The sequence below is a fragment of the Strix uralensis genome, chromosome 13, assembly GCF_047716275.1.
Source record: "Strix uralensis isolate ZFMK-TIS-50842 chromosome 13, bStrUra1, whole genome shotgun sequence".
NCBI lineage: Eukaryota > Metazoa > Chordata > Aves > Strigiformes > Strigidae > Strix > Strix uralensis.
Window position 1 is genome coordinate 793,631 of NC_133984.1, and position 278,437 is coordinate 1,072,067.

Here is a 278,437-nt window from a genome sequence, read left to right on the forward strand (position 1 = left end):
CAGGCAACCCTCTCCTGGTGGCAAGGAGACAAGCAACCCTCCCCCAGGGAGCTCATCAGCTTCGGGCTCTCCGGGGTGAAAGCAGCGGGAGTGCCGGACACCAAGAACTACAGGGGAGAGTTAAGCAACCTGTGGGCCTAAAGCAGAAGGATGCAACACACTGAGCAACAAGAGATGTAAGACATGCTTACCATTCAGAATTAAAATAGATGAAAGTGAAAACATTTTCCGCACCCATCTGCAAAGGCAATTTTTAAAGCCTCTTACCCCACCCACGTGAACCCACACCTCTATCTGACCAGACAAGGCAAAGTTTGCGCTCCACGACTGATACAAATGGCCAAAATATTTACAGTTTTAAGAAACGTGCTGCTTCTGTGTAGCAGAAATCAGGCAATCTAAGACTAGCAGACTCGAGTAATGAGGAAAAGCTGCGGGTGGCAGAAGAAACAGAGCCTGGTGTCCCACGGTCCTGCCTCGTCACCGTCTGTGGGTGCTGCCCGGGCGCTGCTCGTGCTCTAGGTCCTTTTGCAATATTTGCTGTTATTTTCAATGTACCACAAGAACAGTTCTTAATTTTCCCATACAGGCTACTGCAGCTGGAAAGGATGTCATTATTTCAACATTTATGGGACATTAATAAGGCAGGTCTTTGCAGCTGTGTCACAATCACTGGGACGGCCCGAAGAAGCCGTACACTCAGGATGATACTGTAAGCAACGGGCTGATGGATTATGCCAGCAACTCACCTCCAGTGAGTGGAAGCAAAACTGTTGAACGGTGTACTATCTATCTGCTTTATTTTACTAGAGATTAATGGCAAAAATTGATTGATTCTGCTCCTGGCAAGCTCCACGGGAGTATGGCAACATCTGAGCTCTCAATGGCTGTAGATTTGTGCTCTTGAAGATCACCTAGTCCTTTTTTTTCAGGAAATAAACCAAAAGAACAGCTGTTAATTTTGAGCCCAGAGAGAAAGTTTTTAATGTAATGTCCCCTGTCTCTGAAAAATGTTATTTGCTGCAATTCTGAGCAGTCACACAGGATATTCTGAGCCAAAGCATTTTATCAGAAAAAGTGTTTTCTTGGTGCCTGATGTATTTGACATCACTTCATAAATAATCATTTTGGTACTGATCCAGAAAAGCACTTAAGTGAATACTTAACGTTAAGCACATAAGTGTTTCCTAGATTTCAGTGGGATTATTTATATACTTAAAGACAAAAAGGTGTTTAAGTGTTTTGGTGGATCAGGTCTCTTCAGCATCTCTCCCTGCCCCTAACGAGATCTCATTCTGCTTGTGATGAAGTCAGACAAAGTGCCTGTTCACTAACACAGAATCAAGTCCATCATCTTTTTTTTTTGTTTCCTCCTTGTGCATTTAAACTGCCTTTCTCTGAACTGAAGGACAAAACTCTCAGTGACATCCCCAGGTCAAACCTCAGCCTATGGTGAAGGTTCCTTATAAATATCTGTAGGGGACTTTAAAATTTGCCCTTTTAAAAAATATTTCCAAACAGATACAAATTACCTCAATACATGCTGCTGAGAGAAGGGGAAAATAAAATTGAAAGCCCCATCAAATTCACGTTGAGAGCAGGTCATCTCCAGGATGCTGCGTGATGCCTAAAGCAGAAGGAGGGCCGGGGAACAAGTTCACTTTCGTACTCTTCTCTCAGGGTTTTTGTTTGCCTGCGCTGCTGGGCAGCCCGGGTTTCTCCCCCGCCTGGGGAGGGCGGAGGGGCCGGTGCAGCTAGAGGAGGGCAGGCGCAGAACGCCGCTCTCCCTGCGCAGCGAGGGCCGGGGAATACGGGAGAAGAGAGAGCTGGATTTTCTTAATCCTTCTCTGACCTGGCAGCCCTGGCAGCTGGAAGAGTCCTGTTCTGTTTATCAAGCAAGCTGTCCCTGTTCATTAGAATTGCTCTTTTTTTTCTTTTTTTAAAAATGTTTTTCCAATAGCTCTAGCTGGCAATTTCGGAGAGAGGCAACACACAGGCTGTGGCCCTGGGGATGAACTTGGGATCGAGGAGAGCTGACCCCGGGGGGTGTGTGGGCAAGCGCAGGAGAAGCCGCACCGTGGGGTGGGATTTTTTCCTATTTCCTCCATTGCTTTTGGCCGGACACTACCACCCTTCACCCTGCAAACCTGCACCCCCCGGGCTCCATCTCCCTGAATGCTGGGCGTTACCGTGTCCATACGCACCCGTGTTGGCCGAACGCAGCCATCCCGGCCGAGGAGAGGCCACGGGGGATCTCGGGGGATCTCCGGGGGGGCTGGCAGCAGGGCCGTGCCTGTCCCTGTGCCCGTGTTCCACACACGTCGAAGGTGCTGCCGGCGACGCCTCCTCCTGCTGCATCGCCCCAAAGCCACGACAACCTGAAGGGACAAACACCACCCAGGATTCAGATGAGCCCATCGTGCTGCATTTTATTTTGAGCCATTATTTTATAATAAAAGCCACATGTACCTCAGTTAGAATGAGACTGATTCATGAAAAAATACTTGTTTTCACTCACGGCTCATTTTCCATCTAAACGATGCATTTCCCAGTTAAAAAAATAAGTGTCTGTGGGGAGACGGGAGGGAGGGCAGAGGTGGGGGCAGAGCCACGGTGGGGCTGGTGCCACGCTCAGCTTCGCCCCATCAGAACAGCGGATCCACTCGCCCGTCTCCCCAGAATCATCATCTGGTTACACCGCAGCGCTTTCAGACCGGGTGTCCACCCTGACTGCTCATTTTAATGCTGTTTTATGTAACAAAACCCAACGTATTACAAGCCTTGCGCTCAGATTTCATGACTAAAACCAAACACCACTGGAATGTTAGAAAAGAACGCTTCGGTGTTTGTGAGACAGCAAAGTGAAACAAAATACTTTCAGCCCACCTTGACGTTTTAACAATAAACCGCTGTGAAATGCAGGAACACCTGAGGCCCTGCCACTGACAGCCGTGCACGAGTCCGAGCAAACAATCCGCAACACGTTCTTCAACTCCGTCCTTAAGAAAAGCCCAGATCTGTTTAAGAGAAAGGCACTTCTCTGAAACATGCGTGGGCTCATGCTGCTGCTCATTTTTCACTAATTCGATAATTGAAACTACAGCTTAGCTCTCATACAGAAAAAATAAACATTTGCGTAGGTTTTGCCTGGTCTTTCCATAAACGATCCTAGTTTTACAGTGCTAAAATACAGCGCTCAGAATTTAAGATGTGTGCTGAGATTGTGGCTGACTTCTAAACTGTAGAAAGTGATTTTATGGAAGGGGTTTAACTCGGCTTTAATGAAACTAGTAAAAGAACTTTGAAATGCTAAAGAAAGTTACATTTTAATATTTGTGAGATAGTAACTGCAGGTAAAACATCCTCTGTGCATTAGCAGGACAGATTTTTCTTCATCAACAAAGTATAAAGATTAAAATACACGAACCCTGTAAAAAATAGCATGCGCAGCCATACACATACACACCCAGAAAATCCAGTAACATTTAATAATTTTTAAAAGAAACATGCAAATACCCGGAAAACAAAATGCTTGCAAGATGCCTTTTCAGGGAATAAATTTAAAAAAAAAAAAAAGAAAACAACCAGCTTCTTCAAATTTATGTGACAGTCTAATCACAAAATTGCTTCTGAAATAACGCATCTTAACCACCGCGACAATCAGTCAGAACTGAAGTGTTGTCCCTGTAAACTGAGAAGGACATAAACCGTTTTGCAGACTTTCCTCCTGCTCGCCTGTTGTAACGAGCAGCTCACAAACCCGGCACCGAGCTCCAGGCTGCGGGAAGAGCCGCTGCACCCGCAGACGCTGCTGAGAGAGGAGAGGCCGGGAGAGCGCTGCGAGCAGCAGCGCAAACACCAGCCCCGGGGCCAGGAGAGAGCAAAGGCCCCGCAGATCCCATCCCAGACGAGGGTGTTTGAGCGCAGACAGTCTGACCTGGACCGAGGGCTTCCCAGTCGCGGTGTTTTCAGCGGGGACGAACCGAGGACGTTTCTTCCTTGGTGGGAACGGTGGTGTCAAAGTTCAGAATCACGCGGGTGAACTCCCCACTTTTTGTTTAAAACACAAAGCCACCTGTTTCTTAAGTGGCATTACACTACATCTCCAACCCTCAGCTTTTTTCAATACATTTCTCGATGCGAATCCTGAGGACCCTCCCCTTGATGTTTTCCAGAGTCCGTGTATTTTGCTCCCAGAGCCTTGACTACCATTGGAGGCTGGAAGAGCAAAGACACTGGAATCTGTATCCCCTTGGCAGGTTTCTGCATGGATCTGTGGTAACAGCTAATTTTCCGGGACAGGGGTTTTGTTTTACATCATTTGCAGCGGTACCATAATAAGATTCAGTTGTGGATCCTGGGTTTGTGCCTCGAGGTTTTTGCCATCGTCTCTGAAGCTCAGAGCAGCTCTGCAGCGAAGCTGGGCCATTGTTACGGCTGCCGAGCTGGCAGGGAGGGAGCGCCCACACTCCGCTGTGTCCAAGGGAAAGAGAAAAGAGGTTTTTTGAACTAATGGCACTGATCTCTCAGAAAATGCAGTTAAGGCTTTACACCAGCTTTTAGAAGAGCAATGCACGCAGCCTTGCTCCTGCAGACTCTCCTCTCACCAGCCCACCCCCAGGCACGCGAAGAGCAGTTTGTAACGCAGTTACTGTGGGGTTACACAAACCCCCTCCTCGTCTCCAGGGGTTTCTTTGCATTCCTCCGAATCCCCTCGCTCCCCTCCCTGTTCCCTCTCCTCAGACCTGGGGCTGTGGCTCCTTGTTACCGCGGGGCCGGAGGGGCCCCATGCCGCGCCCCAGCCCGGCCCCTCTCCAGTGGTGCATGTGGGACCACCGAGACCTACGACTGCTTAAACAGGGTCTCGGTGTGTATTTTACAGCCTCTGCCTCGGTTTGTACCTTTCCAGGCTTTAGCGGCACTTCTTTGTTATCTCGGGGGCAATAGGACTTGGCCTTAAAAGCCAGCTTGGTGCCTCGTCCATCCCAAGACCTGACAAGGTCTCTCCTGGCCTCGCCGATGGGCGGGAGGAGCTGGGCAGCACCCTGGGTCCCCCGCAGCCCCCAGCCCCACGGGACCAGCCAACATGGGGTGGGTGGCGATGCCCCGTGGGGCACAGTGGCCCTTCGCCCTCCCCAGCGATGCTGCCGGCGGGAGGTAGCGTCCTCCGGCCGCCCGGGGGTCACCAACAGATTTTGCTTGGCCGTCCTTAGCATTTTTATCTTCTACAGCTTGTAAAAATGCTTTTAAGAGATTGGACACGATTCTTCCTTTTCCCAACTGGCTCCACTTCTCCATTTGCAACAAATCATGACTTTTTGCCCTTTGTCCCCAAAGGGGTTGTAATTAACGGGTTATTTTACCCCCTCTCGGATGGGTACGATTCCATCACCGCGTTGCCCGGGAACGGCGCCTACGGGAAGGTGCTTTGGGACTGTCGCTGCAGGACCAGCAAGGGGAGCTCAAGCCTTGTTTATGGTAGGTCCTACACTAATGATGTCCGCTGTCTGGGTCTGCTCCAGCCCTGCCCGCGGCCAGCGCGGTGGTACACACAGGATGCACCCACCTTGCCGGCGGCGAGCGGGGGGGGTGTGGCGCGGTGAGGGGCGGAAGAAAGGGGGGAGCAAAGCCCCGCTGGTGCGGAGAGAGCGCCCGGCCCCGCCGCGGAGGGAGCGCGGGGCAGCCGCGTTTCTGCGGGGGGGGGGAGGGAGGAGGGAGCGGGCAGAGCCGCCAGCGCGGGCCGGGGAGGGGAGGGGAGGGGGGAACCGGGGCCGCCCCGCCCGGCCGGGCGCTCGCCCAGAGGCGGCGGTGACGGGCGCTGCTCCCCGCGGGCCGGCAGCCCCGTCCCGTCCCGCCCCGCTCCGCCCGCGGGGGCCGGCGCAGCTCCACGCGCAGAAATCGCGGTGGCGGCGGCTGGTCGGGCCGCCCCGCGGGGCTCCGCTTGGGGCGGGGGGAGCCGCGGCACCGGCTTAAATCACCGCCGAGCCCCGGGGCCGCGCCGGCGGAGCGGGGCGGCCTCCCCTCCTTCCCCTCCCCTCCCTCCCTCTCTCCTTCCCCTCCCCTTCTTTCCCCCGGCGCGCAGGCAGCTGCCCGCGGCGGCCGCTCCTGCCCGCTCCAACTTTTCCTGCCTGTTGCAGGGCGCGTCCCGCCCCGGCGGGGATGGGCTCGGCGGGGCAGCGCCGCGGGTAGCCGGCCCGTCGGGGCGGGGGGTGCCCGTCGGGGCGGGGGGTGCCCGCCGCGGTTCTCCGCCCCCCGCCGCCGTGGCGGCCCGGCGCTCGGCGGGCATGGAGGTGCAGCTGGGGGTCGGGCGCGTCTACCCGCGGGCGGGGGGCAGGACCTTCCGCGGCGCCTTCCAGACCTTTTTCCAGAGCGTTTGCGAGGCGATCCAGGCGCCGCGGGAGGAGCCGGGCGCCAGCCAGCAGCCGCCCCGCCCGCCGAGCCCCCAGCCCCCGCCGGAGCCCCGCGGCCCCGGGAAGGGGCCACCGGCCGGCGGCCCCGCCATGGGCTCGCCCTTCCCCGGCGAGCTGCGGGAGCTGCTGGGCGAGGCGGGCGCGCTGCCGCCGCTGCCCGAGGCCGAGCCGGCGCCCCGGGAGGACCCGCTGGGCGAGAGCGCCGAGCAGCTCCGCCGGGCCGTGTCCGCCTCCATGGGCCTGGCGCTGGAGGCGCCGGAGGCTCCGGCCGAGCCGCCGCCGCCCCGGGAGGACTGTATGTTCGCGCTGCCCGCCGCGGGCCCGCCCGAGCCGCCCGCCGCCTTCGCGGCCGTCGAGGCTCCCGCCGTCGGGCCGGGGCTCTGCCGCGGCTTCGCCCTGGGGCCGCCGCCCGCCCGCGTCAAGCTGGAGGGGCCGGGGGGGCCGGCGGCGGGCGGCGGCTGGGGGGTTCCGTGCCGCTACGGCGCCGAGCTGGCCCCGCCGGGCCCCCCCCCGCCGCCCTGGGCCGCTTTCCTCGCCGAGGAGGGGCCGCTCTTCGGGCCCCCCGCCGAGCCGCCCCCCGGCCCGCCGGGATGCGGCCGCGGACCGGCCGCCGACGCCGCCGAGTTCCCCGCCGACGGCTGGTACCCGGGGGGCCGGGCGCCCTTCGCCTCCCCCGCCGCCGCCGTCAAGAGCGAGCTGGGGCCCTGGGCCGAGGGCTATGCCGGCCCCTACGGCGATCTCCGGTGAGTACCCGCGCCCCGCATCCCTCATCCCTCCTGCACCCATCATCCCGTGTCCCACCATCATCCCTCATCCCACACCTGCATCCCACCGGCACCCCGCATCCCACACCCCACATCCCTCACCCTGCAGCCCACATCTCGCCAGAACTGACGCCCCGCGCCCTACATCCCACTGGCACCCCTCATCCTGCACCACACATCCCGCACCCCGCATCCCATACCTCTCATCCTGTACCCTGCATCCCACCGGCACCAGCACCCCGCATCCCACCCCCCACGTCCTGCACCCCACATCTCACCAGCACCCTGTACCCTGCATCCCGCTGGCACTGGCACCCCTCATCCTGCACCCGCCAGCACCAGCACCCCTTAGCCCGCACCACACATCCCACACCCTGCATCCTACCAGCACCCCGCATCCAGAGCAGGCACCTCGCAGCCCACGAGCACCCTGCTGCCCCACTGCCTCCCACAGCTGCCCTGGCAAACGCGGCGGGTCCAGCCCATCTCTGTCCTGGCTGCCCTTGGCTTGATTCACCCCTTCCCTGGCAGAGCCTTTGCTTTCACCGACATGGTGTCACTGGGGACTTAGTAGGCAATATTGAATCAGAAATTGGGCGCTAAACTCCCGGTATTCCCCGCCGTCCCCTTAAGGTTGTTTGCGTTTATCTCCCTCCGTTCTGCATCTGTTACCCCCTTCCCTCGGCCGCTGTAAGCACGCGGGAATCGGGACGCTGCGCCTGAAGCACGGACCGATCTCAGGATTGAGTTAAAATTGTGCCTGTGCCTTGCTTTGCCGTCAGCCAGATGGATGGGGAACGGGCTGGGCAGAGTGAGCTGGAACTGCTCAACCTATGGGCAGAGAAATGCTGCGTGCGCTTGGAAGCTCTGCTTAAATACAGACAGAAAACGTGCTTTAAAGTGGAGACAGGAGAGTATTTAGGAATACAGCAGAGGAGGAAAGGTTCGTTTGAGAAGAAGGATTCGATCAAAAATAATTTCTCCTGGTGGATTAACCTCAGGAAAGGAGATTAACTGTCCGTGTAGAACAGGTAGACACCACCTAAGGCTCAGGCGGGCGAGCTGCGTTGTCAGCTCTCTGCATGGCAAAACACGTTTCTGCGTGAGAGTCGCCACAGCGGAGGGAAACGGCAGCGAGAACGTGTCTGCAAAAGGGTTTATTTCTGTGCTGCCTCGGGGATGGCCCCAGCCGCAGGCTCAGTGTGGCCTCACATCCCCACGCTTCACCCCGTGGTACCGTGTCTGCTGGGAGCCAACATGGAAATGAGTAATTAGATTTTCCCTTTAAATTAGCACAGGGCAGCAGCTGTGCCCCTGGGCTTGTTTCCTTGCTTTGAAATGCTCACAGGTTTATTGGGGCAGTGCAGTAATTATCATCCACCTGATAATTTATTTGAGGGCTTGGCAAAGAAAAAAAAGGGATAAAAGCAAGGACAGGTCAGAGTGAGTCCAGCTGTGAGCCGCATGCCTTCCTCCGGAGCCTGGGTGACTCTCGGCCGGAATCGGAGGGAGCAGGGCTGAATAAAGCTGGAAACGTTCAACTGCCCAAACGCTGCCAGCGGGTTTTTGATGGCAGAAGGCTCGACCTTGCAGGGGCTCACACTGCTTGGGCTGGGCCGGCAGACAGCCCCGCGTGGGCAGGGGATGCTGCGTTAGGGAGGGCAGGTTTGGGGGGACGGGGGGAGCAGGTAAAGCATGCCTGAATCCTGCCTGGGAGATGAACGACGTCTCCCTTATAATCCCGTGAGAAGGGTGGTATCCTCCTCTTCCTCGTGCACGTCCCTGTCCCCATTCCCCACGGGGGCCGGGGGTAGCACAGACCCTCTAAAATACCCTCGTCTTGTCCGTTGAGCTCGGTGGCTCGTACAGTGTTACCCGACGGCTGCAGGGGGGTGACAGACAGTGTTTGAACCCTGCTCTGGGTTCAGATCCGATTTTACAATGCTGTAAGGAAAGCAGAGCGTTCCTGGTCTTGCTAAAGCCGTGGGGGTTGATGGCTGCCAGGTTTATAGCCCATCCCAGCGGAGCCTCCGTTAACCTCAGCTGCCTGTCGGCTGCGGTGGCTGTTTGCGTTCCCCTGGAGCAGCGGTGCCGGTGCGGTGCTGCCGATGGCAGCGGGTCAGGTACCGGCTCCCTGGGCGGCGAGGAGAGAGGGTTGTGGGAGCTAAACTGATGTAAAGTTCCCTCCCAGGGGATGCTCTGCTCAGGACCTGTATGCCCCTGTGAGCTACTAGTGCTAGGCTTAAGTAGCACAGAAAGCTTTCCCCTCTTGGGCTCAGCCTTTCCCTGGGCCGTGGTGCTGGCAGCGGCCCCGTCTCCTCCGCAGGGTAAGGAGCGTTTTAGGGTGTGTTGCTCCTAGTTCTTCCCTTTTTTGTAACGGTCCCACTTTGTGCTCGTGGGATCGCATCTCTCCCTTCTGAGGGGAACCTCTCAAAACACTGTGCTGGTACAGTCTGGGTCAGGTATAGGGGGGCATTTTTTAAGTCAGAGACATCCCACCCATATATGACACTAAAGCATGAACAGTTTCTTAATATTTGGGGGGACCAGTGCAGCTCTGTAACAGCTGCCTGCGCCTTTGCATGTGCAGAGGGGGTTTGTCTGGGTTTAGAGGCACCGAAAGGTGGCAGGGGAAGCGAAGTAGGCATTAGCACAATTTGATTTAATTGAAAGCTTTTGATGTGGTGTACCTGATTGTGCCAGTAATGCTTACATATAATTAGCAAATTAATCCAGGCTTTTGCTACACTGTGGGCTTGCAGCTGTTTACCTTTGTGCTCTGGTTATTGCATAATTACTACCAGCAGTCTTTGAGGTGACTCAATAACCTATCTTAAGAATGAGACACAGCACTGGTAGAATAAATCCAAGGTTACGGCACCAAACTGACTTGTCAGATCAAACTGCAGCAGCGGGGAAGTGGTGTAGGCCTACGTGGTTTAGGCTAAAATGGAATCAAGGAAGGAGCTATTACTGAAGCGATGGGAACAAAGGTGATAAACGAATTTAAGGGGTAATTGCCTCAGAAAAATCTAGCTGTCTGTGCAGCTTCAGATGTTTAAGTGGCGTTTGCTATTACTATTGTTACCTGTCTGGTATCCCTGTGTTTGCTGCTCACACCTACCCGTGGATTCCTTTCTCCGGCTGGGTGTAATCAGCTCGGCGAGTGCCCTGTGTTTATGCATCACCTGCCACGACGGCTGTATAATCTTTTTTGTGGCCAGCTATGTAATTGTGATACCGCTTGCAGATAACGCCAGTAATAATTTCTACCCATTGAAGGAGATAAGATTGTGATAAGGAGATCAAGGGCAGGTGATTACACTGACAGATGAGAGGAGGCTGTTCTCCAGGCTGCTCTGGCTCCTGGCCTGTGGCCGCTGGCCGCCCACGCCCCCTTCCCTGGGAGGGGACCCTCGGCTCTTCACAGCGGGACTTGGAAGCCGTTGGGAAGGGGATGACCCTCTTGCCTGCCGTCGTCGCTGTGACCTTTCCGCTCAGGTGAACGGCGGCATTACGTGGGTATTTCTTTAGAAGACCAGCCGTGCGTGGAAGAACGCTGCTCCTGAAGCCTGTCCCTCTGGCCAGCTTCACGTACTCATGGGCCGCAGCGCCTGGTGCGGTCCGTGGACGGCGAACCTCGGGTGGCTGGGGGAGTCACTGATGTGCTGAAGCTTTTTGATGGCTCCTGGTAGAAGAAGAGAAAACATTAAAAAAAATTCTTCCTCCTCACCTGTTGATTCTTGTCCCTACTGACAGGCACGAGAAGGCTGTTTTAAACACAGACTACAGTGCCAGTCCTGCGCCAGGGCTGTGCCTGGTTTAGAGAGCTCGGGGCTCCTTCGAGTGGGAGTTGGCACACTACCAGGCTGGGACATGATGCTCGTCTGTCATGGCTCGAGTTAAGGCTGGGAAATGAGTGATGCACCGAGGCAGGACACCTGGAGTAGCCGGGGTGTTAAAGTTCTGCCCAAGCCTTACTCCCGCAGAATAGCAGCAGGTGCAGGGAGCCCCTCGTGAGCGGGGAGAGGCGCAGAGGGGGGCACTGCTGGCTGCCCCGTGGCTCTGCTGGGGCACAGCAGTTCGGCTCCTTTTTCTTGCTCCTGAGAGCTGCTGTCTGAAAAACTGTGACATGCGATCCAAAGCTCTTTTATTTTCTTCCACACTTAGCTAGCTGAGCTGTTTTCATTTTGTTTTGAGGGTGCTGATTTATATAGCCTTTCCTGTGAGCGAGTTTTCTTTTAAATTGATAAATGAGATTATCCCTTTCCCCAGGCGGTTCCCCAGGGAGCCCACGAGGAGCCCTTCCCAAAGACGGGCTGTTGGACTTGAGGCTGGGTGCGTGCTGCAGTCCACCTCAGCAGCCTGGGTGCCGGTGGTGTGACACGCGGAGGGACGGGCTCTTTTCTCCTGAAGGTGCCCAGAACCGCCCAGAAAACACTCGTGGTCCTTGTGCCAACAGGTGGCTGAGCCCATGGGCGTTGAAAAGTGTTGGTACTCCCAGTCCTCAGCCAGGTTTGTGCTTGCCGGGGCAGCGGCCCCAGCAGTGAAGGCTCTGTCCGAGGGGCTGGCACAGCCCTTTCCTTTGCCATTACATTGGGATTTAGGTCTGTGGCAATGAAAGAAGGAAAAATAACCGTTTCCAACTTGTTCCTTCCACTCAACTGATTTTGGTTCTGGGGTTTCTTAGTATTTCTGTAGCATATACCAAGTATCATAAAACGGTTTCCTCCTTTTCCGCTCCCTCTCGATCTGTCCCTCCCTCTCTTTCCTCTCATGCTGACTCTCCCACTCTCCAGCTCTTCCTTTACTGTTGGGAAGGGGAGATGTCACCCTGCTCAGGGACGGGCTGTGGAGGACATACACACGCGGTGTGTTTGGGGGGGACCTGCCCGTCCGTTCTTACAACAGAAACCCATCTCTTTGCCTTTTCACCTGCTCGTTATAAAACTGCTCACGGGCAGACTTTTCCCCATCCTCTTCTCCCCATGTCTTGAATTTCTGAGCTCTTGCACCCTCTGGAAACTGATTCCAAAGTCTCATGCTTGATATCAACAGTGATTCCTTTTTTTCCCCCCCTGGTTTCCCTTAAGTGCTGGTTGCAGTGACAGGATAGGCTCCACGTGACGCTTGGCATAGAAGACAGTGGCTGAGAATTCAGAAAATTTCACCAAAGAAATAATTCATGAGAAGCTTTAAGAGCATTGCTGGGTTTGAGTTATACAGGCATTTTGTGTGCTCTGTCCTATATTATCGAGGACTTCAGGGCGGGAAGCTGTAAGGGATTTGCCCACCACAGCTATTCTCCTACTTGTACAGCTTTTACATTTTTTCTGCTGTTTACAGTGTTCACTGGTATTTTCCTGGTACGCAGGTAATCGCTGTGCTTTGTCTTCTTGCAGCCAGTCTATAGATAACCCATTGGTTTTCCTGTTTGGAGAACTTCACTCCAGCCGAAGAGAGCTAGTTATAAAGTGGCAGTGATTTGGTGCTTTTTCTGAGGCCAGAAGGGCAATGTATTTCAATATACCCACTGTGAGTGAGAGAGAAGGCATGTTCTGCAGCCCGTGTAGGAACTTTTGCATATTGCCATATCTGAAAGAAAACTGTGCTGGTGCCCAGCTGCACCTTTCCACCCCCATTTCCTTCGCAGGTGGCCACAGGTCAGGCATCGACCCTGGGGCAGCATCATCACGGCTGATGCCAGTCCCCGCAGTGGTGATTCCTGGAAGTCTGTGCCTCCGGTTCCTCGCTTCAGACCGAGGAAGGTGTGGGACAATCCTGGCAAGAATTAAAGCAGAAACAGTGTAACGAGGCGGTGAATGCTGAATTCCTGGGCATCACCCTTCCGGCCGATGCGCGTCTCCCTGCGCCGAGGACCCTCCAAGGCCATGCGTAGCTCCGGGCAGGAGACAACGGTTCGCTCTGTGTCCGTGCTGGGGGGCACCTTCGAATTGCGTCTCTCGGGCGAAGGAAAGATAAAGGCACACGGTGCTTTGAGAGCAAGATTTCAGATGGGCTGTTTCAAGGAAAAAGCACAGTGAAAATGAGCTGATCAGCAGACAGTCTGTGCATGGGGGGGGAGGAAAGTGTGCCGCTGGACAGGGGGGAAAGCTGGAAATGGTGCCATTGCAGGAAGAAATGCCAAAATTTCCTAAAATATGGGACATTTTTTTAGTCATATGGGACAGGGCAGTACTGATGTAGGGGAAGGGAAAAAAACAGAGAGATGATGGTCATTTTCCATCATTCAGTGACTCTCGGCATTTTGAGATGCTGGTTGTGAGACGTCAGGGCCAGCAGTCGCGGAGGGAAGAGGAGGCGAGATAAACCTCGGCTCAGCCGTGCTGGGGGCCTGTGGGGCTGGGGGGCCTGGGCCCCGGCTGCCTCGGCTCGGCCAGCGTCATGCCGAAGCTTTGGGGCAGCAGCCTTCGATCCGTCCACAGGTCCTTGGGGACCTCTGGACTGGTTTAGGGGTCTGTGGAGGGTAACCACCAATTATGTGGGTTTGGGAATGCTCTGCGGGGGACCTGGCTGCGCCTGCATGGATGAGCCTTCCTGGCTTTTGAGTTGGAGTGACCTCGTCCAGCCCTGACCCGACCTTCGAGGCTGAAAGCCACAGAGGAACCAGGCTCTCTTTGTTTTCCTGTGGTGGAAGAAAGCAGTTTGGTCACTTTGGGATTTTAACTCGGGCAGGCTGGTGGCCCTGGAATTGATAGCCCCTGCACTCTGCGTGGACCAGAACCGGCTTTATTTCTTAGCAATAATAGTGGTATGAGTGAGCTCATTAAAATAAAAAGGAACTAGCCCAGTTGTCATGGCAAAGCCTTGTGACGGAGGTTCTTCATCCATATTGCCTTTTGCTGTCTCTGTCTCTGCTGCTCTGCCTGCGCTGCCTGCACCGCTTGCCCATCTCCTGCTGCAGGTCGGTCCTTGCCCAGCTCCAGCTGCGGGGCAGAGCCCCAGGTGAGCCCCAGCCCCACATCAAGATGTCTCCCTGCTCTGGGCAAGGTGCCTGCCCAGTCATTGCAATGTGCATTTTGTTTTATTCTGCCTTAAAAACAATTGCAACCCCCATTCTTCTTGCGAGTGAAGTTTAAGTGAAGTTCAATGCATCCTCTAACAGTAATAAAAATACTACCAGTAATAGTACTTTGTGCTTTTATGGCACTTTTCTTGTGAAGCACTTATGAGCAGCAATTCATTTAGCCTCCAGGCAACCATGCAGAACAGGTATTATGCTTTTTCTGTAGATGGGGGAGGCGCAAGCGGGTGGCTTTGGGCCCTCGGAGCATATAAGGGCCGTGGGCCCCGGCAGCAGTCGGAGCTGGGTGCCTGGGGGCTGTCTCGGGTTTTGTGCTGGGTTTTGGGAGAGCATCCCACTGAAGTGTGCTTGTGTGCTGGACTTTGCACCCTGTCCGTGCTCCCGTTTGCTTTAGCAGGCCCGAGTGCTGCCCTCGGGGGTGTCCGACCCCGTCCAGCTCTGGGCACGGGGACAGTGTTTGCAGGAGAGGGGTTATGGGAGTGCAGCACCTCACCTTGGGGGACCCGGGCGGGAGCCTCTGTGCTCCCCCGGTGCCTGCGCGGGCAGGGACAGGGTGGGCAGGGAGGGCAGGCTCAACTCTGGCTGCTCTCTTGCCACGTTTTTTTTCCTGTTTCATGCAATCTGAGCAGAAGCCAGAAGGAGCAAGGTCGCCCGCGCTCCTCTGTGGTTTGGAGCCCCCCAGCCCCCCGTCTGGGGAGGCCTTTTTAAATAATGAGAACAAAGAACGTCCAAACACTGACACGTCCTCAGAAGCGGTAAGAACGGGGCACAGACCACAGATTAAGTGGTTTTGCAGTAGCAGAAATCATCTTAAAAACACAGCCCAGCTCTAGAGGTATTTATAGCTGCTGCCCTTTCCCCGGGCAGTGGGCGCCCGTCCCACTGGGGTGGGAATTGGATGCTGCCCGGCTCCAGGCATCTTGGATATCCGCACTGGGTGAGTTACACCCCCAGCTCCCTGCAGGTCTCCTGGTGACTTCCCTGTGCAGTCAAGAATTGGAACGGAGCATACTGTAATAAACAAATATGGATAAGCCCGTGGTTTTGCTGGAGGGGCTGGCTGGGTGCCTCCATTGCGCTGCTGAGGGGCTGTGTGGTGCCATGGACTGTACTGAGCTCAAGATTTCAGGCAAGGTGGTTGCCACTTCCAAAGCAGCTCTGGGAGAAAAATATGTGTCTTAAATAAGGCTTAGAAAGTCAGTGCAGAGCCACCAGTTCTGGGACAGCAGTAGCGTTCATGCGGGGCATGCTTTGCTGCAAGAGTGAGGGAGCACTGCCTGCGGAGCTCAGGGTTAAGTTCTTGCTGGAGCCTGGGGCATGATGTACTGGAGACTCATCTGAGGATGGGTGGGTGCAGGCTGGGGGGTGCCCTCTCCTCCGCACCGATGTGCTCCTGTGGGGACTAGGAAGGGGCTGGTTGAAACCAGTGGCTTTGGGCAGAGCCTCGGGGGTAAATCCTGCCTTACAATGGCATCTTCACCCATGTGCCAGGCCACCGTCCTGCTGGGTGCGCCTGGAATTGCTGCTATCGGGAGCAGTCCCAGAGCGGGGGCTGCAGATTTCCTAAAAATACATTTTATGGAGGCACTGGGACATGTTCAGTTCCTGGGACAAGGTGGGAAAACCCTTGAACTTTGCCTCCTCTGGCCCTGTGTTCTCAGTGGTTGGGGAAGGCCTTAGAGAGCTACTTCTTGTCTTTCCCTAGATGATACGTTGCTTCTTTTTCCGGTGTTTTCTCACCAACCTTTCAGCAGTTTGGCTGGTGTTAACATATTTTAGCTGCATTAGCTTCTTTGCTGGTTAGAAAGGGCAAAAAAAATGCTTTGACCTTGGCCCGTGTGCTGAGAACAGAGTCCAGATGCAAGTTTTTGTATCAGTAATTTCCTAGCGAAGGCTCCTGCCTCCTCCCCCTCCCCGCCTATCTGGAGTGGGCAGCGGCAGCGTCCATGCAGTTTCTGACATGCCGTTGGGGAAGGTTTGGACGGGCTGTCTCGGCAGCTCCTCTTTCCTCTTTTAAAAGAGAGAAAAGGAGGAAAGTAATTTGCGTGCAGATCAGGTTAATTGCTTTCATCGGGGTGGCAATTAGGTGCATTAACTGGAAAATGAAATACCGCCTGCAAATATTGTTCAGATGATCTACATTTTTCTTGGATCGTGTGTGTGTGTGCGTGTGCATTCGGGGGCTTGTGTCGTCTTCCACCCGTGGACACAACGCGTGGTTTTTGTGTGCGTATTCTCTTCTGGTAGAACACCTCCATCCCTCGCCCCGGTGCTGCAGCATCCCTCTGCAGACTGTGGAGGGGACGTGCGGAAGTGGGCGCTCGGCCCCGCAGTGTCCGTGGGGAAGGGGGTGCTGGCCACGGCTCCCCCCGGCTGGATGGGGCTCCGCGAGCCTCCCTGCGGGGGCTGGCGTGAGATCGGCATCGCCTCCTCGCCCAGCTCGGGCACGGAGTTGAGAACTGGCCCCACAGGTCAGCCCCTGCTCCTTCTCCCGCCACCTCCGGCTCGGTTGGGCAGGGTTGGGCTGGGTGACACGTGTCCCCCTCAGGCCCGAAGCCCGGAGCCGTGGCTCCCGTGGGGATCATGTCCCCTCCTCAGCTGGCCCCGGGCGTTGTCCCCCTGTGTGCTCGGACACTTTGGGACGTGCGAGTTGATCTCAGTCTGTTCACATGGATTTAGCTTTCTGGTCTTCGGTTCCTTGTCTTGTTTTTATGTGTCCCCTGCGGTCGGTCGGGGAAGGAAGTCTTTCCCTGTAATACGATCTTCCACTTGCAAAGAGATCCGTTACTTCCTGATCTACTCCCGAGTCCCCAGGAACATCTTTAAATGGTTAGGAAAAAAAAAAATAGCAGCACAGGGATTTTCTTCCCTTTCTTATTTACGGCACAGCCCGTGCCAAACACCAGACCTGTGGTTCCCGGCCGTTTCGGAGGTGACTTGGAAGGGGGAGCAGAGCGGGGCAGCGCCGGGTGCCCGCAGGACGGAGCATCCTCTGCTGTCACTGTGCTGAGGGTGGGACGGGGCTGGGCTGTGGTGGCAGCTGAAGGGCCTGGGGGGCCGCAGTTCTCCCTTTGTCCCACTCCACTTCCATTTCACCACGTTGGCGTGTAAACCCTTGAATTCTGGCCTGCCTTGGAACAGTCGTCTGCGTCCGGGCAGGGTGAGGTGGTGGCCTGAGGTTCGCCGGGCGGCAGCGGGCAGGTCCCTCCGTGCGCTGGTTTCCAGTTATTGGCGGGGGCTCTGTGTGTCCTGCGGGATCCCCTGGGATTGTCGAGGAGCCCTTTGCTGCCGATGGGGCTGAGCCTGCCCTCGCGGCTGGAGGAGAGGATGGGGCTCAGCCCCCGCGCACCCTCCGCCTTTCCAAGAGTTGGGGTCAAGGCAGGTGCTTGGCCGCTTCGGCAGCTTTGTCCTGAGATTATTATCCTGCTGCTCGCTTAAAGAGAATTAAGAGAACACTCTCAAGGCTGAGAGGCCTAAAATTAGACCTGGCATCTGTGCTCTGGTTTGCAGGCGGGCTTAAAAGAAAATGATTCCTGGCTGCTTTCATTCTTCGCCTGCTCGTAAGGGCGAGGCAGAGGCGAAGCCAGCTGCCGGGCTCGTAAATGCTTGCCAAAGCGCCTCGGCGCTCTCTGCCCAGCACGGCTGGCGGGTCTGTGGGCTGTGGTGTCCGTCTGTGGTTACGGGGGTACCTCCCACACACACGGCTCCCCCGGGATCAGCTGCTTGCTGCTGCTGCAGGGCTCTGCCCTCTGTGTTTCCCATTCAGCCCACGGAACGGCCGGTCTGGCTCTCGGTGCCTTGTGTCACTAGACGAACGTACCGGGGTCAAGGCACTGTTCCCAGGGCCGTGCCGGCCTGGGGTGCCTCGACGTTGCCTCTGCTGCCGAGATTGGGACTAGGAGTGCCAAGAAGACCGTAGATACGTGAAACCTTCGCTGTAATTTGCGTGTTTACTCTTTACGAGATGACTCAAAGCGTGGTCTGCTTTGAGGGCACGGGGAGATGATATTGTTGCGTAAGTTGTGAAGTCTTCCTCCAGAAAACAAGTGGTTTGCCAGCAGAGGAGAAGAGAAATTTTGCAGATACAGCTTATACCCGTTTCCAGACATAATAAGGAAAAGCATTTTTATGCCCCTGCAGCTGTGTCTCTGCAAAGGTTTGGTTTTGGTGTAAACATGCCTAAAAATAAAGCAGTTCTGCCAGTGACTTAGGGCATGGCTGAAGTTCCCACCTCGGCCAGCCCCAAAGCCCCGCCGCAGGCTCTCGCAGTGGGGCAGGGCAGGGAGCTGGCAGGGCTGGCGACATGCGGCCACCGCGGCAAGTGCCGACACCCCCCCTCTGCGAGAGGGATGCTGCGGGGCCGGGGGCTGCTCTCCGGGCTGGAGGTTGCTGTTTCTTCCTCTCGTCCCCATCCGTCCCCAGGGCCGCTGTGCTTTGCCAGGAGGAGGAGGGTGCTGGGGCAGCGGGGAGGCGGGGGAGCCGGGAGCAGTGGTCCTCTGAAAGGCAGCGATGCCGCCTTTTGCTTTGCTTGTTTTGCTTTGCTGCGTGGTGTGCCTGCCCGCTCAGGTGCCTCCAGTGTGAGTGGTCGTTGGGGTCTTCTCGTTTTTCCATGCTGGATTCTGCTGTGTCTGCCATCTGCCCATTTTGAACTCACGCTTCATCCAATAGAGAAATAAAAATGCAGAATTTGCGGCACGGTTTCCTTAGCAATAATTCCACTGCCAAATGCAGTGGGGAAAGTATCGGCATTTTAAATATCCGAGTCTGGAAATGAATCCTGACGTCCCTCAGCATTCCGGCTGGGAGCCCTCCCCTTGGAGGTTGTTCTGGTGTTCCAAGGTTCGAGTGTGGCCCCTCTATGCACCAACCCATTCTTCGGTGGGATAACGGGGTGCTGGGATCATCAGACGTGTTTGCATGGGCTCCCGCAGGTGCAGAGGCAGATGCCGTCCCCGGCCGCAGAGCTGGTGGCAGTTCAGTGTCCCCAGGCACAGGGAGCGCTCTTAAACCCGTGTCGTTGGTGGGGCAAGGTGTGGAGTCGTGGTCCCGCTTTCTCATCATGGAAGAATGTGGAAGCCTGTGTTTACCAGAGTCTGTGAAACTCAGGGCAGCTCAGTAAAACATAACGGTGGGTGGTTCACGGGTTTTCTGGCCTCGCGGAGGAGGTTGGTCTCCCAGCAGAAGTCAGCACCTCAGCCCTGGGGATTCACTGCATTGCTAAACCAGCTCCAGAAAGTAGAGAAAATCCAGTTTATTCTGCCGGTTCAGTCGAAAGCCTAGTCATTCAAAACTGAGACCTATCCAGAGTTGAAAATGCCAGAAAATGTGGGAGGTTTTCTTCCGACCTGTGTAGAGAATGAGGCATGGGATAGCGTTATCCAACGGTGATTAAATCTGGGAGATCCCTTAGAAAAAGGCCAGTCAGCAGAGTTTGCAGCTCACAAATAAGCCTGGCTTGGTGTTAGTAGTCAGTTGCTTTGAAATGCAGTCTGCTTTAAAAATTTAGTTATGACTTACCATAAGAGCAATTTCCATCAAATTTATGGATCCATTTGAACGCAACTTGACATATCTCAAATAAAATATTAACCCAGCATCTAATAAATAAGAAATGTGTCAGACACCATTTTCTAAGTTATAGAACAGAAAATCAGAAGTTGTGACAAACTGCGTAATTGATTCACAAAACAAAAGCATATTTGCTAAACAGGAGAAGGCTCTTACTAATGAAAACAACTGTCACGTCCTCTGCAGAGGCATCCACAGGGCTCTATTTAAAATGAACACTTTCTGCACCTTGTGCAGAGAAAATGTGAAGGTAGGGAACGCTACTGAATGCATTCTTTGGGGAAGAGCACTGCAAAAGACATAGAAAAGGTGAAAACTGATTATTTAAGTGGAGAGATCCTTGTTGTGTAATTAAATTCTGATTCCGTTTGAAGTTCTATATGACACTGATTTAAATCAGTCCCCCTTGGCTCGGCGGGTTGCAGGCAGTGCTGGAGGAGGCTCGGCCGCCTTGGTCCCGCTGCCCAGGGGATGGAGGTGATGGCAAGCACTTGGCCGGCGGCGCCGGGGGGACGCGGGCCCTGAGGTTTCCCGTTGGAGGCCGGTGATGGAGCTGGTGGCGCTCGCCCCCCTGCCAGGCCGGGTGGAGAGGGGCTGTCCCCTTGCCTGAGGTTAACAGCGGCCCCCCTCCTGCCAGCACCGTGGCAGGTATCATCTCTCCCCCGGCAGCTGTTGTTTTCCGTTTGGGACATGACAACCCTGCTTTGTTGACTGGGCAGGTGATTTGTGGCGATACCTCGGGGAGCAAATGGCTGGGTCACAGGAGGTGACGCATGTCACTGGGCGCACGTCTGTCCGTGCTGGCTGACCACCTCTTTGGAAGCCTCCCTTCATGCCGGTATCCCGCCGGCCAAAACTCTCGGGACAGGTGCTGCTCTACAGAGACTTCGGGAGCAGTTTTCTGTTACTGTTGGGGATCTGCACTGCAGACCTGGCTGTTGTGAAAAGCTGCCAAGGAACTCGCATCATCTCTTCCCAAGTGTTCCACAAGTGTCACTGTGCTTGGTTTTTGAAGAGGGAAAGCTGAATGTCTTCCTACAAAAGCAGACTGTTAGTACGTGCTCCTACAAGCCTGCGGTGCCCAGCGGAGTACAGGAAGAGGCTTTCTAGGGGGCTGAAGCCAGTGCTCCCTGCTGGCATGAGGGCAGAGTCTCTTGGAGCGTGAAATATATGGATCAAGAGTATCCCGTTATTTGTAATTTTCTTTATAGTCACATTTTTTTTTTGTCAGCAGCGGAGTTGGACTTGACAATGGAAGATTATGGTGTGGATTAAACTAATTTAAAAAGTATTAATCAGGACAGAGTGTTTCCTTGGGAAATGAGTAGGGCTCTTTGGGCACCAAGGACACCAAGGTCTTGTCCTTGGGGACTCCAGGTGACTCTGCAGTCACCAGGACGATGCGGTGTGCGGCGCTGCTGACCTCGGGGGTGCTCATCAGGGCTGAAGCCCGCTTGTGTTACTCCTGTTTTGCTTTTTGTCCCTTGCGTGCTTTGTAATCAGGTGAGTTCCCATCTTTACGTAACCTTGCCACACATGTTTGTGCTATCCCTTTTTGTAGATACCTTCTCTGTCTGGGGAAATCAAGTGTTTCGTCTTCTCTGAGCTGATTTAATTAAGCTGCTCCTTGAGCTCACTGGATGGAGATCAGTTTTGAGGCAGAAGTTTTGGCCTCAGTACTGTATCCAGACTGCAGGCAGCTGCCTGCCGTAGGGGCCACCCATGCGATAGAGGGGCTGCAGAGCGGCTTTGCATTCGGGGCACAGCGTACCTGCCTCCTTTCACCTTTTCAACCTTATTTTCGGCTTCTTTCTGAGGGACGACTGGAAGGTGAGAGCCAGCGGTGACCATTAAGATCAGGCTTGGGTTGTGACGTCCACCCTGTCAGCGGGTGTGCGGTGGCTGGGCTGGCCAGGGTGGCTGTGGGCACCATCCCCCAGTGCAGGGGCAAGGGCCGCCCCGCGGGGCAGCTCCAGGCTGGAGCAGCCTTCCCGCAGCACGAAGGAATGCCGAAGGGAGAAGAGCCCTGGGCCTGGGCTGGTAGAGGTGGGGCTTCGGATGCGGTTGGGACCCAGTGTGTGAAAAATAAACTGTCAAAATTAGTGAATAGGGCCTTTGAAAAGAAAAAAGAGAATTTAATTTGGGAGATTTGAGAATGGATCTGGGCGGCTGTGCTTGTTGAAGTTATTTGTGCCCCCTGGGCTGGGAGGCGGCAGCTGCTGCTGCCGTCCCTGCTGCCCTCTCGTCTGGGGAGCCCCAGATCGCTGCTCCTGGGCACTCTCGGTGGGAGGACCTTCTCCGGAGGGCGTGCTAGTTCTGCTTGCCCTCACTGCCAGGGATGTTTGGAAAACCCGTTGTCATCTGGTAACGTTTATTTAAATCCAGTGAAGATCAAGTTCCTGTGTGTATTTACCAGGGACGCGTCCCCGTGGTGCACACTGTGCGCTGTGCTCCGCTCTGGGAGATGCTATCTTGCCTCCCCGCCTCCAGCAGCTACACATGAAAACAAGGCATGGTCAGTTTAGAAACATATTCAAGGCTATTTAGAGAAAAGGAAATAAATTCAGTCTACAAGGCTGCGTGTTTATAGATTAAACTGCTCAAAGCGTTTTAGCAGATGGGATGCTTTAAAGTTTCCATGCAGGCCTTGTTACCTGAATCGGCGGGGCTTAGTGACTGGGTTGCAGGTTGAGCTCAGCTCTGGCAGGAGCCGGTGGCAGTGGAACGGGAGCGTGCAAGAGGGCCCGAGTCTCAGGCCTGTGGTGAACCATCGTGCTCTGGGCTAAATGTGGGGCTTGTGCCTCGACGTGAGACCTTGGTCCAGCATGAGCCACGTGACTCCGTTGACGGGAAGCCGGTTATTTTTAATACTGTGTTTGAAAACGTCATGCACAGACGATGCCATTTTAGAGGTGACATTTAGTACCGGTGACATCGCAGCGTCTCAGACACGGCAGTACATGTTCTGTGTCATCCAAGTTTGCGTGCAGACGCTTATTTAGTTCATGGCTCAGCATCTTCTTGAGCATTATGGCCAGGCAGAGTTTAGGTGCAGGGCTGTAAAGGGGCAAAACCCCCAGCCGCTGTCCCTGAAGGGTGAGGCGTGTGACGGAAGGCACTCGGCTCTGGTGGGGCTGGGTGGCCACCGCGGGTGGGCAGGCAGATCCCGCTCGGGAGTTCCCTGAAGGCCGGAGTCCCCGGCTCTGCAAATCCACCGCCTTGGGCTCTAGCAGACACGTTTCTGGACAAGGCAGCTGAACCCCGGGGTGGGTTCCACGCTGACACGGGCAGCTCGGGGATGGCTGTGCCAGCCGCCGGCGCACAGCGGTGCCAGGACAGCGCTGCAGCCTGGCGCTTCAGCTGGCGGGTCATGCTGCTGCAGCTGTTGGGGTAATTTTAACATGGGAAATGTAGTCAAATTTAAGAGTGAAGGAGGTGGAATCAGTTATGTCAGACTGATGGAAAACAGCGTGAGGAATATGCATCGTGCTGTATCAGCACGGTGAATTGCCTAACGAATTACTCTTATTTGAGCAAGCAGGCACAGGCTGTAGAAGCTGTGCAGATAAAGCAGCACTTGTACTTTTTCATGGTCTGTCTTTGGAGTCAGAAGTTCTGGGGGTGGCGGGGGGGGCAGTTGTGCCTTGGCTCCTTTTGGGTAGCGTGTGCTGTCTGGAGCTGAGACGGAAACTTTCTTTGTGGGTTGTGAGAAGTGGTTGACTTTTCTCTTATCCATGATTGCCCTTGGTTTCCCGGGTGTGTTGTGAAATCCGGGCTGTTTGGTGAAATGAACTATTGACAAACAAGTGCTTGCGTTTCCAAATTATAGTTCCTGTTCTACAGAAATATTGACATGTGGCAGGAGCTCAGCAGGCCCCCAGTTTCCTTAAAGAGCCCTTCTGAAATGAGAGTAAAATTCTTCCTGTAGCCATAAGAGAGATACCGAGGTTGTTTTTGCTCCCCCCTGAAAACCGCCGTGCTCCTTTGTGAGCAGCCCTGACCTTGGCCTTCAAGCCGTGCGCCAGGGCTGGAATCTCTGCCCGACGTCACTGCTGCACCAGTTGTGTCTGCCCGTGCCGTGCTATCTCCCTGCTTTGGGTTTCTGAGGCAGCGTGACACTTGCCACGTATTGGACAAACTCCGGCCGCGTCTCCTGGAGCCCCCCGCAACGCGCTCGCGGTTCGTTTTTGTCGCACCTCCACGTTCCTGTGGCTCGGTGGGGCGGGTGAAGGGACCGACAGAGCAAAACTTCCGCTCGGAGGGAAGCTTTTGAGCAGCCGGTGGCGAGCCTGTGGCCGAGCCTCCCTCCTGGCCCTGGCGCGGGGGCACAGGAGCTGCGAACACTGCTGGGCCCCCCCGTGCAGGTGGGTGTCGGGGCTCTGCCCAGGTAGCTGCCAGTCCTCGCACCCCACAGCCCCCCTCAGCCCTCTTTTTGGGTACTGCAGTGTTACTGCCTACATATTTTGAGAACGCCTTTAAAAGGTCTCTTGGAAACTGGAAAATACATCATTAAGGGTACCATTATTACAGCTTGCTCTGAGCTGCCCATGTTTTAGGTTATGTTTTTCTTACTATTTTCCCTCTAAAAAAGAAAAGGCAAATCGGTGTCTTTCTAAAATCGAATGTGTTCCTGGGCAAATCCTTCCTGTGGGCAGCGGCTGCCAGTGGTGAAGGTGCCAGAGTGCCCGGCTGAGCTGCTCCCCAAACACCCACCTCTGAGGACTGAGCGCTGCCCCGTGCAAACGCCGGCGGCGGGAGCGTTGCACCCGGGAGCCGCCTGTCTCCCGGCCAGGATTAACCTTGAGTGTCTGCCAGCTGCCACTGGTTCCTGTCGTGAGTGGGCAGCGGGGGCGAGATCGGCCGAGCAGGGGGTTGCTGAGCCCCCTTGGCGGAGGGATGCACGTGTGCACTAGATCCCCACGGGCGTGAAGGTGTGTTTGCACTCGCGCAGCTCTTCTCATGCAGAAACAGCTATTTAAAAAGCCACTCGAGTCTTAATTGTGAATCTACCTCACAACTTTAAATAATTGAGCCTCAAAAATCATCTGAGGTCTTCTGGGGGTCCTGATTCTGTCATCACAGCAACTGCTGCCGTGAGAGTCACTTCTGCTCGTTTCTGATCTGAAACACAGAGTGCAGAGAATAGGGAAAGCACAGTGTGGAGGGCCTTATGGAAAAGAAAAATCAGCCTTTTTCAGATTTGTGATCACATAGAGAGGAGAAAAACGTAACGGGTCATTAGAGGAAAGCTCTGGTTCTGCAGGAATCTAAAAAATTGATGGATAAATAAGGCATTTTTAGCAAAGCTTTAATATCTGCTGCTGGTTATTTCCTAGCAGTGTCTGCTCTGCAGCAGCCCCTCAAACTGAGTGCCAAGGCTCTGTAGCATTGGGCGCCCAGGGGGGGAACATGGGGGACCCTGGGGACGGGACAGTGGGATTGTGCCGGGAGGACGGGCGAGGTGTTGGGGGGGGCGAGACAGGGAGATGTTTATTGCATCAGGACTTCGCTATGGCAGATATGTTGCAGCTGACTCTATCTTCTTCATTTAATCAGTAGTTCAAGAAAAGCCTTGGAAATTGCGATTGTCAGGGAGGGATAGTGGAGCAGCATCTACAGATGAGTCACTGATTCTGATTGCTGCTGCTAAAAAGAAATCACTCAAAATGTTTCTTGCCTGAAGAACGGGATAAAATTGCTGCTCCAGTTATTAACCTTCAATTTAGGTGGGATCTGCATAGCTCTCATATGAGGAATAGAAGAGAGCAGCATTCTCGAAATACACAACTGCTCAGAGGAGAGAGGTGAGCCTGGGTTTTGATCTCGGCAGTAATTGTCCCATTTCATGCTTTATTCTCAAGGGGTGAGGGGCTTAGCCCAGACAGCCGTGCTTCAGCAGAGACAGAGCCCTGACCTGTGCGAGAGGCGAGCCGCACCGGTACTCTGGTAACAGAGTTCACCTTTGGTTGAAATTAAGCATCCCAGCTAGCTGTTCACCTGACAACAGCAACAGTCCCTGAAGTCCTCTCTGCACTCAAAAGTATTTTTCAGCCTGTGATATGGTTTAAATCAGTCCAATATTGGTTCCTTATCTGTTCTTGAGGAAACAGTTCTCATTTAAAACCTCTCTCTCTTCAGTTTAATTGATGTCTCTTGGGAAAGCGGAACAAAAGGGAGTGGATAGTCTGGACTAAAGAAGCTACTTTTATTACCAGAATTAAAATATCTGATCAAAAGCTGGTAACCAGGCAGCTGCCCCTACATGGGTGCATCGTTGTCCTTGCCACAGTTCTCCTTAAGAGTGATTGCTCTTTAAGCTGTCGCTCTAGGAGTGGTTTTAAGTCCTGATGTCCCTGGGGCTGCTCCTTGTGCAGTGCAGGTTGTACTCCCACCTTTGGGAGTAGTGAAATGAGGTAGGAGAGGGGTGGGAGCGGTGGGGGGCTGCGTGGGGCCGCCTGCGGCCGCCTGCCCCGGTACCTGCCTTGGCCGGGCCAGCGCCGGGCAGAGCTTAACAGAGGTGGAAACCCCAGTGGAAGATTAGGTCAGACAATGCACATATCTTTCCTTAATTAAACCTCGGTGCTGCCAGCCGCTCTTTCGGGGTGTGAGATGTCCCCCTGCTTGCCTGGAGGGGCCGAGCTGCCTGCGGAGCCGTGGGATGGGGACGGGTGCTGGCCACGGGCGGCAGTTGGGGCTGAGGAGCAGGACAGTGTTCCCTTGCCCCAGGGTCTGCGTTAGTGTGTGACCCCTTTTTCTAAAAGTTCCAAGACTTTTCAGAAGGTTTGTGGTGTGGGTTCCAGCTGCCATCTCTCCTAGGGCTGTTTTCTGTTTCAGTGGATTTGGGGTTTATTCGTACTGTGGGCCCAAATGGGGCCTTTTCTGAGTATAAAGATTTTTTCCAAGAAGTCCTGATGTTGTCACATTTGCTCTTAATATAATTTTATTTCTAAGAGCTAGCTGCAAGCATTCAAACAATACCAGAAACCGAAGGCAGATCTAATTTTGACCTAAAAGTTGTGGTGTCCTCCTGACTGTTAGAAGCTAATTGCCTCATCCAGCGTTTTGACAAAAAGCAAGTTTTAGCAAGTAAAATCCTATTGCTCCCCGTACTGCCTGGACATGCGCTGACTTGTGATTCTGACAAGCACCTCTCCTGCTGCCGTGCCTTCTGAAGAAGCAGCTTCTCCAGAGATCTGATCAAACAAGCGTGCGGCAGCGTGTGTCGGGAGGGAGGCGGCGGGACGGGAGCAGCCGAGCGAGAGGGTTTGGGCGTGCGGTGGAGGGAAGCACAAGGACAGCGCGGTCGGAGCACAGGGCTGGCTCTCGGCACGGCCGCGGTCCTCTCCTCGCGCTTGGCACCCGCTCGGGTTGTGCCAGGGCCGCAGGAGGCTCTTCGTGCTTTCCCAGCACAACTTGGAAGTGGTTGTGTCAAATCTGGGGGTTGGGGAAAGCAGCGACAGGCCAGGATGGCCCCTGGTGCTGGTGGGAGTCCGCGCTCTGCCCCTGCTAATAGCTGGTTTCCATCCCCATCCTTGTTTCCAGCTGCCCAGAGTGAAAACCCAGCCTGGGTTTTTCAGGCTGCTGAGCCGGCGAGTGGAAAATGAAAAGCTCTGTAATCCCCACTGACCCACTTCCAGCATTTAATCGTAGTTATTATAGGGCAGACCCTGCAACTTTTATTTTTGGCTCTGAAGCTTGTTTCCGCCCTTCAGTGGTTGGCAGCGCCGTGCTCTGCCCGCAGGGCCGTGCCAGGGCAGGGACCTCGGTGACACTGTCCCAGTGTATCCCGTGTGCCTGGGAGGGGCAGAGGCAGTGCCTGTGGTCATGGGGAGGGTACAAACAGGAGTGTGCTGGGACACGGCCACAGCAAATGCTTTATGTTTTCACCAGAGGCTTCTGGCTGGGTTTAGTAGTCGTGTGGATGAGCAAGGCGTCCCGGAAGAAGGTTCAGTCCAGCCGTTGCCGGGTATTGAAAGAGGGACTAGGTAGAACACAAGCAAGACAAAAAAGAATAGCTTAAGGCAGTTTGATAGTTTAGGAAAAAATAATTTGTTTAACTTAAGAATCAAAAGGATAAATTCATCTGTAGTGAAGTGGCAACAGTGACCTTAATGGAGTGGGATCACGTAGCTTAATGAGCCTGCAGAGTCCTTCTTTTGATGTCTGGGCCTCGCTGCTGAAGCCAAAATTACATGAACACTGCAGCAGCTGGTCCCAGTCACCTTCCCTTCCTGGGCTGTGCTGTCGCTGTGCCTGTACTTTGTCACCCATTGTCACACATTGTACCGGTGTCAGGAGGGCACCCCAGCATGGCCTTCTGCATGCGCATAGCAAGGCCGGGCTTAGCCGTTGCCTCCTTCCTGATCAGTGTTTGGCTTGTCCCCTCACCGGAATTTGGGGTTTTGCCATGAATGTTCTCCCACGTGCCATCTGCTGGGCTCGCCCATAGCTCGTCCGATCCTCATTTGCTGACCCTTCCCCTTCTTCTCTTTCTGTTTTACACTGCAGGTTGGAGACTGGCCATGAACACGTCTTGCCCATTGACTATTACTTTCCACCTCAGAAGACTTGCCTGATCTGTGGAGATGAAGCATCTGGGTGCCACTATGGAGCCCTCACTTGTGGTAGCTGCAAAGTCTTCTTCAAACGGGCAGCTGAAGGTAATGCGTGCAGAGAGGGGAGGGGAAACCACTCCCACCTCCAAGTGTGGGCTTTCTCTACGCTGACACAAGTTCTCTCATCAGCAGTCAAGTCATTAAGTGCTGGAGGCATCTGCAGCATCATACATTTCCCTCCTGTTGAGAGAGGTTAAGCAGCCTTGCTGTGGGCAGCCAAGAGTGGTGGGGACGAAGTGTGGTGTGTTTCTAAGGTCTCTTAAATTAGTACAGGAAAAAATTCAAGGATAAGTTGATTTCTTTGTCCTATGTTTGTCATTCAACATTACAGATTGCCCTCAAAAAGCAGCCAAACCAGTTTGCCAAAACACAATCCTTTTCAATGCCTGATGATCTTGGTGACCTAGTGAGACCCCAGAGCAGTCAGTTCCTGCTTCTCTTGACTCTCAAAGGTGCTTTAAGTTCCTGTCAGCCCTCCTGTGATCTCAGACCCACAACTCCACATTTAGGGGATGCTTTTGCTCTCTTGCATCCCTTTCAGAGGGTCACTTCTCTCAATACCTGCAGAACAGCAGAACTTCTGTCCATCAAGAGCTGTGCTCTGACCTTGGAGTCCATGGTCCTTCTCCCCAACCCTTGAGAAGGCAACTTCTCCTTCATGTCCAGGTCTGTAGTGCCAGGCTCTCCAGAGATAAGTGTGAGCTCAGACGTTCCCTCTCAACAGCAAGGTCTCACCACCAGCTTTCCTTGGTAATTAGCATGTAGGAGGACCCAGCCCGGCTGCTTCCTTGGGCTGTGGGGCAGCAGCGTCTGGTTTCTCACAGCAGTTAAGAGTCACAATTCCCCGGCAGCAGAGCGAGAGTCGGACAGCCTGACTGTCCAGTAACATAACGCGCCTGTAAATCACCCATCTCACTTGTTTTCTGGAGTGATGAACCAACACAAACCATCATTCTTCCTCGGTGCTGACAGGGTTTGTCCAGAGCGCCAGCACAGCGTCAGCAGCCGCTGCTACAGCCACGGCACCCCCGGGAGAGGGGGCACCGCCGCTCCTAGCCGGCCTCACGTCACCCCTCTGTCGAGCAGAGGTCCCCCACTGATGGGTGCTCGCCTGCCGTTGTCAGAGCACCACTTCCAGGTTAATTCTAGCGTTATCCGGTGCGTTTTTGGAGTCGTGTTCTCCCTTGTGCATCGCACGTGCCAGGAGTGAACTTGGCAGCGGGGAGGAATCGGGACTGTGCCCAAGAGGACAGCAGCATCCTGCTGCCATAATAGGACAGTCCAATAACATTAATGATAGTAAGTTTGGCCTGTTTTCCCCAAGTAAATAATTTACAGAGACGTCTCTTTGCTATACACCAAGTCTATGAAGCCAGATTGGCTCATGCAGCCAGAGCAAATGTCAGGTGCTGGTTTAAGTCAGCAAGTTACTGTTGATTTCTAGTAAGCGGCATCTTGGCTCTCTCTGGCAGAGAAACTGCTGATGAAACACCCTGTGTCAGCTGGTGGGTCCCAGAGCGCTGCTCCTCCGATGGCACCGCGGTGGGCTCTGTCCTGCGTGGGGGCGCAGGCGGATGAGGGCTGCGAGGTTGCTGAGAGGAGGCAGCCAGGGCTGAGGTGGTGTTCCCTCTCCTGATTGTGCTGTATCGTTGATTAAAATGGTATTTATACCTCTTCTTAGTGTTTAAGCCTCAAGGTATCGCAGAGGGTTAAAAGTGTTTGGTTGCTTAGGGCTGGGCAGCAGCAGCCCTTTGCCTTTCCCCTGGATGAGACTGTGGAGCAAAGTGCGTCTGCAGTGGGGACCCGCCTGGGTGTGAGGTTTCATCTTATGTTACCCTGAGGTATGTGGGTAGAGTCTTTATTTTGGAGAAGAGACAATAAATCAGACTCCTTTATAGATATTGAATGCAGGGTGATGATGTAGGTGATGATTTCTGTCTGAGCTCTTGGTGATTTTCCAGGCAGACCTTTCCTTCTTAAAGTTGAGGAGCAATATTGAAAGCTGATATTTCAGTGTGTTCTCATATTTTAAATTCCATAAAATGCATCTCTGAAAACCTTAGGTCACCTTTGGAGACTTTTTACAACAGCAGATCAGAAAGCTTCCCCAATGAGAAAAGAACCCTTTTCTTCTGCCCCTGTCACCTTCCTGTTACTGGCGTAACCGCGCAGCCTCTTGATGGGCAGGAGAAGCAGTGGACTGGGAGCTGAAGAGCAGCACAAACAGATCACCTTGGAGGGAATGGAGAGTAGCTGGTTTTTCTTTTATCATATTTTTTGCCTAATATAATACCGAACTTATTTGGCAGTAATTCAGGGATATCTAAGAATGTTTTAGAGACATGCACTGCCTTCTAAGGATTAGAAAGGGAAAAGATTTTTTAAAAAAAGAAAAAAGTTACGACATTGATTCCTCTTCTCTTTTGGAACACGCTGAGGGATTCATGCGGTTTCCAGTAGAGCAGATCACTCCTGCTTTGATAAAATGTTTGACAGATTTGAGGTTTTTTTGCAAGCTCGGGTCCAACCAGTCCTTGCAGAAAGATGCTGGGAGAGTTAACAGAGAAGACATGAATATTTTCCTGATCTCTTTCCATCAGCTCTCTCGATTTATAGACTCTCTCAAGATATCCAGGTTATATATAGGCCAGCTCTAAAATGCACCCTTCAGATTCTCCAGCTCTGATGTGGCTGTCCTCACTTGCACGATGGCCAGCCTCATTTCTGTAGCCAAACCTGGCATCTGTCTCTCCCCTTCTGTCACCCCGCTCTGGTGTCCCAGCACTGAGGGATCCAGAGGGTCAGGGCTCACTGCCCCGGCGAGAAGTGCTGCGGCTCCTCTGCAGCCTGCGAAGGAGGGCTCCTCCTCCTCTAATTCCTCTTTCTCCTACAGTAACAAAGATTTGGTAGACAAAAAGTACATCTACCTCAGCACAGATTTTGGTTTTTCTCAACACAAGTAGGCAGGGCATCGCTTCGCGGGGTTAGGGTGGCTTGGATGAGTTGAAGACGTCAGGGTTTGGTGTCCTGATACCACACTTGTGCCTGAAACAGAAACATGCTTCAAACACGACAGGCTTCCAAATCAACTGGCAGTCCAGGGGTTCCTGTTATCCCATCCCATCCAAGGAGGGAGTCATTTTTGTGTCCTCTGCATCCATCCCTGAAAAATGGTCGGCCTTCCTCGTCCCTCCGAGGTTGCACGTGACCTGATGGCCACTTCAGAGCTGCCTCCGCGCAGGACTGGCACGCCTCAGGCTGTGTTCCTGATGGGACTGCCTTTAAATAGCAGAGAGCTAAATGAAAAAAATAACACGGTATTTCGTGAATTTCCTAGAGGGCTAATGGCCAGACTGCTGTGCAGCCTGTTCCGATTCCCTTTCAGTCGCTTTCTATGTGGCTTATTGGTCCGTGTCCCGGCCTGCTGGGATTAGCCTTGCACCAGAGAAACGTCTCCAGCCCAACTCCACAGTTTCTTGCCAGTTTCCAAGATGACAAGTTAAAGTGAACCATTTTCAAAGACCACCACCGTGGTTTAAAATGCTCTCTTCTCCTTGCCATGGCTGATCTGACCGTGTGCAGAAGAGTCGGGTCTCCAGAAGAGCCCCGTGGTGCTGCACCTGCTGGTCTTGGGCGCTGCCTGCCAGGGGGGATCGCTCTGCCCCCCTCTCGGCGCCCACAGACCAGCTCCCCGGTGCGGCCGTGCTTCTCGGGGGGACCCGGTACATCGGCACCCGCTGCACTGGGTGTCGGGGGGGTGGCAGCTCCCCATGCTGTGCCACTGATGGGCAGCTGGTCGCTGCTTCTGCCAGCGCTGGAGCCAGCGGTCAGTCGCGAACAGGCAGACGTGACATTGGTTGGAGTCTGAGGCAGTTTGACCTCAAACCGGATCAGGAGTTAAAACATTACAGTTTTGTTGCCAGAGAGCTGAGCAATTAGAACGTTTTCGCTTGCTGGGTTTAAGCATCTTTAAAATAGTCTTTTCAGTTTGCACAGTCCTGTAGTTGTTCCCTTCTAGAGCTCGTCCTTCAGCCTTGGCTGCTCCAGGCCCCTCGCTAGACTCTGTACAGAGCCGTTACCTGCCTGTGCTGGTACTTCACCAGCATCTGTAACTTCCGTGCTTGTGTTTTTCTGCCTAGCTAATATTTTCACTTGCAGCCCATCGTTTCTGGAGAGCTTCCCCCCTGCTCTTCCCGCAGAGCCAGCCACCGCAGGCTGCTGGTTGCTGCTCTGAGAAGGAAGAACTGGAGCCGGTGCTGAAGCCCTCACAGTGTCACTGGAATGATGCTTTTCTTTAGTCTTCTGGTAAATTCAGGTGACTATTAAGAAAACGACTTTGCAGAGATCATTTATTATTAGTGACTCAGTGTTTGTTCCTGCAAGCTTCATAGCTGTGCCCTCTTTGATTATTTCTAATGGGGGCATAAAGCAGGAACTTCAGAGAGGTCCCAGCACCAAACCCAGCTCTTGCCCCAGCCCAGCTGGTGACAGCGATGGGGACCAGAGTTTTTACAGAAGAGGACTAGAGACCCTGTGGTTATGTGAGACCCTGGGAGACTCTCTTTCTCAGAAAGCTTGGCCTTATCCCCCAGCTGTTAGAACGTAGTTTATGCCCTGAAGTACAGGATGTGTCTCTCTTCCAAAAGGCATTTAATGGGTTTTCACATTCACGACTGTAAATCTTACTCCAGACGTTTGCGTAGATTGCTTTCTGGAAGAGAAAGCTACTCTAGGCACAGCGACTCATGTGGCAACAGGCTTTTGGTTAAATAACTTCCCTGGATTGAGCAACTCATCTTTCTCCATAAATCTTTATTTTCAGTCGAGACTGGAGAGCTGCTCTTCCCCCTGCTCCTGATGTTCGCTGCAGTCCCAGGCCAGGAGCAGGAGGACTCGGGGATGGCAGAAGCATCTTCCTGCCTGGCGTGAGGCAGCAGGGGAGGGAGGCCGAGCCAGGGGGGCCGTGGGACAGCAGCGTGTTCGTGGTGTGTGCTGGGGGGGGGCTGCAGCAGCCGCAAGAGCCTCGGCTGCGCAGGCTGATCCTGGGGGGGTCCCTGTGCTGGGCTGACGTAGCAGGGGGGTGCTGAGTACCCCCATAACTTCCCTGCTCGCCTGCGTACCTGCCAAACGGTGTCTGGATCGGCAGGGGAGGAGAGGGCTCTTCTCCAGGGTGCATCTGCCCTGTCGCCAGCTGGGGAGCTGTGTCTGAGGCTGATGCCTTGCCAGCGTCCCTGTGTGAAGGCAGTCTGGGCGATGGATGGGCTGTGCAAAGAGCAGGACCGCTGGGTAAAGTGGGAGAGTGTGTTTAAAGTTTAGACCTGTGCTTACAGGTTTGCAAAGCAAGAGCCTCTGCTTCAGAGTAATATGAGAAAGTCTCTCTATTGTTTGCAGGAAAGGAGAAAAAAAAATTCCAGTGCTAAACTGAATAAAAGAAAAATCAGTGCATTTATCTTTATTTAAAGAACAGCTGGTTGCAAATGCCTCGGCTTGTTCTTAAATGAAAAGAGTAAATTATCCTGAAATTAAAAACAAGTCTCTGTATATGAGGAGTTACTTAAGGCAGATGGAACCCGTCTCTATCCCAGCCACCCTTCCTTCTTCTCTGGGCTTCTGCAGCCAGTGGCACCTTCTCCTCCATACGCTGGGCTCAGGTGCCGAGAGCTGCCCACTGCCCGCTGGGAGAGGAGGCTGGAGTGAGCGGGGGAGCTGCTGCCGTACCCGCCCGAGATGAGCCGCTCGGTGCAGCCGTCTGCGCTGGGGGCTGTGAGTGTCCCGGCCGTGGGGGTTCTCTGCAGCCGATGGGACGAGCGCAGGCGGCTCAGGACAGGGGTGGCATCGCTGGGGTGGTGACACGGGCCCTCTCCCAGGTCATGGGTTCGTTTCACAAAGCGTATCCACGGCTGGGGGTGGCAGCGACGGGGGCACTGGGTTTCTCCAGTAATTAAAAGGGGAATCTCTATACCCCTGGAGATCAGGAGGAGATGAGCAAGTGGCTTATTCTCATGCTGAGCAGAAGCAGGCTCATGAATAGCCATTGCATGACCATTTGTTTCCCTTTTTGTTAATGGCTAACAGCTTAAAATAAACAGTGCCCGTCTATGCATGCACAGTTAACAGAAAATTGGTTCCTGCCTCAAAGAGTTTATTTTGTGAACCAGGAAGCAGCCCCTCGCTATTTTAGCAAAATCCCTGTACCATGACTGTGGGGTGAGTTATTGACTGTGACTTAAAAGCTTGCGTTCACCCGAGCCCGTCGGCGGGGAGGTGAAGTTGTCACAGAGCCTCTTGTAAGGTGCTCGCTCTGTGCACGGTGACCCGGGAGGGCTGGGGGGGGTCACTCCCCCTCCCGTCCCTCCCCAGCAGTGCCAGGGGGAAGCGGCTGCGGTCCCAGCGGGGCCGTTTTGTACTCGTGGTAGTTTTGACGGGCTCTGGAGCATCCCCGTGTCTGACACTGTCGCAGGACAGGAGTCCTGCAGTGCAGCTGGCGGGGAAGGAGAGCAAAATCCCCCTGCAGCTCCCCGGGCCGATGCCTCAGAAGGTGGAGTGTCCATTCTTGTTTGATGTACGCACCTAAAGAGCTTGAGTGGAGCGAGTATGGCCTCGGCACTTGTTTCCCATAGCACAAAAATAACTCCAAGTAACCCAGTTTCTGTTGAAGTTGTTTATTACTCAGCCTCTGCAGTGAACTGTTGAAAGGGAGGATGGTGCTTGTGTTCCCTGGGATTTGGTGTAATCGGTGCTTCTTCCAAGGCTTGTCTAAGTGTCCTTAACACTGGTAATGAGCCGGGGGAGTGGGGTGAGAAGAGGTGCTGAGGCAATGGTGTTAAAAGGGTTTAAGAGGCGTCAGGTGCTGCAGGTAATGCACTCCTGCCCCATTATGTCTCCAGTCTTAACAGCTGAGGCACTGGGGGTGTGTAACGACCAGATTTAATGGGGACCACTCTCAGAAGTTCAAACCTGCGGCAGCAGCTGAGCCCTGGAAGGACTTTTCTGCGCCCCTGCGGCGGGAGGCCGCTGGTGGGGTGTCACAGCGAAGCCGCGGCTGGACACTGCTGGCAGCTGGTGCCGGGGGGATGTCACTGGGCTCCTCCCGCCCCAGGGTGCAGAGAGGGAGCTGCTGGCTGGAGCTGTGGTGGGGTCTGTGAGACTGGGTTGCTAAAATTTGGCTGCTTTTTCCGATTCCAGTATCTTCAGAAGTTGTGGATATGTGTGTGTGGGAGGTGGGGGGTTGTTAAATCAGTGCGCCAAAATTGGCGCTTCTCTTGTCAAAACTGGTACGTTACATCGAACCTCATCCTGCTAATGGATCTCTGGTGACTCCAAAGGGCTATTCCTGTAAGAATATAGAAAGCAAACACTTGCAGGATGATAAATAAAGATTAAGCTGGATATGGACTGATTTCCCATGTAGGCCACTTACACAGAGTCTGAGGTGCACAGCTCTATTATTTTCCAAGACTGCTTTTCTTTGGAACGGTATGGAGAACATCAGATAAATCCTGAGACAGTAAACGTGTTTAGACTTGACAGGAAAACAAATGATGAATCAGGAAGGAAAGTTTATTCTTGGCATGTCTAGCAAAGGAGGCAGTGAAAAGAAGAGCTGAGATCCGGAGCTCTAAGGGTTGCTCTCTAAACGAGTGGAAAGGTGAGTCTAGGATAGCCTGACAATAAGTAGCTTCTGAATTTTCTGCAAGCGCCCCTAAAGCTGCTGCTGTGCAGGGTCTCCCTTACAGGGAAGCACTGGTCCCAGTTTCCCCCTGGCTGGCTGTGAGAGCAGCCCAGGGGACCGGGGGACAGGTGCCAGCCGGGCATGGGACTCACGGCGGCAGGGCCTGTGGGGCAGCAGCTCCCCGTGCAGCCAATTCCCCGACCCCGGTGTCTGTAACCTCCAGACAACAAACCCGGTATTAATGGGTGGCACAAAAACCAGCTCAGCCCCCAAAAGCACTGTAAAGGGAGTTGTGGTTGCAGAGGGAAGGCCGCTGTCTGGGACTGCGTTCAGCAAACTGGGGGTGAGTGCTGTGGCAGGAGGTTCAAACTGTGCTTTGAAGGAGTTCTGGGAGAAAAACAGCTCGTCACAGCAAAAAACCAAGCAGTAGATGTGTGACGTTTAAAAAATGAGACCCAAACTGTCCGTGTTTCGTTACTTTTTAAATGCTGTTTCTGGACTGCCTCTGCTGTGCTGCACACCGCAGAGTGGGTTTGCTCCTTGGAGGTGCTGGTCTAAAAGCCTCGGCCGTGGTCCTGCCCGAGGAGCCGTGCTGCCTGCGGCGGGGAGGGCAGGCAGGAGTGGGTGCTGGAGGTGGCGAAACAGCACCGGCCTCTCGTACAGGGTGTGTACGTCTGGCAGTGAGGAGCAGCTCCTGGGGCAGCAGAGGAAGAATGGTGCTGGTCCCCAAAAGATACCAACTTCCAACAGAAATCTTCCACTGGGGGGTTAACTGGGAAACCAGCACTGATATGATGCTTCTCTCCTCTCTCCTCTCCTCTCTCCTCTCTCCTCTCTCCTCATCCAGTTGGTACCCACCACCCATCTGCCGTCTCCTCTGATGTTTGTAGGTAAACAGAAGTACCTCTGTGCCAGCCGGAACGACTGCACCATCGACAAGTTCAGAAGGAAAAACTGCCCGTCCTGCCGCCTGCGGAAGTGCTACGAAGCTGGGATGACTCTCGGAGGTACTGTCCGAATAACCTGCGGGGGGCTGGGGCGGCCGGGCCGAGCCTCCAGAGAACGAATGTACTTGGCGTAGGAACAGTCAGTAAATGGCTGAAAAAACGAGGCTGATGGAGTGTAATGAGCTTTGGGAAACATTTACAGGTTTCTAATACCAAAACTGTGAATTTCATTAAACTTCTGTTTGCGTTTCAGGAAACATCCTTTTCCTTAATTTAAAACCTTGTTAATCTGAAAAAATGTAAACGAATGGGGTAAGCTGGATTCTCACTCACACCGCAGCCTCTTTGAACAGGGCACTCCCATTTTAAGATGATTTTTCCCAGGCAGAAAGAGGCGTTTTTCTTTATAAAAATACAGCCCTAGTATTTTTCTTCACCGAATGGATGTTGCTCCTGTATCACCAGTAAAGAGCCTTGTTACAGTTTGTTCCAAACCCTGTAGCTCTACCAAAACCTGATAGCATGCCTGTAGCCAAAATCTGAGGTTTTCTGCTCAAAATCTAGAAGCTACAATGTAGATCACTGGGTGGCTCATCTTTGAGTTCACTTGATGTGAGAGTGAGGAAGCAAATACCCTGAAAAACAGGGCTGATGGATGTGACCCACGATAAAAAGGCCCCTGGTAGCGAGGGGAGTCACGGGTGATGTGGAAGGGCCGGGAGCCTTCCCCTTGTCCACCCTGCCCGTGGGAGCCCGGGGATGGGGCTGAGGAGCCCAACCAGCTCCCTGGTCCCCAGCCAGCAGAAGGCCTTTGCAATGCCATCCAAAACAAGCCTGCTTTTATTTTTAAGTGCTTTTTTTCTGGTGAAATTTACTCAAGTAAGAGAAGACATACATCAGTGTAACCTTCTGCAGGACACACTGACAAAATTAATGCTAATACTGATAGCCCCCCCCTTTTTTTTTCTTTCTTAAGCTCTTTGGGTCACTCTGACCTGTTCTGCCTGGTCTGTTTTACATTTGTTTTCAATGTCGGTTTAGAGGCAATTGTTAAAAACATGCATGCTATGAGCTTGGCCACAGTTATTTCTCCCACAGCAGAGAGGCAGAGCATTTGAGAAGGCTTCCAAGCCCCAAACAGTTGTTCTTAACTGCCTGTTAATTACAGTCGCTGGTAGGGTATAGCAGAGCCCTGGGCCCGCAGACCTGCAGCTCTGGGGGTGTGTAAGGGGAGGAGGTGACACACCAAATACCTTATTTAGGGCTCCGCTTTGGCACAGGCTGGCGATGTGTTGAAGCACTTCATTATTGATTGAGATCACTCTGACCTGCAAGCTGAAATCCATTAAACAGAATCTTCTCTCCCAATCAACACTGTAAAGCCAAAAAGGGGGGGGCGGTTAGAAAAAGTGATAATGCTGGTTTCGTGTGCTGGGTTCTGCTGGCGCACTGTCCTGCCTCTCCCACAGCACCAGTTCCTACTGGGAGCGCAGGTGCCTGCCCGGATCCTGCCAGCCCCCGTGCACGGGCAGCGTGCTGCTGCACACACAGCTGCACTTGGTGTCATTTTTCATTTTTCATGGTAATAACATGTAATTTTTTCATATGTGTTGCTGTAACATGGTTTGGTACCATTTGGTCTGTTAAAAGGTTGGTTGGTTTTGATGATAGAGCCTTGCAAGAGTACGAGAACATTTATAGATGATAAGGTCTGGGAGAAAGTTTCTTCTGCTGTAGGCTGGAGCTGTGGAATGGGTTCGCAGGCATGTTTCACCATTAAGTGACCAGTGGCAAGGAGAACTGTACGTTCTCTCTGTAGGTTTGTGCAGATGGTTTGTCCAAAGCCCAGCTTTTCACTGGGACGAGTATCCAAACTCCAGCTGGCCCAGTGTGCACTGTTCCCTTCTCCAAAGGTCAGACCTCTGCCCAGAGGAACTATGCGCTGTATTTTCACGTATTAACATGTAAAATTAGAAGAATATTTGTTTATCCCCGTGCGCGGGAAGCGTGCCGCTGCGCACACGGCCGCACGGATCCTGCCGGCCCCCAGCCCCCTCTGTCCTGCTCCCCTCCGGACCCCGCACAGGGCTCAGCCAGCGCAGCTCCTGCTGAGCTTCAGGGCTCCGCGTTTCAGGCACCTCCCGTCCGTTTGCTGCTTGAATCGTGGCGTGTGGGGTCCCGCGGGCTGTTCCCGTCGTGAACCGGGCGCCTGGGCCGGAGCTGGCAGGACCTCTGCTGTGCACCATCAGCCTCCGGACTGCTCCCTGTGGGCCCTGTCCTGGGGAAAAACCTCCCAGACGTGTGAAATTCAGTTCATTTCGTTGATGGTAGGGCTAGAAAACCCCTGTAGTGACCACCAATAGCCCGTGAAAGCCCAAGGCAGGAGGCATACCTGCATTTAGTCCTAGTTCAGCTCCGGTTGCTGCGGTTAAAGCAGAGCTCATGTCTTACAAAAGCGTTGGGTACCACTGTAAGCGTTTCCAGCAGGGGAGAATCTAACACGTCTTTTGCCACACAGTTGCCGTAGTTAATTATGTTCAGTGTTGTGATAGATGTACCTTATTTTTCATCTTGTCAGTCCGTGATTTCCAGCAACTGGATCTTTATTTACGGCTTTGCTTGCTAGGTTGAAAAACCTACTTTTATTGAATTTCTCTCCCTGCCGTGGGTATTTGTTGGCTGTGAATCAATAACCCTTTAGCCTTCTGCATACCCACCTAGGTAAAATTCTTTACTTCCTTGTTCCGAGGTGTGTTGTCTAGTCTTTACTATTCTTAGAGCTCCTGCCATTTGCCAACACCTCCCTCATACAGTGAACATCCGATCACAGTTTCCCAGTGTCAGCAGCAGTGCTTAAAGGTGGTGGTGAGATGCTCTCCAGGTCAGTGTTTTCCTCCTTCACGTGGCACAGGGTCCTGTCAGTCCTGTGTCCTCTGACCCATCCTGTCTGTGTTTGTCCATCGGCTTTTGGTGCGAGGTCAGGCTGCCGAGGATGGAGTTCGACGTTCCTTGTCAATGGGTCACTTTCTCAGATGCTTGATATCATGGAATCACAGAATCACAGACTGGTTTGGGTCAGAAGGGACCTTAAAGCCCATCCAGTCCCACCCCCTGCCCTGGGCAGGGACACCTCCCACTAGCCCAGGTTGCCCAAAGCCCCGTCCAACCTGGCCTTGAACCCTTCCAGGGAGGGGGCAGCCACAGCTTCTCTGGGCAACCTGTGCCAGGGCCTCACCCCCCTCACAGGGAAGAATTTCTTCCTTAGATCTCATCTAAATCTCCCCTCTGTCAGTTTAAAACTGTTCCCCCTCATTCTATCCCTACACCCCCAATAAAGAGTCCCTCCCCAGCTTTCCTGTAGCCCCCATTAAGGACTGGAAGACATTTCTACTTACAGTGAAATGTACTTTGTTTTAATAGACTGAGCTTATCAGCAGAGCTTGATCAATCTGTTCAATGATCAGTCCTTAATGTTCATTACTTTTTCCCCATCTATGCATTGTCATACAGATTTTTTTAGTAGAAATGGTTAATTTTCTTTTTGGAATGAATGTAAACATTCACTAGCAAAGGGCCATGAACAAACTCATAAGAAACAAACCTGTCTGATGTTGTTTCAACATTTAAAATTACTTTTGAGATGTATTGCCTGGTTGATTTAAAACCATTCAGCAGTACTGTCTGATTTTATATTGTTTTGAGTTTTTTTATTTCACGTAGGCCAGACTGACTCAGATGTCTTAAAGATGTCTGCTGTACCAGTACTCTTATGATTATCAACTAAAATTATCATGCCAGAAAAGATTGATAGCTTGGTAGGATCTGGTTTTGACAAGCCACATGTTGTTGTTAATAAAAAATTTGAAGAACAGGATATAAGTCAAGTCCTGTTTCAGCTCCTCTAACATTTCGCCTGCAGCTGAAGTCAGCGTACGGTGCCTGGGGCTGGCAGGATTTATTTCTCTGTCACTGCTAGTGCAAAAGCAGTTTTCTTCCAGGTCCCCAGAACTTCCCCAAGTCCCAGCGCTCATGAGAAATCCGCGCTGGAGCCCAGAGCGCTGCCCCGGTGGCTCCAGGGCCGCCTGGCGGGAGGGCAGGCAGGTTCAGTTGCTTAAAATGTGTGTCAGCTCCGTAATCGGCGTGTCGTCTGCTCCCCAGGGGTTCTGGCTCTGGTGAATATTCCGTTGTGATTCCCTATAACTGTGTCCCCTAAGCTTTTTTTCTTTTTTCTGGTTTTGTTCCAAGTAGCTGCTGAATAGGAGCTACCACGAAAAAGGGCTTTCGCAGAGGTGACTGAAGATCAGCGACTCGTTAGCTCTGAGGCGTTTCCCCGTCCAGTAGCACCAGTATGGCAGCGATGTGTGGGACAGTGTCACTGGGGAGTGCAGGGCTCCTCTGGCAGAGCAGTCACCAGCCGCCTTCACTGCGCTCCGGCACGGAGGGCTTTGTGTACGGCTGCATCTCAGAGCCAGCGTGGCTGGTCGCTGGCTCTCTCCTGAGTTCACTCAGTATCTTCTAGTACTAGATAATTCAATTCTAAGACAAAAAATCTAATTCAATTTTAAGAAAAAAAAATCTAACATTTAACCCAAACCACGTGTGTGTGTTTTATACAGGTTTGGTTCTGGTTACACACAGCACCTGATGGGCACTGATTATTCATCTTTGACGACACGGTTCAGTTTTTATTTCTCCTTTAAGCCAGGGAGCTTTCCTTGCCTGGCAGCACTCCCGTCTCTAAGGGTCCAGTGCCCAGCACGACCACGGGCCGTGGTTTCTGCCGGAGATGGACCCAGCCCCGGTGCCTCCTGCCTGAATTACCGCCAGGCTGAAGGAAATGCAGGACCAGCGTTGCGCTCTCCTCGCCTTCCACGCTGCTCGTCGAGAGCAAAACCCGAGGGCAGCTTCCAGGGAGAGCCGTGCCGTACCTGTCCGGGGGATCCTGGTGCTGCCCACGCTGCCTCTGCGCTTCTGGAGGGGTGGGAGAGGGGAGGCTGGATGCTCGGGCTGAACGATGTCACACTGCACTACAGCCCTCTTTTCCTCTTGCTCTCTTTTATTTTTATTACTCCGTTCTCCTCCTTTTTTACAGAGCAGCCATAGTTGCTCGAACAGAAGATCATCCAGAGTCCGTTACTTAAAGATCAGCGTTTTGAACTGATTTACAAAGCTGCACTTTAACTTGGCATTTTTATGATTCACTGCTTATTTCTCTAATTACAGCTGAAAGGAAATTTGAGATAAGTATCATGTAATGAAAGAGCCAAAACCCCAAGGACAATTGGCTTGATGATATATTCTCTGCTTGAATTAAACAATGGGCTTTCTTTCTCTAATTAGGGTTTTTTGGAGTTGGTAAGGGGTGGAAGCTGTTCCTATCTGCAGTAGCCTGCCAGCCTGTGTTGTGCTGAGCACCGTCACATAGATAACAGATTAGGTGAACACTGACTCTCCCGGAACTCCGAAGGCACCATCTGAAGCTGCTGGTGTCTCTTGCTAGCAGGCCAGCATCTAATTAAGATCCGGGTGCACAGGAGAGACACTTGCTCATGGTGACAAGGGCACAGGCGTTGGCTGCCTGCAGTGTCGTCCCTCCCCCCAACCCCACTCTGCTGAGCTTGCTCTTGAAGCTGCCCACCCCTGCTCGAGCCTCCTGCCGGGGGGCTAATGGGGAGGCTCCAGGGAAACAGCCATGGGACCTCCTGCTGGCTTTTAAAATGTGTTTTCCATAAGATACTTGTAGAGCAGTGACTGGGCTGGGGGCAGCGGGGTGTGGGGCAGCGGGCGTTGCAGGAGCCCCGGGCAGGGAGAAGGCTTTTATCTCATCCCGCTTCAGCTCTGGCCTGGGATGGAACAATCTGACTTGAGCGTCCAAGTGCAATGGCTTTTTTTCCTGGAACGTGACCATCTACTGAATTTATTTGCTCGTGTTGCTTTCCTTTGTAACTGCAATCCAGTGGTTGTTTGAATCGAGTCACCTCTTCTCTCTTTTCCCCAGTTCTTCCTCTCCATTTCTAAGTGGGAGTTAATGTGAGACCGGTCACGGCTGAGGATGTGAATGGTGCTTGTTCTTTTCCATATAAGATTAACGAGCAAATGGGTTTCCTTGCGCAGTGTGTGCTCCCTTTTGTCCTTACGTGAGGTCTGCGGTGCCAGGGCGCTCTCTGGGCAGCATGCACTGCAGGAGTAGCTGCTGCTGGTCATCAGTTTTCCTTTCCTCGTAAATATAAGTGAAGGAGCCGGAGGCCATAAAACCTCAAGTTGCTTTTTTTTTATTTTTAAGCATCACACTAAGCTGTGTCATTTCCACAGCCCGCAAGCTGAAGAAGCTGGGTAACCTGAAGACACAAGATGAGGCAGAGGCAGCCAGCTCATTCAGCCCCACAGAGGAGCAGGCTCCCAAGATGGTGATGACGCGCATTGATGGGTACGAGTGCCAGCCCATCTTCCTCAACGTCCTGGAGGCCATCGAGCCTGGCGTGGTGTGTGCCGGCCATGACAACAGCCAGCCGGACTCCTTCTCCAACCTGCTGAGCAGCCTGAATGAGCTGGGAGAGAGGCAGCTGGTCTACGTGGTCAAATGGGCAAAGGCCTTGCCAGGTGAGGAGGAAAATGAGCCAACCCCATCCCTTCCCTGGCCCGTTCCTGAAGCGCCCCCCAGCACTGGCATTGCCTGGGGCGTGTTCGGAGGAGGGGGTCTGCAGCCTCGTCCTACCAGCACACCCTTCCCGGCGGGAGCATCCTCCTGGGGCACCGCTCCCTGTGACAGCTCCATAAAGCAGGCTGCGGCGCCACGTTTGTCTCCTTGGGGTGGCTGGTTGATGGGAGAGGTGGCTGGGGGGTGACAAAGTACGTAGAAACTTGCACTTTTGGGTCCGTCCCCACTGATAACCCCCAGCACACAGGATTGTGTGGGCATGTGTCTGCTCCCCGGCGCGGGAAGGGCCGGTGCTGGGCCGGAGTTCAGGGTCTGGCTCTCTTCCTGCTCTCCCTGCCGGGGTTTTGCTGGGCTGTGTCTGCAGACCTGCAGAAGTCTTCTCTAAACAAGCATTAACCCCGTCCCGAAACCCACGTGAAGTGGTGAGAAGGGAAGTTCCCCAGGTGAATCAGAAGCATATGAGGTGGGGGCAACCGGGCTGAAAGGAGCTGAGGCTTGGGAGATGGGAGAGATCCTTCCTTGCCATTTTTGTGTTTCACGAGCCAATTAATTTTAGTAAAATAGCAAAAGAGAGATACAGAATCCCCAAGGGCTTCGTCCTGGCAGTCAGGTTGCTCTTGTGTGACAGGCTGCTGGAATATATTTATGATGCATTCAGAGTGGTGGTGTGGGAGTACATTAGGGTTGGGAAGTTTCCAAGTGGTAATAGTTATCAGGTGCTGTAAATGAAAACATCCTGGTGATAGATGTGTTTCACTGAATACGCTCCTTGGTTCTGAGCAGAGAGGTTACCAGCCTGTGACACGCTGCCCGTTGTGTGTCGTAATGCTGCCGATGAGTGAAATTACAGAGGACTGAGATCACTCTGGGTGCAGCAGGATCCAGTTCACCTTCCAGCATCCCCAGGCCTGGGGTGTGGGGATGACACCGAGCTGCCTTCCTCACCCTGGCCCTCTTCCTCAGGAAACCCTGCAGAAAAGAGGGATCCTGCTCGTTATGTGCAGGGTGGTGTGACCAAAGGAGGAAACTGAGGCAAAGTAAGTTTGCCAGTGTATGCCAAAACCTGGAGGTGAACTGTAGTCAGATGTGTGACATTCCCAGGAACCTGGCAGTCCCCCTGGAAGTAGCTTGTCCAGGAGGGGGGTTTGTCTGAATATGCTTAAATGCAGAGTAGCCCATTCTATGTCTTCTATTCTTGAGTCAGAAAAGGTTCACCCAGCGTATGAAATTAGGGACAAGTCATGCTTTCTTTTCTGGCTTATCTGCATCAGACATCAAGATTTCTTGAGAAAAGTACACGGAGACACCACCAAACCGGGCCGGCAGTCCGGGGGCCGAGGTTGTAAAACTGCGGTAGTGCTAATGGAAAGGGAGAGCGCTTTGAAAAACATTTTTCATCGTAACCACGCCCTTTTCAAAGGCTTTTACTCCCCTGTTCTGCACCCGATCGCGGACCCCGTGGTGCGTGGCACGGCGGTGCCAGCGGCTGCACTGCTGCCTCGCGGGGCTGGCGCCTGCCCTGCCGCCAACGGCTTCTGGGCAAAATGAATTTTAATCTTCTTCCATCTGAGCGGTCATGGCTCTCTGGGCAGCTGCAGCATGACCGCAGTCCCTCCGCGGGGCAGGGGGTCCCTCTGGAGCCCAACTCTCCTGCCTGGGCGTGTTGCTGGGGGGTGCTGCCCTCCCCGTCCCGCCTGGCCTGACCGTCAGCATCCCTGTGTCCGGAGCAAGAGGCAAAGCCCGTTTGTTTTCCCCAGCTTTCTCCAGCGGTTCCCCGACATGTGCCAACACCGGAGGTCAACAGCAACAACCACAGATTTGCCACTTAGTCATTCTCCTGATCTTTTTTTCCAGGGTGCACATTTCTGCACCCTGCTTGCCTGCAGTAGCAATGCCAGCCTCTGTCTAGTGGAGAAGATGTAATGTGTGGCCCTTTGGAACCCGTGCAGTTGAGATTCTGCGTAGGAGACGGTAGAATCAAACTGTGGTTTCCCTGGGAAGGAAAGAATAAATAACCACAGCTTGCCAAGAAAGCTGCTGAAACACTGAATTAAAAAATCTGATTAAATCCATAAAATCTGTCCACTTCAAGGTAAGTGGAAGGAGTATGTATTTTCCCTTTTCCACATGCATAAATTCAGTAAAAGTGTTGCAATTAATTTAGATCAGCGCTCGAACACATTAGCTTAAAGATCATTTTGTCTGGCAGCAAATGAAAAGTCTCCAGTTTTTCCCAAAGCTGTTACGAAATCAGTCTGTAAAAATAACTGGGCTGCAAAAATACTGGGCTGTAAAAATAAGTGGGTGTAGGGGGAAGGGCTGCCGGAGCGCAGAGCGGCGGAGGGGCGGGGGCAGGCGGCGGCTCCGCTGCCAGTGAACACCCCGAGCGCTTGTAGCAACTCGGTGCACATGTGGTCGGGTGAAACACTCCACCTGGTCTCACGGGAGATGGGCCCGGCTGTTGGAGCTATTGCAAAATCTCTGTGTGCTTGCCAGTCCCTGGGGCCTCATGGATGTTCCCAGCCCTGGCTTGCTTGCTTTTCTCTTCCAAATATACTCCCTTACTCGCCCTTTAATATAAGGTTACAATTAATGGCGTGTCTTTTTCCATTCCCTGGACAATAACATCTCCAGATACAAAATGAGTGTTTGTTTGTATTAGAAATGTTGCTTTACGGTGACATGTGGGGTGTCCAGTCGCTGATCCCTCAGGAAGATGTCATTCTGGCTCAGCAGCGCGTCAAGGGAGAAGATCAAGAATTTGTTTCCACACTCTGCTGCTTTAAGATTATTCACAAGACAAAGGTTATGCATTGTTCTTTTTCAAGTCATCAGTAAATTTAATTTTACTTTTGCTATGATTTCTTTCTGTAGAAGGTGTCTTCATTCTTCTCTTCAAACTATGCCAATACTAAAAATTTAACAATATATTGTGGCATTAGGTTTGTATTTATTTTCTTTTACAGTGATGTTGGCCATGCATCATCTAAGATGCCTGGAGCAGGGAAGTTTCCAGGAAATGATAGGGATCTGCTTTCTGAGAATCAGTGATGTCTCAGGGCATCTCAGCTCAGAAACGGGGAGCAGTGATTCCTTTTAGAAAAGTCAGCCACCGTGTTTCTAGAACTTGTTTTTGTGGAAAGCAGAAAGCAAACACTAAGTCCTGTAACAACAGAACTGTTGCGTTCAAATACCTTTCCTAAGCACTGATAAACCTTGCGCAAATATTTTTTTTTTAGTGAACGTAATTACAAGGTACTGAACAAGTGCACCAGAACCCTTCCCAGAGCAATGATTGGGTGCAACAAATACTTTCAGAAACACGTGGAAAAGCTGATCCTGGGTGGTGAGGGGAAGGGCAGCCCTGGATGAGACCTCCTGCCTGCGGAGGCAGCGCCGGCGCTGGGTTGTGGGGACGCAGCATCGTGGCGGGGCGAGCAGCACAAGGAGGGGCTGCTGCAGGTCTTGGCGCTTCCAAGGGCTTCGTCCTGTTGGTGCTGAACCCAGCAAAAGGGGCCTGGACAAAAGAACAGGCACGAGGGAAGCCAGACTTTGGAGACCAGAAGGTTCGTGTTCAGCCGGCAGCTCGGAGCCCTCCGGTGGAAATCACCAGCCCAGGTTCGGTGGGACACGGCTCGTGCGCAAGCTGCAGTTTTTTAATCTGGTGATGTGCAAACTGAAGGGAAAGTGTACGAATGTAAAGCAAGTTTAGTCAGCGGTAAAACATGACTTGTGCTCATTTGCAGTTGACAGCTTCCCAAGCAAGAGACAGATGCTTGCCTCAATGGATTATAATTATACACTGGAAGTGTTGGGATTGCTTTAATATTTGATTGAAGTAACATACGATTTTCTTGAAACCAGATTACATTTGACTACTTACCAGTGTCTGGAAGAAAGTACAGTGTTGGAGGTGATGTTTGTGCGTGTGTTGTAAACATGCCTGGGATTTAGCTGTAACCACCATCTGGGAATACTAATTGGAATGTAATTGATATTTCTGTTTCGCTTGCGATTCAGCAGAGGTTTTCATATTCGCTTTCAGAGTTGTTAGATAAATGAATTGTGTATTTGACACAGAAACTGAAGCAGCCTGTTAACCGTGTGATGGGGCCTTGGGGTTACTTGCTGGCTCTGAGCATTATACGTTAAAATCCGTTTACTTAAATTTGGTGAAGTCCCAACGGGTTGAAAAGAAAGGAAGTTTCTCTGCTTATTTCCTTGAGTGCCAGAACTGCACCAGAGGAGGTGGTTGGTTAATGAGAGCTTGTTTCTGCCTCAGTGCCTGGAGAATGTGATCTAGTTAATTGTATTGCTGCAGGGCTCCCGCTCCCCCTCGGCAGATTTACTTCTGTGAGCAGAATAAAGCAAACAAATCCTCATCGGCTGTTTATTTCCCTCTCTTTTGACATACTGTCTCACGTGGTGCCTGTGAGTGTTTTGGAGGGGAGATTTGGGGGTTATGCCGTGACTGCAGAGCAGGCAGCACGGTAAGACTCGCTCGGTTGGGGTGTCTAATCAGAACATGGCACTAATTAGTGCCGGCCTGGTGCTGGGGGAGCTGGGCCCGCTCAGCGCGCTGGCTGGGTGTGTTATCCTGCGGGACTTTAGGGAGTCACTGAAGCCCCTCCTGCTCTATCTTTATGTCCGGTCTGGTGCAGAATGGTGCTTGTTCACCTCAGTGGGTCTTGCAAAGCCTTCAAATACAGTTTGTGAAGATTTTCGAGACTCTTAGGGGGAAGATGTCATTTATTACCACTTGCCACTGCCTTCCTTTAAAACGCTTCGCTGCCTGTGGTTTTCTTTACTCCCTCCTTGTGTCCGGAGATCCCCTTTCTCCCCTCCCAGATGCAGTTTTGTGCTTCGGCTGTTCCTGACGGCCCATCAGGTGTGAGCACAGCGGCTGTGTCCCGGGACGAGCTGTTGTCAGGCTGCAGATCGCCTTGTCCTAACAGGAGTGCTGCAGGAGAGCTGGGGTCTGCACAAAAATATGTCCTGATAACTGCAGGTTATTCGTTTGTGACAATCCTCTCTCGGTTTTTAATAGGATTTCGCAACCTGCATGTGGATGACCAGATGTCAATAATCCAGTACTCTTGGATGGGCCTTATGGTTTTTGCTATGGGCTGGAGATCTTTCACCAACGTCAACTCCAGGATGCTTTACTTCGCTCCAGATTTGGTCTTCAATGAGTAAGTGCAAAATCACAATAATCTAATACCGTGCTTTGTCTGGGTCAGACTAGGTGAGAAATGAGAGCAAGACAAGGAATTTGCTTTCCCGTCTGCTTAGGAAGCGTCCAGCTTGAGTAATCGTGCTTTCAGAGCCAACGACCAGAGCGTAGGAGGGCCCTGCTTTTCCCCTCTGACTGCTCCACAGCGATCTCCAGGAGCAATAAGGGGAGCTGCAGTGTCTCTCCTGGTCCTTCTTCCCTTTCCCTCAGCCCTGGGTTTGACTCCCATCAGGGCAGTAGCAAGTGCTGGGTGCGAGGGGCCGGCCCATGCAGACCTGCCTGTTTTCTGAGGGACCTGCGCTCCTGTTTGCAGCTTGGTTGGTCAGCTGGAGCAAGCAGAAACAGAGACAAACGTTTATTGTGAGTTCCTGATGGGTTCTGTCTGATGTACCCTCAGCTTAGAGTTGGAGAGGGTTTGTTGACACTAAGGTAGAACTTCAAAACAGTAACTAAGCACAGCAGGAAGCAAAACCACACGCCTTCTCCCTGAGAGCCCTGAGCTCAGCTTTGTATCCCTCACGCATAACCATGTTTGGTGAATCACTGCAGTTGTTTTTCAGGCAAGCAGAGGGTCAGACGAGCCCTGCAAACCCCAGGTATCCTCCGTTTCCAGACGAAGAGGGTTACGCACGGGCATTTCGGGCTCTTGCTGCCAGCATCCCCCAAAACAGAGCTGAGGGTCCCGGGATGTGTCGGGTCGGGCAGAGTGTGTCCTTCCCCCCACGTTCCAGAGGTGACACTTGGTTCCCCTGGCTCCGCCTGACGCATCTCACCCCCCGCCAGGTACCGGATGCACAAGTCCCGAATGTACAGCCAGTGTGTCAGGATGCGACACCTCTCACAGGAGTTCGGGTGGCTTCAGATCACACCCCAGGAGTTCCTCTGCATGAAGGCTCTACTCTTCTTCAGCATTAGTAAGTGCTCACATCTTTGCTCAGTAGATCTCCAGCTGCTGTGCGCTGTCTCGTCCTGGGAACTGGGGGGGTTTAGTCTGGAGAAGAGGAGGCTGAGGGGAGACCTCATCGCCCTCTACAACTCCCTGAGAGGAGGGTGCAGAGAGGGGGAAGAGTCTCCTGACCCAAGGAACAAGAGGGAATGGCCTCAAGCTGCGCCAGGGCAGGGTCAGACTGGCTCTTAGGAAGGACTTCTTTGCAGAAGGGGTTGTTGTGCGTTGGAATGGGCTGCCCAGGGCAGGGGGGGAGTCCCCATCCCTGGAGGGGTTGAAGAGTTGGGTTGACCCAGCGCTGAGGGATCTGGTGGAGTTGAGAACGGTCAGTGTGAGGTTCATGGTTGGACTGGAGGAGCTTCAAGGGCTTTTCCAACCCAGATGATTCTGGGATTCTGTAACTGGTGCTTTCCCTGGGCCTGTGCGTGTACTCCCGCTTCCCGAGGGGTGGCTGTGGATGTTCTCTCTGTTTCAGAGCTGCCAAGCAGAGGGGTGCCAGCACCCAGCCCCTGCAGCTGGCCCACCCCCTCTGCGCAGTGCAGGATTTCTCCCATGCAGCTCCTCAGCCGCACTGTCCTCGCTGAGCAGGGAGGCAGCGCTGCCGTTGGCTGCACGGCTGCTCTTTTTTAAGGAGCGCTGAACAAGGGTCAGCAGTAGTGTGACAAGCTGATCTTAGGTCTGCACTGACCTCTTCTTCAGCCTTTCTCTTGCTCTTATATTCTCTCCACTCTCTGGGCAACCCTTACTGTTTCCTTCCCGTGTTCCGTCTAGTTCCAGTGGATGGCCTGAAGAACCAGAAGCTCTTTGATGAACTTCGGATGAATTACATTAAGGAACTTGACCGTATCATCGCTTGCAAGAGGAAGAACCCTACCTCCTGCTCTCGGCGATTTTACCAGCTCACCAAGGTCCTGGACTCCGTGCATCCTGTAAGAGAGGGCACTGAAATGTCTATCTATACACTTAAGAAATTATGTAAGAAGGAAACTTTTTACAGTGAGAACAATCACTCACTGGAACAACCTCCCTGGGGTCCTGGTAGTCCCCATCGCTGGAGGTTGTCATGCTGCGGTAGGACAGGGCACTGGATGGGCTCATCCAGGCTCCCTTTCCTGGAGGGGTTGGACCGGGTGACCTTTCGAGGTCCCTTCCAACCTGGGCTGTTCAATGACTCTGTGGTTCTTTGTGGTTTGTTTTTTTTGCTCTTGGCACACCTTTGCAGTGTGCTCCCAGGTGAAGTGACAGAGAAAAGAGACGTTAACTACTGAGGGAGTGGAAGTTATCTGTGTCTGTCCCTCCCTGCAATAACCACTCCTGAGCTTGGGTTTATGGGCTTCCTTTTTTAGCAATGAAAAGCTCTTTGTAGATGATACTTTTCCATTGTCAGCCTAGCAGAAGAGCTCCAGTTCTCAGTGCACCCAATGAATCTTCTCTGATTACAGCAGCGAAAAAAAATTCTCTGTTTGTGACTTAAAGTTGTGCTGCTGAAACATGAGCTAGACCTTCCCTCTTCCCCGGGGCTCAGCCCCATGCCCATATGTCTACAAGCAAAAAGCAATTCCTGATCAGTGAAGTCAGCAGCACCTGCACACGGTAAGACAAGTTTAGGGGTAAGGAAGTGCCATTTTTATACATCCCCGTTTCTGGGGACTCTGTGTGTGAAGGAGCATGGCAAAACACGCTGCCAGGCGGGGTGGTTCCCTCGCTCATCCTCGGGGTGCCCTCCTGCTGTCAGGCTGCTGCCGGGGAGCGATGGCCCGAGGGCAGAGCAGGTCCCACTGCAGTGAGGTCCAGCCCTGACCCTGCCGACGGCTGCTCGGTCACTTCTGACCAGCGACTTCTCGTTTAACAAACTTCCTTCCTTTCCCAGATTGCCAAGGATCTGCATCAGTTTACATTTGACCTTTTAATTAAGGCCCATATGGTGAGCGTGGACTACCCTGAAATGATGGCCGAGATCATCTCTGTGCAGGTTCCCAAGATCCTGTCTGGAAAAGTCAAGCCTATCTACTTCCATGCACAGTGATCTTCCGGAGGGAGCTCCCGGTTCTGCCGCCCCGTTCCAGCCATCTCCTGTCTGTCCCTTCTGCACTACTGCACTGCAGTGCCTTGGGGAATCCCCTCTGCAGAGGCCACGGACAGTTACGAACCACGACCTGCTGGGATTCCTGATGTTTCTCTTTTTCCTGAGGTACCTCTGAACTGAACTACCTGCCCCGGCTCCTGCCCAGACTTGCTGTGCTGGGACAGGGGATGGTGGCCTGGTGGCAGTGGCACCGTGTCTATGCTTTCTTCTTTGTGTGTTTGCCACACTGGCTTTTAGTGGCCCAGGGCCACGGGAGATCGGGAGAAATGCCTGCAGTTGTTGGGTTTGGGTACTTTTTTTAAAAACAGAACAAGACAAGAAGCTGGTTGAACCTCTCAGTTTGGGTGTGGGTTACTTTACTGGCCTCCTTTGGGACTTTTTATTTGCATTATGGTGCTGGGAAGCAGATGAGTTAAAACGCAGCAGTAGAGAAACAGAGAAGAGTTCCGGGGACGAGATGAACTTGCAGCCTGATGAATCTCCAGGACCTGCTGCTGGGTCAGAAAGCTGCCGCGCAGCCGTCGAGGGGTCTGCTCCCACCAGCACCCCCCTGCCACCGGCCCTGCTGGAGCGAGTGCGGGCATTGGCTGGTGGAGTGTTGTGGGGGTGTCGGCAGGAGGGCTGGAGAGGAAGACGACCTTCGGAAAGCCCCAAAGAGGGCAGAGAGAGACTGGTTTCCACCTGGGATGATTTTCCTGCGGCCGGTGAAGCTGGATCTCGCTCTGCCCCGCGGACGGCCGGGCGCTCAGCAGCCACACTCCCGTCCTCGGCAGCCGCTGCTCCTCCCACACATCCGTACCCACCTCCACAAGTGCCTGACGTCCTCAGACCTCACGCTCTCCCCTCCTCCCGCGGGCACCCCAAGGCCCTGCCCAGCCCCTCACCAGCTCTGCTCTGTGTCTGCAGACCCCGGGTTTCCAGCTACACGACTTATTTTCTGTTTATCCCAACTGTTCTTTCTGACACCACCAAAACTGCCTGGTTGGACCCAGTGGGGGCTGCGACGTGGTCTGGCTTTACCCACACGGGCGTCTACAAGGGCTCTTTGTGCCGGAGCCAGCAAACAGCAAGTCCGTGTCCTACGGCACGTGATTCATTGACGGGGGCGGGGGGCGGGGGGGGAGTTTGCCACCGTGGTATGGAGCGGAGCTTGTGGCAGAGCTGTGCCCCCCCAGGGCTCTGTGCCCACCCAGGGCTCTGTCACAGTCCTCAGGCACAGAGATGCCCCAAGCACGAAGCAGATGCCGGAGCGTGGAGCGGTGAACCTGGCCAGACAGGTGCCTCACACCGCGCCGTGTTCCCCCTGCGTGCCACCTGCTACCGTCCCATGTCTGAAGGGGAAGGGGGTGAGGGTTAGGCAGTCTGTGTCATGCAGGAAGGGGTGCTTGTGCTTTTGCTGCCTGGACCATTCACGAGCTGAGCATCACTGTCAGCTCGTCAGGCAAGTGCCCTCATGGTCCATCTGGGTTCTCAGCAAACTCGCAGTAACAGAAACGCTTCATTTTCCTGATACTGAAAAGTATTTTCATTAAGGGAATTTTCATTCATTTTCATTAAGGGAAGGGGTAGGGAAAAAAACCCCAACTATTGAAGAGGAATTCTTTACAGTGGTTTGTAATGGGTTTTCCTCCCCTGCTAGATGTGGCTCTGCTCATGCTCTTCCTCCTGAAATCCCCTCAGGTAGGTGGCAACAGAGTCCGCAGACGACCTTCCTGCACGCCAGCCAGCAGGACGGTGTTCTCAGAGGCTCTTACTATTTTAGAGGGCTGCACACATTTTAGATGTTGATATGTTCTACTAATACTTGCAAATGAACCAGTAAAAAGGTCCCGCTGGTGCATTTCCTCTCTTCTTGACCATTTTCTGGCTATTTTCAGAAGCCTACCACAAGCAGCTGGGGGGTAACACTCTGATCTCTGTCATCAACAGGAGGATGTTTATCAGCAGTCTGCACAGCTCCTCTGGAGAGCTTTGTGTTTCGCACAACCTCATGTCAGTGAAGTTTTCATTAGTTAATGAGTGCGGAGGTATCCTGCTGGGTACTTCTCTGCTGGGAGATTGGGAGGAAATCAAGCTGGATAGGGATTTGCATACACAGATATGCTGGTGGAGGCACCGCGTGGATGAAAGCTGGCTTAGAAGGGGGTGCTGCCTGTGAGCCACGCGGTGTCTGGTGCCTCTCCGACGGCTTCTGGAGCTCACGGGAGCTCACGGGAAGTCCCGCAGCCTCGGGGCAGGGGAACAGCCCTTTTTTACACAAAAGCTGGCTTTTTATGATGTTATTAGAGGGATGACTGGAGGAGGTAGGAACCACTAGCACCTGTGTGTGTATTTGCTGGCGGGGAGTTCACACTGTTCCTGGTTTATTTTCATGGGCTGCTGCAGGAACTGGGGAAAAAAGAGGCTTAAGAAATACCAAAGTCCAGGTCCTGCCATACAGCTTTGTCCTTTTCTGTGTTTTCTTGTCTCCTTTTGCTTTAATAAAGCAAAGAGGATTTCCCCAACTTCACAACCATGTGGAAGCTGTCCCTGAGGCTTTCCTGGGGACAGCTGAGCCCCAGGAGAGGGGACGCCCATGGCATCTCTGACCTGTGGTGCTGGGGAGCAGACCCTGTCCCTGTCCCCCTGCTGCCTCACGGGCTCTGCTCCAGGTTCTCTGGGGGGCGTGTGGGCTTTTGTGCCACCTTGGCCCACCTCCCAGCAGGGTCCTGGCAGCCCCGTCTGCCGTCAGCAGGGAGCCTCAATTAGCAAGAGCAGGAGCTACTTGGCTTGGAGAGACGGGGTGAATGGTTCTGGAGAGCCTGGCAGCATCAACGCTGTTCCCCTAGAAAGCCCAAAGGGCCTTTGTGCTTGGCCCCAGGCAAAACGGAGTTAAGCCGTGAACATCGCACAGGGCGAGGTTGATGCTGAGCATGAAGAAGGCATTGCCCCGTTTTATACTGCTAAAGATACCTATTTAATGCTCTAAGAGAGTTTCTTTTCTGATTGCACACATTGCAACTAAATATTCCTTGGGAGATGAGTCAGTATGTGCCAATATTAATGGAAATTTTCAATATAATAATTTTTTCTGGTTAGGTACTGCTGTTTTCAGAGGCCCATCCTTTCACGGCATGAACGGAGCGTCCATGGCACACCCTGGTGTCGGTATCTGCTTCTCCAGCTTTCTTGTAGCTGATTCTGGTTAGACGGGGATAGTATTTGCACTCGGGGGATGACAGAGTGTCCTTTATTTCTGCTCTCTTCGACTGCACGAAGTGTCCTTGCACTTTAGGGCAGAGTCCTGAAATTATAGCACGGTAGCTATTTTCTAACTGTTCCAAAGTTGACTTTCAGAGGCACAGAAATCCTTTCTCATATCGTAACGCCTGGCTGAGTCGTGCTCTGCCCCGTCCCGTCCCGGTGCCTGTTCTCTGGTGATGCAGCGCCTGGACGTGGCGGATGGAAACCTGCTACCGGTCTGGGCACGGCCCGGCAGCCCCGCTGCAGGCGGGGGGCTCCAGCCCGGTCGGGGGGGACGGCGTGGGCTGGGGGGACAGCAGCGCGGGCTGCAGCCCCCTGCACCCCGCCGCGCTCGCTCACCTGGAGGGACTTTTGCTCCGTTCCCTTTTCAAATGGCGGGGAACCTGCCCTTGGGGTTCAAAAAGTGAATGTCTGTGCCACACCTGAAACCACAGCACGTTTATAAGCTGCTCTCTGTGCCGGGTATTTTGTGTTCTGTGGCAATTTAATGCTGTTTTTATTTGTTAACATGTCTCTGTAATAAAAAGAGTTCTCTATATTGATATATATTATTTTCTTTGTAATAAGCCAAAAAGCTCATTGCTGGTGCCTTTTTCCCGGGAGGACTCCCAGCCCGCAGCTGTGTTCCTGACAGTAACAAAGCAGAATGTCTCTGCAACTGCTCGTTCCACCGCAGCTGGGTGAGGTCGGGAAGCAAAGGCGCAGGATGGCCCCCAGAGGAGCACACGCAGCTGCAGGCCGGGCAGGAGGATGTTCAGGTACAACAACGTGGTTGTTGGCGAGGGCCAGGCTTTCTGCTTCCTGCACCTGACACGGGAAAGGACTTTGCCTGGGCTCGGGCTGCTGCTCTGCGAACCTTTATCCTGCGCAGGGGTGCAGCGAGGGCGGAGCGGACACGTGCCACGTTGTGACGGTTGCGGCTGCGTTACGGTTGCAGTGCTGCCGTCTTTCTCAGTCCCCCTTCAGGAATGGCAGCGTTTTCCCCCAATTACTAGCACCTGAGGACAAATCCTGCTTCTAGAGAAGGATGTTAGTTGGATTGTTGCCGCTGCTCCTTTTTTTAAAGAATTGGAACTGACTACGTTGGATAAGGAAAATACAGACCTACAATGTTACGACATCGTTGAGACTGGAGAGCAGCGACGTCGGCTGCCTTGGCCAGCGAGACGCAAGGGAGGGTGCCCAGGAGACCACCACCACTCAGAAGTCACCGTATGGGGACTGAAGGACATTTATTGTCGTAACCAAAAAGAGGAGCCTGTCTGGCATCCAGGATAAAGACAAAACCGATTACACTACGCTAGGAGAAATCAAAATACTCACTTCTTGACTGTTTTAGACCGTGCTTGGGTCCCACGCAAGCCCTCAGCGTGTGCTGCGCCTCAGGGCAGACCTTCGCGCTTGGTGTTCAGCTCTTTTTGTAATCTTAAAATCTGTTGTTGTTCTAAGTACAATAAAGGCAGACTCTCGTTTGTTGGAACACTGCTCTGTGCGTGTATTTGGCTTTTGTTTCAGTTATCTGCATGAAAAATGTTATCCAGTGTGACAAGTATTAGCTATTGACGATGCCAGGAGTAAGTGGGTCGTTTTTCAGTGGATGAGGCTGTATGTTGGGTCATTTGTAGGCTATTTTTCACAGTCGGATTTTGCTATTAATCACATGTCTGAACTGTTAATTCATTTACACATCAATTGACTAATCCTTTCATATATGCCTCTTTGGGTCTTTTAAATTGAATTTCATTTGATTAATGTATTTCTCAAAGCAAGGAGCTAATAAAGGCCAGTGTCCTCCTCCTTTTGTGGTTGTTCTCGCTATCTTTATGAGCAGTTGTAAATCCATTCTGCTGGAACTTCTTTATAAAATTGACCTGTGCTCTCTAAGAAATAAAAAAGGCTGCTTATCGGCCCACTTTTTAATTCAAGGCACAGATGTGAATGCAGCACAGGGTCAAGATTTTATTTGCTGTGACACGAGCCAAAGAGCTTGGAAAAAAAACCCCAAACCTCATCAGTCCGTGGCTGGCAATGTCTAATTGCACAGCAGCGGTCCCCCGCCAGCAGTGTCCTGAGCAGCACGAACAGCCTGGCCCGTGTGGAGCAGCATCGTGTTCTGTTATCAGAATCCGGTGCCGTCCCTCTGTGTCACAGTTAAAAATGAATGTTTCGGAGTTCACCCTTAATCAACACTGAAGAACCCTCCACTGATCAGGGCTGCGCTGCCGTCTCAGGTACCGGTCACCGTTAGCCCCGGTGTCCCTGTCAGACGTTGACTTGGCCACCAATGTGTCCCGGGCGGAAAGCCGAGCACGCCCAGGTAATACACAGCCAGTGGATGTCTGGCAGGGACAGTCGCCAATGCTAATAACTGTAGAATTGGTGAAATCTCTGCCCTGGCTTTGAATTCGGAGCACAGGGTCTCCAGACAAAGCTGGCAGTGCCACTTTGGCCTGTCTGTTGGGGAGTCCTTGCGCTGGCTCATGGACACACACACACAAACAAGGGCTCCAGGGCGCGTTTGCCGTGGCGGAGCGGCCCATGACGCCTGTGCAGGTCACGGCCCCTCGGCTCTGAGGGGTTCATCATCCCCCAGCCAGAGGAGGAGGAAGGCCGGGCAAGGGAGACGTGGTGGTCGCAGGCGTGGAGGGGCTCCAGGGAAGAGCCCGGGGACACTCAGGTTGGCGTCTCGGGGCGACATGTTTCTACACAGAAACGTGTAGACACACACGAACTCCTGTGGAATCTCATGAAGCTGATCAGGCAGAAAAAGACCCTCGTCCCTCTTCACACCCCGTGGCACCGCCCCGTTCCCAGCGGGACTGACGGAGGCGATGGGGCTGCCCCAGCTCTGCCCCACGGCATCGCCTCCAGCTCAGTGCCAGCCAAGCAGGGGCCAGGGGCCACGAGCAAAGTCCGAGCCCCCCAACCTGCTGTGCAGGAAGAGCCAGGGCTCGGGCAGCCCAAGGGGACGCAGGATGTGCGACTCCTGCCTGGCCTGACCTGGGCGAGAGCTGCCCCAGTCCTCCATCCCAGCGGGGACAAGGGCTCGGGGGGCTCAGGACAGCCCAGCCTCCGGAGGGAAGGGAGGGACGCTCAGGTCAAGTGCTCTGTTCTTGGCAATGGCCTCTCTCTGGAGCACAAACCCACTTAATATCCACAATAACCCTTAAATTTAGAAAAAACAACACTTCTCAGCAGGGAGGAGGACTTACTGGGAGGTCTAAGAGGGCTGCAGAGCTCCCCTTCCCCCTTCCACGTTCATTTTTCTGCAGGTCTCTGCAGACTCCTGGCCCAGTTAGCAAACAGCCCCCGGCCGGGTGCCCTTTCTGGTCCTTTGCGGTGACAAATGCAGTGGGGCCTTTTCTGGAAGGCTCCGTCGGCCGAGCGAGCGGGGCTGCTGGGGGACACGGCAGCCCACGGGGTACAGCCAGCTGTGCCTGGCGGGGGGGCCCGTCTGCTGCATGATGGGCTCTCACAGCACAAACCAAGTGAGGAATCAATCCTGCCTTGGTTTTTTTTTGGTTTTTTTTTTGAAAACATCTCACATCAAGCAGCCCTAAAATGGCTCTGTGCTTTAAAGCAGTTTGCTCGCCTTAGTCCTTAGAACAGCCAGTGGGAAAACAGAAGAATGGTTCCATCTCCCGCCCGCAGCCGAAGCCCCACGTCAGTGGGGGCTCCCCGCTCCTTCTCCAGCTGCCATCACCGTCTCCCGTCCGTGGCGGCCCAGGCAGTTCCTCAGGCCCCCTTGCCAGGCGGGCTCAGGTCACCCAGGTGCTGGGTACGGGGTGCAGGGTGCCGGGCAGGTGCTGAGCTGTGCCGGTGGACTGGAGCTCCCGCATCGTGCTGAGGGTTCAGGATCTGACCATTGAACTGTCCTGGGACTGATGTATCTTACAGCACTTATTTATTCCAGTCACAGAACAGAAAAGGGTCCAGGAGGCAGCAGGACACGGCTCTCCGTGGGTCCGAAACTGCCTGTGGAATATTTAAACACAGGAATTGTGGCCGGGGACTGACATTTAGACAAACCTGGGTGGTAAAGGGCTCCCAGCTGTGGGTGGACAGTGTGTCTGAGGCCACAGTGCCTGGCAATGAGCACGTTGGTTGTTTATTATGGAAGTCTTTTAAATTTAGTTTAGTTTCTCCAATTTGCATCAGTTTTTGCAGCTCCCCCTGGGACAGAGCAATTACAACTCAAGGCTTGACCCGGAGCTTGGCCGCTGCCCAGCCCCGTGTCGGTGCTGCTGCGGAGCCCCCGGGGCCACCCCAGCCCCGAGCCGATGGGCTCCCGCAGCCCCTGGCTCCCCTCCTGCCCAGCTAAGCCCAGCCCAAGCCCCCAGGGAGCACCACGAAGCTCTCTGAGGCGCAGGTTTTATCAGCTTCCAGCCAGCGCGGGGTGACACACCGGCCACGCCAAGCCTCTCACGTGAGGCTTTTGGGGCAGTTTTTGTTTTTTTCAGCATGTGCGCCCACACCAGCTTCCCGCAGAGTTCAGCCTGACGGTCAGGAAGAGCGTGGGGGTGAAGAAGGAGGCTGGCAGCACGCACCGCACCGCGGGAGCTGCTCTGCCCTCGCCTGTGCCCGGCTCCGCAGCCGTGGGGCTCAGCGGGGTCACGCCAACTCCTGTGCTCGGCCTGAGGAACCTCCGCCAGCCCCGGGCTCTGCTCCTCACCCAGAACTGCCGCCGTGGTAGACACACAAGGAGAGGGCGAGCAGGGCCCTGCCGGCCCCGTCCCCGCCGGGCTGGAGGGACCGGGGGTGTGCAGGGCACGGAGCAAAGGACACCGGACCCACGGGAGGATGAGGGTCGGGGGGGGGGGGGGGGGGGCAAAGGGGCACGTTTCTCTAAGCCTCGTGGGAATGGCAACGTTTTATATGTGACTTCATGAATCTTCTGCCTTTTAGCAGCTCTCACAGACTCTGATAGAGGCTGTGAAAGCGCTTCTTCCATGAACTTCTGAAAATACAACGAAAATAAAAAACATTGCAGCTTTCCCTGGCTTGAAGCATCTCCTGATTTTTTTTAAGCCAATCGCAGGATATTTTCTGGTGGCCCGACTTTTGATTTATGGATGTATAGGCCAAGTAATGCTGCTGACAGCTGCCAAGAAAACGTCTGGTGCAGAGAGCTGGTCCTAAATCAGAGCATTCAGCTGGTTAATTGTGGAGCGAGTTGGGCCAGAGAGAATTATGGAGCTTAAAACTAAGACTCTGATCTTGCAAGCAGTCCTGTGTGGGTGGATTCCTGTGCCTTTATGGGTCTCTGTGCAACACATAAATTGAAGATGTCAGTGCTCCACTAAGTACATTTCAATGCTAAATTTATCATATAGCTGTGTCTACTGAAGTGTGCCTTTAACCTCTCCAAATTCTTCCTCTGGGAAGCCCTCAATGAGGCTCAGTCTCCAGCTTTGAAACTTCTTGTTTGATTATCTTTCCTCTGTATAAAAAAACTACAAGGTTTTACTTACGCTGGAAAATATTTTTCTTGCTCAGATGAAATCAAAATGTTTTCCTTAAGAAAGCAAACCATGCACCTGTGGGTTGGGACACCAGAACTGTTGGGGTAGTGCCTCGGTGCACATTCCAATTTGTAATCATTTAATACAAGGGCTAATGGGAAAAAAAACCCCAGTTTCTTTCCCTGAAATGCTGTTTTGAAGGCATCCATCCCCGGAAAAATTACAGTCCTGAAACGAAACTTTTCAGAGAAACAGGGATCCAGAAAAAAAAAAAAAAAGGGCAAAAAAAAGCCCTCAAGCTTCTGCTTCAGCTCGTGCCACCTGGGCGCGGGGACCCAGCACCCGGCCTGGGCAGGGGACGCGCCAGGACGAGGGATGGGGTGGCCCGAGAGAGGATGGTGCAGCGGGTGCCACGCTGGGCAGTGCAGAAAGAAGGAGAAAAAGCACACCTGGACTCTTCTTTTGTTTTACTTCATGGAAACTTTATAAACACTTGAAGTAATCTACGCTTTTACATGACAAAACGGCTCCGAGCCGTGCTGGGCTGGGTGAACCCCGCGCTCCCGGCTGCGCTCCCGTGGCACCGCAGCAGGATTGTGCCCCGCAACACCCCCCCCCCCCCCCCAGCACCCCTCACCACCGGTCCCCAGCACCCAGCTGCGCTCACGGAGGAGGAAAAACCAGCACAGACACATGTGACAAATCACTTTAAAAGGACACAGTGAAGTATGTTTCTAATAAGCTGCTTCTTTCCATTGTTCACAATGTCAGAATTAAAATTTTTCTGCCCACAGACCCCCACTCGGTCCCGCCCCGGGCGCTTCCCACACCGACAGCCTCGAGGGGTGCTCGAAGCGCAGCCCCGGGGGGGTGTTTTGGGAAAGGTTGGCTTTCTGCAGGGGAACGCCCGGGTGCCACCTCTGGGACAGCCACCAGAGCCGTGATGAAGCCGCTGAAGGGCTCGGGCTTTGGAGAGGGGTCCCAGACACCACAGCCCCTGCGCTGGTCAGGGCACGGCTGCTGCCCCCAGACCCAGCTCCCCCCTCACCAGCTCCTTTAGACACCTGACCAGAAAAAGACGACGCGCTCCGTTTCGGTGCTGCGGGAGGGTGCAGCAGGACAGGCTCCCCGCAGCTCTGACAAGCCCTGAGATCCTGTCGTGTGTAATACAGTCTGGGGGTTGAAATCTTTTTTTTTTTTTTTTTAAAGCCACTTTTACGTGCCGCTGTTCAAAGCAGGAGTGCAGGAGTGAGCGGCGGGGGCAGTGCTGAAGCCCGCAGCAGCAGAGGCAGTGACACAATATGCGTGTGCCCCACGAACACTAATTACACTCAGCAATCAAGCAGAGCGGCGCTGGAGGCGCACACGGGGCAGGTGTTGGGACACAGCACGGGAAGGGCTGCGGCCGCATCCTGCCAGCAAACCCGCGCTGGGAGGGACACAGCATGCTCAAGCCTGGAGCACCCTGGCAGCAGCTACTGGGGTGTTTGGTCACTGGTTTGGGAATGCTCCCAGCACCCAGGGAAAATCACTCCAAAGAGGGAAACCTGTGGGAGGAAGCAGGGAAGCTGCTCTTTGCCTATTTACAGGTAAACGTGTCGGCTGGAACCACGACTAAGCCTCTACAGGTAACAGGGGTACAGGGGGGTCCTGGCTCAGAGAGACCTCCCAGACCAAAGGGCAGCACCGGAACGGCCGCCGCTGAGGAAGGAGACCGGGGCATCTCTTGGATTGGAAAGGAATGCAACAAGCAAACCAGAAACTGGGTGCTCTGACCCATATTCAGCAAGTTTTGGTCCCCACCACCTCTGTGCTGGCCCATCAGAATAACCCCAGCATGGGAAGTTCCTGGTGGGCCTGTGGGAAGCGGATCTGGTGGGAGAGTGGCTCATGCAGGAGGAGGAGAAGGAAGAGGAGGAGGAGGAGGAGGAGCAGCACCTGCAGCCTCCTTCTCCTGGCCCGAGGGCGCTGCCTGGGAAGTGCAGGCGGGGGCTCCCCCAGGAAAAGCCCCCGGCCCAGCCCCGTTCCCCAGGATGGGGACACACTGACGCTGGGGGGGTGATGAAGAGACACCCACGACGCTCCCCCAGTCCCTGCCCCACACGGGCAGCATTTCCAGTAACACAGGCGGCTCCCGACACGCTGAGATAGCGCTCACCCAGCCAGGAAACCCTCACGGACAGGAAGGAGCTTCTCCTGGCGGGGGGGCCGGCCCCAGCCCCGGTCACTCCACCCTCGCACCCAAGCGGGGAGGCAGCCCCGGCGTTGTGACCCCACGGCTGTCCCAGGTCACCCCTGCCAAGGCGTGTTTCCCCCAAAAGCGAGCAGGGAAACGGCCCCCCCGGCCGCCGCTGTCCCTCCCGCAGCGACAAGGGCCCCCCGGCCAGCTTCCTCCTCCACAGCCAGCGCAGAGAGGGGCGGCAGGAGGGCCGGGACACTTCGACACAAACGCGTGGGGAGGGTCTTCCCTCCGTTGTTGTCTCCCTCACTTCTAATTTCTTGAGCCACTTCTGCCAGCACGCTCTGAAATCATCGTCCGGTAGGATAGCTGCTCTCCAGGGGCGCTGGCACTGGGAAAGTCCTGGCTGTGGCACATCCATTTCACAAGCACAGAGAATGTCCTGGGTCCAGCTGGGCTGAGGCAGTTCCAGAGTCTGGAAGAAGAAACCAAGCATGCTCTATGCAGCAGCGTGAACTCCTTAGCGCCGACAAAACCAGCACCAGAACAAGCCCAGACCTCGGCACCACGCTGGCGGCTGCCCCGAGGAGGCTCAGGAGGGGCAGCTCTGGCTGATTTACTCCACACTGCCACCCCACACCCCTAGTGAAGAGCAGGTCCCACCTCGAGTCGCTGCCATTCCTTCTATCGGGGTCTCCTACAGGAAGGACGTTTCTCCTCATCCTTCCTTTGCGATTCCCGTCGCCTGCCCTGGCCTCCCACCACCCCAGAAATGCTGAGTTTATGTTACATGTGTGCTTTTGGCTTATTATTTGGTTTACTGTCATAAACACGTACCTTTAGCCTCAGCTCTCATCACCTGGGATCCTGCCTTGTGGTGATGAAGAACTGTGTATGAGGAAGCAGAAGAAAACAGAGAAAAAATTAATACCGTTAGCAAGCTCAAGCTCGGATCCACAAAGCTAAACAGAGGGCTGGGTAACGGTCAGGTCAGGGATATATTTTTCAGTATAACAAATGACCTTGCTGTCAGGACTAGCAGACAACATTTATCAGACTTACACGCAACCTGCCGCGCTTCTGGCAGAGGTTGGTGATCTTTAAAAGCAGGAAGCTGAAGCTTATTTGAGCAGACAATATTAAAACTGAGATCTACTGCCACGAAGCACAACGCTTGCAGTCCAAAGCCCTGCCGACCCCCTGGCCCCAGGGCACAAGCTGTCCCTGCATCACACGGTACCTCTGGTGTGGACTACGCCTGCACCTACAGTGTGTGTAGGACCATCCGCTCTCTGGTCTCACACCTCTGCCTGGCTGCTGTGATCTAAGCAGCCCTCCTCGTCTCTGCCATGACTTATTTCTGCTCCTCGCAAAGGCTGAGAGGTCCAACGTGCACTACGCTGACTTAGATCCACGCGGGATAAAAGGAATCCATAGATATATTTAGTACTTTGCAGATTTACGTTTAACTCATCAAGTCTGTTTCTGGATTCACACTTTACACTTTGTGCTCTTTGGTTCCAGCATTTCAGCTGAGACCCATCTTCTGCCCACGAGTACAAGAGGCCAGAAACGTGGGGGGGGCTTCCCGAGGGGCCTGGCTTGGCCTCTGCGGGAGCACGGGCAGCAGGGCTGCTCTTCCTCACACGCCAACTCCCCGCTGCCGGGCTTACTTGCTTGTTCTTCGGGAAGCTGTCTCAAAGAACTTTGTCCTGGAGGCCACCCTGCAAAGAGACAAGAGGTTGCTCCAGCTATCCATCTGATGAGGTGACTTGCTAATTAGATCCCATCTGAGCCCGGGGAAAGAGCAGTAGCACTAGCAGAGACTGGAGACCATTGCATTCGAATGACACGTTTGCTGCCGAGGCCGCAGCCGCGCTCCTCGTGCCGCCAGCTCCCTCCCCTCTGCCCAGGCAGCCCTGGCAGCCCTCAGCTCTCATCACCCCATATGCCGGCTTATAAACCCCCACCCCTCACTTTTTACGGCCTCTCCTTCAGTTTTTACGTGCTTCGTGTTTAGCTTCCAGCTCTCCTCGCAGAAAGCAAAGTTCTAAGCAGCGATTTGGGAGAGCAAAGGCTCCTCATTTTCATACCTCGTGTCACTACGGGCAGGGGGAGGCCCTGGGGTGGCCCCTGTGAGCCCCCGGGCTCTGCTGGGATGGCAGGTGAAGAGAACGCGCGTCTTCACTGGATGCATAGCAGCATCCAGGTTATGGCCCCCCCGCCAAACCAGTCCTGGCTGCTGGGCTGAGATCCCTGTGTATTCAGTCACCCCTCTTTTCTGTTTTAATTCCCACTGAAGCCAGCAGGGTTTCTGTCTCTTTAAAATCTGAAAGATCTGAAAATGAAGCTGAACCATCCTGTTCCCTTAAGAGAGATCCAAGCTGGCCCCTGTCCTTCCCCGGGAAGAGGCTCGCTCAGAGCCAGGCCAGGGGTGCTCTCAGCTCCCAGGAACGGCAGAGGTGGTGATGGGACAAAGCTCAGCCCCAGGGCTCTACCTGAGAAGGTTCAGAGCTTTGTTCTTCCTGCGCACCGCTCGCCTTTGCCATGGCCACGCTCCCCTCCCAGGCCGTGCCCTCGGCACAGCTCGACATGACGTCCCACCCCGCGCTGGGAACCAAGGTGGCATTTCTCCTCCTCTTCCAAAATGTCCTGTAGCGACACCAGCTCCTGCTCCCACCACTCGGGCCGAGCTGCCCACCCCGGGTACCACGCGCCCACCCGGGGTCGCCGCCTTACACGGACGAAGGCGTCTCCTCCGCCGATCCTGCCGTCAGGTCCGGCCTCGGCTCCAGCCTCGGGGGGACGGGAGCCCTGCACGGGGGGTCCGGAGGTCGCACGGGGGGACGCGTTATCACGGGCTTGTCGCTGTGGGATCGCGGCTTAGGGACACCGTTGTACTCGCCTGCAAGGTTGAGGATTACCAACGCTGAGTACGAAGCTCTGGTGGAGATGTTTGTCGAGAGGCATTAAACAGGCTGGTGGGCTTAGTTCTCTCTGTCTGCCCCAACGTCCTCTCTTTGAGAGTGGCCAGTAGCCAGAACTTAGGGAAAGAATCCCGGGAAAAGGCCGTTCCCATTCTGCCTGCCCCGGCGCAGCTCTCCTGGCCCTAGAAAGGGGCCGAAGCTGGACCCTGGGCTGACAAACTGACACAGTTGCTGACTGCAAGGATGATATTGCCTGGGAACGACCAGTTTCCTAAACAAAACTTCTGCAGGGCGAGGGGAATAGCACAGACTGGTGCAATCGCTGCCGCCCGGGGCCGCTGCTTCACTGAGCTTTTATCTTGGATGGTGGCACTACCTGTCCCCTGCCCCTGCTCGGAGTTCCTGCCTCGGCTGCTCCTCCTCCCCCAGACCCAGCGGTTCACTGAACCCCCGAAGCCTTTACTCGAGCCCTGGTGAGCCCCCACCTTCCCGCCGGTGCCCAGACCTCCAGCAGCCCTCGTGATCCTCTCGTCTGGCCATTTATACTGCTCGAAACCATCCCAAGGGCTGGGTTCCTCCCCTTCCAACTTATTTCCACTGCTACAGAGTCCTGTTTCTGATTAGAAATAAGTCAAAGATGTTTTTCTATTTGGTAAGAACTAATTGCTGCAACAACTTAAGCAAGGCTTTGTCAACCCCTTAGTTACTGAACCTCATTATCCCCTGGTGTGTCAGCTCAAACACCAGTCCTTAACCAACTCTCCTCCATACCTGTGTGTGTAAATTCTGATCCTGAATTTTCTCCTTGGTAAGCAGCATAACTTGAATTTCTCAGCAAAAGGCCTGTTTTCCAATCCTTCAGCCTACACCACTTCTTGATTTCTCCCGTTTTTCAAAATTAGCCCCAGACTGTGCACATTAAAGCTCAGTACAGCGTTCTAGCACTGATCAGCATCAGCACAGATGTAACATAACGTCAGTGTTGTCCACACACCAGTGTCCGAGGATGGACACAGCCAGTTTCATTCTGCTGTGCCTCCAGGACACGCTGCCAGCACGTCCTGTGTGATAACACAAAACCAGCAAACTCGGAAGCACTAAGGGCTGTTGGTGTATAAGCCGACTTTAAAAGCTATCTCACTCTTCCAAAAGCAGATTCCCACCTACCGTTTATGCCACAAATTTAAATTAAAGCCAGTAGTGTCAGTCAGAGGAATCTGATGTTTGTGCTACCCAGCCGGGCCGTTCTCTCCACTGCACACGGGAGTCATTTGTCAGGGACGCAGCCCATGTTTTATTTTCTAAATACAGGACTGTGAAGCTGTCAGGGCACGACAGCATCTGAAAACCACTGCAAAGCGCACGGGAAAAGCTGGCAATGTGCAGAAAGCATCATGGCTTTTATCGTGACCGTTGTCCTGAGTGTTTTATAAACCTCAGCACCCAATGGCCGCGGTTCCAGCCCCGCGCACGGTCCTGCCGCCCGCGCCCGGCGCTGCAGGGGAGAACGTCTATGGGCACACAGACCTGCCTTCCTCCGCTGAAATGGGCAACGCCAGCTCAGGTCTGGCCCCAAACTGGTTATTTCTACATAGGATAAATGTCCGTGCAACACTTATGAGAATACAAATAATAATCACTATGTGTATCTAACACCAACGGATGAACTGCTGAAATAAATGTTCCCAGGAAAGCCTCGGTAAGCGGCCCGACAGATAAAATGATCAGAAATTAAAATGCAAAAGTGACTTTTGCCATTTTCCTTGTCTCTGCTGCAGTGAGCACTGGCAATCCAGAGCGCTCACAGCTGCTTAGACAAATTGCTTCGGGTTTAATGCTCTTTACGTATCGCTACTCAAGGCTGAATTTTAAGAGCCCACTGCGCCAGGTTGAGCAATGGCTCAGCTACCCCGGGGACAGCGGCTTCACCTGACACCTGGGGCATGGGCCGGGCTCCACACTGGGCTCTGTGGGCTGTGCCGAGACCCCCCCATGAGCCACAGACCCGAAGTACCCACTGTCTGAAATCAAACGGGACGACTCGGGAGGCCGAGGCTGATCAAAGCCCCGGGCTGCTGGTCTGTGCCCACACCCCGGGCTGCTCCGGCCTCCCAACTCCTCGCGCTGAGCTACCTCGGGATGGCTCAAGGTGAGAAGCCCCCTCACCGCCCGCTCCAGGCGCACGATGCGCCTCAGGCCTCCCCGGGGGGAACAGCACCGGCCCCCTCGCCCCGGCCCCTGCTCACCCTCTCTGCCGTAGATCCCTGGCCGGGGAGCCGGTCTCCTGGCCTGCAGTGTGTTGGTCCTCAGGGCAGGGCTGGCCACCAGCCCGTTGGCAGCCTTGCTGGCTGGTTTCACTCCTCCGTCCTGCAGCCTGGCCACCAGCTTCCCCACCTCTGCCTCGGCACGGGCGTCGGGCCGGCCCTCGGTGGGGGGACGCCCTGGCTCGTCCCCCCCGGGCCGGGGCGCGGGCAGGCGGCTGCGGTGCAGCGGTCTGGGGGCCTCCACGCCACTGCCATTAGGGGTCTGGCTGTGCCGCTCTGCTGTGGAGCCAAGGGGACAGACAAAGGGACAGACAAGGGGACAGACAGACAGCCGCGGGGTTAGTCTCTGCCCCGCAGTGATGGATCCCTCCCCCAGAGCCACACAGCTCCCTCCGTGCTGAGGGACGAGCACGCAAACGCTGAGGAATAAAGAAAACTGAAACAATGCTGAACAGCACAGAAGGTACTTATGGGTTTCTTTTAAATTTCCAGTACTCTTGCTCATGAGAAATTGCGGACCATGCTTTTACGCTCCAAAAATCATCTGCCCCATCCCTCCGGAGACCCAGGCACAGGGTGCAGCAGCGCTGCTGTGAACCCGGCTGCGCGCTGCAGCCTCGGCGCCAGCACTCCTGCTGCTGCTTCCAGTTCGGGGAGACACGTAAATGCAAGGCCATCCCCAAGGACACAAGCAGTCTTGTGATTTTAAAGAGCAATTTTGAGATCAAGCACCTTTTGCAGGTGCCAAAAAGTACACTTGTGCTATTAAGCCTAAAACATCATCAAAGCTCTGAAAACTAACAGAGAAAAAGACTTCCCATCTCTTTGGTGATGATGTGATCTAGGGCACAGCTTGCAATGACAATTAGAGCAAATTGGGTGCAGGGAGAAACATGATTTTAAATTGATGTGCCCTTCGATATGGTAATAGGGGCCTTAGAATTTCCTTGCACTCAAATGAATTTAACAGCAGAGTTGTACTTGGGCTAGAAAATACTATCACTGGGTCCTGAAAAGGTGCTCCAGTGTTCTCGTGGTGGGTGCAGAAGCACCGGTGGCTGAGCCAGCCCTCGGGCCTCTCGGGACTGACGCGCTCCAGGGGACAAGCCAGCAGCACACAGCCCACCCCAGCCCGGCTCACGCCCTCCCGTCCCACCAGCTCCACTCCGCAGCTCTATTCCCATCACTTCACATTTTCGCCTCTGCTGCAAAACCTTTCCACTGGCCTTCTCACAGGCGAGAACCAGCTGCAAGTAACAAAAAAGAGAAATCCCCATGGAGCTTGAGCTGTGAGGTGATGCGACCTATCTGTGAGTGGTTTTTTGCTATCCTGTCTCACTGAACAACAGACCTGTGGAGCGCGGTCCTGACTTTGTTATCCACATTGCTCCTGAAACAGTGGGAAAAGAAACGGGAGGGGGGAGAAGGAGCAGGGAACAGCCGGACTCACCTCCACTTTCTTCCACGGAAGCGCCGAAGAAGACGGGTCTCTCCCTCAGAGGACGTTTGGAAATGGTGATGGGTTTGTGCCGTCGCGCAGCCACCCGGGGAGGAGGCACCGGTGGGGGGGTGGTGTCTTCTGGAGGCCCGGAGTAGATCTGTGAAGGCAGATGTGTTTTGATGCCCCAGCCCGAGACGAGGGGCTGCCGCCTCCCCTCCAGCTGAAGGTCCACCTGCCCGGCACGGAGGTGGACAGTGGCCACCTCCGGCCCCTTCCCTGGGCAGGATCAGACCCCCCAGGCTGGGCAGCCCTCCAAGGACAGCGTGCCTCGGGTCCCTTGGCTCCTGGGGAAGGAGTCTGGCAAAGACCCAGCCCCTCCGCTCTCCACCGGAGCCGCCCATGGCCCAAGTCACCGTGGACTGAGCCCAGAGGGCTGGAGAAGTCGGGGCTGCTCCAAACCACCCTGACCTGCCGCGGTGCATGAGAGTCGGGCTGGGTCCTCGGACCCACTGGCTCCAGCCCTCAACCCCTGCCGCTCCCTGGGGTCGGCAGCACTGGGAAAGCCCCGCTGGCAGGGCTGGAGTGGGGCCGGTGCTTTGGTTACGGCTCTGCAGGCGCGTCCTGCTGTGGGCTTCCCTACAGCCCAGCTCCTCGCACGCCACTGCAGCGCTGGGCTAATTAACGCAGCACAATCACAAACACAAAAACGCGTAGAAGCAAATTATCCTGGAGAGGGCGAAGGGAGCTTTGAAGCTGACAGTTCCTGAGAAACATCAAGATTTCCGCACCAGCGAGGCAATACAATCTACAGAAAGCACTGAACTAATCACCGCATTGTTTTAGATTTAACGCCAAAAAACCCCTTCACCTCTTGGCTTACAAGGAAGCGTGTGGCACTACGAAATTATCTTGGATGAAATACTGCCATGAACACAATGCTGCTGGGGAGTTTTATCTCCTTTTCTCACTGGTCATATGGCACCTACCCGGTTGGGTTTAATTTAGAGGTTCTTATTTATGGCAGTGTTTTTTTTAAAGAGCTGAAAAAGAATTAAACTTCTGGGCAGTCTCTTGAAGATCTGAAACACCACATTAAGGACAAAACCAACTGCTCTTGTGTTTTTCCCATGGATATTAACTGAATTGCTCCCTCTAAAGAGGGAGTTCCTACGGGCAGGGTAGCACGAGCTGCCACGACGCAAGGCTGCACGGCCCGACCGGGGAGGACGCGGAGCTGGTCCCTCCCGCTGCCGCACGGGACGGCTCAAGCCCAGAGGAGGGGAGCTGGTCCTGGACCCACCGAGGAGCAGAGTCACTGCTCGTCTTGTGATAGAAGAACAATCTTAGTGTGTCACCCAGAAAGATTTTAAAATGAGGAAATTTAACATTCTGATTTGATTAAGTACGTCATTTTCGTAATTCAAACCAAAAGCACATTCTGTCTTCTCCCAGCCAAAGAGCAGTTCTGGGAAATCAAGATGGGGATGAGAGAGAAAAACAACCCTGCTTTAACCTTCTTGATCCCAAAGACCAGGCACGAGTCCCAGAGCGAGGGTGGGCACCGGCCTCCCCACACCTCCCTCGGCCAGGCAGCGCAGGGGATGGCTGGACTTGAGCTGCAGCCACCGAAGAGCAGCAGCTCATGTTTTATTAAAATAACAAAGGATTACCTGCAACAGGGCAAATGTTTTGGAAACATCAACCTCATTCCTATATATCAAGAAGAACCCAATACTGTTTTTTGAAGAAAAAGCAGTGTTAAGCTCCCCATGGATGCTTATACGGGTACCACAGAATGCTGTTTTCATGGGATGCTTTCCAACATCTGAAAACCGTGCTGAAACCCACCGCAAACTGCTCTTTTGAAGATGTGGGTGCAGCCTCTGCTTTCTAAATTAACATCCAACTTAAACAACTTGAAGGAACAAAGATATTGACAGACCCTCATATTTAGAAGGTTTGTACAGCAAAGAAGGTGTTTCCAGAGCAATCAACTTATTTAATTTAACCATGGCACTGATATATAAGCTGTGGAAACAGTAATTATCCACAAAGACTTCGTGAATAGTTACTTTGTCCTTACAGTCTTCATATCACACCATATAAACCACCTCCCTCTCTTCCTCCAGGCTCATTTAAAGTGTTTGCTCCTGTGTGAGCTGCAGACACTTTCAGCTCTCTGACGCTGAACTTACAAGCTCAATCTAATAAACGTTACTAACTTAACCTTATCACTGAAGAAATTAAAAGCAAGCAAAGAGATGCCTGGCTTAATTAAAGATTTAATTCCAGCTCCTGGAGGTGTGTTGGCTCAGCCTGCACCACGGGTTGTGCCAGAGGGGAGGACAGAGGCTCAGTTCTGCAGCAAGTTGTGTGAGGATCCCAACGCATGGATGATTCGCTGTTTTACTGTGGGAACTTACTAAAAGTTCCTACACAGACCTACAAAGACACTGACACGTGATTTTCATGAGCTTCCTGTGCAGGTACTCAAAGGTCTCTCTGAGCTCTTTCACCCCGCTTCTCTGGTTTCAATCCTTGGCACCACAACCGACCCCCCCCCCCACCACCCCTCAGCCCCTCTTTGGTTGCTCTGACCCTACATCCACTTTTGCAGGAACCTGCTCCTTCAGCTTCAGCCTCCTCTTCCCCGCACGTGTGCTGCCCTGCCTGCTACCCCTTTCTCCCCCAGCACGCAGCATCCTTTGAAGGATGGCTTCAAACCTTCCCCTCCTCCAGGGCATCAGGGATTGTTTGGACACTGTAATGTAAATTATTTTGAAAAGCTGAAGGACCAAACTCGCTCCTTCAAACCCAGTGCTGTTATCGGTAAAGCAATCTGGTCCTTGATGTGCTGACCCAAATGCAGACGCTGATCGAGCTTTTAAATATTAACATACAGCCCTGTCACCCTCTGGCCACCCCGAAAACCCTAAGCCACTGTATCAGGTATCACGAGGAGAACACGCTGATACAGCAGACAGAGGAATCTTCTGCTTTCCGTCAGGAGACAAAGCGCCCAAAGGGCACAAAGCTGTTGTCTACACGTGGATCTCCAGGACCCGTCACAGCAGCCTAACCCAGGCTGGCGTTTAGGCACTGCTCTCGGACACAAATACTCAGCCAAGCTCCCGTGGGAGGCAAAGGCCGCTGAGGCCTCACAGCCCCGCGCAGAGCCCTGCCCGGCTGCCGCCCGAACCCTCTTATGACAGTCCCACCCCAGGCAGCAGCCCCCGCCCTGGCCCTCTGGGCACAGCTGAGTTACTCCCCTCAGCCTTTCAATATTTGTCCACTTTGGGCTTTTTTCCCCGGTATTAATAGTTCTATAGTCTCAGCTTGGACTGTGCCCACTGAAACCAGTTACGCTCTGGTCTAGCTCCTGTCTTCAGCAAAGGAAAGCGTCAAGTCCTGCCATGTCCTGGCACAGAACAGGGTTTGGTTTCAATAAAGATTCCTCTTATTTAAAAAGAAAAGCAAAAACCCCTAGACTCAGGTTTCCTTCAGAACTAGCTAAAGGCAACAGGGAGGAACATATCTGCTATGCTTTGTCTCCCTCTGAAGCATTTCAGAACAGTATATGACATAAAAAAATCCCTGCCCCTAAGGAGACTCCAGGAGAAGGAGCCAGAGCTCCACATCGTTGCCACAGCAACGGTTGGCAGGAAGAGGAGGGAGCTGCGGGAGCTGCCGGGCTCCAGCGTACCTTCCCAAAGTGCTCGATGAGGATCTCCACGACGATGTTTTGGAACTTGATGTTCATCATCGCCGCCACGGTGTCCTCCTGCGCTCGCATGAGGGTGGGCCCAAATATCACCCCCATGTTCGAGGGTGACATCAGGTTCTCTCGGCTGTGCTCGCAGACGCTGCGGAGAGGAGGGAAACAAGGGACAGGGTTGGCTTTGGGTTGGGTTTTTTCAAGCAGGTCTTACTCTGAGCAATAAAAAAGGACACAGTAAGAATCGATCACTCAATTTTCTTCATTTATTTCAGGAGAATTTGTTTCCCAGCCCCACCAGAGATAAGACTTGTCTCTAGCCATGCCATGCATGTTTGGCTAGGACAACTGTTTGGGAGAGCAACGTGCTGACAGTATTTTTATTTGATCCCTTCCCACTCCCAGCTCCCCTTTTAACTGCAATCAGAAGTCATCTGCGCAACACATACACAACAGGAATCATTTAAACCAGAATATCCTATTTATCCAGAACTGACTTTTGGCTTTAATTTTTCCTCTCTCTTGACAGAGGAGGACAACACAGGGAGCACACTTTGGAGGTTTTCAGTAAATCTCTACACAGGACCTTCCTTCTGAAAGAGCCGCTGTTTCACAGAACAGAGCGTGCTCTGTCCAGCAGCCTTCAAGCTCCGGAGGAACGCGGAGTGGCACCAGCTGAGGTATGAACCACCGAGGTGGGCACTCCCTGCTTCCAGAAGTGAACCACGAGAGGGGCTGACGCTGACACGTAATGAATTCTGGGTTTGCCCTGTAGCTCTGGTGTTAGAGGCTTCTGCCAGCACGGAGGGGAGAGGGAACAGAATTTAAGCGTAAACACTTCAAGGAATAAACACGGTGACCACAAGCACAGCGTTAGCTTCATCGGACCGTGCGCCACTCAGCTCTGCCACTTAGGCAGAAAGGTTTTTAAAAACTACACAAACACACGCGGGTGAAAGGCTGGAGCTGGGGGGCAGGTAGGATCCCCCGCCAGCCCTCCTCCCCCTGAGGAGGGGCCACGGCACCGCAGGACGAGCACTCGCCTTCGAGTGTCAGGGCGTGACAATCCTGTCCAAACAGTCCAGATCTGGAAACGGCTCCTCCAAAGGTCCAAAGCCAGCCCTGCCACACAGAAGCCGTTGCTTTTGCAAGCCCTGGTCTCTCCTGACCCGCACACAGGTTGCTCCCTGGCTCTGGAGCTTCGGCACGGCCCATCTCTCCACTGCACCTCTGCTCCTCCCCGGGGTGGGTCAGGCAGAGCCCCCAGGCCGAGCCTTCACCTGCGGCGTGACAAGGAGGGAGGCAAACGCCCCTTCCCCAGCGCAGGGCTGGTGCCGTTATCCCCCAGGAAGAGGCCTTCCCAGCGGCTCACTGGGGAAGCACGCGGGACCTGCGCTGCCCGGTGCCACCCCGCGTCCAGCGCACCTGGGGAGAGCAGAGAGGGCCAGGCTTAAGCCGCTGTGCTGCTCCATGGGCTCAGACACTGAATCCACAGAGCTGGAGGTAAAACCAACACAGGCTTCACATCCAGCCCATGGGCACTCGTCCTACAGCCGCTCCCCAACCCCAGACTGAACGGCCTTGTTAACCGGAATGAGAGGGACAACTTATAGCTCTGCTGTCAGAGCTGTCTGACATTTCATTTTCATTTTATAATTATTTCCTGCTTGGTGATTGTCAGAAAGGGGATGAAAGTGGCAATTAGAAGGAGAAGCATCACTTAATGCAGCGGGTAGCAAGGGTAATCATACATTTGTGCAGTCCAAACGCAAATTCCTAGGGCAACTGCAGTGGATACAATTTGGCAAACCTGCCACAATAAAAAGGCTTGTTCTGCCGATTCCATTATTCCCCTTACTTTGGCTCCAGAAAAAAATGTCTGCTTACTTGACGAGGTGTTGTATGAGGAGCTCTAACATCTCTCTGTTCTTGTCAGGTAGTTTATAGACCAGTGCGTGAATGGCTCCCAGCCTGTAATCCAGGTTCTCAGATTCTGGAAAGAATTAACACAAAGAAAAGTTTGTGCCCACCACTTGCAAAGTAAATACGTAAGAGAAAGATAAAGCCAAAGAAAATCTGTGGGAGCTGTTCCTTCTGCAACATAGGGCTGGCTGGCCAAACTCGGCTTACACAGCAACAGGGTACTCGTTGTGGGAAACAAAGTGACATGGAAAGAGGCAGAAATGAAGCTTGAAAGGGAGCTCGGGGTCGCACTTGGCCCCTGAGCGCAGCCAGGGAAGCAGGTTGGGCACGGCCGGGCACCCCCTCCGCACCCTTGCCCTGCACCCCAGCACACTCACGGCACCCACGGCCTCTCTGCTGGGTACCTTATCAGCCCAGACAGCTGTGACTCTGAACTAGGCAGTAAAACATCGTGCAGGGAAAAAAAATTGAGTCCCTGACCCCAAGGGGTCACCCTTAGAAGCATAAATAATCAAGAAACAATAAAATACTGGGTGTGAAAAGAACAGTGTGGGATCTCGGTAGCTGGGAAGCTGAACGGTGCAAGTTTCTGAGGGAGGGCAGGGAAGGGGTTATGGTTTTGCACCCACCCAGCCATCATGGGTTTAACCAGTTCTGAAACTAATAAATCTCAGGCTCGAGCACAATTGGTAGGTGGTGGAAAATTCTCCTTTCCAAGAAAAAGCAAGTGCTACCACCGTGGAGGCCCTGGGGCGTGGAGGACGCTTTAATCCGCAGGGTTTTGGGGTGAGCCACGCGCTTCCCTGTGCCAGCACTCTCACGCTGAGGGAGAGGACCAGCTCCCTGTATCCCTCCCGTCTCCATCTCCTTTGAGATACAGCTGAATCAGAATTATTATGGCTTATTGGAAATGGCCAGCACAAGCGGGGAGCGGGGCACTGGCCGGGCTGGCCCTGTCACTACCCCCATGTCACCTCTGTCAGCACTGCCTGGGGCTCAGTCCCAAGAGCTGAGCGGAAAAATGTCTTTCACGTACTGGTAGACACGTTGGATTCAACATCCCAGGACAAATGTCAGCACCTAAAGGGAGCACTTATCTATCTGCGTGGCCACAGCACATCCCATTCCCTCACAGGTTTTAAAATATATTAATACTATCGAGAAACGATTCTTCTGGGAGGCTTGTGCTGCTTTCAGGCTAACTGACAGCCCCTGGCTCTCCAGACCCTCTGGGAGCATGAAGCCATGTCAGAGGGAAGAGCACTGCAATAGCCGAGGGGAGGAGGGAAGAAATACCACCACGTCCTTGCACACTGAAGCACTGAGAAGCGAGGGCGGCGCGGGGGGAGCGGCCGGACACCCCGTGTAGGGCTGGCAGAGCTCTGCCAGGTGATTTGGGTGTCCAGTGGCTGGGGAGGGCAGGGCGAGGGGTGTCAGCAGGGCAGCTGCGGGACTTACTGGCGGCCAGGACCAACTCTTTGTGGAGCTTGTAGGTCATGACGGGCTCAGACAGGTTCCTGCAATAACCAGAAAGAAAACTGAGCTCAGGCAGGGCTGTGCGACCTGCTGGCGACTGATCTCGAAGGACCGACGGGCAAATCTGCTCATTGACCAGCACCCCCAGGTCCTGGGGGCATCTCCCCCAAGCCAGTGTTATCTAAACAGCCCTTCCCATGGGATGTGGGGTTTCTACAACAGGCGTATTTCTCAAAAAAATTAAAAAAAAAAAAAATCCATTCCTCTTCCCAAAGCCTTCGCCACTTGTTTGCCCTTTCTCACAGCCAGATGTTCACATCTGGCAGGTCACTTTTCGCCTGCACCAGCCCCACTCTGTCATGCCCCCGGGCAGTCGCGACCTGCAGCGCTACCTGAGGTAAAACTTCAGTGAGCTGGTGATCGTCTTGATGTCCCAGTCGCCGCTCTGGAGATCCACGTCCCCTGGACATTTTGGATCTGGAGGAGGGACAAAGTGGCTTTAAAATAAGGCCCGTTTTGAGGCTCTTAGTAAGCAGCAGCTCTCAGGGAGGGGATGTTCTTGAGAGAAACGAAGCTACAGCAGCACATCAAGAAAGCTGCTGATTCTCATGGCTGGGAAAAGCAGAACAGTACCAGTATTTTGGGAAGGCTGAGGAGCGGCGCTAACCAGGGACAAAGGAAGAAGCAGAAGGTAACACTTGAGCAGTGATAAAAAGTGAGTGAGGGCATGTTCTCTAGAGTTTGTTTTTTCCCAGCACAGCCAGGACTGGCAGAAATTACACATTTCAGCAGATCCAAGACAAGCTTTCTGATACCCGAAGCAATCTGAGCGCCCAGCTCCAAGCCCTCCTTCGCAGCTACTCCCCTGAAGGCTGTTCTGGAAACATCCCACTCGCTGCACGGGGAGGAGGCAGCTCAGTACACTCTGCTCCTGCCTGCCCTTGCCGAACATCCACATCAATTCTGTGCCATGATGAGGTATGGGACGTGGCTGGACGGTGGGGGGCAGCTGGACTACAGAAATAATCCGCATGATTTATTTTAAAATAGGACTGGAGACAAAAAAAAAAATCTACCTCCTTACTGAAGTTCAGGGTGAAACCCTTCTGCAGCAGTTACCTCTGTGTCGTTGGACTTTCCATCGTGAGGTGGCAAGTGGTCAAGCAGACCAACGCACATGAATAACATGAAAAGCCACTCACTGGTGGGGTTCAGAGGAGAAAATCCCAGAGCTACTCCCAGGGCGGGTGAGAATCGAGAGGCAATAAAAACTTAAGGCTAAGTAATTAGTCATCAGGCAAGCGTAATGGGATAGCTGGCTGAAGTCATGGCTCCACGGGAATCGGGTACAGCCAGACATCAGCATAGAGCAGCCGTTTTAATAAACAACAATAGTAAACAATAGTAAAAAACAACAGTAAAAGCTTTGGAATACTACATGAACATCAGATGTCTGTGCAGAGAGCCGGTGCGAGCCCGAGGCATGCAGGCATCGATGTCAGCGCGCTTGGAGCCCCAGGGACGGCGAGAAGGGCTCAGCCTTTGGGCACGGGGCACATCGGCCCTCGGGGCTCAGTCCCAGGGCTCGTGGCCAGCCAGGGGCTCGCCGGCCTCGGCCAGCTCCAGCCTGGAGCAACACTGCTGGGCCGCATCAGCCCCCGCCATGGGGAGGTTAACACTTCTGCGGAGAAAGGCTACCCACCAATTTACAGGTTTGTAGGAAACACAAGATTTGGTGTGCAGGCAGGCTGACAACAGAAATGCCTGCACTGCTAACTGCAATGTATACTGCAGGAGGAGGAGGAGAGGGCTTGGACTCGTCCCTCCTGGCCGTGCCTGCGGCAGGAATGTGTCCCCAGCATGTGGCTCCACAATGCCGGAATATTTTCAGCACGCGACGGGAGGCTTGTCCCCCCTGCTCCAGGGTCACTGCCTCTCTTTATCTCGATGCTGCTCACTGAATTTAAAACACCGGTTGCACCACCAATAAATAAATGCAGTTTAAAGGGAAAAGCTCCAGGGCAGGTTGCAGAAAAAAGCCCCAAAAGGAAGGGGGAGGTAGGGCCACAGGGACCAAAAACCACGCTGGACATTTCCCACTGTGAAACCTGATCCTCGCTATCCCTCTTAAACAACACAAAAACAGGACAATCTAGTTGCACGGAATAATTAATTCTTACCAAAAAAGGCATTCAGCAACTTCTGCACCTGAATATTGCTGCCCACGGTCCGGTAGACGCCCTCTGTAGCAATCCCTGGGCAGGAGAAAGCCAAGGAGCGTCAGTCACAGTGCAGCCCGGCCGCAGGAAGCCCCAAGGCCCCATCCTCTCCCAGGTCCCGGGGATGCCTCTGCCCTGGGAACCCCCCGCCTCTGCCCCCCCCAGCACAGTGGGTTTTCTCAGAGCCAAAGATGAGAAACCGATGAACGAAACCAGCGTGAAGGTGGAAATTCCACCCTAAGTGAATTTGGTATAACAACGTTCTGGGCGGCGCAGGATTCCTGCTCCTCCGACAGGCCTTCTCCAGTTCAAAGGCAAGGTCTCGTTCCGTGGACTAACAGCACTTCGCTGCGAAAACGCAGCGCGACTCGAGCCGCGGGGAGCGACGCGAGGAGGGCGGCACCTCACCTTTCGTCTCCACCGCGTTGATGCACTTCCGCACAAACTTGAAGCCGACCTCGTTGAGCTCCACTGTGTCAGACAAGGGGAGGGTGTTAGCTGCCGTGGCACCAGTTTTGGGACCAGTGATGCCAGGGACCAGTTTTCCCACGGAAAACTACCAGGAAGGGCCCAGCCCCAGCCCCTGCTCAGCACACCGGGCTGCCGTGCCCCAGCGTACAGCCGGGTTCACACGAGCATCCGCATCCCGCCATGAAAACACAGGCATTCTGTAAGTCCTGACAGGCAATCGCTAGGTCCATATGTTCCCCGTTTTTCCTTGAATTCATTCCATGAGTTACAGCATAGCTCCCTATCCCCCTCTGTCTTTAATCATAAAAGCATAAATCAGAGTTCTGCCACATGTGAATTTGTGTCTGATAAGGAGCTGATTAATCATTTCCAGAGCACTGCAAAATCCGCAGTTAAAGCTCTTGCACATCACAGGATCGTGTAATTTCTGCTTATCTACTTGACTAGATTAAAAAGCAAAACCAATACAGCTTGATACGCTGAGTAACGCAGAACACAGGTTTTTGTTCCAGCCAATTAACCACAGGCTATCTCCATGCCTGTCTTGCAGGCACCACGAAGCAGGTAGAAAGCCAGGGGTTTTTTCTATACGCATATTTCAGCTTCTGTAATCACACTACTACTTCTGCTATTTTTAGTAGGATATATAGAAGGATTGTCCAAGTTATAATGGGAAATGTCTTTCTGTTCAGTACAAACTTTTATACTGAATTTCTCCTAAATGGCCATGCTGATGTTTGGAATTTTTTTGGTTTGGGTTATTTGTCCGGAGTGGGGGGGATTTGTTTTTTTATTTATCTTTTTAGCACAAAACATTTTACTGGGAAAAACAGCCACCGGACACATCTGGACCAAGTCCAGTGACAGCACAGGCCGCGTTGGCAGATCCTATGAAATCGCTGCGTTTTCTGCAAGTTGTTTATAACAATTCTCTCTTTGAGCAGCAGCGATGAAAAGCTCAGACGTATCTCAGCTCTCACGTAGGAACGAGTAAAGACGCCGTTAGGCACAGACCCGCTCAGCACTGAGCAGTATGCTACAACTTGAAGTCTCTCTAGCTCTAATCTATTAAAAATAGAGTGTGTTTACTTTTGTGAAACACTGAGTCACATTCCTTCCAGGCGTGTAATGCAAACACAGTCAAACAACAGGTTTCATGCTTATGCCTCTCATCTTGCTACCTCTACACTCATTAAAGTCAGCTCATTAAAGTGCTGAGGAAAGTAAGATACCGAACGCAGGTTTCCCCCCAGCTACGGGAGCCCCAGTTTTCCACAGCAGCACACTCAGCCTGCCCCGGGGCTGCTGTGAGAGGGGGGACACGGGACAAGGCGGCAGGGTGGGAGCTCCAGGGAGCTGTGTACCACCTCTCTTTTTCCTATTATAACCTTTGCTAAGGGAAATGTCCTCAGAATTGCTCAGTGATCTTTTTTCCTCTCTGTTATTCTGGGTTTTAGAGGTGCAAATTGAACTCCACATCCCGCTAGTTCTGGCTAAATAAAAACTGCACGTTGCAGTTGATAACTTTCACCGTTTGGAACTCATTCTTATCCGGCTTCACTATCGGAGACTGTGATGGGAGGGGAAGAAGTGACGCTGCAGCCATGGGGGGAACACGCAGGCTGTGCAGCAGAGACCCGGGAGGAGGGTACATGCAAGGGAACGCACTGCCCGACCCCCGGGCAGCCTTGACAGCCCGCAGGAACAGCAACAGAAATGACTCACTTTCTTCCTGTTTCGTGATGGGACTGTGGTAGATCTGAAAAAGAGGAGTGAATGGGAGAGGGAGAAACAAAAACATTATGCAATGTGATTCGATATTTATTTGCAGAAGAAAACGCAGCACCCTGTAAATCACCCAAAGCCAATCGCACACAGGAAGACAATCTCCCAAAGAAATGTCATTTTATAATTAAGCAAGGCACCATTATTTACACAATAAATGAGTTTTTGCTGACTTCCTACACTTCACTGGAGCACCTGTTTTTAGGAAAGAGGTCTCCCCAAAACTGAACAGGAAACTTTGTCCTTTAGGCACCCTGTAAAAACAGCAGCTGGGTGGTTCAGCACACGGGGGTGCAGTTTTGTTGTTTGTTTGCTTTTAAAAATTCAAGTGTCAAGATATCCCTTCATCCCATACAAAAATACATTTTTGTTTTTTTTGTTGATAGTAAGCAGTGGGTGCCGTTCTTGATAGAAAATCAAGAATCCTTTATACATAATCCGACATCACGCAAACCCAGCGAGATCCAGACTTCCCCTGAGCGACCGGCTGCCTGGCACGAGCACGATGACCCCCCACACTATCCTGTGGCTTTTCCTCTTTAAACGAGGAGGAGAAAAGAGCTGTGGAGGGGGCCCGTGTCCCCATCCCCCCTCCGCAGCCGCACAGCCCTGAGGTCAGCCAGCCAACCCTCGTCGCCAAGCCCTCCGAGGGACAGGCAGCTCTCCGAGGACAAGGGGAGCTGCCAGAAACGGGTTTTCCCGCACTGCACATCACGCTGCCCATTCAGAGGAAGTTCTGTAAAGCGCAGGAGCCTGAGCTTTGCTTAGGCTGGGGGAAGGGAACACCAGCAGGACCAGAAAGGCGGGCGGACACTGGTGCAGGGTGGCTGCTCCCAGGGGCCAGACTTCCCAAACGCTGCTCAGGGAGGGGACAGGCAAAAAAATCACCTCTGGCAGGTCGGAGAGCGGGTTGTGAGCAACAGAGACATGGAGCGTTCCCGACCCAGCAAGGCCAGTCCTTAGGCAGCCCAGCACAGCTCAGGAACGTGTCAGAGCTTTCGAGAGGGACACCCAAGATCCCCAGTGCAAGCTGTGCTGCGAGCGGAACTGCCCGGAGCCCCGTTTCAGACGTGCTGGGGCTAAGCCGGAGCCTGCCAGCCCGTGTCCACGTCCCTGCTCCTCCCCAGGATCCGCCGGCAGAGGACACTGCTCGGCAGTGTATTCGCGCCTGGGCAGCAGCTGTGGGAACACTCACTGGCTCCTTCCCGTCCATGGCCTCCATCCACAGCCTTCGGTTGGCCTCCGAGAGTGCCTGCAGCGTGATGGTCCCAGACCTGCGCAGAGTTCGCCCAGGGACAGGCAGGAAAACGAAACAAAAGTTGGTTTTAATAAACACAAGGAGCAATTTCATCCAGGTTTACAGGGTTTGGAGGCCATTTCATACTAAGCATCTCACCTTTCATTAGTTTCAATGTCAAAACAAAACCTTTTGTCTATAGAGTCAGTCTTTCTCCTTACGCATGATTTCAGTGTCAGGTCTAAGGTGCCCTGGGAGAGAAAACGAAAGCCAAGGTTAGAGCAAAGAAACACAGGAGATTTGGGGTTCCTCAGCCCCCGGCACGGCACTGCCCGCTGAGCACCAGGCTCCCAGCAGGTGCCCTGCCGCACCGACGGCACCGGCACCAGCAGCACGGACGGGCCTTCCCGCTCACACGTAACCGGTTCTGAGAACAGAAATCAGAATCACACACCAGTGACCGTGTGAACATGCAAAGGCAGAGAAATGCTGCTTTGGGAAGCGTTCATCTAGTAACTTGAGGAATTCAAGTACTCGCAGCCACTGCCAGAGGCCTACATGCAAACTGGTTGCAGCTTCACCGCCCATTTGCATGGATAAATATAAAATTAGCTCATCTAGAAAGGCAGAAATTGCACACTAGACCGAACCTGCAGGTCAGCACCACTCCAATAACGCTCACGTTACATGAACCTGCACCTCCGCTGCCAAACCCCACAGGACTTTGGGTCACTGGGGGGAGAGGGAGGAGAAGCTTCTCCTCAGAGGTGAAGATGAGGTGGGACATGAAGCCCAGCCCTTTGCTCTGTGGCCAGGAGCCCCACCACAGCTGCAGGACCCGGCCCGCTGCCGGCACGTCCAGGGCACGGTGCTACCAGGCCGCTGCTTCCGAGGGCAGGGCCAGCCTCTCTGGCCACGGACGGGGCACATGGACATCTGTTTGCTTACAGAGCGAGATGACACGGGTGGACCGAAGGTGAGAGCTGATCACAGAATCCCAGAATCATCTCAGCTGGAAAAGCCCTTGAAGCTCCTCCAGTCCAACCATGAACCTCACACTGACCGTTCTCAACTCCACCAGATCCCTCAGCGCTGGGTCAACCCGACTCTTCAACCCCTCCAGGGATGGGGACTCCCCCCCTGCCCTGGGCAGCCCATTCCAAAGCCCAACAACCCCTTCTGCAAAGAAATACTTCCTAAGAGCCAGTCTGACCCTGCCCTGGTGCAGCTTGAGGCCATTTCCTCATCCTGGAGCTTGTTCCTTGGCTCAAGAGACTCATCCCCCCTCTCTGCACCCTCCTTTCAGGGAGTTGTAGAGGGCCATGAGGTCTCCCCTCAACCTCCTCTTCTCCAGACTAAACCCCCCCAGTTCCCTCAGCCGCTCCCCATCAGACCTGTGCTCCAGACCCTGCACCAGCTCCGTTGCCCTTCTCTGGACACGCTCGAGTCATTCAATGGCCTTTTTGGAGTGAGGGGCCCAAAACTTCGAGGTGCGGCCTCACCAGTGCCGAGCCCAGGGGTGAGATCCCTTCCCTGTCCCTGCTGGCCATGCTAGTGCTGGTACAAGCCAGGTAATGATTGGCCCAGGATACCACGGCTGGGTCGATGTCTGCAGACACTGCTCCAAGAAACTAACTCACTTGCTTAGCTCCTGGTTTCTGGTCCATGGGCGTCATCCGTAAAGTTTTTGCCTCTTTTTCGTACTGACAGTAGTATTTCACCCAGGAGATGCCCAGTGCCCCTGCAGAAACACACGGGAAGCTGGAGTCAGAGACGGTGCTACAGTTGGGCACAGCTGATGAGGCCCAGCCGGTGTTCCCTGCGTCTCTGTGCTCCCCTGGGCACCGAGACCGCCAGCCCTGTGGGGATACCTCCCCCTCCCGTGCCAGCGTCTCCATGGGCAAGAGCCAGGAGGAGGAGGAGGAGGAGGAGGAGAGGAGAGCGGCGTGGCAGCCGCCTCCAGCGCCCTCCCAAAAGGCGGCTGGTGAAAGGGCGTTTGTGGGACTCTGGGCTCAAGCCAGGCTGGTTTGGCCAAGTCCAGCCAAGAGCTACACTGGCGGGATCCTACGTGTCTGGAATGCCTCTTTCACACACAGACTGCTATTTCTTCCTGTTGATGAAAACTTGGCAGTAAAGACAACAGCATCTTTAAAACACTCCAAAGTTCCTATTTATATCACACTAGATTTATTGTCGCTTTTCTTTGTTGTCTTACCTGAACCCCTTTATATGAAATACTTCAACTGATATTTTTTCTGTCATTTTATTTAAGTTGCAGTGTCAGGAGGAACAACTCTCTTTGTACTCGCTTTACAGGGGAAACATAGAGGCAGCAAACAGCCATTGGCATGCAGGAACATGCAACATTTGCTTGTGGTCTAAAACTACTACCTGTTTTTTTCTAAAAGCAGGATAAGCATATATATAAATATACGTATAAATACATTTGTATCTATAATTCAAAACTGAACTGCTCACAGAGTAAGCTGTCTGCAGACTTAGAGGCTCTGCACAGAGGCTTTTGTCCCCTGAATGTTCATGCTTGTGTGGCCATGGAAAGCTACAGTATTTGTAAAAGACTGACTTTGGTTTAATTTGATTCTGCACAGAATCACAGCAGGTTTTGCTCTCAGCAGCTTAACTCCCAGCGCCAGTTACTGCCCGAGCTGTGCTCAGGTGCCCTCAGAGAGGCTGCGCGAGGGGAGCTGGGCAGGACACCCGGTTCGTTCTGATCGAACGCAGCCACGGTGTGATCTGCCAGAGCTCTGCTCTCTCCAGCGCCTCAACAGAGTAATAAATCTCCTCTAATTTGAGCGCAGGGCAATTACCCCCTTGCTTAGATGGCTCATGTAAGCCAGAGAAAGTGCTGTGCCACCCCTGAGGAAGCTGGCAGCTAAGGCTGCCGGTGATTCCCCGGGCAGCGCAGCACGGGGGCCGAGCGCAGCCCAGGCAGTGGCCACGGGCAGGGCAGCCCAGGCCCACGTGTTTTTTACCGCGTTCAGGCACGAATAAAAGCCATTACATTTCTCCTGAGTGTACAGATAGCCCTCAATGGTCGGCTGCCCGGGGAGCTTGCAGGTTAGGGGGGCTTCCTTCATCCTCTTCTTCAGGTCTTCCAGCTCCTCCCGCGTGCTGGAGAAATGATTCCTCGTCTGTTAAGAGAAAATGAAAAAGAAGCACATCTGAACGTGAGCGAAGAGCGAGCTTCAGGTACTCCTGGTCAAATTTTAGGTGCTCCAGCAGAAATGGATCGGTTGCAATGCATGGAAGGCAGAAGCCACTCCACAAACTCACAAGAGAACTCCAGCTGCAGGAACAACTGGACTCTCAGAGATGACTGAAGAGACAAGGTTTAACACACCGTGTGGGTGTTGAGGAGCCAGGCCTGGGAGGACACCCAGTCTTTTGGTAAAAGAGACTTAGCCCATTTTAAGGCTAGGAGGAGCAGAAGGAAGCGCCTGAACTCCCCTTTGCACCATTGTTTAGGTTACAGGCGTGTTCTCCTACATAACTAAGGCATTGATCCCTCAGATCATGCTACACTGCTTGGCATGAAATCATTTGTAAAGAGCCACGTCAACACAGGGTACAAAATCAAGGCATTTTTACAGAATACCACTTAGACCAATTAACGAGCCAGCAGCAATCCCAGCTTGGCACAGATCTGTGGCTGCTGTTCCACGGCAATGAGGGCCAGCCATGGAAGAGAAGGCAAAAGAAACAGCCACAGGTATTTTACCTCACGAGTGCACTTTGCCAGTGGAGGAGCATGTAGTAAGCCGATACCATTAAGATCAAGATTGGAGGCCTTTTCAGAAGACGTGCACGATTTCAGCCTCATGAAATAGGAAGAAATTCTCAGGCTGGTTTATGCACAAGGTTAAAGGATACAATTGCAGCAGCCCCTTCTAGACAAACACTGTCAGAGCACCTGCTGACTCTCTTGTGCAGGAGGAGAAAATACATGTGAACTGAGAAGGAAATAACGTTATTTGCACCTCCCACAATGCAAACATGGACAGTCTGTTTTGCATGGAAAATCATTGCCACCAGAGGCGTTTAAATACAAATGAGAATAGAAGTCACATGCAAAAAATACTTCAGCTGGGCAGGGACTCACATTCTGCAGGCTGAGCTGAAGCTGCTGTTTGTAAGGGAGGAAATCCTGCGTGAGCTCAACTGTCAGGTTGTTGTAAGTAAAGAGGCTGTGGAGAAAAGCCAGCACCTGCAAAGGAGGGAAAGGACACAGATTAAACTTCTCTTCTATATTTTTAATCAGAGGAAAGATAGACAGGAAGCAGGGTTTCAGAAACTACATATACAATTTATTTCTTTTTTCTTTCTTACAATTTTGGAGTGATGCAAGTCTTCGCATGACTTATCCACCACAATGTCCCCAAAGCCCAGGTCTACCACCCACACATCTGTCTCAGTAAAACACACCCGAAATGAAAGACCCTGCTGGGAGAACACGAGCAGATCTGCAGCTTGCTTGTCCACGAGACCAGCACGATCCCACGCTCGCCTGTGTCTGGTGCCAGGGCAGAGCCACCCAGCCAGGGCAGGGTCCCCATAGGTAGCCCCGAGCTGGGACCAGATAACAGCCTGTGCCAGATAACAGCTCCCTCCCTCTGAAGACAGCTAATGCTTACCAAACACAAGGTGCCCAAGGTAATTCATAACCAGACCTCCAGCTACCTACAGCGTCCAGCCTGTTCCTCAGGATCGACTTACAGACGTGAGAAACAAGTCTGTGGCTTCACGGTGCTCCAGAAAACACCGCTAAGGCTGTTAAGCTGCAGCAATCCAAGCGTGCAAGCTTAACTCCTGCTCCATTACAGGACTCCCCAGGGCTGGATCCAAGCTGGCAACTCATCCCTTCCTGCGACTGCCAGCAGGTCAGCATATCTGAGCATCAAACAAGGCCTGAAAGAAAAGGAAGCTCCTACCGGTTCAACAATACTGAATTTCTTGCTCTCTTGTACTTCCTGGATCTGGTACACATACTCGAGGGAGGACTCAAAGAAATTGTGTCTCTCTTTGTCAACCTGAAGGTCAGCCTGGGAGAAAGAGGGAGAGGTGAAAAAAGAAAATACATCATATCTAGCTTGACAATATTCGACTAGCCCTTGTCTGTCAGCCCACAAACAGTTCTGTCCTCCCTGCAGACAGTGCCGGCCGAAGGTGTCCTGTCCGGGTTTTGAACACCTTACACAGAGCCAGAAGAGCAGAACATGGGCCGTTCTTCTCAGCTCTGCCCTTTCCTGCCTCCCTTTCATTTATGGATCCAGAACCTCACCCCCCTCCACAAGGACAAGCCTTTCCCGAGGCACGTTTTGTTATTTTAGCACAAGCTCCTTCCCCACCCGCAGCCCTGCATGGGTGGGGACAAGGCCACTGCCACGAGCCTCTCGCCTGACTCCAGCTGCGCCCCAAAACCAGCAACTGCAGAGCTGCAGCACCGGGCGGGACAAGGCGGTGTGCCGTGTTACCACAGCTTACACAGATTCTGCATTGCAAAGATGCTTGTAGGTTGATCTGACAACCGGTTTGACAGATTTGATTTGATCCAGCTACTCTGGTGTGGGCTGGAGCAGCCGGGGCTTTCCCTTCTTGCTGCAATGTGTTTGGCAGCAGCATGAGCTGGAAGGGGCACCCCCTCCTCTGCCCACCGCCCCTGCAAACTCCAGGAGCTAGGCAGGAAACTCAGCTGGCAAAAATAATCATAACCAGTCATTTTTCAGCCAGATCAGTTCCCCAAGCCAGGTGACAGGGTGGCCAAGGCCCTGCCGTGCCAGTAAAACTGGTCACTGCCGTGTACTGTGAGGGTGAGAACGAGCGGTGACAATGCACGCAGCCACCACGACCGTTCAACACACTAAGGAGAACTGAAATCTCCATTTCCCTGGTCTCATCCAGAGAATCTAGGCTTTGGGTAGATTTAATTGCTTATCAATTTCAACTGGTTACTGAAAGGGATGATTTCCCTCCCTTTTTTAAGATCTAGAGCAGCTGGTGGTGCTGCTTCTGGACCCAGCTCTGAAGAAAACCTGATACACACCTCCTGTAATTGGGATTCCTTCTTTTTGGAAGACAAATGCAAATGGCGATCCAGCATAGAATAAAACTTCTCACCATCCTTCTCAAACTTTTTCTTTCTTTCCTGTAGATGCAAGAGTTGAAGCAGAACCAGTTATTGGCATTTTCCAGGTAAGAACATGCAGCAACGCCAAGACCTCTTCTGCAATTCAGTGTTCCCATGGAAATATTCTGGCCGACCCACCAGAGCAGGAGGCCACTTTCTCTGCTTTCACAGCCCACTGCCTACACTGGATTTAGTTATGCCTCAAGACCAACCCTGGCAATGCCCGTGGCACTTGAAATATTCCGTCGTGTTAACAGTGTGGCAAGAGCCCCAGCGATGAGGTACTGCTCCCCCTCTCAATCTCTTCAGGGCCAGGTAGACTTCAGACATGCTAATACATCAAAAACCTGTTCACCATTCGCTAATGTGCTGATCACACAGTTCAGAAACGACTGCGCAAACATTTTAACATCAAAGACGCGTCTGGGATAAGAAAAGATTTGTTAGGAGTCTGGCAATTTTCTGTTCTGAAGTTTTTATCATGTGTTTTTGAAAAGCATCAGAACGAAAGCAGAAGACTGGAAGGGCAACACGTGGGAGGGAAGTCATCGTCTCTATTAGCCACAGAGGAACGAGAGATCACAAACCCTGCAGCCAGAACGTACCCAAGTTTTGCCCAGGGGAGCTGTTTTACAACACCCCCCGCACAGGCATCACCTCGCGGAGTCCCTGCGGATGCTCTGGTTCCTACTGACCACTGTGCCTCTCGAACGTGCCCACCACAGGCCTGCAAACGCCAAGTGCGGGCTGATTTGTTGAGGAAAAAAGACTTTGTGAAGGAACTACTGTAACAGAGGGGTTTGCACTGGCAAACCTGAAAGGGCAAATGTCCTGAACGAGAGCAAAACTAGACACTTAAGAAGGAAACCCAGAGAGAAGGCAGGGAGGAGCAGAGCTGATAACCAGGCTGTTCGCTCACACTGACTGCGGTGGCCATCAAGAAACAATCATGAGGGGAAGCCAGGTTGAGAAACACCCACATCAGATGGTAACTGGGCCATCAGTGACTGCTGAGAGGCAGTTAAATTGCTGAAGTAAGGAAATTCCAGCCTGGCAGCAGCCTCAGCGCCAGGCCCACAAAGCGATGACTAGCGTACACATACTACAGGGTACGTATAGGAGGCCCAAACCCTCCGCCTCCCTTTTGACAGCTCAAGAAAGTAGAAAGCAGTGTTCAGAAATCCCAGCCCCCTGTGGAATTAATGGTATCTTTCAGCAATTATCTCCCAAAAGCCCTGAAATCCTGTTCTCTTGCTCCCATTCAGAAATTCATGAATAAGCAAACACACACGACAGAACAGAGCAGACGGACTCTGCCAGACTTGGGGATGTCAGTTATTTTCCTCATGAATTCAGTAGTGAGCACAAAGTTTGAAGCTGCGTTTCCTACATACAGCCCTTTCTCTGTCTTTAGTCGGTTCTCCTGCCACTGAGTTTTGCCCCCCCATTCCACCTGCATGGACTATTCAGCCTGTCTAACGGGGTGTCCTCCACAGCAGGATGCCTGGGGGCTCCCACACCCATACTCTGGCTCAGCACGGTCACCCCCTGCCCAAATATCTGCTTTCCTCTCGGCCCCTTGCTTGTTGTGCTGCTGCCCTGCTGCCTTCCTACGAGAAGGATTTCTCTGCCCCCAAGAGCGTCCTGTTTCTCTAATCCTGGCACGCTGCTACTGTGAAAGCACAATTACTACGGAAAAACACAGAGGCACCGACCTGACTATCCCTGCTCACACTGAACTGTCTGGAGAAGGGCAGGCTTAGACCAGCAAACCTCTTTACAGCTGTAATTACACTGGACCTCCAGACAACCTGTAATTACCAGAGCCCTGAAGGGAAGTGTATCTTCTGGTCTCATCCTCTGCAATGTCAGGGATACTGCAACTCTGCGTTAGCAAATTCATGCCTTGGAATAAAAAGAGATCCCTATCAGATCCAGAGGAGAGAGAGTCCTCCAAGGGTGAAACCTAATTTAAGCAGCACTGCAGCTGCGGAGCCGCTGCCAGGAAGGACTGTCAAAACAAAACACCACCCTCGTGACTAACGCCCCGAGAAGTAAACCCAAACCCAGAGAAACAAAAGTGTTTGCGAAGCAGCAGTGACCGTGGCTGTAAGGTCACACTTCCAGATTGTCTGTTTGCACCATTAGGTGCCTCGTCTAATGCAGCCAGGAGCTGAGGCTCGTTTCCACCTCCAATATGAGGAGAAACCAAGCCCACTGTGGGTGGCCACGGTGCCCATGCAGATGGCCACAGGACCATGAGTCCATTCGGGAACCACGAGCTGTAGGTGGTCATGTTGCCCATGTAGATGGCCACAGGACCACAAACCCATGACAAGACCACGAGCTGTGGGTGGCCACGTTGCCCATGTAGATGGCCACAGGACCATGAGCCCATGGCGGAGACCACAAGCTGTGGGTGGCCAGGGTGCCCGTACAGATGGCCACAGGACCATGAGTCCATTGGGGAAGCACAACCTGTGGGTGGCCACAGTGCCCGTGCAGATGGCCACAGGACCACGGCCGCAGGGCTGACCACGAGCCGGGACTGATGCAGAGCTCTGCCCCCAGCTCACCCGGGCAGTGCCCCGTGGGAAGCCACGGCCCGTCCCGCGGCAGAGGGTCATCTCTGTGGTGGAGAGATCGGTGGGAAGAAACAAAAAGCGGTGGAAGAGCTTTTCCTGCAGCAGGAGCTTGGGGGCCAGAGAGCAGCTCCTTCAGGGAGTGCCCCCCTCTGGCAGCGCCCACGGAGGGGTGCGGAGCCCTGGGCTCTCCCTGGAACTGAGGGGATCGGGAATGACGGCCGAGATGGATACGGGTGTGCGGAGCACGGCTCACTCCTGCTGTGTGGAAAGCAGCGCAGCGCACAACAGCACTTCTGGCCACTAGAAGGGGCCTTGCCAATCACTTCCCACTCTGGCTAATGAATATATAACTGAAAAGCAGAAGGATGAACTACAAATCCCTCCTGATTGTCAAGCCAAGGCTTCTAACAGCTTGTTGGCTGCTGAACAGAGCAAGCCAAGATGAAAAACAACACAAAAAAACCACCCAGACTGAAGCACAATCTGGAAACATGAGTACAAATTAATTCCTCATGAATATTCAGCGAAGGGCAGCATTACCTTCCCACTGAGACTGGCCAAGCCCAAGAAGCCACCCAACTTTCACTTATTTGCTGGGCAGGAGGAAGTGAGGCAGTTCCACCCGGCTGCGGGGAAGGAGGGTGCTCTCCCACAGCTTCGCTCTGGGGCTTCAGCAGACGCTGCTCGAACCAGAAACGAGCAGGAGCCCTCGGGGATGCACAGGCGGATCCGGCACCCGCGGCAAGCTCTGCGGAGCCCCGCGGCAGCCGTCCCCTTCCAGCCCGAGCCAGAGACGGAGCAGCCGAGGACTGGGGGGGAAAGGGGTGAATGGACTTACCAAAACTCCCCCTTAACCATTAGCTGCTAATTAGGAGCCTCTGAAATGCTAGTGGGAGAAGAGGCAGAGCAAGCTGCAAGCGCGGAGCCCAGCTGCTTCTCTTCTTCTTAAAGAACAGCAAAACAAACTGGAGAGAAACAGGAGCCTCCACCTCCGAAGGCGCCATCGGGGGCTCGGGCGGAGGATCAGCACCCAGCAGGACGTGCAGGGTGGGACACGGGCGCGCAGCCGGCCCCGGGCGCTTCCCCCTGCCCGCACGGCCCCAGCCCCGCTGCCTCCTCAGAGCAAAGCTGCGACGTGGCTCCGAGCTGAGCCCGGGAAACACCGCGACTTGAAAGCCTGTAACTATCAAACAAATCCACTTCTGCTGCGTTTCCCGCCCTGGGGTGCCCCGTTTTGACGACGGCAACGATAACTCTGCGGCCATCCCAGCAGAGGTACCGCGCTCACAGATGGCCAGTAACGAGCACAAACGGTGACATGTTCACCACCACTCCATACAGAAGCAGCACTGAACAGATCAAACCCTAAATCAGTCTGGGGAAGTCACAAGCGGCTGCTGGAGAGGAGCTGGAGGCACGAGACGGGTGGCCGGTTCTGCTGCGGCTTGCAGCCTCCTCTGGCAAACGGTGCGAGGAGAAATGGGAAAAGGAGAAATATGTTCATATGGAAAAAAGTACTTCATGCCTGAGTTTAACTAATTTTTACAATGCATCAGCAGTTAATACAAGAAAAGATAATTTCCATGAAGTAAAATGCTGTTGAGGGGTGTAGAAAGAGCATTTCTGTAAAACCACACTCAATTTAACCTATTTTTTCCCCTCACCCAGAAAGTTCTCTCAAATGCTCCTCACATCTTGCTCCCACAGAGATGAAAGCAAGCGGCAGTTACTGTCCTCCCTTTCTTTTAAAATTATTATTAATGAAATATTAATAACAGAATTAACTAAATGCTTTCAGGAATACATGTTCTCTGCTATGTAAGAACTTTTGGAAAAACACAGCATTTATTCAGCATCCCAGAGTGTAGTAAACATTCCTCCCGCAGCTTACAATGAGTCCAAACAAGCTTTTCCCCTCTGACTTCTTTGTTTTGCTTTTTGTTTTCTTTTTTTTTAAAAAAAAAAGTGGAATCGGAATGAAACTTTTTCTATTCAAATCCTCCTAAACTTAATGACTGCTGCAAGGATTTTAACGAAAACCCCCGAGCAGAGCTCGCAGCAGTCTCGACTACGCTGGGCCCTTTACACACTCACCAAATCGGTGCTGCACCCCCTGCCCTCACCCCTTACCAGCCCTTTTAGCTTTAGGGCAGAGTGAAGTGCCAGGGCTGAAAAACGGGTCAGCTCAGGGGATCCCGGATCCTCCGCTTTTATTCTTGATGTCTACACATACAAACATTCATGATGGGTCCTGGGAAGAGCCACAACCCCAGGGGCTGCGGCAAGCAGGGGAAGGGGGCTGGAGGGGGCGGCTGCGAGTGACACCCCGGGGGCTCCCCTGCGCGGGAGCAACCACCCAACCGAGGAGATCCCACTGAGCCCCGGGAGAAGGGGTTAGTGCAGGCTCAGATGTCTCGGCCGGCCTGGCTGGCTGCTCTCCAGCCAGAGCCACCACAAAGCCCCGATTCAAAGGCTCTTCCTATCTGGCTTCAGCATCTCGCGCAGAGAACAGAAAACAGCTCACAGAAGGCAACTCTGCCAAAACATGGGAAACGAAGCAGAGGGCACAAATTCTCTGTGTCATGCTCGAGTCTGCTCCACAGCCTGGCCCCGGCCTCTCTCCCCCTGGTGTAAATCAGGAAGGGCCTAGTTGGGCGATGCCAGTCAGCAGAGGCAGGGCAGAAGCGGAGAGGGAGCCCTCACTGACAGAGCCCCATTGTGAGGAGCCTCATTTGTATTTCACGCCTCTGCTGAGGGAGGCCAGCGACACCAGGAGCCTGGCCAAGCCCGGGAAGATTTCATGCCCGAGGCAAGGCCCCAAGGACACAGCCCAGTGGGACCCGGGCTCCTGTCAGGAGAGCCTCGGAGGTGAGGCAAGGCTCTGGGGAGGGCTGGGGCTCACCATGAAACTGTAGGGCGTTGTGGGAGGAAGCGTCATGTCCCCGCACATCCCCGGCGGCGTGGGCGCTCCCGCAAAGGTGCTGGGGCGTGAGCTGCTGCGTGGGAGCAGAGCCCTCTGCCCATCCAGCTGCCCCCAACACCTCTGCAGCTCGTGTTCCTAAGAAACGAAACCCGCAGCCCAACCACAAAGACCTCCAAGCCACCTGCAAGAGTCCTTTTATCCCTTTTAACTGCTCCTGAGCAGCGTCCTACAGCGGTTGCCACCCCACGCCTCCACCCGCAGCACCCTGCGCCGGCAGCAGGAGGGCTGGAAGCTGCCGGGTGAATCCGTGCCAGCGCCCGGAGCTCCCCGCTGCCAGGGCTACGGCACCGGGCGTGCCGAGACACGACCGTGCTGCGACGGCAGCAGCCAGTTCGGGAGGGGATGCACAGGCGGGACGTGGCATGGCTCTGGGAGCTGAGCGCGCTCCGGGCTGCAGGCAAAGTAATCCTCGCACACCTTAAGGGCCACCCGAGAAGAAAGCAGCCTGAAGGACGTTTTAATAATGTCATCTTCACATTTTCAGGCCGTTGCCCTCTTGATTTGAAGTGTTCCATAAACACAGAGGGAAAAAGAAGCTTGACCTTGCCCCCGTGACTCTTCTCTACACACGGGCTGGCCCCATGGTTAATGCAGACAGATCCACTGGGAGGGGGTTTTCTCTCGGCCCGGACACCTCCCTGTGCTGGCAGCCCAGCAGCCCGTGGCCCAGCCCAGGAGCTCTCCCCTGCGCCGGGCGGCAGAGCGCGGGCAGCCGGCGTCTCGGGGAGGTGGCCGCCACGCACCGCCGTACGGCTGGATTCTGAAGGGCAGGATGGTGATCAAGTATCGCTTCTCAAATCCTGTATTTATTAAACGTCAAAGACTCCAGATGGGCTGGGCTGAATCCAAGCCCCAAGTGTTCTCCAAAACATCTCCATTTCTGAGCTGGGGCAGCGCCAGCCCCATTTCAAGCTGCCGCCGAGTAAAGTGGAACCTGGATTTCTTGATAGCAGACAAGGGAAAAATAACCTTTTCTGCTCAACATGTGCAGGATTTGCTTTTTATAGTTTTGTTTCTTTAAATTTTGGTCCATCTGAAAGACTCATTAGATGCTTTATTTAAATATTTCACAACAAAAGCCCTATGACTATAATGAAGTTCTGACTGCCAGCCTCTGCTGCTCTCCCTCCCGCTCCAACACTTTATCCAAAGAAAGTGTTTTATTCTCAACAGCCCTGAATGAACAAATGGGAGAAGAGAGGAAGAAGCAAGGAGTATCTCTTGATCACCGGTCGAAACAAGCACTCCTTGCTTAGGATGGAGACAGCGCTGGAACTTGGCCAGAAGAGAGCCCAAAGAATTCAGGAAAAGGTTTTGGAGCCTCTTATGATTGAAAAATCAGACTAAAAGTCACAGCATGGACTCTCTCGTGCCAGCAGCTGAGAGCCAGCATTAGATGAGGAAGTTTCTGAAAGCATGAAGTTGAAATGGAGTACAACTGTCTACTTTTAAAAAAAAACCCAAAAACCAGGAGAAAAAACTGAATTCAAACACAGAAAACAAATCTGTTAAATTTAAAAATAAATAAACAATCAAGCCTTACCTTGGTGAATCCTATTTGCTCCTTCCGAAAGTTCTCCAAAGGTTTGATCAGCAAGTCACTGGCGTTTTGTACCTACAGCACGAAGAAAGAAACAGTTTAATTACAGGAGACAGATTCATTTTGTCCTAAATAGAGGCTGAACAGGGCTGGAAGCCAAGAACTCTTAGATTTTAATGCCTCTGACTTGCAAGTGAAGTCACTTAACCCATCCGTATCCACATTTCCCCATCTGTAATACACAGAAAACCCCAATCACGGCACACGAGGCCTTGGGGACACCCTGTAAATGAGAGGTGGGCTCCCCCAGCCCAGTGTCACAGGCTGTGCTTGAGGGACAAGCCACCAGCGACAGGTCCTGCCACCCACCCTGCTCTAGGAGAGCTGGTCCTGGTCGGCCTGGGAGCACTGGACACTCAAGGTACGCCAGGCGTGGGGTGAGCCCTAACCAGGATCAGCCCCAGCAGACACTCGTCGCAGGCCTGAAACGAGCCCTGTTCCGAAGAGAAACCATCTGGAGAGCTCAGCAAGGCCTGACAGGCGGGGGCTGCTTCTCGGAGAAGGTGTGAGGAAGGGCCCAGGCTCAGGTGAGCCGAAGGCAGGGCTGGGGCTGGCTCCCTGCCGGGGCCTTCGCATGCTCTGGTGTGTCTCACCACACAGCACTGGGCTTGATGGCTCTGAGAACACGGCTCTCAAATAAACGACGGATTTCCCTCTCCCGAGAGCCAGGCAGAAGAGTGACAGCAGGCTATCTGTCACAGAGTAACAGCACAGTAATGGCTAGGGAAAAGGAAAGCCTGCCTGTGTCTCTGCCAGTCCTGTCAGATGTCTGAAAGACGCTTTCCTGGGATGTGCTCTGTACTCCCTCTCCATGAATCCACAGGCAAACTCACCCCAGTTTACACCACTGGCTCCAGCTCAACCCTGGCACTGGGACACGACTCTTCCCGTCCCCGTTTCTACTGCGACAGGCTGTCTCCTGAGCCCCAGAGAAGGGAGAGGGGAAGAGAAGGGGATAGGACTCTACACTGCCACAGCCCTTTCAGGTAATTTAAAGCTGATGAACATGGTGAGAGTGTGAAACCTTCTGAGTGAGCTACTGTAAAGGACTGGTCCTACAATGGGAGGGCAAAAAAAAAAGATTTAAAAAAGTTGGACAGCATCCCTAAAAGCCTCCCTGAAACAGTCCCTTCCACCCACCGCCAAAGGAGCCAATTGTACCTGGGCTGTAATTAATAAAGACCGACCTTACTGCTTTCCTCCAGCTCCTTACTGGTTTCTTGGGGTTCCCTGCCTGCCTGTGTACCTGTGGAGCGGCCGGAGGCGTCCCACCGGCCCAGCCACCACTGCGGTGCTGGCCCAGCCCGCAGCCTGGCACTAGCTCTCGCTGCCGCACGAGGCAGAGAGAAGCGGAGCCAAGCAGCACATTCCTGGCATGCTCTAAAAGCACTCTGCTGAGCCTACCCTTCGTGTTTTTCCTGGAATTAAGAGGGAAACGGGAAGCCAACGCTCGCTCCAGAGGAGCGCTGGGGAGGCAGAGGGCACAACACAGTGGGAGAGCCCTGCGGAAGCTGTGCGGGCCAGGGCAGGGCCACAGCGGCACCGGTGTGCTCGCACCCAGCAGAAACGAAGCTAAAAACACATCTTGCTCCTTTAAGGCTTCGTTTCACCACAAAACCAGCCTGTTACCAGCTCGGACACACTCTGCAGAGCCAACCTGCTGCCGATGGCGGGCTCCTGGGGCTCTGTGAGAGGTTTTGGACACTGCGGGGGACAACGTCTTCCCTCCTGGCCCAGCACCCCCAGACGTGGTGCAAAGCACAACATTCCTGGTGCTCCCAGCTTCCCTCCGACGGGAAGCTTCAACACCGAGGTACGTGGTGCTGTGATTTAGCATTTAAACATCAAGATGAGGCAGTAATTACCAGAGCACAGTTCAGATCATCTTACCATCATGGACCTCTCCAGCTCTACCTCCTGGAGCAGCTCTGCGAACTCCTTAAAGGACTCAGCTGTAAGGAAAAGAAGAGGCTGGTTGGTGGGGCTGGGATGTGGCACTGGCGCACGGGACACACCCTGGGGTACCCGAATCTGCTGCACCCCCAGCATCGCTGTCTAAAAGTTCGCCAAGAACCAGGGAAGAGCTGCCCCTTTTTGGCAGAAACCAAGCTAGGCAGGGCCATCAGTAAGGGCTGGCCATGACCACAACGGGTATTTATTTCCACACTGGAGAGGAGGGGCTGCCTGGAGCAACGAGGGAGATAACACCCTGGGAAGGGAAGACACGTTAATTAGCTTTCATTAGGAAAAGCTGGTAATGTAAGCAGCGGGGAAGGGGCAGCTGCCGGCACCACGGGTGGCAGCAGGACGGGCTCTGCGGGCAGGACCAAGCTGCCTGTCCTGCCTGGACGGTCGTGCCTGGGCGGCTGCGGCAACGCCAGAACGGGCCCAGCACCTCTGCCCGAGCCGTGAGGAGCTGCAGGAGCTCTCCAGGGCCAGGACGAGTCTGTAAAATGAAACCAGCCTGGAATGACAAAGATGATGTTCAGCGACAAGAAGCACAAAGTCCCTGTAACTATGAAGGAATGGTCACAGAACTGACACCACTCCCCAAAATGTTAAAAATTAAACAAAAAGATCTCACTGAGCAGAACTTTCCTAGGAGTCCACCTACAATAAAAATAACACGAAACCTTTAACAAATTGAAACAACAAGGTTTATTTAGCCTGGGGAAAAAAAAGGGACGAGGTAGGAGCAGTTGACTCCCCCCACAGCACCAGGGCTATCACTAAGAGGGCACAGAGCCCTTTCTCTGCCCACCACAGGAGAACATGGGAAGGGACTGAATTTGTAGCAGGGGAGAAAACCTCTCTCCAGAAGAGCAGTGAAACGAGCAACACTGCAGAAGGCTCCGTTCTGTGGGAGGCTGTAAGGCCAGGCTGGGCAAACCTCTGCCTGCCCACGTGTGCTGAACGCCAGCGGGGAAGAATCCGACTGCCTGGGTGTACCTGGGAGCGACCGACTGCGGAGCAGCGCTGGAGTTCTTGTTCTTGCAGCTCAGGACCTGCACTCACTGCAGAGCAGAGAGATTTAAAGGCTGCCTGAGAATGGCCCAGAGAACCTCCAGCAGGCCTTAGCTGGCAGGGCTAACATGGGGGAACAAACCCAGCACGCACAGCAAGAGCTCATCCCACGGCCGAGGCGAGAGGATGTGTTTGTGCTCCAGCGCAAGCTGAGGGCCCTCTCCCCTCACCCTGGGAGAAGCAGCCGTCCTGCTAAACCCAGCCCAAACGCTGCTGCGCAGCCAGCGAGCACAAGCCTCCAGCGTTAGAGACTCGCTCTGCAGCTGCTGAGACAGACACAAAGGGGAGAAACCACAGCCTCGTGACACAGCCCCTCAGCTGGCACCAGCCAAACAGAACCCTCGCCAGCAGTCAGGAACTTCAGAGGTCTCTTCCAGAGCCCGGCACATGCAACGTCCCAGCAGTTCACCCCACGGGGCCAACACACTGACTTTCGCTGTGGTTACTCAGGACAATGTGAAACCTGAAGCGCACAGAGACACGGGGGAACTGAGCCAGGAAATGAATTATCACGGGGAGGAAGAGAATCCAGCCCTGAATTTACAGCAAAAATGCCAACACCTAGAATTTTCACTAGATGTTCCTTTTTCAGGCTCTACAGGAGGAGTCCGGGCACGTGTTTCCAGGCGACGGGCGGAGGGACGCGGCCGCCGTGTAACGCGGGTGTGTCTGTCACTGTGGACGTCCCTGGGGCAGAGCCCTGCTCCCGACAGACAACAGCGGCCCAGTGCCCACGTCCCAACTCACACTCACAGCCTCTGAAGCCACCACCTGACACGCAGGGGGGTCAGCCTGCCGTCTGCCAACGTATAAAGGAAGAATTGTGCCACTGGTTGTATTTACAGATCAAACACGTTCCCTGAAGTACAATAGGAAGCGCTTGCGAATGTTTTGCTTCATTCCCATATCCTGCACATCAAATGAGCTCCTGTGCTCCCACGCAGACCTCGAAGCTGCTACGGGGATGTCGACGCCCTGCTGCTGCTTCAGGAGTCAGGAGCCTTGCACAGCGGCTCGGCCCCAGCAGGCACTGCAGGCTTTGGTGGAGGAGGAGGAACACAGCTCCGGCTTTTTCACAGGGGGAACCAGGCACCTCCTCTTCAAACAGCAAAACAAACATTCCCCAACAAAAATAGAAGTAGGGAAACGCGCTGGTTTCACCACGGAGTGTTTTACATTTGCTGTGATCTCTTTTCTCTCTCCTCCGCCCACAATCCCCCCCATTCAACCTCTGCCATTTCCAGCAGCCTTCCTCGCCCTCCGAGCACGGGGGCCTGCTGCCCCAGCTCACGGCACTGCCTCACGGCACGGGGCTCTTCTCCCTCCCATGAGCAGAGGCAGGGGGAGAGGCAGCGCGGGGGCATGGGATGTCAGAGCTTTGTCCCTTCCAGCCGAGAGGAGGGACGCTCCTTTCGTTGGGCAGCCGTTCGCCTCAGATCCCTCTGCTCCCAGGAGAGGCATTTATAAGGCAACGTTTTCCCCTCCCTTATTCAGATGTGTTTGGAAGTTCAGCACCTCTGTTGCCATTAGATGTGGAGGCTGACTCATTTCCAGTGGGTTTCACCTAGAGGCTTTCCAAGAAGGAAATCAGATTTTGAAGGGAGAGCTGCAATCTGCTTTAAACTGCTTTAAATAAAACAGCGCAAAGAACAGGCTTTACTTCCTTCCCCTTTCAGTGATGGCCAAGAGACCTGACATCAGCAATGTCACACTTGCAGCCGCTCCTCAACAACAGCCTGACAAAAGCTTTTTTTTTTGTTGTTGTTCTTTTTCTCTAGACTCAGCCCCCAGGAGCAGCCCGGCTAATGCCCTGTGTCCCCGGCCACGGGCAGGCCCCTCCCCTCGGCCCAGGCAGGCACCCCCAGGGTTCTGTGCCATAGGCCAGGGTCAGGCCCTTGGGAGCTGGGGGATCTCCTGTCATCCCCACTGCAGCACCCACAGCCCTGCACCAGCCCTTCCACAGCCCAGAGCAGGATTAATTTGACAAGCACTGGGTTTAGGGCATTTAGGCCATTCGGTTGAGCTCCCTGGGTGCAGCCGGCAGCTGTGTAACCTGCAGGGTTGCACCCGGCTGGCAGGGACGTAAAATGATTGTTAATCCCGAAACAGATGCGCGGGGAGTAGTGTGACACTCGTGCCACAGGCTCCCCTGGCGCAAAGGCAGAGATGGGGGGTTATTTTCTGTACAACGACACATTTTTCCTGGCAGTTTGCAGCCTGGTCCCTTTTCCAGGGCAGCGTGGGGCAGCTTTGTTTCTGTCAGGTGTTTTCAGCAGAGCAAAGGCAGCTTGAGGAGCAGTGCCTGCCCAGAGTGATAGATGTGGCCGATGCCCAGGGCTACATGTGCTCCCAGTCCGCCTGCGGCACTGGGGAGCGGGACTTGCTGGGAGGCCAGTGCCGCACTGCTGTCCTGCCCGGCAGCAGGGAGCAGGGCTAGAGCCATGGAAAACCTCTGAAAATTACCCACGGAACTGGGAATGTGAAACTCTACCTGCAAAAGTCCAACTTTGTAAAATACCCCTTGGAATAGCTGACAGGCATCTGAGCAACCCAGCTCCTGATGCTGTTTAAAAACCACCAGTGCAGGCAAATTCCTAGAGGAGAGACTTTCTCAGTTACTGAAAGTTTGAATCAAAAAGAAGAAAACTTACCAATATTAATCTCATCATCCGTTAGCGTGTCACCGATAAAGTCGAACTGAAAGGACTGCAATGTCTGGGAGAATTTCTGTACTGCCGATGAGTAACCTGGAAAAGGACAGAGCAATAAGGCTGTGTACTTCTGCAATTGTTACACAGAAGCAGCAAATCTTAGAAATTTAACCTGAATGGAACAAAACTATAGTGAGGTGGTTAGAAAAATCCACAGGCATCATGAATTTAAGCACTTCAGAAAATGTTGCAATGTGAATAACCATTAGAGGCTGCAGAGAGCATTTCTCTTGTTTTCTTTTTCTCCCTCCAGTGTTGTTGAAAATGTTTCTGCAGTACTAATGGATGCACTGAATTTTACAGCCAGCCGATCGACAGCCTCCTGCCCTGCCCCGTCCGGGAAGGGACACCGACACATTTCCCCTACAAGAAAACATGCAGCATCCCCCACTGCCCAGGAAGGGTTTCAGAGAGGCAGATATCCCTGGTGCCACACGTGCATCAGCACAGCTCCTCGGGGCACGAGGCTGTCAGCCAGCCTTGCCACCGTGCAAAGGAATTCTTTCATTCTATGGGAGAAAAATCTGTAGAGTCAGAAAATAAACATGAGGGGAAAAGATTGGACTCTAAATAACTGCCCCTCTTTCGGGGGTCACAGAGCGTCTGCTGATGGCCCTGGGACCCACTCCTGGCTGGCTGGGGAGGAACTTCCAGTCTTGAAGCAAAGACACTTCCCGATAGCGGTTGGCAGCTCAGCCCAAATTATTTTTGGACTTTGCAGAGAAGTTTCTGGCCCAAAGGATCCTTTGTGTCTTTGCATCCTGTGCAGTTGCTTCACAGCTTGGTCAGCGGCTCCGCTGTTGCAGAGGCGGGACAGGACGGGGCAGCCGGCCCCGATGCCGCAGCCGCCCCCCTCGTGCCAGCTGGGACGGCCGCAGGTAACGCTCCAGCGCAGGAGGGACCGAGTCCTTCTCCTGCGGGCAGAGCACAGGAAGGAGATGGGATGGATTCAAGAGCCTCACATCTTCCTGCACAAGGTTACGTGCTTGTCTGGGGGGCTGGTCTTTCTCCAACAGCAAATACCCAAGATACAAACAGGAGGAGGCTGAACTTGCCTGACCTTAGGGAATAGGACGTAGACAATAAAACAAAAGCAAAGGAATAATTTTATACTTGATTCACACTGTTATTTTCCCTAATTTTGGACTCCAGCTGTAGGCACAGTCCCAGGCTGTGGGGGTGCACAGGGAATGGCACTTTCTGAAATTCAGGAAGCTGCAATTGTGGAAGATGTGACAGCACAGATGTTAACGTGCAACTGGCTTGCACAGCCCTGCTTTGCCAAACCAGGGGAAAGATTGCTGTAACAGAGAAACTCTGTGTAAACGGGCAGCTTTTAAAAATTTGTCTATTTGTTTAAAAAAAATAAGACATGCACAATCGCTTTTGCCATCAGTTGTTAAAATCTGGGAGGAAATAATGGCCAAAAATGAGGTGTGCCTCACAGTGAGGATTGTGTCTGCACAGTATAGGCTACCCCCTGCACTTCCAGCCTGAGGAAAAAGGTGATCTGGGTGTATTTTTGTTTGTTCTTTTCATTGCAGACTCAGTGACAAAAGAACTTATCACCGCGGTGGCAAACATGGGGTTTTCTGAAACACTGCTACGAAGGGCAGAGAAAAATTGGACAGCACTGAATGGGACATTGGGAAAAGAAATCAAGTGGCTGGCGTGGGATCCTGGCAGGTCCCCAGACTGCTCTGCTTCCCTGTCCCAGGGTCAGGAGCACCCAGGGGCCCCCAAGCAACCATGGCAGGTGGGGACAGCCAGGACCCCAGCCCGGGGAGGAGCGCGGCCTCGCAGACAGTCCCCGCTCTCCCCTCAAAAGCCTCGTTCAGCAGTTTCCTCTGGCGGGTCAAACCTTTGCTCCTGAATGGGCAGATTCAGGCCTGAATGTCCCTATTTAAGCACAGCTGCTGGGGGGCTGAGAGCGCGTAAACGGGTGAACTCCAGCACAGAATGATGTCATTGATTTGGTGGAAAACCTCAGCAAATAATTCACTCTCAGTCCCCACAGCGTTCGCTTCAGGCCGGGCCGGAGGCTCTCATTCAGTTGTTGCTCAGGGGAATCTTTGTTCATCCTCCTGCAAACCCTCGTCCTCTTCCCTGGGCGCTGCCGACGCCCCCGCCCAGCCCCTCGACTATGCTGATTGGGGGTGAACTTCAACCCCCGCCTTTGAACACCCATTCCGACCTAGCGCTGGGTCCCTGAGCAGCTCCTGGGGGGGCTCATCGTGTCCCACCCTCCAGCATGCCCAGCCCGCACCCATCCATCCCCTCCATGGGGGGAGGCCATGAGGGGGGGCCCAGCTCCGGCTCCTGTGTCCCCGCATGCACAAGCGCAGGCACAGCACCGCCGGGACAGGGGCTGCCATGCACCGGCCTCCCGTCGCGCACATCGGCCCCGGCGTTGGAGAAATGGGCCTTGGCAAGCTGCTTGCCTTTTGGTTTGTACAGAAACAGGGGTTTGAAAAAGACAAACACCATCTATTTTAACCAGAAAAAAAGAAACGGTATCACTGATTTAAGTTACGTTTTCCTTTCAAAGTGTTGTCTGGCCTGAAAGCTTAATTTGTCAGTTGTCTGCTGAAGGAAATCCAGGTGGATGTGCTATAAACCACATCTCACATTAGCTTAGCAGTGAAGAAAAATAAAAATGAGCGCCCCTTAATTAGTCCAGTGCTGTTTCGTTTCACTTGGGACAAGGAAATTTCTTCATTTTGGGGAGCCATCTTCATCCCCACCTTCAGCAAAGCTGGGGGCTGGAAGCCCCGGCTGCGAGCGGTGACCGTGCGCCCACCAGCTGTGCTGAAGGTGTCTGTCCCTCTGTCCCACGGCAAGGTGACAGCCGCTGAGGACACCCCTGGGGTGGCTGGGGCACCGGCAGACCCCCATCCCCGATGGGGGGTTAGGAAAGGCGAGGCCATCCCCAAACAACTGCGGGAGATGGGGGGTTAGGAAAGGAGAGGCCAAGCGGAGGGAGAGCCTGTGCTGCACACGCCTGGCCTGGCTCCTGAGCAGCCTTTAATGGAAACCAGACTCCCCCGGAGCAACGTGACTCGTCCTCGTACACGTACCAAGCCTTGGCTGAACACCGGCTCCCCACAACCCCGACCCACCCGTGGGATGGGCACCATCAGGGGCCACCACGGTACGGCAGGTGTTGTTCTAACGGCGGGAAACTCAAACCAGGGTGACCCCGGCAGCTGTCCCCACCACGGGCACTGGCCGCCCGGGGAAGGGATGATGCTGTCACCCGGGGGGCCCGACGCAGAGCATCGCCCCTTCCCTTGGTGGCATCCAAACGGCGGTGTGGTGACAGCGGGGGACAGGGCAGGTCAGGGGGGACCGGGATGAGCCACAGCCACAGGAAAGCGGCTCGACAGGGAAGGGGCCACGGCAGTCAGCAGCTGGAGCCGGGCGGGAAGAGATCTGCAGTGTGGGAAAATGGGGCGACGTTGCCACACTGGCGGAGATGAGCCCGTATTCTCCCTCCTTTTAACAAACACTGGGATGTTCTTCCCCCCGCTGTGCACACCCAGGGGCTGCTCACCCAGCACCGGGAAGGTGTGCAGGGAGTGGTAATGCTGTGCTTCCGGGGCAGGGACACGACTGCGAGCAGCTGGCAAAGCCTCGCCCCCACCCGGCAGCCCCCAAGGACCCTGCCTGCTCTTGGTACAGCTCAGCCCGTTGCTGTGGAAACACACCAAAATTAATTCGATCAGAAATCCTCTAGGACGCTTCTTCCTTACAGCACTCAGTAAGCAATGCCAACTCTCACAATTTGTGGTCACAATAATTTATATTCTTCTCATAAAAATAAAGCCCCATCTCTCTGCACAGAACAACTCGCGCTGGGCAGGAGGGAGGGAAGGAGCCAGCTACAGCTGCACGAGTCGTAGGAGGCACACAAAGAACTTTCTGGTTGTATTTATGTACAGATAAACACACCTCCAGAGACTGCAGCTAGTGAAGGACGTGCCCCACAGTCTGCTCAGCGAAGACCTAGCAGGGATTCTCATTTCAACCGTTCACAGCAACCACAGGTAACCAAAGACCGCAAGCAAAAAAAATTTTGCTCTCTTTGCAAAAGCCACACGCCTCTGAAAAAGCACAGCCAGAAGCCCTAAACCAGACTGTGGTTCTGCTTCTTCCCCTCAATGCTTAGAATTTAAAATAGAAGGAAACCATTGCCGCAGGACAGACCCCATGGGGGGATGTGGCCCCGCACCACCTCAGGCTGCTGCAGGGATGAGTGGACACGGCTGGAGGAGGAGGCGCTGCTCGAGGGTCCACCAGGCCCGCGAGGCCGCAGAGACATCTCTAATGAGCCCGGCACCTCTCTAAGCCTCTGTCTGTGTGACTGCAATGGTCCTCGGCTGCCGAGAGACGAAACCATGTCCCAAAGACCATGGGAACAGAAGTGCCAGTGACAACCCACTGGTGACAGCTGCAGAGAGGGCCGGGATCTCTGTGTGCCAGAAAAGCTGGGCTGTGCTTGCACCACCTCAACACCACAGCGTAATGTCGGGTGGAACGGAGAGAAAGCAGAGTGATTTTTAGAAATAAACACTTTGAAAACCAACAAAAAGCCTCCTGCTGTGTATAAGAGCAGTGGCACATGTACACCTCACACCTGCCAGGAGCAGGCTGCCCGTACCCTCGCCCAGGTTATCCACACCCAGACATCCCCTCGCCGACCCCGCCGGGTCACATTTGTTAGCTGGGCAGCCGCTGGTAAAACCGGCACCGTCCCTACTTCTCCCTCGGAAACAGTCGGGCGAGAATCGCTGCCCCCCCGGGGCTCAGGGGCTGAACGGACAGTGGGCTAATCCTCAGTCACACGCTGCTCCCTGTGCATGGTGCTGTGAAGTAAGGAGAAAAAAAAAAAAAAAAATACAAAACCCTGCACCTCCTCACCACGGCAGTCATCGGCCAGTGACAGTTCTAGAGCAAATCCAGTCCTTAATTTAACCTGCCCCCAGCCGAGGGCAGATACAGTGAGGCAGGACCAGCTGAGCCGAGCCCACGGCGGTGGAACAAGCTGCTCCCGAGGCTCCGCGGTGCGGACGTGCCCTGCATGGGGCAGCTCAGCAACAGCTTCAACAGTCCTTAAGGAAAAGCCCGAATTATTTTGAGCTATGGCGATGCAAATGAACAGATCAAATGTAAGGAGGAGCTCCACTTTGGCATTTTGCTTTCTTCTTCTCCAGCCTGAAAACAGAAATAGCAAAAACAGCCACAGACTTTTTTTCTTTCGAGTAAGTGAAAGACAATAAAAGTTCATTCTGTACTTAAATAAAAGAATTTTAAGGCAAGGACAAATTCTAGGGTTAGGCTCTGAACTCTGGAAACCCCTTTTTTGGGGGGAAATGTTGTCAGACTCTGATGCACAGTAGCTGAGGGTGCACGTAAATTCCTTCCCAGTGCTTGGGCACCACGAAACATTTTCTGCTTCCTCGTGCAGAGCTGGGCTACGGGACACACAGAACATGAGAAATACCATTTTTCCTCCAGCATGCAAAAGAGAGAGGGCTGTGATCCCTGAAGGGAAGAGAATGTGCCCATTGTTACCAACTCCCGCCAAAGAATTTCCCAGGCAGTTGCATCATGAGGGAGATGGAGCTCATTCACGCCGCCACTCCGGAGAGGCTGTCGTGGACATGGTACCCGACCCACCGCTACCAGGGGATTGCAAACATTTGCCAGCTGACACACACGGTGTTTCGCTCCGAGCTGTTGTACTCACGCAGCGTGTACTAACTGCATGAAGCCCCCAAACACCGTCCTGCCAAAAGACCTCAACTCTGAAATCAATGAAGCTGCCCCGACTGAGCCCAGATGTGCCACGAGGAACGCGAGTAATGAGTCCTGACTCACAGAACACTCCTAAATACTCTGCAGCTGCTCAAACACAAAAACATGTGGATTTTTGCAGATGAGGGAAAGAAAGAATCTTCCGGTCAGCCTTCTAGGTAGTCCCAAATCTGCAAAGCATCTCATGAGGAACACAGCACTCTGGTTACTCCATTAATGAGAGCTGCTTACCCTTAAGTAATTAAAAAATAGCCCTGGGCTCTGCATTAACCCATGGCAAGCTGTTCTCGAGTGCCCCCAAGGCTGCCTGGATGCTGTGGGGATTCAGAAATACCGACACGTTTCACAAAGGCCATTTCTCACACACTGACACAGGTTTTCCACTTGCCAGAAGTAAATGGCTAGCATGAACTTCTAAAAATAACTTGCTATATTTAGCTGTGCTTTACAAATCTCTTGCAAAGGAATTAATGAATGTCTAATACTTCTGTTATACATTTATCTTTTCTAATCAGCCCTTTATTGACCGAGTCTCTCATAAACTGCCATTTCACCATCGCAGTCGATCAGGCTCCAGGGAGAAGGGCATGGCTGTGGTTCAAGTACAAATACATTTTTCAGTTACTCTCCCTACCTAGAGGCCTTTTGCTTTGCAAGCTGCTTACCTGCCCTCCGCACCATTACCTAAACTTATACGTCACCTGCCCACTTTTCCCCCCGCCTAGTTTCCGCCTGCTGTCCTAAACATCATTTTTTTATTCTCATAAATTCCCATCCTGGCCCAGGCAATCTTGCGGTAAGCGCACAAACTCGCTTGACAGGCTTATTTTCTTTATTTACTGTTTAATTTAAAGAAAAGACCAACGCAGCAATTCTTGACATTTATCATATATTCCTTATGCTTTTCTTCTCCTGCTGCTGACTGAAGGGAAGCCGCTCCGCCGTGCCCATCCCTCTGCAGAGGACCCAGCCGGCCTCACTCCGCCAGCTCCCAGACAAGGAAGGTAAATGCACAGAGAGGCTTTTCTGGCTGCCACGAGCAGCAGAAGACCACGGATCTCCTCCCCAACAGCTCAGAAGTCAGGCAACGTATCACCCCAAAAAAGCAACCAAAACAAAAAGCAAGCAAGCAAGGCTGGGAGGACAACAAAGTTTTGGGGTATATGGGTCCATTTTGGAGAAAACCAGAAGTGACTGAGGCGGGTTACAGCTTCTGGGGAGAATGATGCACTCTTCCCCTACCTCTGATTAAGTGAGCACTAATTATCCAGCATAACTTTTCTTCCCCAGACCTTCCCAGTGACAGATACTGCTGAGCAGAAGGACTGGCATGCAGCAAAGCCACGTTTTAAAGCAAAGACAAGGAGCACACCGTGCTCCCAGTGACACTCACTGGCTTGTACTGGTTTCCTGGCGAGTGGCTCTTGAGGTCATATTTTTAATGTTTTTATAAAGGACAGTGTACGGACTCATTTTTTATGATTTTTGCTTCTGAAATACCAGCCATGATCTTAAGTCCTGGGAATCGCAGGACCCTTTGGCACAGCCTCCTCCCCAGCCCGGCTGGGCAGGGACAGCACAGGGGTACCCACGCTCCCCCGCCACTGGCAGCTCGACAAACCCCCCTGGCACCAGTGCTCCCCTCTGCTCCTCACGCTGAGTGCGAGGTGAAACCACACGCTGAATGCCTGAGCTCCTCAGAGCACAAATCTGCACCTCTGGCATTTTTCTGGCCTTTCAAAGTGATCTTGCAAAGCGGGAGGACTTTCTTCAGCGAAACTGGAAAAAGACGCGAGGCAGACAGCCCAGAACACATGGCTAACTGAAATGGAAGTTAAAAAAGATCAGGAGCCTTAGAAATCAGCAAAAATGTTGAAATGCGCATTAAGAAATACTACAACTATTATTTATTTCAATTGTATAGGTCACGACATCCATCCAGTATGTCAGGGGGGAAATGACCAAGTTTCCTCCATGAATTTGAACCTCGGGTTTACAGACAAGTTGACCCCAAGAAGGGCTCCCACCGCCCCCGACCAGAGGGGCTGGCAAACCCCTCTCTGCGGGCAGCCCGTCTCCTACATTCTTTCACCCCAAACTCACAACAGGAATTCCTTTGCTGGCGATTCAGCTCCTGGCAAAGCCCAACCGTTTAGGAAATGGCTGGTTTTTGTGTTTCGGTTGAACGACGGTGGTTCAGAGAGGAACATGTTTCATGAAGACCACCTAACCACAGCAGTGGCACAGGGAAGTGACACCTGCGAGCACCTATTAAATACAGCCCCATCTATATCACCATCCCACAGAGGCCAGCCGCCTCTCCTAACAGCCTTCCCCAATCCTGGGGAAAGGGCTTAGTGACGCTGAGTAACAGACAAACTCCCTGAAAAATGGAAAAAAAAAAGAAGCTGAGCCATGGCAAGCAAATGAATGTTCTCCTTCCTCGGGAGGAGCGTGCTGTCGAGGAGGGGCCGCCAGCCCGTCTCCCGGGGGCATTGGGAGAACCTGGCGCAAGGCGGCTGGTGGGTAAGGACACGGCAGAGCTGCACAAATCCTCGCGGCGCTTGAGGCCACCCGGAGCTCCCCGGACCCGAGAGCAGCCGCACAGGCTTTTGGCACGGCTGCTTTGGCGTAAGCGGCAGGAGAGGGTGTGCTCCAAGAGCCGTGGCTCCCTGCTGTACAAGCAGTACGAACACGGGGAAAACAAACACGAAAACAACAGACTCTTATCCGGGGCAGAGCATTAGCAATCCCCACAGAGATATCTTATGATCTGCAGAGCCATCAGATGCGTCTCGCTGCAGCCTCCCCGCAGCCACCCTTCCCAGGCAGGGGCAAGCGAGTGAAAACCAGGCGCTCCTGCGGACAGGATCAGCGAGGAGCCAGCGGCTCACTCCCCCGGCACGCGATGATTTCAGAGTTTCCTTCGATAAGGGCGCAGCGAGGGCCAGGCAGGAGGCCAGATGAGTCACACGCGGAGCAAGGGGAAGACTCACCAGCGATCCGAAGCGGTTCAGCGTGGGGAGGAAGGTGCATCCCTCCTGTCCCAGGGCTGGGAGCCGCTGCCAGCACTGACACGGCCCGGCCCGCACCCAGGGCATCTTCAACGCGACCAGTACCGGGACAGCCCAAACCCACCCATCCTGCAAAGCAGCCGCCAGAGCCACCCCCCACCTCTGGGCGCCTCTGCAAGCCCCACATCCCACGAGGACTCGGGGGTCGGCTCTGTGCCCCCAAAACAGAGGGTCCCCCGATGCCCTGCAGATCCCCAGTTCAACATTTGCTGGCACAGGAACAGATCATGTCCCTTGTTCTCCATTTTCACAGCTACAAGGTTTAGTAAGATTAGTAAAATTACTCTCGTTTTAAAAATATCTAGCCTCAGCGCTTCATAATCAGTCTTGGCTGGAGGAACAGGGTAAGAAAAGGAGAGAGAACAGACTGCAGAGAGCAACCTCAATTCTAGGCTTTACTTATAAACTTTATCTGAGGCTTTTCTGCTGCTCTTATCATCATTTGAACAACTCGTGACCGCACATTCACAGGCACGGAGAATTCGGTGACATAAAAGCACAACAGCCACAAAGGCAGTTCTTAAACGTGCCCCAGAAAGGAAAAGCCAGCACCTGGGGATCGCCACTGCCGCCGGAGGAGCTCAGCCGACAGCGCTGAGGGCTCTGCTGGGCAAAACAAAAGCCAACGCGGAAAAGTCCACCATGACCAAAACACAAACGAGAAGTTTCCAAAAGCTTTTTTCTTGATACCTATCAGAAACTCAAATAGAAGGTTTACATATATGAAATGTTTGTTTAATGCTTGGTAAGAACTAACTTAGTAAGAAGTAACTGCTGCCTGCTGAATTTCACCAGCACTTTCAAAGGAGCTTTCCCTGTGGTATGTTCAACATCTGTAAAATAGCCCTGCTTGTTTGCAGGAAAGAAGTTTGTCTTTCTTTTCTCTATCTCTCACAGTTCTTCAAGCTCTGTGCCGCTGAAGGGCAGGCTTCAGCCACACGCCACCGCACAACCAGTGGGGCCACCGCTGCTGCCCCGTGGAGCCGCGCTGGCACACAGCACGACAGAACCACCCGTGAAAAGCTGGCGGGTGGCTGTGGGATGCCACATCTGTGGTTACCAGTGTCCTACCAACAGGATTAATAAATAAGATATTCCAAAAATTTCTCAAGAAAAAACAGCCAGAAAAGCTGAGTCTTCACATGGTGACTCAAGAGGAAACTCTTCGGTCAGCAGCAGCGAGCTGCTGCTGCGAGCCCGTGGGCTGTCAGACACGTTACAAAACATGGATAACGCCCACATCCTCCCCGGGAAGGAGCCAGGAGCGGCAACAGGAGAAGGATGAAAATCTCTCTGCATGTCTCGTGCGTGGCAGAAGGTAAAAAAACACACTCAAACACCTGAAAACGACTTAACCTCCTGCCCTGGCCCTTTGCGCCAACAAGTTCTCGGGAAGCGTGTCAGGGCGCTGCTTGGGCTGGAAAAAGCCAGCACAAAATACTGCACCTTGGTTTAAGCTGGCCCAGGGCTGGTCCCCAGCCTGTTCTCCAGCCCCTGTGCATGGTGCTGCTGTGCTGGCCACACGGCAAAGCCAACACGACGGCGCCAAGGCGCAGGGCAAGCTGCTCCAGCTTGGAGCAAAATCTAACAAACACCTATCAACGACCCCGAAACAAGGGGCAAGATACGCCCTGCAACTGGAGCAGGCAGATACCGCGCGCGCTCCTCGTCTTTCCTGCCCGTGTCCGAAGATACGGCTTCGGCGGTTGTGGGGAGGGTTGGCTTTGTGGAAGGGTTTTTTGTTCTTTTTTTTTTTGCTACTGTTTTTTAGTTTCTGGTTAAAGCATGTCTGGTGTAGATTTGCACCAACCTGGGGCCCTAGATTCCATGCACAGTGACTACAGCCCAGGAAAACGAGCTGCTTCGTCGTCTGCCGGCTGCAAGGAGATCCCCCTCCTCCCACTGCCCGGAGGATGCCCACGGAGCGGGGGTGCTCACCAGGGAGAGGGCCACTACCAACACGTCAGCTGAACTCCACCGTGCTGACACAGAAACTTTTTTTTTTTTTGCAGGTTGAGCATCGCTTCAGAGCTGCTGCAGGGGACAGGGAATTTGCACTCCCACTCCACTCAAAGGCAGAGACACCGGCCCATAGAAGTAACAAAAAAAAGGGATGTGATTTTTTTCCAGTGGAAGGGATCCCATTTGGTGAGTATCGTTATGCACATCCTATCAGGTCAGCGACACCAGAGTGCTTCCAGTATCACTTCTGTAAATGCTGTGGTGTGTTACCAGTACTGCAGACTTCTGAGGTCTCCCCCACATACAGATACACACACACATACAGTTTATCTCCTCCAGCCCTCCCAAGGTCTCTGTGAACAGCTCCCTCACCCTCCTCCCATCACCTCTGCCGTAAGACAGTGCAAGCCACAGTCTGCAGCGCTGCAGCACAGTGATACTCAGCACCACACTGGTCTCCAAATCCTCAAGAAGGCATTTTCATTTGATCACTGCACGCTTCTCTTTTGCCCAGGGTCCTGGTTCCTGGCTAAATCAGCATGTCCTCGATGTCTTTAACTCACTGAGTGTAACTGGTTCAGGTCTAGGAGGTGTCCGGGTCCACAGCAAAGCAATTGACTGTTTTTAAGCTGGGTATAGCTCTGATGTCTCTTCAGACAACTAGAGCTGAGAACTTAGGAGAAAATTTTAAAAGTTATCAGCAGTAACCAGAGCCCTTACTGGACAAAAGCCCCAGCGAGGATGGAGAAGACCAGCAAGGAGCAGACAAGCACAAGGAGAACCCATTATTGCTAGAGGAGAGTGATGTATTTTCCAGCAAGTCATTTTTCCCCAGCTAAAGTCCAGAAACGGCTTAGCACTAGCTGCTGTAGTGCAACGTGCTCCAGGAGGAAGGGGGACAGTGTCCCCGCAGAGTGAGCCACCGTCCTGTCTGGAGTCGGCCCCAGGCAGCTCCTCCCAGTGCCACCAGCGCGGCTGGAAAACCAGGTCCACAGCGAACCAAGGCTTCAGTGACACCTCAGTGGGAAAACGTCGGGGGGGCAACCCACAGATCTGCCTCTGCGTTTCTCCTCTGCGATGCTTTCCCCAACGTCCTTCCTCTGGAAGTGGCTGAGGAGGCATCAGGGCCGATACCCGGCTGAGGGCAGCCCCGCGCCGTCGCTGACTCCACCTGCAGCTCCAGGCCGCGGTTCCCCCTCAGCCCCTGCAATGGCCAACACCATCTCCAAATGCAGGGCTGGCAGATTGGCCAAGCTAATGGGGCCACTGAGGCCTCGTTCAGCTCACTATACCCAGCCAGGGCCTGTTCTTTGTTCTGAGAGCCGTGTTCTGAGAGCAGGGTCCGATCCTGCACCCGTTCGAGTCAAGGCTCAGGTACTGAGTGTTGCTGGGAGAGTACCAGGATACAACCAGGGCAAAAACAAGAGGACAGGCTGATTTTTAAGAAGTCGGATTGGTTCAGCAGCAGCTGCATTACCGACCTGGGCACACGAGTAGCCTCTTCATGCTGGCCTAGCCAGTGGCATCAGAGAAACCGCTTACACGAGTCTTGCTTGGACTCAGACCCCCTGGTTATACTGGGCAGTTTAACAAGCAGCTTTCCACGAGACAGAAGGCCTCTGTGCATCCACATGGACGATTTTGATGCACATCTTCATTAACGTGCCCTACGCTGGCTCAGAGCTAAGCTGTCTTTGTGGGACAGGGTATTTTTAACGGAGGCTCCTCAATGCCAAGCCCTGCCAGGAGTGCAGAGCTAGCACTTGCCTGGAGAGCTGCTGCCGTTCCTCTGCCAGCAGAAGGGCACGGGTGTGGGGGCCAGACTCGTTCCTCTTCCCCCTTTTCCAGAGGAGCTTTAGGTTTGGTCGGACATAGGCAAATCCCAACGTCTGACTGTAACAAACTGCAGTGACAGAGTAAGGCCTTTGTCTCTACAGACGCTACATGAACCAGCACACGGGGTTTCTGCAGGACCGGGCAGACAGGCTGCTCCAGGGCTGCTTTAACCTCATTCAAATCTACTTTCTACACTCCAAAGCATTAAACCCTCAAGCACCGCCTCCAACAACAGCACGGAAACCTGTCGAGAACAGGTCTGCCACGCTGAGAAGCGTGGAGGCTCCCACGCCAATGAGCGAGCTCCCACACACAGCGCCGCGGTGCCGGACCCGCAGAATGACGGCGGGACCTTCCCTGGGTGCCCCTTTCAACCCCACTCCCAGGGAAGAGCCCACCCAGTCCCTGCTGTTACAGACTGCTGTGAGCTTTCAGGCATCTACACATCCCTTTAATATTGCCCTTCCAGGATGAAACCCTTGCACTGCCTGGGGAGGCCGGTTAACCAACATGCAAAGTCAGAGGCAATCTGCAAAGCTTTATGCAGTACAGAAGTCAAGTTCAAACCCACGTATGCAACATTTGCATGAGAACTCACACAGCTCTCCCAGCTTCAAAGGAGTTTACACCATTGCAGCATTCGTACATTATTAAAAAGAGCCTCGGCCTGATGTTTCTCAAACCCTGTTTGATATATATAATTGCAAGAGAAGATCAAAGGCCAGGGGGAATAGATGGTTTTGCATTACCACACACACAGCACAGTGCAGTGAGCAGGAGAGATTATAAAAAAACGAATGTGTTGAGCCACAGAAAGAAAAAGCTGTAAAGAAGCCATTCTTACAACAGCCAGGATGCTAACAGCCAGGATGTTACCTACTCCTGACATCCTCGCTGTGGCCTCCAGCACGCAGCCGGCAGCGAGTCCTGGCTGCGACGCCAGTGCTGGCCACCACGGTGCGGGGCTGCGAGCCCTGGCCAGCCCGAGGGGACCGACGCCAGCCCGAAGGGACAGACAGACACCAGCCCAGCACACTCAGAGCAAGCTGGACCTTGCAGTTTCCGCGGGGGCCAGTGAGGAGAGCCGAGCTCGGCTGTTGGGGGCCAGCGAAGCAGCCCTGGCCTACGGAGCGCGGAGGAAGGCAGCCCAGGGAGGAAGGCCACCCTCCCAGCCCTGCTCCCTCTCCAGCCAGGGCTGGGCCACGGGTGGGCTTCAGCACTGCCAGCGCAACGTATGGGAGCAGCACCGTCCCCTGGCACTGCCCTGGCTTTGCATACTCCTGGCACGAAAAAGAAGGGATGCAGCCAACTTTACAACAAAAATAACTCATATTTTTGTCTCAAAGTACCTTATTTGCTATTGCTGACTTTCAGGCCCAAGATTATTACAAACGAACAATATTTTCCTCTGCTTTAGTTGGTTTAATTTCTCATTTGGCACAACCTTATACTCAAGACATCTTACGGGGCCGCACGCATCGCCAACTGTCAGGGCTTTTCAGTCAGCTTCAGCCGCTTGTGGAGGCAGCAACCAGACTGCAGCTGCGCGAGGACCCACATCAGGACGTGGGGAGCTGCGCGGCACTTGGCAGGGCTTCACTCACCGTATTTTATTTATTTCGGCTGGTAACACAGAATCATAGAATACCAGGTTGGAAGGGACCTCAAGGATCATCTGGTCCAACCTTTCTCAGACGTGGGTGGGTGGGTGGGGTAGAACCAGTTTCTCTTAATCCCTTGAAAGGCAAGGGGAGTTTATGGCACTGAAGTGCACCCCTCCTTCGGGCAACAGCCCCCCGCCTCAGACAAGGCCCTGAAGCACCATCTGCTCTGCAGAAGGGGAAACCGAGGCACGCAGCAGAGCCAGGGGAGCTGAAGTTCCCTCTTCTGCCTCCCTCCTCCCCGGAGCTGGGCAGCAGGACTAAAACCACGAGCACAGGCCTTCCCATTCGTGGGGGCTGGGGTAGCTGGGGAGGGGTTTTCTGCAGCCCCCAAGCCACGGCTGCTGCTGGAAGCCCCCTGCTCCCCATGCCACAAGCCCAGCAGCAGCCGGGCTTTCCAGGGATGGGTTCCAGTGCTGGCCCCTAACAACTGTGCCGGGCAGAGCTCTCCCTGCTGAGGAGCAAGAGGCGGGGAAGCCCTGCTGCCTGGGAAAGCACTTACCCGCGGCTCCAGCCGTGCTTCCAGCCTCTGCCTGCGATGGGGCAGGGCAGGGCAGTTCAGCTTTTCACCAGAAACATCAAGGGCAGCTGAAGTCGGCAGGCTCCCGCAGAGGAGCAGCAGCTCGGAAGCGGATGGATTTCCTTACCAAGGCCCACGTCCCCCCACCGCGGGTCCCCACTGCCCTCATCCCCCCGTTTGGGAGCTCAGGAGCAGCAGTTTCGGCTCGGCAGCAGGCGGGAGCAACGCTCCCAGATGTCTTGACAGACGGACTCCCCGGCAGGGCCAGGCCCCAGCCCATCTCCATGCTGTGGCATCTCCTGTGGGAAAGGGGGACTCGCCTCTCCTCCCTCCGGGACAGTGGGTGGGCACCCACGAGCCTTTTCTCCTCTCCTAGAGAAAGCGCTGGGCACCTGCACCCCACGCGCGTGCCACACGTGGGAATCACTTTGGGAAGGGGATTAAACGACATTTCATCCCGATTAACAGGAATTATCCTCTGAGGAAGGGCCAGGGTCACAGTGAGCCTCGAGATCGCTGGGTATGAACACCAGGAAACGAGCCTGGAGTATCACAGAATCATCTCGGCTGGAAAAGCCCTTGAAGATCCTCCAGTCCAACCATGAACCTCACACTGACCGTTCTCAACTCCACCAGATCCCTATGTAAAGTAAGTAAAGACATAGCTGCCTTAAAACTGCCCCCACAGCACCTCACAGCCAGGGCACGCTGGCAGCGATTCAAGGCTCGCCATCGCCGCGGACCGGCTTACAACCAGGAAATGGAAGGGACTATGAGTATTTGTAAAACAAACCACCCGTTTAATCAAAGCAGCGCCCCTACCAGCTAGACATGTACCACTGGAGGCCTTCGATACTGCGCATTTATAATACCACGCTACTTGAAAGACTTGTTTAAAAAATTTGCACTCAAGTTCACATATTTGCTACAAATACAGTCACGGTGAATTAATCTACCAGTAAAAGGGCTACAAAAAAGTCAAAAGACATCCAAAAACCTCAAAGAGAAGTCACCAACATAGCACTTACTAGATGTGGGATGCCCAGCCTGTGCTGCGGACATAATAAAGTGATACCAAGTGGATTTTTTTCTTTTTTAGTCTCTAGAGACACCACTACAACACTCCTAATATTTTACTACCCAGCAGGCAGGCTGAGACAGCCTTAACTGGCCGGACACTTCCGACAAGAACATTGCCAGCAACCAAGAAAAGAACAACATATGCACTCCTTGTACCACAGCCGACTCAAAACCAGCCGCCTTCACCCAGCGTGTGAACCGACGGTGCTGCAGGGCTCCTCGTACAGTCACGCTTGCTTTTTTCCCTATTACTTGGCAAATGGAAAATAAAAGACAACTTTGAGCAGTCTCAGATTTTTGAGTCTATGTGGGCTGTGCTCATGGCAGACCTCGTCAAGCCCAGCAGACCCTATGTTCCCGCCACAGGGAACTGCCCTTCTTTTCTGGGCAGCCTGCGCGGGGATCGCTGCGCTTGCAGAATTCGCGCGGCTGCCTGTGTTTGTACCCGGACAGACCGCGCTGCTCCCCAGCCTTTTGTTCGTCAGGCCGAGGAGCCCGCCAGCTGGAGACAGCAGGTGTCTGATGAGCAAAACGGGGGATTGATTTGCTTTAAATCTCATGCAGGGGTTTATCCATGAATAAACCAGCAGACGCACAGACAACGTATACATCTGTAGAGTCACCAGAGGTCTGTACTCAGGGCAGTGAGTTGACACCTCAGGACAGTTTGGCTGAAGGTTTAATCAGAGGGTGCCTCACCCATGAAAAGGGTAAAGCGCACAGGACCGTTGGACAGGTCCAGTCAGAACAATCATTATAATTAGTTGTCTATGCTCAACAAAGAAATCTCACTCTCTCTGTCCTGGGGAGACTACCAGCTCCTTGGCGGACCCACCCCCCAGCACTGCCACGGGGCAGAGGCGAATTGCAGCCATCACTGTCACCCGCTCGGATCTACCTCCCTGGGGTGTTCGGGCAACTGGCAGTGAGCAGCCCCAGGTTCCTGCCCACTCTTCCATATGGGCACGATTCAGGGAGGAGGGCCGAGCACTTTTTTAACGTTATCTGTTAACGGAAACAGGGGGGTGACCCCGCGGGTGCGGGTGGAAGCCCAGGCGGGTATCAGCCCCAGCACCCTCGCCCGCCGTGCCCACTCTGCCGGGCCACCCCCCGCCTGCTGCTTCAGCTGCACCCTTAAAAAAGAAAACAGCACAAAACCAGCATTTCAGGCAAAAAAAAATGGGGGTTTCTTCCTGAGGGTTATCTGTCCTGCCTGGGTGTACTCAGTTTCCTTCTGCTTCTCCCCTTCCTCCTTCACCAGTCGCACTGGGACGGCTCTGCTGACCCAGCAAAATCCCCTCCCATCCCTGCTCCGAGCGCAGCATTAGGGTTTCCACACAGCAAAAAGGGAAACGGTTTTGGCCAAAGTGATGAAGAAAAAGCAAAGTATTTATGTTAAGAAGCAGACTTGTTAGATTCCCTTTGGCTTGCCTTTTTTTTTTTTTTTTGCCCTGGACTTAGCAGAGATTTGGGGACTCTTTTGTGGTACATTTTAGCATCTTACAGTCCTGTGACATCTGCTATTTCAGTCATATTCGCTTTTGTCTTCACCATTTTCCAGATGGGCAAACACAGGCTATTCCAGTCATGGCCTTGATAACAAGGAAGCTCTGAATTATTCTTAACAAAAGGTCAACAGCTAAACCTATTAATACCAAATAAAACCCAACCAGCTGGCAAGAAAAACAGCGTATGATCAGAGCCTACCCTGCTAATTTTTTTATTTGTCTTCATCTGGCCTGATGCAACACACTGTTCACAGCTGCCGTGCTGTCACAGGCGTTTGGCCATATTTTAATGCACATTTATAAAAGCAGAGGAGACGTGAGAGATGACACAGGGAAAGGTACCTACAGCTCTTGGAGGAAAAAAAGAATTCTAAGCAGGAGGATGGGTCACTAAAGCGTTAAATGCACAGGACTGTGTGTGGTTTCAGATGGCAGAACCTGGCCCAGGTACCTGGCCTCAGTCAGTACTTCTGAACAAATGACTCAAAGTCAACCCTGAAATCGACATTTAATTGGAAGAAAATTCTCATAATTATTAAAAAAAGAATAAACCACCCACAACAAAAGGACTAAGAGCTATTTCTGGATGGAGCCCTCTCGTTCTTGCAGCCGGCCACCCCGGGGAAGCGGGGCTGGGTGACAAGGTGACCCGTGCTGCCCCGGCCACGCTCCACCCGTCCTTTGGTGAAACAAAATAATCGAGCACCTTCCCCAAACTCATTATTCTCCTTGAAGGAAGGCGGTGCCCGGGAGAGCTCAGCAGCGGGTGCCCTGCGATGCTGGCGATGTCGGCCCAGCTCGCCCGGGCGATGGGGTCAGGGCTGTCCCCGCGCTGGGCCAGCTCTGGACGGAACGGGTGGCCCGGCGTGGCGGGTGGCAGGGCGTGCTGCCGGTGGCCTGCCAGCCCGTCCTGAAGCCACACCGGCGACCAAGGCCGCTGCCAAGCACCGGGGCCTGGAGCCACGAGGCTCCACGGGAGGGGAGGCGAAGGTGGGCTTCCAGAAACACGGCGGCGGGGGGATGTTAAGCAAGAATCGGGATTTCTCCCGTTCGGACCGGGGCAGGGAGGCACCGGCTGCTCCCGGGGCGGCCGTGGAGAGGCCCCGTTCCCGCACCGCCTCCAGCACCGGCGGTGATGGGCAGGACGCGGCCCCCGGCGCTGCCCACCCCGCCGCCCCGCTCACCCCGTATGGCGGCGATGAGCGCGTTGCCGTCCTTGATCACCTCCTTGATGAACTTGTTGGTCCGCTCCAGCTCCTGCTCGTAGCACTTCAGCCGCTCTCGGAAGTCGGGGCTGTCCAGGTAGCAGTCGCTGAACTCCAGCGGCGGGTGCCCCATGGCTCCGCGGCACCGGCCGCTCCTCCCGCCGCCGCCGCCGCCCACCGGCCACCGCCGCGCTGCGGGGCGGGCGCGGCTACGGCCCCCTCCCTCCGCCCCGGGAGCCCCGCACCGCGGCCATGCCGCCGCCCCGGCGGGCACCGCCCCCGGGAGGCTGGGGCGGGCGGGGCCTGTCCCGGTTCCCCCGGTTCCCCCGGTTCGCTGCCTGGGCGGGGCCGACCGGGCCGCACCGGGCGCTCGGCTGAGGCGACCCTCCCCCCCCGTTCCCGGCCGCCGCTGCCGGGATTTGTAGTTCGGCAGCCCCCGGGGAGCGGTGCCCTCCGCCCGCCCGGCCGGGCCCGGGGAGGCCGCGGTGGCTGCGGGCGGTGCCGCCGCCCCGGGCCCAGGCCCCGACCCAGGCCCAGGCCCTGGGCCCGGCCGCGCGGGGCGAGAGCGCCCCCTGCCGGCGGGGCGGGGCGGAGCAGGGACCCGCCCTCCCGCGTTGCCATGGGCGTCCCGGCGGCGGGCGCGCGGTGATGACGTCAGCGCGGGCCTCCACGTCGCCCCAACGGCCAAAGATGGCGGCGGTGGAGGGGAGCGGCGGCGCCGGGGGGGCCTTGGTGAGCGGGGGCTGGCGGGCACCGGGCGGGCGCTCCTGGGGCCTCCCGCTCGGGCCTCTGCCGGGCAAGAGAGCGCCCGGCTCGGGCCGCCTTCGCCGAAGCGAGGGGCCGGCTGTGGGGGGAGCGGCGAGCCGGGAGGCCTCGGCGGGCCGGGAGGAGTCGGGCTGCTGCCGCTCCCCTCCCCCGGCTGCTTGCCGCCTGCCTTGGAGTTTGCTGTAGAACTGCTCGGGCTGTTCCCTGTTTGCGTCCACCATTGGGAATTCGAGCGCTTTAGCCTTCCGCTTGGGTGGAGGAAACCAGTTCTGTCAGCGCCCGGCCCGGGTCAGCCCTGGCTCGGTGCTCGGGCTGTGGGGTCTGCACGGTTCCTCGTGAGTTGTGTCCCCATGGAGCCCGTGACAGACACTGCCCGGCTGTGGCTGTACAGCTGTCAGGCATCACATTGCTTAAAAAGCACAAACGAGCTTTTTACTTCCTTTAGTTGTTGCTGTCTAAATAGAGGACAACAAGCAGGTTCTTGGGGGTCGCTGAAGAAAACGGAAATACTTTGCTTGTACATCTCTACTACCTCTTTAGACCGTGCGCTGTTTCATCAGGCAGGCAACAGCTGGGCTCTGTTGTTGATCGTGTTATTAAGTGTTATTAAGTCTCTGATCGTGTTATTAAGTCTCTGAATTCTGAGCAGCTGTTTTCCTCTTAAACCCAGCTGAAAAAACATCTGAAGTGAGTATGAGCTAGTTTGGATTTCTTTATTTCTAAAGGTTTTGAAAACCATTTAGTTTGCAGGTCTCGCGGATGTGTCAATATCTGAAGATATTCCAGTGGAAGGGGAGATTACGGTTCCTGTTGGGTCTCGCTCTCCTGATGAAGACTTCTCCACACTGGACGAGCCTGTTAGGGACACTATTGTGAGTCTGTGCCTCCATCTTGGGTAAAACACGTGTTTCACTGATGTCTTTGGCCAACTGTTTTGCAAAAACAGTTTTTGCATAGCTCTCCTTGTCTTGTACATCATTGCAAGTTTGGGGATTGTTTTTTTTAGAACTAGCCATGTAACATGAATTCTTGGGGGTCAAAAAATGTCTGAATTGCAGCCCCAGAGTTTCTCTGTGATCTCAAAATCTTTGCAAGGGCAAAGGCCTCAGATGGAGCTTGGGAGAAAACTCTCCTGACTAATAGGATTTCTCATTAATTTTCTTTTCCTAGAGGAGCAAGCAAATTACCCGTGGGTGTTATTAAAGGATAGAGTACTGTGGTTGTTAAGGAATGTAGCAAAAGCAAGCACTGTTTGTAGCAGAGGATGCTGCAGAAATTTTGGGGTTGGATCCTGTCTTGATTTACCATCAATACACCTTTACTTCTATCTTCCTGCTTTTGGCTGGGAACTGTAATTTTTATGAAGGGATAAGTTAAAATGTTGCTTCCTTATTTCAGATGAGAGATCTGAAGGCCGTTGGGAAGAAATTTGTCCATGTCATGTATCCGAAGAAGAGTAGTGCACTCCTCAGAGACTGTACGTATAAGAAGATTTTCAAAGTTTTGAAAGGATGTTTTGCCAACAGACTTTGCCTGCTTGGGAAAAGGAGGAGTTCAGTGGAACATGGGGGTTCAGAAGTGTCTGTTCCGTGTTCTCTGTGTTGTAGTGGGACGCTGAATAGCAAACGGGAAAACTCGGGGTGTTACCAAAGCTCTTCAAAAGTGGCACTTGTGCCAGAATACGTAGAACAGGTAGCTTTAGCAGTTGGCAGGTTTTGAATCGATTATATTGTAGAACATGGCATGAGGTGGTACATAAGGAAATTATAAGGAAGCATGATGTCAGAAATGATACACTGGGAGTTGGAAAAGGTGCTTTATTACTCCTAGGAAAATGAGACTGAGCATCATTCTATGGTATTTATGATTTTATTTTTTCCTTTGCCTACAGGGGATCTTTGGGGCCCTTTGGTGCTTTGTGTCTCGCTTGCACTGTAAGTACTTGTAGTGGGTGCATTTGGGTTTTTATAGTCTTTCACGCTGGAGAAATGAGAATTTAAAAATTTCTGATTGCATGTGTTGAGATCAAGTTCATCTGATCCTTCTCTGGTCTTCTGCAAACACTGCCTGTTTAGATTTTCTTATAAAAGGTTTTTGTGACCTTTCAAGGCCGTTAGGACCTCCCATCTTTCAGTTTAGGATTTAAGGCTGACCTCTCCCCAGCCCCCTGTCTTAAGAATCGTTTTTCTGAAGGTTTCCCGATTCACTTTGTCCTTGATCCTGACGCGTTTGGCCGACTTTGACCCTCACCTGCTGGCCAGAACCTCTGTCCAGGAGCGGCCGTGGAGGTGCCTCATGCCCTGGTGCAGCGAGGGAGAGGCTGTTGTGGGTCACGGGTGGGAGGTGATGGTGGCTCCTGGGGTTCTGGCTCCGCCTGGGCGAGTGCGTGCGGATGTGCCTGGGCTGGGGTGGAGATGTTGGTGAGATCTATCGGTGGAGGCACGTCTGTGTACTCGGTGTGCAGAAACCATTCACAAAAATGGGTAAAGCTTTAGCAGAAGTAGATGGTGTCATTTAAATATTCAAATCAGTGTGTGCTCACTTTTCCAGGCTCTGTGCCGCTCGTGTCCCGTAGTTACTGTAAGCTTTCCGCAAGGCTTTTGTGTTTTCTCATGCACCACACTGCCTGCTTTGAGAGGTCACCAAAATTTTGGTACCTTAATTTTCATCTTTTAGCCTGTTGTCTGTGGAATTATTCTCCTCTATATGCTTGCACATCAGAAGAAGTCAACAAATGGACTGAAATGCCCTCAATTGAGCCACAACCATTTTCCTTTCCTATACAAAATTGAGGGTATTACTGAAAATAGTCGCTCTGCAGCCTAACTGGGGGTCAACGATTTGGGCTCCTGTTGTGTCATCTACTCCAAGCCTGAGAAAACCCAGTCATGGATTGTGAATGTATCTGTTTGTCTGTCACCTACAACAGGATGCTTCAGGGTGGATCAGCAGATAGTAAAGACGATGGAGGGCCCCAGTTTGCTGAGGTCTTTGTTATCATCTGGTTTGGTGCCGTTGTCATCACGCTAAACTCAAAGCTTCTCGGAGGGACTATGTGAGTGCTGGTTTATTTAGTAGCAGTTAAAATGCTCCCGTGCGCAGAGCTCCTGCAGTGCTTCGGTTCGACTGCTTTTTTTCCCCATTTCTGTCTCGCCTTTCCAGATCCTTTTTCCAGAGCCTGTGTGTTCTGGGTTACTGTGTGCTGCCCCTGACCGTGGCCATGCTGGTGTGCAGGCTGGTGCTGCTGGCGGGTTCTGGCACCGTCAGCTTCGTTATACGTCTGATTGTGGTAGTCGCCATGTTCGGCTGGTCCACGTTAGGTGAGTACCTCTGGGGTTCTGACGCTGCTGTGGGCACCAAGGGAGATAGAGCTGCATCCCTTCTGCTGGGCAAAGCCAAGGGATCATTTAGTTTACGGTGTTTCCTGGGCTGCTGAAGTATTGCAGAAATCGTTCTTCCAATCCTTGTGTTGGCAGAGATTCAGCCTCTGCCTGTGCTCCTGTTGGTTTCCATGGTCATGTGCAACTTCCCTTTGGCAGAAGGATGATAATTTAATACTAAACCCCATGTGAGACAACTGGGTACTGTATTTTGTGATCTATGTTATAAAGACTGCTGGAAAATGCTAATTTCATACAGATACATTTGCGCTATTTGTCCTGTTCTTAATCTGTAAGTCGGACTCTTGTTACAGAGTGTTAATCAGCATTTATCTTTGTGTGATAAAATTTTAATCGGTGATTAAATCTGTATTGAGATCTGTATTGAGCAAAGGATTACTCTGTTTTTGTAATGCAGATCCTAATTCAAAATTGCTAACATCCGCAGGGGATCTTGGAGGTTTAGTTTTATGCTGCTCGCATTTCAAGTATTTCTCTTTTTTACCAGCATCTACAGCTTTCCTGGCGGACAGTCAGCCTCCGAACCGCAAAGCCCTTGTCGTGTACCCCATCTTCCTCTTCTACTTTGTTATCAGCTGGATGATTCTCACCTTCACGCCCCAGTGATCTCCGATCGGAACAGACTGTAACACGGACTGGAGTTTTTTCATGAACGCTGCAGTTAATCATTGGCTTTATCTCTCTCTAATTTATATATATAGATATTGTAAAAAGGCAGGTTATGGGATAAAGCCAGAGAACTGCAAAAATTGGTCATTTGTGTCCCTCTTTTTGAAAGATACAGAGGTACAGCTGCTGAGGGGTTTTTTATTTAGCCCTGCTCTTTAATTGTGTTAAATAAAAAATGCCCAGTGTGGTAGGGTTATTGTGCCTGAGGACCAGAGCAGGAGATCCTGGAATTTCAGGACATTGGGTAGATGAAGGTGAAGTTACAAGATCGCACGACTTGGCAGAATTCTCGCTTGTGCTTGGATTCTCACTGAAGATGAATATGCCTTATGAAATAATAGAACTTCATTGCTGTTGTGTGCTGGGTAGGGAAGAAATGTCGTTGACTCTTTTTTTCATTCACTTAAGAGTGGTAAAATGTATATAAAGTGCATCACAGGACTGTGAGCTTTCACTTTGAAACTAGATGTTAAGGAAAAAGGAGTTGGGTCCATTTTGCAGTTAATTGGAGCTGGGCAGAAGGGAACTGCCTTTGCTCATTCTCGTGGGTTGTGTTTGTTTCATCCCTTTGTATGTCAGGAAAGGGAGTTCCAGCCACACGCCTTCAGCACCGTAGTTACCCCGACTGCTCCGCGTGTGCCCTGGGAGGGAGCGTGATTGTGCTGAGTAGGTACAGATCTTCTCACGTGGCCATCGATGGGAGAGTTAAAAGTCTTGGAGAAACAGTCAAAACTGGTTTGCAACAGGGGCTCGGCTACTGCTCGGTATTGAGAATGGAAAATTGTCAGGAGAGTAGCAAGTAAAGTGTGTGTATATATGTTAAAAATATATATGATGTGAAGTAGGTTGAGGTGTTGATAGGCGAGATGCTGGGGTGCTAATGTACTACAGCAGGACTTACGCCTGAAATTTTTACAGCAGGTCAGAGGAAGGAAAGTAAATCGTGGTGAAGGTGGTGGCTGCTGTGAGGTAGGGTCTGAATTCTGCTCTTAACTGCTGGCACGTGGCGTTCGTCTGGTCGGCTCCGCGGACCGTGCTTCAACATAGACGCATACAAACGTGCATATTGCTGCTTTGTACTTTAATGAGATGTGAGAACCTTTTCTATGGTGTGGATTCGTTTTTTTTTTTTCTTTGCTTAATACTTTTATACAAAGGGAGGAGGCTTTCTTCTGCAGTTCCCTGTCGGTGCAGTTACGTGCCCTGCCTGGAGAACCACGTGTAGCTGACGAGCGGGTCGTTTGTATTTCAGCGTGGGGATTGGGGCTGGGGAGCTGCTGCTCCAAAACCCTATGGGAACTGCTTATGTTGTCCCTTATTTTCAGTAAGCAATCCAAGAGGAGAGCTGTGAAACACCTGGGGGTGGAAAAGCTGCTGTTGAAATGTCACTTTTCCTGGAAATGAGCATCACATTTCCTTTTTCCTGTCATAATGCTGATGGACCTGGAAGTGATGTGCGTGGGTCCTGCCGAGGTGTAAATATGCCTAATTTATATTTATATGTAGAAGTGCAGTTCCTGCTATAAACACTATTTGCTAGTTGGGATGGAAGTTTCTAAATATGCAGATTAAAAGTACATTTTTACATTTCTGGGACTGTGGAGAAGAGGGAAAGGAAAATCTGCTGCTCTCAGCAGGGACCCAGGTGTTACGTGTGTGTGACGGCTGTTCCGGGCGGCCCCGGCTGTCCCGAGCTGCTGCAAGGGGACCTGTCGTGTTCCGTAGACATGGCTGTACCATGGAAATGGGGAATTTTTAAACTTCCATCAAATTATTACTGGTATGGAATGTGATTTCTCTTTTAAGTGCGCAGTTTTGCATTCATTGAAACATTCATTTAGCTTTATGAAGCTGAAAAGAAGTATTGAAGGGAAGTAGATAGGAAAGCTACTGACGGCTGCAGTGGGATTCTTTGAGCCAGATCTTTCTGTCCTACTGCAGCACTAGAATTTAACCACACTTAGAGGAAGCCTTGGAATTCTCCCTGTAGTGCCTGTGACTGAAGCTGATACTGTATCTAAAAGATAACTGGAGTAACATTTAATTGATCCAGTATCTTCGAAAAGAAGGAAAATGATTTTTAAGAGGAATTAAAATCCCAGCTTTTTCCTTGTTTTTGACTTAGAACAAACCATAAGACTTATATCTGTATCGTTGCTCTTGGCTTATACAAGGGAGAAGAAAATTATTTTTATATTAACTAGATTTACTTTTCAACTGGTCACCGAAGCTTTTAGTCGAGAGGTGTTTTTAATATGAAAGAACAGGCAGGATTATACTGGTTATATGGTGAAGGTGGGATCTTTTTGTTTGCTTTTTGACTCTCAACAATCCTTCTTTACTATGGAAACCATCATCTTCCAAAGCTGTAATATCTTTAAGTGGGCTTTTATCACTGAGGATGTAACTTGCTTGAAGGTTTTAGCTGGCAGGATGCAGGTAGGAAACTGGGTTTTGTGAGTTTTCATGCCTCCCATTGAATAAAGTTACATGTCTTATGAATGGTGGTTTTTTTAATCGTTGTTTCCTCTAGCAGGGAGTAGAGGACATTGATGTCCTCGGCCAGGAGCTCTACCTGCAGTAGCTCATTGTCTGAGTCACTTTGCTCTTCTCAGCTTTGTCGTGTGGGACGTGCTTCGTGCCCATACCCTTAAAAGCACACGCAGTGTATCTTGTCAAAAATAATTTCCTCACCATAATGTTATAATCGGTTCTGGAAGAGCTTTGCTAGGAGTGACTTGGCCTTTCAACTTGAAGATGATAATCTACTGAAAAATGGAGCCCTTTTATAAGTAGAATTGCTTAGAAAGACTGAGAGAGCAAACGATGAACATCGGTGGAAATGAGCATCAGATTGATTGATTGAGGATTAACTGTCTTATGTGACTTGAAAAAATTAAGAAGCCAAAACTGGAATTTGTTCCTCAGCCAAACTCTGACGTTCTGTAGAGCCACCGCTCTTGTGGATCGGCTGGCCCCTCAGCAAACGGGTGGTTCCCAGAGCCGCCCAGATATGGGCACACTGCAGCACCGTTGAAAAACTTCAGGTTTAGGCAAGCGAAATACCTGGGGCTTATTTGATATTAGCAGACTGCCCAGAATTCCTGTTGGTGATGGTCCGTGGTCCCTGAGAGTGCCAGGTCACTGAACGGCGCTTTGCCTTGTGCTCCTCCACAATCACGTGCAGGTAAGTAATCCTTCTAACCACAACAGTTATTTTTAATTTGTTAAGAAAATGTTTGTGATAACTCCATTGTCATGCTTTCCAAGGGAAGAAGTCTCTCCCTTGTTTAAAGCCGGCTGAGGGAAGGGTAGTGAGGAGAAAAGCTGATGTCTTGCCTTTGAAGTGTTCAAACTTTTCCGTAAAGTGGATGATTTTCTGATGCATAAACCAGTCTTTCTTTCCTACTAAGATTTTTTTTTTTAATACTGTTTATCAACTGAAGTTGTATGTGTTTGAATTTACTTTTCATCTATTTAATACCAATGAAAAGAATTTATTTGTTTTATCTTTAAAATTTATAAATTAAAGTGCACTGAAAGGCATGTGGGCAATCTTCTGTGTGGGTTGAGGGTTCCGTGCCGTGCTGTGCCATGCTGTGGAGTGGCCGGTGCCCAAGGGCTCCCTGGGTGAGGCAGAAATCCTTTCCCCTCTGTTCGAAGAGCATGGCTGCAGCTGCGGGTGCTGTCAGTGGCTGATGTTCTCCTGTTCCGGCCGTGCCGGTATTTCTGTGGCGCGAGGACCAGCGTGAGCCTTTGGTCTGTGTGTGCTAGGCCATCGGCCTATGCTGGGCAGTGCCACAGGGGATCCCCGCTCCTGGTGAGGGAAAAAAAAAAGCCCTGAAGTTCTTGTCAGAGGCCAGTGGGAGCGGCCCAAGTGCTGGTAGCGCCTCGGTTCCGCTCTGTACCCTGAGAGCGCCTGCACCCACTGAAGCCGAGCCATGACGCCACTTTGCTCGTGCCGATGTCCCGCCTGGCTGGTCCCAGGCTCTGCTTGGGGCAAAGAGCAGCTGTGCTGCCTGGGCCCTAACTCGGGGCCCGTGCAGGCAGCCCCCCTCTCCCGCTGCCGGCAGCTTCATGGGAGAAAGGGCCCGGTGACGGGCACAGCTCTGCCTGAGCAGCGCGTGCCGCGTGATTAGAGTATGAGGGGACTGAGTTGAGGTGAGGGGAAGGAGGGAGCGGCCGCTCGGCAGGACAGCGACCTGATAAATGAAGGCGATTCAAAAAGCGGGTGCGTGGCCTCAGGCCGTGCCGGGAGGCAGCAGCCAGGACGCCCTGGCAGCAGCTGGGACCCCCTGGCAGCACCCCGGCACTGTGACGGGGAGCCGTCCTGCCAAGGTGGTGGCAGCGGGGACACAACCAACCCTGCGCCAGGGCCCCCCTCCCCGTTCCGCTGGAGAAGGCCCAAATGTCACAAGAGGGCGGCATGACCATGCAGTCCCTCAGAGCTTGGCTTTTTCTCTTTTTCTTTTTTTCTTTTTTTCCCTCCCCTTGGCTTTGTCTGTTCTGCTGGGATGTGTAGCCTGGTTTTTGTGCCCGTGTTTAGGGAGGACAACTGCTTGTGGGCAGCCTTGGGGAGCTCCAACCCTGTGCGGGTGAGAGGAGGCTGTGTATGTATTTGTCACGCGGGGTTAAGCTTGCAAAGACCTGCCCTCACTTGCAGGGAGCAGAGCACTGCACCGGACTGAGATTCCTCTGTCTTGTTAATTAATCCCAAACCTCGGCCAGAATTAGGGCTGGGACCTTCCCAAGACAGCAGCTGTCGCTGGAACTATGTGCAAAAATATACGAGGAGGTCAAATGTAGCTTATTAAATGGCATTTGATTGTGCAAGCCTGGAAGACAGATGTGTCTCTGTTGCCTGCGATTATTTTTTTTAGCTGCAGAGCATGCTGGCTGCTGGAGGCAGGTACCCAGCCCCCGGCAGGAGTGTGTCCCTTGCACCAGCCGCCCTGGCTCTGGGGGGGGTGTGTGTGCACATGGGTGCTCGTGCCCCTTGCGTGTCGCCAGCCCTCCCCGTGCAGGGCAGGGTTTGGCTTTGGCAGGCGGGGGATTCATCTGCTTTTCCTGCCCCGTGGCCGCGCTCCCCAGCAGCCTCCCCTAAACCAGCTGCGTTTTTGGGCTTGAGCTCGCGCAGGCGCTCGGGCCTGTCCCCCCCAGGCAGCTCCCATGCCCCGGCTGTCCCCTGGAGCACGACCCTTGGCTTCCCCGCACAGTTGCCGCAGGAGCCTCCCTGCTCTTGCCAACAACAAGAGATGCTCGCGATTCCTTGTGCCGGGCTGGCGCCTGCCTTTGGGGACAGGGGATTAATGTCCCAGCCAGGCTCTAGCAGCTCGAGAGCATTCCCCTGGGAAGGGAAAGCTGCCTTGTGAGCATTTGGCTTGTGCCACTTTTGTACATAAAAATGCAGCCTGTATTATATTTCATTTTATCTCCAAGGTGCCTGTATGAAAACTGTGGCGCAGCAGCGGGTTTCTGCTGGAGTTCTGTCTGGCGTGGGAATCTTTGTAGGCTCTTCCCAGACACTTGCTCTTAGGTGCTTGAATCTGGGTTAAAATTGGTTAGGTATACAGGTCTCAAAAAAAGCCGTTTTCCTTCTCTATCACTCGGGTCTATTTGTCATTCGTGTAACTTCTCTATAGAATCTCAAAAACGTGACCATGTCAGTTGTGCTCTTTTAAACATATTTAAGTCACGTGTTTCCCCGAGGCTGACCACGAGCCCTGGGCACTGCGGGGTCACAAACTTAAACCAGTCGACCTCAAACGCAGCCGGGGTGAGGGGAGGGTGGCGAGGGACGGCCCTGGCTCGGGCACTGGGCTGGCGCCTTTGGAAATGACAACGTAAAGGCTGGGACCGAGTGTCCCTGATGGATAGCGGCTACCGCAGGCGAGGGAGGGGGGATGGAGCCGGGTGCCTGGATCCTCCGCGGTGCCTGCACTGCCTGTGGGTTATTTCTGCTTCCCCCGCCGGCATCAGGAGGTTATTTTTTGCCAGTGGTGTCACTGTCTTGACCCGCAGCCCCTGGAGCATGGAGGGGGGTCCGGCGAGCCCTGGGTGTGCAGTGGCTGGCCTCGGGGAGGGAGGGCACCCCCCAGGCCACTGGTTGACGAGGCCAATGCTTTTGTCTTAATGGAATTCCGTGGTGCAAACCTCCTGTTGTTGAAGCTTTCTGGCTGACAGCTGCGGGCTTACGGATCCGCAGAAGTCTCGGTGAATCAGGGCAGGAGCGCACCCCAGCTTATGCAGCAGAAATTCCACAAAAACATCATGACTAATTTTTTTCAGTGATTTCACCTCTTGTTTAGGGAAATTGGGGAGTTTTGCAAGTCTGTGAGGGCTAGTCATCCGAAAAGTTTATTTGGCTTTTGTGTGTATACTATAAATCAGTATTTGTAAATACATTCACTGGTATTTACAAAACAGACCAGCCTTTGTGGGGAAATGCACAGATTCAGCCTTTGCCAGGACCTTTGAGGGGGCTGGGGATGGTGGGGGGCTTCTTGCAGCCGCAGACAAGGCAAGAGGCCCTCGGGTCCTCCCAGGGCATCCAGTGTGCATCTGCGTTAAGGAAAAACATAATTGGTGTCGGAGGGTGAAGCATCAGCAGGACGTGAGTGCCACAAGTGCCGAGGGACGTGCTGAGGGCGCCCGTGGGACCCGCTGGCTTCTGTATTCCTGTGGGATGGGGGGTTTATGCCTCTGACCCCCAAAGGGTTACGGGGGTGCTGCTCTGCTCACCGGCGTGTTTTCTTTTGCCGCAGGAGCTGGCACGTGGGGATTAATTGCCGAATTGTTGGTCAGAGAGGGAGGAGGCCTCCCCGCCGCGTTGGATCTTGGTGTGGCACCCCGGGGTCCCGGTGCTGCCTGGTTTGGTGGGAGGAGCGTTTGCAGTCGCGGCAGCACGAGGGATGGGCTGGTTTGCCGGGTGGGTGACACGTGCCCAGGCAGTGTATTCCCGGCTCCTCTATTGCTCCTCAAAGTAGAAGCAGCAACTGTCCTGCTGGAAATAACCCTCATTTAGCATTTGTGCATATGTCAAGGCTGATCGCGTTGGGTGGATCTCTCGTCATCGAGCCTGCGCTGGTCAAAACTGTTTTCCCCGCTGACCGCCATCCCTCGGTGTCCCTCCGGGTGCCCAGTGCCCTCTTCCAGGGCGATGCTCTCAGGCAAGCAGGGCTCCCCGGGGCAAGGGGGCAGAGCGGCAGTTCCCTGCCTGCCTGGGCTGGGGCTGCTGCCAGCAGGATGTTTGGCAAGGTCTGGTTGAGCAGCAAAGGCCAGGAGCCCCGTTATCAGTGACCAGATTGGGTACCTGGTCCAAGGAGTGGCATGACTTCTGTTCGAGTGGCTCATTTGCAGAGTCAAAACCAAACAGTTTAGACTCTCGTCTGTTAAAAAAAAGAAAAAAGTAGATCTTAACGGTTTTCTCGTGTTCTCCAGTGCACCGCTGGAGACGAGTGTGCATGTTGGGATTATTTTTAGTGGGGAACTTTTTAAGGAAAGAGCGGTGGTGGCCAGTGGGACAGCGGGAGGCTGGGGAACGTCTTCTGCCGCTCCTTGTTCACGTATCTGAGGAGGCTTCTCGTGGTGCAGCCGGCGTGGTGCCTGGTGCCTCTCCAAGAGCCAAGCCTAGCAGAGCCTAGGCTGGAGCCCAGCACTGGGATCCGTGCTGGGGTGGCATTGCTGGGGTGGGCTGGACCCCGCACCCTTCGCCTGTGGGGGGGCTGCTCCAGCGCAGGGGAGTTCAGCCCTGCCTGTGGGTCTTGGCAGCCTCCCTGGCGATGCTCCCCATGGGCAGCAGTTTTACGTCTCCTCCAGCCTTTCTTCTCTCCCCACCCTGCCTCGTCAGCGCCCGCCCAGCCGTTGAGCGGTATTAAAAGAAAAGGGTCCCTGTTCCCGCTATGCTAATGGGGCAAGCGCCTGCCCTGCTGGAGCTGCTCCCTTCCTGACCTCGGGGAGATGCCAGCGAGTGGAAAATCCCAGCGTGCTGAGGGCTCACTTGGGGCTGCTCGCTGGCCAGGCGTGGCTTGCCCCCCACTCATGCCTCTTCTGACACCCCGCGTCTTCCCACGGAAGTGGGACCAGCCCTCAGAGGCAGCACCAGCAGTGAGGGTGGCTTCTCTGCCCAGTGAGGAGGTTGCCCGGCGGGCTGCCAGCCGTTAGCTGTTATTAATTGTGTGCCTGGATGCTGCTGAGCAACAGCCGCCACAGCAATAGCTCATCAATGGGACAGGAATAGCTCCTGGCCACCTGCCTGCTCTGAGGCAGCAGGAGATCCTCTGGGGGCTGAGCTGTTGTGAGAAGAGGCTCTACCTGCCCTCCAAAATACCGGCCATGTCCCATGGCTTGCGGAGCAGGTGAGATGTTGGCTGCGGAGCTGGGTCTGGCGGGTGAGCATCCCGGCGTGCGGCTCAGCTGGGGCACTGCGGGCAGCAGACGGGGCAGCGCTGGCATCTGCCCTGTGGGAAACTCTTAGTGAGCCTGTAGTGTGGAGTTTTCCTTGGAATCAGTCTTTTAAAATTAACTCAGGTTTAAAATGGGCTCTCACGTAAGTCTGAAGGTCATAGTGATACATATTTATAGAGAGAGAGAGAATAAATAGAAATTGCTTTTGTTTTTCCTGTGGATGCCTCTGGAGCAGGTACATTAGGAACATTGGGAAGAGAAATGCAGCGGTGGAGCCTCTGTCCTGGCACCGCTTGGCAGGAACACCTGCTTTGGTGTGTAGAGGCTTCAGCTGCTCGGCTGGGGATCCAGCCCCCAGAACCTGTTCTTGCCGAGGATGGTATCCTGATATGCTGAGGCAGGATCCTAGATTTAAAATTACTTGAATGCTTTTGGGATGACGGGATAGGAAGGAAGAAGCTACACAACTATGCAGAAGCCTCTGTGGTTTGTCTCCCAGGCCCTGGGAAGGAGACAGCTTTCTTCTATTTGCACTAACTTGGGTGGTTTTTTTTGTTTTCGGAGGAAGTGGGAGAAGGACTTAAGGCTGCCAGAGCAAGCAGTGAAGTGGGGTGCTGGCAGGGTCGTTTCTCTGGCAGCACCTTTCTGGCTGTGTAGTTATGGTTGAAATTATGGTTAAGGCTGCGAGGGCTTTCCCGGATTTGGCAGGACAGAGCTGTCTCCATTGGTGTGTCGCGGTACCTCGCAGATGTCCCTTTGCTGCCTGGGCAGCCAGCGCCCGCTGGGACAGTCCCTCCTGTGAAATCCACCTCTGGCCCAAGGGAAAAGCCTGTAAAAACTGTTGAGAAGTTTCCCCAGCTGAGCGATGTGGCGGTGGCCAGGAGCACCGTTCGCAGGATCCCATGGTGGCGATGCCATTTGCAGCTCTGCCGCGGTGGCGGTGCCCGCTGAGCTGAACGGGGACGTCTGGGAACGGGCACTGGTCCCAGCAGCCTTCGACCCCTGCGGGGAACTATGTGCAATTCCTCAGAATAAAAACTGTGGCCCTTGAGGCAGCGGTGAGTGAGTTACGGAGGGGGGCTGCCTGCCAGGCAGCGGCATCTGCCTTTAGCTGCTGTGTGCGCCCTCCCACGGGTTTAAACGCCTGCTGGGAAAGGTGACCCTGGGCAAGTGGCCCACAGAGGTGGGACTTCCCAGCCCAGGGCGTTTAAAGAGGAGAAAAGAGGCCGACAGGCAGAGCTGTGCCTCCGTGCCCCCAGCCCTGCTGTGCTGGCCCAGCAATGCAGGGGACACAGTGGAGGAGCTGCGGCTGGTGCCAAGCCTGGGAGCGGGGCCAAAACGTGGCTGAGGAATGAGCGAGGGGGAGATGGAAGGAGGCAGCTGGAGCTGGCGCTGGGACTGATGCCACCTGCGTGCTGCTCCTGGGGCCATACTGGGGCCATGCTGGTGCCACTGGGGCCATGCCAGTGCTGCTGGGGCCACGCTGATGCTGCTGGCACCATGCTGGTGCCATACCAGTGCCGCAGTGGGGAGCCTGGTCAGCTCTGCGGGATGCTGTGGGTGCCCGATGCCATCCGCTCCAGGTGGGTGCAGCTCCTCCAGCTCTGCTGTGTCAGGGTCTGTTGTGCTCCTGCCCTTGCCTTATCCCCCGCTCCCGCTTCCCAGGAGCTGCCACCACTGTCCCCGCTTCACCGCAGCGGGCACCAGTTCCGCTCTAACGGGGGTTTGGGATCTGAGCAGGCTCAGGGATGGGGGGTGGCTGTGGCTGGCAGGAGCTGCCACACATCATGGGATGGCCCCGCCAGCGATCCGGGTCCTGCCAGCCATGGCCTGCTGGTGCTTTGCTCACTCCTCTGCTCCTCTCCTGGCTGGTCTCTTCCCCTCCAGAGCACCTCCAGGCTGTCTCAGAGCCCCCCCATACACAAAGCCAGGCAGTTGATCACTGATGATCAACTTGCCATTGCTTATTCTGAAATAATCTTGTAAATCACCAGTTGGTGGGGTTTTCTTCTGTGCCTGCAAGATTATTTCTCACCTGGGGGCCTGTGCACCGATGGCTTGCACCAGCGTTTGTGGCGTTGCCTTTTGTTATGGCCCTGCTGGGGAACAAACACGAAGCTTGCACGGGCGTTTGCGGAAGGAAGTGAAGGAGCTGTGAATAGAATCGGAGTGAATGGCTGGGTCACAGCTGATGACTGGGGAGTGTTTTCTCCCTGTTTTTCTCCCTGTGGAGAGGCCGGGTGCCTGCGCTGAACCCGGCTGTGTGCGGAGGCTGCGGCGGGGGCACCCGGGGACGACAGCGTGACCCCGCGGGTATGGCTTGTCCCTCAGAGGGGAGGGTGTTGGGAGCCCTCCCGAGTGGGTCTGTGGCTGCTGGAGCAGGGGCTGGAGTGAAAACCTAAACCGTCTGGGGTTTGGGTTTCCAACGTCCTACATCTGCCTTTGACAGCGAAACTCCCATTTCTTCTGCGCTGGGGGGTGTTTCTTTCCCCTCGCTCCTTCCCGCTGCCTGGGCACAGAGCACTGCTCGGAGGCAGGAAGGAAAGCCTGGAGCTGTTTAAAACTCGCAATCTTCAGGGAATTTCAGTCGCCATCCAAGCCTGTTCGCAACCAACTGAATAACGGTGCAGGGTTTGAATCGCTGGCCCGCCTCCGCAGGCAGCGCTGCCTCCTCCCTCCCTCCCTCCCTGCCTGCGCCGAGCTCCTGCCCGCACTGGGGCTCTGCCTGGCTCTGCGCGCCGCAGGCAGCAGCCATGGGGGTGCCGGGGTGGGCTCTCCCCGGGGCCAGGGGCAGCGCCGCGGTCTAGGGGGGCTCCGCGCCCGCCCCCCTGCCCGGCCCATCATGCCATTGCTGGATTTTTTCTGGACTTGCTTCAAAAGAGCCAAGGTAAGGAGCAGCCTGTTTAAATGGTGCCAGTCTTTCGACACCCTCCTTGTTCCAGGAGAAGCTGCCAGAAGGGACGGTGGGGGGAGGCGTTTTGATTTTTTTTTTTTTTTTTTTTTTTTGCGCGCACGGTGCCTGACGTCTGCTCCCCGGGGATGTCGTGCCTGCGCCCCACATGCACAGGGCAGATTAATTTTGGATGGGCCGTGTGCGGGTGCGTTGGTCGGCATGGCCTGTGCTCCCCCCTCCGTGATGGGACCCGCAGCCCCAAGCGCAGGCAAACTGGGGCTGGCCCGGAGGCTCGGCTCGCCCCGGGACCGTGGGACCGCGGCTGGCTTTGCCCATCTGGAGGGACAGGGCGGCTGCGAGCGGGATGACAAAGGAACAGGGAGACCGGAGGCCCCGAGTTTTTAATTTCCTGCAGCAGCGGTTCTCGTGGCATCTGGTATTTTTCATTTGGGTTTAATTCCTCATCTGCCGCCTTCGTAATGGGCAACTCTCTGACTGCCCCCGTCTGTGACGGTGGATTTAGCGTCTCCCTGCCTGCGCCGTGCGCTGGTAGGTGTGCCGGATGGATCTTGGAGGTATTGCTAGCATGGATTTCAGGAGCTTCCGACTGGAAAAAAACCACTAAAATCCCTTTTCAGCCAGTGCTGTACACCGGGCTCTGTCAAGTGAGTGGATCTGCCGTGGTGAAATGGATGAGGAATGCACGCTGTTCCCCCGGGGTTTCAATGCAAAGCTTAAAATAGTTGAGTCTAAAAATGACATTTGTGAAATTCATTAATAATATTAGTAGCTGTCTTGTCCCTGCTGTCTCCAGAGAGCTTAGCAAGTCCCTGTTAACCCTCCCGGCCCCTGCGAGCTCCTGCTGTCCTTGTCACGGTGCTCATGGGACCCAGTCCTGTGTCCCCCCTTGCAGAGCTCTGGCCTGTCCCCCCCCCAGGTTTCCCCCTGCCCAGGGGGCTTCAGCAAAGCCAAAAGCAACCAGCAGCCCCCCAGTAACCTCGTGCCGGAGGACGGGCCTGCTGGCTGGGTGGCAGGGAGGAATGATGAGCAGCTGGGAGCTGTGGGATGGTTCCTGCCCTCGCTGTCCCCAGCCCCCCCTGCCTGTAGCTGCTCCTCTGGCTGTGGCCAGGGGCCCCCACCCCAACACATTCCCAGCCCCGCTCCCCGGCTGAGGGGGCCTCCCCATCTGAACCCTCCGGTTTTACTAATTAAGACAATATTTGTATCTGCTTCTTGCTTAGAAAAGGCTTTTGCAGGATGGGGACTGAGCGTGGGCAAAAGTCGTCCATGGGTCTGGGAGTAACTTTGTCCTCTGGTTTTGGGGCTCTTCCTCCCCACTGCCACCCCTGGGCACTGAGGTGTCATGGCTGGGAGCCTGTGATGAGGGAGACTCCAGGCAGTTGGCGACTCCAGAAGATACTGGGCACGGGAGAGCTGGCGCCTTCGCTCGAAAGGGAGGGGCTCTGCCTGAGAACCAGGGTGCGAGGCCCTTGGCTCACCACCCTCAGCCACCCGCCGTGGGGAGAAAGCAAACCTGCTTCAGTGGGTGCTGCCCTCGGGGCGGGGGCCTGGCAGCGAAGGATGTGGGACGCTGCTTGGACTGGAGCTTCCCCCGTGCTCAGAGGCAAGGGCCAAAACCATGTTTCTGCATTTTGTGCTTCCTCGTTAGCTCAGCCCATGGGGCTCTTGTTGAATTCGGCATCGCACGGTGATGAGGGGCTCCCTGCAGGTGCCCTGGTGCCAAGTTCAGGGGTGATTGTGTTCTTTGTGCAGTTCCTTTTGTTTTAATCTTCCCATTGCTCTACCTGCAGCAACACAAGGTGTTCTGGTGGATGCTTTGTTTCTCTCTCCTCCATCCATCAGCAGACTGCCCTTCATATATTTCCACTTAAGTTCCACAGCAGCCACCCCCCCACCAGCACACGGGACCTGGCTGATCCCCACCTGCGTCCCAAAGTGCCGGACAAGTCCCCGTGCAAGGCTCTGGGAGAGGGGCAGCAGGAGCACCCCTGCGCGGCCGGCGCTGCGAGCTGCTCCCGGGGCCGAGCGGCTAGGTGGGCTCTGGGGCCTGGGAAGCCGAAGGGACAGAGGACCACCCTCCTGATTTCCCTTGGTGAGCACCGATGGCCTCATGCGGGGCTGAGGCTTCTGCTTCAGCCCGGTTTCCCGTTTTTCTCCCCGTGCCGGTGTTGCTTGGCTACTCGCCGTGAACAGCAGAGGAATTTCTTGAAGGGGCAGACACATGCAGGGCTCTGTCTGTGGGATTAAAGCTTGTGAGATTAAATGAAGTAGAGCTGTGGCTGCTGGAAGATTTTGTGGGGAAAAAGAAGGTGTTAGGGCCAGACCCTGCCCTGCTCCACGGGCATCTACTGCATGTGCCGGCCGCAGGGCTGGTGTCCACAGAGCTGGTGATAAGGGACATGATAGAGGTCCTGGTGATCATCTCCCTGCCCAAACATTTTTGGCTCTGATGTTCTCCTGTTGCTCACACGCTGCCAGACTGGGGCTTGGGCATCTGTGCAGGCTCTCCCTGAGCAGGACAGAGAGGAGCAGGCAGCAGCAGCTCCTGGCCCTTCTCTCCAGTGGGAACAGATTTGGCCATGCCGAACGAGCCGGAGGAGCCCGGTGAGCTCCCCGCGGCAAACACGGGCATGCTGTGGGGCTGATGGGCACCTCTCGGGCTGGTGCTGCCACGAGAAGCCCGGCGGCGGTGAGATGGTGAAGCCCATCTCCCCCTGGGTCACCCCCGGCTCCGCTGCCCCGGCAGGAAGAGGGGTCCCGGGTGGCCCGTGGGAAAGGCCGGCTCAGCAGCGCGCTGCATTCCTGCTGCAATCCTCGATGCCCTCCTGGCACCTCTGGTCCCCTCGGCGAGGCTGCGGCTGCGCTGGGGGGAGGCTGCCTGCGCCTGGAGCGGGGCCTGGGGAGGGTCCTGGGCAGCGCTGGGGCCCTCCTGCTCCTCCACCTCCTCTGTGCCAATTGTCCCCTGTGTGCCAGCAAGGCTCTGCTGTCTGTAAATCCCATTTCCCTTGGCTTTGGCCCCGCAGAAGACCAGCCCCAGACAAGGGGCAGCCTGCAGGTGGTGCTCGTGGCCCCTTCCCCACCCTGGGTGCTGCGCCCGGGGAGAGGCTCGAGGAGCAGGAGCCCAGCCTGCTTTCAGCTTTTTTTTTTCCACTTTCTTTATTCTTGGCTTTTTGTGCCTGCAGACACTCTGCTCCCAGAGCAGCTAATGCGATTAAAACACGGACATCTCCTGTGCCATCTGTGCAGCCGCACAGGTACTGAGGGATGTGTTTGGGGGGACCCCAGCCTGGCGCTTCCTCCACCGGAGCAAAGGTCTGCCCCACCGAGGCTGCCCCAGTGCCCCCCAGCACGGGAATGAGGGCTGGCGGGAGCACAGCAGTCTGCACACTCGAAGGCAGAGACTGCGTCCTCCCAGCCTGTTTTGATCCCTTGCTGTGGATCTGGCAGCCCTCGCCTGCCTACCTGTCCCCTCTCTGGTGGTTTTGCGGTGTCCTTTTCAAGCTGTCGGGCAGAAAGGTCTGTCTCTCCAGCCCCCCCCGGCTCCCTTGCCCACCCCTCTGGTGCAGAGCCCCTGCTCCCGGCCCCTGCTCCCCCTGCGATGGCTTCCAGCAGGCCAGGAGCTGTGGTGATGGGCGTTTGGTGTCGGCCCTGATGGGTCTGATGCCCTCGGGACAGCCCTTTGCCAGAGCTCTGCTCATTGTCCTCAGAGCTGGAGCTGACACCGCGGGTCCCATCTCCTCTCTGGCAGAAAGGCTGGAGTGGGGACCGAGCCCCCATGTCAGTGGTGGGAGTCTGTGAATGTGAAAATCAAAAAAGATAACAAAATGATTTCTGATCTTTTTCTTTTTTTCTTTTCACAGTGTTTCACGCTGCTAGAAGATAAAAAAGATGCAGGTAAGCTGCGACACTGTTTTTTGGGGGCAGGAATGCCCTCGCTGCGGGGCAGGCAGGGGTTAAGAAGAGAACCGTCCCCTTGCCGGTCTTCTGGTTTCTTCTGCCAGCAGCACAATTTTCCCCTCAAACTGCTGTTTTTCAAAGGGGTAGCAAAGGCAGCTGGTGTGAGGCAGTGCTGGCCAGGGCACCCGCCGAGCCCCAGGGGTGCAGGAGGGAACCCCCGAGCCGTGCCCAGCCCCTCCTTCACCCCATCCTTTCCAGGATGGGCCCAGCTCGTGGGCGGGATGGGTAGAGGTCCTGCATTTTGTAATTTGGTTGGTGTACGGAGGCTCTTGGCTCAGCGACACCTCCAGAAGTGAACCTGGCCCAGTCCTGAGCAGGTCTGGAAGCGGAGGGACCCTGAGTGCTCCTCTGCCCGGTGTCGGCTCTTCTGCTTTTCGGAAAGGTGGGATGTGCCTGGGTATCTCCGAGCAGTTCCCTGAACTGGAGGGCAATGACCCGGCCTCTTCTTTTTCACCCACGTAAGGGTTAGGTGAGCTCTGAGCCCCGCTGGCCCGGGAGCACGGGAAAGCTCTGGGCAACAAAAGGTGCTTTGTGAGCGGAGCTCCAGAGGTGATCCTGGGTGGTCTGTCTTGCCCTTTCACAGGAGAGACTAACAATATGAATATCAAGAGCTTGTTAAAAAGGGCTAAAGAGCCTCGTGCAAGGGAAGGGGCAGGGAAGACTCCTACAGATCACACCCATGGCTGGATTTTGTGGGGGGAGGATGTTTATAGTTTTTTTTCCCCTTGGTTAAAAATGCCTGTAAAATCCAAGTTTCTCCTGGTGAAGGCTCAGCTGCATCCGCAACAATCCCAGCCCAAAGCTTCCTGGCCTGGGCTGTGGAGGGATGCTGAGCTGCCCCAGCGTCACGCCAGTGCCGAGGTCGGAGGGTGGGAGGAGCAGGAGCACTCACCTACACCAGCCACCACGTGGTTTTACCCCAGAGGATTCGATGCCTCGACAGGAGCTGCCCCAGGCTGCTCGGCATCACTGCAGCCTGCCGCTGCACTGAGCCCCACAGAGTGTGGGTGAAGCTCTCCCTTTCGTGGGAATTGTGCTGGATCTGGGGCAAATCCACCGTCGGTTCATACCCCCTGCTGGGCCTTTTAAAGCTCTTAGAAGAGGCTGGTGCAGTTGCTTGCTGACTGTCCCCAGAAGGTGCTCTGGCAAACGGGCATCAAAGGAAGCGTTCAGTGGTCTCAGGAGATACCATTCCCTTTCCTAATGATTTTTTATTCTCTTTTGGGTGGGTGCCAAGAGGACTTGGCTCTTGAGGCAGCAGCATGAGGCAGGGTTGAGCTGGTTCTGTGTTTCTCCCGGTAACTGTTGGGAACATGCCTCTCCCAGCTCTTCCATCGCATCCCCGAGCCCATCCTGGTCCCCGCTCCCCCCACACACCCGGCAAACTCCCTGAGCTGCTTCCCGAGGTGCAGCTGGAGCCATTCCCAGCACCCAGGCCCCATTCCTGGCTCCCAGGCCCCGTCCCTCCTGCAAGCAGCTGGGAGCTGGGACTGTGCTGCCTTCCCTGGACGCCATCGATGCTGCTCCCCACTGTTACTAAAACAGCTGGGTACACTCAGCTCCCTCAGCGGTAACAGTGGAAAACAGCTTGGGTTTCATCTGCTTGCCTGGAGGTAACGCAGTGGCTGCCAGCCCAGCGGGGCATCACCGATGCCACGGGCAGTCACTGTCCCTCAGACAAGGGAAAAAAAACCCCAGAACTTCGATTTTTGAGACAAACCAGCCCAAACTGTGCGGCATGCTGCCCAGAGAGGGAGCCCTCTCCCCCGATCCCGTGATGTGAGGGCGTAGCCCCGTGTGTCCGTGTCCCGTCCCTGTCCCACCACCGCCCTGCCCAGCGGCGGGACCCCCCATGCGTGTCCCTGCTGTGCATCCCCCGAGTAGTCCCGCCGCAGCAGTCCCCCCAGGGCCGTGTTTCCATGGATTTCCTAACCCTCCGCTTCCCCTCCGACAGTCGCTTCCCACGTATTGTTCTGCGCGAAGCAGAAAGGAAAGGCCTGTGCGCCAGCCCCGCACGTGAGAGCTGCGTCCTCTGAATAAATTCTTGCCCGCAGCAGCGTCAGGCCTCTCCAGGAGTGGGACGGCGAGCGAGATCTGCAAATGTCATGAAGTGGTGGCCTCCTCTGGCTGCGAGGGACGGGGACTGAGCTCGCAGCTTCTTTCAGTGCAGCCAGGCGATGATGATATTACAGTGTTTCAAAAGTGGGCTTCTGCGACTGGATGTGGTGAAATAATAGAAAAGAAGCACGAGGGACTCTGCTGAACTTTTGCCCCTGCATGAAATAATAAGCTTGTATTTACCCAGCATCTGGATCTCCAAAAATAACCCGCTAAATTTAGCTGTTGTTGATATGTTGTCACAGCTGAGTCGTTCCTCTTCTCTCTTTACACGAAAATCCCCTGTGCTGGCTCTGTTGGTCTGTAGCCCCAGCGCGAGCCTTTCGTTTCTCGCCTGGCAGGTGCCTGCATGTTTGGTGCCTGTTTTTTTGGGGCAAGAAGACGGGGATTGGGATCTGTTCTTCTGTCATTGCCTGAACGGGTTGAAAGGGAGAGAGATGGGGGGGCTGGCAGGGCCCTCAGCACGGGCTGCGCTCTGGCTGTGGCATTGATGCGAGGGAGGAGCCCGTAGGAGCCCCGGGGCTGGCATGGGGTGCTGGATGGGGCTGTGGGGACCCTTTCCTGGGGACTTGGGAGATGCCCTGAGAAATTGCTGCCTGTTGCATGGTAGAAAATGTGATTGCGGGTCTGGATCCCGAACGGAGAGGTAGGAAGTAGAAAAGCTGAACTGAATGTGATTGTTCATGGTTTTGGCGTGACGTGGGATGAAGGGGAGCCTGCGTGACTCCTTCCTCTTCCCTGCCTGCCTGCGGGGTCAGTCTCGGGCTTGGCTGGTGAATTCCGCCGAAGAGCCGACCTCGATCCCAAAGGAATGTCAGGTCCCCCCCGGGTGCCCGGCCCGGAGCCCTGCTGGTGCTGGCCTGGGAGCAGTGGCACCTGACCTCCTTTTCCACCCCTCTCCCCCCAGAGGGATGGGCTGGCTCCTGAGACACAAGCCCAAAACACGAAATGAGAAAAAGTACTTGAAAAGAAAATCAAAACCGACTTGGCCGCACTTGAGTTTTTCCAATAAATTGTCGTGGGGAAACTATTTGTCAGAGGCAAGAGGCCCCTCCAGCCTGCGAGATGAGGCCAGTTCTTGTCCTTGGTCCCTTCTGCCTATAAAGATTTCTGTGACTCTGAAACCCAGCGCCTGCTGCAATAACTGATCCCCATCCCCCAGCTCATCTCCTCGGTCCTTCTGGGGCTTTAATTTCAGGGTCTGGAAGTTTTTCTGTTTCCTGTAGCTAACAAACTGCAGATTCCCCACTCTGAACAGCAGGATCCTATCACGAATTGGGTGATTTTCTTTGAAAGCCAGAAGGGAAGAGCCTTGGTTCGAGGGAGGGTTTTCCCTCGTGTCGGCTGGGCTGTGGGTGCTTGGAAGTGCCAAGGGTGAGCTGGGAAAAGGCCACTTTGGCTGCCCCGTGCCCGGTGCGTCACCGAGTTTTTGCCATGGCAGCAAAGAGTGATTGAGAGAGACTGGAAATAAATCGCAGGCAAGAAGGTGCATTTATATCTGCATCCCCTGGCTAGTTTGTGTGAGACCAAAAGGGTCAAGAAGGAAGTTTTGAGTGTGGTTACTTCCCTGAAATGACGAGAAAATACATTGAAAACTGACAGAAAGGTTTGGCTGTACAATGGTTTTTCTTGGTAAGAGCTTTGATGTGTAACCTGCATTGAAATGCAAAGACAGGTAATGTTTCCTGGGTCTGAAATAACCCGCCTGTACTTTGGAGAGAACTTTGCTGCAAATGGAGGAGGCGCCAGGCTCTGCAAGCAAATGCGGCCTTTATGGGTGCTTCGTAACACTCACGCGGTTTTCTGTGCAAAGTGTGAGAGGTCAGATGAGAAAAAAAAGGTGTGAGGTGTTTGCAGGCCAGTCTGCTCATGTTCGTTCCTTCTCTTCTTAATGAAGAGACTCTGAATCCTGCCTGAAATATCCGCAGTGCTTTGAACACCAGCGTGCCCTCAGGAGCAGAGCCGGGGCATGGGAGCGTTCCCAGGTACCCCGATGTGTGTGGGACCTGCCCGCTGGGGCTGGGGGGGGCTGCGGGGGGCTGAGGAGGTGGCAGTGGGTGCAGACAGCGATGGGGAGGGCAGGGGTCCGCGACAGGGCTGCCAGCGGAGGGGCGGCCTCGCGAGAGTCAGCGTGGGTGGGAGGCAAAAGGCAGAGTGCGGCCGGAAAACGTGGGCTGGGAGGGGCCTGGGCTTTTACTTTGCTTCTGATCTAAAGTTGGGTGAGTTTGGGGATGTTCTGGCCTGGTGGCTCTGCTGTCTGTGTCTGAGCGGGCTGACACAGGTGTTCCTGGTACGGCGGGAGGGAAACTGCAGTGCTGGGAGGTTTAATGCGTTTCTAGTGGCTCGTAAGGACGTTTGGGTAGGGCAGAGCCGTGAGCCTTTGACGCTGCAGGGACCAGCCCTGCTCTGGTTGCCAGCTCCGTGCTAGGGCCTGTGTTTCTGTGTGATAAGAGCGGGGGTGTCTCCATGCTACTGCAGCCCCCGGTCTCTCTCCTTGCTACTGGGAACACTGGGGGAGAATGGAGACCCTGGGAGCGGTGGAGGGTGGGGGTCTCAAATCTCCCGGTGCGTGAGGAGCCGGGGGTCCCAAAGCCAAGTGGTGACTGTCCTGAGCCGACTGCTCAGATTACCTGCCCGAGGGACTGTCAGGAGAAAAGAACCTCACACTTTTCATCAAAAAAAAAAAAGGCACTATTTTGTATTGGATAATGTCTTAGTGGTGCTTGCATCAGTCTTTTTATCAAGACTGTTAAAATGCTTAAGGAGTTTTTCTTCATTTGGAACTCCAGCACTAAAACTGGTTGGATGTGGCTTTTAAAGCTGATAACGGTGTGTGGATAACGATCTTGAAAGCGATTTATTTTGGGTTGTGTGAAAGAGAAGCTGCTGTGGCTCGTTTCTCAGTCAGCTGCAGTGCTCAGTGGAGAATTACATCTTGTACCTGCCCCAAGACTCGTGTTGGAGACTTGTTCCTCCTGCTGTTAAACGATCCCTTTGGGAAAGGCCCAAAACCTGCCGGGTGGACACGGGTTGCTCCTCTGGGATGGGGAGGTCACCTCAGTTTGTCGTAGGTGAGGGAAAATGGAGTTTTCCAAAGAGGTCCCCCCGCTGGGCCCCGCACCAGTGCCATTGCCCGCCTTCGTGCTGGCACGCTGCGGTGAGTTGTAGCCAGGGGCTGTTGGCCTGATGGGGCAGGAGGTTGTTTTGGGATGATCTGCACAAGAGCTGGGAGCACAGCCGCAAATCCTCTCTGAGGGTCTCCCAGAGGGTCCATAGTTGCTCCCTGGAGCCGGAGATTTCCAAGGGATTAATCAGCATCTTGTCTCTTTTCACTTGGTAAACCCTGTCCCTGCTTCCTGAGGCTGGACCAGATTGGAAACCCACTTTCTGAGACTTGCAAACTGCCCCTGTTATCTCTGGCACAAGAACCCAGCTGGGTTTGTTGCACCCCGACAGCAGTTATAGCGTTGCTTGTGACTTCCAGATTGCAAATGTGAGCTGTGGGGACCTGGCCCCTCACCACCCCTGCGGTGGTCCCGTCTGCCTGGGGGGAGGGCCAGTAGCAGCAACCCCCCTTCGATGTAACGGGAGGAGGCTCCGGCGTGGGTGAGTGAGGCAGAAACAGTCGGGGTGATTGAGCTGGTTGCTGCTTCTTGTTGCTCTCCGACGTGTTTACCATCCAGAGGATGGAAGCTTTTTGCTCTGCTTCAGCAGTGGCCACATAATCTGGATTCCTCAGATAAATTCCTGCTGTTTCTCTGAGATCTGTGGCTGCTGTTTTAATTGCCTGGAGCTCTGGGCCAGACACAGGACCCTTGTTGCACAGAATCAGCTCCCATGAATGATGCTGTTGTGCATATGTCTCCGAGTTTCTCTTTGCCTCCCTCTCGCCCTCCTCCCTTGGAAGCTGGGGAATTCAATGCTGGTGCTGCCCGCTGTACCCATGCAGCTGGCCCCGCGGCTCTGCCTGCCATCCTGTGTGTGCCAGTTAACTCCTTCCCATTGATTTTCCTATCGGAAACAGGGATATTGAAGCCATCCTCCTCCTCTCGCCGCAGCCAGCTCACTCCCTTCGCACTGGTTCTGAGGCTCCGCCAGAGCATCCCCACGGCCCCAGGGCAGCCCAAGGTGGGGCAGGGCGGCAAGCGTGGGCTGGGCCCGGCTCTGACACAGGGTTAGACCCGGGTGAAGCGGGTTGGTGTGAAAGTGCTGCGGGCGACTCCAGGTCTCCATCTGGGGCGGTGAAAAACTGTGGAACATGCCTGTGGCTTGTGTTAGCAGAGCAAGAGTCCCCGAGCGTGTGCGTGTGAGTAACCCCACCCCAGGACACCCACTCCTGGCTTGTTCGCTTCTGTGGTCAGTTCTTATTTATACACCTGAAAGAAAATGTTAACTTTTTTCTCTTTTTTCCCCTCATGTTTATTTTGGTTGTCGGAAAAAGAGCAGCAGAGTCACCATTGCGGGGCCGCTCAGGATGTGTTTTCACCGTGGGTGCGTGGGTTTTCCTGTCACGGTGGGTGGCCAGCTGGAGCAAAGATCCTTTTCCCGTGGATTCATATTATTTTTTTAATTTTTTTCCCCTTCTTTTACTCGTTTGCTTGTTTTGGCTTTTCCGGGTGGTTCTCACTTGGCGCGGGCTGTGGTGGGCCGTGGCCGGCAGGGAGCGCCCTTCCCCACCCCGTGGGGGACGTTTCAGTGAAAATTGGGGCTCCCCAGTGAGGGGCCCGGTGGTGGCTGCCCCCCAAAGCCCCCCCCCAACCCACTCCGGGGCCAGTCCTTGGCAGGGTGTACAGGGCTGGTGTGACCCAACTGTGGGACTGCGGCAGTCGTGAGGGGCTCTGGGTGCCTTTGGGAGCTGCTGCTGAGCCTGGGGGGGTCCTGCTGGAGCCTGGGGACCCCCCCGAGGGGGAGAGGCACCCCCTTTGCACCTCACCGAGCTGGGTGAGGTGGTCTGCATGTGTTGGTGGGCTGGAGGTGCTGGTTCTCAGGTACTGGGGAGTGTTTGACCCCGGGATCTGCGGGTCCGGCCCCATCATTGGGGTTTTCCAGCATCACTCTCGTCCGAGCTGCCCGGCCCTGGCTCAGCGGCGTCTCTCGGTGTCCCTCGGAACGAGCCTTTGTCTCTAGCTGCCGTGTGGCCCAGACGATTTTTCCACTGGCCCTCGCCTGAAGCAGGGAAGGGGTTTCGGTGCTGTTGGGCAGCAGTGCAGGCAGCAGTGCAGGCAGCGCCAATGCCTCACCCAAAACCACCTTGGCCTCCGGTCTGTGGCTCGGGCTGGGCCGTACGTGCATGCTGCTCTCCATGGGCAGGGTCAGGATTCGACCCGGCCAGCACGGGGTGCGTTCGGCTGAGGGGACTCTGCTGGCCCAGCCCTGCCTGCCTGCCGAGCTCGGGGTGCACTGGGGTGCGTGCAGCTCTCCCGAGGTCCCATTGGCAGTCCTCTGTAAGAGCCAGGTCAAGGTTATTCCTTCGAGCCTGTTACTGGAGCTTTCCCAGGTTTTTTTCCTTCCCCTTCTCAGCGATGCCCTTTGGACCACCCTGGGCAGCCCCTCTGCCCTTGCCGGTGGCAGTTATTGGGGGGCTGGCCAGGGCACTCCCAGCTCCCCAGGCTGTGCTCCAGCCAGCAGCCGTGTTACCCCTTTGCTGGTCGCCCGCTGGCAGCACACGCACCGGCCGTGGCCTGCTGCGGCAACACGCTGGCAACGAGGAATATCGCCGGGGATGAAGGCGGCCGGTTTGTGAGGGCAGCATGGGGGGAGCCCCTGGGATGTGCCATTTCTGCTCCTCCTGGCACCTGCCCCGGCCTTCCCGGCACGAGCAGGGCAAGCGCGGGTCCGGCCGCTTCACCCCTGCCCTGGTGGCTGCCTGTTTATAGCTCAGCGTCTCCGGGAGATTTCCTCTCTGTCCCCACACCCTCCCCGCTCCTGCTTGGCACGAGGAAATGAGTGGAAAAACGCTTGAAATCCTCCTCTGAGCCTGGCGGTTTTTCTAGCGGCTGTCACCGGGCGCTGGGGCGCGGCGCTGACCCACGGCAAGGCCAGGCGAGGGGTGAGCCGGGGGCAGCACGACGGGGGAGCGCTGCCCTCAGCCAGCGTGTTCCCCACGCTGTAACTCACTCTAACGGAGTAGTAACTAATAATAGAGATGTTAGTATTATATATCATTATTATAGGATACTAATAACTAATCTAATAAACTATAACTCACTATAATTAATAACTAATAATATATAATAATTATATATGACAATATATAATAGCAATAACTAATCTAATAAGCTATAACTCACTATAAGTAATAACTAACAATATAGATGTTATTATATATCATTATTATAGGATAGTAATAACTGATCTAGTAAACTATAATTCACTATAAGTAATAACTAATAATATATAATAATCATATATAATGACAATATACAATAGCAATAACTACTCTAGTAAGCTATAACTCACTATGTGATAACTAATAATATCCATATTATTATATATCAGTATTAGGTAATAGTAATAACTCATACAGTAACTCACTATAACTAAGTGGAACGGTGCCCCCTCCCCACTTTGGTGGCCAGAACACGCTGCCCGCTCCCTCCTCTTCTGTTTTTTCCCTCGATCCCGCGCGTTGGGGTGCTGGGGTAGCCCTCCCCGTGGCCATTTCGGGAGGGAAGCTGGCTTGGGGCATCCCGGCAGCGCCCCTGGTCTCTCTCCAGCTTTTCTGCTCATCCCACACCAAATCGCAGCCCGCCTCTCCTTGCGCCGTGTCTCTGTGCTCGCCGCTGAGCCCCTTGCTCTCTGCTTCTCCTTCCGCGCTCAGCCTCTTGCCTCCCACTTCTCACCAAAAGAATTCCGCCTTCAAGTCCACTTTAAACACTTGTTTTTTCCCCTTAGCCCCAATATTCCAGACCCCGTCCCCATTTTCTCCCTTACCCCTGTGCACACAGGCTGGGGCTGGTCCCGTCGGGCGTGACGCGGGTGGGCAATGCAGAACCCGGGCTGTCAGATGCGTTGTGCCCCGGGGAGGATCTTCCTCACCCTGTGCTCTCCGAGGAGTAACGGCCGAGCAAGAAACATCCCCGCAGTGTGAGGGGGGTTTTGGGGAAGCCAGTGATGGGGGAGCAGCCCCTCTGCTCCTCGCGGTGCCTCGCACCTCTGCGGGGTTTGATGGGCTGGGAGAGCCGGAGGCAGCCAGCCATCAGTCTGGAAACTGTCCTGGGGCTCGTTTTTTTTTTTGGGGGGGGGGGACACACCAGCCCAAGGGCCCCTCATGGGTGCTCAGCCCAGTGGCAGATGTGGGGTGTCCACATCCCACAGCCCCTGGGAGCGGGGGCCAGGCCAAGGCCCCGTGGTTGGAAGGGGAGGGTGGGACATGGCTGAAGGCAGCGGGGGGGACCGGGGTGGCCTGGGGGCAGCGCGAAGGGGGCAGCGGGGGACACGGGTGGGGTTTGGGATGGGGCTGGGTGTCACACGCGTGGTGGCAGCCCCCTCCTCGCGCCGCAGCCCGACTGGCTCCAGGGTTGGGGGCCGGGGGACCTTCGGCCTCGCAGCTCAGAGTGGGGGGGACCAGCGCCCCGGGTGCTCCTGGGGGGAGCGGGGGAGTGGGCGGCGGTGCCGGAGCCGGGTCCCGGGGCGGAGCGGGGCGGGCGGCGGGCGGGCCCCGGGGGGGCGGTCGGAGCCGGGGGGGCGGTCGGATCCAGGTCCCGGCCCCCCAGCCCCGCACCTGCCGCGCTCGCAGCTCACACCGACAACAGCCGGAGCCGCGGCTGGCACCGGCCCGACCCGCCCGCTGCCCGCGGCGGCCGAGGGCTCCTCCACCCCCCCCGGACCCATCATCTTCCTCCTCTTCCTCCTCTTCCTCCTCTTCCTCCTCTTCCTCCTCTTCCTCCCCACTGGTCGGGACGCAGCCGTTTCCCCCCCCCCCGGAAGCCCGGATTGGGCGGGGGTGCAGCACAGCCTGGAGGTAAATCAGAAACCTGCGGCAGGGGCGGTGGTGTTGGTGCTGGGGGGCTGTGTTTATGTTGGGGGTCTCTGTGTGCGTGCTGGGGGGCTGTGTGTATGCTAGGGGTTGTGTCCTGGGGGGCTGTGTGCGTGTTGGGGGGCTGTGAGGGGAGAGGAGGGGGCGCATGTGGGAAGATCGTGTCCGCAATCTGCTGCCCGCAGCCCCGAGGATGCTGCCCAGGCCCGGCTGTCCGTCCTGCGGCACCGGGGCGCCGTGTGTCCCTTCCCTGACGTGCCCGAGCCGTTACTGGATCCCCGTCGTCCCGGGCTCGGTCCCAGCCGCGTGTGGGGCGACAGTCGGCCGTTTCCAGCGGAGTTGCGGGGTTGGGCGTGCGGGGCCGCCTGGCTCTGTCCCAGCCGGGCTGTTCCTGCCAGCAGACCCGTCGCCGACCTCATGGTGGGGTGCGAACGGGCTGGCTGCGGGTTTGGGGCTGCTCGGGATTTCTCAGGGCTCCCCTTCGCCCCCCCTCTAGCTGGGAGTCCTGATGGTCCCACCGGGGGCTGGGAAAGCGCAGATTTGCCGTCTGATCCAGGTGAGCTCACGGAAAAGCTGTGCTGACGTCGGGAGGCTTCGGGTCAGGCCCTGGCGCTCTAGCGAGGGGAGGCCGGGCTCTGTGTTCTGGCTTTCGGCGCCGTGGGCGCGTGTTTGCAGTCGCTCGTCGTTTTTAGAGACTTTGGTACAAACGGGTGGGTTTGCCGTGTGTGCGTAGTTGTCACGCTGTGAGCTAGCGCTCGTCTGTCAGCGCTGCTGCCAAGGCGAGAGGCTGGTTTTTTTTAGGGGTTGTGTGATTGCGGCTACCTTAAACACCAGCTCTTTGTGCGCTTGGTTTTGTGGTTTGGGTTTTGGAACGGCTCCTTGGCGCAGAGGGCAGACGAGCCTCTGCTCTTAAAGCCCCACGTACGGTCCCAGGATGTCAGAGCGTGTATCGTGACGTTATTGGCAGAGGCCTGCGTTCTTTTCCATGTGCAAACTTGAATTCTTATCAATGAACATGCTTTCTTCTGTGTACATTTTAACTGAAACCCCGTTAAGAGAGGTAGCTGTGCTGCCAGAGCCGGGGCCGCAGCCCCACGCTGCTCTCTGCCGGGTCTGCTCCTCGCCAGGAGCGGGGCACGGCTCAGCTCAAACCCCCTTCAGCATCCCTCCGCTCTTGTAGGGAAAAAAGTAGCTCCCACCCTTATGCCAAAAGCTTGTCAGCAATTTCCTGATGTGACAGACCGTTGAGTCCCGATGCAGAGCTGGTGTCAAACTGGCTTCTCTGGAGGTGCTCGCATTCACTTCATGTGCTTGCGCTTCCTCAGAAATCCTTTTCTAGTAAGAGACCGACTGAATAGACCCTGGTCTGCATCGCCTGAAACGTCCAACCCCGAGCGTACGCGCGGGACAGGCTGCCAGCAGTTTCGTAAGAGAACAAAATATGGTTATGCCTAAGGGCGCATCGCTACTTCCCCTGGGTTTTTGTACTCACTTCACAAAGATCTGAAGGTTGTCAAAGTCAGCTGAAGTCGTGCAGGGGAAGGAAAGGTTGCCCTTTCCCCGAGGGTGTAGCAGAGGTGGCTGCGTGGCAGAGGAACGAGCCGGCGGGCGCGGAGCCCTGCGCACGCTGCGGGGGGCTGGGGCAGGAGGGGAGCTGAGGGAGGCAGGCACTGCCCCGCTTCACGCTCCTGGGGATCGGGGTAAATCAACCCCAGCAGAGAGCAGAACCCACTCCCCTTCCTTACCCTGCCCGTTCCTTCACAGTTTGCCCATCGCGGGGGTTTGCGGTCTTGCATCTGCGCCGTGTGTGGTTCTGGAAGGGCTTTTGCGTTCAGGTGTAGGTGGGAGTTGGATCCTCCAAATGAAGGCGGTGGGGGCAGGAGGTGCCTCCCGCGTGGTCACTGCGGCCCCGGCTGCGTGGGGGTCCTGGGACCGCGGGACCTCATCCCCCTGGCCCAGGCTGCGGCACGTAACGCCGGTTCACCCCCGCCAGCCGGATAACAGAGGCGTTGCTCCATCCCCCTGCCCACCAGATTTGGTGAGGCGCCTTGCCGCAGCCCGGGGGTGAGAGCTGGGCCAGTTTTGCAGGTGTAAAAGGCTTTCGGGGGCAGACTGCGGGCTGCAGAGGCTGGGATGCCGTTCCTCTTGCCAGCCCTCGCATCCCATGCCGTGCCCGTGCCGGTCCTGCCACAGCAGCAGCTCCAAGGCAAGGGGAGGCACCTTGGAGTAGCAGCACCCCAAATTGTGGGTGCTGTCAGCACTGCTTGGGGGGAGCTGAGGCACATGGGGCTGCGGGGATGTCAGCGTGGAAGTCGGGTCTTCTCATTTCGCAACTTTCCCTCGTCCACGTGCTCTCTCAGCCCCGCCGGAAAGAGTGAAGGAGGTGTTGGGTTGGATCTAGTGCTGGAAGAAAGGCCGCGCTGGAAGAAAGGCTGTGCTGGAGAGTGGCCGGAGCCCTCCCAGGGCTGGTGGCCAAGGCAGAGGGGCCGGTGGCCAGGGCGGAGGAGCCGGCCGTTAACCTTTGTGCTGCGCTCCCGCCTGCTCCGGAGAGGACCGGCAGCGCGCGGCCGCATTCCAGCAAGGCCGGGGGTCTCCCGCCCGGTTAATGATTGAGCCACAATAACCCTTCTTGTGCGAGCCTTTCTGAAAGTCACCTCGGGATAATTATATTAACTTTTCCAGGCTGCTGGGCCTCAGCACAGAAATTTAAAGAGATAGGGTCTTCTACATTTCCAGCAAGAAATTAGTTTTCAGGTGCAGGGAGCGACGGCTCGCGGGGTTTCGTCATCCGTTTGCTTTCTGATTAATTTGGCACGTTACTCGCGTGGTTCAGCACAAGGGGTTGTGGGTGCGGAGCTGTGCCGGCCTCGCTCCCTGCTCGTCCCTCCTCTGCCCGGGGGTTACCCTGGATCCCAACCCCGATCCCACGGGATGCGGGTCCCGGGGCGTCCAGGCCCCATCGCTGGTTGCCCAGCTGCGATGTCTGGGTTTAGTTAATCCTGTGCTGTTTAGTTAATCATCGACAGGGTCCCCGCGCCACGTGGGCTCCGCGCGCAGCGGCGGGGCTGTTTGTTGAGCCGGTTGAAGGATCCCTTATCAGGAAAGGGCACTTGTCACCCAGTGCCAGTTACAGGCAGAACAAACATTAACGGCTGGCACTGGGAACGGGCATTAACAAGCACAGCAGCTCCGGGGAACCTTCCCCAGGGGGTTCAGCCACTTCATCCTGCTGCGGGGAGGCACGTGTCCAACTTGAATTCCTCATGCCGTCCCGTGGCCGAGCTCAGCCCTCCCCTTCTGTGGCTTCCCCCGGGTCCATCTCAGAGGTCGTCCCGGTCCATGCCATGGATTGCTGCTGCTGGGCAGGCAGCGGGAGCTTGGGGTGGTCACCGGGATGGGCGTAATGCCAACCGTGGGGCGAGAGCGGGAGGGGGGTGGCAGCTGGGGGTCCCTGCTCTGCCTGCCTTGGGGGGACCCTGGCGGGGGTGTGCAGCGTCACAGCCTGAGGGGACGAGCCTTCGGCAGGGTGTGCTCCTGCTCCGCCGCTTCTTTGCCTCCCTGCGTATCCCGTGTGAGTGGGGTGGTCAGGAGGACACCCAGGGGACCGGCGTGGGCTGGGGGGCAACATGGTCCCAGGGTGAGCACCTGCACGTCCAGGGATGCTGCAGCCTGGGCCTCCCGTGCTTTAATTAGGAGCAGGAGCTCGGTAGCTGCTCCCGGGATGGCACATGCTGCCGAACCCCAGAGGCCTAGCATGCCAGGGCCTGGGTGTGCCGGGGGGTTTCCTGCCCTTTCTCTGGGAGCGAGAAGCATCTGACTGCAGCATGTGCAGTGCGCAGAGGGCCAGCGCGGGCCGCTCGCCGCGGGTTCGAGGCCCGTGTTCCGCGCTCGCCGCGGGATTAACGCCGCTATTTCAGGAAAGTGGCTGTGCCCGTGGGAGCTGGAGAGGGTGCTTGTGGCCCGCAAGCGTGTCGCTGCTCGAGTACAATTTATTTGCAAAGGTACACGGCAGAGTTTCTATTCTCCTTCTCTTCCCTCCCCACCGTGAATTTTACAAGAATATTTTTGCTGCTGTCAAGGGCACAAGTTCGGTTTCTGAATGCCCTTTTGTCTGGTGTAGCACAGAGGAGTCACGCTCCCTCCCGTTCCTTCTCAGAATGGCACCAAACCGCTCCCGCCGCACCCCTCGCTCTGCTGCTGCCTGTTCTGGGGGGCACGAGGCCGACCCAGTGGCCCCCCCAGCAGGCTGCCGCCTGGAAACAGGGTGTCCGTGGAGCCAGGGCGGTGAATCCGCAGGCGTGGAGGGGTCTGTCCCGCAGCCGTGAGCCTCCCGTGCCACTGCAGGCTGTGAAGCTGCGGGGCTGGGGGGGGTTGTCCCCCTTCCTCCAGCCTTCCCACCCCTGGGGTGGCTGGCGGCTCAGCCTGGGGCTGGGAAAGGAAGCGCTGGCAGAGAGGACAAGAAAGTGAGCGTTTAAAGGAAAAAGGAAGGAGAAAAAGAAAAGGGCTGAAGAGGACGAGGCTTTGCTGCAAGCGCTGGGCTAAAGGCTGGGCTTGGGGGCAGCTTAGGCTGGGGAGGGAGGTGGAGCAGTTCCAGGGGCTGCAGGACGAGGTTTGCTCGGGGCGGGGGAGCTGGTGAGGGGCGTCTGGGGGTCGATTCCCTCCACTGTGCCCAGTGAAACTGGAAATGGCCACGGGCGGTGGCAGGCAGAGGTGTCACGAGGCTGTGGGCCAGTGACGCTGGGCAGTGACTCAGAGAGCACTTGACCTTGTTTCATCAGTGTCGTTGGGCAAGAGGGGAACGTCTGGGCGGTCAGGGCCAGAGTTTCAGCTTCGTTTTCCCAGATGGAGAATTGCCCCTCAGCTGCTGTATGCCTTCCCGAGTGAACCCCCCCGGAGGCTGTCCCCGGGACAGAGCTGCCAGTGTGACCCCGTGGGCACGGCTGGGGCTGGACACGAGCTGTGCCTGTGTGATTTCTGTGATTTCTACTGGGATTAAGTTCTGGGAGCTATGGTGGTGTCTCGGGAGCAGCAAGAGTTCAGGAAGCAGTGATTCTCCCCCAGCTAAAAATAATGGGCTGCTTAAAAAAAAATAAGGTTTGAAGGACTTCAGTGTGCCTGAGACTTTGTATATGAGACAGGTCATCAGTACCTGCTGCATGCCGGGGTGCTCCATTGCCCTGACCAGTCCCCTCGGCTCCCTCCCAGTCCATCCAGCCCAGGGACCCTTCCCCTGCTGATGGGAGACGGCAAGATGGGCCATGGCAGAGCCAGCGTGTCCCTCACAGCACTTTATCCCCTCCCTTTTGTTGCATTCAGCATCCTGGCGACCATCTCCAAATCTTTTCATCTTCCACTACAAATGTTGCTGATTCTGATCTTTTGTGACTGATCTGCAGCAGGGAATGTTTCTTGCCAGACAGTTTTGTGTCCTTTCTTGGTTTCTGTGGCGTACAAATGTTGTCTGCCCACCAGCCAGCTTGGCAGCGGCCGTCTGGGCACCGCAGAGGAAGGTACCTGCGTGGCTGCTGTTTGTCTTCCCAGGGCCTCATCCCGTCAGCAGGATGGAGGAGGGCTGTTGTTGTGGCCGTCCTGTAGTGCGACGAGCGGGCTGCAGAAGTTCAGCTGAATTCCAAGTAGAATGATTTACAGTTGCTGCTGTCGGTTGTTGCAGCGATTCCTCCCCGGCTGCTGGTGCAGAGGCACCTGAGCACAGCACGGAGTCCATGGCCAGGAGTGGTTCCTGCTTGAGATGCTGGAGCCGCTCAGCGGGGTCGCAGGGGTGCCCCGCGCCGGGTGGGTGCTGGGGCGCTGAGGACGTGGGGCCGAGCCCAAATCCCCTTGGCCACCTGCTCAGGCCGACACCGCGGCTCCCTGAAGGCTGGGGAGGTGGAACCCCAGGTGCCGTGTTGCTGCCGGCAGTGACAAGCACACGCAGCAGGTTTGCTGTGAAGAGCACTCGAGTTCAGAGGTGCTTTTATTGTCCCAGTAAAACCAGGCACGGTGAGGTGCTGGGAGCACTCAGGGCTGCCCCAGTTTGTCCAGCCCAGCACAGGCCTCTCTGCACTTCATGGACTTCAGCTGCTGGAGATGTGCGTCCTTGAATGGCCAATGTCAGCCGGCCTGGGTGTCTGGGTCTGCTGCGTGATGTGCAACCCCTTAAGACCTTCCGTGTGGGCAACTCCGGAGGCTTTTGGGACCAAAATGCTCACTTACCTCTGGATTTCCTTGCACAGCTTATCTCAGTGGAGCCAGAGGAACAACCTTCCTCTCCTGGACTCTGCTCGGCTATTGCAGAAGCGTCCTCCTGCACTGGAGCTCTGCAAAGCCCTTGTTACCGCTCTGCAGAAGTAGGATAAGTAGTAGGATGAGTAGTAGGATAAGTTCTGCTCTTCCCCTGCAAGGATCCAGGCTGTTCACGTTGGGTACCTCAATATGTGTGGCAAAAAATCAGCCTGAGCAGAAACGGTCTCTCTTCTCGGGAGGCCAGCGGGGTCTTGTGCTGAGCCCTGGCCTTGTGCTCTGGCCGGACACTTGCTCTCCAGCCAAGTGGAAGCTGACCCCGCTGCTTTCCTTTCCCACGCCCAGGGCCTGCACACACCTCTGCAGCACGGCTTTTCCAGCGCTGCTGCCCTTCCAAAGAAAAATAAAAAAAGGCAACAAATATTTTAGACATTTTGCAGCAGCAGCTGAATTGTATCAAACTACTTTGTGCATCTGAGACTTAAAGCCCTGGGTATACATTTTTGAAGGGGCATGTTCAGGGAGTCGTTGGGGTCTGGTGATGAGGGACGGGCTTCGGGAGCTGGGCTGTGCTCTGGGCTCTGCTTTGGGAGAGGCTCAGCCTCAGCTTTCTCCTCAGTAGGAGGGAGATAACAGAATTAGCTTCTCTGTTGACTGTGACCTCTGGCTTCACCGGGACGCTACCGAATCCCGCCGGCAGGTTTTATTCATAGATCCTGTCCCCATTACCCCCCCAGCAGCCCTGGCAGGGCTGGTGCCCATGGCAATGCCTGTGCCACCGCGCTGGCCGGAGGGCTCTCCCAGGGTGTCAGATGCCCTCCCCTCTCCCCCTCTCCCCCTCTCCCCCTCTCCCCCTCTCCCCCTCTCCTCCTCTCCTCCTGTCCTCCTCTCCCCTCCCCTCTCTCTGGGCTGTTTGCTTTGGAGCCTCCTCGACTGACTGTTTTGAGACAGCTGCCTCTCTCAGTCCTGGATTTCCTGCATTTCTTCTCTTTTTCTTTCTTGTATTTTGTGTAGGGATGTTGGTATGAAAACAAACTCTTTCTTTCCAGACGGGGAATGGAGCCTGTGCTTATGCAAAATTCAGAGTGGGTCCCAGGCTGTCAGCCTGTTCTGAGGGTCTGGTGCTTTCCTCATCAGAGAGTTTGCCTTTGGATTATGGATTTTGGACCGTTTTTGCTTGAGACCTGGGGATGCTGCGAGGACACGGGGACTTCTGGTGGGAGGCTCCTCTCCTATCGCCAGTCCTCAGCACAGACACCTCCAAACACCCCGAGGCGTGTGGGTGGCTGAGTTCGCAGCAGGGACTGAAAAGGTTAAAGCTGCTTTGCAGTGTGACTTTTTTTTAAAAAAAAAAAAAAAAGCCATTTCCTTCATGTCCAGAGACAGTTTATTTTCTGGGCTTTCTTCGGGACTCAGGGAGGTGCCTTTTCTTTAAGGCATTTCCTGTAAGTGGGTTTATATTTGGACTGGGGAGGGTGGGGAGGGGAGGTGGGTGCTGGGGAGGGGTCCGGCAGCCCCGGCCGAGTGACCTCAGCTTTTGGCTCCTTGTCCTAAATTGTTGGAGGTGGGGGACCAGTGGCCGTGGCACCAGTGGCCATGGGGTCAGCCAGGTGCTGGAGCGAGGCAAGGAGCGGGGTCTTGCATGTCCCGGCCCCTGGGGCTGGGCTGTTGGGGACCCGAAACACCCATTTGTGCACATGGGTGAGAGCAGACCGGACAGTGTGAAGCTGTCGGTGGAGCAGCCAGCCCTGATTTACATTAAAGCCTCAGTGTTTAAAAACGGAGTTACTGTGCAGGGGGATTATCTGCTCCGGGTGTCCTTGTGGGTGCTGCGCTGTGGTGTGGTGTGGGCTGGCTGCTCCCTTCCACTCGTGGGGTGATAGAGCATGAGGACTGGTTATTCCTTCATCTGCAAAAACCACCAGAGAGGAACTGTGCACTCTGCAAAATAAAGCTGCCCCCCCAGCAGGGGCACATGGTTTGGGGAGGGTTTGGGTTGGCCTCGCTGCTGGGGCTGGGAGCTCTGGTGGGTCAGAGAGCCACTGCCTTGGGCCTGGAGCTGAGGAGCTCTTGTGTTTGTCTTCCCTCTCATTGCTTCTTCTCGCTCAGCAGTGACCTGCTAAGACACGGTGAAGTCCTTCTCTACTGTCTGCAGGGTGTTCAGGTTAGCGTTAGGAATTTCTGGAGCAGGCAGGTTTGTCTTCACTGTAATTCTGCACTGCTGACACCAGAAAACAGCTGTCTGTGCCCAAGAAGTGCTCAAAGCCAAGAAAAGGTGACCTGTCATCCCCTTCCACCCTTGAAGACCATCCTTTCCATGACCTTTAAGGTGATGAAGGTAAGTCCTGCGGGACTCCAAATTCTGATCTCTGTCTAATTCTATTCCCTCCCTCAAGATGACTTTGATTTCCATTAAAAACAAAAAAATCAATCAATCAAGCAAAGTAAGATATAAGATGATCAAAATTTGCTGTGCTCTTGGTGTCTGTAGTGCAGAGTTAACTCTTTTCCTGTTGATATTTGATCAGACCTTAATTCTTGTGCGAGGCCCTTTGAGCCCGCAGCCGGAGCCCCGCTGCCCCCGGGCGAGACGCAGCAGGCTGGGCTCACCTCCGAGGTTCAAGCAATTCTCCCATTGTTCCCCATGCCAAGTTTCTTCTCCCCCATTTTGTTTTCTTTTTATTACTGTGATTTCCTAACATCGGAAGAGGCGAGTTATGAAACTGGAGTTATCCAAACACGTCTTGTTTGAAGATAGCGTTTCATCCAGCAGATGCAGCTTCCTGCTCTCTAAATGGTTTTCATTGTTTCATGTTGGCTCCTGGCCCCATCTCTGCCGGGGCCAGTGGTAGCGTCGCTCAGCTCTGGCAATGCGAGGAGCGGTGGTCCCGGCCACGACACGCTGCCGGCGTGAAAAGGCCGAACTGGGAACACTGGTTTTCTGTAGGTGGCCTCTGAAAACATTTGGGAGGCTCACGGGGGGCTGCCTCTCCTCAGGGGTTAACACGGCAGCGTGCCGGCTGCGCGTGGGGTGCTGGCTCGGTTGGCCGCTGTTCCAGCAAGGGATGCTCAGGCTTTGCAGTTTGTGTCCGCTCTTCCAACAAGATTCTGTCCGGAGCGGCCAGTTGGTGCCATTTCTGCTCAAAGACACACCAGGTGTGTGCTCTGGATACCCACCGTGCTGGCACTTGCTCGTGGGACCCACTATGTTTGAACGGGGCGGCCTGTGACCGGGTGCCCACTGTTGAAATGGAGATGAGACACAGCACAGAGAGCAGTTTGAAAGTTGGGCGCTGTCACTGGCGCCGCTCTTCCAAATTTTGGTTGCAAACCGGGATCGTCTTGTGCTGGGCCATGTACAGCGATAGCCGCTGGTCTGAGGGCTGGCATCGAGGTTGCCAAGGAAGAAGGAACTGGGGAAGAGAGGGTAAATAAGGTGCTGCTGGTCGGTGTGATGAGGATTATTCCCAGCACAAAAGAAGCTGTGTAAGCTTTAAATCTTTTGTAGGCACTGCAGAGAGGGGGGGTTTAGAGATGCACCCCTGGGTGCTGCTGTGTGTTGGATGGAGAGCCTGACCGGGGCTCGTGCAGCAGCCACAGGCGTTCCTTGTGCTTCTGCAGGATATTTCTGCCAAATGTGACATGGGAAGCCTGGGGAAGAATTGAATGGGTTTAGTTTAAAGATGTTTTGTTATCGCTGAGCATGGGAGACCTGAGGCTGTGTTTTCTGGAAAGCCATTGAGCCCGCAGGCAGAGCGGCCAGCCAGGGAGCAGGAGGAAGAAGCCTTCGGCACACGTGCTGCACCGTGTTTGCTCGGCGTGGCCGGGTCACCCGGCAGAACTGCTGCGTCTGGGGCGGCGTGAGTAATGCCAAAACCTCCCCGTGTCAAGCCAGACGGGTCTGACTTGGGCTGTGATTGTGCCCTGGCCTCTTCTCCCCTTGGGTTTTGCATCTGTTAGCTTTCTCTCCCTAAAAACCCTGCAGGCTGCTCTCAGCCTGATTTGTAGCCATGCAAGCACCAAAACCGTCTCTCTTTGGTAACCGGAAGGATGCCAGCTGACTGTTAGCTCTCATTTTAAATGTTTGATCCAGAAAGCAAAAAAGTATGAATTAATTTTCTCGCAGAATGGTTAAATAGGAAACGCGACTAAAGAAAACAGTGATCTGCTGCTTGAATAGCTGCTACAACCACAGCAGATGTGTTTACTGGTGAAACAGGAGGCTGGTCCTACTTCGTGTTCCTGCCTGCTAAGACAGGTGGTGGGTGGAATCTGTGTTTTGATGGTGAAAAGCTGGAAATTCCGCTTTGCAGACAGATGTGGGCACTGGGCGGGGGGGGAGGGGGCAGGCAGTCTTGCCCCCCCACCCCAGCTGGTATGGCCGTGACGTTTGCTGTCCTTCAAGACCCCCATCATAGAAACAAACCTGCGCTGTTGGGTTTATTAATTCTCTAAAGTATGCTTTTAGTTCTGCTTTTTAGAGAAGCTGTGAGACGTGAGAGGGGCCTCATGCCTCTTCATCCTCTCGTTTTAGGCTCCCTGGTTGGGGAGGGGGGGTGGGCAGTTGAGCTGACACTGAGGTAGCGACTGGGGGGCTCCTCCTGCAGCTGCAGGGCTTGGGCGAGGACGTGTTGGTGTCCAGGGGGAAGCACGTGCCTGCCCTGGCACACAGGTTGAGAGAGGTGGGTGAGGTGCCCACGTCGTTCCCTGTCCTGCCCTGCCCGATCAGTCCCCGGGCGCTGGGAGGGATCCCCGCGGTGGCAGCGGGACCTGTAGCGTGGGATTGAAGAAGTGGTCAAGAAAGAGGAAAGTCAGAGCTTGCGGGTCAGCCGAAGCTTTTGAGCCTCACGCTCCATTCCCTGGGCACACGGATGCTGTTAGCCCTGACCGTGGACTGGCGAGAAGGCAGTAGGTAGCCTGCGACTCGAGCAGGCTGCGAGGGGCTGAAGGATGCCGGGCAGCCGGGAGCTGGAGGCAGGCTGGGACTTGGCTGAAGGTGGATTTTTGGTGGATTGCCTTTCTCTGCTGGCAGAGCTGTTCTGAGAGGAGCTGGGTGTGCCCCAGAGCTCTTCCTCCGGCGCAGGAAGCCGTGGCGGGGGTCACGCTGTCCCTGGAGCAGCCCGTGCCGGTGATGCCTGCCTCTCCCGCTCTGGTTCTCCACAGCTTTCCCACCTGCTTGCGAAGCAGTGATTTTGGGTTTTTTTAATTATTTTTTAAATGAATTAATTTTATTTTTTGCATGAATGGAGCACGTTTTTGTGAATGTTCTCTATGGGATGTGAAGCTGCAGATGTTTGCTCATTAACTAAGTTCTGCAAAGCCGCTGCCGGAAGCAGCACCAAGCGCTTGGCAGAGCTCTGGGGTTTGACGTTTTTCCTTCCTGCCCCCTTCTCCGCTACACACACCCCGAGCTCGCCCTTCGCTCTGCGATGGCAGCCCCCACCTCTGCCCCTTCGTCCCTCCTCCTGTGCTTTGGGGTGGCACCTCTCGTTTTGAGGAGGTGGACTGAGGTCCCCCGGGCAGGGTCCTGGGGAAGGAGCCCATGTCTCATGTCTCTATTCTTTGGCCACAGCAGCCAGAGAAGGCAAAGGATAATGAGGTCAGAAGTCTCGGTGATTAGTATTTGATAAGGTTCACTGACATTTTATCTTTTGTCTCCATAGAGAGGAGGAAAACATGGTGAATTAAGAACATCCGTCCTGGCAGGGCCAGCCCTCCCCGAGTGCCTGGCTCTGAGTCGGACTGGGCTCCTGTCTCTTGGGACAGGAAGCCTCTGAGACCCCAACTCCTGGCTGCAATGAGCACAGAGACCCCAGGTGTCCTTGGGCTCCTCTCTGGCTGCCCACCCGCTTCACCCGGGGAAGTTACCTGTTCTCTGGTGGTACGTGCCGTGCCCTGAACGGGAGCTGTGCTCCTCAGTGTCTCCTGGCAGCACGGGGACAGCACGGATAAATAGAACTCGACATTGCGCAAGTCTGTGTTTTGCGGATTATTGAGGCGCTCCTGTTTCTTGGCTGGGCTCTGAAGCCCATCGCGGTATTGAATGAGGCACGAGTGGCTTTGACAGAGCTTTCCCCCGTTTTCTAACACTGCTCTCCTTTCGCCCATCTCTGTCTTTGCCTGGGACAGGAGGAACCAGGAGCTGCCAGTGAGCTCCTGCCTGCGCGGCTGCTGCAGCTGCTCCCCTGCCCAGCCGGGGATGGTGCCACAGACCTGCCGCGGTCTGTCCTGCCTGCCGCGGTCTGTCCTGCCTGCCGCCGGTGGCTGGCGGGCCGGTGCTGCTTGCCCCTGAGGATGCTGAGGTTGAGCAGGGCCACCAGCCCTTGGCAAAGGAACAGGGGTGGAGGATTTCACAGCCTGCCACTGCAGAGCAGCTCAGTGCTTGATTTTCTGACCACTTGGGAAAGCCGAGTGTTAATTAAGGGCTTTGAGCCCCTTCAGAAAACATGCGTGTCCGAGTCAAAAATTAGCAACTCATAAAAATAGACACAGATGAGCTGTAGAAGGATGTGAGCTGATTGATTTACCACAAATGACGTTAGCCTGCAGCTCTAAGGTATAAGTTTTCTGAGGCAAAGGTTTCCTCGGAAACATCAACAGGAGAATTGCCGCACGCTAGTGAGACTGAAAAGTAACGCTTGCTTGAGAGGATGTAAGCATTTTTGGGTGTTGTTTTGAGCGATGCAAAGATGAGTGTGGGGGAAGCTCACCTGTGTGAAACACTGCCGTGCCAAGCGCCGGAGCGTGGGCTGAGGCGGTCCTGGGGGGCTCCGGGGGTGGGCAGCCCCTCGGAGGTGCGGGAAGGGGGACGATGCCGCTTCCAGCCCTGCGGAGGGCTCTTCCTGATGGGTTCCCCGCCAGCCAAGGAGACCTGGGCGAGCACTGTGACCACCTTGGCTTTGGTCCTCCTGCCCCAAAACGATGGGGAGAGCGGGACTTCCCCACCCTGCGCAGCCACTGCAGTTGGAGAGTTTCCTTCATGGGTGATCGCAGGTGGATGTTCCAGTATGAGTGTCTTTAGGACAAAGCTTTCCCAGTATAACCCCTAGAAAGCACCGGCCGTGGGCTGAGCCTTCGTCAGTCCTGCGCATAAACCTGTCATCAGGAGGAGGTTTGTCTCCCGTTAGCAGCAGACTCCTCCTCACCGTGTCTGGCTGCAATCGCAAGTGAGACCGTTGCGCTGGCAGGGCAATCCACTGCCAGGCAATAAAACCCCGAGCAGGTCTTGCTGTGACAAATCTTTTACTTACACAGGGGCTTCCACATATGGAAGGGGAAGCTGGAAAAAACACGCCCATTCCTGCCAAAAGGTGCTGTTCTGCCAGTAACTGGCCTCTGTTTCCTAAAGCTGCTCCTGCAAACTGTTGGTGTGTTGAATTAGGGCTTCCTGCTGCCTTCTAACCAACGGCCTTCTCCTTGGCCTGACCCTGGGGAGGTCTTGCTCTGCTTCTGACCTTGTTGTCTGTAGCCACAGCACCGGCTCCAATGCGTTCGGCGTCACAACTTCCCTTGAGCAGGAATAGCTGTTGCAAGGGGGTGTGAGCTCCTGTGCTCATGAGTCCCTTGGAAGGCCAGGAAGTACTCAGTTAATTTACAAAACTGGAGGAGAGAGTCATTTTAACCATCTCTGAGAAGCATTTCGTATTGCTTACAGCAAAAGTCTGGGATTCGGGACTACCCTTCGGCTACAGACCGGTCCAGTTCTCTCTGTGCATCCCCTGGTCCTCCCTCTGCCTGTGATGGGCTCTTTGGCTGTGTCCCACGAGGCTTCGTTTGCTTTAGCTCCCCAGAAAATGCCGTGTTACACAGAAAGGGCCACATTTTATACCATGTCTGTGGAAAGGGGTGCACGGTGGGAGACAGACACGGGACCGAGGCAGGTGAGCTGAGTCTGCCATTCCCGTGGCTCGTCCTCCATCGGGATTCACCATCTTGACTGTCAGGCCAGCATATGGGTCTATAACATCGCTTGAGGCCAGCTTTTGCATCCTGTTTTGTAATATTCCCTGACATTCCCCACATTCCTGGCAAGGAGACTTCTGTATTTTTTCTGAAATGTTCCTTTGTCTCTTTGCAAAACTGTGACATCCTTTAAAACTGCTTCTCAAAATGTCTGTTGGCCTGCTCTCTCCAGCAACTCCTGTTAGCTTCGTAAGGAAAAGGAAGCCTTGAGCTTTGACTCCAGCCTCAACGCTGTCTCCTTCCAGTGGGGAGAAAGGGGGATAAAAGAGAGAGGAAGGGCCGTGGACTCCTGTTTGACTCAGGTGACCTCCTGAAACCTCAGGTCTGTGCTATCTGGTTCCATCCTTGTCCTAAGGTTTCACTCCGACCTCCACGTTCATGTGATGATGATGGGCTCATGAGCTGTGCTTTCACCGTGGCAGCAGCCTGCCTGGACAGCACGGTCTGGAGGCTCCTGGGTTTGGAGGAGAGCTTTGGAGAAGGCAGAAGCCACCACAGTGGTCCTTGGGTTGGTGTCCTACCTCCAGCGCTGGCCTCTTCTACCTCCCAGGGTGTGAGGAGGCAAGCTGAGGGGCGGGTGGGAGGTTTTGCAGTGCTGTATCCCTTGATAGCAGATGAGAGACCTTCCGGGTTTCCCACCGGGAATCAGAAACAAGGTGAGAAGGAACTAACGTGGTATTGAAGCCCACAGTGTGACCTAGTGGAGAGTTAGACTTGGATCAACACAGCTTGTTACCAGCTGTGTCAGGATCTGTCTGGTGAACACGTCGACCTCCCTCAGTCACCTTACGGCCAGCCTTCAGCAAGACCTGGAGAAGACCAGCAGAAGAAGGAGAAGGATGAGCCAACAAGCCAACCCACAGGTCGCTGTGCCAGCTCTTCTGGGGCTGGGGTCCCCTTCCCTCACTTCTTCGGGCAGCAGCTCCCCAGGACACTCAGGGAGCCCCTTGAATGGGCTGTGCCAGCTCCCCCTTTCTCCCACAGGCACTGGGACCTTCTCTGTGCCCCAGAAGGTTCGGGGACCCTCTCAGCCTCCTCTCCTGGGCAGCGTTTCAGTTTGCTCTGGACGAGGGGACGCCTGGCTGCCTCTCCCATCACTTTGAAGCCAGCAAAGGCTTTCTCCTCCCTTCTCTCCCACCTACAGATGTTGGCTGACTGGAGACCCGGGAGGCAGCTGCTGCTCTTTAGCCGCAGCTGGAAATTAGTCTAGTTTCCTTCTGTGGCGCCACGGTACCATTAATGACAGGAAGGTCCGGCCAGGGATAGCAGTGGAAGAGGCTTTTCCTGGGGAGAATTGGACCAAAATCCCCTTGTCAAGGGGGAGGGCTGCCTGTGCCTCCCTGCACACCTTGTCCCAGCACTGGCGTGTGGGTGTCCCCTGTGGAGAGCCTGGCTTGGCCACGCTGCACCTCCAGCGGGCACCCGCAGCCTCGGCTGGGTTTGCTGTCCGCTGACGTGTGTGCACAGAAAGGTCTTTTTCACTCTGAAATATGGTTATTATTTGTTATTGATTGGCTAAATCCACTGCGGGCCTTTAGCAATACTCTCCTTGCAGGGCGAGCGCTTGCTCTGAGTGCCAGGAGGATCAAGACCTCTTGGGTCAGGGGTTTCATTAACCTGCTCTGTCCAAACAACTTTGTGGGGTCCCTGAGCAGCTTCAGCAGAGCACGCACTGGCAGCAGGGCCAGGCGGCAGCCAAGCTTCCTCAGTTCAAGCAGCACGCAGCGGGGCAGCAGCGCTGCCGTCTCTGAGGCCCGGCATTTCCCTGCATCGCTGGGATGTGAGATCACATTTGGAAGCGGCTTTTGACTCCTCCCGCCTTGGTGGAAATTTTACACATGGTCGCTGGTAACTCGGGTGGCCGCGGAGACGCCGCCCCATCTGCCCACTTGGGCAGCTGCTCTCCTCCCGCTCCTCTCTGGGCTTTGCTCGCCCATGGATTTACCAGCCCGCTCCTCTCTGCCCCCTTCCCCGCTTCGGACCTAAGGATCTCCCCTGCCAGGTCCTGCTCCGCCGAGGGGATCTCACAGCTCATTCAGCAAACTACTGATGCCAAAAGCACCGACTTGGCGAAGCGCAGCTGCAGAGAACGTGCTTTTCATTATGGAGACTAATCCCGTGTCAAGCAGAGCTTCTCCCTCGGACCGGGCTCAGCTTCGGTCTGCGTGAAAAGGTTGGGCGAGTCCTGCCTGCATGGAGGGAAGGAGCACGCCTGGGGCAAGGCGTGGTGCTGATGGGTTGAGCACAGACCGCGAATCTGTAGAAAATTAGGCGATTCAGTCTGCGTATCTTGGATAGCAGGTGCGCCCGGTCTTGTCCCTGCATCATCTTCCAGCACTGGCGAGGGTCTGGCAGCTCCTGCGGTTTGCAAACAGCCGGGCGGGAGAAGCCCCCAGCTGAGGTTTAAGGTCAGAGGTTTGACGAGTCAGCACCTGGTGGGGTGGGAAAGGGCGTTCTGGTGGTGCCCATGGCTCTCCTCCCTCCCGGCTCACCGCGGGCAGTGCCGCGTGCTCCCGCCCCGTCCCGCTCCTGGTGCCACCAAACCGCGGCCCTGCGGGAATTCTCACGCTTGAGCATCACCTCGGCACCTCGTTTTACTGGTTGCAGTTGAAAACTGCAACCCACCCGGCTGGAAGGGGCACCCCGTGCCAGGCCAGGACAGGCCACTGCGGTGTCCCCTCGCTGCTGGTGGGGTACGGGAGGGCCCCCAGCTGCGGGCAGGGCTGCGCTGGGGGGAGCCAGCGTGGCCCGCCGGGCTCACAGAGAACTGGAAGCGGCTGGGCAGTGTGCCTGTGCGCTTGAGCGCTCTCGCTCCGGCTTCCTCGCGCGCTCCCCGCCTGCTCCCACCCCCGCTGTTCGAACAGCTCAGCCCTTTGCGCGGCCGGGGATGTCCTGTTTGCTTCTAACGAGAAATTAGACGGCTGCCCGGGCGGGCAGGGTCAATGAGGGCAGATTTTATTAGCTCAGTACAGTCGGCCCGCATGGAAAAATCGGAGATCTCCAGTAGAGTGCCTGCGGGAAGGTCTTTGGCTGAGCTCTTGCCTCCAGCGGATGGTGCCGGGGTGGCTGAGGTGGGAGATCAAGGAGCCCGGTGGTCATGCTGATACTTTTCTCTGCATTTAATCCACGGTTTCCAATGAACAAAACCAGGATTAACAGCTTCTGCCATGGTGAGTCTGCTCATGTCCCTGCTTTGTGTTTTCATCCCATAGAAAGGTTTCAGCCAGCAAACACGCTTTTGGGGGGAGATGGGAAAGTCTGTAAAATGACCTTTTATCTTGTCAGAGGTTTTTTTTGAAAAGTGTTTCCTTTGCAGTGAGTCAGTTTACTTTGGCTTTTATGCAGCGGGGTGAGGGAGGGGTTAGGAGGTGTAATTTGTTTTGTTGTTAAGCTCTTTTTTTTTTCTTTTCTTGGAAAAACAAACCAGATTTGTCTTTACCTTTTTTTTTTTTTTTTTCCCTTGAAATGGTCTGCAGCTTCTGCTGCCAGCTGGGAGAGGAGCTGTGGTGGGGTGCGTTGTGAGCCCAGAGCCCTGATGAGATCAGGCACTTAGTGCTGAGGGTGCGGCTGTGCGTGGCAGGACGGAGAGGGGAAATGGATGCGACAAAGCACGGGCGGGTTTCAGTCGCATTGCATGTGGCTTTCCTCTCAAGCCCTCTGCTCCCCGCTTATGACGCAGCAGGACATAACAGCTCTGCAGCCTTTTTAATATCGGGGCTTATTTCTCACAGCCTCAGCCAAGCTGGTGAAAGCACGGTGGCCGTGCAGCGTGCCAGCTCCTCCGACCCGTCGGTTGTTCCCTAAGATTGAGCCAAAAAATGCCTTTCGGTGAGGCTGAGCCCCCCTCCTGCCAGGCAGCGAGGGCAGCTGGTGGCATTGGCTGGGAGCCCCGGGACCGCGGGGCCATTGCCTGCCAACGCTCCTTTATTCAAGGCAGTTTTAAGCGAGGGGCTGCGGAGGGTGAGCTGCGGGGTGGGGAGGGAGGTGCCCCCCGAGCAGTGCCCGGGCCGTGCTGGTGGGCGCTGGGCACAGCAAGAGGGGCCCTGGGCTCTTCTTGGGCCCGTCACACTCCAGGTGGGAGAGATCCCGTGGGCAGGTCCTGCCCCAGCGTACACAGACCTGCATTCCCGTGAGACCTGTTAGTTGGCTGCTTTTTGAAACTTAGGTTTTGGGGTTTGGTTGTTTTTTTTTTTTTGATTTTACGCCTTGATTTGTAGTTCTCTGTGAAAGGCCTGCAGGGAGATGTCCCTCTTGGGGACGAGACTGCCGTGCAGCCCGGGGTGGCCACCCTGTAACTGAACCCGAGGTGTGCCTTTTGCCAGCTGAGGGGTGGTGTTGGGGTCCTCTGCAGCGTGGTGGTAAAAAACCTGAATTTTGCTGAGATCTTTCTGCTGCGGGCTGGGATTTTCGCAAGTTTGGCCTTTGCTCGCCCAGCTCCCCGTGGACCCACTGCAGCGGCGGGTGCAGGGACCAGCTCAGAGACACAGTCTGACCACGGCAAACACCAGTGGGCTACTGGCCGAGGGCAGGCAGGAGGGTCTGCCATAGGGGATTGGTGAGGCAGAAGGAGGAGGCAGGTTATTGCACAGAGCTGGAGAAATACTTGATTCTGGCTTATTTTCGTATTGCAGCCTTTAAAAAAGGGAAGGAAAGAGCCCTAAAGCAGCCCTTTGTGCCTCCGCTGAGAGATTAGTGCCCATTTCTCCCCGCGAGGATGTGTTGCTGGGCCGGGGCTGTGGCAGGGCCTGGCTGTCACCTCGGACCAGGTGTGACAGCTCTGGGCTCTGTCCCCACCGAAGGCCGGAGGAGCCTGTGCGTCCCTCAGCTGGGAGCCGGGTGGGTTTAGAATTCTGTACAACATGGAAAAAGCTGCAGAAAGGCCACGGGGGAATGCTGTACCGTGGAGTTCCTCTGCTAACACACACGGGTGTTTCTTCTAAATAAGTGCATAGAAGGAGGGGGAAATTCCCTTGCCTATTAAGTAATTATTCATTAGCACCTGCATTTAAAAGTAGAAGGAGCTGGGGACAGCTACTAAGCACGTAGTGAGGGGAGAACCCGCAGCAGGTTGCGTCGACGGGAGATGTGAATGTGCATCAGCTGCAGATGCTGCGTTGCGGGGTCCAGCGCGCTCTGCAAACACGAGGGGGGCTGCTGGTTCTGCCTTTTTAGCAAAAGTATTTTTGTTTCCCTTTGCCCTTGGCCTTGCTGGGCCTTCAGTGATGGGTTGTGTTGGGTCTCGCTCTGCGTGCTGCGGCGAAAGCAGCGCCGGGATCCCGCTCTCGGGACTTTAACCTCAGAGTGCTGGGTATAACGCAGTGGAAAAATGGGCTCTTGCTGTTGTTCGTGTGAAGAAGTGCGTGATGCCACCCCTCCTCATCAGGGAGGCGCTGTCTGGCTGAGGGACGCCGGGCCCGGGCACTGCTGGCTGCCCCCGGAGGGATGGCGCCTGCTCATCCAAACCGCCTGTGCGAGCTGTGGGGGGGCCAACAGGAAAACAACAGCGGGATTCTCAAGAGGGTGGGACGCAGGATGGGCAAGGCCGATGCATTTTCTTCAGCATCGGGGTAGCAGTTTTCATCTTGCTTCTCTTCTGGGTTCCCAGCAGCAGAAATGAGCAGTGGAGATACTTATGCATATGGCAGCGTATATTCAATAAATGAATGGCTGGATCATGAGGAACCTTAAATAGGAGGAGGCACAACTCTGCTGTCTTCTCGGTGTTGTGCGCAGGCTGCCGCAGAAAACTTTTACCTGCTCAGGTACCTTTTGAAACCACAACATCTGAGGCAAGCTGCTGTCTTCGGGAAGGCCGGGAAAGCAGGGCTGGGCTCTTTGTGAACGCAGCCATCGGGTGCGGACGGCGCAGGCTGCCCTCATCCCGCTGAGCCTGTTGGCACAGGGCTGTTGGAGCATGGAGGGGTGGAAGGGGAAGCGCAGGTGGGCCTGCGAAACCTTTTCTTTCAGCTCTTTGGGGTTGTACCGGGGCATCTCGGTGCTCTGCACTTGGTGAAGGGCAGTGGCTGCTGGAGCGCGGTCTCTCCTACCAGCATCACTTGCTCCTGCTGGTAACAAGTTCCTTCTTTCTAACTTATTGTCACCGGGAAGCTTCTCTCTGTCCTGTGCACACAGACGGGCATTTGTAGGTGCAGGCAGCTCAGCAGAGTAAATACCAGCCCGAAACCCAGGCAGGGAATAACATAACTGGTGCTGCAGAGAGGACAATAACCCCACCCCAAGTCTGATCTGGGCCGAGGTGAGCCCTCGGCCGTGCCGGCGCTGATGGACCTCACAGGGTGGTGCGTAGGGTGGGCTGGAGCCGGAGGCTGTCTCTCCCCACAGCTTGCTTTGCCGTTGCCTTCTTCAGACGTGGAAACGGGGCTCCGTGCCGGGCTCCTTCCTCCCACACGAGGGGCTTTTTGCTGCCACGTTCCCCGGGGCACGCGAGGGGACGGGTCCCTGCCCCTTGTCCCTCTGGGCTCAGGGCAGCTGCAGAAACGCAGATGGGGGAGGCAGGAGGATGGATCGGGGTCTTCACCTTCCTGGCCCTTTGTTTCTGTTCTTACCAGGGCCCTTTCCATCCCCTTGTTCCCACCAGACATCTGCTCTGCAGCTGCAGCACTCCAGCCAGGGTGTTTAACCCCTGAGCCACCGCGGCTCATGCTCCCGGGGGCAGCCTGAAGCCCAGGGCTGGGAGGAGATGTCCTGAGGTGGCCAGAGGTGGCCTGGAGAAGGAAAGCCACCCCGGTGGAGCCAGATAAACCCCGGCTCGGTCTGTCTCTGCCACCCTGGCACGTCCTGCAGCCATGTCTGGCATGTCCGGCAGCCCGGTGGGTTTCTTCCCTCCAGCACCTGGTGCACCCCGTGCCTCTTGCGCGTGGATGCCGGTTGTTCAGCCCTGCCTTGGTGAGCCTAAATCAACACCCTGAGAGAGGAAGAGACCCTTCGATCCTGCAGAAGATTAACTTTGACTTCTCTGGAGGTGACTGTTAGGCTTTGTTGTCCCAGAGGGGTGAATACTGAAAGGAGAGGAGAAGTTTTCTCCCCTTTCTAAAGTAAAGCAGGTAACAAATGTGTTTGCATTTTGCAAAGGTATGATGAAGTCTCATTCGTTTGGGGCTGATGTGGCTCCTTCAGTGCTTATTAAAGACAGAAAAGGTTGCAGACGTGAATTTAAATTGCCCCGGGTGATGTCTGTGAAGGTGGTGGTGTTCCCCGGGCAGGTCGGACGTGGTTCCTGTCTCAGGTGCCTGCAAGGGGAGAAGCAGCTTTTGGCCGGTGTGGCGCAGGGCTGAGCTCTGGCATGGCCATGGTCTCACAGCTGCGTTTCTGCGCTGTGGAGCCCGAGGTGATGCTTGTTTTGGGTGCAGAAGGCTGAGTTTGAACTTCCTTTAGAACAGAATAAACCAGACAGATGCAAGACCACGGTTAGGCTCGTTTGCAGGAGAGGAAACCAAAGCTGTTGCATCCAGCTGATAACGGCGGTTACGTGCAGCCCTGGAGCTGAGCTGAGATGTGAGTGGGGCAGAGATAAGGTGGGGGGAGCGCCCTTGGGGGCTGCAGGCTCTGGGCACCCCCCCATGCAGCCGCCTCTGCCCCGGGCTGGGGGGCACCCGCGGAGACAAGCCTGGTTTGTACCTGGAAACTTCACTTTGACAACAGAGTGGCGGCAGTTTGTCTGGCGTCCTGGGGTCCTTCCTCTCCACTGGCCCAACCGAGGGTCTGCTGCCCCACGGGGGCTTCCAGGTACTGCCCGAGGGTGATGGGGGAGGAAGGGAGGGCCTGGCCGGCGGCGGGGGGGGGCAGCTGGCAGCACAGGACCTCGGGGTGACATTTGAGGGTGGCACACGAGGTCATCCAGAAGCCCAGCAGCTTCAGTCTCCTTGCGCCGTGGTGGCCAGAGGGCTTCTTGCCCGGGTCGTACCGGCCGGTGCTCAGGTCCTGGCACCCACACAGACGCTGGCCGGCAATTTCTGTGCTACCTCTGGGGTTTACCCCCCGATTTCCCTCGTGCTCACCTGCACCGAGATGTGAGCAGGGCAGTGCCCCCCGCCCCGTGTGGTGCTGTCCCTGGCGGAGCGATGCCCTTGGGAGCAGACAGGGCATTTTGGGGCTGGAGGTGGTGGAGGCATTTCAACAATTCCTCATTGGCAACGCAGCAAGGAACAGTTCCCAAAACTTGTGAGACCTATTTACCGTGTGGAGGTTAATTATGGAAACCCGCCACATCTGGGAGAGCATCCACCGCCTTCCCCGTTCCTGTCTGCGTGCCCTGGCTGCGCTGGTGGCAAATCGCTGCGGTTTGCTGGATGGTGCTGGGAGCTGGCCGGGCTGGAGGCAGATAACTGGTATTTATGGGTGCTGGGTGCCAAACCGTGCGCAGACAGGGGATGCCCGTGGCTGTGTAAAGCTCCGTGGACAGCAGTGAGCCCCGGCTGTGAGTCCAGAGCCGAGCCGGGGTGGCAGCGGGGGGGTTTCCTTGGGCGCCTCACGCTGCAAGTGCGAGGTTCAGTCAGCGCGGAGGGGTCTGGGTTTGGCCCTCGGGTGTGTTTGAGCGGTGCCCAGCTCAGAGGGGCAACACCGATTTCTGTGAGCACGGTGCTGGGTGTCGCAGTGAGTTAATTCCTCTTTCACTGCCAACGCCCTGGCCCCAGCACCTTCCACAGCAGCAGGATAGGTGTTTCCCGTGGGAAACGGTTCTTTCAGCTCCTCACTTTTTCAGGCAGTGAAGGCACGTGCCCCTGGTTTGGGAGCTGATTTTCTGTCGTTTCTGTAGAAATTAGGCAAGTACTTCTGTTTATGGGCTGGGAAGGGAAGCTGAGCTCTGCTTCTGCATAGTCACTGTTGTAGGCAACAGTTTATTTTAAGGCGGGATGGAAAGAAAACACACCGAAAAGAAAAGAAAGGAAAAGAGAGCGTTCCCCCTGCTAGCGCTGGAGTGTGAGAGCGGGAGGCTGGGAGCCCCCGCCCGCATCTGCCGGGCAGCTGGTTTCACGGCTGTCCATTAGGTAACGTAGGGGCAATTTTATGATGTGGTTTTCTTTTCACACACTCATTAGCTGTGGGGGACTTTTTATGGGGAATTTGGAAACTTTCTGTGAGGAGCTGGGAAGCTGGGGTGGGACTTCTCGTTTTTTATTTTTGATTTTTAAAGCAAAAGTGCAGAGCCGGGGTTCTGGGAAGTGGCTTTCCTGCCTGTAATTACATTTGCCTCCGGTGTTGCAGCTCGCTCACGGTGCAGCTTTTATTGCATGTCCCGGGCTCTTCCCCATCCACGACTGCAGCCCCAGAAGGAGGGATCTCGGGCTCTGAACATCCCGTGGCTGGGAGCCATCCCTGCTGGAGCCACTGCTGGCGGAGTGACTGTGCACGAAGATGATTGGGCAAATTTTGTCCTTTTTATTCCACTTTCATGTTGGTTTTCATCCTTTTCTTCCACTTTCACTAGAAAAATGAGAGCCTCTTTTTCTTCATTTCTGCTTTCTGGCCCCCGCCCCGGTGTGCTGCGGCGTGCCGTGGGGTCCAGACTGCGTGTGCCCCTTTTTGGGCACAGAGAGTGGGGTGCCTTTTCCTTGGGAGATGCCGCCCAGCCTCGGCAGCTGCCAGAGAAGGGCAGAGGCTTTGCCTGGCTGGGGATTCTCCAGTGGCTTGTAAGGGCTGTGCACCATCGGGAGCGAGCGCATTACTGCGGGTTTCCCCACGTCAAGGCACTTACCGAGGGCTCATCTCGCATGGAGACCGTCCTCTGGAGTGGGAGATGTGACAGAACCACTCCTCCACCTTCCCTGTCTGCATTCATGAGACTGGTTAGCAGCTCTACACTTGTGTGTCTTTGCTCCTCTCTCAAGGTGCCCGGTGGGTTGGTGGTGGTGCTGATGGGGGGATGGAGGCTTGTGCAAATCTTCTTAGGAGGCCCAGCTGAAAACACCAGGCACCCACCAGCCCCTCGGCCCCTCGCAGACCTCTGTGAGGACCCAGGTGGAAGCTGCTGCTGCCTTTTTGTGTCTCTTCTTTGTCTGCTGCTGGTTTCTGGGTGAGGAGCCGTAAGGTGCCGGGGGGAGCCGTGCACCCCGTGTGTGGCTGGCGCACGACTCACGCCGCTGCAGACCAGCCCTGCGGCAGCGGGTGCTTGTCTTTGGGCTCCCCTGGGGTCGGGTTTGGTGTGAGGTGGGAAGGCAGCGGTGTGGGGTTTATCCTCTTCTCTCCTTGGGAAGCGCAGCTTCTGTGCGTGTTTATGTGCCGGTGTCTGCGTGCCTGCTCCTCCCACCATATAATTTGAATGGGATCATTTCCACCACATTTAAACTACAGATTGCAAAGATATGAAGTTGCTAAAAGCTGGTAAAAATTGATGCTGACCAGAGGAGGCAACGAGACCCTCTCCCCGGCCCTGCTGAGGGGTGGGTATGGTGCACGATGAGCCTTTATTAGACATCAGAGAATCTGCAGCTCTGGGCTCGCTGCCCCGGTGGGATCCCATCTCCATCGCTGCTGCTCATGGCTTCTCTGCCCAGCGGAGGGTCCCCAGGCAGCCTCCCCCAGGGGCTTGGGCTGGGATCCCAGCAGAGGCTGCAGATGGGCGCTCGTACTGCCGGGGTCAGGTGTGGGGTTTGGGTCCCCCGTCACCAGTGTCGGGGGGGGGCCCTGGGGACACGGGGGTGACCCTGTGTGCAGCGTCTGGCCGTGGCCCGTGTGCTCGGCGGGAGCCTTTCCCTGCCCGTCCTTTCCTGTCTGTGGGAAGGGCGGCTGGGGGGAGGAATCTGGCCACTGGCCCCTGCCAGGATGGGGATGCTTGGAAACCTTTTCCGTGCCAGTGCTTCGACGTGCGGAGGGCTCCTGCCTGGGGCGGGCAGAGTCCCCCTGCCCTCGGGGGGTTTGCTCCCCACTGCGTGGGGCTCGGAGTGGTGGGGGGGGGATGCAGGAGTCCAAACCTGGGACCTGGCCCCAAAACGGGGCGAGGAGAGTCGCGCTCCCCCCTCGCCGGGAAGAGGCGGTGGAGGGGAAGGAAATGCCGTGCTCTGACTCCTGGTTTCCAGCGGGGCGGTGGGCGGCCGAGCTCAGTCCTGCGCGGGAGCATCCTGCTGCTCCCCAGCCCGGGGGGGTGGCCGTGGCCACGCCGGGTGTCCCGTGGCTCCTGCGCGTCCCCCCGCTGCCACCCCGGCCATGCTCTTCTGCCAGTTCAGCCCCTCGGCTGCCAGGGGTAAGCACGGCACCGCGGCCCCGCTCCCGGCTGCCCTTCCCTCCCCTGTCCTTGCCGGGAGGAGATGCCAGACCCATCCCTCCTTGGGGGCCGTCGTGGGGCTGGGTTGGGAGGTTGGTGTTTCTGCTCTTGGCTGGGGGCACCCTGAGCTGCATCCTCTGGCCACGGTGGCCCCATGGCCAACGACTCCGTTGGGAGTGAAGGAGGAGCAGAACGGAGCAGGGGTGGGAGGGGTCTGGTGGGTTCGTTGGCCGGGGGGCGGTGGGAGATGCTCCTCCTCGGACGCTGCCTGCCTGGGGACACGGCGGGGGGATCTGCTCTCCGGAGCCGTTGTCACCACAGACTGTTCACCTGGGCTGAGTCTTGGTGCCCTCCCGGCTGGCCGCTCGCAGCCGCAGGTCACCGTACCCCGCGGAGGGGCCGGGGGACGTTGGGGGCATGCGGGGTTCCGCGGGGACCGGGCTGAGCCAGTCGAGCTTCAGGGTTGAGGTTTCCACTGCAGTTTCTGGGTCTGAGCCCTGCCGAGGGTCGGACAGGTCAGCCCCCGTGTTTCGCCCGGGCTTGTGGCGCGGTTGAGGGCAGCTGCGCAGCTTGGACCCAGACGCAGACGCTTATTCCAAAACTTCTTCCCAAAACTTCTGAAGTATTTGGGTCCAGGGTTTTGGCTTGGTCCTGTCCTTAACTGAACTGCTTGTTTTGAGCTTTTTTTTTTTCCCCTGCTGTAGCTTTGTAATTGGAAATGCAGCCAGAGCCCTCGGCGGTGGCTGTTGATGGATGGTGATGAAATTGGGGAGTTTCGCTGCAATCCTCTCCAGGGGGATGCGGCCTCAGTCCACTCTGTGCTGGGTAGTGCCTCCGAGAGGGATGGGCGAGACCCTGAAAACTACTGTCGCATTTTCTATGCTTGAGGTCAAATGTTTGTCACCCTCAGAAGTATAAATCTCAGCAGACCGATGGACTGCCGACACCAGGCAGCAGCTTGCTTTGGCTGCTTGAGCTTTGGGCTGTTTTCCCTCAAGTTTTGTAAATTTGAGAAGTTTCCCAGAAAATAGTGCTGGCTGTTGGATGGGGTCCTCTAGGCGATGGCTGAACCATGTGTGAGGGGTGGGAACTGGCCGGGCAGGGGGGTGTAGAGAACCATCAGGGTTTTGGTGCCTGCCAGGATGGACACCAGCTCGAAAGGAGGGTGGGGTGGTCCGGGCTGGTGGGAAGGAGGAAGGAGAAGGGAAGGTTCCTTTGGCAGCCTGTACTGGAGGATGTTTGCAAAAGTGACCAGCCCTAAGCTTTGATGAGCTCTGAACTAATTATTACAAATAAAGATCTTCCTCTCCTGCCTGGCAAAGCGCTGTATTTGGTTTGGTGGGTTCAGAAATGAAATGTTTCGTTGGGAGGTTGAAATTGTGCCTTGAGGCCCTGTCACTCCTGCATTACCTCCTCCTCTTTGCCTTGTGCTGGCGGAGAAGCTGAAGCCGAGCAGTTGCTCTGCAGCCGGTCCTTTCCTCTGCTTTGTGCACATAAAACACGGGCTGGGGAGCTGCGGGAGAGGGGGCTGCTGCTCCAGGGAGCATTGCTGCTGCTGGGTGGGATGCTCAGGCCAGTTCTTTGCTTTCTTTCAGAAGTCGAAGCCAAGAAAGCTTGCGAGTGGCTGCGGGCGGCAGGATTCCCTCAGTATGCCCAGCTTTACGAAGGTGAGAGCTGCCACCTCTGGCTGATCCCCCTCCTGGCTCTGTACATGGTCTTGTATCCTGTATCTCAACCAAATAGCAAGGGAGAGCTGGCAAAGCTGTGGGGAGAGGATGGAGAGGATTGTTTACTAATTATATGATCATGTGTTAAAAGTTTAAGCCCTCGGACTTGGCTGTGGCCTGGCGGGCCAGTCGTGCCATTAACTTTCCTGCATTCCTGAACTTTTCCCCTTTGGGCAGGGCTGCGAGGAGTCCCCGGGGCGGCTGCTGGGGCCAAGGGCGGGCAGGCGTTGGAGAGCTGTCGGCTCTTGGGGAGTTCAGTGAGTGTTTGCAGTGGGTGGGAGCACAGAGGCAGCTTTTCCTTTGTCGGCTTTTCCTCCCTCCCTCCCCACTGCCACGTCCTGCAGGCTCCTGCCCTGCCTCGATACGCCATTTGGCAGCAAGGTGCTTTCGGAGCAGGCAGCCAGCCGTGCCCAGAGCAGCCGTGACCAACCCGCTCCCACCTCCTTGGCCACGCACCCACGGGCGGCTCAGGGTGGTGGGTCTGGCCTCCGGCTCAGCTGTGTTTACTCCAAGCCCGTGGCGGGACGGGGGGGCCGGTGCCGCGGAGCGGTGGCCGCAGCTGGCCCTGGCTGGCTGGGACAATAGTGGGAAGCGGCTCTCCGGCAGGCTGCAGTGATGGTCATTGTTCGGCCGGGCACTTCCACCGCCCCCCGCAACACGTGTGCGGGAGCCACGCTCTTGCTGCCCGGGTGATGGCTTTACAGGCTGCCTCTCGGCTTCTGGTTTCTATTTTGGGGGGCAGGCTCCTTGCGCGGCCACGTGCGGGGACGGGACGGGTTCCTTTCCTGTGGGGGACACCCAGGTGTCAGCCCCCGAAAGCGTTTACAGCCCCGGGGCGGCGAGGAGCGGGTGCTGGGTGCTGGAGTCTATGAATAAACTGACCCTTTTTCCAGCCTCACTGAGCAAAACTTTCCACATCCTCCAAGTGTTTCATTCTGTTTTTCTCCCCAGCTGGCCGGGCTCGCTGTCCCCTCGGTAATTACACTCCATAGCTTCATTAGCAGCTGGGCTTGGACACTTGTGGGTGATGGCCCTGCTCCCTGGAAGCTGGTCCCAGCAGAGCTGTCTGGGTGCACAGGGGTGAGCAGGGCACGGGACAGAGGCACTCGGGCACCTTGCTTTGGGGAGAGCCCAAGGGCACTGGGCACGTGCCCCCTCGGGGTGCTCCTCCAGCCCCTGCCCCGAGGCCAGTGAGTGTCTCTGCCTGCGCAGACCCGACCCATGGCCGTTGGGGCAGTGGGGATTGAACAAGGTGCTGGATCTATTGTACCACTGTACTCCTACAGCTTTCCTGCCCCGGGGGGGCCTCTTAGCAGCTCCCAGCTCTGCCCAAGGGAGCGGAGAGGCTTTCTTGCCCCTGGGGCGTAAGTGGGAGGAGGGAGTCATCGATGAGCAATCGAAGCATGTGTAATGCTTTTGCATGTTTCTGGAGCACAGGTCTGATGGGGAGCAGCTGAGGGAACTACGGGGGTTTAGTCTGGAGAAGAGGAGGCTGAGGGGAGACCTCATGGCCCTCTACAACTCCCTGACAGGAGGGTGCAGGGAGGGGGGATGAGTCTCTTGAGCCAAGGAACAAGCACGAGGACAAGAGGGAATGGCCTCAAGCTGTGCCAGGGCAGGGTCAGACTGGCTCTTAGGAAGGATTTCTTTGCAGAAGGGGTTGTTGGGCGTTGGAATGGGCTGCCCAGGGGAGGGGGGGAGTCCCCATCCCTGGAGGGGTTGAAGAGTCGGGTTGACCCAGCGCTGAGGGATCTGGTGGAGTTGGGAACGGTCAGTGTGAGGTTCATGGATGGACTGGAGGATCTTCAGGGTCTTTTTCAACCGAGATGATTCTGGGATTCTGTAACGTAGGGCCTTATGGGACACCAGGACGTCTCCGGGGCGGTGTTAGGGAGGTGGCTGTTCTCCAAAAACCACCCTGAGGTGCTGAGGGGAGAAGCTGAGGGGGTCCCTATCCCTATCCCTATCCCTATCCCTATCCCTATCCCTATCCCTATCCCTATCCCCCCTGTCCATGGAGGGGCAGCCGGGGCTCCAGATGTGCACAGCTGGGAGCAGGGCCGGGTGGTGATACCTGTGTGGGCGAGCGAACGCGCTGCGAAGGACTGGTGGTTATTTCTGAATCAGCTCATCTCACCCAGCGCTGAAGCCAGCCTGGCGCTCTGACCCCGCAGGAGCCATTCCCGTGGGCTTTAACTGTCCCAGACACACCAAGATCCCCGGCACAGTGACTGGGTTGTTTGTCCTGCAAGGAGGAAGGAGGAGGAGGCGATGTGAGGGGTGTCTGCTGCTTGACTCCGATCCCCTCCCAGCGTCGGGGCTGCCGCAAGCCCTCCTACTCCCGGCCCGGTGGGGCGTGTTTCCCCCCCTCTCCTCTGCCTGACTCATCCCTCCCACCTCTGCACTTGGCTTGTGCTCGCTGCCACGGCACTGGGGCATCCCTGGCCCTCGCGCGCCTGCTCCCTCTGCGTCTTGCTCTGGCTCTTTGCTGGCTGCCTCCGGGGGCTGTGGGTGCAGAGTGATCCCTCGGAGGAACCACTGCGGGGAGCGCGGGTCGAGTCCTGCCTCCCTGTGATGGGTGGCAAGTCCCAGTGACAATGGGATGCCCCAGCCCTCCTGGCTTCTTCCCACTGCTAATCCTGGCCCAGGAGACCCCCACGCCTTTCCCCTCCGCTGCTCTCCCACTTCCCCAGCTCTCCATCCTCAGCCTCTCCCCTTGTTCCTGGCAGCATCCCCTCCTCCCACGCTTACCGCCAGCCCTTGTGCCTGATGGCGCGGCTGGTTCACAAACAGCCGCTGACTTTCCTCTTGCTTTCCTCCCCAGACTCATCGTTCCCTCTCGACATCAGCGCTGTGAAGAAGGACCACAGCTTCCTGGACCAGGACTCCCTCAAATCCCTGTGCAGGTAACGCTCCCTTGCACCCCTTCACAGCCGCAGGCAGTGGAGCCGGTGCGGGGACGTGCCCCAGGCAAGGGCTGAGGGGGGCTGGCTGCCTGTGGTCCCCGGGGCTGTGGGTGCTGTGGGGTGTCTGCCTTGCACCCCGGCTGTGGCTCAGAGCCTGCTCAGGCACCGTCGCTCCCCCTGCAGCAAGGAGTCTGGGTGCTTTAGTGTTGAATCAAACAGCGTAGCTGGCTGTTGGTGCCGGGGTTTGGTTTGAACATACATCGCTCCTGGAGAACGGAAACATTTCCCGGGAATAATTCTTCTCTTTGTGAGACTTTTGGGCTGTGTTTTAATTTCACGCTTGGGTAACTCCTGTAGAGCTTGAGTAGGAATGGACTGGTCAGGGCTGAACTGTTAAACTAAGCAGAGGTGGAAGGACAGACCCAGCTCTGCTGTCGCCGCAGCCCACTCTCCCCCTTCCACCCCCAGCTGCCCCAGGAGCTGTGTCTGCCCGGGGTGTGTTTTACGGGGCTTTAATTTGCAAGGATGATCCATAACATCTCTGAGAACAAAACAGAGTTTGAAAACCAGGTCTCTGCATCAGAGCGAAGGGATCTTGCTTGGCTGTCAGCAAAAGGCAGATTTGGGTCAAAGCGGCTGTGGGTGAAATCGTGTCAGTGGATGGAGTTTCACCCAGTCGCCAAGCAGGTGCTGCCCGTGGAGGAGAGGAAACAGGCAGCGAGGGCTCGCGGAGCGCTGGTGCGGTGCTGGGGGCTGTGTGGAAGTTGCACACCGCTAATTATTAGCGCTCCGTGCGGGTCGTTAGGAGCTGCGGGTGCTCCCGGCGGGGCTGACGCTGTGATTTGCATTACGCAGGTGAAGTCTGTGCTGGTGGGTCTCTCCTCTTCCCGGGAGCGACGTTTCTGTCGGCTGCTCCCGCCGGGGATTTCTGCATTCACTGCTGCCGGACGGAGTGGAGGAGGGAGGGGAAAGGGTTTGTTACGGGTTTGTTCTCCCAGTGGAGAAGCTGCTGCGCCAGGCGGGGTGGGAGGATCCCCTGTCCCGCTTCCCGGAGGCCCGGCGAGCTCCCGGTTTTCCCGCCTGGTGTGGTGGCGAGGCAGGAGGTGACAGAGGTCTCTGACCATCCCACCCTGCCTTGGCTTTCAGGTCCTTTTGCCGCAGGAGCACCTGAGATTGGTTTGCTCTGATAACCCCGGGCAGGTTGTCCCGCAGGATCGCTGTGGCCGGGCTACGTAGGGCTTGAATGTCCCCCGCTCCCTGAGGTGGCCCTGTGCAGCGTTTGCCTAACAAAAAAGTCTAAAAAGACACTGGAAAATGCAGCTTTTCCAAGAAAATGAACCCCCTGGGCATGTTCTCTTCCCCCCTAGCACACGCGTCCTCCCGTCTCACTCCCTCTGCCAGATTTGGTGCGTGTAATCCTGCCGCAGGGTGCTCGCGGTTGGGGGGTGTCAGTGGGGCTGCAAAAGGGCCATTAGTCACATTTTTGGTGACATGTCCCTGGGGTGTGTTTTCTTGGCTGTGCAGACGTGGTATTTGCACGCTGGAAGTGCTTGTTGTAGCTTTCACAAAGGTGCTAATTGAAGTGAGTTAACTGGAGATTACACAGAAGAAATGAACCCCAGGACTTGAAGCTGTAGGCTAGAGGAAGGTGAAGGGCCGGGCTGGGGGCCAGCCCAGCCCTGGGGAGGAGGGAATGGGTCTCCCCAAGCCCGCAGGGGCTTTGCCCTCAGAAATAGCAGAAATGGGTCTGTCAGCTCTCAGGGCTGGGCTCCCCCTCCACAGGCAGCAGGGTGGGGGTCATGGCTGCCCCCGCAGCCATCGGTGGGAGCCAGGACACCGAGCAAACACCATCTGAGAGGTGACCAGCACCCACACAGCCCCGGTTGTGATTGTGGGAGAGCAAATGCCAGGCGCCAGGGTGACTGCAGGGGTTTAGGCACAGCCAAGGACGCCCCAGAGCCAGCGCGGCCGGAGCCGAGTGCCGCTCCCATGGCCACGCTTCCCAGATCCCTCCTGGCACACAACCACGGGCTTGTGCCACTCCAGAGGTTTCATCCCTTGGCTGTGGTGCCCGAGGCATGGGTGAGGGGGTGCCTGGGTGGGTGTCAGAGGAGTGGGGTGCCCATGGAGCTCTGTGTGTCCTGCTGATCCCTGGAGCCGCAGCTGCTGGGCACACGGGAAGGGCTCTAAGAAGCAGAAAAAAAATGAAAAAGCGAGCGTGGCCCCAGCGGGGGCCAGCACACGGGTAAAGCCTCTCGTGATTTCTTGCAGGAGGCTGATGACCTTGAACACATGTGCCTCCATGAAGCTGGAAGTCCACTTTCAGCGTAAACAGGTAGATCATGGGTGTTCACGGGGCTGGGGGGCACAGGGGTAAGGTGTGTGCACTAGTGGGGCAGCAATCCTGTCTTCAGGAGCAACAGGTCTTCAGCTCCAGAGCTGCCCCAGGGCACTCAGCAGCAGCCGGCACTGCCCATGTGTCACCGGCACAGCCCCGGCAGTGCCTGGCTGGATTAGTGGGTGCCTGGATTTGTCCCGAGCCCCCCCAGCTCCCCGAGGCTCTGGCAGCAGCAGGCGGGAGCTGTTGTGCCCAGGCTGGGACAGCCATGGTGGGCTGTGCCAGCAGCATCCTGCCCTCGGGCTCGGGGACCGGCCGCAGCACCTCTGCAGGAGGAAACCCAACCCCGGAGGGATGGGTGGAACCAGCCCCCGTGCCACAAACTATTAATACTGGCATATTGATAACAAAAACTTTAGTATTTCCCTTAATACATTTAAAGCACGCTCCAGCCTGGTGCTTCACACATGGAAATCATTACTGGGTGTATCCCTGCTTGTTCCGACTGCCCAGATTTTGGCTCGGGACAGGGTGCTGCCCTGAACCCCTCGTGCACTGCCGTGGGTGGCCGGGGGTTTGTGGGGAGGCTCGGCAGGGTCCCGACCACCGGTGAGCTATCCAGATGCAGCCAGGAGGCAGCACCTTCCCTCCCCTGGTGTGGTGGGGAAAAATGGTGCGGGGTGGCTCCCGGAGCCCTCCGTTGCCGAAGGTTTGAGGGGGTGTGCGCGCTGCTTCCTTCCCCGCCTGGGCGGCTGTGGAGTGGGATGGGGCAACGCGCCGACCCTCTGCGGCTCCGACCGATTGATTGTCCCCTCTTCTCAACCACCCACAGAATGAAGACTCTGAGGAGGAAGACCTGTGCGCCATCAGCGACCGGTGGGCTTTCCAGAGGGACAGCAAGCGGTGGTCCCGGGTGGGCTCCGTCGACGTCCTCTCCCAGGGCTCTGAGGCGCTGAGCTCTGCCATGCGCCTGGCGTCCAGCCGCGAGAGCGTCCTCACGGACCTCAGCACCAACCCGGAGGCTGCGTCCCTGCACAGCGGCGGCAGCGGCGGTGGCATTGGGGCCGCACCGCCCGGCCCCCCGGTCCCTGCCATCGCCGCCTCCAGCCGCAGCTGGAGTGAGCGCTCCTTGCCCGAGCGGCCCTCAAGCCGTGGCGACGGCTCCAAGGAGAAGCCGAAGAAGCGACGGTCTCGCAGCTTCCTGAAGAGGATCGAGTCCCTCCGAAGGAAGGACAAGGAGAAAGCTGGCCCAGACGAGAAGGTGGCCCCGCACGGCAGTGGCGCAGATGCACTGGGATGGGGCTCCCTGAAGACTAACGGGGACCTTGTGGCCACCAAGGCCAGCTCCTCTAAACGAGGGATATCTGCCTCTTTCCGTGGCAAAAAACACTTCTTCTCGGTATCGCACAGGACTAACCGCTTGCTGGGCTCAGGTGGGAGTGAGGCGAACTCCGACCCCAAACACAGCGGGGTCTACCTGGAGGACTACGAGATGGCCGTGACCACCAGCAGCAACTGGGCTGCCGGAGTCAGTCAGCACCGGCCGGCACGCGGCGGGGACTGCTTGGTCTACGTCCCCCAGGACCACAAGCCAGGCACCTTCCCCAAATCCCTCTCCATCGAGAGCCTGTGTCCCTTGGGCGGCAGCTCGCTGACCCACTGGAAATCAGGGAATGCGCCCGTGGGGCTGGGGGGGGGCGGCAGCTCATCCTCCCCGCGGGGCTTCGCCTGCCACCGGCGCCGGGGCTCCTGCAGCTCCCTGGGCAGCCGGGTCAGCGTCTACGACAATGTGCCAGAGTTCGGCAGCAGCGAGGATTTGTGCCAGGAGGACGGGGAGGTGACCTACGAGAACCTCGACGACATTCTGCAGCACATGTGGGGGCTGCAGCAGAAGGTGAATCTCTGGTATAAAGCCATCTCCCCCGACCTGGCTGGGGAGGAGGGCGGCGAGGAGGAGGAGGAGGAGGAGTCAGAGGAGTCGGAGGAGTCGGACTCGGGAGGGGAACCCTCCAACCTGCACTTCGAAGAGCGGTCCATGTCGGATGTGGGCACCTCTGCCAGTGACTTCGACAGCACCGGCAACTCCCTCAACGAGGGTGAAGAGATCGAGATGCGGGAGCGCCGGGACTCGGGGGTGGGAGCGTCGCTCACCCGGCCCTGCAGGTAATCGGGGGCTGCGGCTGCATCCCCCTCCCCTCTGACGGGCCTGGCAAGGCCTCAGGGGCCACCACGAGCCTATCCCGCACCCACGGGTGTTCTGTGGCAGCACCAGCGCCATTGGGTGCTGGCTGGAGCCCTGGCTCGGTGGTCACCTCTCCCCCGGGGGGGACGCGGGGCGGATGGGGGGACACTGATGGATGTACGGGGCGGTGTGAGCACAGTGCGGGCTGCTGGTGCGCCCTGCTGGCTGCCTGCACTGCTGCCTGCACCCCTGCCTGCTGTGAACAGGCTGCCCCCTCTCTGCCTGCGCAGGCCCAGAATTGAATCATTTTTCCTTTGGTCTAAATGACGGAGGCGCTTGCTTCCCCTGTGCTGGTGCTCCCCTGGGCTTGTCCTAAGAAAACTCCAGCTGCTGCCCAATTCTGTGACTTTTCTAGCCCCTGCTAAGCTGGGGCTGGAGGGTGACGTGCCTGCAGGCAGGCAGGCAGGGCTGTAGAGGACCGGGGTGTTTCCGTAGCAGGGGATGTCTTGTGCCCTTCTGGGCTTGAGGATGCGGCGGAGCAGCTGGGCAGGAGCCTTACCGGAGCAGCACGGGTTTGGGCCGGGTTTTAGCAGGCTCCAGAGAGAGCGCTGCCTCGCTGGGGTGTCTTTTCTTCTCGTGAGAGCAGGCGCTGGAGCCGGCCCCTTTGGCGCAGCGATGGTCCTGCCGCCACCCCGCACCGCGAGCGTCCCAGCTCTGCCCCGTCACCCAGCACAGCCCTTGGGTGCAGGCGCAGCGAGCCCGAGGCGCAAGGGGAGAGGATGCTGGTTGTTCCAGGGGAACCGGGGAGGGGGGGGATTTGTGGGCACCCAGCGGGGAGGAAGTGGCACTGGTGGCACCGGGAGCCCTGGGCTCAACCCGGCTGCCGCTGCGCCCGCTCCTTCCCCCAAAGCAGCGGGTGCCCCGGGGCAGGGAAGGGCCGTCCCTGGGCTGCCCGCTCTCACCGCCAGCCTCTCCCCGCAGGAAGCTGCGTTGGCACAGCTTCCAGAACTCCCACCGGCCCAGCCTGAACTCGGCCTCCCTGGAGATCAACCGCCAGTCCTCTGCCCAGCTCAACCTGCTCCAGAAGTGCTCCCTGCTCCGGCTCACGGCCATCATGGAGAAGTACTCGGTGCCCCACAAGCAGGCCTGGACGTGGTGAGCTGGGGGGGATCGGGGCCAGGTCGGTGCCCCCGCGGTGGGTGCTGCCTCCCAGCCTTGGTCCCACAGCCTGCAGCAGCTTTGGTGTGTGCAGATGGTGGAGAGGGAGTGGAAAAAAGCTGAAACAAAAGCTGGCTTTGCCCTGCACGGCTGTGGGCATCCTCGCAAGCGTGAGCTGGGGGCTCCCGGCAGTATCTGCATCCAGGAGGGCTGCAGGCATCTGCAGGGCATTAAAAATGTGGCGGCAGCGTCAGAGCATGGGACAGTGGTTTCCTTTTTCAGCCAAGTATTAAAGCATTTTGGCTTAATAAAAGGTGCTGCTGTTCCTGCTCGAAAACCTCTATTCAGAAGGAGGCAGAAGCGCGTGTATGTGTGTTCCTGGGGGTCCTGCTCCCCTCTGTGAGGTGGTGCTGGGGGGCCGCCCGCCGCCCTGATGTCTGTCTGTCCCACCCCGCAGGACCGTGCCCAAGTTCATGAAGCGGAGCAAAGTCCCCGATTACAGGGACAAGGTGGTCTTCGGGGTGCCCCCCATCATCAATGTGCAGCGGACGGGGCAGCCGCTGCCGCAGAGCATCCAGCAGGCCATGCGCTACCTCCGCAGCCAGTGCCTGGACCAGGTGAGGCCGCCGCTGCCACCTGATTTGGGGCAAAAAACCCACCTTGCAGGGGTGCTTTTTTGTTCGCCTCTTGTGGCGCTTGGCAGTGGTGAAGTGGGAGGGTGAGATTGTCTGTGGGGACTGCACCCCCACCCGTGTCTCCTTGGCCATCCTGCACTCAGGGTTCTCCTCGGGGTTGCAGGGAGGGAGGTTTTTGGGGAAGGGGCTTCCCGGCCTGTCCCATGGGACCCTGCCCGGGTCGGTGCCCACCCTGTGCTCACCCCAACCCGCTCTTCCCCGGCAGGTTGGCATTTTCCGAAAGTCAGGGGTGAAGTCCCGGATCCAGGCGCTCCGGCACATGAATGAAACCAGCCCCGACCACGTCAACTATGAGGGGCAGTCGGCGTACGACGTGGCTGACCTGCTGAAGCAATATTTCCGCGACCTGCCGGAGCCCATCTTCACCAGCAAGCTGACGGACACCTTCCTGCAGATCTACCAGTGTAAGTGCTGGGCTGGGAGGAAAGTCGGGGTCTCCCAGGGAGGAGGCATCTCCTTGATCATTTGGACGGAGGAGACGGAGACAGGCCTGCGGGGCTGGATCCTCTGACCGCCAGCTTCGCCCTGTGCCCGCAGTCGTGTCGAAGGAGCAGCGGCTGCCGGCGGTGCAGGCGGCCATTATCCTCATGCCGGATGAGAACCGGGAGGTGCTGCAGACCCTGCTCTACTTCCTGAGCGACATCGCCTCCGCCGAGGAGAACCAGATGACCGCTGGGAACCTGGCTGTGTGCCTGGCCCCCTCCATCTTCCACCTCAATGTCTCCAAGAAGGAAAGCACTTCGCCAAGGTAAGGGTTGGACTAGCTTGGGCCTCCCCAGCCTCCCTGCAGCTCCCGTCTTACTCTGCCTGTCCTGGGAGGAGGCCACTCAACTGGGATGAGGTGGGAACAGCACCCCGTGGATCTGCAGTGTGATGTGGGGGTCCCCTGCAGGGCAGTGGGGGGTGGAGGCAGGGGGGATGCCCACCTGAGCCCAGCACTGTGAAACAAAGAAATTCACTTAGCAGTCAGAATCCCAACAGAACCGTTAAGCAGGTTTTGTTTGTAAGCAGCGCTGGGTTCGCCCCAGGGATTCCCCACCAGAAGGGCTGCCCAAAACTAGCAAGGGACATCAGCTTACATACACACAAATCATACATATTCATTAGATTTCCTGGAAAGGGATGTCTTATGATAATGAGTTCCCAAAATTCATTTACATACTCTGAGCATGTGTAGTAAAAATAGAGTGAGGGTCTTTGGTGGTCGAGGGAAGAAGTAAGTGGTCTTCTTCACAGTGTTCGCTTCTTTCCAGAGCATGCACTGTGAGGTAAAGTCCAGGTGTCTTCTTCCTAAACTGGCGAGATCACCCTCCCTAGATTGTATCTCTGTGTCCTTTAGTTCGAGTCCCCCTCATTTAGTTTGCCCAAGTGCCCACTGAGGGCTTTGAGTTATACAGGGAGCGTTTTACTTTGGTCTAGACAGACAAAGAGGCCATGGGAAAACAGTTGAGGCGTCCTTGGGAAACAAACACAAGGAAAACTTCCACGCATCACAGTTTAGTCTTAATCAGAAGTTCACTGGTTTGAGCCCTCTCACCTGTCTGCTCCCCCGCAGGGTGATGCAGAAGAGGGGCACCATGGGGAAGCCCGACCAGAAGGACCTCAACGAGAACATGGCTGCGACGCAGGGGCTCTCCCACATGATCACCGACTGCAAGAAGCTCTTCCAGGTGGGTGACTGTGGTGTGTCCAGCCTGGCGTTGCCCTCCCCGGGTGCTGCTGGTCCCACAGAGTGGGCGTGGGGCGAGATAAGGGCACCCCCCCGCTTTGGCGGGGCAGCGCTCAGCACCGGGGCAAACCTGGCTGCGTCTCGTGGCGCTGCGGGTCACGAGCTGCGGGACGGGCGTCCAGCGAGGCTGTGCCTGTCCTCCCCTGCCGTGGTGGGATGAGGAGTTTGGGTTTTCCAGCTGCCCAGCACCACGCACAAAGTCTGCATAGGATCCCTCCGTCTTTCTGAAGACCCGTGTGCTCTCGGCTTGTAGGTCTCCCACGACATCTTGCTGCAGCTGAGCAGCTCCTATATGGCAGCAGATGCTTACCCCCATCCCCTGACTGACTTGGTGTGCCAGGGGGAAAGCAAGGATTTACACTCCTACTTCGAGCAGAGTGTCCAGAACCTGCTGAAACAGTCGTCGGAGAAATTCAAGGGCTGGCTGAGCACCCCAGGGCCCCTGAACACAGAGCTCTCCTGCAAAAAGGTAAATGCCTCTGCGTGGAGGGGGGGGCTTCGGGTCACATGGGGAAACGTGTGCGGGGTGAGCACTGGAGCCGCGGGTCCCAGCCTGCTGGCCCCTCCTTGGTGCTGGTTCTCTTGTGGGAGGAGGGATCAGTGGCCAGAGTGGGGGGCTGAGAGATGGATGGTGCTGGGATGGAGGGTGCTCTGTGCCCAGCAGTCCTGCGGAGAGCCCACCATGTTGTTTTTACCAGAGCTGGCTGCATCCTGTGCCTCTCCAGCAGCCTGAGCAGCTCCCACCCCACCCTTCACCATCCAGCAAGGTGACTGTGCTGCTCCATGGCAGCGGGACCCATCGCTAAAGCTGCCTGGGGATTTAGGAAGCATTTCTTTGCAGAAGGGGTTGTTGGGCATTGGAATGGGCTGCCCAGGGCAGGGGGGGAGTCCCCATCCCTGGAGGGGTTGAAGAGTCGGGTTGACCCAGCACTGAGGGATCTGGTGGAGTTGAGAACGGTCAGTGTGAGATTCATGGTTGGGCTGGAGGATCTTCAGGGTCTCTTCCAACCGAGATGATTCTGGGATTCTGTGATGTTAGCATGGTGGGGGGCCTGCGGGCCAGCCTCCCTGACACTCACCTTGTCCCCTCAGGTTGGGGACGGGCACCCTCTGCGCTTGTGGAAGGTCTCCACGGATGTCGAGGCCCCTCCAGCCGCGGTGCTGCACCGGGTGCTGCGGGAGCGTCACCTCTGGGATGAGGACCTGCTGCAGAGCAAAGTGCTGGAGGCCCTGGACAAGAACCTGGAGGTCTACCACTACGTCACGGACAGCATGGCCCCCCACCCCCGCAGGGACTGCGTGCTGCTCCGGTGAGAGCCGGGAAGGGCCTCGGCGGGGGGAGGTTTGGTCTTGGTTTGGTGGATCCCCCCTGGCCCCAGCCCTGGGTGCTCTTCTGTGAGTGGAGGGCCCCCCCTGCTCCTGCCCGCCCTGTGGCCCCCCACAGTTGGGGGGTGCTGAGCGAGGCTGCTCTGTGCCGCAGGCGCTGGCGCACGGACCTGCCGCGGGGAGCCTGCCTGCTCGCCGCCATCTCGGTGGAGCACGAGCAGCTGCCGGTGGAAGGAGGCGTCAAAGCTGTCGTGCTGACTTCCCAGTACCTCATGGAGCCCAGCGCCACGGGACGCTCCCGGGTGACCCACATCTGCAGGGCCGACCTCAGGTACCGGCAGGGAGCTGTGGCGTGCAGGATCTGCTCGTCCCTCACCTCGCCTGGCCCCAGCAAGGAGTGACAGGTGGCTCCTCGGTGCTGGCTGGGGCCTCTTCTTCCTCCTCACCCTCCTCCTGCCCTTCCCTTCCCCAGGGGCCGGTCTCCGGAGTGGTACAACAAGGTCTTTGGCCACCTCTGCGCCATGGAGCTGGCGAGGATCCGAGACTCTTTCCCAGCCCTGAGTCCCAGCAGCCCCGAGACGAAGATCTGAGGCGCCAGGAGGATGCTCTGTCATGTCTGCTGCGGACTGGCCGGTGGCTCCCAGCTCTTGGAGGGGAGCAGGGCACAGTTAGCTGCCTGGGGATGGGGAGGCAGAGCTGGCATGCGCGCAGGCACATATTTATAAGCGTCCTTTTACCCCGGGCTGGGTGTTCCCCATCCCACCATCCTGGCTGCTGCTTCAGCTGTGCAGCCCGTGGTCTCCACAGGAGGGTTTGGTGAGCTGAGGGAAAGAGGAGAGCTGTGGGGTGACCCCCCCCAGGAAGGCAGCCTGCAGGCAGGGCTGGGAAGCAGCTGGCCCAGGTCGAGCCAGGTGAAGGTGCGCAGAGTGAAGTGAGAGGAGCGAGGGGGGAGCATGGTGCCGCGGCTGTAGGGCTGTGTGGGGAGGTGAAGGGGTAGCAAGGGGCGGACAGCCAGGGGGTCACTGTGGGAACCTCTTTGGTGGTGGAAGAGGCTGCTGTTCTGGGAAGAGGGGGCTGCAGATGGATATACAGGTGTGCCTCAAGTGCCAGCCCACGCCCAGGGACAGGAGGAACCTACTGCACCTTTGGTGCTGAATTTTGTAGAAGAGAAGCTCTCTAGTCCTGGGCCTTGCCCTTACTCGGCTAAGAGCCCTCCTTGTGCACTTGATTTCAGGGGGGGCTGGATGGATGATGTTCCAAGGCAAACCCGTCCCTCAAAACCATTCCCCCCCCTCCTCATTTGGAGGGGCAGGATCAGCCTCAAGCCCCAGAGCAGCCTCCCGGGCGGTGGGAGGGAGGAAGGGAGTGAAGGTGGGGTGGCGGTGGGGAGGAGGGGTCCTGCCTTCACACCTCTTGGGGCAGCTCCAGCGAGCACAGCCCGGGTCCCTCCTGGGCTCAGAGCTGCTGCTGCTCCCTGTCTGCTCCCTTCCAGCCCTCCCTCTCCTCGGTGCCCAGGAGCCGACCCGGTTTCTCCCTTCAGGCAGGGACCTGAGTTACCAGACATCGTTCCGACTGGAAGGGCAACACGACCCACACGTGGGAGCGATTCCCGGTGTCAGTTTTGCCATAACACGTCCTATCTGTCTCTCTCTTGGTGAAAAAAAAAAGCAACTCAGCCTGTATTGTGTGTTTTTATATATATATATTTTATATATATATAAAAATATAACTAACATTTGGGGGAGTGATTTTTCTCCTAATATTTTTTTATAATGTTTCTTTTTTTCTATCTATAAATACTTGTACAGTTGGAATATTAATATATACCTGCGGTGGTAGAGCTCAGCACCAGGACTTAAGAGACGTGTATTTTGTATTTAAGGGACTTTTGTTTTGTATCATACGCAACTGCAACAGATTGTTTGACTTGGACGGGGGCTGCTCTTCCCCTCCATGTAATTAATAAAAGTACTAACGGTATCTGCCGGCTGATGAGGAAACCTCCGTGCTCAGCCGTTCTCCATCACGGGAGCATCCCAGAGCTGAGCAATGCGTTTTGTTGTGGGGCCAGAGGTTGGGCTGGGGAGCCACAGGCATCCTTGTGCCGCCGGGCCGGGTCAGGGGCTGCTGCCTGGCCTCGTCCCCGGGGTGAAGCTCCTGTGGGACTCATGCGGCTCCAGCTGCTCGGTCTGCAACCAGTCCTTCACCTTCTCCTGGAAGGAGGCGGTGGTGAGGGTGTAGAGGAGGGGGTTCAGGGCACTGTTGATGGGCAGGATGAAGATGACCACCCAAGAGGTGACAGTGCCTGTGCCAACAAGGACACGACATTAAGTGACCGACGTGGCAAAGCTGTTTGTGAACCCAGGGCTGGATGGGCAGCCCCCATGGGGGGGTCGTGGCTGCTGCTCCCTGGGGAGGGGCAGGGAAACTAGTAACACTCCCCATCTCCTCTTGCAGCCCGTGGGTGGGCGAAGAGAGCTCCAAACTCAGCAGCACCTACACCAAGGGGCCCCCAGCCCAGGGCCTGCCGTGGCGGCAGGCTCTGCTTCAGGGCCTTGCAGGGAGAAGGGGGGTTCACCTGGTATTTCCACCTGCAGCAGGGAGAGCAGCTTGAGGAGGAAGATGGGTATCCAGCAGAGAGCATCGGTGAAGACGATGAAGAAGAACCGCTTCGCAATGGTGACCTCCCGCGAGCAGACGCCTCTCTCCGCCGTTTTGGACGCAGTGATGTGGATGGAGTAGAACATGCCGGAGTAGGCGAAGACGATGGTGATGAAGGCTGCGAGATTCAAGCCTGGAGAGGAAGGAATCTCGCTCTGAGCTCAGGCAAAAGCGCAAACCTCGCCAGCCGGGATCGGCAGCAGCAGGACTACTCCTGCTTCTATCACTAGAGGGGGCAGAGACAGCACCTCTGGCTAGTCCTGAGTCCAGCCTTAGCCCAGGGATGCCCAGGGCCAGCTCCAGGGCAAGGCTGGGCCCAGCACCAGGCTGGAGCAGGGACCACCCCCCGAGCTCGGGACAGAGGGCAGAGCTGGCACCCCATCTTACAGGGTCCCAGCAGGATGGGAGTGCCCCGTAAAGTCAGCGATGGTTCTAGTTCCACCCCCCTGCCCCGGGCAGGGACACCTTCCACTAGCCCAGGTTGCCCAAAGCCCCGTCCAACCTGGCCTTGAACCCTTCCAGGGAGGGCGCAGCCACAGCTTCTCTGGGCAACCTGTGCCAGGGCCTCACCCCCCTCACAGGGAAGAATTTCTTCCTTAGATCTCATCTAAATCTGCCCTCTTTCAGTTTAAAACCGTTACCCCTCGTCCTATCCCTATCCCTCTGATCAAGAGTCCCTCCCCCCATTCCTGTAGCCCCTTTCAGTCCTGGGAGGCCGCTCTAAGGTCTCCCCGGAGCCTTCTCTTCTCCAGCTGAACCCCCCATCTCTCTCAGCCTGTCCTCACAGGGGGGTGCTCCAGCCCCCCAAGCATCTTTGTGGCCTCCTCTGGCCCCACTCGAGCAGGTCCATGTCCTTCTGATGTTGGTGCCCCAGAGCTGGACCCAGCACTGCAGGGGGGGTCTCACCAGAGTGGAGCAGAGGAAGAGAGCCCTCCCCTCGCCCTGCTGCCCACACTGCTCTGGGTGCAGCCCAGCACACAGTTGTCCTTCTCCTTGGGTCTGCTCTCCATCCACTCCTCGCCCAGCCTGTTCCTGCTGATGGAGGCGGTGGGGGCTCTCATGGCACCTGGGACCACCCCGCTCCCACCACGGAAGCCTGTCCTGCCCCACATCATCCCTGTTCCAGGTCCCGTGGTGGCCTTACCCAGATAGATGGTGGCAGAGTAGCCACGGGCACTGGCCCGCTCGCCCAGGTCGGACTGCAGTGGGAAGCACACCCCATTCCTCCCGTAGTAGTTCCCAAAGGTCTCCTTGCACCAGAGGGGCACGATGCTGAGGGAGAAGCCCAGAAGCCAAATGGCCACTAGCACCGAGACGGTCTGCTTCTTGCCAGCTCGGTGGTGGCTGAACGGGAAAACAACAGAGAAGTATTTCTCCAGAGTCATGTAGGTCAGCAGCAGGACTGACACCTCGGAGGAGAGCGTGGCCAGGCCGCCCACCAGCTGGCACGGGAGGCTGCCCATCCAGCCCCGGGCGTGCTTGTTGTATTCACCCGCGAACTTGAGGTCAAAGGCTCCGATGACGAAGAGGTAGATGCCCATCAGGCCGTCTGCACCTGGGAGGGGAGACAAGGTACAGTCAGAAACGAGCACCAGTGGGCAAATGTAGCTTTTGCATCAGTGCCGTGGCCATAAAGCCATCACAGAGCCTCTGTGACGCCCTGGGCAGCCTTCAGCTTTATGCATATATATAACTATATTTATACAAACATAGAAGAGCTGCCTGCTGGTGCCTGTGAGCACAGACCTGAGGGCAGGGGCCGAGGTGCCCCAGGCACAGAGGGATGCCCAGAAACCCAGCACAAGGAGAAAGATGGCAGCAATGGGGCCCCGGCTGCACCGCACAGGGCTGGTGTCCGCTGGACAGGCCCTCCCCGGGGAGATGCTGGGGGGCAACTCGACCGCCCTGGTTCCATCCTCACCCCCCCCACCGCCAGCTCACAGCACAGGGACTTGATGGCCATGGCGTGCCGGCTGTTCTCGGCCACGAGGAGGGACCGCAGGCAGATGACGACGAGGTTGCCAAAGCAGGTGAGGCAGGCGATGACCCAGACGAAGATGCGCAGGATGACGTTGGCAAGGAGGTTCTCAAAGGAGGAGATGCCATCGGTGTTGGGCTTGCAGCTGCGGACGTGGGGCGCATAGCTGCAGTACTGGAACTTCTTGAAGTAGCTGTCGGGTCAGGGTGGGAAGGTTTCCTGGCGTGACCAGGAGCGGGAGCAAGCATGGTCCAGCGTGCACCGCCCCTCTGCCTGCCCCCACCAGCTCCCCCCAGCCCCTTGGCCACGTTTTATCCTGTCTGGGTGGAGAAGGGCCCCCCCACCTCGCTAGGCAAGAGCCTGGGGACTTACACAGAGCCAGGGAAGGGAGATGGGGGGGTCAGGGGGAGGGAGGAGGCAGCAGCAATGCAGGGTGGGAGCTGGGATGGGGCGACGCCAGCACAGAGCCCTCCCTGCGATGGCACCCGGGGTCGGGGCAGGGACCCACGGGGGACACAGAGCACGGTGGGGGCTGAGCGAGGGGCTCCCTGTTTGCCCACAACTGCGGTTGGGCTCAGACAATAAATAAGCAACACCCTGAAGCCTTCGCAAAACTGGCTGGAGGCACCCCAGCGCTTTTTGGATCATGTACCACAGCCATGCTCTTAACTCTGGCACTGTCAGCACTGTCGACTGATAAATATGAGCGTTTTCCTCCAACCCACGATTCTTACAAACTAACATTTAAAAATCAATCCCTTATTCAAATCCTTCAAGTTCCATTAACAGGTATTCACATTTTTTCCTCCCTGCCTATTGTTTTAGATTAGTCTTTTCAAGCCTTATAAAAGCCAATCCATATAAGCTTAGCTAATCTCTACATTAGAAAGTGACCACAAAACTGCAATGCGAGGCTCATTTCCGCTTAATTATAGATAAAAGGAGAGAACATGATTGCTTATTAGGAAGTCAGGTAGAAAATGTACCATATTTATAGTGCAAACAGACCAGTTACAGAAAGGAAGATGCACAGTTGCCTTTCATTACAGCTTCTTTAAAATGTGCATCTGGAGAAAATGAATGATTTTTTTCTCCATCCAAAGAGAAGCTCCCAGCTGGCTGCGTGCTCCTGTTCCCACCCTGTGTGCGATGCCCACCCAGCCTGTCTCGCTGTACAGCTCTGGGGTTCTTGGGTGATTAGCTCAGACCCAAGCAAAAGGACCTTTAATGGGATTAATTAACCCCAGCTCAGCATGCAGCCTGGCGTGCCTGGACCTGACTGAATCGCCTTGCCCACCCCACTGATGCAATGTGCACCTTCAGAAATACAGATCACGCTCGGCTGGGGCCCCCGCGCTCTGCAAACTGCTCCCCTTGCTCTACATAGGCCCCAGCTTGGGGAGACCCTCTCGTCCCAGGGGGATTTAAACAGAATCATCGTGCTCAGGGGCTTCCAGTGGGCTGAAATAACCAGCTCGTGGCTGTAGGAGTGAACTGGTTTCCCTCCCAGCACCCCCAGACACGGGTGTTGGGGCAGCAGCAGCCCCCCGCACCCCCCCCACTCACATGTGGGAGAGGTTGGCCAACTTCTGGAAGGTCAGATTGTGGATGTTGGGGATCTCCAGCCCTTCCAGGCTTCTGCGAAAGAAAACCAGAGCAGGGGATGCTGTGAGTGGCCCCGGGCTGGGCCTGGGGCTGCCGCGGGTGGAGGCAGCGCTGAAGGGTTGGGGATGCTGTGGGACGCACAGGGAGCGTAGCTGGGGCAGGCTCTCAAACTGGCCGGGGAAGATCTCCTTCAATGGGTTGTAGGAAATATTCCTGGAAAGAGATGAGCCTTTGCTATTTTTCCCACCTGGAAGTGAGGGCCAGGGGGTGGCTTTCTGTGCCTTTCCCCTGCCCCCCCTCCCCAAATGGGTACACAGCCCCGAAGCAGAGTGTCTACGATGGCACTGTGCTGCAGGCAGACCTGCCAGGAGGGACCCCGTCCTGCCAGGGCCACCACAGCTCTGGTGGGCAACCAGCCTGTGCAGCAAGGCCACCTACCCAACATGATGCAGGGGAAAAGGGGGACCCCCCCGGGGCAGCACAGCCCCGGTACTCACAGCTGCTGGAGCTCAGCCAGGCCGTTAAACAGAGAGGAGGGGAGCTGCTCTAGTCTGTTGGATGACAGGTCGCTGTGCGAAGGAGAACCGTGTTTGAGGGCACCCAGCCTTGCACCCCAGGGTGCTGAGCACCGAGGTGCCCTGGGCAGGGGCAGAGCAGAGTCCCCAGCCCTCGCCTGCAGGAGAAGAGGCGGGGGGGGGGGGTGTCAGGGCAGGCGATGGCTGGAAACTCACAGCTCCACCAGCCTGTTCAGCCTGGAAAACGTCCCATTTTGGATCCACCTGAGCTTGTTTCTGCGCAGGATCCTGGAGGAGAAGGAAGGGGAGAGAGAGCGTGGGGGCATGGCATAGCCCCACACACCCTTTGAGAGCATCGTCTGACCTCCAGCCTGGCTGCAAGAAACTGGGGGTGTTGCATGGCCTGGGGCTCACCCCTGGGGTGCACCCAGACCTGCCACATCCCTCCCAAATGCACCGAGACACAACCAGCACCTCAGCTCCGCTGTTATGGGGGTCTGAGCCAGAGCCCAGCTCATGGCACAAGGCTCCATCACAGACAAGCGCGGAGCTGAGGGGAGAGCCCACGGGAAGCGTGGAGGGCAAGCGGAGCTGGTTAAAGTGCCCAGAACAGTGCATCAAGAAACACCAGGGGTGTCAGAGCAGTGGGGGCAGAACCCTGCAGGATGGCACACACTTGAAGGTGCCAGGAGCCCCGTGAGTGCCACGGCCTGGGGATGGTGCTCCTCGGTGGAGGCTCACGTTAAGCCGAGCTCAGACCCTGACCAGGGCAGCCCGCTCTAACGTGGCTCATGGCGTGGCTGGGCAGGATGGGGGGAGATGGGGGAGTCCGGCCAGGATGGCTCGTCCCACAAAGCCCAAACACGAGCCCCTGTCTCATCTGCTGCCTCTGCTCATGAAGCTGCCTCCCGTGTCACAACCAGGCATGTTTACACCATCCGTCTCACCCGCAGGGCCGTTTCCATGGCACTGCCATAACAGCCCCAGGAAACACGCTGCTGATCAAAGCCAGCGGGCTCGGCCACGGAAGGATGGACAACGGGGTGGCAGCTCACCCACCCGGCATGGGGGGGCTGCGAGCAGCTCTCACAGGAGGAGAAAATGTAGGGGAGCGTATTTTGGAGATTAAATGTCTATTGGGCTTCTCCAAGAAAGGCAGGATGGGCGAACAAGGTCTTTGTGCTGCAATCTTTGGCTGGAAAGGCACAGCAGAGCTTTCCAAAACGCTCATCCTTGGAGACATAGCGTGGGGGCAGTGGTCAGAGCACCAAGATCAGGCTGGGGGGATCTTCCCCCCCATCCGTATCCCCACCTCTCCACAGACCAGCCTGGGGCAGCTGCTCTTCGCTGCCCGGCCAGGGACCGCGAGGTGGGTGCAGGGTGGAATAAAGCCCTGCCAGAGCGGCACGACCTTCCAATGTGCTGCTCAGCGTCTGTGTCACCCCCGGGATCCCTGCCAGGAGCTGCAGGAGAGGAGGCCACGGCCAGGCCCCCGGGTACTCACAGCACCGTGAAGTCGCGGCACTCCTGGAAGACATCCCTGCGCACCTCCCGGATCCTGTTCCCTTCCAGCTCCCTGCAAAAGGCACTGTCACAACTGCCACTTCCCCAGACTCACCCTCACATCCCCACCGTGCCTGCAGGCTGCTCAGCGCGATTCCCCACCTCCTGCTCACCCCCCCGCTCTGCCCCCATCCGCTGCGGGATGCTCCCAGCCCTTTCTGCCCCTTTCCTGCTCCAGGAGCCCGGCCGGGGAGCGCGAGCAGCGCCGGCAGCAGCCCCTGCCCACCCCGCGGGCAGGGTACTCACAGCCAGCTGAGCTTCGGCATCTCCGCGCAGAGAGAGGCGCTGGGTATTTGAGCCAAAGAGTTGTTCAGCATGTACCTGCTCGGGAGACAACGAGGAAAAACGAGGTTATGGCACCGTACGTCCACCCGGGACACAACCCTGCACAGGGATGAGGTTCTGCTGCTGCTCCTGGACTGGGCAGAGGTTCACAAGGGCTTTCAGCTGGGCCACGGCCTCAGCTGTGTGGGTACGTTGTGGCTGTGAGGTCCAGAGCAGCGTGGCTGTGGCCACACCAGCTCCCGTGAGCCCCAGGCCACGCAAAACCAGAGAGCAAGTTCAGCTCGGGGAAAAAAATAAAGGCAAGGATACAGGACTCATGTAGCGGCTGTGGGAGATGCTCTCCAGTGGGCTGTGACGGGCAGGGCACCAGGAGAACGGTGCACGAAAGCAGCAGCAATTGGCCCTGGGGCGACAGCCAGCGAAGGCAAATTTACAGCCTGAAATCCCGCTGGTGTTTTTCCCAGCACTTTTGCACATGCCTGCGCACGCAGTGTTCCTCACCGCACGTTTTGTGACCGCAGTTTTAGTTTATCTGATTCGCTAAAAAAAAAAAAACATGCGGAAGGATAAACTGGGTACGTCATGGAGCAGAGTGGGGGGGAGGTGGGGCTGGGGGGAGCTCTGTCCCACCACAGCCCCCACGGCTCCTCCTCGGGGGACAGAGTGGGGATGGGTCTGTGGATATCGAGTGCTTTTTGCAGAGGAGCAAAGCCCTGGGGTCAGAGCCCGTCTTCCCCAAGCCTGCTGCCAGCCCCATGGCTCCCCCGTCCCTGGGCACAGCTTCAGCCGTTACCCAAGTCCCCCACACCCCAAAAACCAACTTTCAGGCTTTTACAGCCAACTCCAGCAGTTCCATCTCCTGCAGAGGCGGCGCGAGCCCGGACCAGCAGCCGCGGCCACAGCACTCTCCTTGCAGGTGTACGCCCAGGGAACACAGCTTAAAACGTGGCCAGATGTACAGGAGCATCTATGTGCGTCTGTGCACTCACACACACATGTTTTTTCCGCTGTAACAGCCAAAACTTCTCCCCTAATACTCCAAACTGCTGCCAAGGTTTCTGATCTGTATTCTGAACTACAGGGAAGGTGTTAAAGTCATCTTCTAGCGACTGCAAAATTGTTTTTACAGTGGTTAAAGCAATTTAATTACCCTGTACTTCCATCGTGGAAACATCTGGACCACGACAACCCCTTGGCTTGAGGTGACCTGGTGTGAAGACACCCAGCAGCAGGGCAGTGGTGTGGGGAACCATCTGATGCTGTTTGGAACCTCCAGGAAAGCACTCGGCAATCCAAACCACAGGCACCGCTGCCTGCCCTGCTCAGCAGGATGTACTGAGGCTCTGCCCAGGCCAAACTGCCCAGGGACTTGCCTGTCCCTATCCCAAGCAAAAGCAATTAACACTAGTCTTAATTAGAGCGTGCTGAGAGCAGGAGATGGCACAGAGAAGCAGCAAAGCCTGCCGATTCCTCTGCCAGCTCCTGGAGACGGGAGCGAGACAGACACCTCCCTTGTACCTGGGGAGGGTGAGGAAGCCGCAGCACCCTTGGCTTGCTCCGAAGAGGGCCCAGAGCTGCCTGGAGAAGGGGTGCAGGAGGTACCAAGCAGACCCCACGGAGGGTGGTCTCCCCAAACCCTGCAAGAGGGCTGTCCCTGCCCCTACTCACAGGAAATACAGTGACCTCAGCCCTGCAAACGTCGCCGGGACGATCTGGGCAATCCTGTTGTTGTCCAGCATCCTGGAAGGAGAAGGGGAGAAGTGAGAGGAGGGGACCCAGAGAGGGCGAGGAGGCAGTGGGACCCTCCTGTCAGGGGGAAGCCCCTCATTTAACACTCATGCTGCTCCAGTGAGAGGGGGATCCATCCCTTCTCCCTGAAATTTTCCATGGACAGCCATCCCTGGGCAGGGGGCTGCCCCCTCTGGAGCCTGATCCCCCCCTCCTTGAATGCTGCCCAGGCAGCCCTGGCTGAAGCGTTAGCTCCAGCTGCAGAGTCTGGATTCCTTCACAGTCAGGGTCTGGTGGATTTTTCCTCTCTTCTGCTGCAAAATAAAGATAAATCAGAAACCACTTGGGGAATTCAGGGCTGTGCTTGGCTTCTCAAAAGTCCTCTGGCTTGTTTGCACCACAGACCACCCTCTGCGAGCAGCTCATCCTCTGTTTGCCCTCTTTGATTTAAGGAATAACTGCACTGGTCCCACAGCAAGTAAGAGGAGGGAAGCCGGGGGGTGACAGACCTGCCTGAGCTGCTCCTGCAAACGCAGGAGGGGAATGAGGCACCTTGTAAAGTGGCCTTTACAGTTTCTCTTCTGCAGCGATACCTTTATAAGCTCCATGTGTAAAACCACACACCACATGGGCCCCGATCAAACAGAGCCTTTGAGGATAAGCAGAAGGGAAGGATATTAGCTGTGCTTTCAATTCAGGTGCGTATTTTTCAAGGTGATGGAGCTGCAGGTCTCCATGTTTAATAGTGCACTTGCAGCCTTTTCTACACAACCCTCTGGTGGTGCAGCCCGGGGGCTGAGGCTGTCTCTGCACAGAGCCCATCCCCGTGCCCTGCTCCGGACCGGTGAGGAGAGCACAGCACAGCGAGCCCCCGCGGGGACCAGCCAGCCATCTCGAGATTTCAGCCAAGACTACATCCAGTCCATGCTAAACTTGGCCCCAGTAACAGGGGAGGGAAACTCAGATAGGAATTTCATAAAAAAAAGGCCAACTGTGCCCTGGTCTCCAGGGCTGGTGGAGAGGTGGAGACCCAGCTGGGCATCACGCTTATCACCCCCACGGCCACCGGCACGTTACCACAGACACCCTGAAGCAGTCATGCCCAGCTTTTTCTCCCCTCAAGGAAATGAGGTTATGGTACATGCAAGGAAAAGTCAGGATCAGCCACATTTTCTGGGACCGGCAGAGGAACTCACAGCCACTCGAGGCGATGCAGGTCCTCAAACACCCGGGGCTTCAGCTGCACGATCATGTTGTGGCTGAGGAACCTGGAGCCGGCGTGGAGGGGAGAGTGATCCTCAGACACCGCCGCCGACCAAACCCGCTTCCGCTAAAGCGGCTCCTCCCGAGCTGCCCGCAGGCCCCGGCTTTGGGTGCCCGTGGCACTGTCTCCCTTGGCGGCTCAAATGCAGGATTCCAGCTCAGGCTGGATAACATGGAGGTGGGAGCAGCCACATTTGGGGGGGGGGGGGGGGGGAAACACCTCTGCTCTGCCCCACGTTCACCTAAAACACCTGCAACTCCAGCTTGAAGCCAACTCTTGCAGGAGCAAGAAAAAGGGCTCAGAGCCCAGCCTCGAGCCGGCTGCCCTGCGAGCCTGCACGCCAAGAGGGGGGCGTCCATCCTGGGGCTCCCCTCCCCGGGGCCCCGTAACGCAGACACCTTTACTCACAACATTTTAAGCTGAGAAAGTCCAGAAAAGGCTTTGGGTGAGATCAACCAGATCTTGTTGTTTTGTAAAAACCTATTTAAAATAAAACAGAAAAGATCTTGAAGAAGAAGTATGTATTCTAAGAGGTGCTCAGGGTCTGCGGTCCCTAGGGAAGAGAGGGATGTGCCCACATCTGCCGGGCACCAGCCCCAGGGCTCACAGGGTTGGCTACTGCTTGCCCAGGATCACAGGCCAGCTGTCCCAGTAGCACTTGGGGACGGAGGGCTGGGCTGCAGCCCCTGCTCTGCCGCAGGGACCTTGTCTCGAGTGACCCTGGAGAGGCTGTTTTCCCTCTCCGCCTCATTTACTCCACGCAGAGGGAAGGAAGCTGAAGGTACAGATGCCCGACGGTCACAAGCGGCTGCTGAGAGCTGCTCCACGCGGTTATTGGCGTACGAAGCTGCCGTCCCAACCCTCACTCCGCTCTGCCATGGCCCTCCTCAGCACAGAGGGGATGGGCTGAGCGACCAAAGGGCCCGAGCTCTCCGGAGCAGGACGGTCGCTTGGCACCACGTGCCACCACGCACAGGGGACGGTTATTGGCCAACACGGGCGCTGCCCCATGACCCGCACACCCACGGAGTGGTGTGGGGGGAACGTGTCAGCAGCTTGCAGTGCCCCACCACAGGCTCCGGGAGCTGAAAAAAGCTGCTGTCTGGACACACGTAGTGTCCTGTCCCAAACAAAGCCATCCCGACAAGTGCACATGCCTGGTCCTCTACCCGTGGCCCCACTGCCACAGACCCACGCATCCACTGCTCTCCCCTTCTGCCAGAAAAGAACTGCAGCGCAGGATAAAGGTGGCGATACTCACAGCTTCTTCAGGCTCTGGTACCTGGCAAACTGATTGTCCAGCAGAGAATGGATTTTATTTTTCTTCAGGTCCCTATAGCAGGAAAACAGAAGGAAAATAAATCCAGCAGAATAGGACAGAGGAAAGGCCTTTATCAAATAAGAACAGTGAAAACTAGGCCTCCTCTTCTTGGGCAATACAAACAAAATGCAAGGCAGCTGCTCTTCGTTAACACTACATAGCTAATTGCCCTCCCAATTTGCAAGCATTATTTGCTGCAGATGAGTTGTTCCACACTCTCCTCCCTTCTTAGCCTTTGCTTTGTGTGTGCAAAGGTTCCCCAGGCCTCCACCTCCCCAGTCTCTGGCCCTGTGCACCCCAGCGGGAGGCTTGGTGGGGAAGGCAGGATCCGGCCCTTCCCTGCTCCCAGCTTGGTGCTGTTGCGGGAGGGTTGTAGCGAGCAACCGAAGCTCAGCAGAGAGGGGTTGGTCGGCACAGAAAGGGCTCACCAGGGACAACAAGTAAAAGCCAGGGATGTTATTTGCCACCCTTTAAGCTTGTTTTCCTGGCGGTGGCAGGGGGAGAGGGGTGCTGGTACCCGCTGCTACTCACATCCTGCTCACGTTGGAGGAGACCCAGGGGACAGAGGCGAGGTCCTGCTGGGTGCAGTCTACAGCCCTGGCCCGGCACCCACACCGCGCCGGGACGAGCTCCAACCCTGCAGGCAAGCAGAGGGGATGTGCTGCAGGGAGGGTCCAGGGGGGACCTGCGGCGTGGGGAAGGACGCCTGGCCCGGGGGAGGATGGCTCACAGCAGGCAGCACCCTCGTCTTCCACTGCAATCCCGCCGCTCCGGGCAGCCAGCGTGTCCCCCAAGATCTGCAGCCAGCCGCTGTCATCCACTGCAGGGCAGAGAGCGGGGACCACCGTTACGGTGGGGAGCAAAGCCCCGGCAGCCATGGGAGATGGTGCTCGGGCGCGCAAAGCCGGAGATGTGGCTCCAGCCCCACAGCTGTACAGGTCAGAGCAGAGCTTCACCCAGCCCCGTCGCATGTCTCCAAGCACAGCCACCCAAAAACCTGCTTTCCTCTATTATTTCTAGCATCCCACCTAGCCTGCTTTAAGGCTATCCCGGGCCAGAAGCTGCGTCCAAGCCACTCAGTTAATCAGCTCCCAGAAGGTATGAATTTGCCCAGTCTCTAACTCATTTACACTCCTGGACGCAGCATCCCTGAGCAAACTGCTCCACAATGTGTGGTGCAAAAGAAGGAACTCAAATGTGCTGAACCCTGCTGTCCTGTGTGACAGCGCAGAGCCCCTCTGCTCCTCTGCCTCTCCCCCACGGCCCAGAAATAACGGCCCCCACCTTGCAGTAACGAGGGTTTTCCTACACCCCAGCCTGGGAGAATCCCTGAGGGATGGGGCGGGGCACACGTGGCTGCTGTGCTAGGATGGCATGCAGACACAAGAGCCAGGGAAGCAGCTGGATACTGAGGCAGACCCAGGATTCCTCATGTTGTTGCTGCTCGCAGGGGAAGAGCAATCTCTGCTCCGATGCACCCATGGTGCCGGGTCCCGGCATTCCCAGGGCCGGGGGGGTTACCCTGAGAGCACCCCTCTTGCTGCTTACCGCAGTTGTCCTCGTCGGCTCCGTTGGCGCAGTCGGTCATGCCGTTGCAGTGCAGGGCCTGGGGCAGGCAGACGGGGAGGTCACCGCAGGGAAACTGCCCCAAGGGACACGTGCGTCCGTCCCGCCGGGAGTGGATCGGAGGAGGCTCTGCCCAAGGAAGAGGGGGTGCTCAGTGCCAGGGCACCACTGCCAGGGGGGGCAAACACCCCCTCTCTCGGGGGACAAATGCACACTGACTGTGCAATGGCTCCTTTTCATTTTCCTAAGCACCTGTTTCTCTGAGGCAGCGAATACAATAAAAATTTAAGCCAAGTTTAAGTTTATTTATAGTAGAACTGTTGAGTGTTAATGCTTCAATAAAAGAGTTTTATCATGTTTATTAAAAATACCTCCTGCTGGCAGATCACACCCAATAATAAAAGCACATGCAAAAAACTAAATAAAGTGACATTTGTGTCAAAACAGCTCAAGTCTGCGCTGTACATCAGTGTGAAGCACCTGCGAGGGGCTGGAAGCTGCTCCCCAACACAAGAGCTCCCCGGGGGTGCTCACAGCAGGCGCTGCCCAGGGCCCGGCCGCAGCGCGCGGGTACCATGCTGGGTGGGCTCCGGCCAGTGCAGGGATGCTGGTATCGGCTCAGGACCCCCATGAGCGTGTGCGTGGGTCCGGCCGACTCCCTCACAGCACCCCGCGTGTGGAATGTGCTGGCGAGCGTTTGCTTTAGGTGCAGCGGCAGCTCCTGCCACGCTGCAGCCGGTGCAGAGAGATCCCCAAGCGCTGCTGAAGGCAGCCCTCAGGCTGGGCTTGAGCCGGCCTGCCAAGAAGCTGAACTATTTAAGCAGTACTTTTAAGCAGGCCCGGCTGCTCCCTGGGTTGCTGTCTATCTTAGCGGGCCCATCCCGGCTCACGCTGGCGGGGAGCTGCGTGTCGGCACAGCTCCACAGGACCCCTGCGAGGTGAACACCCAACCAGTGACTTCAAACCCGGGCAAAGCCCAAGGGCAGTCAAGAGCCTCTCGCTGCAAAGCGTCCAAAATGGGAAACCTCTTAAAGGAGGGGACAGGAGAAATGAGATTTTGGAGGTGCCATTGGGTCCTGCCCTCGCAGGCAGCAGAGTGCAGTGGCTGGCGAGGGGCTGGGCTTGTAAGGAAAAAGGTGTCTCCTTAAGAGAGTGTTTTGGGGCTGAAAGAGTAAGAAAACACAAACTGGAGAGGCCGGGATGGTGCAGCACCCCTGGCTTTGGCTCTCTTGCAGCCCCACAGAGGGAAGCACATCCCTTACCCTCTCCGAGTCCGCGAATGGAAGCAGACCTGACCCCAGCCCCGAGCTTGAGTCCCTCCAGAGGGGTTTTTTCCTGTCTCAGTTCCATTTCTAGTTATCCAGGGAGGCTCGCTGTCGCTTACTGTCATGTCACGCAGGTTTCTGGCTGTTTTCTTAGACTGAATTTATGTAGGACCCAGAGAACAGGAACCCTTCCAGGGCCTTCAGATCCCTATTGCAGACAGTGTATCTGCATGTAAATACTGAGAGGAGAGTTTATACATATATATAGTTATATATATAAACACAGATAACTTCTGTTTTTTCAGCAATGACGCTCAAGCCCCAGAGTCCCAGCCAAACCGATGCTTTCCAGCCACCCCCACAGGAACTCCTGCATTAACCCCCCTCAGGGCTGGAGAAACCAGGGACTGCGCAGGACAGAAATCAGGGAAATGACCCGAGACAGGAGAGAAGTGAAAAAACCCCAACAAACCAAAAGAGAGGAAAAGTGTGTGTTTCAGGCAAGGTAAACTGCTGAGAATACAGGTGATTTTGGGATGATGCAGCCTATTAGATAAACTGCCCTGCCCTGGCAGGGACGGGTCGGGGTGGGCACGGGCACCGTGCGGCAGAGTCTCAGAAGGAAGCGCAAATGTAGCCGGGATTCACCTCAGCATCTGCCTCGACTTTTCGCAAGGGCCACCCGGGTTTGTAAACAAAGCCCACGCATCGCCAAGAAAACAGCTGTGGCCAAATTCTCTGGAAGCTAACGGGCTGAAGGAACCCTGCCTCTGGGCCACATTGCCTCTGTCTGCAAAGAAACTGGGTGAGTTCTGCCGTGGGACGTGGGTGAAGCATCGCCCATCCCGTTCATCTGGAGCCCCCAGGCTCAGCACCACGAGCACCCACTGCCCCCCGCCCAGGGCTGCACCTCACACAACCCCCCGGGCGTTTCCCGTACCGAGGTGGGCTGAGCTGCACCTGAAGCAAACCACAGCAGAGACACAGACAATGAACTGTTTGGTTGGAGAGAAGGTTTAACCCCCCCTCTCTCCCACCGGGTGGGCAGGGAGGGCACAGTTTACATTGCCATCCACAAAAGTAAACACAACAAATCAGACTAAAATGGAAATAGCACAGAGCTCCTGCCTTTCCACCACTCCCCTTCCTGACTTCCAGCAAAAAGTGCCACTTTTCAACCTGGTTTTTGTCCACCGCTCCCCCCGCCTTTCAGACCGTAACATCAGCACAGCAGCTCCATCACCCCCTCCACTCCCGCGCTCGCTCTCCTCTCGAATAAAAGGCAGAATCACAATTTGCAGCCGTCCACGGATCTGCAGGCAGCATGGGGTGCCCAGAAAAGCGGGCAGTAAGCAGCGCAGAGCCGCGGCACCAGGCACATGCACTCTCCTCGCAGGACAGCACTTTCCCGGCAGAGCATGGCTGTTTTGAGGTAGCCACCATCCCCGTGCCCCATGCCAGGGTCTATAGAGAAATCCCACTATCAAGTTCTCTGCAATACCCCCCTCCCTGCCCAACACCCCACTCAAATGACCCGGTTTCCTCCCCACTTTGCATGACGTGACCTCCGAAGACAGCCACTTACTTGTAGCAGCGTAGAAAAGCGATGGCAAAACGACCAGGAGCAGCCTCATGGCAGCAGCCGCTGGCAGGGCAAACACCGGCCCCAAAAGGCTTAGAAACCTCCTGGGCTGCCAGGCGGCAGCGGGAGGAGGGAAGGGGGACTTGGAGGGGCTGCAGGTCCCCTCCTACTAACACACACGAAGGCGCTGGTGTCTCCGTGGAGCGCAGATGCCAGGGATTCTACAGGTGGTCACCGGTCCCCAGGACACCGGGGCCACCGCTGAAGGTGCAGTCGGGCCCATCTGCAGCACCTCGTGGGCCCCTGCCTGTAAAATCCAGTGAGGGGACGTGTGTGGAGAGGAAGGAAGAAGGAAATAAATCTGGTCCCTCGAGTGGGAGGGTGCAGCCCACACTCCAGCGTGGGGGCTGTGCTGTCCCGCCTGCCCATGGGACACCCTGGGGTGCCCAGCCAGGGAGCCCAGGGCCAGCCTGGGGGGGAGGAGGAGAAGGAGGTGGAGGAGGAGAAAGAGGAGGAGGTGTCGGCAGCACAGTCAGTACCTGCCCCTACCCGTGTTGTGTCCTGATGGACATGACCCAGCAGTAGCATCTGTGGGGGCCCCTGCATGTCCCTCTCAGCCATCCCAGCACAGGGACACAGCCCCGGGGCAGGGGGGGGGGCAGACCCGATGAGGCAGCCAACGCCCCCAAGCCTTCATCCATCAGGGCATTCAGACTTGGTGGGCTGGGGCCTCCTCCTTTCCCCACTGCTGCTGTGGCCCCCCTGTTCCCATCCCTGGGACCCCCTCTCGGCACACCCTGCCCCTGGCCAGGAGCGCTCCGGGGGGGGAGAGGAGAGCGGGGGGCTCTGCAGCCCCCTCCCTGGGTCACAGGTCCTGCCACTGCAGGGCTGTCCCCAGGCAGCCTGGCTGTGCCCAGCTGTGGCCCCGAAGTGGCCAGGGATGAGCAGTGGCACAGACACCCCTTCCCCAGGCTGGTGGCTAGGGGTCAGTCCCTCAGCTGCATGGAAACCCCACAGACAGTGGGAACACGGGATGGAGAGTCCTGTGGCTGGACCAGCATCTCGGGGTCAAATTCACCCAAACTCTGAGGAGGAGGAGGGAGAGGAAAGAGTGTTTCAGCCCTGGGGAGTGGGAGGGAGGAGTGGGGGTCCAGCTCCCAGCCTGTCTGCACCCTATGGGGCTCCTCGGAGTCTCCTTTCCACAGCATTTCCCAAGGCTTGTTACTGGTCCAGAAAATCTGCAAAAATTTAACCCCTCCCCTGCTGCTGGAAAGCAAATCTTTACTCAGGTCACAGGACCTACAGTCCCGCCCCTCCTCGACCTGAAGACATAAGTGTGTGGGATTAAGACACGTACATATCCAGCCTTTTATTTACACATTCCCACCAATATACTTAAAGCTTATCAATAAACTTACCAAAATTCTTGTTGGTGCTACTAAAACAACCCAACAACTGTTCCCATCCCTAATCCTGGTTGTCACTGGTACTGTCACCCCTCTCCTCCACCTTGAAGGAAAGTGGGTCCCAGAAAAGCAGCCTTCCCCCCCCCGCCGCCTCCCCTCCAGCTGCGAGCTGGCCCTGCCTCAGCATGAGGCAGCAGGGAACAGCTTCCAAAAGAGCATGACATCATGTATTTGTGGCTCTAAATCAAATTTATTTAAGATCTAAGGGCACTTTGAAGCATCCCAATTGGGTGAGGCTGGTGGGAGAACAGGAAATGGAAGAGAGGCAAAATATTTCGTTTTTTCAGAGAAGGGAAGAAGCTGCTGGAAAAAAGTTCTGTGCATGTAAATCTTAGGCTCTCTGCAGAGGCTTTGTGATTCCGCTGCTGCAGTTTAAAGCACTCACTCTGGTCCTGAGGGCTGGACAGGGTCTGGCTGTCAGGAGACAAACCCACTTTTCTGCCCTAATGTTTAAATTCGGGTGTTTGCTGCTGAATGCCAAGGTGCCAGATGACACCGACTGCAAAGTCTCTGAACCTGCAGTCAGGAAAAAAAAAATAAAATGTCTAAAATTAAAGTGTGTTTCAGGGATTGACAACATTTCTTCTGCAGACTTTTCAGGAGCCCCGGTCCCTGCGTGAAGGTCCCTGCACCACAGACTTGGAAGTTACAACCCCCAGCAGCAAATGATGGACCTGGGCTGAAGAACCTGCCCTCAGGAGCATCCTCGTGGCACAGAGGCCTGGGCTGAGATTTTGGGGTGGCTTGTGGACAACCCAGGGAGATCTGGGCAGCAAAGTCACAAAGGTGTGAGGGTGCAGGGTCAGGACTTTGCTCTGGAGCTGGACCTGGCTGGAGATGCTCTGTCAGGAAGGGGAGCGAGGAAGAGCCTTGCAGGGTCCCAGCTGGTGCAGGAAGGTGTTTCCCTTCACGTCCCGTACTGCTTCCAGCCCAGCAGCAGAGCCTCCTCCCCTCAGGAAGGCCAGCAGGAGCCAAGGGGCACCCATCTTCTCTTATAGACACCCCACATTCCACTGCTCTCCATCCAAGTTGCTGTTCTTGCACCTCTCCGGGGTATCTCTGCAGCCCATTCTTTGCTCTGGCCCTTGACCAACCTTCTGTGCTCTCAGAGCTTTGCAGCTTTCCTCCCCGCGTTCCTGCAGGCTGCCAGCATCTTTACACCAAATCTGTATTTCTTAACATGAGCTTTGTTAACGGGCCAAAATCTTCCGCCCTTTGGCAGCGATCTTCGTCCAGCTCTTGGGGACACCCGGATGATGTACGGGCCTTGGATGCCTCCCCACGTGTATTAAATCTTTGGGCTGTGACACCCAGCCATACATTATGGTACAGAGCCCCCCGAGGGGCTCGGGGAGGACTCGTGCAATTACGTGGCGTAGATTTATACCCCGGGATTTTAAAAGTGTAACCTCTTCACAGTTATCTACTGGGCAGCCCTCGCTCTGCACAGCGCCGTCCCCGCTGGGGCTGCCCTTGCTGTCTCCCTGGATAATGTTACTTTTGAGCCAGTCCAGCCAGTTTTTCCCTTTACTTTGTCTTCCACTGGGATAATTCCTCATGCTCAATCCCTTGGCTCTCTCTCAGGCCTGACTCCTCTGGGGCTTTTGTCCCTTCCACTTGAGGCAAGGCTCTGCCTGCGGCTGAGGCCACGAGCTGCACGTTGCAGACCAGCTCTGCTCTGTCCCGGGTGTAGGGCAGGTCGGGGGTAGCTGCGTGTGCTACACCTCGCAGATCCAGCTGTGCTACACCCTGCAGATCCAGCTGTGCTCTCGGCCAGGCACAGGCAGCATGCCCCTTTGTCAGGGCAGTCCCTCCAGCTGCTGTGGGACCTGATCGCTTGGATGAAATTGTTATTCTGGGGCCATTTCAGGGTTTGTTCATCCATCTAACAACGGTCAGAGCTTGCTGCCTTGCTCCCAGCCTGGGAAATGGGATGCTGAACTCAGCAGAACAGCCCTGGTTCAGTGTTATAATACAGAAATATGCTCATGAGCTGGAGGAATTGCCTCTGGAGGGGTGGGCTGAGGTAGGGGAGGCAGATGTGAAGCTGATCCAGCTTTCTCTAAGCCAACAGCCTCTTCCCACCCTCACCTCCCCACAGAAGGGGCAGGCAGGTTTCCCCTCCCATCCCAACCTGACTGTGCTGGAGCCAGCAGCAGCGTCGTGCCCAAACCACAGGTGATTGCAGGCTCTGAATTTTCAGAGCCCAACTCAGAGCAGCCTTTGAAACATCCCCCCTCTGCGGGTGTAACCTCTGGTGCTGCCCAGCATCCCCCCCCCCCACTACTGCCACCTCACCAGCCAGGGACAGGCACAGGCTCTGCTCCCAGCTTTGGGGGAGGCAAAGGGTCCATCCAACAGCCCCTCTGCACAATTGACTTCAGACAGACCAGAAAACCTGCAGGAATGAGGCACTGCTGGCAAGACACGAAGGACTGATCAGAGCAGGACGATGTCTGCAGCCAGGCAAGACGCTGGAAGCATGTTTCAGTCTGGACTAAATCCCCTCTGCAGTTCTCCAGACGAAGCTTGTGGTCCCCACCTGGTACAGTCACACCAACAGGCACGATGGTTTCAAGCATCTCTGCTGCACAGATGTCACCTGGTTCAAGGACAAGAAGGAAATTCAAGCATCTTTAAGGCCTGACCCCAACAGCAGAATGTTTTTGGCAAAAAAGTGTTTATTTCTGTAAAAGAAAAACTCACACAGTGCTCCCTGCCCCACCAGTACTGCTCCTCTGGGGCTGGGCTTCCCACACCCGCCCTGGGGCAACGAGTGGTCCCAGGGGGATCCCGGAGGGATCAGCCCACTGAAAAACGCAGATTATCCACCTGCAGCTCCCAGCAGGGCAGCACCTCGGCAGGTCTCTGCATTCCTCTTCTGTCCCCAGTTCTAACCCTCCAGGCAGGAAGGAGATGGAGAAGAGGCCAAAGAGGAGAAAAGACAACTTTAGCTGGTGCTTTGAAAGGTAAAAAAGGAACTTGGGCAAGTTCAATCCCATTATCAGCCTTATTAACAGCAAATTGGAGCTGGAGGCAGTGAACTTGAAAACACCTTCCTCCAAAAAAATTCATTTATTAGCTGGGAGAAGAGGACAGGGAGGAAGAAGGTCACAGGTTTGGGAGCCTGCCAAGTAACAAGCAAACAGGCAGGAGAAACCTTCCCCTGCTAAACTATGAGAAAACACAGTAATAATTAACAACACACATTTGTACCCAATCTTCTCCCCAAACAGCCCATCCACACACACATCACCTCGTCTGCTTCTTTAACACCGCCCAGTTACCAGCTCCCAGAAACAACGGTGTGGGTAAGTGGAGATGGACGACTCCTTATGGAACTGCAAAGGGAGAATGGGGGTAGCACCCGACAACCCCCAGGAACAGGGGAGCAGGGAGAGCACCTCTGCAAAGCTGATCTGTGATGAAACACTGCAACCTGCAGTGGCTCTGACTTGCCTGTAAATAATCCCTGCCCCAAAAAGATGTTGTGCCCTGGACTTTCCCTCCTGCCCGGGGCCTGTCCTCCAGCCGGCATGTCTGGGTTTGCCGTCAGTAGCTGCTGCAGTCCCTGTTCCCCAAACTTGCACTGCTGTGAAAAACCTGTCACAAAAATAAAAAATACCAAGAGGAGTAGAAAGTGGGGATACTTAGATACTGAGCTGCATCACGGAGAGCATCCCCTGTAAGCCAGAGCCATCGCTGCCGGCTGCTGTGTGACAGGAATTTCAGTGTCTTTCCCATGGGCAGCCCGCTCCGGCTGGGGCCAAGGAGCGATCGCAGAGGCTCATTTAAGCCTCATCTTTCCATGGCTGGGTAAGAAACAACTGCCGTCCCCCACTTTGCATGTGGGGAGGCTAAAGCCCAGAGGAGAAAGGCTCAGAGATGACACGACGACAGCAACAGAGCAGAGGTATCCAGCCCCAGTGAACAGTTCCCAGGTCCACCCAGGAGCTGAAGCTGGACTCGTGGAGAGAGCTGGCATGATCCCAGAGCTGAGGGGGTGCGAGGAACACCGCAAAGGCTCTCAAGGAGGCAGACAGGACTGCGTTTCAGAGAGGAGGGCTCTGCTGCCAACAGTGGTGGTGAACTCCATGTTACTGCTGAGACTTGGCCTCTCGCTCCCACACAGCTCCAGGGGTTTTTCTCCCCAAAGCTGTGATGCTGCAGAGACAGGGATCTGGTCCCGACTCCCACATGCCCCCAGCCACAGCACGAGCCAGACCTCGCTTACACTGTCCTTACCCCGACTTTCCCTGCTGCTGCAGCGGAGACATATCCTGACACTGCTGGGGATGCAGCAGGGCCAGCAGGAAGCTGTTGCCCTCCACGTGTGAATCCCCACGGAGTTTCATGTTGTTCTACACTTCTCCTGCGCATTATCGCTTTTTATCATGCTGGAAAGGAGACTGCACAAGTGTGACCAAAACCTGTGGGTAAGTGAAGTCAGACAGATCCCTGCTGGAAGGGGAAGGGCCTGGGAACTGGAAGAAGTAGGAGACAAAGTCTTTCTTAGGAGCAAGGGCATGTTAGTGCTGCACTGCTTAATGAGATTCATACTCAAGGTTTGGCTGACTCACGGTCTTTAATAAACTCCGACACTGGTGGCGTCAAGAGGTTAGCTGGGGTGTCAGCTCCAGCTGGGGAGCAACGCTCTGCAGGCTTGTTCCCTCTGCCGAGCACTTCTTCCCTCTGCGGTTTGTGTGCTTGCTCCGGAGGTGGCCGTGCTTCACCGCTGCTAATTCCGTCCTGCGGGCTGAAAAGCCATTTGAGGTTGAAAACCCCTGACTCTGATGGAAGTGTTAGCTGCTACCACTACAAAACAAGACCGAAGAACATTTCCTTGCTGCACAAAGGCCACTGTCTACACATGCTCTGTGAAATAGGGCAAACGCTAGCGCATGGTAGGCCAGTACACCTCTTTTTTAGGTTTTAATGCATCCTCATGTGCAATCCCTGTGCCGGGCAGCATCTGTGCAGGTGCAGTCACAGACCCCCAAGGGCTCCATGCAGGGTCGGGGGGGGCAGCCAGGCCCAGATCTGTCTCCACTGCCACTGAGATTCTTGGGACCTGCCCCATGGCAGAGGCAAAGCCCAATGTCACCTCAGCAGGACAGCCACCGAGAGGGAATTGGGAAGTAGAGAACAAAACCATTACAAAGCTTGTCCACCCAAAAGAACTCCTACAGGGAAACGCCTGGTTGAAGCTGAAGAGGAACATTAACTTTTACTCGAGTTAGCATTGGCATCGTAAAGCAGCTCTGAGCCCCGATCCTCTATGACCATCCGCCGTGCTTGGGCCATGAGAGCCAGGGAGGAAGCACAGGAACCCACCATCATCAGAGCAGCCCTCACAGTTCCCAGAGCTGGGCAGAAACATGGTTGCAGGCAACAAAGCTATGAATATTGAAGTGAAATAATTACCCTGCTCATTTACGGTTTAAACTCTGAGGAAGGAACAGAACCAGTTTCACAAGTGACCAGCCAGGGCAGAGGTGGAGCAGCCTGTAACTGCTCTGGGCTGTGCAATGGTTGGAAAGAAGTGGAACAAATTGCTAAAGCTGTTTAAGCTGGCACACTCAGCAGTTTCTTCCATATTCTGCAAACTTACATGCTTTTTACTTCTGCAGATCATTGCAGAATAAATCCCAGGAAAGTACTGGGGCCATCAAGGCCTTTGCTTTCCAGTCGTCATGCTGAAGTCGCCTGAAATTGCCAGTCTTAAAGCAGATGAGAAGTTTGATCAGAAGACCTTGTTCTGATGTTGGATTTTAGACATAAATACCAAGGTGTGCTGCTTTTTAGGGCTCATACCCTCCATTGCTTTAGGTGTCTTGAAAGACACAGTCTGCCAGGTGCCTTGCAGGACAACATTTGGGAGCTGCTGCAGCGGGGAAATCCAGACTGTCGGGCCCAGGAGAAGAACTGGCCCCCTGAAGGCCACCAGGTCTGGACAAGGATTAAGCCAGTACTGGCTTTACTGGGGAACCAGCATGACTTTCCTCTTGTTACTGGTTGGTCCTTTAGACACTTTTAGGTAGTTTTTACCCACGTGGATCTGGACTTGCCTTGCAGAGCTACAGATTCCTCTAGAAATTCCTGGAGCTCTGATGCACGTTGGATTAAAGCGCAGCCATGGACGTCCGTGCCCTTGGCTGCTTTGGGCAGCCTGAGACCCCTGAACTCCGAATGCAGAAGGACAGACCATTACGTGTGAACATCAGAGCAGAGAGGGCCTGAGCCCAGGGTGAAAGCAGAAAGATTTAAATGCTCTGCAAATCTCACTTCCCAGTCCCGCGCGCATCACGCCTGTTTTGTGTCGCTGGAAGGAGGTGCCAGCGGCTCACCACAGGAAACACCACGGGCTGGGGTGAGAGCCCCATCGCTGTGCGGCCAAAGGGAAGCTGCAAGATGCACCAGAGAAGCTAAACAACCCCAAGCTGAGCAGTGAGGGGATGGGGGGAATAGTAACAGCAGTGACTTTGGGATGGTGCTGGCTTTTTCCCAGCCACAGTGCAAATACTTCATGCCTCAGCTACACAGCAGTAGAGGGAGCAGCAGCACCCTGGGGAAAGGTGCTCAGAGGATGCTCCAGCTCTCATTCTAGTGACAGCCAATGTGTCATTAGTCCTGTGTTTTCTTAACTAGGAGGACAAAGTCTTGCAGCTCCCATGCTATTGCTGCAGAAGCATAAGAGGATCACATCCTCCCAGTACCCTCGGCTGGTCCATACTCAGCGTGTCGCTGCTGCAGTCAGAGCTGGGACTGTTTCCGAGGGAGCTCCTGAGGCGCATCCATAGCAATGACAGATGTCACCCTGCTTGTAAGTGCAATTCATTTTTATGACATCCTATTTCTGCTGGGGCCCATGATAAATGCAATCCATTCCTTTTTTTAAGAAAGGAACGCCACCACATCACTTCATAAAGGTAGTGTGTGCTGCCGTAATAGCTGTCAGACACCGAGCTCCTAGCACGCTGCGAGCCTGGTTTTTATCTCTGGCACTGGCAGCTTTATCGTGCTGGAGGAAGAGGCCCGATTTCCACAGTGCCACTGGAAGAGGCAATTCCTCCTTGGGTGCTCTCCAGGGGGATGCTGCTGCCTCTGGAGACCAGCTGGGAGCTGGTGGCATTTCAGCTTCCTTCTATTCTTGCATGTGCTGCAAAGCACTGTCACGATCCCCCTCCATCACATCCTTTACAACCTCCACAGCCTCATTCAAACTGTCCTCAGCTGCTAAAAGCCTCCTACATTTTGCCCACATCACTTACTTTCTTCCCCTTCACTGCTCCTGTAGTAGCTCAACCTCTTTATCCTGTTCTGTCTCTCTTTAACCATCTTTTTCCTATAGGATTTGTATTGCAAGAGTCTCTCCTGCTCCGCCAGCACCTGGACTGGTGCTGTGACCCCTTGGTTTCCCCAGCATGTAGAAGCTCCATCTCAGCATTATTTCCTCTCCTTCCTTCATTCTAAGGTTTTTATTCCCAGCAAGTGTGTGGGAAAGGGGCAATGCCAGATGATGTGAGGGTGGGCTTTACCCCCACAGCCAAATAACAGCCAATGCTGCTTGGGCAGCTACGTGCCCCCAGCTGACACTTTCTCCTTCCCCTTCAGCCCACAATAGAGCAAATCTCCAGTTTTCTCCACATTATTCTCAGCAAATGCCTGGGCGTTTTGCTCTCTAACCCACTCTGCTGTTTCTCCCGGGCTCTTCTTGCCACCTGCAGTGAGAGGAAGCAACGTGAGAAAAGCTCCTGTGCCTTTAGCCAGCTAAGAGCAATGGGCAAATCCTCTGTGGCAAAGTGCGTGCTGCAGGGACAACAATCCCTCTCCTCTGATGCCCCGGGGCTCTTGGTATAAGACCTCAGTTACAGGAAATCATCCAGAAAGGCCTTTAATAGCATTTCTCAAGCACTGCATAATGGTCTCCAGGGCCTGAAAAAAGATGGCTGTGGCAGGAGGTGAATCAATCAGTTCCAAGAAACACCCAATACTGCTGACGTCAGCATCAGGGGCTGCTCTGAGCTTCCCCACGCAGGATCCCGGGCTGGGCGAGCCGGGGTCCTGCCAAGCCAGTTCTCCTGGCTGCTGGGGTCCCCAATTCCCAGGGACGTGCTGGGGAGCAGCATCACCCCGGCTTGCGGCCAGCGTCTGCTCCTGACGGGTCTGGGGGACAGGGGCAGCTATTCCTGCTTTAAACAGCCAGAGGACTTTGCTTGACTGTAAACGCACATCCCAGGGACAGACAGGAGACATCCCTCCTTCCCTCTGCTGCCTCAACACCCCCCCGTTCCCTTTTTCTCTTTGTTTCTTCCCAAACTGTCCAGGATTTTTACCATCTAATTCCATCAATCATTAAATCCCTGTTTGTCACCCAGTGCAAGCTCATCACCTTAATTATTTTATCTATAAAACCTGAAAAACCTAACAGCATCACAAATCCTACCTCTGCAGTGTCTCTGTAAAACAAAGCACATGCCTGTAAAACCTGCTTCTCCCAGAGACTATCTCCAGCAATCACCGGCCTGATTCCATGTGCAAAAGCAGTGTTTGCAATAATAATCAAATGCTTAGCAAACATCATTAGAACTAACTTGCCAATGAGCAGAAATAATTATCAGATAATTGCTTTATGGACAGTCAAGCAGGGAAGTTAGGAATGGTATTTTCTCCATGTTAAACAGGGAAACACAGGGAGGGAAACAGAAGCACCGAGGGACAAAAGGAGCTGTTTAAGGCCACACAAAGGGAGCGCTGAGACAAGAAATGCCAGGTCTGACCTTACACCCACCTGCTGCTTGGTTGTCCCTGTGTTGGGGACTGAAACCCCAGCTCCAGAAGCATCATCCAGCCCAAGACTGGGGCCTGAGCCCCTGGCCCGTGCAGTTGCCTTGCTAGCAAGTCACCCAGCCCCATCCCTCTGCTCCTGGTGTCCTGCCCACAGCAGAGCCTAGCACCACACTACTGCTCAGACCCCACAGCCCCTCCCAAGCACCCCAGGGAAATTTGGGGCATTTATCCTCCACTGGGCAGGAGCCACAACCCAGGTGATGGTGTTTTAACCACTTAACACTGGTGTTGGTGGTTTAACCACTTCACCCCAGCCCCCCCAACTTTCTAGAAGCAAGCCAGGATATTTCTTTTTTTTTTTTTTCCCCGCACTGACCCACCGCCCCTCAGCCCTGCGCACCCGCGGGGCTCCGCGCAGGTTTCCGCGGGCAGGCAGTGCCATCTAGGGGCAGCGGGGCCGCGTCTTCCCGGGGGGAAAAAACCACCCCAAATAAACGGGTGAAAGTTTGGGGAGCTGCGGATTATGCAAATGAGGACATCCGCTTTCATGGCATTCCAAGATTTTTAGTCAAATTTAATTACCTTCCTTCTTCCCCCTCTCTTTGCCCGTCCCTGATCAAATTAAAACAAACAACCCCCAGCAGAGTGTTTGTGACAGGAATCGTGTTGGAGACTAATTAAAACCTGATGATTGTCACCGAAATGAGCCTGGCAGGCATCTGCGGAGGACACGCGCCGCGCTTGGCGTCGGATGCTCCCAACGGCAGCTAATTAGCCGCACGCTGCTGATCCTCCGTAACGCTGCCTCCTCCTGCCCGAGGTGCCGGCCAGCGGGGAGGGACCTGCAGGGCGAACGTGTGGCTCTTGATGAGCATCGACAATAATTTAGTGGGCTAATTAATAAACCCGTGTGGCATCTTCTCCGGGATGCTTCTGAGCCTGGCGGGGCGAGGTCCGCGGCAGGGCGAGGTGGTGGTGGGACCAGCATCCTCCTTCGAACTGGGAATGCTGGGCAGCGGGATGGCGTGAGCACCCGCCTGCCTGTCTGTGAGCAGAAGCTGGTCAGTCCCCTCGACGTACGTGGTCCTCAGCGCTCCCTGCCCCAGCCCAGCGCGGGCTCCCCAGTCCTGCCCCAGCCTCCCTGCTCCTGCAAACCTCCAGGCTTGACCTTGGGGAGGAACAACCCCAGTTGTCTCCTCTCGGGGTAAAGTCACGCACCCCCGGCAAAGCCCGGCCACCCTGGCTGCATCCCCTGCGGTGCCCTGGACCCCCAGCTGTCGGGCACAGCCTGTCTGGGGACCGACAGCTCAGCAGCTCCTGTCCCCGGGTACAAATCGCTGTGGGTCGGTGCACGGAGCCACTCGGAACCGGTTTTGAGCCCTGGCTCGTGATGCCTCAGCAACCTGCCTGGTGAGGAGCGGCCCCGGGGAGCTCTGCACGTCTGCCTGTCATCGCATCCGCTGACGGAGGATTAGGGCAGAGGATTGAGGGGCGGATTTGGGAAAGGTCAGGGACACCATCCACCTTCCCCACCTGCTGCCTGGGTAGCGCTTAGCCGTTGAGCTGGGCCCTGCACCAGGCTGGGTTTCGAGAGGCATATGTGGGTGCAGACATGTGTCCTGGAAGCAGAGAGCTCTGTGCTGGCCCAGTGGCGTGTGGGGGGCGAAGTCCCTGCTGCCACCCCACCACCCCCCGGTTCCCCTTTCCCTCGGTTCCCAGCACCTTGGCGCGGCTCCGTGTGCACCCGTGGCTTGGTGGCTCCCTCCCGGCACACCCGGCTCCACACGAGCCTGGCGGTGAGGCCTTTCCTCCACACCTTTTCCCAGGGTAGTTTCGGATGGACACTGACCCTTCCTCCAGCACATCTGCCCTGGCTCCCACACTGTGTCCTCACCCTACCTATGCCCCTGAACCACTATTTATTGACCCCAGCAAAGCACCTTCGGAACTGCAGCGGATTATTTTCCCTCCGAGGACATGTGCTCTTTCTCTGTTGTTCCCCAGGGATGGCTGGGAGCGAGCTGGCAGCGCTGGCTCCCAGCACCTGCTCCCCTGGCCGCGCAGGTCTGGCTGGAGGGGGGGGAACAGACAGACACCGCTACGAGAAATAGAGACGTTTGCATGGCCAAGCGGTGGGGGGGAACAGGCTGCATGTGACCCGCCTGTGACCCAGCCCCTCGGCAGCCTTTCCCGTCCCTGGGGATGTCCTTGTTATGGCATCAAGGAAGTTACTAAATTATTCCTCTTTCATATTGCTGCAAATCAATGGGTCCTGGCGCTGTCATATACAAAAGGCTGGTTTCAGTATTTTAGCTGGGAGAGTCCTCAAGGGGAGCTGGGCTCATTAATTAAATACATTTAATCAATCTGGCCTACAAGGGCACTGGTTATTTATTCATCAGAGGCTGCACAGTGCAAACCGGGTGATCTGAAAGGCAGTAAATAAACATGTAAATGAAAAGCTGAGACAGCAGAGCTTGCTCGCGCCTGGGAGATTTCAGAGCTGGGTCGGATAATATGGGATCATATGTTTAATTTAACAAAATCCAATAAAAAGTGTACCTGCAACCAACAACACCCCCGGGACGGGGCAGCAGCAACAGCTGGTGCAGCCGAGGGCCCTGGCTGGGGCTGCTGGGGGCTCTGGGGGGGGCAGGTGCTGGGGGGGGCTGCGTGTGCCCGGCCCCCAACCCTCTCCCCGCCAGCCCCCCGTGTCCTGCTCCCCACAGGCAGGGAGATGTTGGGGAGCAGCAGCAGCCCTGCTCCACGCCTGCGCTCCTCGGGTCGGGGTTCTGGGTTTCTCAGCAGTGTGGTGCTCACATCTTCCTGCGAAGTTAATTACAGGGAGAGCCTGGCAGGAATGAGGGAAGAGGAAGATTTCAGCTGAGGAAAGTGAAAACAAAGGAGGGCGAATATGTCGCTTCTCGGCTCATTCTTTGCAGAGTTGTTCTCCTCTTCTGAGAAATGCCCTGGGAGCTGAGCTGGTGGGAAGCAGATGAGCTTCCTCCAGGTCTGCCTAAGCCCTGGTTTTACCATTGTTGGAAATTAGAGTAAATTCAGTATCATCTTGAATGCAGAGACTTGCAAATTAGCACTGAATAAAACATTGATGGGCCGAGTGGGGCATTTCTGAATCCTTGATCCAATGGGTTTGCTGCCTCTCACAGTTTGGAAGAGCTTATGTATTCCTTCTTCTGTTTCAGCTTTCACCCCCAAGAAGACGGATTAACCTCCACTGCTCCAGGATTACCAGAGAGCATTTCTGAAGCAAAGACAGGGGGTTCCTGAGGCTGGAGGGCAGCAGGCAATGCCTCTCCGACAACCTTTGTGAGCTTTCAGCAGCCCCTTGGGGTGCTCCTGCCCGCAGGCTTCTGCATGGAGGCAGGTGACCACCAAGGGAAAGTGTGGTCAGACCCCTACGGTGTGGATGAAGGTGTGAAGTGAGCCAAGGAACCAGGATTTTAGAGTTTATGGCAATGCTGGTGCAGGGAGCGGAGCCACTGGGGTCGGGTTGGGGCAGGAGGAGGTCAGGGACCCACACTTGCCCTCGGGAGGATCAGGGCTCGGTGCTGGTGCCACGGTGCAAGAGGCAGCTCCCTGCAGGGAGGAGGGGAGGAGGGTGAGGTGCCACCTTGCCTGGCTTGCCCCCACAACCAGAGATGCTCTTGCACATCGTCAAGGGCTGAGGGAGAGAGGAATGGGGTGGTTGGATGAGGAAGATGAGGAAAACCCATCAGAAAGCAAATGCAGGAAGAGCTGAGGAAGAGTGTGGCAGGGGCACAACTGTGTGGGGGCAAAAAAGCAGAGAGAAGCTTAGTCTGGGTTGTCTGGATTTGAGGAGGAGCCCCCCCAGAGCACAGGAGCCTTTGGAGCTGGGGTTTTGCTCCCAGCTGGATTTGGCACCCCAGGGTGATGCGCGAAGGGAGGGAGCACCCTGGAGGCAGTACGGGCAGGGGGATGAGGAGGGGTTGTTGGCAATACTGTGGGTGGTCTGAAGAGCCAGACTTCGCAGGGAAAAAGGTAATTCAAAGTGCAGATGGGTATTGAGGGTGTCAGAGTGTAGGGAGGGGCAGTGGATTAGCCAGTTAATCATAATAAATGAATATGCAAAGCTGGGGAGAAGGGTTTTTCCCACCACAACTCCCTTTCTCTGTGAGAACTCGTCTGACTCGGATGTCACCCAGCCACCGAGCCATTTCCCTGAAGTCCCCAGACATCTGTAACCTGGAAAACCTTTGCAAATGGATGTTTTTCCCACATTTCGCGAGTACTCTGCCCACCAAGTGCCCCTCAAGGAACAAAAAGCCTTTGGGAACTGCTGCTGTAGATGTGAGCGGCTGGGGAGAACGGGAAGGTGGCCCCAGGCCCAGCCTCCTCCTGCTCCTCCTCTTCCTTCTCCTCCTTCTCCTCCTCCTCCTCCTCCTCCTCCTCCTCCTCCTCCTCCTTCTCTTCCTCTTCCTCCTCCTCCTCCTCCTGCTGCCAAGGTCAGGCCAAGATCAGGCAGGACGGCAGAGCTCACAACCCAGTTTAAGTCCTCCTTCACAGCAGCATCACCAACAGCCTTGTCCAGGGGCGATCTGGGGACAGGTCCCTGCAGAGCTGAGGCAGGGTGCTGACCCCCGCCTCAGGGGGCTTTCCCAGGGTGGGCAGAGGCCAGACCTGCCCCAGCCCCTCCCCTGCTGGCTCCTGCATCCCCCAGGCCAGGATGGTTTCTGCGGTACCTGGGGTTTCCCCTCCCATTTTCTTGGAAGCCTGAAATGGAAAACTAATGTGGAGAATATAAACTGTTAAATAGTTTCAACCATGAAGAAAAAAGAAAAGGTTCAGTTCCAGGTTTTGGCCTAATTAGTATTTTTCCAAGCTGGTTTCTACCCCCGTGTCCCAGACTCCCAGTGATTCACGACGACCTCATTACTTTTGGGTTAACACAACAAACTTGGCTGCTAGTTGATGGTTTCTTAATACCGGGCTCGTTCCCATGAAGATGTGTCCTATCTAGAAAGAATATGTTTTTATCACATGTCCCAAGTTTCTGGCCAACCCATTCGGTCTCCAAGCTTGCCTGGTGGAAGTGCAAGAGCATGAGGAATGATAAATGCAATCTTTCACTCATTTCTCCTCAAAGCACAAACACACGTTCCTGAAGGATGCCCTGGGCAGGGGCCATGGAGGAGTCGGTGCAGCCGCACGCAGGAACGCGCGGGCACAGCGCAGCACCTGCTAAACCAGCAAAGTGCAGCAGCTACGGCCCATTACAGAGAGAAACAAACCACATTGCCCTAATGCAGCGCGTTCCCAAAACACCTGAACAGAAAATCCATATGCTTGGAAATGAAAGCATTTGTCCTTTTGCTGTCTTCACTGTTAGCTGAAGGAGTGTGCGTCTTCTCCAGGGGCTGCATGCGGGAAGACAGATGGTGAGAGTAACTCCAGTTGTCAGTCCCTGGGGATACGCAGAGGAATCAGTATTTGGCATCTGATTTAGCTCTGCTGCCTCCTCGAGTCACCACTGTCCCAGGCACGGAAAGATGTATGGGCTTCTGAGACAGTTAAATTAAACCTCACTAAACAGAGGGGTATGTGATCGCCCCCTCCGAAATGTCAGCTGGCAGCTCGTAGTGAAGGTCCGATGAATCTGCACTCACTGAATTTGAATGGCTTCCTCCTCCCCCTCCCCAGGTCAGAATTAAGCTGGTCTGGGAGAGGACGATGGTTCTGAAACCAGCAGCAAAACCCACGCGGGCAGAGCTGGGGCCAGCGGGCAGGAACGGGCATGGACCAGCCTCTGTGACTTCTAAAAAAGGGGAAGCCCTTGGGGAACATCCTCTTTCCAGGGGGTTGGGCGGCTTTGTCGGAGCAGAAGTGACTGCGGCGGGTGGTCCCTCACCTCTCATGTACCTGAGCATCGTGCCTCGTGGCAAAAATTCTCTTTCCTTTCACGCATGTGATGACTGAGGCTTGTCACACCCCAGCCTGTGCCCCGGCTGCCTCTCGCTCTTGCCGGGATGGTTTGACTTCCCGCTCCAGCTCTGCTGTTCTTGGGACAAACGTCCACTTCCAGGTACAGCCATGACCCCTCTCTCCTTGCAGGAGGGCTGACAGCGTGGCCCAGCCTGCCCCCACCCAGCTTTCCCCCCGCGGGGCACGAGCTGATGCCCAGGGAGCCCCCCTCGAGGAAACGTCTGGGGAAGGGACACAACGCCCGCAGCCTGGGAGGGACACGGCTGGCACTGTGTTCCAAGGGAGCGGGGCACAAGCTGAGGGGACCCCCGCTTCAGCGCTGGGCTGGGGGACACCCGAGGAGCAGAAACACTAGAGAGAAGGAGGAGGAGGAGGAAGAGGAGGAGGAGGAGGAGGAGGAGGGCAGACATTCCAGGAGAATCCCCATCTGTAAGAAAAGGGAGGGGGGTCCAAGGCTGTAATACATCCCAGATGAGGCTGGGGAAAGCGCTCTCGCAGCGTGTGAGTCACGGCAGGCGGAGGGGAGAGCAACAGCCCCTTGATAAGAGGCAAAGCAACTTTACATGGCTGTTTAATCTTCATTCGCTGACTGTGCCAGCTGAGAGCCTTGCACAAGGGTCCCCTGGGCAACCCAGCATTCAAACCCCGCCCTTGGCTGCCAGACCAGGCTCGGGCACTTGGCAATGGGACTCTGATGGCCACAGGCCTCCCAGAGTGTGGGGCAGGGAGAGGACGAGCTGGGGCCGGCTCTGGAGGCCTCTGGAAGGGTCCGTTCTCAATGCAGATAGGACCCACCTCATCCACGTTGACGTGAACAGTTGAAGTTAAAGGACCTGGGCTGATGTCGGGTTGGTGTGAGCCCCAAAGCTTCTGTCTCTGAAGATGATGATGTCCCCTCTCCAGTCTTCTCCCTTGAGCAAATCTCCCCAAATGGTTCCGCATTTCCTTCTGATCCTTCTCAAATTTCTATGCCCCAAACTGCTCTTCCTGACATGTCTCTGGGGCAAAGAGGAGGAGAGCCTGGGCTCCTGTGTCTCAACACTGCTGCTGCTGTCTGGGCACCTCAGGCAGTGCTTGGCTTTCTCTCCCATGGTGTTTTGGTGGCCCCACGCTCAGCCTGAGCTCCATTGCGATTCTCAGAGCCTGCCTGGCTGGCCGGTCCTCCTCTTCCTGGGCTTGGTTATTCCTAAGGGCACAACTTCTCATTTTCTCCCGTTGAACTGTGCTTTACTTTTCCCCCAAGACCATTTCTCAAGATCATTTCAAATTCAAATCCTATCCCTGTGTCCTTCTTGCTCCATCACATATGCAAAATAAATAGGCAGCCTCTCGTTCTATCTACCAAGCCATTAATGAATGCATGAGCCCCGCGCCCGCCCCTCCGAAATCCCGCGCCGTGCATGCTCACAGCCTGGAGCGGGCACGGGGTAATCTCTCCATTTTGGGCAGGTTTTGGGCAGAGAGTGCCCAGTTCATAATTATTTCAGTCTTCCTCTCCGTTGCTTGCATGTGTGCCATGAGAGGTGGCATCAAAAGGCACTAAAGACAAAAATATAGGACAACTCCTGCTTCCCTGCGTCCATCAGGCTGTTGCTCTGTCAGAAAAAGAAATCCTTGATGGGTTTGCCATGATTTGTTCTTGGGAAAGCCACGGCGGCTGCTCCCCCCGCCTTGGTACCTTCTCAGGGCTTACAAGCTGTTGGGAGGACGTGTCCCGCTCTTTTCCCGGTGACGGGGTTCAGCTGGGCCCCGCTTTGGCCCCGGATCTCCGGAGCATGCTCCAGGGCAGCAGCTGAGGCCACTGGAGCCACCTGCGCGTGGACTGGGGGTTCAAGGTCATTAAAACTTGTGCCACAAAGTGATCTCATGGAGCTGACGAGCCCTGCCCCTGTTCCGTGCCCCCAGCTGTGGCGTGGGAATGGGGGGGCTACACCTGGTGCTGCGTGGGGTGCTGCAGCGGCCCTTGGGCGGGCATGGGGCGTCCAGGTCCAACCATGGGTGCCAGCATGGGTGCTGGAGTGGGTCCAGGCATGGGTCCTGGTGTAGGTCAGGGCATGGGTGCTGGCGTGGGTGCCAGCCATGGGTTCTGGCTGTGGGTGCCAGTGTGGGTGCTGGTGTGGGTCAGGGTGTGGGTCCAGGTATGGGTGCCATCTATGGGTGCTGACTGTGGGTGCCGGCCATGGGTCCCAGCGTGAGTCCCAGCCGTGGGTCCTGGCTGTGGGTCCAGCTGTGGGTCCTGGACTTGGGTCCCAGCGTGGGTCCAACCATGGATCCCCTCAGTGGGTCGAACCATGGTGCCGGACGTGGGTCCTGCTGTGGGTCCTGCCGTGGGTTCCTGCCATGGGTGCTGCCGTGGGTGCTGCCGTGGGTGCTGCCGTGGGCGCGTGTGCCGCTCGCTGCCGCTCGGGGGCAGCCGCGGATCGCGGGAGGCGCGGGCGGGCGCGGGGCCGGGCGTGGGTCCTGCGGGGACCCGCTTCACGGGGATCCCGGCTCCTCTGCGGGGATGGGGAGGAGGGGGCTGGGGGGGGACCCTGGGGACACAGCGGAGGGCGATGACGTCATTTGTAAAGCGAGCTCTGAAATCAGACCGATACGGGTCAAAAGGGAATAAAAAAACCCCACGAAGCCATACACCCACCTGCGCTTTCGGAGGGGTGAGCTCAGTCCGGGGTGGGGGGGGACAGGGGACGGGCCCCAGGGGGGCAGGAGACCAGGAGGGGGGGCAGAAAGGAACCCGTACCCTGACCCCAAACTACCCCCACACCCCGTCCCTCGGAGTGGGGCGGTGGGTTCGGTGCCTTCCCGGAGCTGGAGCAGGTTGGGGGTGGCCACGCCTGCAGGTTGGCCAAGGCCAACACCCCCCCAGCTCAATCCGTGGGTGCTCCTGGGGTCTGTCCCTGCTGCGGCAGTGAGCACCCTCTTCAGAAGCTGTTTTGCTCGGGTTTGTTGCCCTCCTGCCCTCCCTCCCTCCCATCTGTGCCCCCGGAGATGCTCCGGTGGAAGTGGGATCCCTGTTCCGGGGGGCACGGAGCTCATCCCACCTGCAGCCGCCATCCCCGCCTGGGACGCTGCCGTTGCCGGGGCGATGGTTATGATGTGATAAACAGAGTGAAATGGCGATGACGCCAGCTGGGAAAGGGCAGAATGAATTTTATTTCACGTTTATTGAGGCACAAATTACCATAAGAAACAGCTTCCTTGTGTGCAGACAAGGGAAACTGAGACCCTTTGGGCTGAGCGGGTTCTCCCTGGGCCCAGCAAACAGGCTTTCGGCAAACAGCCCCGACCCGCTGCCGGAGCCGAGCTGCGGGTTTTCCCTGGAAATGTCTGTTCACCTTTGGAGACAGCCAGCGGGTGTTTGGGAGGCTCTTCGAGCCGGCGTGGCGTGGGGATGGGATGCTCTGCCGTGGCAGAGAGTGGGCTCCCCTCGCCGGGGGGCAGGCCCCAGTGCAGTGCAGGAGGCGGGGAAGGAGCCAGCGACCCCACGGTGGGATGGGGAGGGTCTGCCTCCCCCGGCCCAACCGGGAGGAGGCTCCCAGCTGAGGTTATGACCGATCTTACAGCAGATAACGAAAAACAAATCCCAGATTTTGCAGCTAGCGCTACATTTGCGTGGTGGTTGATGCATTCTCATCTTTTTCTCCCACCTTCCCGGGCTGCTGTAGGCAGGGCTGGAGGGGCAGAAAGAGGCTCCGTGGCTCACGGGAGCATCTGACCTGGCCTCAGTGCTGCCTCAGAGGAGCTGCCGGACCTGCTCAGCGTGGGCTGATGGGCTGGGCTGAGCGTGCGTGGGCCTCTGACACCCGTGTGAGTCCCTGGGAGGGCTCCGTCCCGGGAGGGACCAGCAGCCAGAGCCGAAGGGGCCAGCTGGGTTCGGAAGTGCCTGGCGGGGAGCAGAGAGGGGGCCTGGGGCAGCTCCGGGGAACCCTGCTCCTGCGCCGGACAGGGAGCAGCTACGGTGGGTGTTGGGTGATGGGCTGACGTCAGCTCCGAACAATGTCCTGGCACAGGAGTTTAAATACATCTGAAAAGTTTTGCTAATGCCTGAGGAGCCAAGTCCATGGCTGCTCCTCAAGGCACTGAAACCAAAGGGTTTTAGAGCAGATCCCGACTGGACTCAGGCACCTTTGCCTTCATACCACGGCAATGCCAGTCTCCAAAACTGGCTTTGGCACCTTGCTTCACCCCGGGCATCACCCCGTCCCCTCCTCACCACCAGCCCATGCTGCCGGGCCTCCGGGGATGCTGCCAGCTGGGTTGGGGTGCCCTGTGGCCAGGCTCCCCTCCGGCTCTGGCATGGGGTCCCCGTGGGAGCTGGGAGCAGTTTGGGTGCTCCTGTGGGGCAGAAGCAGATCAGGGTAAAATGCCTCTGCGGGGGTTTTCTCGCACCTCTTCTTCGTTTTGCTGCAAAGGTGAACCACAACAACCTGCTCCAGGTCCTCTGGAGGAGTTATGGCAAATGAGTTTGTGGAGGAGCAAGTACCTCAGAGATGAATTTCCGTCTATAGCTGAAAGTATCCACCACAGGCTCGTTCCCTCTGTATGTGCCAAGGAAGCCCCCGGCAGCTGCCGCGGTGCGGATGGTCTGGCAGGAGCTGTGGTCTCAGAGCAGGGAAGATCTGACAGCAGTAATATTAGACCTGTGTGCAGATGGAATTTCACTCACTGATTTTCAAAACCAGGAGGGACCATATATAATTATCTGGTCCGATCTACAAGAAGGGGAGAGCTGCTCAGAGTGGAAAGGCCAGTGGAAAAATTAGCCAAGAAATGCTGATTAGTACAAAGCTTTCCCATGTACCCCGTTCCGCACGACTCCTACTGTCCTGCTTTCAGGCCGTCCCACTGAGGATGAAATGAAGAAACCCTCAAGGAAATTTAAAGTGGCTGCAGGAAATACCTGAAACTTTCTGCAGCAGGAAGTGAAAGTGGAGAAGGTTGAGTGGCAGCAAGGGGCCAGGACACTCACCCGGGAGCATCCTCAGCCTGCAGGAGCTGCGTAGTCAAGGACGTCAGGAGAAGGTGATCATCCACGGCTGGTGAAAGAAGGGGAAAGATTTTCTTCTAAGAGAAGGGGAAGGATCCTCTACACTTACTCACAAAATCCCTGTTCAGATAATTCCCTGATGAGAGGAGAAATTTGCTGCTGGTTGCCGATGTGAATCATTTACAGATGAAATTATCGGTCCTTTGTGTTTCCACTCAGCTGGAAAGGAGCAGACATCCCTTGAGAAACTGAGGCACAGTCCAGAAGACGTAACTATGCACTTTTTCCCTGTGCCCTGCTTTGCAAGTCCTTTTGCCCAGTATTCCCAGCTCAGCTGCTCTCTCCTCCCCACTGCCTCCTGCCACCCCAAAGGATGGACGAGCTCGGAAGCGGCTCCCGCCTGCCCCGGGGCCACGTCCCCCAGGCACCCGCCTCCAGAGATGTCCAGCGCCTCTGGCCCCTCTGACCCACCAGAGGCCCTCTAGGGAGAAGAGATGGGGGTGTCCTGGCAGGTGCCTCGAGGGGAGGAGGAGGACGAAGAGGAGGAGGAAGGCAGCTGCCCGCCGGGCTGGGGGAGGACACGGCATCTGCCGTCGGGAGCCTGTTAGGAGCTGAGCGTCACCCGCTCTCCCCTCTGGTCTCCTCATCAGTGATGAACACATGCACAAAGGGCCACCGCAATGAAATATATATTTATAACAATCATAATTATTATTCTTTCACCAATTTTCTCTTCCGTGGATGGAGCCTGGCAGAGACTACAGAGCAGGCAAAACTGCTAAAGCAGAAAGTAATGGTGCCCCCAGGACGAATAAAAAGCGTACTTCAAACCAGCAGATGCTGCTGAAAGCCCCAGCACAGGAAATATCTGCAGAATGAATCGGGAGTTTTATGGAGCTTGGTTTGCAGGTTTTGTAAGAAAGTTTCACCAGCCCAGAAGGGGAAGGGAAAGGAGGACCAGGGCTGGCACCTCGGGGCGTGGGGCTGGCACCTTGGGGTGTTGGGGCCTGTGTGGGACGGCATCCCCCGGTGATTTCTGGGCCTGGCATGAGCCCTGAGAAGAAATGCAGACGGATCCCCACTCGCCGGTTCCCCAAAGTGGCCGCGCAGGAGCCAGCGCCTCAGTGAATCCCCGGGAAGAGCCAAGTGTTGCATCGCACCAGCTCTCAGTGGGTGCAGGGAGGCTCAGCCCTGGGGAGGGAGAGAGAGGGCTGTTCCAGGGGAAGGGACAAGGTGCAAGGAGCAATGAATGTAGGCGGTATCCTCGGTGAGAAATGGGAGGTCCCTGCCCCATGTCCGTCCTCACACTCAGGCTCAGTCCATACCCACATTCCAGCCTCCGTGTGTGCCTTTGATCTGTCCTGGGCAGTGACGCAGGAGTCGGGACACAAACAGACACAAAAGGGACAGATGGTATCACCGACTATGTGTTGCCATGCCCGCTGCTGCTGTCCAACGCCAGAAAAACAAAAAAATCAAGAAAACAAGGTTCCTGTCCCGAAACGCCTTCAAACTATGCTGGGAAGAGCTCGGACAATCCAGCAACAGCTGGAACAAAGGCATTCCTGCATGTGCTGCTGAGGTTTGGCACGTGTCTTGTAGTTCCAGAATTTTTTTTTTTTATGGTACATCATAAAATAATGTTCTATATTCTATATATTTTTATGGCCGGCAGGAGAGCAGTAGAGGGCAGGGAATGGCGGAAGACTGGCCAGCAGAAGGGGGGCTGTGGGAAAGGAGTCTCCAGAGGAGCAGCCCAAGGCGGACAGGTACCCTGGGGCCGGGGTCTGGCCCAGCACAGAGCGGGGCAGGCGGGGGTGAGCGGGGGCGGGTGAAGCACCCAGATGTCTGCGAGAGGGATGAGTCGGGGTGCAGCACGCCAAAAGCAGACTGATGGGGAAGGAGGGGGGGGCTGAAGCAGAGGTACCGCCCTGGTTAGCTTTGCCCAGGGGGGACATGCAAGGGAAATCCCCATCAGGAAGAGGCTGTCCCCTCCTGCTGCAAGACCGAGTACAGCCGAGGTCTTTTTCGTCCGCTCACTGGATGCTGCATCATTAACAGCAAGAAAAGCGCGGCCAGATGAAGCATTTGAACAAATTGCCTCCAGCCTGGCTCTGGGGTCTCCTCCGAGCTGCCTGCGGGTTTTACTGCTGCTGTGCTGGTGGAAGGGGCTGGCCTGGCTCTGCGACAGCGCGGAAGCACCACACGAAGGTGTTTGCAACACGGACAAGCCCTTAGCTGTAGCCTGAGGGCACAGGAGAATGACCTTGTGCAGAGAGCTGCGCCTTCTTGTGAGTGATGGGGTGAGGGAACATAGCCCATCAAGAGCACAAGATCTGAAAATGGATATTCAGGGAGCAAAATGTTTCTGGGAGTCAAAGAGCAAGGGGCTCTGCTGAGATAATCCAGAGCAAGAGGACTCAGGTTATGTCTTCTCCACTCCTCCCCAGTGTCCTCGTGCCTCTGTTTGCCATCTCAGCGGTGGCGGCGTCCAGGGACTGGCCCCGTCTCCCCGGCCCCGTTCCCCGGGAGGAGGCATCGGGTGGGTGTTTGGGATTCGGCAGACGAGCCGAACAGAGCCGTTGTGGGAAGGGCACGGCATGGAGCTGGTGCCAAACTGGAACCAAGCCCTTGGCTTCAGGATGGGGCTCATTAGATGCTTGATTTTTAAGACGTTTGCTAACTTTATGGGTTCTTTTCCGGCCAAGCGTGGAAACTTTTCTGTTGGTCTCTGATGGCGTCTGTGGGCTGGGGCTGCCGGGGTGGGGAGGGAGCGCGGCGTGTCAGGACCTGCGCCGCCGTGGGTGGCTGGGTGGGAGGGCGGGCGGTAGCCGCGGGTTGCATGGACGGGAGCCTGCCCGCCCGCGCCAGGCGTGTTCCTGCAGCCCTTCCCGGGCGATCCCGGCGGGAGCCCAGGTGATGGTTTCTCTTTGGTCCCTGCCCCTGGAGCATCTCCAAGCCTTTGATTTCAGAGGCTTGTCAGGACACTTTAGCAGGCTCCAGAAGGTGTGTGTAAACACAGTGATAAAAAAAAAAAAAATGGTTCCAGAGGCTGTGCTGAGGCTAAAAATGGCATTGAGGTAGCCCAGAGAGAGAGAGAGAAAGAGATGCTACATCAGCAAATATTTTTCTTTTTAATCCCCTAGGAGCTAACAGCAATGGGTAAGGGGTCACAGCTCGGGAAATGGGAGGGGGTGAAGGTCGGAGAGGACCTCACCCCAGAAGAAGGCAGGAGAGGAGAATGTATCGCTGTAGGCTCAGTGGAAGATGCTTTGGCTGTTCAGCAGGGAAGGAAGGAGCAATTTTTAGATAAAACGATAGGACTGCCTAGACAACCACATTGTTTATTAGTGGGAAAGTTGGGGAATGTTAGAGGGAAGGTGTTATGAAGGTCATTTATTATGGCTAGCTCTGCAGAACAGCACCTACGGGTCTCCACAGCACACAGCTGCAGCCGGAGCAGTACCAGGGCTCGCTGCCTCCAATTCCCAGCAGGTCGTGTAACGGCTCGTGGATTTTCTCCCAGTAAAATACAGCTGGGCAAGAAAGGTCACTTCTTTCCTCCTTTCTTTCCTGTTTCTCACCTTTTCCTCTCCACATCAGAGTGCCTTTCATTTTGTAACATGTTGGCGGGCGCTAAAGTGGAGCCACAACCAGTGAGCTTGGCCGGGGCGGTCGGGGAGACGAAAGGGGTTTTGGCTGCTGAGCTGAGCTGGGTCCAGCGCCGGTGGATGCTGAACCGGCCCCTTCCCTGTGCGGCACCACCCGCACCAGCTGCCCATGGGGGATGCTACATCGGTCCCTCCTCTCTCGTCTTGCAGCAGAGGGTCCCACTAAAGCTCCTCAGTAAAGCTCTGCTTAACTCACTCCTTGCTCCAGACCAGGGCTCACCAGACCTGCGTGAACAATGTGGATCTTCAGACCCCACTCTGGCCCCTCCTCAGACTCAGTCTCCCCCACTTGTCTCCCTTTCTGGGACCATATTTATCCTCCAGCCTTCGAGGAGGAGCACGGGCCGGTGGCTCTGGGTTTGCCAAGCACGCAGCAGCAGCACAAAGCACACAGAAGCCCTCTCAAAGCCGGCTGGAGGAGAAAGAGCTCTTTCTCTGAGCGCTCAGGGTATTCCTCTCCATTCCCCGAACAGATAGGCTGTGGCCAGAAGTTAATATTCCTCTGGCGTGGTGCCCTGCCCGGGGAGGGTGGCAGGCTCTTGCATTTAATAACTTATTTATCTTTCCTTATTGCAGGAATGATGACAGTTTTCATTATTAAGCTGCTAGGTAATAGTCTAGCCTTTGGTGGGAGCTGAATCATCATCCCCTCTTTGCTGACAATTTGATTCAATTACCCTGGAGAGGTGTGACAGGGAGGAGGATGAGCAGTGCCCCGTCGCTGCCGCACCGGCCAGGGCAGCAAGATGCGGGGGGGCAGCCCCAGCGCTCGGTGCCGGGGGTACAAGGACTGCAGGGTGGGCAGCGACGGCAGCGCAGGTGCCACGCGAGGGCTGGGGTGGTGGCTGTCCTCCAGCTCTCTGCTCTCTGCCCCTTGTTCCTGCAGCAGGACAGACTCCCACCCCTGGAGCCCTCGTGGGGCTTGCAGTAGCAGGGGAGCGCACGGGGCATCAAGGTGAGGGTGATGGGGAACGCAGGCAGCTGCTGGCCAGTGAGCTGTGGCCCCGACCCAGCCCCAGCATCCCGCTCAGTGCAGCCACAGCGGTGGCAGAGACGTGGGAGAGGGCTCTCCAGCTTCTCCCTTGCCTTGAAAATGCCCTTCTCCTCCCTAATGCCAAGGGATTTGGAAACCACCAGCCCTGAGCCGTATTTTGTGTGTGCGCTACGGTGCTGGAGGGAAGCCACAGAGCGCCTGGTGAAGCGCTTCCCTCCCGGCTCTGCCTGGAGAGTGGCTGTGGTGGGAGCCCCAGGGAGCCGGCAATGCTGGACAGTTTATGGACACTGCGGGCAAAATGAGGATAAAACAGAGAGGAATTGACCAGGGCCTGGCAGTGTTTCTGTGCCTGCACCGCAGCGTGGGGAAGCAGCTCTGCGACGGCTGCTCGGCCGTGCTCACGGATGCAATGAGGCGGCAGTAATGATATATGCAATCAATTAAATATGACCAATTTTTAATTAGATGTATAAACATGCCTAACGTTAAATGAGGTCTCTTTATAGAGAAAGAATGCAGCATGGTACCATAATAAATGAGAAACTCATGCTCTTCCCAAGTGGGAGCTTCCCAGATTCGCACGTGGAGCCGTCTTTGGAAACCAGCCCCTCTCCTTCCACTTGGCAGAAGCAGCTCCCAGCGGTCAGGGGTGTCTGGGTGTGGGGACTGGGGCACGCAGTGACGCAGCCGCTGGCAGGGCTGGCAGTAGGGAGAGGGGCCGTGTCCCGCTCCTCCGGGAGCCTCAGAGCAGCTGGGATGAGTCCCGGCCTTTGCCCAGCTCCTGCTTCCAACCACGCTTTGCAGCACCTCTCCGTCCTCCTCACAGCCAGGTCCCCACAGATGGGCACGCTCTCAGCTGGGGTGCTTCTCCCCCCACCCCAGATACACACCTTATTATAATGCTGCCGCTACAGAGGAAAAGAAACAGAAGAAAAAAAGTGAACTGGTTTCTAATTATGCCTTGTTTGCTTTCATTTAGAGCTAATTCAGCCCACACAAAAGTTATTCTCCATATTAAAAGAAATATATCTTTTAAAAAAAACATAGATTCATGGCTTCATTAAAAAAATTAAAATGTAGAAACTAAGTAGTGTCTATTTCCACCTTTGCCCCTCTGATTAAAACTATTTGCATTTCAAAACAAACCATCATTAATTTGGACCAAATGTTACTAGGGCTCTTCTTTCTAGTCAGGATAATTAAGCATGTGGCACGGCGGTGAATGACTCCGTCTTCGTACAAAGACTCAGATTAGCTTCTTCCTCTGGGCTGAGGTAGTGACTCAGAGGGATGCGGAGCTCAGGTTTTGTAGCAGCTCATGGCACTGATACCTCCTGGCCCAGAGACGGAAAGCAGAGTGCTGCACCCCCTCCCACCTGCCCTGACCAGGGCTCGCTGCTGCTATGAGGTACCCAGAGAAAACGCTTCCCGAAGGCGAAGCCTACGCTGAGTGTGCATGTCAAAAATTAAGGGCAAGAAATCCCCCAAGGAAGCTTTTAGACCCAAACCTGTAATGATTCCTGCACAGACATGGAGATCTGGCTGACAGCAGTGGTATTTTGTGCAGGCACAGGGATCTGCCAGCACAGGCTGGAGGCCACAGTAGTTTGTGAAGAATAAAAAAGCCTCAGGAAATCCAAAGCTTATTTGCAGGAAACCCAAACACTTGGAAGAATGGAAAGTCACCGCCGAAGGTGAGCGATCGGCCTCCAGCCCGCCCCTGCCTGCGCATCTCCCCCTCCCTGGCTCTGCTTTGCTGAAGCCTTGGAGGAGCCGGGGAGCACCAGTCGCCTTCGTCCTGGTCCTAGAGCAGAGCTCAGCCCTGGCCCCAGCTTGGCTTCTGCTCTTTCCCTGCATCGTTCTGGTTTTGTTGCGCCGGGCAGGTAGAGCAATTAGTAAAACATAGTCCATGTTGCTGAGGTTTTCTCTCCTTCTCTAGTAGGGCTGAGTCCAGGTGATGCAGGTGGGTTGCAAGAAACCATGTTTCCAACCTTTATTTTCTCCTGAATTCAACTTGAATTTGAATGAAGGTTTCTGGATTAATTACAGGGAAAAACGTACTGAAAAATAAATAGTGAAAAGTCAGAGACTTATGTGAGGAATTTTGAACTGAGCTGCAAGGCTGCTCAGGACTTAGTGCCCACCTCAGCATCGTCTGGGTGTTTTACATTTCCTTCCCAGGGTGCCTTATCCCGGAAGGTCTGGATGGAGGGAGGACACCTGAACTCAAAGTAAAGCAGAGCAGCCCAAGACTCGTACCGTGAGAGCTTCTCCGTGAGAGGGCCCTCAGCGTCTGGGCCTCAAAACCATCAGGGCTTCCTATAGCAGCTGTGAAATGCAGCCCAGAGCTGTGGGAGCACAGGTGCTGGTCTAAAACAGAGGATGAAGCTCTGCTGATGAGGGCCGAGGATGGGGACCCCATGGCCGCCCCCGTGCCTCGCTGCAAGAGGGGCCGAGTGGGAGCCAGGCACATGCTCTGCCGTGCAACTGCTCCCTCCTCTCGCCTGTGTTTTGACTCCTGACATGTCCTGTGGGCATGTTGACATGGTAATTATGAATGAAAACAATTTACCAAGACTTTTCCTTCATTGCAGTCGCCTACTGTGTGTGTTTGCTACTGGTTTTAAGCCCTGGCCAGGACCTGTGGGCACCCACCGCCCCCGAGGCACACGGGACTGCCCTGCTCCCGTCCCCCACAGCAGCTCCGGCATCTGTTTTCCGGGGGATATTGGCTAACATTCCTCTCAAATAACATTCCAGAGATATTTACAAGATATGTACAGAAAATAAATACACGAAAAGAGAATTTATTAAAAATAATAAAACCAAGGAGCTGAGGAACGCCTCGCCTGCCCTGCTGACACTGCGCAGCCGCCCACGGACCGCAGCCGGAGCAGAAATGGAGCATTTAGCTTTTACCACTCCTCATGCATCGGTGTGGTGGTGGCATCGTCTCTCCGGAGCAGGGCATGGAGCTTGGAGGAGTCGCCCTCCCCGGGGCTGTACCGATGCTGCTCGCTCCCTGCCTGGATCGCCCATCCCCAGCACCTACTGCTGCTGAGCCTCTCAAAGCTGCTGCACTCACAGAGGAGCGTGAAACAGCTCGGAAGTGCCGAAGAGGAGGAAAAAAGCAGACTATTAATTAACAGCAAATGTACACTTAATGGGGCTTTTTTCCCTTTCTAAACAATTCATCAAAATGATTCCATTGAAATTTAGCTGATGGGGCGCTAAATGCAGCTGGTCTGTCCTGCTCTGGTTTTTTTCTGTCCTGGCTAGAACAGAAAGCTGATATTGCAGCCTCGGATTTGGGTTTAACTGCACACTTTGGGGATGGAGACAGTGGGAGTGAATAAGTTAGTGCTTCTGCCCCTGCCAGAATTTAGAAGATATAGGGGCTGTAAGTAAAGGGGTTACAATACTCAAAACTGACATAATACTCACCCCTTTCTTTATACGCGTTCCTTTACTGCCTGCAAGTTCATTTAAATACAGAGCAGAAATTCCTATTGGGCCAGTTTAGGGACTGTAATAAAGCCAAGCTAGGGAGGAAGGCCAAGATGGTTATTGGTGATGCCGTTACTGGATCTGTCACGCTGTTACCGAGTAGGCTTGACAGACCTCTGAAATGGCCATGCTTCACAAAAAAAACTCCAAAAAAAAATAAGGTTGTTAAATTTTTTAGTGTTTTTTAAGATTGCTCTTATACAGAAAGAGGGAAAACAGCTGTTTACTGCTTTAAAGGCTTGGTTTTTTGCCTTAGAAGTCACATTGCTTTTGGAATTTAAAGGTACAGAGAAAGGCTAAATGGAACCTAGAAAACTGCCCAATATTTCAAACCGCTCTGCTGCCTCTGTCTGAACTAAATCTGGGTCCAGGCTGAGCAGCGCCTTGGAGCACGGGCTCAGCTTTAGGCACACGCTTAACTTCCCCACCAAAGCTGCACACTGGAGTGTTTGTGAGTCGGAGCCAGGAGATGTTCCTGTACCGCTGCCTCCGGTACACCACAGACACCCCGAGCTCAGAGGCAGCTACGCTTTTTGGAGACAACAGCGGAATTCATACCAAAGTCCGGCCCTCTCCATCACCTGTAACTCTGGTGCTTGCGGGAGATGCCCTCCTCGGAAGCTGCGGGGGCAGAGGGTTTGCCAACGCTCTCGCTGGGTCAGCCAGATGCCCTGAGAGTGTGATGCACCACGAGCCAGAGGCTCTCTGCCGCCCAGGAACCCCGACTCTCCCTGGAAACCCTCTCATCCATCCAACCTGCCTGTATTCCCAAAGACTTACAAAGCTGCTGATCAGCAGAAGCATTCATCTCTCGGACTGGACTATTATTTTCTGCTTTACATCTTGTCTTGTGTTCCCAGAGGAGGTTGGTTCCATGGGCACACAGGGTCCCACGGCAGGCACCGTGCTCCGACCAGCACAACAACCAGAGAATAGAGTAGAGTAGAGTAGAGTAGAGTAGAGTAGAGTAGAGTAGAGTGGAGTAGAATATTTTCAGTTGGAAGGGACCTACAATGATCATCAAATGCAGGTGCCTGACCACTTCAGGGCTGACTAAAAGGCAAAGCATGTTATTAAGGGCATTGTCCAAATGCCTCTTAACCACTGCCAGGCTGGGGGCACCGAGCACCTCTCCGGGAAGCCTGTTCCAGGGAGGTGGGCTGAGAGCTGCAGTCCAGGGAGACGGCGATGGACAAACAGGATCCAGCTGCCAGAGGAGCAAATCCTGGAGCCTCACAACTTTCCCATCCAGCCATGAAACAATCTGCTGATTTTATTGAAACCAGATCGTCGGCTTCATCCTGCAGTCACGGCTTCAGCCGGTTCATCACGTCCAGCGGCCCTTGGGAGCTGCCCAGCACTGCAAGGGGAGCAGGAGAAGATGACAGAAAAGATGCAGGCTGGCGAGTTCCCCCGGTGCAGCCTTGCCCAGGCTCACCACATGTACACATGTGTTTCCAAAAAAAGGTGGATCAAGGCACTGCCAAGATCTGGAGGGGCTGGCTTAGAGCCCACATGGCTCCCATGAAGTCCTGCCCACCACATTTTTACCCTTTGCTTTGTCCTTCTCCCTGTAACATTCCAGCTGGTCCTTTCCTCTTATACCTCTCCAGATGCCTTATTTGCAGAGAACGGGGCTGGCATCTCCCTTCCCTGGCATTGGGGGTGCAGGGAAGCACCAGCGTGCCCAGGGCTCAGCCCCAGCCTGATGCCCACGCGCTGGCACGCACTAGTCCAGCTGCCCCGACCCAGCGGGCAGGAGAGGCTTCAGCCTGAAAGTCCTGATCTGCCCCAAGTCCAGGCTTGGCTTGCAGCTCTGGTTCCTGTACCAGGAATGGCTGAAGGTCATAGCAAATCAGCCAAAATTGTCACTGTCACACCGCAGCCACATCCTCTGTGTGAGCCCAGGTTTATCCCAAAGGTCACAACTGAAACGGGTCTGCAATGAGTTCATGAACAAAAGTCACCAAACCCGCTGTATTAAGCCTGAAATGTTTGTCTCCGTTGTGATGGCACTTAGGGACACAGTTGGCACTGGAGCAGCCCTGGGCTGAGAGAGCACAGAGAGGCCGAAACAGATTTCCACCAGTGATGCTGCAAAGCCGGAGATTTTGGACCCTTTGAAATCAGTTGCGTGACTAAGCACTAGTGAGCTAATGAGCTAAGCCTTAATGACTTTCACTAAACCACAGATGCTGCAGCACACCTGGTGGTGCTGCTAGAAAGTCTTAATGGAAAAGACATGGTTTGTCCTCAAGTTTCACAAATCTGGCCTTGGGCCTGAACCTTGAGGAGCTCGGTGAGGGTGTCTGGAGGGTTTGTGGGGTCCCTGAGGTGGCTCCTCTGCCCCCAGGAATGGGGGGAGGTGGATAAAACTATCCAACCATGCCAGGCTCCCTTCAATGCCCTGCACAGGGCACAGAGCAGACTTTGGTGGAGACCGAGTTCTCCCTCGCTTCAAAGATCATCCCTCAGTGCCTGCTTTGCAGAGATCTGGCTGACCTTAGTAGTGGGGAGAAATGGGCAATAAAAATAATAAAAGATAGAACATGAAACCAGCCGACCTGCAGTCACTGTCCTAAAGAGGAGCAGAGCAAAACCCCAACCATCTGAGATGTCAGAACAGATACGCTTTTATTTAAAAATATTACTTAAAGGGTGGCGCTTTTGTTTCATAATATTACTTAAAGGGTGTTAAATTATACAAGGGCAATATGTGATTTTGTATAAACCCTCTGAAGTCCTGAGCTGCACCAAGATGAGCATGGCCTGTCCTTTACAATCTCAATGATTCCTTTAATTGGCTCAATTTACAGTCCTTTGCTGACGGCCTTTTGCTGCTCCACTGTGATGTAAAAAACACTAAGCTGCTTCAGGGGGCTGCTGAACTGCCCTTCCTTGCCCTGAGGCTGATGCAGAGAAATAGGGACAGCAGCAAATGTGGCTTTGACTGGTTTATAACATTTAAATAAATAAATGTGAGAAATGAAGCACATCCCTGCCTGGTTGTCCTTGCTCCCGAGGGGCCAAGCTTGGGCGCAGCAGGAGGAGGACATACGGATCGGGGAGTGGCAGCAGGACCCTGCAAGTCACTGCTGAGGAGCGTCGTGTTTCTGGCCCTGGAGCAGGGAGAGGCGGGGGGTCCCACGCCATTCCCGGGGTACCCACCTCCTGCACCCCAGGGCGGCAGAGCAGGAGCTGCCCCGCTCGCCTGCCCGGGCGGGTGTGCAAAGCGTGGCCTGATAGAGACGCCAAGGTTTAATTTCTCGTGTGCTGTTCCGGGGAACGGAAAGCATCAGCCCATTAGGGTTGCTAAGGAACTCGAGCGAGCGCCCAACTTACCCAAACAAAACAATCCTGCGACTGGTACTTGAAAATCAACGGTGCCTTCAAACATCGCTCCCGCTCCTCTGCACCCTGATTGCACATTAAAATGTTTGGGAGAGGCTGCAGGCGTGCAGGGGGGGACGCACGGGGCTGCCGGGACCCCAGCCCGCTCCCTGCCCTCCCTCACCATGGGCAGGATTCACCAGGGCGGCATCTCTGAGAGGAAAACTCGGCATGCACAGACACCCGAGGTTTGCTCCTCTGGGTTGGATTATTCATTTCTCTGAGGCAGCTTTGGGGCAGGACGAGGGACCTCTCTCCTGCGGGACACCCAGATCCCCTCTGTCCCTGCAGAGAATTTGCCCAGTCATATTGCAATAACACTCCTCACAGGATAAAGACTTAATCCTGGCTGCTTCTTGCCATCCAGGAAAATATCCCGAATGTTTTAACAAGGCAGTGTGTTATCCACTCCCCCCCGCCCCCCTCGTCTCAGACAAACCGTTCCCAAATTATCACGGGGATATAAGGGAAGTAATAACCCAGGATGACAGGCTAAACTCAAGGACCATTTGGCTGCAGCTAGTTAAATATCTATTTTTGGCACTTTTCCCCCCAAAGTCTGATTTTTTTTGAAACAGAGAAAATTAACAAAACCCGGAGCTAGCTGATTTCAACAAAGTGTTTTGATGAATAATATGCCATAATGGGCCAAAACAAGATAGGGAGTTTATCTCATCCCACTGCACATCACATTTCATGCTCACATCCGCTTATTTCCAGCCTTCCTGCCTGGGCTGTGATTGGAGAGTCTGTTTTCTTTCATAATCTGCTTCGACTGCTCCAAAATGGAACATTTCGAGGGTTCTAGAGAAAAAGGTTGTTTTTTTCTTCCATCAGTGCCATTCTGTTAAGAGACTTCTGCAGGAAGCTGAGGACAATCAACTTGTGAAGTTGGGAAATTTTCCCAAAATGCAAATATCGTCCCTCCGTCATCCCGATTTTAAATCCCACTGTGGTGCAGGTCACAGCGGTGAAGAGGCAACATGGTCCCATGTATCTGCATCTTCCCAAACACCTAAGCTGTTTCGGGAACCGACTAATCATTTTGTTACATATTTATTAAGATCATCTCTCCTTAGTGTATTGGGTAGAGAAACAAGTGCAAATGGAATGAATGACTGATCATCAAAATCATGTGCCTATTTACTTTTCATTTTGTATTTTTTTATGTATGAAAAAACTCCACAAGCCCTTAAAACCATCTTCTCTCTGATGTCTAGAAAAAAACAATTAAAAAAAAAGCAAGGGAAACTTGCAGGTGTGCTGTGGGACCATCCCGGCTCCCCAGTCCTGATCCGATCTGGGATGCCGGGACCTCCTGAGGATGCCCCGGGGCAGGAGCGGTGGCCTGGGACACCTGGATCAGCTGCAGACCTCTGCTCCCTCAGGCGGTGGTGCCATGTGTTTCCATTTATAAATTGATTAAATTTCATATTAGAGCCACTTGAGGATTTTGCACACTTGCTGCCTCTCTGGGGAAGATGTCCCATGGCACCGGCTGGTTACAAACATCCTCTGCAATACAGAGGTGCGTGTAGGGGGAAAAATCCAGTTTAGAGCTGGAGTCAACACCGGCCTTTAGCTAAAGCATCTTTTTGGTGATCGGATTAGGAGTACTTGAAGGCTACCTGGAGCGTGTGATAGGAAGCACGGCCCCTCTCCAGACCTGCGCTTTCAGCACCTGGCTGAGCACGGTGCTGTCCTTAGGGCAGCGGGGGTTAGACAGTGCCTCGCTAGAGCAGACTGCGAGACGAGCTGCCGCAGACCCTGACCTTTTGGATTTGGTGCAATAACATCCTCACCCGGTGGGTTTAACCGCCTTCTCCAGGGTAACAGCACGAACTTCCCGTGGGGAGCAGGCAGCTCGCCAGCTGCTGCTCCGGCTCTGGGCAGAGCTGCCCATGCAGGCAGGATTGTTTGTGCAGGGCCCAGTGAGCACCAGCAAGCAGAGAGCTGGCAGCCCTGGCAGGGATGGGCAGCAGCGCAGGGTGGCGAGGCAGGTGGAGGAGATCCGGCCCACCCCGGGCTGTGGCCATGAGCAGCAGCGAGCAGAGCCTGTTTGCTGGCATAAATGATTTATTGGCCGTGCAATGGGTTTTGCTGCCACCGGGACTGCAGGGCTGGGTCACCAGCATGGGCTGGAGTGGCCCCTTGTGTACAGAGGTGATGGAGGATGCTGCGGCGCTTGTCTGGCTGACGGGCCACTGAGAGCTTGGGGGAATCTCTGCTCCGGCCTCCCAGGGACAACGCAGCTGACTCCCAGGGGCTGGCTGGACACCAGGACTCAGCATAGCCTGGCCTCAGAGCGTGCTCCAGCACGTAGCTTTTGCATTGCCATGTTGCTTGGGCAGTGCCAACATTAATTATAAAATAATGGTAGTCAAGAGGGTGATGCTGGGGAAGGCTGCTCTGCTCTGCACCTCAGCTCAGCCAGAATATGTGTGGAGGACCTGCTGCCCTTCCAGGCAAGTTTAACAGTTTGTCTGGGGACAAAACATGATACCAGACTGCCTTTTGCTTGCAATCTCTTCCTGGGAGCCAGGGGGTGATAAGGGAGGTGGAAATGAGAGTGTGAAACGGGATGCTTTGGTATGAGAAACCTGTAAGGCGCACAGTGCAGGTGCTTGATGCTCAGCACCTAGCCATGCCTCTCAAAAAAGAGTGGAGGGAAAAAATAAATAAAATAAAATCCCAAATCATCTAAGCAGCCAGACACATTTGCTTCAGGAGCATTTGTTCAAAAGCCGTAAGTGATGTACTTCCCTTGACTTCAGTGATCAATGCTCCTTTCCCACATGCACTCCAATTAATAAAACCTTTGTTCTTTTGGCCCTGGTCCACGTGGGCTTTTTAGCATCATGCATTCCCCGGTGCCACCCAGACGCTGTGCAGGTCCCCGCTGGGACCTGAGGGGATGGAGAGAGACCTTCTCTTGCCCTTGCTTGGCCCCAGGGCAGCCCACATGTCCACACAGGGCAGGCCCAGGAGATGCTCTGGTGAAAGAGCACATGCAAATGGTGGAGGGAGGGAGTTAATGGAACTGGCTCCTCCACCATGGGGACAGAGCCCCCCATGTTGGCTTTCAGGGTGGGAAGGCACGAGCAGCGTGGGGTAGCAGCATCCCCACCCCATGAGAGGTGGGTGCTTATGGAGGTCCCCATGGGTCCCCCTTGGGTCGGGGGGGCTGTGGTCCCTCATGTGACAGTGTGGGAAGGGCCGGTGGAGGCTGGTTTGTGTCCCTGGCCAGGCTGGTGAGACCCTGGAGCCAGAGCAGGGCCAGTCCCTCAGCGAACTCCCTGCATCGGAACGCTGCCTGCCTCTGCACAGCGTCCTACAGACACTTCTCGAAGCAGACGTTTTGCTCGAAATGCTGTTATTTATGGAAAAGCCTGCACTTGTGCACATGCGGGCACGTTCCCATGTGGAAGAGCGCTGTGTGTAAATGATCTCAAAGAGAGAAATATCTCCCAGTCACTTTGCATTCACAGGCAATTACCGTGTGAGAGAGTAAAGGGGAGGTACCGCCTAGTAGTGAACACATCCGATTCCTTTGGGAAGAGAATCAGATGCTTTTAAGTCTGGGGATCTGAGTATCTAGTGCCATTTCTACTTGTTTTTCTTTGTGCAGCCTCCAGACCTCAGAGGCTTCTTTTCTCTCAGTACCAACATTGCTCCCTGCTGACAAAGGACCACCCGCACCCTTCGGGGCTCCACCAGCCCCTTCTCCTCCATGTCAGCATCTGCCCAGCGGCAGCAGCCTCATCCCCGGCTGCACACCCCAACACTCAGGCCACCAGCAGCAAAGCTTGCCAGCCCCGGGCTTTCTGAATGGCTGCAGACCAAGTCACGCGCTGGCAAAAACGGCTGCGGGGTCACGAGCAATTTGCCGAGAAGAGGGTCCAAGAGGTAATTCACAGCTTGAGTGCTGGCCGGGGGGTGAGGGGCTCTTAATCTCCCTTCCAGTGTCTGGAGCCGCACTGTTGCCCATTTCTCTAATCTATGGACAAAGAATCAGAAGCAGCAGCATTGCCGAGGGAATAAGCGAGATGTATTTTGAGCGAACATGAATGCTGTTTTGCAGCACTGGGATGTTTAACCTTGGCCGGGAGGAATGATCTTTCTGTTGTATAGCAGATAATTAATTGTTGCAAAACCCCCCAAGAGATCAGGCCATCGGAGGGCAGCTCCGAGGCAAATTCCCAGATTTACACAGTGCCTTGAGCCATTTCCACCGCCCCCTGCTGAGGGACCTGCGTCCAGCTCTCGGTGTTCCATGAGTGCGGTGCTGGGTGCTGGGTGCTGGATGGGCAATTTCAAGCAAATTGCAGAGTCCAAGGGCCAGCTCCAGACCACTACACTGAGAGTAGAGTGGGAGATATGCCCTGAAGTGGAGTTTAAAGCCTCATCTTTCCTCCTCCTCTGCCACGCTCCCTCCTGTCCCCAATAACTGCAGCAGGGCCCAGTATCTCGTGTCCTGCCGCTTCCCGTGGGGCAGAGGCCTGCACCCTCCCCTCCAGGGCACCTGATGGGATGGTGGTGGCTCCCTGGGTGGGCAGCTCTGCTGAGTGGTGGTATGGTCAGCCCTGGCCTGCAGTTGCCGGGCAGGAGCAGGCAGCAGGTAGCAGGCAGCGGGATGCAGGCAGTGGGCAGCAGGCAGCGGGCAGCGGGATGCAGTGCCTGCTGTGCCGGTGGCTTGCTCCCCGTGCCTGTCTCATTCACCACATTTCCGGCTGTTGTGGGACAAATCAGCTAAAATCTGTCTGTAAATCTGTCTGTAGCAAGAAGTCAGTGAGTTTCCCTAAGTGCGTTTTTCGTGTATTTTTAATAAAGGTCACTCTGTGTTTACTGGCAAAGGCAATCAATATTGGTTCATTATTTATAAAGGATCCCACTGGTCTGTAACGACCTGCGGTCAGAGCACACAGCAAGTTTTGTTCGCAGCCTCTTCCACCCATTGGAGGGTCCAGCTGCCTCCTGCCCCTGCCCAGCCTGAGGGCCGCTTGATTTTAAGCCAATTCCCTCTCCCTCGTGCCCCAAGGTGGGACTGGCAGGAGCCCATGGCTCTGCCAAGGGGCCAAGCTGCCCACACCACAGCTGCTCCAGCCAGGCACCGCTGCCTGCCCCTTCCCCACTGCTGCCCGAGGGATCCCCCCCATTTCCATCCATCCCCTCGCCCCGGGTCGGTCCCAGCAGCTGAGGGATGGGCTCTGCCAGAGCCGCAGGCACTGCTGGTCTGGCCCGGGCTGACAACAGGGAGCCTTCGCTGGGCTGAACTTAGTGGTCCTGCCACGAAGACTTCAGCTGTTGCCCTTCCCCGTGCCCGTCCCATGCCCAGCGAGGAGGTTGTGATTTCCCACAGCCGAGGGTGCCCCAGCAGTGGCTGCCCCATCACCCTGATGTTCTCCCCCTCCACTTTCCACTCAGAGTAAAGCAGCAGCCACGGCTGCATGAGAACCTGTGCTTACTGTGATGAGGGGAGAGGGAGAGGAAAGAGAGAGAAAGAGACTAATGCCTTAATAAATTTGATTTCAGAGCAAACGAGATGGCTGCTCTTCCACGGCGCGGCTATGTTAACCTGGTTTTACATTACCAGCTGAGATGGGAAGCACGGCTATTTTTAAGCTCTTAATACCAGTGGAAGAAAAGAAAAAGAAGGAAATGAAAGAAGTAAAAACCCTGCAGTAAATAACGGGGCCTGAGTGGGACTGGGCTGAGCTGTGAGGGCACATCTGGATCTGCTCTCCCTGGTGAACCCCCACCCGAGGTCCAGCCATGGGGGTCTGGGCACCCCCAGTCTCCAGCTGGTGCCACTTGCAGGGGACATGTCTCAGGGCAGGATGGGGACACTGGAGTGCTGGGAGGTCTCCAGCCTGTGAGGGTGCACACAGGGGGTCACGCAGGGGCTCAGGGGTGGCCTGGGAGCTTGTCCTGCTGCAGTGTCACCATTCCTCTTGGGGACAGAGGATGTGTGGGTACCCCTTCCTGCCCATCCTCTGCTGCCCTCCCATCGTGCTGGTCCTGCCTCATGCCCTGCTCCTCCATCCCTCCCGGTCCTGGTCCTCACCCCCACGGCAAATGAGCTGTTGTCTCAGAGGGGAGCCCCAGGGATGGACGTGCCCGGAGAGGCACAACTCAGGAAGGACAAGGGTTGTCCAGAGAGGCAAAGCCTTGCAGCGAGCTCCCGATGCAGCACCATTCACCAGAGAAACCTCCCTGCCTTTGCCCTGGTGCTAATGAGCCGGAGATAATTAGAGCAGATTCACATCTGGCCGCAGTGTGTGGTTACCTCCTGCTCAAACAGCCCCTGCGACGGTGGGTCCCAGCCCAGGTGCTCCCCTCCGGAGCCAGCAAAGGGCTTGAAGGGGAGATTTTTTCACTTACACTAAAAGACTTAACACCAGGGATGGCTTGTCACTGCTTTTAGCAGCACAGGCACATCCCTGGCACCATGGAACCATGGGGACCTGCGAGCAGCTCTCTCCTGGCCACAGTTTTGGGGTACATGGAGAGCCATCCCCTCCTGCTACGCCTGCGGCTGCTGCGGCTCAGCTGCCCACGTCCCTCCTGCAATTAATGTCTCCCAGCCTGGGTCCTCTCCAAGCAGCTAATGAGGGGGCAGCAGTTAAGGAGGTGTTAGCATTATGATTTGCATCATGTGTCGTCTGGGCACAACTGGAACATTGTTCCTGCAGCAAGCAAGAAGTTCCTCCTCAATTTTATTATTATTGTTATAATTTGTAGGATAAAATAAAATAGAGGGGAGAGCAAAATGCGTGACCATTTCAAGTGGAAAAAATGAAATGATTCTCTCAAAAACACAGGGAAAGAGTGCTTCATCTCCCTATCTTTCTCATGCAGAATAAGGAAAAACCGAAGCAAATCCCACAGACATTGAGGTTGCTGAACTTACTTTTTCCTCAGGATAAACTTGTGCAAGAAAAGGAGGTGAACTGCAGCGGAGCAGAGCGGGGCACAGGGGCTGCGCTCGCCAGCGCTGCGGGTCGGGGGGCTGCCAGGTGCCTGTGGCCAATTTATTTAGAGTTCATTGACCTGAAATTGGGAATCAAAAAGGAAGAGAAATCTTAAATAAATGTTCCAGCAAGTTTCATTTGTACCATGGGGAGCTGCACGAGATCACGGAGGGTAAGGATAAACCATCCCGATGATGTCAAAGCTCTAAACATGAGCCCATCCTGCTGCTGGGGTTTGAGATCACGGAGCGAGCAGGGAGCTGGCTGGAGTTACTGTCTGTGGGAAGGAGCTCGGCTGATGACCCTGAACATCAATTTGAAATAATCAACTTGCTTCCCCTTCAGAAAACAAAGTCCTGGGAGGTTTGCAATGGGGAGACGGATTAATAGCGCAGAACTACGTGTCGGGCCAAGCATGTGGCTGTCTGAAGAAAAGGCCAAGCTTACAAGGAGCAATCGAGGTTGGGTTTCCCAAAGAGCCCTCAGCTCTGCTGGAGATGCTCCAGGCTGGATTTTAGGTCCAGAGCAGCCAGCGTCCCTCACCAGAGAGGGAATGCTCTCGGCCCCTCGGGAGTCCACAGGCCATTTACATCACTCTGGGTTTTATTCCAGTTGGGTTTTGGCAGAATGAACACTGGTACGAGCCTGGGAAATGCTTCTGGTGCAGGGCAGTGGGCTCTGATGGACTGCCCACTAGCAGAGGGTGAGATGGCAAAAGCCGCAGGGTAAGTCAGGCAGGTGTTACAGAAATAGACAATTTCTGATAAAATATTCAGCCCAAGCTGCCTTTGAAACTGCTGTTAATTCCTCCTTGGCCAAGCCTGAGATAGCATTTCCCAAATACCAATGTAAGAATGTATTTGCACAGCATAAACCTGATCTGTAGCAACATTTTCCCCTTTGCACTTTGGTCCCATTTCCCCAGGACTTGAGGTTTGAAAAGTCCACATGTGTGAAGGATTTGTCCCTGTGCTAGGCAAAATCTCCATCTCTTTGTCTGCTGGTCCTTGCCTTTAACTGGGGGAGCCTCCAGCCTTGCCACTCCTCGGTGAGACCCTCTCCCTCCCCGGCCTCTTCCTCTGAGAGAGAGATTTTTACAGAGACACGAACAACATTTTTACAGCTCTGTTACATGCTGACTTTTTCCACTGCAAAACGTTCCTCTCGGCCCAGGTCCATCAGATATCACTTCCCCTTCACTGCTGGGCTACGAGACACCAGCCAATTCCAGTAATGCCTCTGACAAAGCTGCTTTAATCCTTCTTTCTGCCTTGCTCCTGCTTGTCTACCCCAAGCCTGCTTTCACTAATTAGGAGTGAAAAAGAGCAATTATTAAAAATTGTTCTTCATCAAAACGTGCTCTCTTTCTCCTGTCCTTCTTGTCTGTTGGCACTCCATCCAATTACTCTGTTGTGTGTGACAAGCCCCTTTGGATCCCTCCTCCCTTGCACCCCGACTGGGTCAGGTCCTCTTCCCACAGCACATCAGCACAGGACACCAGGGACTTGCTCAGCTCCAAATACCGTCACCGTAATCAGGTGAAAGGAGGGGTGGGCAGCCTGGCACGATGGGGATGTGCCCAGCAGACAGAGCCCTCCCGGGCAGCCGAGGTTGGCTTTGCTGAGTGCTGATGCCCTTCTGGTCCCAGTTTAATACCGAAAGCCCTTGGCATTGCAGCATGATCTGCCTACTCTTGGCTGGAGAGTAAACCCCTTCCTAGAAAGATGGGTTGGAGGAAAGGCAAGGGTGGGTGGCTGTCGTCTGTGCCCTGGAAACGCTGCCCAAGCTGGGAAGAGGCAGATTCATGAGCCAGCGTCTCCCTCAGTGCTCAAAGACACCCCAGAGCTGGCCCTGCCCACACCCTTCCCGGCTCCCGATGGCACCGTGCTGCCTGCGGCCAGCTCATCATTCGGGATGAATGAACATGGCTCCTGCCAGCGACACTCACCCATGAGATTGTGTTACAAAACAATAATAATAATGATAATAATAATAGGAATAATACAATAGAGCTTCCTTAATTTACACTAAATGACTGGGAGACCCGTTGTGAGTTAATGAAATCTACGGCTTAGCAACCAACGGAGCAAATACCGCTTTGCATAGCCAGGGTAATTCATCACCAGATGTACTTTGTTCACCCATTTTGACAGTTGTAGTTTATTTTTAATTATTGATGCTATCTCATAATGTCCCAGTAAATCTGTGGAAGTGAATTCTGTAGCAGCGATGAGGTCTCTGTAATGTGAAGCTGGAGAAATGCTGGGAGGCCTTTGTGGTTCTCGCAGCAGGGGCTGAGGGATGCACAGGCCGGCGGAGCCCGGGACGCTGCTGTGGAAGCGGAGGCAGCACCTGAGCCCCCCCCAGCCCAGTGCTCGTGCTGGGCACAGGAAACCCCAACACCAGAGATCCCAGTGCTGGGGCTGGGACGCACTGAGCAGAAGCTGCTGGCTGCCCTTATTTACCTCTGCAATATTGAGCAGGTCTTTTATGAACAAACCATTCTCCTACCAGGCACAAATTGCCTTTGTGCTCTCGCCAGGCTCCTGCTCCGCAGCTTCCTCCTGCCCACACCGCACCCAGGGTCCCTCCGACCTGGCACATCCCTCCCTCCCCTGCTCCCCAGCCAGAGGTATTTTGCAAACACAAATGCATTAACAAGCTGGCAAGAGCCCCTATGAATATTTCATGTTTAACATGCCCTCGTTTCCTTCTGTTTAATGGATGCTCTCCCCATTATGTCTCCGCTTGTTTGAGCAGGATACCTTTTCAGGGGAACATAAAAGCCGCTCCCTGGTGAGGTGGAGAGGAAACCACTTAGCTTCATGATTCAATAGCCACAGATGCAGACGGGTCCAGCCGCCCACCCTGGCGTGGTGGGCAGATTGGGTTTCCTTTAACAGCTCCTCTTTCTCTCTCTCAGCTTTTTTTTTTTTTTTTCTTTTTTCCCACACTGAATTTTGCTGGCACGTGCGTCAGGAGAGCCCCACGCCTCCCCCAGCTGCTTTCAGGTGGTGGTTTGTTGTGGGGCAGCAGATGAGACCAGAAACCATTGTTCTGGGCAGGGAGAAACCCCACAGGCGATGCGGGGAGGTGCCAGGGTGGTGGCACCCGATCTCCACTTCCCTCCAGCTGATGCCTGGGCGCAGGGGACCGGCCAAGGGACCCCAGCACCAAGCGGGTACCCAGAGCTGCAGGGCTGTCCCCCAGACCACTGTGGATTTAGTGGTTTGGGTGGTGGAGGAGAAAGACCAGTCCCCTAATTAAAGAGGCTGCCCTCAATTTTCTAGGGGCATTGTTGCCTTGGCCACTCTTTCCCTGGTGATGGCGTTTGGCTCAGCTCTCACTGGGAAGTGAGGGGTTGGAAGGTGCCACCATCACCACAAGTCACTGCCAACCAGTTTGGGCATGATGTCAGTGTGGCGGTGAGCAGGCAACACTGGTGGCATCCCCGGCGCTGCAAAACTGAGAGAAGATGCAGTAGCTGAAATAAAGGCCAAGAAGTGAGGGAAAGAAATGAATTAATGTGACAAGAGGTTTAAAACTTTAAACACAGGCTGCTGGTGCGGTGAGTGGGAGGCAGGCCAGGGGGTCCCAGCTCCTCCCAAATCTGTGACTGCTTCATTGTCCCGGTGCTGAGCCCCTGCGGTGCCTCCCTCCTTCCTTGGGGGCATCGGAAGCATAGGAAGCCACGTTCCCTGAGATGCCAAATACCTTTTGCTCCCCGGCTCTTCCCCATGCTGGGTTGTTTCAGGCAGGGCAGAGGGGCCTCGGTGAGAGCTGCTGCTGGAAAAAGCTCAGGGAATCAAAAAATGAAAAAAGGAATTGATCCGAGTTTAATGAAATGTTACATTTCACTTGCAGGGAAATATTTGTTTTGTTCTGGAGCATTAGGTTTTAAAAAGTAGGATTGAAGGGCATTTTAAAAGTGAAGGATTTTGGAGAGAAAAATCGACACATTTCATTGTTGAAATGTCAAAGGGAGGTTCTTAATCTCGAAAAAAAAGAAAATTTAATTTCAAGATCTCAGTGTGACCAAAATGAGTACAGAAAGTGCAAAACTGGTGTGGTTGGCTGAGAAAAACTTGTACTCGAGCAGAATAATTTCCCATCTCAGAGGCTCCATTAGCAGCTCAAGCCCCTGACCCCAATGGGCAGGAAAGCCCAGAGAGCCCCCGGCCCTGCCCCGGCCACGATGCTCCGTCCCACACCCCAGCACGGGACGAGCCCTCCTGCATCCAGCCGCTGCCAGGGACTGGGACGGGTGGTGGGCAGACACGGAGGGGGACAGCAACAGCAATTAGCTCTTCAGTTTTGATACAATTATAAATTACATGAAGTAGCAATGAAAACAAAGTCCCGGCCAACAGCACGTTCCTGCCAAGCCGCCATCGAGGGACTCTGGCTCGAGTTAGATTTCCTCTGGTGACGGGGTGTTGATAGACCCCATTTGTGTGTGTACACGATGGGAGGGCTGCGGACAACCTGCGCGAGCCGGGATCGCTGTGGGATTGCCTTGGGGCCTCCCTAGCTCAGCCACAACATCCCGGGCACGAGGATCCAGTAGCGTTGGGGAGTCCCAAGATGCACATTTGTGCTGGAGAGTTTGACTCAAACCCCACCGCTACCGACCGCTGCTGCCGCCTACGAGAGCGTCACGCTGTGTGGGGACACGATTCTCCCATTTTGCCGGCAGCCAAGCCCCGCTCCGGCTCACACACCCTCCTCATCCTCCGAGCTTCATGGTGTCCCGAAACGTGGTGCCACGGCGTGTACCCGAGGCACCCACTGCCCAGCAGCACCGGAAGGTCACTGCTGCAGGTCAGGGCTTATCATCCACGGGAAAGCCCTGACAAAACTCAGGTGAGGGCTCTGTAAGTAACCAGGAGCGCAGGATCAGCCCCTCACGCAGTGACACACACATGGGACGATTCAGGGTCCCACGTGGAGGGACCTCTCTCTGCCTGTGGGTGCCTTTTTCGGCGCATGTCCCTGAACAGGAGCGATGTGGGGGGGTCCCGGTGAGGAGCTGGGCAGAGCCTGGGAGAGGACCCTCACATCCTGCAGACCTGTGGGTCTTTGCAGTGGGGGGAGGGGGGTGGTGAACCTCCGGCCTGTGGCTGTCCCCAGGGATTGCTGATATTCCCCACACACAAAGCACAAGTCTGATGCCAGTGGGGACATCCTGGTGTCACCCACTCCCAGCCCAAAAACCCACCTGCCTGCAAGAGGGGTGGGGGTGCAGAGGAAGTGGGTCCTCAGGCCCCGGGTCCGGATCCTGAGCTGCTCTCAGATGGGGGGGTGCAGCAGGGGGGTCCCAGCCTGGCCCTGGTCTTTGGGCACTGGGGAGGGAACGGGGTCCCCTGTCTCACTCCATAGCCAGTCGCCTCTCGACTCAGCCTGCTGACAGCCAGACTTTGGGGCCCCTCTTCACTCCCACCCCATTCCCCTCCATGCCTGTTCCTCCCCCACCCCGACCCTTTTCTTTTACATGCAAGATTTTAATCTAATTTTCTCAATGCAAATCTTAACAGGGAAAAACCTTGAAATCGAATCTACAGAAGTCTCCTTTCACAGTTCAGAGATTTGATTAAATTGCAAGCTCTGTTAATATTTGGTGCGACGGGGGGGAAGAGAGAGAGGAGGTGGGGAGGAAAGAGGGGAGAGGAGCGAGTGGATCTGTCGGAGGGGCAGCCAGGGCCTTTTCAAATAATCTGTTTACCCCTGCAGCTAAGGAGCCCATTAGCAAGCGTTCTCGTTTCTAATTTCCCATCGTGCCGTGTCCCGCAGACCTCGCTGTGTTTATTTGGAGAAGCAGAACAAAATTGTTTGTATAATTAGATCTGCTACAAGGGCTGCCCTTGAAGGGTCCCCAGCAGGAAGCTTTCGATTGCAAAGGGCCCCCGCCACCGCGGACCCCCAGCCCCAGCCTGCAGCACGGCCAGGGCGGCCAACAACAACACGATCCCACCGGGATGGGCTGCAGGGCCTCCGTGGGGCCCGTATGCGTTCCCTGCCTGCTCCCTGCCTGCCCGCCCGCGGTTGTACAGACCCACATTGTTCGGGGCTGCCCCCCGCGAGCGATTCAGGCTGCGGATTGAGCTTTTCCCAAGGGATAAAGCAAGGGGCTGCTCTGGCTGCCAGCTCCCATCACCTCCTGCCAGCGCCGCAAGGAGGGCAGCGGTGTCAAGGGCAGGACCAGGGTCCCATGAAATGGTCACCAGCTGCCCATTTCCAGCAGCCAGGTGGCCAGCTCCCCATACTGGGGTTGCCACGGGGATGCCGTGCTCCTGCATCCCACCACGGCCCCAAAATGGGACGTTTTCCATCTGTGTCGGTGTGGGAACCTTCCCCCTTCCCCAGCTGCTGGGTGCGGGAGGAGCTGCCCCACTCCCACTGAACCAGCATGGAGCCATGGATGCACTCATGGCTTCCCGGGCACCAGCTCCAGCAGTGGCACCACCAGCCAGAACCGCTGTGACGCGTTCCCGGCAAAGCAGGGACGCCTGACAGGTTCCTCCTGTTCCTCCTGGGATCCCATCACAAGCTGGAAAAAATGATTATTTTTGTAGAAGCGGCAAGCAGTGAGTAGGTAAATCAGGGCTGAAGGAGGCAGGCCCAGGGCCAGGCATCCCAAGCAGAGACCTCAGATCTACTCACATTTCTTTATTCGAAAAGTATTTTACTGAAAAAGGATCTTTTTGCTGTTGTTGTCAAAAATTTCAGTGTTTTTTTGTAGATGAAGGAAAATGCTTGAAAGACTATATTTTGAGAAAAGGTTTGGCATTTGAAAAAACCTGCTTAAGAAAAAAAATTATAATTAAGAATATCTTCACTGAAAAAGATAGAAACTTTTTGCCCAAGAAACAATGACTTAAATGATAAAAATAAAATATTTTTATTTTTTGTGGGGTAGAAAGAAACCAGCCTCCACCCTTTGTTTGCTCCCAGCATAGCAGCTTGCCCAGGCTGCCACAAACCTCGCTGTGCTGCTGGGCCGGAGCCAGCCGGGCTGGGGTTCATCACTGCCGGCCCCCCCGCCTCGGCAAAGTGGGGATGGGGACGCTGCAAACACAGAAGAGGAGAAACGTTGGCAGGATTTCCCCTCAAGTAACTTGTCTCCTCTGGAAATGTCACTGTCTGCTCTGCTATGGGCTTAACTAATGAAAAAAGAGGCTTTTATAAATATTGCTGCCGAAATGCAAAATATTGCTCTTGCAGTGTGAGGTTTTACAATTGCTCACTGTGTATCTCTAATAAGGTTTTCTCAGGGAGGTGACTGACCTCAACAGACGGGCACACATGAAAAGGCAGTTGAGGCGCCTGTGTTTGGCGCATTTAACCACATCATCTCAGACCATCTGACTTGAAATACTTCCTAAATAACCCAAATAAATAAATCGGATCATGGGGCTCAGTACAGATGATTATTTGTGCCGTTATCACCTCTTGGATGCTCTCAACATGCCATTTCCCACGTGAGCTTCCCCAGTGCAGTGGCAGGGAGCAGCTGCCACATCCCGGCATGCCCACCACGGGGGCTGCCAGGCTCTTGCTGGATGCAGGTTCTGCCTCTCGGAGCTCATCCCACCTAAAGGCATCGTGCATGATCTCCGGGGGCTGCTGGCAGGGCTGGAGATGCTGGGGACCCAGAAGCACTGAGCACCTCGAGGGCAGGATATGTGACTGGAGGGAGCAAGAGCCCCTTGGGAGCAAAACTCCTCTCCCATTTTCTCTCTTCCTCCCTCGAGGTGGGTGGAAAGCAGAGGCCACGTGAGCAATTTAATGGAGCAGAACTTGGCTTTAATCTGTTCCCATAAATGTTTACGATCCCCTAATTATTAACATTTAATGCTGTATTAATTCATTGATGGGCTTTCATTTTGATTTTTAATGGCTCGGCAATTTCTGCTCTCCCCCTTTGCTCTTTTGTTCTTGAAAAGAAGAAGAGGCAGCAGCGTGCAGCGGGGTGTGACGGGATGGGATGGCTCTGCCTCCTCTGCTCCTCTTCCAGGGATGAAGGCCCTGGGGACCCCCAGTCAGTCTTCCCTGAGCTGAGGAGGAGGGCTGGGAGAGGGGACAGATCCTGCAGCCGTGGTGGGGGTCCCCCACCCCAGGACCCCCCATTTCTGGGTGACAAAATGGGACTGAAAATGCTTGCAAGCTTCAGGCTGAGCTGGAGACATGGTGGGAATTGCAGAGGGGGAATCTTGGAGGAAAACCCCTGGGATGGAGAGCACGCATGTTTTTTTAAATGCTGTTTATTTGAAGTGTCCTGCTGAAATGCTTCCAGCACTGCCCAGCTCACACACGTCCCTCCCGCCGTCCCCTGCCCACTGCTCCGCTCCCTGAGATGTTTATTTAAGTCTCCTGAAAACTTTATCTGGAAATCAGTTCCCTTCTCTTCTCCTTGTCCGCCTTTCCACTTTCTTTTCCACCCATTCATCACTTTGAAAAATGACCTGTTTTCTCTCCCTCGCTGGATGCCTCCTCCTCATCCCCGCGCTGCCTGCGGCCGCGGCGGGCAGCTCCCTGACAGCGAGGGCTGCCCGCTAATTAATGGTGCTTCTCCGGGGAAGTCACAACTACATCCTCGGGGGGAGGTGGGGGTGACAGATGGTCCTTCTCACACCAGGACATGCTGCGGTCCCTGGGGCATCGTTGCAGTGCCACCGGGCAGCCAGGGGTGGCAGAGGGACCTGCCCCGTCCTGTCCATCCCACAGGGACCACAGCGATGGGGGAGAGATGGGAGATGGGCTTGCAGAAGACCCTGGCGTGGGGTTTCTCCCAGCCTGGGCTGGGGTCCTGGTCTTTGCTGAGCATCCTCTCACCTGGCTGGCTGCTCCAGCTTCCCACATTGTGAGAATTTGCCAGGGAAAAAAAAAAAAATCAATTAACTAAACCCAAACCCTGAAACAATTATTTGTCCACTTCCCATCCTCATTTGGGAAACATAAAAACACTTATTTCAGGCTGACGTGCAAATGCACATGCTGTTTGCGTTTCCATGACTAATTTCATCTGCACACAGAAGCCCCCTCCCCTTTACTCTTTCCCACCTACATCTGTTCCCCACACTCTGGGCCTGGCCAGCAAAAGCCAGGAAAAACAGCAGAAAAAAAGGAGAGAAAGATGGGAAAATGCACAAAAGCTGTGGAAAAAAAAAGTGTGGTGGGAGTTGGAAACTTTATTTTCTATCTAGGGCTCTTGGTGTGTAAACTCAGCTCTGTAAAGCCGGGATTAACAGCTCCGGTGTGCCAGCGCTGCCCCTGAGCCTTGCCAGACTGCGCCTGGCTGCCCCTCTCCTGCCCGCCCGCCGCCCTGGCACCTTCCTCCCGCCATGACCTCACCTGCATGCTCAAGCATTCACTCCAAATGCCGGGTGCTGCAGCAGTGCATGGGGTGTCCCCTCGTTGCTCCGGTCCCCTGCAGCATTTACCTGGAAAAAAGTGCCATAAAACCCGACTAAGCTGGAGCCTCGCTCCATGCCGTGGGACCTGCAGCTGCCGGCACAGCCGGCTGCCCCTGCGCCTGGGTTTTCCGAGTCCTCATCAAGAAAATCCCATGTGGGGCTGAGCTCGTGCCTCGGTCCTGGGGAACGGTGGGGGACAGCGAAGCCCTGGCAGCCCTCGGTGTCCAGCCAAATCTTCACCTGCTTTTCTTTGCGGCTGGGCCGAAGGCGAGGAGGGTGCCTGCTCCCATCCCTGCCTCTCCACAAAGAGCCCAGGTATTCATTTTCACAGTGAAGAGCAAACACCCTTCGGTCCAGCTCTCTGGTCCCTGCACTCCCCGGGATAATCCTGAGAGCCATCTGCCCTTCTCCACTGAATCTCTCTTCCAGGCACATGTTGACCGTGGCATCAGCTATAACCATGTCCTGCCAGCGTTGGCTGGGTGGCATGGTGCTCGGGGACGGTGGGTACCAGGGCTCTTTCATTCCCATGGTTAGCCTCCTAATGGTATAAAATAATAGAGACTAAAGGAATTTTTTTTAAAAAGCTGTGAAAATCGCCCCGTGAGTTGCTTTTGAATTGAAAGGGAGCAGACCTGGAGCGTCGGGGTACGGGTTGCTGAGCATCTGCACTTTGAGGCGTTCAGATGAGAGCTCTGCACCAGGGACTGGTGCTCAGGGCTGGGAACAGGGAGCAGGGACAGAGCGAGGGGGGGGACAGCCCCTGCAGCACAGCACCCTGCGGGCACGGGCGCAGGCACGCTCAGGTGCAGCTGTGCTGCAGCCCAGGGTGTGGTGGCGGGGGCAGCTTCCCTCTGCCCCCACCTGCCATCCAGCAGCTCCCCAGCCACTTCTGGCAATTGCCCTCTCCAGGGCCGGCCGCTCCAGGGACTTGCAGCAAATAGAGACGAAGGTGCAGCCTTCAGGACAAGGAGCAGTGTCAGGTCCCTGCCAAAGCTACTCTGTGTTTGGAAATGGTTTCCTTTCTCTTGATCACACTTTGATTCTTTAACTGCGTTTTTCCTGCAGTTTGTCTTCATGTCAGCAATTAATCTCTTGCTCCTAATAAGGAAGCATGAATTTCCTTGGTAAGAAAGTCAATCAGTTTGGGCAGGGGCACAGGTGGGATGCAAGGGGCTGGTGGCCCGGGGGCTTTGCTGGGCACGCAGGGAGGATCCCCACAGATCACCATGAGCAAAGAAACTGCTTGTAGGATGGATGGGACCACGTAGGTTATGAGTTGGTATTATTGTGCAGTGGTTCTTTAGGAATGCAGATAGCCACCTACATAGTTGGACGCCTATTAGTCCATTATAGCAATGTATTTTTGTGGTTATTTATTAAAAAGGCCCCTACAGACAGAAAGGTTCTAGGGACCGCTGGCAGCCGTTCTCACTGCCCTCTCTGCAGACAGCAGTCACAGAAGAGCACCCTTGCAGGGAAGGCTGCTGTGGCGTCGGGGCCTCTCCAGCTGTTCTCTTTACAGTTTTAAAAATATAACTTCAATTGCCATTAAGCAAAGTTTTATGCAGGGCAGCAGGGAACTCTCTGTTTTATCTGATGCCTCCCTGCTGCTCCCACCCTGGCAGTCAGTCAGAGGGCAGCCAGGGACAGGGCAGGACCCAGCCCGTCCACCCCAGAGAGGCTCAGCCGTTCCCCCTCCAGCCCTCTCCCACCCAGCAGATCTACCTCTACCCTCCACACCTCTTTTCCTTTCTAGTCTTGGTTACTACGACCTCTGGCTGGTTTTGTGTCCCTTGGGATACCTTGGTTACCCAGCCCTGGGGACTCCTCCATCCATCCTGGCGCAGAGGCAGGTTAAAGAGGAGACAGAGTCGTGGCTGTTTGCAGATCTCGGATCTGAGACTCCGTGGGCAGGGAAGGATTTCTCCTGCCTCCCTCCTGACAGCTCCAGAGAGGTAAATTTGTCCCATGCAGCCCCGAGAGCCTAACCTGGGATGAGCTGTGCCCGCTGCATTGCCGCTGCCGAAGGCGGCAAGGGCAAAGAAAAGCTCCATCTGTGATAGGACGCAAAGGGCAGCTCAGACTAGGAGAGAATGTGTTGCTTAGAGACTTGGTGCTTGAAGAAAATAAGCTCAATTGCAGAGAAGCTCCAGAAAACAGAGCTCAGCCTTTGCTTAAGTAGTGAACAGAAAAATCCCCATCCCTGGGCTCCTCACAAAGGCTCCCCGGTAAAAGACACCCCTCTGCCCCACAGAGGGAAAAGTCACTGGACACACGGGGGGTGCCAGCCCTACCTGTCCTCCCTCCCTGCAGAGAAGAGGTGACATTTCCAAGGCCCCAAGAAGGGCTCGAGCATCAGAAGACTGGAGGAAGGAAAGCGAGGGCTGGTGGGCTGGCGGCGTCGGGCTCTCCTGCCAGCTCCCCGGCGTCCCCGCCAGCCCGGGCAGCGCCGACAATGCCCGTCTGTGAGGCACAGATGCAGCCACTCGACGCCTGACGCCCAGCTCCTTCAGCTCCCGCTGAAAAATGCTGATACCAAGTTTGATACCAAGTCGGCTTTAATGGGAAGATTATTTGCAAGTCTTTTCCTGGCAGCAACAACAGCAGCAGCAGTAGCAACAACAAGAGTCTCTCTGCAAAGAGCTGAAAGGCTGCCAGGCAGATTTTCAAGCGAAAAGACGGCAATAAAAGGAAATTCGCCATTGCACAGCCCCCTCCGCGTCTCACCAAGCAGCTGCAGCAAATCCTGGTGCTTTTGTTTTCATCTTCGCAGAGCTCTGTGCCCATTTCTTGTATCCTGAGTCCACCACCTCTTAATTATCTTTCAAAGCCGCGGCGGCGGGGAGGGATGGCAGCTGGGATCCTTCCTCCGAGTCGCGCTCCAGCACGTGGCTGGGGAGCGGGATCGGACGTGCACGAGAACCGAGCAGCTTGGAGCAAACCCACCCACCCCGGGGTGTAGAACCCTTTTCCTGGGCACATGAAAAGCTCTGCCTTTGCTCTGTTGTCAGAGTAAACATGTTCTCATCTCTCTAGCACGCTGCCTCCATCGAACGTTAAGGTTCTTGTAATGATTAAATTGGGAAAACTAACAAGCCCTCCCGGTAAAGTAACAGCACAGCGGTTAATAAATTAGATGTGCTTAAGAACAGTGGGCGGGATAGAAATACGATTTTACCTGCATCTCTTACGGGGAGGCCGATGGGAAAGCAGAAGGATGCTGTCCGCTCTCGCAGATGGCACGTGGAGGCAAACCGAGGTGTCCCCCGGGGAAGGCACTTCCTGGGGAGGGAGGAATGGGGACGGAAAGGACCTTGCCAGGTGCTGCACAGTCCCGTCCGTTCCTTGGGACTGGGTTTTTTCCCAGCAAAACCCATAAAGGGACAAGTTTGCTTGAGTAACTATTCAATGAGGCCTCTCGTGCTTTGCTCAGAGGGTGGTACCACACACCAGTGGAACAGGGCAGCTGGGGAATTTCCCCTGGTTTTCAGGAAAATGTTTATCTGCTTGAAAAGTCCCTTCACTGTTCCTGGGTGTGAGCTGAGCCACCCTCCAGAGCTTTAGTTTTCACCCAAACAGACCCATTCCTTGGTGGCTGTGTACAAACCCCTGCGGTGTGCTCAGAAAGGGGGAACGCGGCACAGATATACCACTTCCAGGGTGTTCCAGAGAATATAAATATTTAAATTAGATGTACCAGTCTCTGTCATTTCTTGTGGTGTAAAAACAAGGGAAATGTGTCCAGGGAGCATTTAGGAGGATGAAAGACAGAAGTGCTAACAGAAAACACTTCCTGTATAGGATAGAATTAACATGAGGAACTTGGCATGTGAGTGAGACGGGGCGCGCAGCAGAAGTCGCAGGGGAATTAGGGGCTTTCAGGGGTGATGGGAGCCCCGCCACCCGCCAGAGAGATGCTCTGAGCGTGCAGAAGGGAAACCTGCATTTCCCTGGTGGGGGAAACTCCATTGGTTTAGCGGGTTTTTATCTGGAATATAGTGTGCTGGAAATTCGCTTTTCAGAAACGCTAAAGCATCGGTGAGAACCTGATACGTTTCAACATTCCCCTCGCACAAAGTTTTAGTTTGTTTAGTTTTGCCTTGACCATTTGGCCACTGCTGCCTCCCAACCCCATCTCTGCTGTCTGGCAGGGCCGGGGAGCCGGGGATGCTTGGCAAAGACCCAAATCTTTGATACAGGACTTGCTGTGATCTTGCTGAGGTACCCGATACTGGATGCTGCAAGAGACGGACCCCACTCTCTGCTCGTAGCTGGGCTGTGGTGTTGGGGGGGGGTCCCCAAACCTGACATCCCTTTGTTACAGGTGATTCTCTGGGAAAAGGTACCCACCAGCAGCAGGAGGCCTGAGCAGCTCCTTCCTGCAAGCCTGGGCTGTTTCAGGCAGAACCCCTGGTTAGGAACCCCAGGCTGAAATCGGGGTGATCCTGTAAAGGAGGATGGAGAGTGAACCCGGTTCAAATGAAAGCACTTATGGCCATGAACCTGGCAAACAGCATTTAGAGCTCTGTAGCAAAAACAAAACAGACCCAGACGGCACATATTTTCTTTCCTTTGAAAGGGAAAACACAAAGTTAAAGGATTTACCACCACCCCCCCCTTTTCTTTTTTTAGAGGAATTAAAACAAAAATTCACATCTGGAATGACAACTCCTAACCCTACCCCGTACCCCCCAAATTAATCAGGCCCTGTAATGGAAATGCTGACAGACTCATAACTCCAACCTTTCAAACACAGATCTGGTATTAAACTGCCCCTGCAGCCCTCTGAGGAGCAGTACTCGAGCGACAGCATTTCGCAGGCACTGAAGGAGACGCAGGCAGTGGCGTGGCAGCTGGTGATGGGGGACTCAGCCCCTCTGCCCGGCCAAGCTCAGTGCCTGCTCCTTCTTCAGCACGGGGCTGCTTGGTTGTGTGCCACAGGCCACCTCTTGCCTGCAGCCCCAAGCCCGCTGCCCCGTGCTTTCGGACCCCTCTCCCTGGGCACACACAGGCTGTGGCTCATCTCCCAGGGCTGCACCCGGGGTGCAGGCAGCAGGCACTGCCTCTCTCTCCGTGCCAGTGCGCTGCCCGGTCACCCCAGCTGTCCCCGGGTCCCTGAGCCATGCCCACCCAGGACAGCGAGGCACCGCACCGTCAGCTGGCCTGCCGGGGCTTTCGGGACATTCCCCCGAGCGGGGCTCGGCGCGCGCCGGCTGCACTAAACCTGACATGTTTTTTCCCTTCAAAGCTGCTGGTCCCTTGCAATTGTTTAAACTTTGGTAGCATTAATGTACAAGCTGTAAAAACAGAGCCTGATGCCAAGAGACCCATCTGACACGTCTTTGAACTTTCTATCAGCCTCCAGCAGATGCGGGTCTCTCCCTCTGTGGCTTCCCCAGGGCAGATCAATCCCTGGGTGACCAGGCCAGCATGGGGAGCGGGGGGCTCCGTGCCCAGCTGTCGGGAGGGGGACACGGGCTCAGCCATTTGCAGCCTGGGATGTGTCTCAAGCAGAGGCAGGGAGGAGGCGAGCATGGCCAGGGGCACCCTGCCCACGGCCAGGAGCAGGCTGAAGGCTGGATTTGGGGCCGGAGGGAAGGGAAGGGGTCTGGGAAAGGAGGATATGGGAGGGGGAGGACTGAGCAAAAGCACTGGGAAGGGCGAGTGCTGGTTGCAGAAAGTTGTTTGCATGGATGGTCTAGCAAACAGCTTGGCTTTCACTGTGCCAAGGGAGCCCCTCAGCCCCGTGACAGCTTTTCTGAGCTGCTGACCCTGTCAGAGACGGGAGCTTCTGTCAGGGGAGGGCAGGACACGATAGGTGGGGGCTCAGGTTTTGCCCTCTCTCCTTAGAACAGGCTCCCAACTGCTGACAGCACCTCATGCATTCGTGACGGTGTCTTTAGGGTGATGGTTAGTGTGGTCACAGCTTGGAGGGAAGGGCTAGGGGGACAACGTGGTCACCCGGGCAAGGGACGAGTACGAGGCGGTGCAGAGGAACAGGGCTTTGCGGGTGCTGGCAGTGCCGGAGCCCCAGTCCTGCGCTGTGGGAAGTGCCTGGGCAGCGCGAGCTGGCAACAGCCATCCCCCCCCGCCATGCACTCAGGCCTGGGCTGGGGTAAACCAGCTCCGGCCTCGGGTAAACCAGCCCCGAGCTCCGAGCAGACTGAGCTGAGGACTGGGATGTGATGGGCAGTTTGCGGGGGGCTTTGCCAAACGGTCCTTGTCACAGTCACATCATCGGTCACACCAATGGTCCCCGCAGCCCCCTGGGAGAGCGGCCCGGCTGGCCAGAGGGGCTGGAAATAGAAAGCTCTATTGTTTTCCCACCTGTCCAAGTTACAAAGGGCCAAATGGATTTTCATGAAATGTTATTAAAAAATGAAAAGGGTTTGGCTTCCGGGCCAAGGCCCTGCTTGCCAAATCAGCCCCAGGCAAAGTTTTATGACTAAGTATGTAATAAAACCCTTTGAAAGAGGGGCTTATAACCGAAGTCTCCACAGACCCTCTCCACTCAAGGGCAGCACATGGTGGATTGCAATGCGTTCATATCCTGCTCGGTCCTCTTCAGGAGGCATTTTTCCATGACAGGGACAAAATTACCCTCTAGACAGACGTGCTGGTCCCTGCAGTGTTACAGCTCTGCCTTCCTGGCAGTGGGAGGTGCTGTGGGGGGCTCCCAGGCAGGCATGGACCCTTATTCTATGGGGGAGCACCGAGGGACTGGGCACAGAGGGGACAGGGCTCCAGGCACATCCTAGGACAGGCCAGCTCCCAGCTAGGCCTGTGCTTGGTGCATGGGAAAGGAGCGCATGTGCAAGGTGATGTGCAAGGCCATGTGCAAACCTCCAATGGGCAGCTCTGAAGGGTTTGTCTCAGGGCTGGAAGGGTGTGAGCACCAAAGGGTTTGGGAAGGTCTCTGGGGAGTGAACCAGAACAGACCCAGCTGAATGATAGATCAATGCGAGGGTCACATATATTGTGCCTGGCACACACATGGTCCCCAGAAACGTGCTCCATCTGCACAGAATTTTTGTGTGCAAATCCTAGCTTTGAATAATTTGTAAATAACATTCTCATTATTTTGCTAGCTCTAATTAGGACAAAGGCGGAAGAAATTAAGTATTTACGCTGACTCCCAGGGAAACTTCATAGAGCAGAGCAACTCCATAGACTTCAGAACAGCATCCTAAAGGGAGTGATGGAAACCCTGAGCTGTTTAAATTTAGACTGGAGGAAGCCCTGGAGGTTAATGCACAGGCCTGTATTGGCCCATGTAAGATAAAAAGGCCTTTTTCATTTCTCTCCATGGCATTGCAGTGAAGGACTACAGGGCAGGTTGCAGATTTCCCTTTCCTGCAATATATCAGGCTGGAATCTTGTGCTCCACTCTTTGTGATCAGGGTTTAAACTGGCGTTTAACAAGATCACTACAGCTGAGTAATGAGACATCACTTTAGTGCTGCAAATACCAATCTGCAGCTAAAAACTGTATGTATCAATTGACGGCTTTGTTTCCACAGTTGTCTTGTTAGATGTCAATCACACGGCTAAGCAAGCCTGTCCAGCAGCTAGATACAAGTGTGAGGGATGTAAGTGTAAGTGAGTGGGTCATGTGTGTTATTTGAAGTTAATTACAGCAGGAGAATGACAGGAGCTGGTGTTGGACAACATGCCTTGGAGTCAAGCTGGCAGGAGATGCCAGCAGCCAAACGGGAAGGTTTGGGCAAACCTCCCGGCCAAGGCTGGCAGGGGCTGGGGGCTGTGAAGCAGGGACTCAGTCCTGAGACCCCGTGGGGCTCCTCGGGGGCTGGCTGGGCTCAGCCAAGTCGCAGTTTGTTCCTCAGAGCTGGCCAGATAAACCTCGTGGGTTTTGGCTTCTGCATGATGTCTAACGAATGAATCCTCCAGCTTCTCTTGCCCTCTCCCTTGCCTGCAGAAGTAATCAGATATTGGGTGGCAAAAGTAGCCGTGAAGGTATAAAAACCCTGTGTCCTGCAGAAAATGGGCTCTGAGAGGGGAAACGGGGCCAACCCCAGGTAATACCGGGCAGGTGGGGAGGAGCAGTGCTAACACACCGGCTGTCGGCAGAGCTTCGGCCGTGCCAGGCGGGTGGAAAGGCTGACGACATGCTGATATACAGGTTTACCTTTCTCATCCAAGCCACATTTCAACAGACGTCCTCTTAGCACAGTGTCACATCCCGGCTGAGCGTGAGGTGTGCTGGAGGCACTGGGGACGGAGGGAGGGGGATGGTGACAAGGCAGGAATGCAGGTCAAAGCAGTGGAGGGGTTTAGCTCCCCACTTCTGTTCTCATTTTTAATTTTCCCACTGCAGGCTCTAGATGACCCCTCCCCACTCCTGGTGAATGGGCTCCCCCTGGCCAGCTGGGGAGAATTTTAATTCAGCCAAAAGAATTGTCCACGGGATGAAAGGCAGCAGACCCTGCGAGGGAGAGCAGGTGGGGGGTGTAAGAAGAGCTGAAAACAGCCCCTCATTGGGGCAGCACAGGGGGCTTGTGGGCGTCCCGCACCAGCCTTCCCCCTGGAAAAGGGTGCAACTAGGGCTGACCCCAAGATGAAAATCCTTTCCCATGAAAAATGCTTGGCTTTTCTAATAACAGAACACATTCCTGAAATTGGGTGAAACGTCATTGGTTTCCCCGACATTCCCCATCTTTCAGTGACTAAGAAGTACCAGATAATCTGTAACGAACACACACGTCATGCCCAGACTGTGGGGAACTGCTGGCATGTGGCATTTATTTAGTTATTGTAAGGAAAGGCAGAGAATTTAAGGTTTGCTGCTAACAATTCACCACGCATGAATGCCTGGAAAAAAAATCCAGCACAACTTCCCATTCAGAAGTCTGGAAAATGTAGTCCAATAGTCCTTCCGTGTGCCCAGCACATCTCAAGGGTTTTGAGCTGCAGTTCTTTGGGCTGGGCAGTGAAACACACACTCCTGAAGCCCTCCAGCATTTAAAAAATAATCTCACATAAATGTCCCTGTGCAAGCACTTTATCTCCTGCACTGGCTGTCACAACCTTGCTGCTGCTGCAGATCTTGACTGACTTTTGGGTAGATGCATGTGGGAAAAGAGACAGTCAAAGACGGTGGTCTCTCCTTTTCTTTTTTTCCTTTTTTCCTTTTTTCCCTTTTTTCTTTTTTCCTTTTCCTTCTTTCCTTCTCCTTCTCCTTCTCCTTCTCCTTCTCCTTCTCCTTCTCCTTCTCCTTCTCCTTCTCCTTCTCCTTCTCCTTCTCCTTCTCCTTCTCCTTCTCCTTCTCCTTCTCCTTCTCCTTCTCCTTCTCCTTCTCCTTCTCCTTCTCCTTCTCCTTCTCCTTCTCCTTCTCCTTCTCCTTTTTCCCCAACCCACTGGAAAGAGGATTGGTGTATGGCTGGGAAATCCTATGGATGAGCTGCCGGTGGATCCTGTGGCTGAATTGAAGGTGAATGCTATGGCTAAGCTGATGGCCATGCTTCTGCAGAGAGCTGCATGGGTTCAGCGTGTGGGGGCAGGATGGCTGTGTTGGCCTGCTGGCCCCAGGAAACATTTGCAGAGGAGAGTGTATGTGATGAAGCTTCCTCCACCCCTGTTCTCACACACACCAGAGCACAGGATGATGCCTGCGAGGTGCCCAGCCCGGAGCCCGGTGCTGCTCCTGCCTTGGCCCCGTGCTCAGAGCAGATATTCCACTGGCAGCTGGGCAGGTCCCAGCCCCTGGCCCAGTTCCAGGCTGGCACAGCCATTTGTCAGTGCTGGAAAAGATTTATTGCTAATTTTGCGGAGACGTCACTGCATGGTCCCAGGAATGAACGAAGTGGAATTTCAGCAAACGTGCTTGCAAGAAGAGCACAAAGAAACCCAACCCCCATTGTTAAACAATGAGTGCATTTTTTTAAACAAGCTGATTGCTTTGGTAGGATTCTTGGAGGACTTTTGGGACTGCCTGAGAAATCCATTGTGCAGCTTGAAGGAGATATTCCCCTCGTTGGGGACCTCAGGCTACTTGAGCAACCACTCAGCATTTCCCACTCATGATGTGGCCTTGTGAAATTGTTTTAAGAAGCAGCAGAAGAAAAGACTTCATCTCTCTAACCCGAAAAATACATGGAAAGAAATTATTGTGTTATGATCAAACTGGCAGAGGATGGCAATTCTGCTTCTCAACAGTTTCAAGAGCTTAAAATTGATTGTTTTTTCTGCTGGAAGCAAAGTCTGACCTCCTGTAAGGCCTTTCAGAATGGGATGGTGCTGAAACGTCCATTTCCAAATCAGAAGAATTGGGGTTTTGATTTGTGAGCATCTGCCTCCCTCTCTTTGCTCGGAGGTGACCGCAGAGTCCTTGACCTAACCTGTTGAAAATGGCATCAAAATCAATGTGCCTCCACAAGAGTCCTCACTTCTGATGAAATCCTGTATTTAGACAAAAATAGCCTTGATCAAGAAATGTTCCCACCAGTTAGTCCTGACTTCTCCAGCGCTGCTGAGGTGACTGACAGGCTGCAGCAGAGCACAAATGCAACATCCCATCCTAAAAGGTGAAGGGATGATTTTGGTTTCCTCGTGCGAGGGTGTAAGGAACTGAAAGAATTAATGCCTCAAACATTCATCAACACAGAAAACCTCAAGGACAAGCTGTGGCCTTTGTGCTTAGTCTAAGGAATGTCCCCCAAGGAAGCGGGAGTGTATCGAAGGCTGCACCCCCCACTCCCTTGCAGTTGCATTGACAAACTCCTTAGATGAGCCTCAGAGTGGGGAAAGTGGACTGAGTGAAAGTAAATGTTTCTCATCAAGCCCAAGTACCGCTAATCACCGGCTCCATCCCGGTACTTAGTGGCTCTATTGTGTAGCCAGACACCATGCAGGCCTTGCTAAGGACTTTGCACTTTCACCATTGAAGAGGTGATAAGAACTGAAAAGAGGTGAACACTTCTGCCCCAGAAGCCCGAGGATTGCTCAACAATCAGGAAGGCAGCAAAAATCTGGGAAGTGAGGAAAAAACAAAGGTGGTCAGGACGAGCACGACCACGACTTAATTGGACAAGGGGGTTGGTGGACCCCGTTCCCCCTCAGTGCAGTCACAGAGCCCCTGCTCCACCTTATCCTTGTCTCTCATGGAAATGAGATCTTGGAATACTGCCTCCCCTCGTCAAGTATGATAATGAGCTGATGAACTGAGAAGGCGACAGAAAACTTTGCTGGGTGTGCACCCACCACCAAGATCACCAGACCTGAGACAACGCTGGATCCAGGGGTGGTGACCAGATTTCTTTGACTCTCTCTCTTTTCTTTTTCTTTTATTTCCTTTCTTTTCTTTCTTATAGATTTATAAGAGACCACATTGATTATTATTCTTTCCAAGTTTAAATTGTTTTCTACCGCAAGTAAAACATTCTAACCAATCATTTGGTGTCATTTCACTTTAATTTAACCTGAGGGGATCACAGACCCCTGGGCTCCCAGTCTGGGCTGTGACATAGGGCAGGGTGGGAGGGCAGGTCTCTGCCCCGCGGGGTCACCAGCTGGGCTGCCGGCGGGGCAACCATGGCCACGGAGAACAGCCACGCTGGTGCATCACTCCCCCCAGATGCGAGTTCACGCAGGCTGCTGCTTTCCTGGGTGAACGTTCTGATGCATCTCCCGTGCGGCGAGAGGTTGGTGAAATGAGACAAAAATTCTCACGGACCCGAATGGGTGATGGGTGTCACTTGTGACACCAGCAGCCAGGCAGCTCAGAGCTCAGCATCCTCCAAACACATGTCGGCGTATGTGGCTGCTGGCTGATGCTGCTTTGTGCTTCCCGGGGAACTGGCTGTGACAGTGACCGGCCCTGAGCAAACGTCCCCCTCGACGGTCACCCCGCGGAGCCGGTGGTGCCCAGCGGCACTCGGTCCTTCACCCTATATAGTCATATAGTATACTTCATATTTACTAAATTTCATGGTTAATAATTATGCTAGTAGCTGTAGTTACTGCAACCTGAGGATAATCATAAGATTGGTCAGGTGAGACACTGAAATTTATAACAAATAGGCTTTGTTCTCCAGACTCTAGAAAATAACTAGAACGTCCTGGACCATAAAGGCAATGTATGGAATTGTGTTGAGAATCAGTTATCTGACAACCTGACAAAGTGGTTAATCGATCTGTTAGCTTGGCAATGAAACCAACTTCTGGATGTTCTGACAGTGAACTGCCTTCATTATAATACTAAAAAACACACCCACAGGTCAAAAATCCCCCTGTCCAGGTTAAGACCCTGCCCCTGAGCATGCGGAGAAATAGAAGCATTAGGCAAGCTGTATTATAATTGTATGTTAATCACTAACAATCAGTATCTAATAGCTGTGTTATGGAGAAGTACTAACTTCTGATTTTTGTATATGAAAGGAGCACGAAAACCCACTGTTGGGGTGCTCCATTTGTGGGAAAGTCCCCCGAGCACCCAGGCCTGAATAAATAGAATATCTCTCCTGAGCATGGTAAGATTGGGTTACCGCACGCTGGGCACGAAGCTGCTTTTCGGGTAACGGGAGGAGGCGGCACAAGCGAGTTGGTGCGATGGCTCTGACAGGGACGTGTGGATGGTGTGAAGCTGCTGACACTCGTCAGGTTGGACGGGGTCAGAGCGGCCAGTGCTGGCCCAGGCACGGTGACTTGCTTTGGAGGGAACGTGCTCCACGCAGGGGACTTGAGCTACGAGCAACCGGCACCCTGCAGCCCTGTCAGCCCTTGCAGAGGGAGAGGGGGCATGTCCATAGGAGGGATGGGTAATCCCCCTTTCTCATGCCCCTGAGGAGGGGGGCAGGTGGGAGCACACGGGCCTGGCCGTGCTGGGGTGGGCAGCAGAGCTCCGTGAGCCGCGGGAGAAGGGAAGCGAGTGTTTGGAATTGTTTGGCACAGAAGGGAATGAGCTGAAGACAATGTCAAGCTCTGTAAATATTTATCAGATGAATGAGAGCAGGGGTTTGAAACATTAGACAGCTGAGAAATGGCTGTTTTAATAATTCTTCTGATAAATTAAAACTGAGGGCGGGGGGCCGGGGAGCAGGTCAGGGGAGGAGGGGAGTTGTTTAGAGATTCGGGGCTTGAGAAGCCGTCCCAGGCTGAGATGGGGCTGCAGCCAGCGAGCCCGGGCCTTCACCCTTGGGGACGAGGATGAGGAGCAAAGCGTCTCTTGCCTACCCTGATGCCACAGCTCTCTGCTGTCTCCCATGGTCATGGTGTGTGCAGGGCTGGGTTTGGGGAAGGCACAGGAGAGGCAGAGGCAGAGCAGTCCCTGGGCAGACCGGGGCTGCTCGGTGGAAGCCATCAGAGTAACGGTAGGACAAGAGCGGAACCGTGAGCTGCCTGGTGACTGCAGACCAGCTGGCTGATCCCCCTCCTGCCTTGGCCACTGCTCTTCAGACTTAGGGATGCATAAGGGAAAAAGACCCAATTCTCATTGTTCGGACCTCAAATTCATCCTGCAGTCAGGGACATTGGGAATTTGGAGGCAGGGCTCTGGTTGTGCCACTCTCGACATTCAGCTCTCCCCGTTGTCTCAGTTAGGCGTCTAAAGCCCCGTGCTGAAGGAATGCAGGACCAGACTAGCCCCTGCCTTGCGATCCTCCCTCTGCATCTACTTGGAGCCCTGCCTGGGCGAGGACACGGGCCTGACTCACGGCTCTCGGTGAGGCACAATCAGCTTCTGGCAGGGAATACACAGAATCGCAATGCTGGGGCTTGGCAGGTGAGCGTGGGGGAAGCTAAACTGCAAGTAGTTTGCTTTCAAATCTGTTTGCAAGTTTGGAGCCTGCACGTAGAGTTGATTAATTGCTGGGGATCTTGGAAGGGTTGTTTTTTTTAAAAATAGTGTTATTTTAAACAAAACTTTGCAGTTCCCCTTTAAAGGAGACATCTGGGCTCAATGTGGCAGGCAGGGAAGAGGCAGTGAGAGCAGAAATGATCACAGGGGGAAGCATGCACAGGAAAAACACTGTCACTACGGGGAAATCACGAGGCAGCTCCCTGCTTTGCCAAGCCAGCGCCTGTTTGTGGGGCTCAGACCTGGGCATGTGCCCTGGCTGGTTGTTTGCATCGCCCAGGGAGCTCGGCAGGATGGGGGCTCCTTTGGCCAGGGACCTGCTGGGATCTTGGTCCCCGTTTTTCTGCAGGGAGGTGAGGCGAGGTGAGATCCTGCTTCTCTGCAGCTTCCAGGCGAGAACGCTTCAGAGATAAAAAATTGTAACTGTGCTTATGAATAGTTGTGCTGTGGATTCACCAGGAACACTTGTATTACTGCCGGGTAGGCAAACAGGGGAAAAATATGGGGGAGATAAACCTTCCCGCCTCAGCTCCTAAAGCATCCTCCGACTCCCTGGAGCTGGGTAGAAATATCTCATCAGTGCAGGTTGCCCCATCAATGTTCTTTATGGGACGTCTCGGGCCTTTCCTGCAGCATCTGGTAGCGGGCGTTGGGAGGGATGGGTGTTTAGACTAAGTGGAGCTCTGCTCTGGCCCTTTATGGCAGTTCTTAGGCTCCTATATTATCTGGGCTTTGGGGCAAGTTGAAGCACAGCTGAGACAGAGGAATAAAGCAAGGCTTTTTTATTTATTTGTCTTTTAATGCTCTGCCATATTCACCTTTCAGGAAATTCCCGTCTGCCTTCAAGTGGCAAGCTTCTTTCCTGGGCTCTGCACACCGGCTCCACATGGTTTCATTTTCCTCACCAGCAATAATAAATCTGTTAGTGAAAGCGTCTGCTGGAGGTGTCTGCTCCCCGATAGAAAAGCCTCCATCGCCTACGCAGGATGTCCGTGTCAACAGCTTACAAATCCTGCTCCCGCGCCGGCCCAGGAGGCGAGGGGCTGGGCTGGGGGCCCTGGGATGGGGCTGCCTTCCCTGCTGGGATGCCTGGTTGGATGCATTGGCAGAGGGTTCCTTTCGGGGGAAAAATTGCTTCAATTAAGTTTGTTAACAGCCTGATCTGCTCTGCCCAGGCTGTGGGAGGCTCCTCCTGCCCCGCCAAGGGCTGGTGCTGCCCCGAGCCTGGGGACAGGGCGATGCCCTCGTTTGGGTGCCACAGGAGAAGCACTAACCCGCCCCCAGAACAGCAGCCCAAAGCTTTCTTGGGAGCTAAAGGCAATTGCCAGACTTCGTACCATCAGCTGCAAGGTCTCCATAGCCAGCCTCCCCCAAACAGGGGCCTGGGAAGCTGAAAATATTGCCGGGGTTTTCCTCATTTTAGCTGAATTCTCAGCTCCAACAGTGAGAAACGTGTATTTGTAGTTAATTGAAAGCTGAGACTAACTCATGACCCCACGACTCTGGGAGATGGCGCTTTAATAAAGCTGATAAATAAAAGCTTTCTGATAAAAATCACTTTTTTAAAATGCAACACAATTGTTTTCCCTCCCTCCCTGCAGCCCCCCAGGCTCAGGTGTAGCCTGAGAGTGCCTAAGGACAAAGACGGGTAATGAAACAAGGAGGGTTGTTGGTTTTTCCCCAGCAGAAATTGCCTGTGGTTTGCTCTGAGGCTGGCAGGTGCTCTGAACTGAGGCTCTGGCTTTAAAAAGGACTCCCTGGATTTGAAGAAAACACGGCTATACTTTATTCATGTAGATCTTGTTGATATCTCATGAAAATTATTCTGGCTGTACTCATGGTTAAGTCTGGAAGTGGTGATACATGAGGGTAAATGCTTTTCTCATGCCAAGCAAAGACTGGAAATCCTTGGACTGCCAACCCTCCGCTCTCTGCTCTCCCTCCTCCCCAGCCTCCGGCAGAGGCAGTGCAGGAGCTTGCTGGGCTGGAATTGCATTTTCTGCATCAGCAGCCCCACCCCAGCAGGGCTTTGCCTGGGCAGAAGTGAGGGGGGGGCCCTCCCGTCCCCCCTCCTGGTGATGGGGGTCCTTGGCCACAGTGTCCCAAGTGAAAACCAGCACACGTCCCTCTTGACTGAGCCCAGGTTCAGTGACACACAGCTCCCACTGCCTTCATCCCTCCTCCTCCTCTTCCTCCTTCCAGCTGCCCGGTGTTTTCTTCCCAACTTCTTTTCTCCGAGCTTTCCCCACTGCTCCCTTTTCCAAATCTGCACCCGTGTTACAGCTAAACTGCTGGGATGCTCACCGAGGGCTGACTTTACAACGTGGTGTCATCCTTCCCTCTGCTCCTGGTTTTTATCCATCTTGTATAAGCAGAGAGCTCTTCTGGGGAAAGGAGCTATTTTTACTTCACTTCTTACACTAACCTGAGCGCATTTCTGCTGGCATGAAACAAATTCCACGTGGAAGATAATTAACGTGGCACAAGAGCTGTGCCAGGAACTATACAGACACACCGAAGGAATGAGGCCATTGCCCTGAAGATGCCTTGGAGTAGGAAAATATTCACTGGCAAGAAAAGCCATCTTCAGCAGTTTATAGAGGCGTTTGTCCTGCCTTGTGGCAGGAGAGTGAAGGAAAGAAGCAATACTTGGGGCAACTATTTACCATCCCTCCAGACATGCAGGATCACAGCCATGATTCCACAGCCCAGCTCCATACAGAGGAACCCAACACATAATTTAAGGTCTTCTAAGACCGCTGGCTCTGTGCCCTCCGGCGCTGCCGGAGGGGTGGTGGGATGAGCAGGACAGTTGTTCCTGGGGATGATGAATCCTGCTGTCCACGTCCCCACCGCCGCGCCGGCAGAAAGATAAGCAGCAGATAGGAGAAGTCGTTTTCTAACAGCACAAATCAATATTTATTATAATGAAAAGGAGAGATTGATATCAGGAAGGGTGATAATAATAAAAAAACCCAAGTCTAAAATTATTATTTGTATGTATGGTCCAAGATGAAAAAAAATCCCCAAACACAGCCTTTGTTGATTTCTTTTGCTTTGTAGAAACAGATTCCTCTGATATTCTCGCTCAGATTTTCCCAGGCACCCTGCTGAGGTTTTGATGTTCGACTTGCATCAAGAATATTGAGCATGAAATCTAAACACTACTTCTGGTGACAGCTGATGGAGACACAGAGTGAGGGATAATGGGGGGCATGGAGGGGGCCTGTGCTGTACCCTGGGGGGAGCAGGAGCACCTGGATGAAGAACAGTGACATGGGGACCAGGGAGACAAGGAGCCATGGGTATCTTCAGGTAGGACAGAGCATCAACCAGATCCACATTTCAGACTGTCTTTGAGGTTGTCTTTTTTACATGAGGGTTGCAAACATCAGAGGCCAAACCTGCTGGGGAGGATGGGGAAATTCCGGGGCAGAAGGACGAAGGCAGCCCTCCGGACGGTATTGTGGGAATGGGACTGAGAGGATGCTTGGGCAAGTCATTGTCACTGGGCCGGTTCCCTGAGCTCCTGCTCCCCAAATTCCTGCTCTTTGCACCAGGCGCAGCAAGGGAGAGCAGGGACCAGTCAGGAGGGAGATGCCTGCTTAATAAGGCGAGCATTAGTGAGAGTGGAAAGCTTTCTGATTAATCAATAAGTTAAAGTACTGTTCATTAAATTTCCACAATTCTTGTCTGTCTGTAATGGCATCCATTAACTAATTGATTCTTCTGTGTACTGTACCTGGGTCTCCTCTGGTGCTGTTTCCAGTGACACACTTGCCATCTCCTGTTGCTTATACTGCAGGTACTCATCTGGCCACGTCCGGCCTCTCCAGCAGCACTTCTGAAAATAAACAGCATTTTGGCCTCAGGAACCTCACAGCTAATCAAGGCTGGGAGCTGGGTCTGACTCTTGGAACACGCTGATAAATGGCACTTTTGGATGATTCAATTAGCCTCCCCCCCATCGAGTCATTACGTCACTGTCCCATCACTGGGCTTGTTTGCTGGGTTCCTTCACTCCAGGGTACCGGGAAGGGTTTCCCCACCGTCCCCTGGACCCAGCTTCTCTCCTCTCCAGATTTGCCAAAGCTGCTGCCTGGAACTGCCCTTCACGGCAGCGTTTCTTCCTTTACATATTTCATCCCCGTTCAATTTACTCTTCTGAAATGCTTTAAAGCTCCGACGTTTGCTCCTTCAAAGAACTTGAAGCTTTTCCTCTCTTTTGCAAAGATTAATTATAGCTTCAAATACTTGCCGTAACTTTCTTCAATTACTGTATTCCTGCTCAGTAACTTCTTGAGGATTAAAAGTTCCCCTGCCTTTTGTTTGATAATATCTTACATTGAGCCAGGCCCTGACTCCACCAGCAATTGCAGCTGAAAGCTTCATAAAGTCAGGTTAATCTGATTAAAAACCTGCAGTGTGAGGAGAAGGGGTATTTTATTGTCTCACAAGGATCCTAGCCCATGTATAGTTTACAAGCAGAAAGGGTTATTTTCCTGCAATCTTGAAGCAGATCTGAAAGTCAAATGCTTTATTCTTGCTCACACATCATCACTTAAGTGCCATTTTTTGCTCTTCATAAGTCACAGCTTCCCTGGGCCAGGCAGGACTGCGGCAGGAGGTAAACGGTTCAAGCATGTGAGAGTCAATCCAGGGGCTTCTGCACCAGAAGCTGGTAGAGGAAGATGGGCGACACGTCAGCATCACAGCACCGTCTCCTCCAGGTGCTCTTCAGGGAAGAGTTGGCGTTTATGTTTATTACAAAAGGCGATGCCACCACTCTGTAGGAGGCACAGCTCTACTGAGTTAGAAATCTCCGTTGTTACGTGGTCCTGTTTTGGTGTCATTGCACCTATCACTCGGAGCTGCCCCTCTGGGCTGACTGCAAGTCCCATGGCATCCAGCTCCGCAGCGAGCCTGAGCAGAGGTTTGAAACCCCAACATTTCCCAAACCAGCTGCTTCTTTCCCCAGTAACAGAGGTGGTTGCCAAACCCTGCCCCGGGGAGGGGAACTGGAGATGAAGCAAACCTGCGGAGCCAGGCTCGTGGCTGCCCGTCCCCTTTCCGTGGGGAGAGGGTGCGAGGCACGGCTGAAGGCTGAGGTTTGGTGGTGGCCAGAGGAAGTACCTGCCACAGAGCAAACCACTCTGGCAAGAGATGGAAAAGAAGATAAAGGAGAGTTGGAAAAGGAGGTGAAGAAGAGATGAAAAAAGGGATGAAGAAGAGATGGAAAAGGGGATGAGGAAGACTGGTCACGGGAATGAAATCCAGAGGGCCAGAGCAAATAGACTTGGAGCACCTGGAGCAAGACAGGACCGACTCCTGTCCCCCCGTTTCATCCAGACCTCGGCTGTGCAGAGACCTGGAGGGTCACCCCTGTGGGTCAAAGTCTTCTTCCCATGACGAGCCAGGCCTGGGTCTCTGTACTTGCCCAACAGGGTCCCCAGGGTGGGACCAGCCCCTCCCTCAGTCGGCTCTGGTGAAGCTGAGCTCTGCAGAGCCTGCCCAGTGTGGTCAGTGTGCCCTGACATGGGGGAAATCCTCTGCTGGCCCCTACAGACAAAATCCCGTGGGGACTGCAGCCCTTCACACCGCCGCTGGGCACGGCCCGGCCTGGCAAAGGTGACCCGGGACACGCTTCACGCCGGGGATGCTGTTCTGCCCCCTCCCCGCGGCCTGCGGTAGCGTGGATGGCAGCCCAGGCACATCCTCGGCTGGAGCCCCCTCCCCGCTTTGGTGACTTCTTGCTTTCATGGGGGTGAATCTGAAGCGCACAACGTTTTTCTTCCCCATCCAGGCAGTGAAAAAGACCTAGAATTAATTGATTGATACTTCCAGAGACAGTGAGATAATAACATTGACTGACATACGCTTGTTTCTTTCCCTCTTTTTTTAATTTCTGCAAAGTTAATACAGGATTCAGTGAACTTTCCCCAGAGGATGAACCACTGAGTCATCTGGGTTGGTTTGTTTGGGCTGTGTGGCCCAGCCCATAATTTGTGCTGTGAAGATGGACCCCCAAGCTGTTTCTGGTGAAGGGAGGATGAAATTTATATCATCCCAATGAACTGATTCTCTTATCTGCGTTGTCTGCTCAGCATCTAATGAACTAATGAAATATGCAACAATTCAGCTATAGAACAGACCTCACTTTTAAATTAGCACTAATTAGAGATAATTATCTTGGCTGGTTTGATGTTTCTATGTAATGAGCCCGGGTTTGCTTTTGTTAAGAATTGGTGTGGTCAAATATATGAGACAGCACACTGAATTTCCACAAGTGCCTTTTATTCCTGACTTATTTTAACATCTCCAAGAGGGCTGCTCCTCCTTGTGATGCCATTTCATCTGGCTGTCTTGCGGATGTCCTCTCTCGATGGTGGGGAGGGATCTAATGGAACGGCCGGGTAAAAGCACTGCAATCAGTAGGGCCGACACATGGCTCCTGCTATAGTTGGGCCTTGAGCTCACTAGCCATGGCACAGGCAGCCAAAGCCCCCCCATCCCCATCGCTATCCCAAACAGAAGGTCCGAGGACAACCCGAGCAGCTTGGTAGAGCGGGACCCAGCAACCTGCTGCGTGAGTCACGCTCTGAACACAAATGTAACAAGGAGTCCCAGAGCTCCCTTAAAAACTACCAGCTCCCGCCTGTTCCCTCACTCGTAGGTGATGTACCCTCTCTGCGCAGCCGCCCGCTGCCGCTCAGGTGTGTGTGCTCCATCTGTCTGTCTGTCTGATGCTCCAAACACCCCACCACCGCCTGCCAGTGCTGCCGTCTGCACGGTTCTACCTCCACACCTCTCGCCAGGTGTTTCTAGAGCACCGAACGCTGCAGTGTCAAAGCGATCAATCACACGTAGCTGGATTAGCTTTCCTCTGTGCTGGTTTTGGCTGGGATAGAGTTAATTTTCTTCATAGTAGCTAGTAGGGGGCTGTGTTCTCACTTTTACCCTTCCGATTCTCTCCCCCATCCCATCACGGGGGAGTGAGCGAGCGGCTGCGTGTGCTTAGTTTCCAGCCGGGGTTAAAGCACGACGCTCTCCTAAAGTCAGTAATTTGCCATGGATCCCTCATTTTTCAAGGGAATTTTAACAGCCTGGCTGGTGACAAGCTGCCAGGGCAAAATGCTGTAATGTGTGATAAAATTCCACATCCCTCTATTGCAGAGCAAGGCACCCTTTCTTCCTGCTCCTCTGCTCCACGCTCCCATCACCGGGGGACACAGGGCAGGACCTAACCAGCCCCAGGCTGCTGCCCGCACCCTGCCAAATAATTCTGTCAGCGCCTGTTTTATGGGCCCAGAACTGGAAAAAGGGAAAGGTGCTCTTTGCATTTTGTTAGCTAATGAAACGGTGTGTCCACCTGCCCAGGTTCCCCTCTCCCCATGGCATGGCCAAGCCGGGGCCGCGTTTGCCTCCCCGCCTTGGCCCGGGGAGAGCAGCAAACACCGTGTGCTCTCCCATTGCTTAATTGGAGCAATGCCACGTGGTCCCCTGGCACCCGGTGGCCGACTGGTGGCAGGCGGCCAAGGTAATTATGGCTGAACGTCCCTCTCCAAGTCCCCGGAGAGTCTTTACGAATCATCGGGTAACGGCTGTAGTTCACGAGAGCGGGGTCTTTGGGGAGCTGGTATAATTACAGAGATGGTTAAGCCCTCTCCGGCAGTGCTTGGTCATGCTTCCTCTCTCTGCCGTGTCAATAGGGAGGGCACAACCCCCCCAACGCCGGGGCTCCAGCCCACCCCGGGGCAGGGCTGGGGGCTCCTGTCCCTGCAAGAGCTGTGGAGCTGTGGAAGCAGCAACGGGGCAGCCCCAGAGGGCTTTGGGTTGGGGAGGGAGTGGGGAGGAGGGGGCTCGAGCGCTGGGCTCAGCCACTCACCACCTCGCACCCACCAGCACAGCAACACCTTCCTCTTTATTAACAGCAATTATTTCCCTTTCCCATTTATTACGATTAACACTTGGAGGTTGTGCTGTATCAAGTATTGGCTTCTGCTAAACATTTTTATAAACACAGACACATACATATCTATACACGTCGCTCACATATGTAGGGATTTTTACACACACACACACACACACACACACTTCCCAGACTTTCTAGCCCAGTATGGGCCCAAAACCGAACCAGTGCTCTGGGGACCCACACACTGCTCGTTTCTGGCTGGAGGGAAGAGCGTGAAGCCGAGAGGCTGGTTTCTCCGCTGGTAAAATGGAGCTGGTGGAGTTCATGGTAATTTATATCTGCTGGCCCTTGCTCTTGTGTTAGTTTGGCCCTGGGCTCCCCAAGGCATAAAAAGGTCTCATAAATTCCTAAAGCTGACAGGGCTGTTCGGCTTTGCTGGATCCTGCAGAAACTAAATGTGCCATCTAAGGTAGTACCATGTACCCTGCGGCTACAGAAAAATGATCTTGGCTGGATTTCCATTAAACCACTCAGCGAGCA

At 55.1% G+C, this 278,437-nt stretch overlaps 5 protein-coding genes across 15 annotated transcripts; 3 read left to right on the forward strand and 2 right to left on the reverse strand.

Annotated features, from left to right (window-relative positions):
- Window positions 1–6,284: 6,284 nt before the first annotated feature.
- AR (androgen receptor) lies at window positions 6,285–53,031 on the forward strand. The gene is made up of 8 exons (XM_074882416.1): window positions 6,285–7,153; window positions 28,296–28,447; window positions 36,965–37,081; window positions 43,334–43,621; window positions 48,727–48,871; window positions 49,696–49,826; window positions 50,630–50,787; window positions 51,729–53,031. Exons 1-8 carry the CDS (start codon window positions 6,285–6,287, stop codon window positions 51,882–51,884), a joined length of 2,016 nt encoding a protein of 671 aa, XP_074738517.1. The 3' UTR covers window positions 51,885–53,031.
- Window positions 53,032–61,379: 8,348 nt separating this feature from the next.
- Window positions 61,380–120,511, reverse strand: OPHN1 (oligophrenin 1). Of its 4 annotated transcripts, none has more exons than XM_074882572.1 (25): window positions 119,977–120,511; window positions 101,275–101,370; window positions 97,490–97,551; window positions 95,543–95,614; window positions 88,348–88,449; window positions 87,236–87,346; window positions 86,407–86,511; window positions 85,309–85,438; window positions 83,927–84,027; window positions 82,446–82,537; window positions 82,245–82,323; window positions 80,990–81,023; window positions 79,202–79,264; window positions 78,755–78,829; window positions 76,967–77,051; window positions 76,557–76,615; window positions 75,063–75,168; window positions 73,164–73,323; window positions 69,470–69,617; window positions 68,002–68,295; window positions 66,261–66,371; window positions 65,568–65,733; window positions 64,502–64,552; window positions 63,666–63,716; window positions 61,380–63,303 (listed from the first exon to the last, which is right to left on the reverse strand). In XM_074882572.1, exons 1-24 carry the CDS (start codon window positions 120,128–120,130, stop codon window positions 63,674–63,676), a joined length of 2,499 nt encoding a protein of 832 aa, XP_074738673.1. In that variant the 5' UTR covers window positions 120,131–120,511; the 3' UTR covers window positions 61,380–63,303; window positions 63,666–63,673. The 4 variants fall into 4 exon arrangements, with proteins under 4 accessions (XP_074738673.1, XP_074738672.1, XP_074738675.1 ...); XM_074882571.1 differs by having other exon boundaries at window positions 68,002–68,298; window positions 119,977–120,509; XM_074882574.1 differs by lacking the exon at window positions 119,977–120,511 and adding an exon at window positions 116,187–116,320 and having other exon boundaries at window positions 68,002–68,298.
- Window positions 120,512–120,628: 117 nt separating this feature from the next.
- YIPF6 (Yip1 domain family member 6) lies at window positions 120,629–128,378 on the forward strand. The gene is made up of 7 exons (XM_074882575.1): window positions 120,629–120,729; window positions 121,506–121,634; window positions 122,161–122,239; window positions 122,654–122,696; window positions 123,692–123,817; window positions 123,925–124,082; window positions 124,651–128,378. Exons 1-7 carry the CDS (start codon window positions 120,646–120,648, stop codon window positions 124,767–124,769), a joined length of 738 nt encoding a protein of 245 aa, XP_074738676.1. The 5' UTR covers window positions 120,629–120,645; the 3' UTR covers window positions 124,770–128,378.
- Window positions 122,660–191,669, forward strand: STARD8 (StAR related lipid transfer domain containing 8). 8 transcript variants are annotated; one of them, XM_074882570.1, is made up of 15 exons: window positions 122,660–122,696; window positions 140,013–140,046; window positions 177,224–177,295; window positions 180,180–180,261; window positions 182,533–182,596; window positions 183,432–184,762; window positions 185,763–185,936; window positions 186,397–186,556; window positions 186,840–187,038; window positions 187,172–187,382; window positions 188,190–188,304; window positions 188,617–188,832; window positions 189,456–189,673; window positions 189,844–190,020; window positions 190,162–191,669. In XM_074882570.1, the coding sequence occupies exons 5-15, from the start codon at window positions 182,540–182,542 to the stop codon at window positions 190,277–190,279; spliced, it is 2,976 nt and encodes a 991-aa protein (XP_074738671.1). In that variant the 5' UTR covers window positions 122,660–122,696; window positions 140,013–140,046; window positions 177,224–177,295; window positions 180,180–180,261; window positions 182,533–182,539; the 3' UTR covers window positions 190,280–191,669. The 8 variants fall into 8 exon arrangements, with proteins under 8 accessions (XP_074738671.1, XP_074738664.1, XP_074738669.1 ...); XM_074882563.1 differs by lacking the exon at window positions 122,660–122,696 and adding an exon at window positions 136,019–136,125; XM_074882568.1 differs by lacking the exons at window positions 122,660–122,696; window positions 140,013–140,046 and adding an exon at window positions 149,628–150,190.
- On the reverse strand, window positions 191,465–204,806 carry LOC141949434 (relaxin receptor 1-like). The gene is made up of 18 exons (XM_074883033.1): window positions 204,656–204,806; window positions 204,158–204,304; window positions 203,340–203,429; window positions 203,141–203,246; window positions 202,550–202,621; window positions 201,697–201,768; window positions 201,221–201,292; window positions 199,965–200,036; window positions 198,258–198,332; window positions 197,953–198,024; window positions 196,665–196,736; window positions 196,431–196,502; window positions 196,075–196,146; window positions 195,895–195,966; window positions 194,292–194,521; window positions 193,495–193,905; window positions 192,268–192,483; window positions 191,465–191,994 (listed from the first exon to the last, which is right to left on the reverse strand). The coding sequence occupies exons 1-18, from the start codon at window positions 204,804–204,806 to the stop codon at window positions 191,807–191,809; spliced, it is 2,262 nt and encodes a 753-aa protein (XP_074739134.1). The 3' UTR covers window positions 191,465–191,806.
- Between the last annotated feature and the right edge of the window lie 73,631 nt (window positions 204,807–278,437).

What these genes read in the sequence shown, in the direction of transcription:
- YIPF6 (XM_074882575.1), top strand. Translation starts at nt 120,646, where the DNA reads ATGACGTCAGCGCGGGCCTCCACGTCGCCCCAACGGCCAAAGATGGCG. An exon ending in AGCCTGTTAGGGACACTATT is followed by an intron (nt 121,635 to 122,160) that starts GTGAGTCTGTGC and finishes TCCTTATTTCAG; the next exon opens with ATGAGAGATCTGAAGGCCGT. An exon ending in AAGCTTCTCGGAGGGACTAT is followed by an intron (nt 123,818 to 123,924) that starts GTGAGTGCTGGT and finishes TCGCCTTTCCAG; the next exon opens with ATCCTTTTTCCAGAGCCTGT.
- STARD8 (XM_074882562.1), top strand. Translation starts at nt 171,988, where the DNA reads ATGCAGCCGCCTCTGCCCCGGGCTGGGGGGCACCCGCGGAGACAAGCC. An exon ending in ACTGCAAGAAGCTCTTCCAG is followed by an intron (nt 188,305 to 188,616) that starts GTGGGTGACTGT and finishes CTCGGCTTGTAG; the next exon opens with GTCTCCCACGACATCTTGCT. An exon ending in ATCTGCAGGGCCGACCTCAG is followed by an intron (nt 190,021 to 190,161) that starts GTACCGGCAGGG and finishes TCCCTTCCCCAG; the next exon opens with GGGCCGGTCTCCGGAGTGGT.
- OPHN1 (XM_074882571.1), bottom strand. Translation starts at nt 120,130, where the DNA reads ATGGGGCACCCGCCGCTGGAGTTCAGCGACTGCTACCTGGACAGCCCC. An exon ending in AGAGTTGGTCCTGGCCGCCA is followed by an intron (nt 75,169 to 76,556) that starts GTAAGTCCCGCA and finishes AATTCTTTCCAG; the next exon opens with AATCTGAGAACCTGGATTAC. An exon ending in TCATCGAGCACTTTGGGAAG is followed by an intron (nt 69,618 to 73,163) that starts GTACGCTGGAGC and finishes CTGCCTTCACAG; the next exon opens with ATCTACTCCGGGCCTCCAGA.
- AR (XM_074882416.1), top strand. Translation starts at nt 6,285, where the DNA reads ATGGAGGTGCAGCTGGGGGTCGGGCGCGTCTACCCGCGGGCGGGGGGC. An exon ending in GGCCCCTACGGCGATCTCCG is followed by an intron (nt 7,154 to 28,295) that starts GTGAGTACCCGC and finishes TTTACACTGCAG; the next exon opens with GTTGGAGACTGGCCATGAAC. An exon ending in AGCTGGGATGACTCTCGGAG is followed by an intron (nt 37,082 to 43,333) that starts GTACTGTCCGAA and finishes TCATTTCCACAG; the next exon opens with CCCGCAAGCTGAAGAAGCTG.
- LOC141949434 (XM_074883033.1), bottom strand. Translation starts at nt 204,806, where the DNA reads ATGGGGGTCCTGAGCCGATACCAGCATCCCTGCACTGGCCGGAGCCCA. An exon ending in TACCAGAGCCTGAAGAAGCT is followed by an intron (nt 201,769 to 202,549) that starts GTGAGTATCGCC and finishes TATTTTAAATAG; the next exon opens with GTTTTTACAAAACAACAAGA. An exon ending in GGCCATCAAGTCCCTGTGCT is followed by an intron (nt 193,906 to 194,291) that starts GTGAGCTGGCGG and finishes CTCCCCTCCCAG; the next exon opens with GTGCAGACGGCCTGATGGGC.